This window comes from Rhinolophus ferrumequinum, chromosome 2 (genome assembly GCF_004115265.2).
Source record: "Rhinolophus ferrumequinum isolate MPI-CBG mRhiFer1 chromosome 2, mRhiFer1_v1.p, whole genome shotgun sequence".
Classification (NCBI taxonomy): domain Eukaryota; kingdom Metazoa; phylum Chordata; class Mammalia; order Chiroptera; family Rhinolophidae; genus Rhinolophus; species Rhinolophus ferrumequinum.
Window position 1 is genome coordinate 8,270,449 of NC_046285.1, and position 255,526 is coordinate 8,525,974.

Genomic DNA, 255,526 nt, shown 5'->3' on the forward strand with positions numbered 1-255,526 from the left:
AGTTTAGTGGTTAATAAATATGGAAGGGTAAGGGTGGGTGGTAGAAGAGAGAAAAGGGGGTCAAATATATGTTGATGTAAGGAGAACTGACTCTGGGTGTTGAACACACGATGCAACATATAGATGATGTATTATAAAAATGTACACTTCAAACCTATATAATTTTACTAACCAATGTCACCCCCAATAAATAAAATAAATAAATAAATAAAAATAAAAATAAAGCTTAAAATGAGTGAACTACCTGGAAAGTGATTATATTAAGTTACCTCCCACTAGGCAAACTGAAGCCTTAAGACAAATTAGGTTCAATAAAGAAATATAAAGTTTTATCTTTGCAAATGGAATTGGTGATTGAAATTAATACATGCTATACCTCCATATACACATATATCTGAATTTACACCTAGATATTTATAGCAGATATTTTTAGCTAGCCAAATTAGGGGATTTTCATTTTCTTCTTTTTGCTTATATGCACGTAAAATGTTCTCTACATTGAACAGTTTTGCATTTTGCTGTAAGAAAATAGTAGAAGATAAAATAAATTATAGTAAAGAAATGATGTTTTCCAATTTTCTGTTTTCAATTAATTTTAGACTTATAGAAAAGTTGCAAATGTAGTTTGCAAAAATTTCCCTCATTTTTTTTATCCCATTTATTTTAACACCATACATAATCATAGTACAATTACCAAACTTAGGAAATTAACATTGGTATGATATTATTTCTGAACCATTTTTAAAAATAATCAAAGAAGACAAGGCAAAGGACATGACAGAAAATAAAATCTTTTGTGACTTATTTACAATTGGATTTTCTTACACTTAATCAGGGGCAGATTCCTGGATACAACCACAGCTGATAGGACAAAGGAAGTAATGTAAAATAAATGCCAAATAAAATTCTTCTTAAATAACGTAATGACTATCAGTGCCTGGTTTGTAGTAAGCAATCAATAAATGTTGTTATCATTCCTATTATTGTTGTAACAGTTAGTATCTAATGAGTCTTCTAACACTATACAAGGAATACAGTTGATTGAGGCTCATTTCCTGGTGCTCATCAACAGGGTTACTCCTAAATACCAGAATAACATTGTTTCCAGAAGCTAGTCATTTTCCCAGGTACATGTCCTTGAAACAAACTGAATTGTTTCAACTCCCACTCTGAGAATTCTGTGGTGTTCCAGATTACACAGGCCTTTCCCAGGAGATAGTCCTTTCTTCCTCCTTTAGTCCTTGGCTCACTAAGTGTTCCTCCCATGTGGCAGAAGACCAGAGTTGCTGAAGCATCTGCCCCTTCCTTTGCTTCCTGCCGAGGAGCCGTTTCCCAGCTGCAGGAAAGTGTTTCTCTGGGCCATGGAATTATTTACGGTTCTTGACATGACTGTGGTCAAGGCTCTTTTTGTTTTAATAAATATGAATGGATTGGTGAATATTTTTCTGCCTCCTTTATGGCTAGAAAATTTAAAGGCAAAATTGCAACTCTATACTTTTGATACTATCAGAACTACTATTTCTTTTTTTTTTTCATGTGGGTAGCTATATTGTATTGGCAATTCAGTTTTTAGTCATCACAACTTACGAAACCATTGCAGCCTATAAGCATACCCATGCTAACCTTAAAATTAAGGTTTAACTTACCATTTCAAATAGTCCTCTAGAAAGTTTTTTTAAAAAAAAAACTGCAAAAAACCAAACACATTTCTCAAATTTGAAGGAAAAAAAAAGCATACAAATAGATTTTTAGAGGAATTTAATCTCTTGATCTAATAGAAGTTTCAAGAGACTTAAATTCATAAACAGATTGAAGTTTTAGGATCAGAACATAATATCCTGCTTGAATTGCTAATTTTATAATATTTGCAAATAAAATTTCCATTTCTCAAATACTTTGGGATAAGATATTAGATCAAAGAGAAGTAAGATTAGATGTACCCCCAAATGAACATGACAGCAATGATGACCTAGGTCAGCAAGCTAAAGGCAACACAGCTGGCTGTAAATATTCAGAAAATGGAGCTCGTCAGGAAACATCAAGAGTTGACTACAGTATAAATTTGTGGGGGAAAAAAACATAACTCAAGAGCAAGACATACATGTTTACCCATAAAATTAATGTAGATATTTTAAAAGGATGAAAAACGCAGCTGCCTAGTTTTCTAAGAGGAGCTCTTTCAGATATTTCTGATAAGAGATAAATCATTATACACTTGTTTAAAACTTACTATTTATTTGAAAGAAAATTTCAATTTAGGAAAGAAGTGGCAATAACTGGTACGTATATTTTTTTAAAAACTTTTACCAAGTACCAAAGACAATAATTTTAAATATTTTTTCAAGAAACCTTCCCGTTTGTTATTGGAAGATTGTTTAAAACTTAACTTATTCAGGCTTTTAATCAAATTTCTAATTAACTTTAACAAACTTGAAATGTTATATTTTAAGTCAAAATAATTTTTAAAAGCTTTGTTAAATCTATATATCTTAGTTGAGGGGATATGTTTAATTTTTTATACCAAAAATAGGTGAATAAATATTACCTTTGTTAGGAGTATGTGCCAGACATTGTATATACAAATACAAGTGAAAATGAATAGTAACTGATCTCTAAATATACAAAAGAAAATAAGGTATGTCTTGCATGGTTTATAAAGCAGCAAGGTACACAAAAAGTGATACAAATCACTAAACTGCAAGGGAGATGAACAAAATGGGGTAATAGAGATAAAAAGTATTGTGCCCTGGGAACGAGGGAAAGGGGATTCCGAGGCTTCATGGACTATGTAGCAGCTAAGCAGGAAGGGAATGAGGATGGATTTCAGTGGGGGTGTTGTGTAGGGGTCTTTAAAGCTAAAGAAAAAGGCACCAAGTCACAGAGACACAGACCATTCAAAAGATAATGGAGTGTTTACTTTGGGTAAAAGGGTGTCTAATGAGAGACTTCATAAAACAAAGAAATTAAAATTTCATACAACTAAATCCACAAAGAATGTAGTTCTGTGTTTCTCAACATCAAATTCAATATTGAATCTGAGGTGACCTACAAAATTACAAGAGGGTAAATATTTCCTAAACACTAAGGCTTGACATGGTTTTTGTTGACATTAATTAGCCAATGGGAGTGTCTATCCACTCCTTACAATCAATGCCACACTTAGCAAGAATCTTCCTTAATGGATATTGTCTCTGACCAAAATAAACTAAAACTAAAATAATACAAAACAAACAAAAATCCAAAACAAAACTAAAAGAGACCATTACAGCAGGCTTTAACCCTTCTCTCTTCTTTTCTTTAAATTATCATGCTGGGTTCCTCTCTATTTAGAAGGCATCTCTTATCTCCAGGTGCCATCATTCGTGGACAGTCACACCAGACATTCTTTAGTATTTAATGGTCATGGTTCAAGTGTCACAGCTTCCTTACAAGTTTCCTCCCTAAGCAGTTGCCCTTTGGAAATGAAACCAAGAGAGGTTAAATGATGTACTCAAGAGAGTACACAGTGAAAAGGAACAGACGCTGTGGTGTGTAAGGGGCCGGTCAGGAGCTGAGATCGCAGGACAGGGAGCTAGCTTGATTCTTTGTGCCCTTCCAAGCCTAATACAGCATGTGCATTTGTGTGAATGTTTGTCTGTTTACCAGTACATTGCACTTTTTGAATCCACATGAACATGCTGTGTAAATGGCTAAGTGTCTCCTTCAGTTTACTTTTAGAATATGATAATTTATAAATAAGGACATCATTGAATATGAATGTTTGGGTACACGTGTGTGAATTTCCCTATCTAATGAGTGATACCACCATACCCCAGGCCAGCCTCAAGTAATGCATCATCCCCCGTAAAATCAGTAACCATTCTTTTTCTAGCCTACCTGCTAAATACTACCAACATATCTCATTGTCATAATACCACCTCCGATCAACCTCCACTGCTCCTCATCTAACCCAGGTCACTATCTTTTCTTCCCACAAATTTCCTGCTTTCAATCCTCTAATAGACTTCACAATGAAGCCGGTTTTTTTCTCAAACCCGATTCAGAGCAGATAAGGCCTCTGCCTAGAGATCTAGTGTCTGCATGCTGCCATGGGGATAACGTCTACGTTGCTCACTCCTGCTTTAGGTGGTCTTTCTGAGGTGAAGGTAGTCTTACCCTCACCTCTCTCCCCACAAAATGGTGACGTTCTATTGATTAATTCCGTTCTGTTCTCTGGGCCTGTGGGAGATTTCTCTGCCAGGGATCTCGGCCCTGGCCGTACCCCTTGCCGGGCTCCTGCCTTTCGGTTCTTCTGGTTTCAGCTGGAACCTCGGTGGTGGCTCTGGGAAGCTTTCCCCACCCACACCCTTCCTCGGAACGCAGTAATTAAAACACAGACCCTTATACCCATGCTGTTTTGTCAGTTTGGTGGTTAGTCTTTTCCAGGTTGTGAGCTCTGGAAAGAATAAATCCTATCCTGTACGAAGGTCAGATAGAGCCTTGATTAAGAGGCAAAGGGAGGAGCAATAGTCACGCCCACATGCCTTTGGGCTACACCAATCGAAGCCTCAGGAGAGGACAGGACAGCACGTGCCTACTTCCCACAAGATAAAGCACCAGGCTGCAGAGCTCAGCGTGCGCGTGGAATTGGGCATGTGTATCCGGAGCCTGGAACCGACTATTCCCAGAATCCTCTGGGAATGCATCCTCTTCATCCAGGACTCTTACTTCCCAAAAAGCCCCGCAGGGCTTCGCTCAGCTTTAGGAAAGTTTTCCTTCACCAGAAATACAGAGGCAGGGATTAACCCGTATCTTTCCCTCTGTGGGCAATCCCTAGCTTCCCTAGGATGGCGTTTGCGAAGCCTCGTTTAGATTTATCACAATTCATTAGATCATGGTGTCATTAGAAGTTCCAAGAAACGGAAATTTTGCAGGGAGTGGAAGGGGCGGGAATCTCCTCACCTATCAGGTCTTCTACAACTCACACTGGCCAGGAAGGTCACTTGGTCCCCAGGGATCCCAGTCGCCTAGGAGTCACTAGAGGTGGTGGCCACAGGGATTCTGCTATACAAAGCTAGGTAGGGGCCGTGGAGTCGCAGGCTGTTCTCAGTCTGTTTCCAGGGAAGCTACCTAAATGGGGCGCCAGGCTCCCCTTCTCCCTTGCTCTTGATCTTCAGTCCAAAGATTCCACTCCATTCCTGCCTCAGAGACTCAACTCTGCTAGTCTATGCGCAAGGATCCACCCCACCCCGACCCCACCCCCTGGTCCCTAAATCGTCAGCCTCTACCCTCCAACACTGATATCCTAGCGTCTTCTGTCAGACCCTACAATCCCATACTTTGTCCTTGTACTCTGGCATCATCCAGTGTTACCTCATATTGAAAATGTCACACCTCTAGTGCCACAGGTTAGTCCTGGGCTTTCAGAAGCCTGCCTTGAGAGGACCGTTCTGTACTTGGGCCTCAGTTTCCCCAGTTGATTTGAAGCCCCTTGGATTCAGGACAGAGAAGTGTATGTCAAGATGGCTGGGCTAGGAAATACCTTTCATTGGGCCTTATTCTCCTCATTTATGAAATGGAGACAGTTATCCTTCACCAGAGGCCCAGTCTGCCTTCCCTAGCCAGCAGTGCAACGTCTGCCTTCCACCCCACAAGAGAAATCAAAACTGCAAGGCATAGCAGAGAGACATCACCATTCCTCTCCAGATACTTCTGGCTCGAGTCAGTTATGTCACTGTGTTTGGCAGTTGCAGGGATCAGGGTCATGCTTAGGAGCTAGAAATAGAACCTAGAAGCAGCTATTGGTGCGTGCTGGTGGTGCTCATACTGTGGACTTTGAGAAGATGAGGCCACCTAGGGGGGAGGGTGCCCCAGAAAAGAAGGGGAAGTTGGAGAACCAGCCAAGTTTCAGTTCCGCAAGGCGTCAGTGATTCTTGTGTGATCTTGATGACCTCACCTCTCTAGGCCTCTGTTTCCCTTTCTAGATGTGGTGCAGGGACATGGGATGTAGGAGAGTGGTCACTAACACTGTTTCCCTGTGTTAGGAGCATTCCTGCAAGAAAACCAGATTATTTCAGGTTTTCATTGCACCACCAGAGGTCACTATTGACTAGGTATTTATCTGAAGAGCTTTTTAGTTTACAATTTGAGGATAGCCCTGTTATTTTCACAATTTCATGCACGTTACTTAGAAATGAAACAATGTCCCAGGTAAAGGCTTCGATTTATTCAGCGTTCTGAACACAGAAGGAAAGCCAGTGGTTCCCAAAATTTATTGCATATTGGAATTTTTAAGATACTAATGCTTGGCCCTTGTTTCTAGACGTTCTGATTTCACTGATAAAGGGTGCAGTGTGGACATCCGTACTTTTAAGCTCCCCAATGAATTCAATGTACAAAAACATTTGGGAATCACAGCCTGAAGCCCTCCTCTCATTTTTAAGAAAGTACTGTGAACCAGATCTAAACTTTGTATGTATCAACTTCAAAGGAGAAAAGCGGGAGGCCTCGGGGAAGCAGCTCCAACTGGAGACAATAATGGCCCCTCTGTGCCATTTAGATTCCCAGGAACAAGAGCCTCACTGGAGTGACCAGGGATTTAATTGAAAAATGATGATAGCAGCTTTCACTTACTAAGTACTTATAATGTGCCAAGCATGTCTTACCCTTAACAGGTTTTAGCTCACTAGATGCTATCATTTCCATTTCACAAAGAGGAAACTGAGACACAGAATGGTTAATTTGCCAACCACCACACAACATAGCTAGCAAATTGGAGAGCCAAGGTTCAAATCCAGGCAATCTGTCTCCAAGAGCACAAACTCTTAATTACTATACTATTCTACTTCCTAATCCACAAACAATGAAGTTTCCCCTTTTTTCCCCCACTTGGTCAGTGTTCCCTCCATTAGTGTTCAGATCCATTTTCATCCCTCCTTCATCCTCTACTCTCATCTCCAAGGCCTATATTTCTGGCCATTGTTCATTCTTAAATTACTCAGGTTTTAGCACCACATAACATTGTGGGCTGTGGGGAGATCCAGCAATGTAACAATTATTTTCTCACCATTTGGCAGGCCCCTCACTAAAAACTTTACGTGTATTATTTCATAGGAGGTTCACAATAGCAGAATTGCAGGTGAAGAAACAGTCTTGGCGAAATGTAGTAACTTGTTCAGCTGAAATGGCTTGGTCTCTGGCTCTCGGCCCTGACTTTACTCAGGGTATTTCCATCTGTCTTACCAGGGTCCCAGGAAATATTTATCAAAAAGGGAAAGAAAAAGGAAAAGAAAGGAAGAAAGGAAAGAGAAAAAAGGAGGGAAAGGTTTCTTCTGTTAAAGATATTAATATCATAGAACAGGTTCAAATTTCCTTAGTCTGAGACTGAGTGAAGAGGTGGTTTTCCCAACATCATATCTTCAGGATGCAATTTGGAAGCACTCTTATCTGGAATTTCCCTTTGGCATGGGCTGGTATGTTTTTCTGGGTATGTTATCTGTCACCAGCTAAGGAGCAAGCTCTATGTTTCACATTCCCTCACTTCACTCAGTGTGTCGGTTTGTACATAGTAGAATCAAAGAATCATCCGGTGCGTTTAGAGATGGGTGACATCTTGGAGACCATCTTGCTTACTCCCATCAGTCTGCGATGTGGAGACTTGGGTCTCCAGAGACTGAATGTTTGCCTCATGATCACAGTTAGTTGTGAAGCTGGGATTAGTTGCAAAGCTAGGATTAGTAGGTCATCTTGCCTATTGATTCAATGCTCTTGACATTCTTCCAAACTCAATAAATGTTGATTTGTGCATTGGTTTCTTCTAATGTCAAAATGACCCATGTCGTGGTTGGTATAACATATAATACATAAGAAAGCTGAAAACTATTTCATGAGATAGTTACCAATGTGAATAGTTTTGGGCTTTAATAAGATTTTAGATTCATCTAGCCAAATAGTTTAGTGAATGGTTCTCAGAGTTTGATCTGGAGATCAGCAGTATTAAGATCACCTGGGAATTTTTAAGAACTGCAATGTCTCTGACTCCACCCTAGACTTATTGAATCAAAAACGCTGGGGTTAGGAACAGCAAAATGTATTTTCACAAGCCCTCCAGGAGAGTCTGATGCACACTCAGGTTTGTGAACCACTGGTTTAATGTGAAGTGTCTATTCGTTTGACTTAAGAAATATATAACTAGAATGAAAAGACGAATTGTCATTGTAGTTGCAAATGGAGGGGCACTCACAGTACGAGTGTGGGTTATCAATGAATGTAGGACAGGATGAGGTGTGGAGAGCAACTCTCCATTTCTGTAGAAGCCATCAAACTGATCTAAACACCAAGAGCAGTAAAATTCACTTGAATCTAAATACCAAGAGCAGTAAAATTCACTTGAATACAAGATTACGATCTTCATGTCACTTTATTGTCCTAGTGCCAGCCTCTGACTGCCCTAGCTTTGCACATTCTGGGGTGTAAGTACCAGACCATCAGTGGAGATGAGGTGTGCCCAACAAGGCCTTCGTACTCTTCTGAGATTTCCACAGCTGGAGCCCGCTTCTGCTTGAGGCCTCTACAATTCATATTAATAACAAGGATTCTGTTAAAATAACATGTCTTCCAGAGTTTCAGTTGTGATTATGAGGCTTGCTTTCAGCAACGCATAAAGAAGAGTGAGTCCACATGGTCCGCCATCTCTCCAGGCTGGCATCTGCTGAGAGGTTTGTATTCCCTATTGATTTTCCAGTCGGTCTCTATATACACTGCTGCTGCATTCTTGTGACTGGGAGCCTTTTCCATCAGTTTCCCTTTCTTTCCTCCCACTCTGTACTAGGGCTGTAAGAACCCAGAGGTGCCGTGAGAACCCCCACCACCTCCAAACTATTCTTGGCTGCATGGGAACCCTTATCATTTCTGCCCTGCCCTGAGGTACACGTCAGTCCTCACCTCAGCACTTCTGCAGGGCTTTGGGCGTCTCTTTGGGCCAGCTTTGTTTTCTTGTTGTTACTTTCTGGTCCTTAGCTCTTGGATTCTTTAAATCTGAGATTTCTGTCATTTTGTCCCCTCTGGCCCATCTTATGACTAGTGGGGAGCCTGGGTTTCGGCAGAGACAGGGCCCCTTAGGGACACACAAGTCCTTTAACGCCCTTGTCTCCCACAAGCCCTCCCTCTTTTACTCTATTTAGTATACTTTGGAAGGGGTTGACCCCAAGAAAGAAGATACCTACCAAGAAAGGCTGCTACTGGCTAAATTTAACAACAGAGCCTAGCAGCCGTTTCTAAACAGAGGTCTCTCATACAAGCCACACTTTAGGGAGAAGCCAGCATTAAACTGCTGCCTCCCACACTGACCTGCCTGCCTGCACTGTTCCTGCCGGCTGAGCCAACCCTCATAAAGGAGCTCCTGGGATTGTATCTCAACCAATAAGATAGAGACTGTCCCTGTCCAATTGGAGCTGTGCAGCTATATCCTCATTAGCATCTTCACCAACCAATCAGGGAGGCTCCATTCCATGCAATCAGGATAGTGCTTTTTGAAGCAATCAAACTGAGAATTTGGAGTCTGCGTTTACACAAGGATGGACCAATCAATGAACACAGGCAGGGACTTCTCTCTCTGTAACTCAGTTCCTCTTTGCCTCCAGTAGTGCACTTTCCCTTTCCACGAAAGACTGAGGACTGTGTTTCCCCAGCTGGACCTCAAACACTAAAGACATCTCACTGGAACAGAGTTGCTGGGGTGGAGCAGAGCAGAGCTGTTTGCGAGGCGCCTCACTGAGGACCGCCTCATAGCCATGCTGTATCACACCTGTGCTGTTTGCAGTTTGAGTGAATAACATTTCCTCCTTCGTTGCACCCCAGATTGGGGCTTCCTATTGGTGTTGAATTAGTGCCAAAGACCATCGTTTGACAGAGGCAACTGGTCCCACCTGATGGCATAATTTTCCAAATCTTTTCGTCATATGAATCAACCTAAGCTTTTAAAACATCAAGGCAAGAATTAGATTCTCTGATCCTGCTGTGTCTTCCTTTCCCTGAGGGCAATGGGTATATAATTCCCTGGCTCCTGCTGCCTAAATTGGGGGAAAGGGTCATGGGTCACAGAGAAATGGCAGAAATAACAGTTAATATATCAGAATATAAAAGACAGAGGATGCATGAGCCACTTGCCACGCGCCAAGCTCTGTGCTAAATGCTTTAAATGCCTTATCTCATTTAATCCTCTTGACAGTTTTCTAAGGTAGGAAATGAGGAATCTGAGGTTGTGAGACACTGAATAACTATGACTATATAACTACATGGGTTCCATTCAACTGGGTCCAAGCTCATTCGTTCAGCAAATATTTATCGAGCACTTAATATGTGTCAGGCAATGTTCTAGGTACTGGGAATACAATCATGAAAAAGACAAAGTCTGTACTCTCACTTTGCTTCTTATCTAGTAGAGGAGAAAGACAAAAAGCAAACAAGTATGTCAGATAACGATAAAAACTAAATAAGAAATAGAAAAATAAGGTAGGGTGAGGTGATAGAAAGTGCCAGGGGTCTGCGGTGGCGAGTATGTTAGGTGGAATGTCAGGGAAGTAATATTAGAAAGAAATGGGGGCAGTAAGTCACGGGAAGATCTGGGAACAGGTTCTGGGCACAGGGAACAGCAAGTGTGAAGTTTCTAAGGAGACAACAAGCAGAGAAAGGGCTTCTGTGTCTAGGGTGCAAGGAAAGAGAGTGGTAGGAAGTGAGGTTTGAGAGAGACAAAGAGGTTGGCCAGAAAATGTAGGGCCTTGCTGGCCAAGCTAAGAAATTTGAGTTTTAATCTGAATATCATGGGAAGCCACTGGAATGTTCTGAGTAGGAAAGTGACACCAGCTCTTTCTCCCTCTCTCTTATTTTAAATTTTTGAACAAATACTTATGAAGTAACTGCTATGTAATTGAGGTTCATACAATGAGATTTACTTTGCCTCTCCATAGCAATAGGGCTAGCCATTATAAGTCGTTTTCTTTAAAAAATTCCACATATTTAAAGTATACAATCTCACAGGTTATGACCTATGTACACACACAGAAACCCATTACCAAAATCAAGATAATGAACATGTCCATCACTCCCGAAAGTTTACTCGTGCTCCTTTGTAATCTCTCCCTCACACCCTTGCCCCCAACTCAGAACTAGGCAACCACTGTTATATGTCACTATAGATTAGGTGGCGTTTTCTACAATTTTATATAAATAGGATCATTTATATAAATAATAGTATGCACTATTTTTGTCTAATTATTTTGAGATCTACCCATGTTGTTGCATATCAATAGTCCATTCCTTTTTATTGCTGAGTAGTATTGCATTGTATGGATCAAACAAAATATGTTTATGTATCCATCTGTTGATGGCTCTTTGGGTTGTTTCCAGTTTTTTACTATTACACATAAAGCTGCTATGAAAATGTGTGTACAGACTTCTAAAGGAAATATTCCTTCAATTCTCTTGGGTAGACACCTACAAGTGGAATGGTTGGCTCATGCAGTAGGTATATATTTAACCAAGAAATTGTCAAACTGTTTCAAAAGTTTTTGTATCATTTGACAATCCACATTAGTTGCTCCATATCCTCACCAGCACTTGTTATGATAAGTTATTTTTCATTTTAATCATTTTAACAAACATATAGTGGTTTTTAATGTTGGTTTTGACTTGCATTTTCCTCATGACTAACGATGCCAGGCACGTATCCGCACACTAATGTCAAACGCGATGGTGTTAGAAGGTGGGAGCCTTTAAAAGGTGATTAAGATACGAGGATAGAGTTCTCATGAATGAGATTAGTGCTCTTACAAGAGATCCTACAGAGCTCCCTGGGCCCTTCCAGCAAGTGAAAACACATCATCACGTCAGCATTCTGCAAGCCTGAGCAAGGCCCTCACCCAACTATGGTGGCAACTTGACCTTGGACTTCCCAGACTCCAGACATGTGAGGAATACATTTCTGTTGTTTATAAGCTGCCCAGTCTCTGGTCTTTTGTTATAGTAGCCCAAATGGATTAAGACAGGGGCCATCTGCAAACCAATGAGAGACGACTTAGGAGAAATTGGACCTGCAGACACACCTTGCTCTTGGACTTCTAGCCTCCAGTTAAAAATAAATGTCTGTTGTTTAAGCCGTTCAGTCTGTGGTATTTTGCTATGGCAGCCCTAGCAGTCTACACAGCCTCCCATAAAGAAATGAGGGTGTGCCCACTGCTGCCCCTGCATTTCTAAAAGGAATGCAAGTGGGCAGCCCTACTCACAGCTCCTGACAAACATGGAAACCAGGCATATCCCTGACTTTCCCTTAGCTAGCATGTCTGCTTCCTAATTATCTTAGATGAGTCGAGGGTAGGGACCCTGATAAAAAGGGAGAGTGGCTTATCTCTAGAAGGGATTGGGGTTCTGGGCTTTGAGCAAATCTTAATCTCTTTCTCCAAAACAGACATTTTTTTTATGTAGCTGAAATTACAATTAAATTGCACGTTTAGTTTTGAAATTTTAATTTAGTACTGAAATTGTAATTTTCAGGCTTGAAGGAGAAAATTAATGAAACGACGACAATATGGCAGATATTTGTGAAGGAAAGGGGTGTTCAGGAGGATAGTATCTAAAACAAATGAGTTGCAGTTGTTTTCTTTAGCAGATTTCTTTGAGTTCTCAGCCCTCACTGGCTGGACAGAGCAACCTGCTGGTCCACATCTCTGCCTCACTGAATTTGACAAACCAGTTGTTTCCCAGAGTCCCTTCCTGGTTGAGTGAAGCAGAGAATGATATCACTTAGGGGTACTTGATTCATCTGGAGGACATAGGAAATAGAGGCAGAATTTAACTTCAATCCAATTGCACCTACTTTGTCAATTCTTGTAAGGAAGGGCTCATTAAGGTGACTGAACTAGAAACTGACTGAAGGAAAATTTGATTTCTTTTTAGTTCTGTCCCTGAGTACCAAAAGCAACATCCCTCAATGTATACTTACACACATATTTTTTGGATTAATTGGAAAGAGTAATCACAACAACTGCTTCATCTAAATCTGTTAAAAAAAAATTGGGATTGCAGCTACAAACTTCATGTTTGCGATGTCAGGAATAGATACAGGGTACAGACTACGGCATAGTTTTGGGACTGAAAGCCAGAGGATTTAGTCCTTCTATATCCTCTGGCGCTAAAACTAATCTTTTGTCAAATACCTGGAGTTCACTAGATGATGTCCATGGAGTCTTTCATTCAGCCATTTTTTGTTTTTGTTTGTCCAAGCATGTTCTAGGCATTGCTCTTTCCAACCAAACCATTCTAGAATTCTAAGTGTTTCTGAGCAAGTCTTCCGTGTGTTTAGCACTGGGTGGAGCCGTGTGCACCTCACTTCAGTTTTCGCAGCCCTAATCTCCATAAGCTCATGGCTACTGGGGAGACATGAGTGACGCCCCTGAAACAAGTACGAATGATACATGACAGCAGATGATGGAATGCTAAAGCTTACTTAAGGGCCTAAACATCTCTCCTGGCCCTAAGCGGTAACATGAAAAGACGAAGGGAAGGACACAGCGGTACCTGCGCCCGCCAACCTCTGAGCGCCCAGCGGTGGCCAGGACTGGGCGGCTGGGTGCAAGGCACTGGGGCCCAGGGCAGGCGGGGCGCGGGCAGCGGCGGGGCGGGGCGGGGCGGGGCGGGGCGGGTGTGGCCGCTCTTCCAGCTCCGGCCTCACCCGGCAGCGGCCTCTTTAAGAAGCGGAGCCGCACTCGAGCCCGGCTGGCGCTCACATGACTCGCTCCGCGCACTCGCTCGCGGAAGTGGTCCCACCTCCGCAGCCGGCGCGGGGTGTCCGGGAGCCCTGCCGGGCCGGCCGACCCGAGCCGGCGCCGCCGGGCCGACCCGCAGCCCGTCGCCAGGATGGTGCACTTGTACAACCTGCACCCATTCGGGTCGCAGCAGGTGGTGCCCTGCAAGCTGGAGCCCGAGCGGTTCTGCGGCGGGGGCCCCGACGCGCTGTTCGTGGCGGCGGGCTGCAAGGTGGAGGCGTTCGCCGTGTCGGGCCAGGAGCTGTGCCAGCCGAGGTGCGCCTTCTCCACGCTGGGCCGGGTGCTGCGCCTGGCCTACAGCGAGGCGGGTGAGTAAGGCCGGGGCCAGGGGGCGCCTGGGCCCCCGCGCCCCCGCTTGGGCCCGCTTCCTAGCGGAGCGAACGTCCCCCGCGGCAGCTCTGCGTGGGAAAGGGTCTTCGTGCTTCCGGGAACTTACCGGCTGGTCTCGCTTTGCGGCAAGGTTGTCGTGGCAACCACAGGTGAGAGCCTGCGTCTGTAGCGGAGGATGCTGGCTGCTCCACTCGCCCTGGCCAGAAAGGCTGGTGGTTGGGTGTCTTGGTTCCACGCAACCCATTTAAACAACAACAAAAACAAAGAAAAAAATCTTTCAGTATAGAAAAATTAAACCCGTGACAAAAGTAGGGAGAATAGTATCCTTGAACCCCCAGGTACTCCGAGGTTCAACAGTTATGCCCTCTCGTGACCAGTCCTTTTACATCTGCACCTTACCCACCTCCTTTTGGAAAGCTCACATTAGACGCTGATTTTAAAATCTGTATAAGTGGAATTCAGGTCTTAGACCACCCTGTAACCCCATCCCCAAACGGCGTAGCAGCATCCACTACTCTTTCTTCACCAGAAATGTAAAGACATACTAAGAGGGTCCTGTGTGGGTGTGTGTATCCCTATTTTAGAAAACTCCAACATTTAATAATAGATACTTTTTCAGATTACAAAAGGATTCACCATAGGATTCTTTTAATTAAAAACATACTTAAAGTTTGATTCCTGCTTTTCAAGAAGGGTGTAAAGATGTATCTTGCAGTATTTATGGTGGAAAACCCCATGGCAGAAGTACTTACTACTAATGAACCTGGAGGATTGCACATCTCTGTTTAGTCCCTTTTCTGTCTGCAACTGTTGGGGTGTGAGGTCATAGAAACTTTTGGGTTTCAGTATCTATTAAAAAGAAAAAAAAAAGTAAGTTGAATCACTAGATAAGTGATTTCCAGACACTGGGATTTTGTGGATCGTTAAACTTGGGGCTACCATATATAGTATCTGTTCATTTTGTCAAGTAAAGATATATATATTTTTTTAAAAATGAAAAGCCTTACTCTTTACTGTCACCATTATTTATAAAAGAAAAAAAAAAAACACTTAGCCCCAGGTTTTGGATGTCTTTGCTTTATGACCAACCTATGATACTATTATTTTTTTCTTTTTGACTAGTGAAGACATCAGCAAGGGCTTGCACTGGTCTACAGACCTATTTGAAAACCATTTATTAGATCTATAAGTTCTCTTTGAGCAGAAGGTTCTGATTTTGGTATTTGTTATGAAATCTTTCTCATAATCATTTCATAATATTGGTAGTGTTCTCCATCCCACGCCTCTTTTAGGCACAGGAGTCCTCACCTTCAAGAGCTCTCTCTACTGAGTGGCAAACTCACTCGTTTCAACTTTAGAGTATGAGAGAGGGAGGGAGGGAGGCAGAGAAACATTATGTGTACATTATTTGCTCCATTCTTCCAATGGACATTGATTCTAGAATTGGAAGAGATAGACATTATGTAAACCTCTAGCATTCTTGGCTGTCAGTAGTGATTCTGGAGATCCTTGGATGCCACTGCTGGTGCATAAGAATCACCTGGGAGAGATTTAAAAAATACTGATGCTGTACCACAACCAAGCGAAACAGTGTCAGTTTCCTGGGGCATGGCCCAGAATTGGAGTGAGTCTAATATTTAGCCAGGACGAAGAACCACTGATCTAGAGCCATACTGGCTGCTGTAGGCAGAGTGAAATGGTGACCTCATTAATGAGGCCTTGAAAAACAAAGATGTTTTTATAATCCAGTTGGCTGTCTTAAAGAAAGTTCAGGAGTCATGTGGAATGTATTAGCATGGGTCGTATAGCTCAAAGGGTCACTTCGGGTCCTCAGCTTGAACTTCATCCTCTGGGTACAGCTATTAATCTGCACACAGCTGACTCCTAGCTATGCTGATACCCAGATAACTTGTCTTCTGTGCCTCAGCTTTTTCTTTTTGGTCTTCTTTCTACCCACTCACAGAAACTTGGACCTGGGAATCCTGCTCTGAGCCCCCAGTGTCTTCCTCTGTAGCACATCTCCCCATGTCAAAAACAGAATGAATCTTACATCAGCCATTTGTTTGCTGGAAATTTTTGCAGGTCTCTTACCCAAGCAGTAAACATTTTCAATTTTTTTTGGTCTTTGTTTTTGATCTCTAATTAGCAGGATGATTGCCTCCTTTTATTAAATTTGAGAGTGTCAGGGAGAAAGTAGATAGAAATTTTGAATGACCAGGGTACTCTAAGGTCATTGTCAGTAATGGAAACTTAATTTAGGCATTGTGTATGAAGGGAGGAAGAGGAGATATGAGAACTCATTGCTCTCGAGGGAGAAAGGCCCAGTGGCCGGTGTTGAGTGCTGTGTGGGGAGCTCTGGTGCTGGACACTTGTTTTGGGTCAGGGAGGACAAGACCACATGGCCCTCATCGCCTGTCCTTTAGCTCAAGTATACTAAACAAGCTCTCTTCTGTCTGGTACTTCCCCCCAAGTCGTACCCTCCCTCAACTTTGCTAAACTCATAAAACACATTTTGAGGAAGTGTATGTTATTTCTGCCTTCTGATGTCAATTTCGTCATTGGAGTACTGCGTTTTCCTTAAGCTGGTATCCGTGTTAACCAGATTTATGACCTTACTACATAAAACAAAAAGTTTACTTATTTTTAAAAATTAGTGACTAGTAAATATGAGAATGATTTTTTAATTTACTTAATGAAGACAGAGCTGTTGTAAAATAAAGCCCTGGGCACATAATGCTTTAAAAAGTTTAGTTCCTTCCTCTTATACAGGGCTATAACCACCACAGAATCCCCTAGATTTACATCTTCTTTCTAACATTTGGAGAGACGGCGTAATTTGGGAAATGAGTGTCAGCTTTCGAGCTAACCAAATCCAAGTTTAAGGTCCAGCTCCCTCCTTGGTTGGCTGTGTTGCCTTAGGCAAATTACTTAGCTTGTCTGAGCCTCAGATTCCTGATCTATAAAAGGAGAAGGAGAGAATATTGTAAAGGTCTGTTGTGAGGATTAACTAAAAGAACACTAAAACTCTGATCATATCAGGTAGACACACTTAGCAAATTCCAGGTCATTGTTTATAAAACAAGTTATTAATTTGAAACCACACAAGACAGCATGGACACTATCTATAGTTCGCAGATTATATATGAACAGTTGATATATAGACTATTAATGAAATAGGCATATATTTATAGGTGCCTGAATAAAACACTTTTATTATAACTAAACAAATACTCCTACTTTTAAAAGTAATTTACCACTAACCTGAATATGACACCAAAGCACAGACAACAAAAGAAAAAAAATAGATAGAATTGGACTTCATACAAATTAAGAACTTTTATGCATCCAACAACGCAATCAACAGATTGAAAAGGCAGTGTGCAGAATGGGAGGAAATATTTGCACAGCGTATATCTGATAAGGGATTAATATCGAGAATGTGTAAAGAACTCCTGTGACTGAACAACAACAACAAGAAGAAACAATTCAAAAATGGGCAAAGGATTTGAATAGACATTTCTCCACGTGGTCAACAAGCACAGGAAAACATGCTCAACATCACTAATCATCAAGGAAATGCAAATCAAAACCACAATGAGATACCATTTTACACCCGTTAGGGTGGCTATTATAAACAAATAGAAAATACTGGTTGGTGAGGATGTGGAGGAATTGGAACCCTTGTGCATTGCTGGTGGGAATGTAAAATGGTGGAGCTGCTGTGGAAATCAGTATGGTGGTTCCTCAAAAAAATAAACAGAATTATCCTGTGAGCCAGCAATTTCACTTCTGGTTATAGACACAAAATAATTGAAAGCAGAAACTTCTGCAGGTATTTATACACCAGTGTTCATAGCAGCATTTTTCTCAAGAGCCGAGAGGTGGAAGCATCCCAAATGCCTATCAACAGATGAAAAGATAAACAAAACGTGGCATATGTTTATCTGTTACGCTCATGTTCATTATAGCATTGCTTACAATAGCCAAGACATGGAAACAACCTGAGTCTCCATCGACAGATGAATAGATAAACGAAATGTGGTATATACATACCATAGACTATTATTCAGCCTTGAAAAGGAATGAAAATCTGACACATGCTGCAACACAAATGAACCTTGAAGGCATTATGCTGTGTGAAGTAAGCCAGACACAAAAGGACAAATATTGTATGATTCAGTTTATATAATGAGGTAGGGTAGTCAAATTCATAGGGACAAAAAGTAGAATGGTGGGAATGGTGGTTGTCGGAGTTTGGGGTCGGGTGGAATGGTAGGGTTGGGAATTACTGCTGAGTAGATAGAGTCTGGATGAAAATGAAAAAGTTCTGGAGAGGGTTGTTGGTGACAGATGTACAACAACGTGAATATACTTAATGCCATTGAATTGTACATTTCAAAATGGTGAAAATGGTAAGTTTTATGTAATGTGTATTTTACCACAATAAGAAATTAAAAAATAATAATAATTTACTGAGGGAGGCCTAGGAAGGTGGAGGCCACAAGGCATCCAAACTGCTTCTCTGGAACAGAGTGAGTGAGCAAAGTTATTGAGCCCGCAGGGTGTATTTAGGCATCCTACCAAGGTCTCCAGGGACAGAGCAGGTACAGCCTCCATCTCTGTGGCATCGGAGGAACCAGCATCAGAAGGCTTGCCTCTCTTGAGCGCTGGTGCATTTCCGAGGACCAGGTGGCCGGCCCAGCCCAGTGAGCATGTGCAGAAAGGGGCTGCACCTGCTTCCTTGCTGCATGCAGATACAGGAAGTCAGTGTGCTAACAGTGTTGTGTCCATTTCAGTTCATTGGAAAGGGGCTTGTTTCCCTAATAATTTTACTTTACAGTCGGTTCTACATTTTGAAGAACGCTGACTTATTCCCCCCTCACCCACAAAGTTCTAAAGATTAAAAATTTAAATTAAAAAAACACAAAAATGGAATATTTTAGTGTAATTTGGAGGACATGGGAGACTGGTTAAGCAAGTTTGGAAACTCAGAAGCCAAAAAAGAAAAGATACATATCTGACTACAGATACATACCTGATACATATCTGACTGATAAGAGATGCCATGAGCAAAGTCAGAAGTCAAATGATAAACTGTCAAAACCCATTTGCTATTCATGGCCAACAAGCGATTACTGTCACTTTTACCCAGAGAGCTGCTATTAAGAAGAGCAAATCAAACCCCATAAAAAAGTGGATAACGTGCAGAAGAGAAACTATCCATGGCTGGTGAACATAGGAAAAGATGACCAGCTTTATAAATGGTCTGGAAAAATAACCTAACATTGGCCAAACATTTTCACTTTTCGGAATCTATGCCATGAAACAAACCCCCAGTGAATAAATATATATGTGTAGGCCTGTTGATACAGTGTGAAGTATAGTGGGGGGAAAAAATCACAAAAAAACCTGGGAATACTTGAATGTATATCTATAGGGGAATTGTTGAATAAATTATGCCACTTGTATATACGGGATAGTATGGAGCTATTGAAAAGAATGTTAGATACCCGTGTATTGACCAGGAACGAAAGATTTATTGTTAATTTTTAAAAGTTGCAGATTGTTAAAAAAAAGCAGAATACCACCCTGTGGTCCATGTTTATATGAGAGAAAGGTATAGAAAAGTGCATGCCGGGCTTTTTGTGTTAACATCGGCTCCTCACGGATTGGCCTGCAGGGGAGAAATCATTATGCTTTTCATTTTTTATCTCTTTACCTCTTTGACGTCTCACAACAAAAAGTAATTATAAAATTACTTTGTAATAAAAAAATCTAGTAAAATCAACAATTAAGGGGAAATTAGGTTAGAAAATTAGCTTAGTCACATGAAGATGTGACTTTGTGGGAAAGGGAGGGGTTGTAGTGTAAATTCTGCTAAACTCAAGAGTTCCTTAATTTATACCTAATTTTAACATCAGGCTAATACTACTGAAGGAGAGCTTTGTTGGGGCTATCGATTCAGAGATACGATAAACACTTAGAGCTAATATAAGGGAAAAAATGCAAAATTTCTATGTAAGCTACATGAATAATTAATGGGTATGGCATTAAAATGGAAAGAGATTGTATTTCAGAACCTAAATGCCTAACATCAGTTAAAAATACACCTAAGATCCTGTTACTTCGGGTTTTGTTCTAGTCAATCTTTGATTCAACCATTCACATTAGGATTCATTAGTAGTTCCTTTTTGCAATGCAAGGAAAGTGGTTATTTCTAATTACAAATTCTAAGTATAATCTTATTTCCTTCTCAGGGGACTATTTGGTAGCCATTGAAGAGAAAAACAAAGCTACATTTCTACGTGCTTATGTGAACTGGAGAAGTAAAAGGACGGAAAACTCCCGCGTGTGTATCCGAATGGTGGGCCATGATGTGGAGACACCCTTGTGCGAAACCTTCCGAGACCAGATGTCTATCATTGAAATGCCACTTTCAGAGGCCCCCTTGTGCCTTTCCTGTTGTCCTGTGAAAGGAGACCTTCTGGTGGGCTGCACAAATAAATTAGTCTTATTTAGTTTGAAGTATCAGATCATTAATGAAGAATTATCAGTATTGGACTTTGAACGTTCTTTAGTTATACACATACGTAATATCACTCCTGTTGAAATTTCTTTTTGTGTTGGATATGTGGCTGTCATGTCAGACTTAGAAGTCTTAATCCTAAAATTGGAGTCAAACCCTAAATATGGAGAGAGTGCTAACCACCATCCACATAAGACCAACAGTCGAATGAAACCGGCAGAAGGTAAATGATGAATTTAGCTTGCTTTCTTGTTTTAAGTATAGAGAAAACCCTCACTTCTGGCAATCTCTGAAGGGCTCTTATATACATATATATAGCCAAACCACATTATTTATAGATTTAATTATTCCTAAAGCCTGGGGTTTGGGTTTATCATGTGGCTGCCTGTATCTTACTCTGTAGCGTGTACATGTATTTCGTAATATTTACCAATAGAAATAATGGAACAGCTGCTACTAGATGAGGGGTTTCTAGTCCCAGTTCTCATATTTACTAGTCGAATGACCTTGGGTTCTGAATTCTGAGTTTTGATTTCCTTGTGTAAAATGGGGGTGATAATAAATCCTGTTGTACTCCATCAGTCGTGAGGAATCGATGAGCAGGTGCTAAAACTTCAAAACCACAATGCCTTGTTAACACATGAGATGTGTGTGTGTATGTGTGTGTGTAAATAAATAAAATTACTGTATGTCTACTACATTGGTAAGAGGAAGTGGTGAAGTCTAATTTTCATTCAAGTATTATTTGGAGTTAAGAAATTCTTTTCTTAAATATTATCTTTTAAGGCATCAGTAATGAAACTTTACAGCTCGAGTCAGATGATTTTGTTATCTGCCAAAAGCCCATGGAACTTCTAGGTGAAAAAAGTGAACAGTCCGGAATATCTGTTACACTGGAGTCAACGGGTCTAGATGATGAAAAAATAAAATATTTCCATGTTCAGCACCTGCTCTATAGGTATGAGAAAGCTTTTTATTCTCCAGTATTTCATATGTATTTTCCTGCTTAAACTATATGGAAATTAGATCTCTTCCCCTTTCTCTCTTTTTAAACTCACAGACGTTTTGCTCCTGATATTTCATCCTACGTCTTGTCTGATGACATTAAATTGCATTCACTTCAGCTGCTACCCATTTACCAGACAGGTAAGTATGACAGTGACAGTGCATTGAGGTGAAGGGCTCTGGGATGGAGGGGAGACTGACGTGGGTAGTGGGTTAGGTTCTTCTACAGTCTCCCTGGGGCCTTGGACAAGTTCCATAGCAAATCCCTGTGAGCACTGGAAAGGGAAGTTGTGTCTGCCAGGAGAAGCCATGGAGAGGACGTGACAGACAAAACCCGTTTCCCTTTTAGAAAAACAGTCGCTAGACTCAAAAAGGGAAATCCGAGCCCTGCTATATAGCCAAGGCTTATCTGGGTTCCAGCTGGGTACCTGGCAAAGCTTTTCTGACGACTTTGTGAGCAGCGTGGGAATGTGTGGACTGAAGGGAGATTCGTTTAGAGCAGTGTTTTTCAGGCTCTCTGCACGTTGGGCTTACTTGGATGCTTTTAAAAATAGTGATGCCCAGGCTCTTCATGATGGAGATTCTGACTCAGTCGGTCAGTTCTGGAGCCTGGGCGTTGGTATTTTTGAAAAGCTCCCCAAGAGTCTAACGGGCAGCCACGTTTGAGAATCAGCGTTGGGTTCTATGCTTAGTCCTGGCCTGCTTAACATCTTTGGTATTGCCTAGCGAAAGTTACAAATATTATTCTGATTAAATGTGTTTATAATCTCAGTTTTTAAAATTTATTTTAGTAAACATTGAGTACCTGCTGTGTTGGGCACCGTGCTGGATACCGGGGAACCAGTAATGAGCAGAAGCAGGCAGAGTGCTTGCATGTGTGGGCTTATTTCGTGGGGAGGCAGACGATTAGTGATCAGTCCTGAAGAGGAGAGTAGTTATACGCTGAAATGGGTGCTGGGGAAGAACCCTGCCCTGAAAGCCTCTAACAGAAGATCCCGACCTCTGTTGGTCAGGGAAGGCTGCCCGAGAACAAGGATCCTGAATGAATTGGCCCTGGTTTGGGAGTAGAGGTGGTGCAGAAGCAGCAGCAAAGGCATGTGGGAAGGAGAATCTTGTTTGAGGAACTGAGAAGCGAGACTGTGGGGAGTCGAGCCAGGGAGCGGGGGTTGTGAGAAAAGGCTGGAGACCAGACGACCCGTCGCCATGTTAGAGGCTCCTCTTTTTATCCAGTGGCTTCCCATAACACTTTGGATAAAATCCCCGATTTTTTCCATGGTCTGCGTGGCCCTCATTCAGGGCTTTTCTTGTCCCACTCATCCTGCTTACTGTTATCCATCCATGTGGCCTTTCTCTATTCCTCGGGTATGCCACGCACACTCCTGTGTAAGACCTGTTATTTACTGTGCTTAGAATGTGCTTCCCTCAGGTCTTGCATGACTGGTATCTTTGCAAGACTGGTATCTTTGAGTCATTCTGCTCTTTGTCCAAAAGTCAACTCACCACAAAAGACTTCTTCAGACCTCTCAATTTAACCTGTTCCTTCTCCACATACTGCACTGTTTGTCCTGCACCCCAGTCCACGTTACTAAAAGGGATGCAGTTACCTTGTCTTGTGCACTATTGTATCCCCAGAACCTAGAACAGTGGTACTTAGTAGTAGGTATTTGAGGAATATTTACTTAATAGGCAAATGAATGAATATTTACATATTTGAGTGTATATTTGAGTAGAGCTTTCAGAAGATGGATAGTTTGGTGAGGGGAGCCAACATGTGCAAAGTATAAAAGCATATGTGTTTGGAGATGAGCGAGTGGTTCGTCTGACGAGCACAGATGTGTGTAGGAAAGAAGAGAGAAAAAACTGGCCAGGTTGCTTTGGGCCAGTTTTGGAGGATGCAGAATTAGATTTTCTTCTGTTATTAATGGGTATCCTTGAAGAGTATCAATCAAAGCTGTACTTTTTAAAAACCCTTGATTATGAAAACTTTCAAGCACGTAGATGCAATGAAAGCCCTGTACTCATCACACAATTTCAACAATGTTGCCTCGTGGCCACTTCTACCCGATCCCATGCTAGATTATTTTGTTGCAGATACCATGGTTGATACCATTTGAGCCATAAATATTAGGTTGGTGCAAAAGTAATTGGGGTTTTTGCAATTTTTAACCTTTTAAACCGCAGTTACTTTTGCCCCAACCTAATAGTTCAGCATCTGTTTCTAAAAGAAAAGGATTCTATCTTAAACAAACCCAAAGTACATTTCATATTTTTAAAATGTTCATTGACATCATCAAATATCCAGTCAGTGTACAAACTTCTCTGATTGTCTAAAGTTTTTTTTCTTTAATTTGTTTGGATCAGATTCTAAGTAAGGTTCATACGTTGCAATTGGTTGCTATGTCTCTAAAGTCTCTTTTAATATGTAGGCTCTCGCTTCCTCCCTCTTTCTCTTTGCAATTTCTTTAGCGAGAAAGTGGGCTAATACTGTAGAATTTCCCACAATCTGAATTTTGCTGATTGACTCCCCACAATGTCATTTAACACATTCCTGTCCCCTGTGTTTCCCTGTGATTTGATAGTTGGATCTAAAACTGACTGTTTAGTATGGGAGCCATTAGCCAGCTACATGTTGCACTTGAAATGTGACTCGTCCAAACTGAGATACACTCTAAGTGCAAAATTCACACTAGGTCTTGAAGACTTAGTATAAAAAAAGATCATAAAATATCTCAATGTTTGTTGATTGCTTGTTGACATAGTAGTATTTGGGTTACATTGGGTTAATACAATATGTTTTTTGTAAATGTGATTACTAGGAAACTAAGTTACATGTATGTCTCACATTGGATTTCTATGGACAGTGCTAGTCTAGACTTAGGCTTGATCAGCTGATGATGATGATGATTTTAGGAAGTACAAGTAGTGTTGAATTCTTTTGGAAGGTACTAGTATCTAGTTGACTCTTTTTGTGCTGTTAACAGCCATTAGTGATTATTACCTAGATCTCTTCATTTATTGTGGTTGCAATATGGTGATATTGTAATTGTATCATTCGCTTTTCATTTTTTAACTGGCATTCTTCTATGAAGAGCAACTTCCCCTAAACAACTCTTTGGTTATCTACTGATAGACTTTTTTTTCTTTGCATACAAAAGTCAAGATATTTTTTCCCTTTATTTACTGGTTTCATGGCATTTTTTTTTTCCTTTTTTTCATACAGGTTCTCTTACTTCTGAGAGAAAAAATTCGTATCAGGAAAAAGAGTTGCTGAGTCTCTTTTGTTTTTTCTCATTGCCTCATGTGGGCTATCTCTACATGGTTGTCAAATCTGTTGAATTAATGTCAGTTTACCAATATCCTGAGAGGTCCCAACAGGCAGTGCTCACGCCACAATTTTTGCATGTCATCACAAGGTATGTTAGTGTCACTTGCTAGCCTTTGAGTCACTTCTGTAAATTCTTGAGGTGCTTTCTAAATCTTTAAATGAGAATTGTGTGAACCAGTATGTCGCACTGTAAATTAATGATATCCATTTGTCTTTTGATGGCCCATACCCGCCTTTTTACTGTGTTTCCCTGAAAATAAGACCTAGCCAGAAAATCAGCTCTAACACATCTTTTGGAGCAAAAATTAATATAAGAGCCAGTATTATATTATATTAAATTATATTATACCCAGTCTTATTTTACTATAATATAGGACCCGGTCTTACATAGTATAATAAAACCTAGCTGGACAATCAGCTCTAATGCTTCTTTTGGAGCAAAAATTAATGTAAGACCCAGTATTTATATTATGTTATGTTATATTATATTATATTATATTATATTATATTACATTATATACTATGTAAGACCAGGTCTTACATTAATTTTTGCTCCAAAAGATGCATTAGAGCTGATTGTCCAGCTAGGTCTTATTTTGGGGGGAAACATGGTAATATCAATGATTTAGATTCTGGTTTTGCCTTTGTTTTATTTTCTTAGACTGGGTGGGGATCTTTGTAAGGAACTATAAGGTTCTTCATGAGGGAAGATTTTCATAGGTAACTCTAATGAAATGTCATTGGGACCAGTCAGGATATCTAGATTTCTTTTTAGATTTCCTAATTTTTTTTTTCACTGCTATTATATCATTTCTGCATGAGTTATTTCATAATGGTTTAGATCTGTGAAGGGGCCAGAAAGACTATCTGAATGTCCCCTCTGATTAGTGCAGATGGCAAAATAGTGCAGAGATTGGGATTGGTCAAGGTCATGTTGCTAATTGGTGGCAGATGTCTTCTGAGTCACCTTACCTTAGTATGCCGACATGATCATGGGTTCCTGAGCAGGACTTTGATCTCCTTTCCTTTTATCTCGGCAGTAAGTGATGCTTTTGGTTCTATTTCCTGTGTTTTTTAACTTAGATTTTATGTGAGGCACTGCATTGGGCCCTCTAGCCAACCAACCATGAACAAGGTACACCACCTGCTTTCTATGGCAGTGACATGAGAGACGGCCGGGGACACATACACTAGATTGGTGAAAAATGTCCTAAGACTTTATGAAACTGGTGTAAGCACTGGCAGGAGAGAAAGTACTTCTGGCTGAGTCATATGGGAAAGTTCTTTGTGTTTGAAGTGAGGCCCAAAAGCTAGTCAGAATTTGACAGATAGAGACTGGAAGAGAAGAGCATTATAGATGGAGGTAAGACTGTACATAAAGGCTATGTTCAGGAGCACCCAGTAATTAATTGTATTGTTAATTAAATTATAAAAAGGGTAGTGACAACTGAGTGGAGTTGTCAGAATCTCCAGCAGGTGCTGGAGTCTGTTTCAAACAGCACAGGACCCACCTGGAGCTCTGATGCCCCCTCCTGGGGTGGGTGCTGCCCCCTTCTCCTCCCGCTCTCTGATGTAAGGAGAAATGCTGTTGTGTGTTTCTAAAGTGAAGACTGTGAAGGTAGCTAGTCTTCTCAATCTCCAAACTGGTGCACAACGATGTTCTTTAAATATGAAGCAACTGAAATGTAGCTCAGGGCTTTGAAAATCAAACTAAGGCATTTTTTAAGGTTTTGACCCAAGAGAGTGATGTGACAGAGCATTGCTTTAGGACAGGTCATGGTGGCCATTATGGAATAGGGATTGAACGTAGATGAAGAAACTATTGAAGTGGTTCCAGTGTGGATAATGCGAGGTTATGTTTGGTCAGGGCAGTAGCAGTGAGAGGAGAAAGCAGAACGGATGAAAGAGGCTTCGGCAACAGAGTGACAGAGTTGATGTCTGATGGGATCATGGGAATGGAGGAGGCATAAAAACCCCACCACAGTGTGAGCCTGCTTTGATGAAAGAATGGAGCCTGGTGTAGTGTGGGGTGAAAGAGAATTCTGGTTTGTACATTAAAGTTTGAGGTACTTCGAGAATATCAAGAGGAAATGTTAAGTAGGCTTTTGGACACATAGGACTGAAGATTAGGAAAGAGAGGAAAACTTAGATGTTTTATTACCACCAAAAAGAGATGGTTATTAAAGTAGTAAGTATGGCTCCAAGAGTGTGTAGCAGAGAAAAGTGGTTGAACTGAAAACTGGTGAAAGTGATCTTCAGAACGTGAGAGGAGGCAGAGAAAGAGCTTCAAGAATGCGAGGAAACTGTAGCATCTCAGAAACCAAAGAAAAAATTAGAGGGAGAAAGAAGGAATGAAATACTCATTTCTGTACCAGAATATTGATGCCAAATGACTAGCTATCTTTTCTTCATCTGATTGCGTAGATGTACAGGACACTGAGAGTTTAGAGAATGGGCACTCTAAGCTTATCTGCCCCTCGTGCCATGTCCCCTTAAGTATATTCATGTTTCTTGAAAACTAGTATGTTTATATACTCTAAAAAAAAAAAAGCAACAGAAAAAAATTTTAAGGATTCTGTGAACAATATATTAGGTTGGGGCAGAAGTGACTGTGGTTTAAAAGGTTAAAAATAATTGCAAAAACTGCGATTGCTTTTGCACCAACCTAATAAAATTATATAAGATGTCACCCTCAGAAATACATAAGTAGAAAAGCCCCCTCCTTACTCCTCAGACTTAAGCCATGTCAATAATAGGTGTATATTCATCCAACTTTTTAAAAAACAATGCATGTACTCCTGTGATTTGTTTTTTACGGAGGTGGATCATGTCTCCGCTGTTCAGCAGCTTGCTGCTTCACTTAGCAGCATGTCCCAGACATACCTGTGCAGCACATCTCAGCGCTCTCTGTTCCTTTATACCCCTCCGAGTATTCCAGCAGTAGCCCGCAGCTGGACTACTGCAAGTGGAGGTGAGGCAGAGGAGCCAGCCTTTTTATCTCTAGAACCTAACGGTCATTTCTTTTTGTTGTCATAGCCACGTTCATCTGGCATCCTGGCCTCACCAGGTGCTTTTTGTTGCTCCTCATTGTCTCAGAGTCCCTTCCAATCATTTTAATTCCGAAGGGTGCTAACTCTCTACTCCAGATTTCTAAGCATTGGTGCGCCTGTCCCAGCTGTTGTCATGACTCCAGAGGCCATGTCCCAGAACTCTGTGGAGATGGACAGAGATGGCAGTGGGCTCAGGCTGAAATGGAAGCCCCAGCAAACAGGTGGAGGGAGCCCTCCCTGGTGCCTCTTATGTGTGCAGTCTCCCACTGTCACAGTGGCAGAATACCTATGCTGTTAAAGAGGTATTTCTCCTATTTTAAGATCATTGTTAGGTTTGCTTTTAGTCCTTTATTTATTTATCTATTTATTTATTTGTGTATTTATTTATTTTTTAATAGTTCATTTTTACTTCTCTCACTTTTTAGTTTGTTTTTAAAAATCATTCCTATGAATTCACTACAAGATGGGTTTGTAGCAGTTTCCAAGTTAACTGTTTTTAATGTCAGTAGTGGAGTGTTGAGTTATCCACATGTCACCGGACCACCAGGCATCAATCATGCACTTACTGGGGGGTCCCTGGGTTCTCTTACTGTGCAGAAGCAGCCGGGGGTTGTGGAAAGAGATAGAGAGAGGAGTGTGAGGAGTGAAGAGACCTGGCATCTAATGTGGCTCCATTCTCCAGAGAGGCCTTGGACCAGTCATGAAGCTTCCAGGCCCTAATCTTTAAAACGAGTTGCTGGAGTAGGTAATTCTGAAGATTCCTTCAGTCTCCGATTATCAGTTCTACCACTGGATGCGTGTTTGCATAATCTCAGTGTGTTGCTCAGCGTAATCCAGGCTCGGTGTCGTCCTCAGATGAGTGGGACGGAAATAATAGTCGGGAAACTTGGGTTCTGATCTTGGCTTTGGTAGTGACCTCTCTGTCCTTTGGGCTGACCCTGGGGGCTTCATTTTGTCTGTAAATGAGGGTATTGACCCAGATCCATGGTTCTTAACTAGGAGTGTACAACAACCAAACGTGCCTGGATTCAGCTCCTAGAGATTATGACTCAGCAAGGGTAAGGTGGGGACCAGTTATGTGTTTCTGTAAAAGGGATTCTGAGGTGCTCTGCTTGTTAGCAAGCAGTCTGCCTCGTCAGCATTTGACAGATACTTGAGTCTTCCCCCAGCCCGCCATTGCTCTGCTCACCTGTGAAATCGTCCCAGCTGTGGACGCGTGGCTTACTGGCCCCCGCCTTGCTCAGTGGCCTCTCTCTTCTTCCTTAGTAACTACCTGCAGTGTTTCACGGTGCGGTGCAGTGCGGCCGCCGCTCGGGAGGAGGACCCGGACATGGACTCCACCGTCAAGGTCAGAACTGGCTCCTGAGGACAGTGAAACGGAAGACAAAGGGAACGTATGAATGCTCATTCACTCGGGTCTGAGCGTGGCGAACAGGAAAGATCTTAAAATCCTGTTTATTGAATTAGAACTTTTGAAGGTCAAATAGTATGTGTTGTTTTGTGATTCATGATTTAGGTGACAGTATTTAAGATTACTTTGAAAACATCTCATTCAGAACCTAGGTATAATGCACTGTTTTAAAAGTTTAGTAAAGAATATGCAGTGTAACTTCAGAGACAGTACTTTGCAACTAACCCCCCAGTTAGGATGGCCTGTATTTTACAAGTTAGTTTATGTCTATCATAAAAAGACACCTGGGATGCCTTTTCCTGGAAAAATACGTGTTCAGTAGTGATGGCTGTGTTAACCAGTCAGCCTTCTGTAGCACGTCTGAAGTTCTCTACTACTGTTATCGTCTTCGCCTTCGTTCTGATACATGGTAGTGTTTTCTGTGACCTCACTTCTCAAGGACTCTCTTGCTGTGGCCCACCTGTAGCTTTCTGTTGCTGCCCAGGCTGACTGCCTACCTCCAGCCTCTTGGGAAACCAGAATCACAGCTTCCCCTGTGCCTTTCTGTCTGTGGTTAAGATACACACACAGCCTTTGCAAGAGATGATGTATTTTAAAAATAAAGGTTATTTCCCTAGTAAAAATTGAAAGCTGACAGATTCTTTGTTCCTCTCTTCTCCTCACACCTTGCCACTACTTTAAAAAAAATTTTTTTTTAAACCTCAGAAAGATGTAGGCTTACACAGATGGTGATTTTGGAGTGAGGGATATATAATAGATCAAGGCAGGATCAACCTATATTTGAAAATAAATCATAATTTCAGGTTTCAGCCTCATAAAACTAGACGGAACAAGGAATAGAGGAGGGGAGAAAAAGGTGGGGTGGGTAGTAGCTGGCGGGAAGGCTGCTCTTGAGACCAGCCCTCCTTACGGTGGTGTGGGGGGGCGGACAGTGGCAGCCACACCTCATGGCTCTCCCTTCTCTGCGACGCCACCGTTCTGAAATCTGAGATGCCACCTGCACAAGCACGCAGGCATTTAGCCCGCTTGCTGACTCGGCTTTGGGAGCTGGGTGTCTGAGAAAGATTTCACAGCCTCCGAGTTTGGTCCAAAGTGCACATTATCTTTATCTCCTGCTGCTCTGAGATTCCAGCTCCTCGGCACCAGCCAAGGCCACCTTGACTATTCTTAGGAATGAAAAAATAGATGGCGGTGTTTCCCCAAGCACTTAGGACAAAGGGACAGGGAAGATGGCCTCTGAGTCAAAACGGTGTTAACGGAGAGGGCATGGGCCTGGCAGCTTCGTGTTGTGAGCCCCCAGAAAGAGCTCTTCTTGTTCCCTTGCAGGGACAGCAGCCTGGCTCCTGCTTGAGGGTTTCCTCCCGTTTACCTGATACACCGCAGCCTGTCAGCCATTTTAGGCAATGCTCACACGTGAGGCTGTAAGAGTTAGGGGCCATCTGAACATACAAGCATTATGAACATACAAGCATTTCTATCCTACACACCCATTTCCTGTACTCTGTGTGCATTAGAATGTCCCTTTGTAGTGTCTGATTTTGCCTAGAAACTCCATTCAGCCCACTGTTAGTGGGCATTTCCCTGGTGCAGGTTACCACCCCACGGCCGTACTCCTGGAGCCATGCGGGGTTCCCTCAGCTGCCTGTGAGATGCACCCTTTGTCTGCATTCATTCAGTCACTAAATACTGAGTAGCTCTTTGGTAGGCACATATGAAATAGGTTGTTGGTTCTGTAAGTTCAGATAGGATAACCTCCTCACTCTGATAAGAATAGGAATTTGAGGTTTTTTTTGGTTTTTTGGGGGGGTGGGGGTTGGGTGGAGCAGGAAAGACTTTATCAAATAAACAGACTGAATTTTGAAGATTAAAGTTCATGTCCTTTTTCTTGGTTAAATTTGTGATTTTTCCTTTACTAGGCTTGCCCGCCTGTCAGTATGGATGTCTGTGCTTTAAGAATACAGCTTTTCATAGGCTTAAAAGCCATCTGTCACTTTAAAAACCACATAATACTTTTGACCAAGGCAGACTCTGAGACCATTCCGGAGAGAAGAGAGTCACCCAAGAGACTTCTGTAAGCATCCCTCTCCCCCAGACATTGCTGCCAAAGTTTCTGGAATGAATTTCTACTTGTGTATTTTGTGTGCTTCTTACTGTATCTTTATTTATTTTTTTTTTAAATCAAAACTTTGATCAGATGGATTTTCTTGGCTGTTCCCCCACGCTGCCCCTCCCCCGTCCCCAAGGAAGAAAATTAAGGTTTTAATGATGATCTCTAGAATAACTTTTATAATTGACCTTGGAACCTTTAGAAGAAAATGAATTTTTAAATGGTTTCAATAAAAATCTGGAATTTTAGATAAGAAGTTAAGGGACATGCTTTTCTGTGTAATTAACAGGGAAGATAGAGCCTCTAATGCTAACCCAAACCACACCTCTGCTACCTGTTTTTCTCCTTTGACCTTTCAGTGGTTACACGTGTATCCAAAGATTGTTTTCTGGTATTTCAAGTCAAAAGAAATTCACAGTACATTTCTTACCTTAAAGTATATTCATGCTATATGGATATGTACTGATTTACCTTAAAATAAAATTGCAATTCGATGGCACTAATTTCTGGTTGACTCTTCGATTTTCTGCGTTCACACTAGAATGCTTAATTCCAGACTAGTTATGCTTCTGTTTGACCTTTTCTGTACTGTGAACCTAGTGGTAGGGGATGCAATCTAATTTTAATGGTCCTCTATGGAAAATTTAATCAGTAAAGAAAGCTGTTTGGGGGGAAGAAACATGTCATGTGTTTCAAGTCAAACATTGGTTTTTCTTTTTAACATAAGTTTTTGCTTTTTGGAATTGCTTGTGCCTATTCTTTGTTCCTCCAACAGGAATTATGTTGACTTGTTAACGGGTCACTTACAGAATGCACAGAGCGGTCTGATCTTGAAAGCTTCTAGCGAGAGGAAAAACAACTTGTAATCTTTCACATTTGACATTTGTAAAGTATTATGTACTTTAAATGATTTTTTAAAATTCTGATTTATTTGAAAATTCATTTGGTCGAAGGTCTGCGTTTTAAGTTTGTCAACTACAGAAAATTCATCACATAGTGAAAGCAAGATTAGGGGAGTGCTTTAAGCAGACTTGCAGTTGTGTGAGTCTTGTGCATTTTCCCAGCAGCCATGCGTGCTCTGAGGATTGCTCTGTTGGAGCTCAGCTTAGATTTGTGGTATAGGGCGTGCTGGACTCACGGAGGCCCCGTGCAGGAGAGATCCTGGGCTCGAGGACTTTCACAGCCAAAGCTCTCTTTCTTTTGAGGGCTCTTGCCTGTTCTTTGAGCCTAGCCCATTTAAGAATGCTTGTGGAATGAGTTGGAAGTGATTGATTTATCAATTCATGAGAGCTGTAGAATATTAAATATTGTAGGCCTGTGTGCAGCATTGTGAAATAATACTCTATAAAAATCGACTGTACAGTTAATACTAAATGAAAATATTTTCATAGTTATTTGGAGTATCAAATGTTTACCATTTAAAATTGCCATTTATTAATAATATGTCTTATCTTACAGTTCTTGTCCTTTGTTTTGCTTTTAGTTCTAGAAAAGCTACCAGTGTTAAGCTCAAAACACCTCCTGTAGCTGAGGCTGGGTGGAATTTGTATATTGTGAACACGACCTCACCAGTGCAGCTCTACAGAGAAATGGTACTCCTTTCAGACTTCTAATTCTTAGTTGTAGAAATTTAAAGTGGAATTGATGACCACAAATTGATTTTAATTATCATACATTCAGAATGCTACACCTACCAGCTTACAAGCTCTGTCTGACAGTGGCGTGTATATCTTTTTCCACCTTCTCCTTTTCCAGCTCCTGACGTTTGAGGAGCCAGTAGAAATTACCTTTGCTAACGTAAGAGTCCTTTATTCATACCCACCCCTCTAAGAGGATCGATTAACCAATCTAAATATAAAAAGTCTTTAACTTCTACTTTGAACCCTAGTAAAGACAACCATGAAACGAAGCTGAAAGAAATCTTAGATCATTTATCCCTGTCTCACTCTTCCTTGAAATATTTGCAGACTGCCCAGGGCACTGCAGCAGCTGTAGCACTGTCCTGTGGGTAGGGGCTAAGAGTGGACATTCTTACTCCTTTTCTAAGAGTGACAGCTGCCAACTCATTTCTGCAAAATTTAACTCTTTATTTTGAAATATGTAATTTCAAACTTAAAGAAAAGTTGCAAGAATAAGAATAGTACAAATAAAACCTGTGTGTTCCCCACACAAATTCACTCTTAGTCAACATTATACCCTTTTTGCTTCTCTCACTCTTTTTTGTTTTTTGTACTCTTGCACTTTCTAAACACAAACACACACACCCACACATTTTTTTCTGATCTTTGGAAAGTAAATTACGTAAATCATAGCCTACAACTACATACTTCAGTGTGTGTTTCCTAAAAATAGGGATATTTGCTTCCATAACCATAATGTGTCATAGTGCTTCAGTAAATTTAACATTGATGCAATGCTTTATTTAGTCTGTGGTTCATATTCCGTGTTTGCCAGTTGACGCAATAATGGTCTAATAGCATGTTCCCCCCTCTCTGGTGCAGGATCCACTCTAACATCAGGTAATATTTTTAATTGTCATGTTAAAATTAAAGCCTTCTTTAATTCAGAATATATTCACAGCCTTTCTCTGCTTTTTTATGACATAAACAATTTTTAAAAATATATTTTTTTTCCCCTTCCACCTTTTTCATTCACGATGAGATTCAGGTTATATGTGTTCTTCTAGGCCGGAACATCCCATAGGTGATACAGTGTGTTTAGTGTACCTCCCAGGACGTCACATTGGCAGTGCACGGTCTCCGTCTGCCCCTCGGTGGTGTTAATTGTGATCAGCAGGTCAAGGTTTTGCCTGCATTGTCCCTGTCATTTTAATGCTGAGTATTATGTCAGCTTTGTCCTGTCTTTTTAGTTTTGCTTAATTGAATGTCTTAGACTTCATCTAGATGATTTGCCTACTGGAGTCTGAAAATACAGATTCACTAAGATAGCTAGTGATAATTTTTATAAGCCAACTGCGAGTTACAGAAACAGATGCAATAGAACTTGAATTCACCAATTGAAACTAAAATAAAGGGATACTCAGTCTGAATTTGAAAAAGATTTAAATCCTAGAATTTTTTTAAAAAAGTTAACTATTTCAGGTATGTTCATTAGCTTTATCAAACTGTGACCAAATTATTGCTAAGTTAACAGTATTATTAGTATTACAGTATTATTTGTACCTTCTCTAATGATTAGCACTGTTTCAAGGGAGTGTTTACAATCACATATGTATTAAACTGGATTATAGATTATGGGGGGCATAGCTAAACCCTAGCAGAATGATAAATAACCACTTCTTATTTTTTAGGATTTAATGTGCACAAACATTAACTTGACTAACAAAATATGTAGATAGTTTTTTAAGAACGGAGAAACTTTTCAGAGTCTTTCTGCTGCAACATTAGCTGTTTGCCTTCCTTGTTTTAGGTAGACTACAGTAATACCTATAAGACTGCAAAAACCCAGAGCTGCATCCACCTTCTTAGCGAGGCTCATCTGTTAGTGAGAGCAGCCCTGATGGACCCCAGTCAGCTGGAACCTGCAGAAAAAGCGGAGCTTTTAGAAGCATTTAAAGAAAGCTGTGGACACCTGGGAGACTGTTACAGCAGGTTGGTGATGCTTCTTGGAAACTTGTTAGAGAAGCCATGCTGAGCTCTGGGTGTACTTACTAGCTTTTCCATCTCTGGTAGTTACCTGATAAATGGGGGTGCACATGAGAGGGGAGGTGCTTCACTTATTCATTTATTCCACAAGCATTTGTTGAGCGCACACTGTGTGCCAGGTATTATGCTAAGCTTAGAGATACAAAGATGAATGTGACCTGTTCCCTGCCTCTAAGGAATTACAGTTATTAGATGAGGAGTGAGTCTCCAGTTCATGAGTCTCCCACCACTTAATTTAGGAATTTGAAGTTTCTTTTCAGGCCTTGGATCAGGGGCAGGCATGACCAGTGAAAATCTCTTAGGCGGACAAATTAGTAGTTTATTGCCTGTTGGCTTTAAGGGGAAAACAGCAGTTGGACAGTCTGTGATTTTAATCTTAGTATCAATGCTTTTATGATGTCAGAAAAGGACATTAATATGAATAGTAATTTTTATTACTGAGAATGATCTTTGCACATTTTTTGGTATATGATTGTTTCAAAGGCTTACTTGACCTATGGGAATGATTTTAAATTAATAAAACAGACTTTTCCTACCTATAAACACTATCATTTTATAGCCACATTATGAAAATAAAATTCATTTAATTTTTAAATTTTTATTATGAGCGAGCAAAAGCAACTACTATAATTAGAATGACTTTGCAGAATAAGACGGAGGAGCTTGTTCCAACTACTGATGATGGCCATAGAAAAATATTTTGAGATTTATGTCATTTGGAAAGCATAATCTGTTTTGTTATCAAATGTATTAGCTACCCAGGCTTAAAAATGACAAATTTGAGGGGGTTTTGCTTCCTTTTCTGTAGGCTTGACACCCAGTATTCCCACCTGGCCTTGCCATACTATAAGATGTCTGGTTTGTCTATGGCGGAAGTTTTGGCTCGAGTGGACTGGGCAGCAGAGGATGGATCACAGAAATACGAGAGGGGATTAATCTTTTACATTAATCATTCACTTTATGAAAACCTGGATGAAGAATTAAGTGAAGTGAGTATAGTTTTCTATTCAGTTATATCTAATATTTTTAACTTTTCATTTTAGCAATTGATTTTATGTAATACTATTTAGAAGTCAAGTTCCAAATATTTTTCTTGGGTAGTACATTCTTTCCTAAGAAAGGTAACTAATATGCCCCTTTCTTCATTAATAATTATAGAGTTATAGCTTAGAAAAGAACTTATCATCATCATCTTCTCATACTTTCTCATTATATAGACAGGGAGTGGTCCACCTGCTCAGTGTGACAGTGGCATGTCTTTAGAACAGTGACAGAACGTGGGCCTTACCTTCCTTCTCAGCTGCAAGCCTTTCCACAACCCTAGTCACCCCACAGTCCAAGGGTCCAAAGCTTCACTTACGAAATCCTCGCCCAGTGACCTTAACACATTATTGAGGATTATTTTTAACCTCTGTGTCTTTTAAAAAAGAGTTGAATACACAATATGCAAAGTTAGATATTGTGATACGAAATGTTTTAAGGTTTTGAGAGAAATGAAATTTTCTTATAAGCTGCCTCAGTAAGTATATTTTCTACTCAGCTGTAACTTTTTATAATGGATTTTTGAGTGTAATTTAATCCAATATTTAGTTTCTTCTGAACTCTTGCTCAAATTGGAAATGGTTGTCACAATTTGGTACATATTTTTACTGCTTTTTCTTCTTTTTAACTCAGCAAAGAGTCACTCGAGGTCTCCCACATTATTACCATCAGCTCTGTCTTTTTAAATCAAAATGTAATACTATAATTTTATTTTAATTGGAATGTTGTATCTTAGCTTTGTGTCTTTTGTATTCGTTTTTCCTGACTTTGTTGCTTTTTGTTGGCTGACTGACCTTTCACCTCTTGTCCATGCTCCCCAAAGGAGCTAGCTGCCCGAGTGGTTCAGATGTTTCACGTGGCGGAGCCCAAGCAGCTTCCCCACATTCTCTGCAGCCCTTCCATGAAGAATGTTAACCCTTTAACTGCCATGCGCTATCTAAGGAAGCTGGATACATCTGGGCTTTCGTCAGTCCTAGTGACACTGAGCAAGGCAGCAGTGGCTCTGACAGTAGGAGATCTTGACCTGTACCGACAGGAAATGAGGAGCCATTCAGAGGTATGGTGCCCTGCCTGCTATTGGGAGCAGGCTGAGTTAGGACCTGCTCCTCCCGAGGTGTTGAGCTTTCCTCTGGCTTCTATCAAGCTCATTTTTCCTTAGTTGTAAAGGAAAATAGACTTGATATTAGGAAGGAAGTGGCCCAAAATGGAAGCGCTTGGGCTTTGGCTGGCAAATGAAAAATAAGCATGTTCAGTGGCAGCAGTGGGTGTCCGAAGACCTTTCAGCTTAGTGTCACGTATGTCCAGAGCACGGGGAATCTATAGGCTCTGTCCCGAGCCCACAGTGATGGGGCGTGAGGGAATGGTGTGTCCACTGAAAACAGAACAGAGTGGTGTGTATTCAGGTATACAAGTGGGATATTAACTGTGAGTCATAGGAGGCCAGTTGTTGCAGAAATAGCCTGTACTTGGGAAAATCACAAGTGACTTTATTAAGGATTGGGCATTTGAATGTGTAGCAAAGAAAAGGTAGCTTTCCCTTGGAAAAGAGGCCATTTAGGGGCATGGGCCAAAGATGTTAATCATTAGTGGAAGAAATTAAGTAACATTAACTGAGTATTTATTATGTCCCAGGCCTATTCTCAGCCCCTTGCATGTATTCTCTAATTCTTGCAGCAATGCTTTAAGGTAGATGCTGTTGTATACCTGTTCTACAGATGAGAGAACCAAGACAAAGGAAGGTTAAATGACTTGTCCAAGGTCACCCTGCTAGTGAGTGGAGAGCCAGGATTTGAAGCAGATCGTCTGGCTCCAGATCCTGTGCTCCTACACTATTGTTTGATTGCCTACCTGTGGTCAGATACCCACAGTATGGCTTTGGTCTCTAAAACAAGAGCTGGAGTGCTTTGTTTCTGTACAAGTGACACATTTATTATGACGAAAGGAGCAAGTCAACATTGAGGTATCCGTTGCTTTGAAGACTAGAATTCTAGACAGATGAATTTTTTCCCATAGTTTTGAGAAAAATTAAATAGTGTTGTTAAATCAAGTACACCTAAATGTAAAGTTCTCTACAAAAATAGGACATCTTGATGCTTAATTAAGTTTTAATAACTTCTATGAAGATAGTTAACAGTGGTGTTCTTAGAGTGAGAACTAGTCTTTATGGTTAAAGAAAACATTGAGATTAAAGTAAATTGTTAACAGAATCTTGAATACACTAGCACGTACTTCCAAGATGAATGCAATGTACATTTTGTTCCTAAATTTCTTTTTTATCTTAAGATGAAGTTGGTATGTGGCTTTATTCTGGAACCTCGGCTGTTGATTCAACAGAAGAAGGGACAGAGTGTTCCAACTGAACTCGCACGTCACTTGAAGGAGACTCAGCCTGGATTGCTCGTTGCTTCAGTCCTGGGCTTACAGAAGAACAGCAAAATCGGAATTGAAGAAGCAGATTCCTTCTTTAAGGTTTGTCACTTTGAAAATGTTAATTGTTCTGGCTGGTCTGATAAAATTAGTGGGGGGCAGGTAACAGAATAAGAGAAGTGAGTTTTCATTTGTTTATTGAAAAAACAGACTTAGGCATAACCAGTTTATAAAAGTGCATATTAAAAGAATATATCTAGAAAAATTTCATTAATGTAAGCTAGAATCTGTTTTCTGTTAAAATGTCCAAATCTGCTTTGCTGTAGCACTAATGCTAATGCCAAATTATTAAATGCATGCCCACACAATGGAGTGTTATCAGACCAGCTGAAATTCAGTCAGTACTATACTGATCTGGGACGTGGGGGCTTGTTTCATTCACTGTTTTCAAGGTGCTTTGTGGTAAGGATGAAGATACGATTCCTCAGCTCTTGGTAGACTTTTGGGAAGCTCAGCTGGTAGCATGCCTCCCAGATGTGCTGCTGCAGGAACTCTTTTTCAAGCTCACGTCACAATACATCTGGAGATTATCTAAGAGGCAGCCCCCTGACACCATACCATTGCGAACATCAGAGGACCTGGTAAGACAATGGAATAATACATTAACTTAAACTTGTGCCTTACACATGACAATAATGTACCTTCTTATTTTTGATGGCTTGGAATCAAACCTAATTTATACTACCAGATACCTTTTTAAAGCAGGAGTAAAAGCTACACTTAAAACTAGCCCGTGGGTGAAGTTGCCCACATTTAAATAATTTGATATTCTAAGGAACAGCCCTACTTCTCCTGTATTACTTGCTTGCAATGGTACCTCAGTAGCCAAAGCATGGTCTCCCCCAATGTTGGCTTTCCCCAGAACACATCTGTGCTTCCTCAGGGGATGGTCATGACGTGGCACATGAGAAAAGAGACCTGCAGACCTCCCTGATGGGTGAGGACCTGCAGAAGGCTTGCGGGAGAGACCTCCTTACTGGACCCCACTTCCCATCGGCCGCACACACAGGGCTGTTCTGTGGCCCATGAGGTGGCTCTCAGACAATGGCCTTTACCCTCCCTGCTCCCTTCCCCCGCCCCAGCTCCTTTGCTTCTCATGGATGGATGCCACAGCTAAAGTGGGTTCACTGGAAATGTCACCAACTTCTTGAATAAGGGGGGCTTGATGGGCATTAGCTTGAGAATTTATGGAAGAGATTTTGCCTCCCAAGGAAAGTAGTAGAAATAAAAATTATTGCCAGTATTACTGTTAACTTTTACCTTAAAAACACTATTGCTCTTTTTGCTAAAATTCCCTCTTGGAATTTTAAAATGTAAAATACTAGGAAATATTTAGTGGAGATTTGTTCAGTGAGAAGCAGCAAGGCTAAACTTTTTCCCAGGGAATAGATTCTAAAAGACTTTCCTTCCCATTCCCAGAAAATTAAATACTTAATTCTGCGACATGGCAGAGGATTAACGATTGCTTGCTCTTTTTGGAATGGATGAAGAACTCCTTGTTTTGTTGTATTTTGTTCATGATAAGTTTCTTTTACATTTTAGATAAACGCCTGTAATCATTATGGCTTAATCTATCCATGGGTTAATGTCTTAGTATCATCGGATTCCTTAGCTGACAAAAATTACGCGGAAGATCTCTCCAAATTACAGGTAAATAAAAAATGCTCTTTTTCTTATGAATATGCCCATTGCAATTTAATGTAGGATATCAATTTGGTAAAATGTCAGGTGTCCTGCTAATCTAGAGTGTATAATTTGGGGGTACAAAATCCATAGTTAGGCATACTCAGGACCTGTGGAGGGAATTGTTTCTGCCTGAAACTGCTTTACAGGAAGACTGGTTTTGTTACCAGCAAATGAGTGAGCAGCACCGAGTCCCATGACTGTCTCACCTAGTTTTCAGATGTGCTTGAAAACACTTTGTGAAGTGCAAGTATGGCAGATGTATAGTGCTTTTATTGGTATGATGGATGTGTTTTTTAGTGTTCACTCAAACATTTCAGGCCTCTTACCCAGCCCAACCCCTGCTATCTGTTTTATAGGAAATAGGTCAAGGTAGCCAGTATAGCTGGGTCTTGAAAGGATTTTTTTTTTTTTAAATAAGAAGTACAATCAGAGCATGTATATCATCCTGCGAAAATTCTGACCGTGACAGTATTTTGACTGGAAATGAGAAATGAAGTCCATACTGGGCTAGTATGGATCAGACTGGGCTAGAGGTGGATGTGATTGTATTTAATGTAACTCAGTGGCCCAAGGACCAGATAGGACCCCCAAATCTGTTTGGTTTGGTCTGCCTAGTGCAGCTGCCAACATATAAAAAGGGAGATATCAAATTAAGAATTCTGAGTTTCAAGTTTCTCTTGAAAAATTCAGCAGGATTGATCACCCTGGGCTCTCACTGCCTGAGACCTGTGGGTTGGAGCCGAGTGACTCAGCTTGGGCCGTGCTCCTGCTGTCCAGCCTGCCAGTTCTCCTCCTGATGTCATCCTGGTCCAGACACTGAATGTGTGGCATCCGTTTTCCTTACACCCAACTGGCTTCGTTCATTTTCACCATCTGTTTGACCTCGTTAGGTTTTTGAGTTTGCAACTCTAGATTTTCACTAGGAACAGGTGTAAGTGTGGCTTTATAGAAACCAAAATGTCATACTGGGGCTAGGGATCAGGGAGGGAAGCTAACAGACCATATTGCTTAGCCCCTGGAAAGCCCGTGTTGTCTCTAGAAACGAACTTACTTACATTCTTAAAAAAATCACCAAAGAAGATTCTTATTGGTTCTTATCTCTAGTACCCTTCAGATACAGAGGCTACTGAGCCTCAGACTGGTTCATTGCACAACTAGTTCTCGAGCATGTGTTGTGAACATGGTGTATGGCATGGGACAGTGCAGGCAGGGTCTCGCCGTCCCAGAACATATGAGGTTGACAGTGAAGTTTGCGAACTCATCTTACAAAAAGTGCTACATACCTCACTGCTGAATATCACTATGGTCACCTTCGAAGTACTCCCCTTGGGAAGCTATGCACCGATGCCAGCGCCTAGTCCACCCTTCAAAGTAATTTTGGAACTCTTTTTCTGGAATGGCCATCAGTGCTGTCATTGTATTACCCTTGATGTCCTGAATGTCATCAAAATGTCTTCATTCAATATTTCCTTTATCTTGGGGTAAAGAAAGAAGTCATTGGGGGCCAGATCAGGTGAGTAGGGAGGGTGTTCCAATACAGTTATTTGTTTACTGGCTAAAAACTCCCTCACAGATAATGCCGTGTGAGCTGGTGCATTGTCATGATGCAAGAGCCATGAATTGTTGGCGAAAAGTTCAGGTCGTCTAATTTTTTCACGCAGCCTTTTCAGCACTTCCAAATAGTAGACTTGGTTAACTGTCCAGTTGGTACAAATTCATAATGAATAATCCCTCTGATACCAAAAAATATTAGTAATATCGTTGCAACACGTTCGCGAACTTAATTGTCAGATCTCATCTGTACTAATAATGTATTTCAAGTCGTAATTGTCATAAGTGCTGTTAAATCATCTGATAAACGTCAAAGCGTATTTGTAATCACTGCTTGAAAAAGTATAACTTAGTGATCTTTTCAAAATTTGTTTTAAAATTTTTAACAGGGTAGGTTCTTTCTGGGAATCTTTGCTGTTAAAGAATAGAAATGTGGTTGGCCTAAACTTTTCTAAATCATTTTCCTAAATACAGTTCTTTCTAGATTATCTGTGGGTCGATGATTCTTAGTCATTAAGAAAAAATAACCCTCAAGAAACAAAAGGATCTCATTTGGTTCTCCCCTAGAGGAATAGGGAAATTCAGAATCACCTGGAGAGTTTTTCAAAATTATTCACCTCCCCTCTGCCCCACCCCACACCATGCAGATTTGATGTCAGTCTCTGTCTCTTGTCCTCAGACACTGTAATAGTGTATTTGTGCAAAAATTAAAACAATCTGTATATCATTTACATGTCAAAAACCTACTATTTGAAATGACACAGTAACTGGCAAGCGTCCTGCCCTTGGCCCAAATCGTCATGGTCCCTCCCACCCCACCCCCCCTTGCAGCCACCTGGCCTAAGATCTGCAGCTGTGGCTGTGTGGGTGCCGAGGACAGAGAAGTCTGGATCCCAGCCCTGCGGAGGCGGCTGAGGGTGAGAGATGTATACCAGGGAAGGGAGTAAAGAGTGCGCGTACAGGAGGTGGAGATAAGTCCACTTCCCTCCTGAATAAGGAAAAAAGGAGCACTCTGCTAAGAAGCAGGCAATATTAAGAGTATTGTGAAGAAGAGCAGTAACCTTTGGACCGTTTTTTTATTCAGCAATGTCCGTGTTGTCTAGTGTTTCTTATTTTTGAACTTCTTGATGATATGGCTAAAACGAAGTTAAAGATCATGGCTAACCCATTTGCACCAAGCTTTGACTAGTTTCATTTTAACCCTGGTTCAGGTTACCCGTGTCTTGCTCCTTCCTGCCCAGCCCATTGTCCCAATTAGTCAAGAGTTGAATATAGAAATAATCTGTGTTTTTTTTCATGTTGGGAGATCCTGTGAGTGGCAGATTATCACCTTATTTCATGTTTGCTATCTTGTTGTAAGGAAATTATTCAGATGAAGGTGATTATTAAACTTGCAGGAATGAAAAGGACCAACCTCATTTTCCTAGCTGTTCCTTGGTAGACATTTGGAATAGAATAATCACGCTGACTGCAAACGGATAGTTCCCATTCCATATCTGCCTGTGAGCCTGAGAAGCTGTAGCAAAAAGGATACAGGAGGAAGAAAATTAGTGTATGATCTTCTCATCTTTCTCCAGAAGAGAGGAAAAGCAGAGATTATTTTGGTAGTAGTACAGTTGACCCTTGAAAGATGCGGGGGTTAGGGGCACCAACTGCCCGGGCAGTGGAAAATCCACATAAAAATTAAGTCAGCCCTCAGCATACGTGGATTCCCAACTGCCTGTTGACCATTGAGCAACTTGTGTTTGAATTACGCAGGTAACTGAAAAAATCCGCATATAAGTAGACCCATGCAGTTCAAGACTGCGTTGCTAAGGGTCAACTGTATTTATAGTTTAAATCAGGGGTGTCCAAACTGCGGCCCGGCCGGCCAACTGCGGCCCGCAATCCGTTTTTTATTGGCCCGCAGCAAATTCCAGAAATATATTTAGTTTACTTAAATAAACCAGGTGAGGCAATACGTACTTCACCTCGAGTGAGTGGCCCGGCTGTGTGTGTATTTTACCGCAGATGGCCCTTGGTGAAAAACGTTGAAAAAAGTTTGGACACCCCTGGTTTAAATGCTTAAAAGTAAAATAATTGGTTACAGTTCTGATTAGTGAAGTAGTACCTGTTATTCAGCTTGTGGCAGATGGTATTGGTACAAATTATTAGGTTCTTAGCAATTGTTTTAGTTTCCTTAAATGTTCAATTTTATTTTTTTGGTTATATATGTAGAGCATGCTTATTATAGAAACTTTGGAAAATACAGGGAAGTATGAAAAAGAAAACAAAACGTGGGTTTTGTCCTCCCATTTATTGAGCTGATCTCTGTTTCAAATTCTATATTCTTCCAAAGGCATTTCTGTATATGTATGTACCTGTGTAGTTCTTACAAAACTGATCACGCTCTGAATATAATTTTGTATTGAGATGTTTTTACTCATTATTTTATCATGAGCATTAGGTCATTAAGTAGCCTTTGAAAAGTTTTAATGCTTATATAATATTCCATCTTATGAACGTACCATAATTTATTTACTCATCCCTTTTTGTTTAACATTTAGGTTGCTTCAAGTTTTTCAATATTATAAGTACTCTTATGGTGAACACCATTGGACATAAGTCTTTGATCCCAGTGTTGATTATTTCCTTAGGATAGAGTCCTAAAGCGTTCCCATTAGTTTTAATTTGCAGTCTATCTAAAGCAAATAAAATCATGTTATTTTACAAATGATTGGTTTCTATTAAACAGATTGTTATTCTTTAACTAGAGTTGGTTTAAATATTATTTAATACTTCAGTCCACTTAGACATACCAAATAAATATCATGCATGTGCTCTAAAATTTCATTCTTTTCTTTCTCTTTTTTTTTTTTGCAAGTGAAGTTTAGTCTTTTTTAAAAATGGTATTCTGTATACTGTGCTTTAGTTTTTTGGGTGCCTCATTCCATAACATTTTACTTTTCTGTTCATAGTCTCTTATATGTGGTCCTTCATTTGACATAGCTTCCATTGTTCCGTTCTTGGAGCCACTCTCAGAAGACACTGTTGCTGGCCTCAGTGTCCAGGTTCTGTGTCAGACGCGTTTGAAAGAGTATGAGCAGTGTATAGACACACTGCTAGAGAGGTGCCCGGAGGCCATCATTCCATATGCTAATCATGAATTGAAAGAAGAAAATCGGGTACGCTTTTCAGATTATGTTTTTTTTAGGCTTGATCACTGATAATCTGATTTGATAATCTTTGTTGCCTTATCTGCAAAATGGGGACAGATTGTACCAGTCCAGCCTCACGGGGCTGTGTGGGTCAAATGAGCATGTATGTTTAATCTGCTATGTGTTTTGAGCACTGTTCGAGGCCATTAAAGTGTATGGTGATAGTAGGTTATCGTCATTAAAAATCTCGTTTGAAGATGAAGTAGACTATTACCAGAAAATCCAGGAAACATAATGTATGGTGGGAAAATATTTTCTGGGCATTTTTAGTTTAGAAATTAGAGTTTTAGACTTTAGTACTTTCTTTTTTCTTCCTTCTTTCCACCTAAGAGATGATACAGGACATGTCGATATGTCTTCTTGAAAATAGCCATGTATTTATGTACATACAATATACATATTATTAGATTTTTCAAGTTATAAATCTGACTTTTATGTTATAGTTTAAGCAGAAGACTGGCTGCTGATGATATCTTCTGTTATCACAAAGTTTGCTGCCTTAACCAAAATGATGTATTTTTGCCCTGAACTTTCCTGCACGATCTTATTCTTGTTGGAAATCTGAATGTAAAATGCATCAAACTTAAAATTTATTCATTTTTTCCTAAGATAGACCTTGTGGTGGAAAAAACTGCTGCCTGAACTTTGTCAGAGAATAAAATGTGGTGGAGAGAAATATCAACTTTACCTGTCATCATTAAAAGGTAAGTGATCATTTTTGCTTGATTATAAATTTAATTGTGTCTTCAATTTAGTTTCCATAATTTGCTGAAGGATTGCTTTCTCTAATTTTTTCATATTATTATTAAGTGAGGTGAAGAAGGTCTTCGCAGAACTACCAGGAGAGCTTATTTTTAGCATTTATACACTCCACCCCGTCATACATGATATTTATCTCTTCTAGCTACAGAGTTGATGCTTTTAAGTTAATCTTTTCAAACACTTTACAAGTTATCACAGTCATAGAAACTCATAACCTCAGTATTTTAAAATTTTGAATATCTATTAAAATGATTACATTTTTATTAGTGATCTCAGTACTTAATTTACTTCATATAGGAAATTAAGATGATTACCAGTATTAAATCTAATGGTAAGCAAGTATTGAGGAAGGACAATGTTCTCAAGGATTTAAAAGTTGAGTGTCTCTAAACTGGGCAGTATTTTACAGCATAGGTAGTTATTTGAATTTTCATAATTCATAATCATTTGTAAATCTCGAGAGATTATATAGTTATTAAGTTCTCTACTCTTGTTAATTGTTGGCCTAATGACAAAAGGTGTGTGGTTATATTGATTTCAGTATTCATAGATAGAATAGTAGAAATTGATAGTGTTGGAATTGCATTTTCCAGCCGAGACAGTTGCTTTTTAAAGTGTTAGGCAGAGCCAGTGCCCATTAAGGGTATTTTACTGACGATCCCCATTTAAGTAAAGTTAGACATTTATGATTGGGAGGAGGTGACTTTATACTAACTTTTTGTCCTGCCCATCTCCCTGAGTGATTTTTTGGTTTTTCAGAAGGGGGAAGTGTCAGGTGTTTGATTGCCCGGCCCCACTTGGATCGAGTTTATCACATAACTTTGGACTGATCGTTTGTGTGGGTGGGTCACTTTCCAGTGCAGACATCTCACATCGTCACACCTCAGCAACACCGTTACCTTACTTAAGACTCTTTTTTCATCCTTTTCTGATCCACGTCCACAAACTCTCCACCCCTAACTTACCCATAGTCATCCCTACAAACGCTCCATTTTCCTGTATCTTTAAAATGTTTGTGTGTGCACACGCGTGTGTGTGGCTCGTGGGACTAAGTGCTGTGTGTGAGTTACCTTTGTTAGACTGTGGTACCTTGAGAGCTGGTACAGTGTTTTAGTCGTTTTTTCATGTCGCGCCCGCCTTACAGGCAGTATGCCTCTCCTTAGAAAGCATTCTGTAGCTATTGATTTCAAAGGGGAGAACCTGAATAACGTGAGGTCTATTTTCAAGGGAGCTCTTTCTGTCGGGAAGTGAAGAGACCACGATTGGAGTCTGGAGAATTGGAACTGCATCCAGGTCGGCTACTTACTGAGTGACCTGAAGCAAGTCAATGGTTTAATATCTTGGGACTAATAAGTTCAGGGTTGACTAGAGTAAAATCTTAGTCAAACTTGTAAGGTGGCAGGGTTGAAGATGGAGATCAGGGACATATGTAATATGCTTAGGAGCTTGGGTTTCTTATCTCTTATGCAGTGTTTCTCATCCTGACACTTGACATTTTGGAAGGCCAGTGCCTTATCCATTAGGCGACTGGGACTTCTGACACTTTTTACATTTTGGACCAAATAATGTGTGTGTGTGTGTGTGTTTGTGTGTGTGTGTGTGTGTGTGTGCGCTCAGGTATCTCCTGTACATTTGGGGATGTTGAGCAGCATCCCTGACCTCTGCCCCCTAAATACCTGTGGCATTGTTCCAGTTATACCAAAAAAAGTCTCCAGCCATCACCAAATGTCCCCTAAGGGGCAAAATCATACTGGCTGAGAACCATTGCACTAATGCAGAGCCATTGAAACTGGGTTAGTAGTTGGCTTGTTTGTTTCAAGGAAATATTTATTTGTTATTGTTTTTGTGATAATCAGTTGTGTTTATTATTAAAAATTCTCATATTGTAGTAAATTACAAAAATAAAGTTTAAAAAGTCATTTAAAATCTCACCAGCCAGAAATAACAATTTTCAAAATTTGATGAATATTTTCTAGGTATGCTGGAGGATTTAAAGTGCTTTAAGGATTTAAGAAATTGACCTTCTTGGAATTATAACCTATATTAGCCCCTTACTGGTTGGCAGAAGAGGAGAATTGGGCAGTGGCAAGATTTTTGTTGGCTCTGTAACTACTCTGCACTGGCCCCCCAGCTTAGTTTTTTTGTATCTAGGATACGACTTATAGGCTCCACATTTAGGCTAAATAAACTGGTTAGATAGGAAAGTATTCGTAATTCATGCTTTTCACATGGGTTTTGAAACTAGTTAGTAGTTATTACGAAGGTTCTGTTATGTGTCAACTATGCATCAGTGTATTTTAATTCTCAAAGGACTGGAAGCTAGCAGATGGTTACTGCTGCTTTATTGATGAGGAAACTAGGGCTCAGGAGGTCATGTGACTTCCTTAAACTCACCCCGTTAGTGGGTAGGAAAACCTGATCCCTGCCCAAGTCTGTCTGATTCCAGAATTAGCAATCTTTCCCATACACCACTACTGCTCCATTCATTAACTTTTTATTAATAGCAACAGGGCGTGTCATTCCTTTGTGTAAAGAAAGGGTGATTTAGGTTGTTGAATATTGATTGGATGGTGACTTTGGATGGATGCACGCACACCTGAGCAGGAGATTTTATATTTCAATCACTTGGCTTAATAAGTGGTGGGCATGCAACGATCACACAAGGAGTGGCACTGAAGTACTGGGGGTGCCAAAAAAAATGTTTCCAAGTGGACACTTTGGTCAGTGTTGCTCAGGCAGTAGTTTGCCATCATCAGAAGTGTCTGGACGCTGTCTGGACACTTTGAGTGCCTCTTGTAATTGCAGAAGTCAAATGTGACTTGTATTCATCTTTAGTAATCAGTATATATTGAGTATTACAATTTTAATAGCTTTTTCCTTTATTAAAATGTGTGTACATTTTTTTGGCACCCTCTGTATGTTTCTTGGGAATGTTGTTCTTACGTAACACCACCTTCTCTTCCCAGCAGAGGGCAGTCTGTATATATCAAGAAGCAATAGAATCCTAAAATTGCATAGTTATAGTTATGTTCACAAAAATGTTTACTAAATTCCTTTACATTTAAAATGTTCACTAGAGCACATTGTGTTGCAGCTTGGGAAAAAACGGTAAATGGTCATGAAAACAGATTTGTGCTTATTAAGGAACTGATTTAGGAAAATGTCATCCAACAATTCATAATATTTCCTATCCTAGCAGACAATCTTTATAAATTAGCTGCAGTATAGTTCTAACATGAAAAATAATACTCAAGTGATTGTATTTTTCTTTAGAGGATAATATAAATTGAAAAATAATGTAATAATCCTACAATGAAATAGTAAATCCAAATTGCCTGGTGCTAATATGAAATAAACTTCAAAGGATTTTAGAAAGAATAAATAAGAAGTTGTAAAACCATAAAGTATTCTGTGGATTTAAGAGACATTTTTTTTCTTTTGTGGTTATAACATTTTGTTACCTGCACTAGCTTCTAATTGGTTGAGTGATAAGAGAATTGGATGAAAGACAGACTTTCACTTACAGGTCTAATTCAGATATTCTTTCCTGCAAACAGAAACACTGTCAGTTGTTGCTGTGGAACTAGAACTAAGAGATTTCTTGAATGTCCTTCCAGAAGATGGAACTGCAGCATTTTTCTTGCCATATCTTCTTTACTGCAGTCGAAAGAAATCATTGACTTGAAGGTATCATTTGAAAAATACCACAATGGCATATGAGACTGAATTTTTGCAAATTGAATGCCAGGTAAAAATGTAAATAAAGGATTTTCATATTGAACATGTACATATATCACAGATGTTTTTAGGCTGCTTACCTTACCATGTCATTGTATTTCATAATTTATGACCTGAATCCATTTAATTTTCCAGAATGTACAAAACTATTAGGCATAAGAATTTCCTCAAAGAAGGCATATATTTTTAAAGGTAGAGTAGAATATTCCAAGGAACATCCAATTTACTGTTGTTGGAGACATGACAATCTTTTTCATCCCAGGAACACAAAGAAACATTTTGCAAGTATGCTTGAAAGAATGTTACTCGAAGTGGTCCAGAATTTAATCTTTTTGATTTTTCCAGATTTTTCTATTGGGTCACTTTTTAAAAGTTTTCTTTGAGAAAAATGTTAATGTTTCCCACAATAAAAGATTTCAAACTATTTTCTTGTTACAGTTAAAACTCATGCTGTGTTTCTGTCTGAATCAAATGAAGTAGAAGTTTACAAAGCTAACTTTCTTCCTGTCTGGCTATTAACGTGATTTGTCAAATGCATGTTTTTCAGCCAAAGCCTTATTTCGATTTTTTGTTGACATGTACTCTTGCTCTTTTAGCTAGAGTGTATGTGAGAATAAAGGAATATATCATTGTATTCACAACTGTGTGTTCTTTTTGAACCTCTTACTAAACAATTTTGAGTCCAAGTTCAGTTTGTTGATAGTGTGCTTGTCTTTATTTAACGTTGGGTAAAAATGATCCTCACTCGGCATCTGCCACAACTATATGTTAAAACTTTCCTTCTGATGGCAATGTTTATCTTTATCAGGATTTAATCTATAGAATTGTTTCTCATCTCTGCCTTTCTCCAGTTCCAGGTTCACATCCATTTGACCATTTCTTCAAGGATTCACAAAACTCGGAATCTTTTTATTTTATTTTTAATATTTATTTCTGTTTAATTTATTACTTTATTTTATTTTATCATATTTTGTTTTTTAATTTTACTTCCTGTACACCTGTGCCCCTATGCCCACTGGTTCATTAGGAATGATAGCAGAAGCCTGTTAGAGGGATTGATGGGGAAGCCAATGGTTGGAAACATTTCAGTAATTCTTACAGCCTTTCCAAAGTAAACATTCTATTCAGCACCTTCACATACATTGTTATGAATCATTAGGTTTTTTTGTGTTTTTTTTTTTCACTTATCACCAATATATTTCTTTCAGCCAGACTTGGTCTCTATAGAAAAAGAAATATTAAGACCATTATTAAAAATAGTATATATATCATATGATTAAAAAATAAGTACACGATGCTTTAAATGTATTCGAATTTTTTTAAATGTCGTTATTTCATTAATTTGTGTTGATTCATTTATATTTTTTGCTTTTTGTATGTTTAAAAACATCTCTCTCGTTCTAGTACTGCTTTATTTAAAGAAAAATTACTTCCCTCCCCACAATATCCTTATAAATTATAAGGTAAAAATAGTAACTTTACAGTGGAGAAACCTGGCAGACACCTCCTTAATCAAATGCTCAAATTAACATAACCATCAAGGGAACAAATCAGCCTTTTTTGCCCCTTGACCTGTGTACTGAGAAAAACAATACCACTTCTGTGAGACTCTTGCCAAAAAAATGTATATTCCGAATCTAATCAAGAGGAAACATTAGACAAACCCAAACTGAAGGACATTCTACAAAGTGACCGCCCTGTATTTTTTTTTTTTTAATGTCAAAGTTGTGAAAGCCAAAAAAAAGACAGAGGAACTATTCCAGACCCAGGGCGACTAAGTAGACATGCTAATTGATACAATGCATAGGCGGGATTTTCTTTTCTCTATGAAGAACATGATTAGAATAATTGGTGAAATTTAAAAAGGGTCTGAAGTATTGAATCATTCTTGATTTCCTGGTTTTGATAGGTGTGTTGTGTTTATATATGAGAATATCCTTGTTTTTAGAAAATATGAGTATGTATATTTACAATATATTGTGTGTGTGTGTGTGTGTGTGTGTGTGTGAGTGTGTGTGTGGAGAGGGAGATAGAGAAAAGGATTAAGCAAATGTGACTGCAGTATGTTCACATTTGGGGGGTCTGGGTGGAAGGTATATGGAATCTTATTTTTAAATTGCTCTTGCAAATTTTCTATGTCTGACATTATGTCCAAAAGAATTTTTAAATTTCATTTTCATTTAATTAATATGTGGCTAGGTATTTACCAAGCAGACTATTGTATTGGATTTGGTTACTTACTGGAAATATAGAATATACAGCAAGCTTTATTTCTACAGACTGCTCCAAAAGATTATCTGACTCGTAAAAATGTCACAGTCTAAAAAAAAGTACCTTTTCTATTTGTCACAGGAGGTCTTCATTATGCTTCCTCTGGTAGGGGAAATGAAGCATTACATTAAGTATGACAGGATATCCACAATTTTTTTGTACTGATTTTTTTTGGGGGAGGGGGGTAGAGGAAATTGTCTGTCTCCTGGTATAATATTGAAAGATTTCACTTTAAACTCATGTGCTCTTCTTGTCTGTGTTACGGTAGGAAGAGATTTGTCTAAGATTCAGAATTAATATAGACTTGCCCAGAGCTTTATCAAACTTTTATTTAAAAATATTTCAGACTGATAAATATGACTCCCCATTTTTCTGTATATAGTTTAAACTATCTTTTTTATCTATTACTGCTTCTTTCAGTTCTATGCGATGCCTTTTCTCTTTGTAAATGCCAAATTTCTCTTTAATCTTTTTTCCAACATGTGTTTTCCCTTCACATCTGCTATTTTTTCTAGTTTCTCGATGTTTTTTTTTTTTTTTTTTTTTTAAAACAGTCCCCCCTTTTTATTATTTTTTTAACTGAAATGTATTGGGGTGACAGTGGTCAACACAACTACATCCAAGCAAGCAGTCATCTCACTCTTGTCCTTCTAGGCTTGTTATGTGGGAGGGTTAGCCTGTCTGTGTAGGGTTAGCCTGTAACAGGTCTACTGCATGTCAGCCATTTGTGTACAGGAAGTTCCTCTCACTGTTTCCTTGCTCTTGGTTATTTTTCTGAGCAAGACCATCCTTCTGTGTGGTAAACGTGTGCTAATGTTCTTTAAAAACTAAAGTTTTCTTGCTCATTTTTGACTCTTCGCCTTGTTCACCAGTTACTGGCATTAAACCCAGTGGCTTATTTGCCCGTTTGAGTCTTTGGTGTTCTGGTGCTCTCAGTACCACTCTGTAATAATGGGTTTTAACAGAAGTAGTTTTCCATGGTACAAGGTGTTTACCAGGAGAAATTAAAACTTTACATTTGCACTAATAGTTGATCTTCCAGTGATTTTTAATTTCTGAAATATATTTACTTCTATATTTTCTTCCATTTATATGTTCCCTTTTATGCCTATTTTTAGGAGGAAAAACAAGTTTGTTTGCTTTTTTCTACATAATTTCCCCCTGTTGGAATTGCCATTGCCAATTCCAACAATTCTGAACTCGGATGACCCAGGAAAGACCAAGGCCTGCAACCACAAAGCAAGAATTTCATTCATCATACAACATATTGCATTAGTGTTTATTCACAAAAGGGTTGTTTGTTTTCCTGTGGTTTTGTTTGTGTGTGTGGTGTGTGTGAGTGTGTGTGTGTGTGCATGCGCGCTTCTGTGTGCCTACATAGGAGGAAGTGTTGCTGCTGGGGTCGGGGGAGCAGGGAATTTATATTCTATTTTGTTCCTGGATCTTTCCTATGGTCTGAATGTGTCCCCCTCACCCCCAAATTCATATATTGAAAACCTAATGTCCAAGATGATGGTGTTAGGAGGTGGTGCCTTTGGAAGGTGATTATGTCATGAGGGTGGAGCCCTCATGAAAGGGATTAGTGCCCTCCTCATAAAAGAGACGCCAGGGAGCTAGCTTGACCATTCTGCCATGTGAGGATACAATGAGTCTGGAACCCGAAAAAGAGCCCTCACCCGAGCATGCTGGCACCGTGATTCCAGACTAATAGCCTCCAGAACTGTGAAAATAAATTTTTGTTCTTTATAAGCTACCCAGTCAGGTATTTTGTTATAGCAGCCAAATAGACTAAGACAATCTTTCACAAACAGTAATCAAGAATGCCCCTCTCCCCCTAGAAGCAAGAAAGACTGTTCTGCCTGATTGCATATTTGAAATTATATTTATTATTTGGGGGCTTTTTGGTCGGGTCGGGTGGGGGAGGGGGTTTGTGTACCAGGTACTACCAAAAAAAATGTTTTAAAAAAGATATTAAATTCTAAATGTTTCTTTAAGACATGGTTAGTTCCTTAAATAATACAACTGTTCTTCTACATCAGTTCTAAGTATAATTACACCACATCAAATTGGTGTCAATTTGTGCTAGCTTTGAGAGTACTGGTGCTGTTTTCAGAACCAACTGTCGGAAAAATCAGCATCCCACACCATTTAGCAGGAAAGAAAAAATTCCTGTTCAGAGGTAGAGAAGGAAGAAAGGGTAGCAAATTCACAAATGCTTCACATTGGGGAAAGGACTTCGGCAAAGTAGTACATCTTAATTATCTTCATGATACATGACTTTTGGAATCAATAACATGATACTCACCTTCATTTGGCAGAACGGTGTAAGTGGTTTCCATTCCAGCATGAATATGGTCTGTCACGTGACAGTGGAGTAACCAGATCCCAGGTGTCCTTGGAAACATTTCTAGGGTTTGGTATGTCCCAGGGAAAATGTCAAAGACATCAGAACTGTAAATGCCCCTGTGCTTAATTAGAAAAATGACAAATATTGTATAATGTTACTTATATGTGAGAATTCATTCAAATAATCTCTCATTGCCCAGCTCAGGGATATTAGAAACATGGATAGATCTGTTTAAAAAATGAGACCCTGCCTACATCTACATTTAATACAAACAGTGAGATATGCGGTCCTCGTATTCCTGCTAAACCCTCAGCACCGTGGGCCATCAGGTGAGTGTGAAGGAAAGAGGTGATGACATTGAACCCATCCATCAGCACTGCCTGTTACCTCTTACACTTTCGACTCTGGTTTGCCTCTTCATCAGAGCATTTGTGTTAAACAAGGGAACTGAGCTGGGGCCCCATTTCCCCTAATCTCACTGTTGCTCTACCTATCCTAGATTAACTTGTCTGGGGCAGATAGGATAAGGAGGGGAGCAGAAAATGACACCAATGAGAAAGCCAAAACTAGAGGTAGTCCAGGTGGAACTAGATGCAAAGTCCTTGGCGTGTATTTCCGTAGGGATAGAATTAAAAGTCCAGTAACAATGGAATATCTATATAAATCAAAATACAGATAATAAAATAGCCTTTCTGCAGTGTGCTTTTTGGTGGCTTCTGAATTTTCCACATTAACTCAAAGGTAAGAAAAAAGCATTTCCAAAAGGGTTGTTGATTCCTGCTGAAACAAGTACTGGGTGAGAAGCAGAAGTAGGATTGAGATCTAGGGACCAATGAGTCACACAGCAATAGACATGATCTTGTTCATTTCAGGTCATTTAAGATCTGGAGCTTAGAACAAAGGATATAATAAAGCTTTGTCTGCTCTGACCTATCACGTGAGCGTCCGTGCTCACTCTGCTAACAATTCCTTTCACATGCCTTGTCCCAGAACATGTGAGCAGAACTCCATGAAAATCCAATACAACTGCAAATCCCAGGAAGAGCCCCAGATTTAACAAAGGTTGGTAATGGCAATTGAAATTGCTATGTGCCACATTCTTAGAAAAGAATTTAGTTGTCTCTTGAAACTTTGAGCTTTTTGTAAGTCTCTCTGAGGAAATACTTTCATTTGTATCAAGACAGTTTCAAACAGAGCAAGAACAATGCCCGTGAACGACTCTTACCTTGTATTGGAAGCTGTGGCCGTGGAAGTGGACGGAGTGCAAGTCTATCTCATTGCCCATTCCCATCAGATACCAGTTGACTTCATCTCCCACGTGCATTGTGAGGCCTTGAAGGTTCCCAAACATCCTTCCGTTAATAGCTGGGGAAAGCATAGGGTTTTCATATTACCTTTCGGGATACTTTGCACTAAGAGCTATTTCACATAAAATATGATTGTTAGATTAATGAAATGGGTACTTTAAGGTCACATGTCCCACAGCTGTTGTAGTAACTTAGCACCAAAAGCCTTCCTCCTAAGTTTCAGTTTATTTAAAAGGGAATGAGATTTTGGAATTGGGAGAGAAGTTAGTGGACGATTTTGAATATAGTCCCCTTTTTGCTTGGAACAGAATTCTACCTCATGTACAAAGTGAGGCAGAAGCAGTTTATTGTAAAATGAAACAAGTGGATAGTCTTCAAAGTAATTTTATTTGAAAGAAGAAAAGGGAAAAAACCGGTTTTAGAATAATGTATCGTACCGTGCATTTTATTGCTTTCTATGAATTCATCATCGTCTTTCTTTACTTTCTCAGGGTGCTCAGAGTATGTTTGGATATTGTCATCTAAGTACCAAGATTCATTCTCATCAAAAACAAAAAACAGAAGGAAAAATTCCAGTTTCTTTATGGGATTCACTACTTTCACGTAATTTTGTCTCCGACAAACAATCAGTGGGCCAATTAATCCACTGTAGAGATCCTGAAAAAAAGCAAAACCTTCAGTCATCCTTGTGAGACAGGTCAGGATTTCAGAGAGCTGGGACCTGATTGCCCACGACCTCAGGAACTGGAGCAGGGCTGATTTAGGTAGCAGACTTTGCCCAAGGTAGTGCTCTCAAGTCAGTCACTTGCCACGTGAAGTTGTCAAATGGGAGCAGTGGTGAGTTGCAGGCAGGTTGTATGGATGATGCTGAAGTAACAAATGTGTGCAAAGACCAAATGAGCAGCAACGTAAAAGAACCCCAAAGGAACAGTGCTGGTTGGCCTATCTCATAAGCCAAGCACATGCCAGTCACTAACAATCCAGAGATTCATCAGACAAAGCCTCTGCCCTCCAGGAACTCAGTCTAGTGGGGGAAATAGAGGAATAGAAGATATGAACCACTTGATGCGGTAGAGGAACCCACAGGGCTAATGAACACAGAGGAAGACGGCCGCAACTGACTACAGGAACACTTACAGGAAGTTTGATTTGGCTGAGTAGTGGCAGATTAGTTCTTGAGGGCCTTTGAGTTGTATCATGTTCAGGAATTTTAGGTTTTGTCTTGTGGGTCGTAGGTAGCCATTGAAAAATTGAACAAGGAATGACAGCATATTTGCATTTTAGACCAATCATCCTGCTGGTGAAGGGAAAGAAGGCTTGGAAGGGGAAGAGTCTGGAGATTGGGAGGCCATTGAGGTAGTTGAGGCAAATTATAAGGACCTGATCAATGGAGATGGAGAAGAGGAACAGACGGAGCTCTATGCGGGTGGTGAATTGCCCGGGTGAGCTAGGGGGAAGCATTAGATACTTCATATCCAGGGTTAGAGCTTGAACAACTGAGTAGATTTGTGCTTGTGGTGCTATTTATCGCAATAGGAAATACAGGAGGAAGTGGAGGAAGATCTCAACTTCCATTTTAGAGTTGCTGAATTTCTAGTGCCTGTGGAACATGGCTGATGGAGATGTTCAGTTGGCAAGTGCACAGACAAGTCTGGAACTCAGGACTGAGATTTGGACCAGAGATTTAATTCTACAAAAGAATTTTGGGACATAAGGTATAAAAATGTCAAATCACTATATTATACACCTGAAACGAATATAACTAATATAATATTGTATACCAACTCTACTTAAATAAACAAATAAATAAATATAAAAAGAATTGTACATGTTGTGATTTGTAGTTGAGTGTTTTGTTGGCTTTGAAATATTTAATCAAACAGCAATGTGTCAGTTGTGCTGTGGTTGACTGGTGAGGTCAGCATTTTCATTATGTAATAATAGAGCTCTAAAATCATGTTCCTCAGTTCTTTGAGTTTAATGTATTTTCAGATCAAAAGGGAAATAAAATACTGTATTGATTGTTTAATTCTGTGCTATCCATAATCAGCAGTCATAGAGTTAATACAGTTATAATTGTATCCTTAAAAACAAAGAACCCACCCCCCAAAAAATGAAACCAAAGTGAATTGCAGAGCAGCTTTCTTTCCTGGGATTTGACCATAGAATTGAACCACAGGAAAACTATAACCTCATCTTCCTTCAATTGTGTGTCCATTTTGGGAATTTTTACAAAACACAAATGATTTAAAATTTACCTTAACTCGATCCACAGTTGAATAATAAGCCCATGGAATACAAGCAGAATCCTCTGTTCCACCTCCAGATCTGTCTGGAATTTTCCATTTGTAAGTGCGAGTTTCACCTAAATTAATCAAGTGTTGATGTGTCTGATTATAGTTGGTATATATTTGATACACACACACACACACACACACACACACACACACACACACACTAACTCTCGATAACCAATGACCCAGAAACTGGAAATGTCACAGTAATTAGTTTCAAAAAGCAGTGGTACTCAAAACTGTTTTCAGGAATTTCGTTTTAAGACAAATAGTAAGACACTTTTATATCTTCTTTATCAGTTATGAGTTAACTAGCCATGAGAGATGCAATACCACAAAAGCCAGGAGGTGGTAATTCCAACATCACAATTTAAAGAAACTTTGCAACAGGTCTTTTCTTAGCTTGAAGTATATTTCTCTAATATACTTTTTTTCTTTTCAACTGTCAAGTGATTTACTCCCAGTGTTAGGGCCTTCCCTGTGTCTGTGTATCTGCACTATGTGTAATTCTCTCAGCTTCACTGTGGACTCTTAATTCTCCTTTTTCACCATTGTCCTCAGTGATTTTATGATTCCTGGCGGAGAGCCATTAGACCTCGACCTCCTGGGCCCCTGACCTGTCACAATAACCCCCTCTCCAGGCTGTCTCCTTCTGTCACCACGACTCTGTCACATACCGGCCCACACCCTGACCTTGACACTTCGAAGATGGCTAGTTGTTCCACCCCCCTGTCTGGCAAAGGCCTTTACTCTCTGCCATTTGCCTGGGTTCCTCCCCAGCCTGATCTCTGCTTCCAGTCACCTCAGGGCTTGTCTGTCAGCCATGGCCACTTGCTGCCCACTCCATTTAGGTAGATCTCATTACATATCCATGCTGTCAGACTTTCATTAGCTGAGTCTGACAGACCTCTATTAGAGTATCAGGCAGAACAGAGTCTCGAGGAATGTGGTGGACTTTTCTTTTCCCTCAAGATTCCATCTCACCCACCCCTATGTCTTCACCCTTTTCTAAGCAGAACTTTACTGAGAATTATGCACAGATTTACCAACTGAACATATTGTCTCCTCATCTATACTCTTATTTTCATAAGCTGAAAAATGACATTTCCTTCTGGCCTCCATTCCCCACGCCAACCTGCTCTGTCACTACAGGGCTCAAGACCCCAAACCTTGGCCCAGTCTTCACTCCTCCTCCTTCCCTAATTCCCTAATGACCAATCTTTCTGCAGGTCCTTTTAGCACCGCCTTTAAAATAGACCCAGAATGTGACAAGTCACTACTTCAGCTGCTTCTACCCCGGTCCCAGTCTCACTATTATTTTCCCCAGGTTGTTGCAGTAATCCCCTAAGCGAGCCTTGACTCTTCCCTCGTGCCCACAGGCACTTATCCACACACCAGCCACCACAGTCCTTTAAAAAGATTCAGTGGAGTATCACTCTCCAGCTGCGACCCTCACGGGGAGTTTAGAATAAAATCTAAGGTCCTAACCATGGCCTCTGAGGCCCCGTCCCTCCTACGGCACCGGCCCCCTGCCCTCCCTGCCTCTCTCTCTTCACATTCTTTCTCCTCTTTGCTCTGCTGTGGCCTTTGGCCACCTTGCTGTTTCTCAAACACACACATCAAGTCCGCTCGAATCTCACACCTAGAATGTTCTTCCTCCACAATGTCTGGTGGCTCATTCTCATCATTTAGGTGTCTTCACAGGTGACATCTCAAAGAAGCCCTCCTGACCACCCTACCTAAAATAGCACCATTGTTGCCTATTGTCTCTCATCTACCTTCATTTTTATAGCACTTTTTATAACATATATATGTTATAACTTACATATGTAAGTTATAAGGAGACCATATATATATGTGCGTCCTTTTGGAGAATATGCGGGTCCTGAAGGCAGGGCTTTTCATTTCTATTCCCCTAAATTGACAAGAGCTATTTTAAAGAGTAACTTCTTTTTTCCCACTTGATATATTTGGGAACTACTAAATTTCTGAGAAATGCTCCTTTCCTAGAAGCCAACTTTACAACTAATAGATGAAAAATACAATTTTTATTAAAGAAGGTACAACCTTGTATTTAATCTATTTCAGCTTTTACTCTGTGTTAAATATTTATTGAGTTCCCAGTACATTCCAGATATTGGACTAGATAGTGAGGATTTAAAATGTTAAGGGGCAGCCTCCACCCTTGGGGTCCTGCCTTTGGAGACCGGCGTGGAAACATGGGGCCACGTGCTGTGCAGTAAATGCTATCTGGGGAGACAGCATCCCTGCTGACAAACCTGAGTATTTGTAGATGTGCAGCCCCATTGGGGGTTTTCCTTACAGTCCTCCTGTGGATTTTTGGCTATGTGCTGTAGTCATACACACATGCAGACACACCTCCCTGGGTCCCCTCCTAACCAGCTCCTTCTTCACTTCCTCAGGACACTCGTTTGGAAGGAATACCTCTCAGATAACAGTTGTTTGTGGAAAAGGAGTAATGCCTATTGCAGGCCCCTGTTCCGCCCCCCACATCTCCCCACCCTCTCCCCCCCAGTACCTGGTAAAGTTGGAGTAACTGTAGAACTCTCTGTTTTCACCCCATGGGCATGTATTGAGTAGGGCCTTGTGGCCATGTTTTTAAAGATAATATTAACTTTGTCTCCAACATCTGCATGAAGTTGTGGACCTGGCAACAGTAAAAAGCAAGAGTGGCTGATGCACCTGTCAGATTGGAAGTTCGAACTCAGTACTCAAAGCAAAGATTAGGTAACTCAGCCTTGTAGCCGAGAGTCTGAAGGGTCCTCCCCACCCCATGGCTTCATGCTATAGTAGTACTCTTGGATTTAGACCTGTTTCCAGAGGATTCAGGATAAAAACATGAGTAATGGCTCTCTCTACAGATGGTAGTGCATCTCTTATCTAGAGTGCTATGGAGGTTTCGGCCTGAAAGTCCCCTGCAGTGTAATGGCCCAATCCTGGCGAGTCAGCTGTGACCCATTCCTGGCCAGGAGTCCTGAGGCAGCACCTGCCCTCATTTCTCAGCATTTGGACTTCCGCTCCCCACCCCCAACATGAATTGCTGGCAGTCCTGCATTGGACAGGGTGGGTGGGGCTAGCCCTCCCATTGTTCCCCTCCAACCGATCTTATGTCTCTCGTCTGGGAGAATTACTGTGACCCTGCAAGATGCCTCTGCGCTGGGTACCTCCCTCCTTGGGCTGAGGATAACCAAGCCCCAGGGGACTCTGTTAGTGTGGGAACACAGTGGGGCTGGGAGTGTCCCCTGCACTGGATGATTTTTAAGAAAATTCTCAAGACCAGTGTTGTTTGAGATCTTAGACATTCTGTCTACAAATGATTACTGAAAAACTGAAGACAACTTTTCCCCTGCTTTTTGCAAGGTGACACGTTTACCTTTTCTTATTTCCTTGTCTATATGTACATTTCTTCTTGGAGTTAATCATTTACATCTTAATTTAAAAGGTAAATAGCTGTGCTATTTTTTACTTGGAAGGGTGGGATAATGGGGAGAATTTGGTTAAGAATTTCATTAGCAATTTCACCAAAACTAAAGGCATCAGTTTGACAAATACCAAATATATACAATTTTATGAGTATTTCTGACAGAAATAAGTAATATTTTATTATGCTATATTCTTTAGTAGCTATAGACTTCTCATTTTGTTGAATAACTATTATTTTTATTTTTTGAAGATCTAATGTGCTTTATTAAATGATTCATGAACCGAGCAGCGTCCCATCTGGCAACTAGAACTCTCCTATTCTTTATTTTTATTGGAATATCTTTGATAAATGAACCAAGAAAATTAAGCCCATAAGCGTGGACCTTCACTGCACATGGAAGCACGTCCCTGACACACACCATATGAAATGGAGCTGCTAGAGTACCTAGAACTCCCAGATGTTTCTCTTCGGCTTTTCTCACCACTGGAACTCGGAACGTGTTATCAGTATATTGCCGATACACAGCTTTCTTGTACTTTGAGCCTATGTAAAATTCTTCCTTATCTAAAAATGCATTGGAAACACTTAAAAAAAAATACACACAACTAAGGTTAGTACTTGTCTTAATGAAAGTAGAAGGTGAGTTTTAAATTTTAAATATTGAGCAAGCATACAGTTTTTATTTAAGTAATTATGCTAGTTTTTAATATCACTCTCCCCAGCAAGAAAGAATGACTTTGAAAATAGACCGGTGTGGTAGAAAGTGTACCTAGCTAGACGTGGGGCCATTTGAGTCCTGGCCCTGACTCTGCCACCAGCTGAAATGACCCTCAGCTAGTCATTGCCTATTGGAGCCTCTGTTTCTTCACCCCTAAAATAAGGTATTCTATGAGATCATCGCTAAGGTTTTTTGTATAGGCACTAAAATTTTGTGGGTCCAGATTTTACCAATAAAGTGTTCTTTGGTTACTGCGATGTTTCTGATCTATAGGAACTGAAATGGCCATGTTTTTCTAAATGTTCCCTTTACCTAGAGTTTGTATTGACTCCTAACGCTGCTGGAGCCTTTTGACTATTTTACCCCAATCACTGAAATAACCTCTTACTCCTTTACACCGCAAACCATACTCACCATCACAGTCAAACTAGCCAGCTAACCATTGCTTAGCTACAAGTTGCCAGTCATGCTGTGCACCCCAGATTGAAACACATGTCCACCCCAATCTCTCTAATCACATCCTCAGAGGGTCAGTGCAGGACGTGTGAGATGACATGTCAGGGAAAGTGCTTGGAAAAGTACAAAAGGTTGAAGCTCCAATCACTGTCCTTAACTTACATTTATTCACACTGAACTTCTTTTTACATTTTCATAATGCACTGGCTATTGGTAGTTTTGAAGGCAGAGACCATATCTGCTATACTGCCCTTAAGAATTTAATATATTCTTCCCATACATAATAATTTTAAGAATTGGAAATAACTGATTAGTAGACTGTAAGAGACTGTTAGCATGTAAGAGACTGTTAGCATGAGAACTGCTATCTTCAGGTCAGGGTTAACAGCCCCTAGCCTGAAACAACATAATTATAAAATTCCAGGATGTGGGCAGTTGCAGCATGGCGACTAGAAGTCCTGTAGCTTATCTTATACTCCTGGTCTCCTTGTCCTGCAGTAAATCTTATACTCTTTGAAGCTATGCAAGTCCTGTAGCTTATCTTATACTCCTGGTCTCCTTGTCCTGTAGTAAATCTTATACTCTTTGAAACTATGTAAGTCCTGTAAGTTTATCTTGTACTCTCAGAAGCTATGGAAGGCCTTGAAAATGCTATATAACCCCTTGGCTTTAAGTGTTTGGGGTCCTTGTTAAAAACCCGCTGCGTCGGGCAGAGACGGGGACCCCAGCCGGCTGGTAATAAACCTCGCTGTGTGACTTGCATTATTGTGCGGGTTCTCTGTCTGTCTGAGGGGGACAATTCCGGATCTTAACAAGACTAATAATTAAATATTTGGAGGAAAGATAAGATAAACAGCACATACGAAGGTGCCAAAAAATGTATACATTTTAAGAGATGTTATCTATGTATTACTTTTCGAAGTTGAATTGAGTTACAGTATGTAGTATGATGTTCGCTCAAAAGATGGCATTAATCAAATGAATTCTAGAGTCATTCATTGTATTGCAATTTTAATACAGTTTTTTCCTTTCTTAAAATGTGTATACATTTTTTGGCACCCTCTGTAGTTGGCAAGGAAAATAATATTTTAGCTCTGAATTTAGGCATTAATTTTGATTTAAGTTTGAAAATCAGTGACAAAGTAAGATCACATGAATGTGAGAAGACAGTCCAATAGAAGTGAAAGTAAGATGAATATTACGAAGAATCAAATGAGACAAATGGAAATTTTCCTGTGAGAAAATTGAGAGAAGCAGAAATTCAGGAGGAAGGATTTCTAGGTAGTGTTTTGTGCTTATTGTTTGATGCAACTGTTTGTTTTACTACAATTAGCATAAATCTTACTTCTCTGAAAGAGAAACTAAAAAAAAAAAAAAAAAAGAGTGAAATCAGAGTCTAGAGAATTACTTAAGCTCTTGTAAATGATGCAGCTCCTTTTCCCACTTCCTACTTGGGGAATAATCCCATTCCACCTCCACTGCTGCGATGTAGTAGGTCCTCTCTCCCAGGTATAAGGTTGGATTCTCGGGCAGCTGCCTGCATTTGTTCACAGTATATTTTTGCTTCATGCCTCCTGTGTAGTGATCAGTTGTGAGGCACTCAACATCAAAAGTCCCTGGAAAGGTAAATAAGAAAGCATGTCACTCCTTTGCTCACTGCCTGCTGTGGCTCCTCGCCTCAATCAGAATCGACACCCAAGTCCTTACGGTGGCCTGGGTTAGATGATCGGGCTTTTTCCGCCTAGCCTTACTCTGCTCAAGCCACAGAGGCCTCTTTGCTATTCTTAGGACGGGTCCAGGGTGTGTCTGCCTCAGGGCCTCTGCATACATGTGCTGTTTCCTCCGCTTGGAACACTTCTGTCCAAAACATCCACAGGCTCTTGCACTCATTCAAGCCTCTCCTTAATTGTCACCTCCTTAGAGAATCTTTACTCAACTCCCCCCATAAGTCACCAGCCCCTTCTTCTGCCCAATTTTTCTTCGTAGTACTTACAATCATTTGATACTTGCTTGTTGTCTGTTCTCCTGCATTAGAATTTCATCTCCATGAGAGCAGACACTTGATTACTCTTTTGTTTACTGTTGTATTTACAGTTGTCTAATGAATGAAGGACTAGGTGACACTGGAACTGTCTTACGTTTTAGTGGCACATAATGAACCAAATAAAGCCTGAAGTAAGTCAGCATATCTTCACATTTTGGTTAAAATTCTTTCTTTTTTTGTTTTAGTTTGTCTTTCAGAGCCAGGCCTGTAGGTTTCTCTGAATTTGCATGGCTATAGTTCTAGTATAGGACATCGAGTTGTAAATACCTGACAAGCCAACACTAACTACATCTAGGCTACAGAGACGTGATGAGAAGTTTAGATGCAGAGCCTTTGTGGGAGCCATCCCCTTTCTAGTCTGGTTTGCCAGCTCTCTAAAAGGGCCATAATATAAAAGGAGACTGTCTTGAGGATTCTGCTTTGTGGAAATGGGAGGAATCAGTCCACTCTTTTGTCACTCTCTTCCCTCCCACCAACAAACAGAAAATGACCTATCTGTCATGTAGTGGCCCTGACTTGCTCTCCCAAGGGAAAGAAGCGTACTTGAGAGGCTTGGGGAAGGGATGAGCTTATCATCCAACACAAGATTTTAAACCAAAACCTCAGGAATTGACCCAATAGAGACTTTTCTTGACTTTAAAGAAATATACCTTCAGTGTCAGGCTGCATGGAGAGAGTAAGACTTGTTTGAGGAAAGAGGTTTGCTGTGTCTCTCCTTTCTCCTCTTGACATATATGTATTTCCTGAAAAATAAATCCCGTGTACATCGGCCTCATTTCCAACACTGAATAAGTACCACACGACCAAATCTCCTTGGCACATGTTGAGACCAGGCTGATTCCCGTACATAAATCCATTCATGGCTGTAGAAAGGTGGGAAACAACATTTTGAAAGTAGTTTACCTTATCCCTACTACCTGACAACCTCCCACACTCTCCAGAGCCAACTTTGTTTATTTAATTTTAAAAGACCCATCCAGGCCTGTCTACCCCTTTATGTGTCAGGATTGGCTCTGCAACTCATTGCTGTCCCCAGCCATTCCAGAGCCAAAACCAGCAGAGCTGAGGCAGGGTTTTGGAAGTTCTGTGCCCAGGGGAATATCTCTGTCCTTCCCAGCTACCCACTTCTCAGTTCTCTCACAGGTCATGTTTGTGAATACCCAAATGTGTGAGTAATAACAGCTTTTCCTGGGCACCATAGACTGGGAATAGATTTGTGGTTCCAAATGGAAAATTCTCTGATTCATCATGAATAACAAGGCAAAGTATTGGCAGGAACTTTTCTTATTTCCAATAGGTAATATATCTTTGACTCCTCCAAAATTTTTAAAATGAGAAATAAAAAGGAATATTTTAAACATTGTGGGTAATGTGACTAGTATCGATCCAACTTAAAAACAAAAAAAGGTCTGTAACACAAGTTCATGTTTTTGTTCTTGCTACAGTGATTATGACATGAGGTCCGTTAGTGCTCTGGCTGTTTTGAACAATTAGCTCACTGTCTCTGAACCCTAACTGTACTTTAGAATTACACTGGGAGCTAAAAATAAATCTGAGGCTAGGTTTCAATTAAATAAAAATCTCTGGAGATTGTCCTGGGCATTTAAAAAATAGTTTTAATAGTTTTTAAAAGCTCCCAGGTGAGTCTACTGTGTAGTCAAGGGTGAGAATCTTAAGTCCACTGAGATCAGAGTCCACATCTTTCTTCAGATTAAATAACAAAATGAGCCTGTCATTATTAAACTACAGATGAAAAAAGTATCTAATCCAGTAGTTCTCAAACTAATAGTTCTCTAAACTCCAGAATCACCTGGAGGGTTTGTTAAACATAGATTGCTGGCCCCACACCCAAAGTTTCTGATTCAATAGGTCAGGGCTGGGGCCCCAGAATTTGCATGTCTAATAAGCCCTAGGTGATGCTGAGGCTGCTGAGCCAGGGACCACATTTTAAGGACCTTGCATTTAATTGACATATTTTGTATGTTTCACCCTGTGTCACGCAGGAACTGAGCTCCTGCTCCCCGCACAAGAAAGCAGGATATGGTGAGGCCAAAAAGGAACACCAACAGAGCCATGGATAGGGGGTTCATACCACTATATTCTCGATGACGGCTGGTCGAGACACAAAAGCAAACATCTGCCAGTACCCCAACAAGGGGTCTTCCTGCACCCCAATCTCGCTGGCGGCCGAGGGGAGACACAGGAAGCAGGATCAACACAATTCACAATCCACAATCCGCTTGCCAACCCCACTTGTTAGCCGCAATCCTCCATCCGCTTCTCTGCCAACCAACCAACCCCCTAGCACAGCCATGACAGTTATATTAGTGGCTAATGGCTCACTGGTTACAGCTGATGGCCATCTGATCACAGCTGATGGCCATCTACTAACCGAGCCGGCACCTTTCCATGTGAGGTCGAGAGCCTGGAAACTGCTCTCTGGGACTCTGTTCCCACACCCTGGATTAAGTGAAATGAGGAGTCATTGGCTGATAACCTGAAATTATCAGTGATATTACCCTCAAAGCACTATTGTATTTAACCATTTATTAAAATTTGATCAATGAGCAAAGCTACTGGAATTTTGAAATAATTCAAAGCATTCCATGTGCACTACTGAACTAACTTGGTAAAGTGGCAGATGATGCAGTACTCACAGTGCATTTTATTAGATTCCTGAAAGTCTTCATCTTCCTTATCTACCCGATCAGGTGCAGTTGTAAACATTTTAATATTATCATCCAGGAGTAAACTCTCATTCTCATCAAACACTGTGGGGAACAAATAGAACTCTTTGTCTACATCTTTCTGCAAATCAAAACAAGAACAACGAGGTGAAGCAGGAGAAGTAAAGCGGAACGACTTCCTTGCACACAATACTATTTGTGCACAAACACACTAAAGGAAAGATAAAACAGAAGTTTCCATTTCTCTTCTTAAATTGGGGCTCACAGTATACTCCAGCTGACCACCATACTTTTCATTATATCTGTGTAGTGGATTTTTGGTTCAACATGATACTCTAAGCCTCTCACTGCATCTAAAAGTTCTGACTCTCCTCTCCATACCTTCCTGCTAGCTCTGCCAATATTAATTGAACACACCAAAAACAATTGTTAAAATGGGGGGGATATACACCTGTGCTAGAAATCAGGGCAAGTGACATTCACACTTCTGAAAACATGGAATTTCTATAAAGCAGAGCAGATGGAAACAGAGCAAGGAATCACCTTAAGGAAAGAAATAGCCTGCAAGTGAATTGAAACAGGAAGTCAAACAGCCTCCAGCCATCCCCACAAACACTCTAGCTCCCCTTCCCCATCGCTGGTGAAAAATAAGGAAGTAACAATGCTTTCCGGTCTACGAAATGATTCAGTAGTTCAGAAGACCTGCAGTCTAAGCAATCAAAGCATATGAGCCTCTGAGAACAAGTTACTCCCTCAGAGAAGATAAAATTTTACAGATTATTGCACATCTTCTTTGTTGGGTTATTTTTTCAGATCAAAAGCATGATTATCAAATTTAAAAAATCAAATTAAAGCAGAGACCTGAAGGTTAGATTCTGCAAAAAGCTGAATCAATAATGGTGATGATCTTAAGAAAGCTCCGGTAAATCAGGAGAAGATTCAAAGATAGAAAATAGACACATAGCAGAGAGGAGTTATAAAAGGGGGAGACATAAGAATAATAGACAACAGTGTAACTGTTCACCACTAAATGAAAAAGACTAGAGTATTCAGATTCAAAAGTTTCACTGAAAACAAAGCAAAATTAGTAAGAGACTTATACCTAAAAATGTTCTGGTAAGATTTTTGTACTACAGAGAGAGAAAAACAAAAAGATATTCCCAGATGTGTAAGGATTCCAACAGGGGACAGCTACAATCACTTATATACTAATCCACAGAGAAAACTTCGGTGAAAGGTTAACATGTGACATTTTCTGATCAACAAAACTAAAAATTAATAATAAAAGCACAGAAGTTAAAAACTGAAAAGATCATATTTAATCTAAAAACTCTTAGAACAAAGAAGAAACAAAGATGATTTACTAAGTATTTGGTAACTAATGTCCATGAAGACACTATGCGTCCTGCATGTAACATAACTAAACATATAAACTGAGTCTGAAATGCTTTTTATTTTAAGCAAAACTAAATAAAAATAAATGTTGTAAATATCTAAATATTTTAGAAAAATAAAATTAAAAAGAAGGAAGAAATTAATAAAGACAAAAACAGAAAATAACAAATTAGAACACAAATTAAAATAGCTAAACTGAAAAATATATTTTTTGAAAAATCAATAAAATACACAAAACTGGTAAGTCTAATTTAAAAAATTGAGATAGAACCCAAATATTCCACATTAAAAATGAAAAAGAAATATAACTACATGTATGGGGGAGAAAAAGTTAAGAGCATTATGTACAGTACATGTGACCAGTTGACTTAGAAGGAGGCACCAGACGAGACCAATATCCATAGGTGAAATATAAACAGTGATTAAAACATAAATAACCACTTCTTCAAAGTCACAAAGTCGAAATAACTTTACAGGCAAGTTCTTTCAAACTTCTAAGTAGCTGATGGGTTCATATCTATTTAAACTGTTCCAAAGTATTAAAAACATAGGAATCCTCCCAATTTATTTAATGAAGATAGTATAATCATGATACAATATTTGAAAAGGCACACAAAATTACACTAGTATCACTTATAGATTAGATGAGAAATTCTAACTAAAACATTATCAAATTCAACACAGAAATATATTGAAAAACACCATGCTCAAGTAAAGCTTTTTTCCCAGAAGTGCAAGGATGGTTCAACATTAGGAAATCCTTCATGCAGTTGATCACACTTGTAGGTCAAAGGAGAAAAGAAATATGTTTTATATATCTTTTGTTATTTTATTAATAATTTCAAGAAAATTTAAAATAAATTTTTATAAAATTTAACATTCTGGCACTACTTGTTGCCTTTGCTTTCCCCCCAGATCTCTGCAAGGCTGCCTCCTTGAAATTTAGATGTCATCTCAAATTGCCTCTACCTTATCTAAACTAGGATTTCTGTTCACTATCACCTTACCCTATTTAAAAAACAAAACCAAACAAACAAACAAAAAACCACTTGTCACTTTCTGAAGTTATCTGTTTCCATTTTTATGTGTTTTTGCTTATCTGCTCTCCTCCGCTCCCCCTCACACCTCCTCCTCTTCTCCTTGCTGTACCACACACTAGAATCTAAACCTTATTAAAACAAAAAACTGACCTGTCTTATTTACCAATGAATTCTGTGCCTAGCCCAGGATGTTTTCTGAGCAGCTCAAGTGATTTTAAATAGAAAGACATTTTCACTAAACCATAAATAGAAAAAAAACGTAACAACTGAGAGCCAGTGTTATACTTAGTGGTAAAATAATACGGATGTTCTCATTAAGATTAAACACTAAATAAGGCACTATTTTACATTGTTCTGAATATTCTATCCAATCTGAAGCCACATGGCTAGTAAGTGAAAAGGCCAGGATGAGGACTTTTAATGCTTCCTGTGTTGTGACTCCTGCATTTGCAAAATGAAGATGATGAAATATGTAGAGGATAAAACTTACATTTTAAATCTCAACTCACTGAATATCAGTTCCTTCTCTGCAAAAAAATGGGAATAACAATACTTAGCCTCTTGAGAAGCTGTGAAGGCTAAATGAAGTAACATGGGTGAAAGTGAACATTAGTCTCCTTTTATTCCTTTCCAAGGTGAGCACAAGATCAAAAAATGGGATCCAGTAGCATAAAACCATTTTGTTTTTCCAGTAACATATTTAAAAATTTTAAATGATGGCATTACAATAGGCAAATAAAAATATCTAGGTATAAGCTTAACAAAAAAATATCCAAAACCTATGTAAGGGAAACTATAAAATACTCTCAAAAAACACAAAATTAGTTTTGAACAAATGGAAAGATGTACGTTTTTGTGTAGGATGATTCAACTTTATAATGATGTCCATTCTTTTTCATTTAATCTGTGTATTAGAGACAATCCCAATAAAACACTGTCAGGCTTTTCTTTTCTTTTTTCCTGGAGCCAGGTAGGTTTTTATAAGATTCATTAGAAAGAATAAGTAGCAAAAATAGCCATTAAAATGATGAAAAAGAAGTGCAATGAGGTTTACCTACAAATCATTAAAACATATTATAAAGGCTCTATCATACATAGTATCGATGCATGAATAAATAGAAAAGAATGAATTAGAATAGAAAATCAAGAAGTAGACTTACTTTTGTATGAAAATTTTAGAGTCTCATAAAGGAAACATTTAAATCAATGGGGATAAATTAGACTTTTTAATAAATAGTGTTGAGATAACAGGATAGCCATATAGAAAAAGAGAAATTTGATGCATTCCTCAACTGTATGCTAGGATAAATTCTAAATGGAACAACTATTTAAATGTGAAAAATAAAACCATACAAGTACTTGAAGATGGCATGGGTGAATTCCTTAATAACCTGGGAGATGGGCAAACTTTTTAAACTATGACTCAAAATCTATGAACAAAATAAGATGACAAAAAAATTTTTACATGGCAGATAACAACATCTGTACACAAAGTAAAAAGGCAAATGGCAACAAGAAAAAAATATTTACAACTCATATCTCAGACAAAGGGTTTCTATTCCTAACATATTAATAGCTTTTAACTAAGTGAAAAAATATAGAAAAATAAGCTAGAGATATGAACAGTAACATAAAATAATTTAAAATGGTTCTTAACCCTTTGAAAACTACTCAACTACTCATAATAAGAGAAACAAATAAAAATTACAGACATACTATTTATGTCCCATTAGATTGGTAAAAATCCCCCAATTTTTTTTTTTTATTAGTTTCAGGTGCACAAGACAAAGTAATACTTAGACGTTTATCATGTATATCCCTCACACTGTGTGAACCCCCCTCCCCCGATCCACCATCCCCCTGGCATCGCACAGAGCCATTACATTTCCACTGTCTCTATTCCTAATGCTGTACTTCGCTTCTTGTAAGTATATACATACATACATATATATATATATATATATATATATATATATATATACATATATATATATATAAAATCATAGTTGGCATTCATTATCATTCAGCTTCAGGTGCACAGCGCAGTGATCAGGCATCCACATCATCCCCGAGGTGATCTCCCAAATGGGACACGTGTCCATCGGACACCCCACAAAATCTCCACAACATTATTGATTACATTAAAATCCCCAAATTTGATAATACACTCTGTAGTAAAGCTGTGGGAATACAGATAATCTCATATCCTGTTGGGAAAACAATACAACACAATTTTATGGAAGGGAATTTGGCAGTATCTAGAAGAGTTATATGTATATTTACCTTTTGTCCCAGCAATACCACTTCTGGGAATCTATGCCAAAGGTATGCGGGCAAAAATACAAAGAGACATATGACCAAGGCTCCCCATTGTATTGTATTTGTAAGAGCAAAGACCGGAAACAACCCAAACATATGTCAAATAGTGGACTGGTTGTGTAAACTGTAGTATGTCTACACAGTGGAGTAATAGCTATTGTAAAAAGAAATGGAGTATATCTCCATATATTACTGTGGAAGGAATTACAGATTTTATTGCTAAGTGGGAAAAAAGCAAGGATATGAATACACACACACACACACACACACACTTGTTTATTTAAATGAGAAAAGAATTAGAGAAAAAAATCAATAACAGTGAAAACAGAAAATCGATAGAAAAAAATAAATGAAACTAAAAGGTGATTCTTTGAAAAGGTCAAAAGAAATAAGCTTCTAGACAGAATAAAAGGAAAAAAGAGAAGACGATTCGGTCAAGATGGTGGAGTAAGTAAACGCTGGGTTTACCTCCTCTCACAACCATATCAAAATTACAACTAAACTATAGAACAACCGTCATTGAGAATTGCCTAAAGTCTAGCTGAACCAAAGTCCTACAGCTAAAGACATACAGAAGATACCACCTCAAGACTAGTAGGAGGGGCAGAGACAGACAGGCTGTTCCCACACCCATGTATGTCCATTAAAAATTGGGAGGGATATCCCAGCTACCAAGTCTCCCCTACCTAGAAGAACAAGGGGTCCCAGCTCCAGCTTCACACCAGGCTCCCCAGCCCAGGGTCTCAGTGTTGGGGAGAGAAGTCCCTGTAACTTCTGGCTGTGAAAACCAGCAGAGATTGTGACTGAGTGAAAGGTGACTGAAATCCCAGGCCCTCCTCGTAAAGGGCCCATTCACAGACTTACTTGCTGATGGACCCACTCACTCTGAGCTCCAACACTGGGGTAGCAGCTCCCAAGGCACTGGGGACAAATAAGGAGGAACTGAATTGTCTGGCTTCAACGCAAGGGCTAGACAGGCAGCTTTTTCCTGGATGGAGGAGCTGGCACAAACCATTGTTTCTTTGTTGAGCTCTCCGCTCTCCTGGCACACAGAGGCAGGCAACTGCCATATCTGAGTTTCCATCAACCTGATAACATTATTCACCATGATTTCCTGAGACCACACCCCACCGAACTTTTGGGCCCACCCAAGCTGCTTCCAGTGACTTTTCTGTATAAACAGCATACCTTGGCTCATGCTGTGGACTTTTCTAAAAATTCCCAAAGGTTCAAAAATTCCAAACAAGAAGCATCTGACTTCAGCATGTCCCATATCTCTGACTGAGCAGCTTTAAGCTTGGCACAAGCAACAGCTGGCCTCAGTTCATAGCTTGGCCTCTTGAGGCATCTCCAAGCACAGCACAGGTGTCAACCATCTGTGGATTGCTTTATGGCTCATTCCAGGTGGCTCTGGGCAGGACACAGTCCGCAGCTGAACTTGGCCTGTGGTGGGGCCCCTCCCAGGAGGTGCCAGGGCTGGCATGCTGAGTGGCCAGATTCAGACCCATCCAAAGCATCACTGGCTGCCTCTGGGGGTGTCACATCCAAAGGGCAGCCTTGGCAAGCACCAGAACCCTGTTAAAGCAAATCTGGCTCTATAAGGTCAGCCCTTGCATAACAGTTCCTCCACTGTAGTCACAGCCAGTCCTCACAACCTATCAGCCTGAGGGTCAATCCATCCCATTGATGTGTCAACAGCAACCAAGGCTCAACTACAACACGAGGGCACAAACAGCCCACACAAAGGACATGCCTGGAGTACCCAGCTCAGGTGACCTTGAAGACTGCACACTGAACCCCACAGCACACCTGCAACATAAGGGCACTCTACTAAGACAGGGAGATACAGAAGCTCTAACTAATACATAGTAACAAACACAGGTAGGCAGCCAAAATGGGGAGACAAAGAAACATGTCCCAAATAAAAGAATAGAACAAAGCTCCAGAAAAGAACTAAAGGAAATGGAAACAAGCAATCCACCAGATGCAGAGTTCAAAACACTGGTTATAAGGGTGTTCAGTGATCTCAGGGAAAACAAAGAGCTAGGAAACATAAAAATGGAGATAGAAAACATAAAAAAGAACCAGTCAGAAATAAAGAATACAATACTGAAATGAAGTACACATGAGAGGGTATCAACAGTAGATTGGATGAAGCAAGGATCAAATCAATAATTTAGAAGATAAGGTAGCAGAAAACATCCAATCAGAACAGCAAAAAGTAAAAAGAATCCAAAAGAATGAGGATAGTTTAAGGGGCCTTTGGGACATTAAGCGTAACAACATTTGCATCATAGGGGTACCAGAAAGAGAAGAGGAAAGCAAGGAATTAAAACCTATTTGAAAAAATAATGAGAAAAAACTTTCCTAACCTAACGAAGGAAACAGACATACAAGCTCGGGAAGTGTAGAGTCCCAAACAAGATGAACTCAGGCCCACACCAAGGCACATTATAATTAAAATGTCAAAGGTTCAGGACAATGAGAGAATCTTAAAGGCAGTAAAAGAAAAGCAGTTAGTTACCCATAAGGAAGCTCACATAAGATTGTCAGCTGATTTCTCAACAGAAACTTTGCAGGCCAGAAGGGATTGGCATGAAATATTCAAAATGATGAAAAACTAGGACCTAGTTTACTCTACCCAGCAAAGCTATCATTTAGAATTGAAGGACAGATGAAGAGCTTCCCAGACAAGAAAAGACTAAAAAAGTTCATCAACACCAACCAGAATTACAAGGAATCTTAGAGGGACTTCTTTAAGATGGAGAAAAGAAAGATAAAAAATATGAATAATAAAATGGCAATAACTACATATCTATCAACAATTACTTTGCATGTAAATAGATTAAATGCTCCAATCAAAAGATGGGGGGGGCTAAATGGATGAGAAAACATGACCCTTACATATGCTGCTTATAAGAGACTCACTACAGATAAAGACACACATAGACTGAAAGTAAAGGGATGAGAAAAAGATATTTCATGAAAATGGAAATGAAAAAAAGATCTGGGATAGCAATACTTATACCACAAAAAAATAGACATTAAAACAAAAGCTGTAACAAGAGACAAAGAAGGACCCAGGAATCCCAATTTGGGGTATTTATCTGAAGAAACCCAAAATGCAACTTTGAGGGGATATGTCCATCCATATATTCATTGCAGCATTGTTTACAATGGCCAAGATGTGGAGGCAGTCTGGATGTTCAGCAATGGAAGAATGGATAAAGAGGATGTGGTACATATGTTCAATGTGGTACATATATACACCTTAGCCAGGGAAGGGAATGGGTTCTTGCCATCTGCAGCGGCATGGATGAACCTAAAGGGTATTGTGCTGAGTGGAGGGTCTGACAGAGAAAGACAGACGCAATGTGATTTTGCTTATATGTGGAATCTAAAGAATAAAATAAACAAACCAACAAAAGGGAAACACACTCATAGATCCAGAGAACATTTTGATGGTTGCCAGATGGGAGGAGGGTTGAGGGTGGTTGAAAAGGAGGAAGGGACTGAGAAGTACAAATTCATCATTACAAATTAGTCATGGGGATATAAAGTAAAGCATAGGGAATATAGTAAAAAATATGGTAATAACTATGAGTGTATACTGACAGGTGGATACTAGACTAGTCAGGGGGATCACTTCTTAAGTTTTATAAATGTCTAACCACTATGCCATTAATATAAAATAATACTGAATGTCAACTGTCATTGAAATTTAAAAAGGGGGGAAAGGGGAAGGGGAATAAGAAGTCTAAATTGTCAATATAAAACAAGTAAGTCATGGGATTGTAATGACTATAGAGAATATAGTCAATAATATTGTGATAGCATGGTATAATGTTAAATGGTTTCTGGACTCATCATGGCCTGGAGTACCCAGCTCAGGTGACCATGGTGACCACTTCTTTAGATATATAAATGTTGAATAACTATTGTGTGCAACTGAAACTAACATTATCTTGTATGTTAGCTATATTTTAACAAAAATCTTTAAAAATTTTCTAATTAAAAGAAATTAAGTTTCCCATTTTCAGAGAAAGAAAACTAATTAATTAAAATTTTAATTTCTTTTGTGTGACATCAAATAAAAAGGAAGACGAATTACTATTATCAGAAATGAAACATGGGACATCACTACTGATCCTATGTATATTAAAAGGACAATAAAGGAATACTATAAACAATTCTATGCCAATAAGTTTGATCACCTAGATAAAATGGATCAATTCCTTGAAAAATACAATTTGCCAAAACTCACACAAGAACAAATAGACAATCTGAACAGGCTTATATCTACTAGAGAAATTGAATCAATAACTAATAACCTTTTAAAACAGAAAACACCAGGCCCAGACTGATTCATTGGTGAATTCTACCAAATATTTAAGGAAGACATCATACCAATTCTCTACAATCTTTTTCAGAGGACAGAAGCAGAGAGAATAGTTCTTATCTCATTCTAAAATGCTAGACTTCCTCTAATAGCAAAATGAGACGAAGACATTACAAGAAAACTACAGACCAATATCACTAATGAACATCGATGTAAAATATCCCCCAAAATATTAGCAAATCAAATCCAATAATGTATAAAGATAATTATATGCCATGACCAAGTGGGATTTATCCCAGTTATGTAAGGCTGGTTCAACATTCCAACATCAGTTAATGTAAGCCATCAAATCAATACTTAAAGAAGAAAAAAATCACATGATCATATCAAGAGATATAAAAAAAGCATTTCGTAAAATCCAACACCCATTCATGATTAAGAACTCTCAGTAAACTAGGAGTAAAGAAGCTTCCTTAACTCAAAAACATCTACACAAAAATCTACTGCTGAGCAGCCAGTTGGTTCAGTTGGTTAGAGCCACAGTACTCGTAATACCAAGGTCCCTGGTTCGATTCCCACATGGGCCAGTGAGCTGTGCCCTCCACAACTAGATTGAAAACAACGATTTGACTGAGAGCTGATGGGTCCTGGAAAAACACACTGTTCTCCAATATTCCCGTCCCCCCCCAATAAAAAACAAACAAACAACAACAACAACAAAAGAAACAAAACTTACTGCTAACATCATATTTAATGGTGTGAAACAAAAAGTTTTCCCACTAAAACCAGGTACAAGACAAGGATGTTTGCTCCTACCACTCCTTTTCAACAGTATACTGGAAGTCCTTGTTCATGCAATAAGACAGGAAAAAAATAAAAGGCATACAGATTGGGAAGAAAGAACTATAATAAAACTGCCTGTTTACAAAAGACATTATCATCTATGTAGAAAATCCAAAGGATCAATAAAGAAACTCTTGTAACTAATAAACAATTATAGCAAGGTTGCAGGATACAAGATTAACATACAAAAGTCAACCATTCCTATATACCATCAATGAGCAGGTGGAATTTGAAATAAAAAATAATACCATTTATATTGGCATCCCCCCAAATGAAATATTAATACTTAGGTATAAATCTAACAAAATATGTTCAACATCTATATGAGAAAAACTATAACTCTGGTGAATGAAATTAAATAAGAACTGAATTAATAGGAAGATATTCCATATTCATGGGTGGGAAGACTCAATACTGTCAAGTTGCCAATTCTTCCCAACCTGATCTATAGATTCAATACAATTCCAATTAAAATCACATTATTTGTGGATATCAACAAACTGATTCTAAAATTTATATGGAGAGGTAAAAGACCCAGAATAGACAATTCAGTATTGAAGAACAAAGTTGGAGAACTTGCCAACTTCAAAACTTACTATAACACTATAGTAATCAAGATAGTATGGTTCTACAAAATAATAGACAATAGATCAATGGAAAGAATAGAGCTCCAAAATAGACCTACATAAATTTAGTCAGTTGATCTCTGACAAAGGAGCAAAGGCAAAACAATGGAGCAAAGATAGTCCTTTCAACAAATGGTGCTGGAACAACTGGACATCCACATGCAGAAAAAAAAAAAGGATCTAAACACAGAACTTACACTTCACAAAAAGTAACTCGAAATGGATCACAGATCTAAATGTAAAGGCAAAATCATAAAACTACTAGGAGATAACATAGGAGAAAATCTAGATGACCTTGGATATAGTGATAACTTTTTAGATAAAATAAAAAGGGCACAATCCATGAAGGAAAGAATTGATAAGCTGGACTTCATTAAAGTTAAATTTTATGTTCTGTGAAGATAATTGTTGAGAGAATGAGAAGGTAAGCCCCAAACTGGGAGAAATATTTGTAAAAGACACATCTGATAAAGGACTGTTGTCTAAACCACAAAGAACTCTTAAAACTCAACATTAAGAAAGCAAGTAAACCAATTAACAAATGGGCAAAAGACCTTAACAGACACCTCACTAAAGAAGATATACACATGCTAAATAAGCATATGAAAAAATGTTCCACATCATATGTCATTAGGGAAATGCAAATTTAAATAATAATAATAAATACCACTACACCCCTATTAAAATGACTAAAATATGGAACGGTGACAACACCAAATGCTGATAAGGATGTAGAATAAACAGGAATTCTCTTTTATTACTGGTGGAAAGGAAAATGGTGCAGGCCACTTTGGAAGACAGTTTGGTGGTCTCTTCCAAAAATAAATTTTGAAGCCAGACAATTATGTTCGCAAATTTTCCACCGTGCACTTACACTGTGGAAAGTTCGCGAACTTAATTGTCTGACCTTGTACTCTTACCATATGATCCAGCAATTGTGCTCCTTGGTATTTACCCAAAGGAGTTGAAAACTTATGTCCACACAAAAACCTGCACATGGGTGTTTATAGCAGCTTTATTCATGATTGCTAAAACTTGGAAGCAACCAAAATGTTCTTCAGCGGGTTAATGAATAAATAAACTGTAATAAATAAACATCCAGACAATGGCATATTATTCAGTGCTAAAAAGAAATGAGCCATCAAGCTATGAAAAATCTCAGAGGAAACATAAATGCATACTAGTAACTGAAAGAAGCCAATCTGGAAAGGGTACATGCTGTACGATTCCAACTATAAGACATTCTGGAAAAGGCAAAACTATGGAGACAGTAAAAGACCAGTGGTTGCCAGGGGTTGGGGTTGAGGCAAAGGGATAAATAAGTGGAGCACAGAGAATGTTTAGGATAGTGAAAATACTCTGTATGACAGTATAATGATGGGTACAGGTCATTATACATTTGTCCACACGCATAGAATGTTAACACCAAGAGTGAAACATAATGTAAACGATTGACTTTGACTGATAAATGATGTGTCAGGTAGGTTTCATCAATTGTAACAGATGTATCACTGTGGTGGGGATGTGTGTGGAGTAGGGGGCTTATGGGGAATCTCTCTACTTTATCCTTGATTTTGCTATGAATCTTGATGTGCTCTAAGAAAATAAAGTCAATAAAAATAATAAATAAGTAAATAAATAAATAAAAGAATAAACTATATAGTTAAAAAAAGTTACCTGTAGTGAGAGAAAGTTACCTGAGGTGAGAGGGGAGAAAGAATAGAAGCTGCACTTCTTTAACTATACCTCTCTTTATAGATTTGGTGTTGGAACCAGGTAAATATTTTACATAATTATAAAACAATGTTAAAGTGTTAAAAGAAACCCTCCCCCCAAAAAAAGAAGAAGAAGAAGTAAAATAAATTAAATAAACCTGTGTATCCTGTGGGTGACAAAACAACCAGAGAGGAAATGTTCCAAGTGACGTTAAATCTGTAAGTTGACTGAACATCCCTAGTGGGACCTACTCTAAGGACAAAAAGGTCTGCAAACAAATCTGAAACTGTTTTCAGTAATTATTGTTGGCTGCAGTAATATAATTGTGGCTATGAGACTGTTGTGTGTGTATTATGGGATGAATTGAGTGAACATTTATGTTGGTGTCGTTGAGAATGAAGATTTTTCAGTGCAGTTGAAGGGAGACACAGATGTAAGATCAATGAAGTTAAGTAAAGAAAACAACCAAAAAAAATCTTTAAACCTGAATTGAATAGAAGGTATCAGTATAAACTCATAATGAATTTTATCTTAAAATCTTTGTTTCCAGTTCTGCCCACTGAAAAGGCCTAGAAACAATAATTAACCCAATAGCAATGAGCACCAATAGTACCCTGATTGTGGTTCTAAAAATAATTTCTTACTGAAAATAACCAGAGCTTTTTGGGAGAAATGGCTGATTCTAGGTATGGAATGTGAATTGTGCAATATGAACCTGAAATTGTTTTTTATACTAGGAAGCAAAGAAACTTCAAAGACTACTAAATTCATGTTTAAAAAAAAAGTGTAAATAAAGGGAAAGAATCAAGCATTTGTCATTCCTTTCTTATATAATATGTACCTCGAGGTAACCAAATAATCCATTAAGGGAAGTTTCTGTCTATAGAAGTAGACTAGCTAATAAACAAAGAAGAAATGATGGACTAATACTATTACTATTGTGCAATACCTGATTAGTTTATGAATCTAGGAAATGGTTATCAGTGGCTGATAACACTTCCAATTGAGAGACAATTATATAGTATCTATGCCCTGATAGAAGTACCCAGTACCACACATGAAGTCGGATTACAAAAAAAAAAAAAAAAAAAAAAAAAAAAAACCACCCAAAAAAACTACCCTGAATTTGATTAAGTCTGTAGATCTCCCTACTGATTTATAGGAAATAGAGGGAAAGAGAAAGAAACAGAGTAAATGACAAGATAGGAATACAATCAGTAACCTAGACATGGGAAACTTCTGTAGGATAAATGACCCTTGCAACAGAAAAAATGCAAGAAAATATCTTGAGAAACTTATCAACTAATTGTAATGTGTGAATTATTGGGTACTGATTCAAACAAACTTGAAACAATTAGAAGACAACTGGGAAAATGTTAACATTAATTGGGAATTTGATGATATTAAGGAATTACGGTGATGATTTTAAGGTGTGATAATTATATTGAAGGCATTTTAAAAGGAGTTCTTATCTTTTAAAGCTTCATATTAAAATCTTTATTTTAGATATAAAAACAACGATGAGGTTAGGTATTTCTAACTCTAGGTCAAAGAGTCATTTTCTCATTTCTAAAGCATATTTTCAGCAATATTTTCCTCAGTGAATGTTGAATAACTTAATATCATTAGCAGGTAATTTTTTATGTGTGTGTTGAAGTCTAATTGCATTATAAAAGACCTTGGATTCCAAGGAAAACTTTGTTTCCAACTCATCTTGGAACAATCATGTTAACCAGAGAATCTCTGCACCATACAGATCTTATAAGCCTGAGACAATTTTATAATAAACATTATGTGTAGAATCCTCACTGCCTCAAAACCCAGAATTTTCCTTATAATAATGATAATTTAAAGGGGTTGGGAAATCATTTTCATTTCCCTAATTGGACTTACCTGTCTCCCATTTGCCTGTAAACTTCCTTTCCTGCATATTTTCATTGGCCCGATAAGTCCAGTGAATATATCTTTGGTGGGATCCACAGCAGAATAATACATCTTTCCTATACAGACAGGGTCTTTGTAAGTGGGTCCCACTTCTTTGGGGACAGTCCATTCATAGGTGAATGTTTCTTTGGGTCCCACATGGGAGGCTGAAGGAGGAGGCACTCCTGGGAGAAAGGTGACATTGGTGAGGTTAAGTGTACGCTCTAATATGCTGATTTGAGCCACAAAGCAGACTGGATTTAGTCTAGAACAACCCACTTCTGAGCTCCTTATTACTAATTAGAATGGAATTCTACTTGAATAGAATCCTACTTGTGCTCCTGTGTCAGGTCACTGATGGGTGTGATTTCTTACAGGAAGCCTCTAAAACTAAATCTGAGACTGGTGCCTGCCTACAGTCCGAATGTTTGTGTCCCCTCCAACCCCAAATTTATACAATGGGGATCTTGATGCCTGCTGTGATGGTGTTTGGAGGTGGGGCCTTTGGGAGGTGATTAGGTCGTGAGAATGGAGCCCTCCTGAATGGCTCAGTGCCCTTGTAAGAGAGACCCCACAGAGCTCTCTAGCCCCTTTCACCATGTGAAGATAAAATAAAGTCTGAGAGCCAGAAGAGGGCCCTCACCCAGCCATGCTGGCATCTCGGTCTTGGACTTCCAACGTCTGGAACTGTGAGAAATAAATTTCTGTTGTTTGCCAGCCCCCCAGCCTGTGGTGTTTAGTTTCAGCAGCCTGAACAGACTAAGACAGTGCCCCTCTTTGTGCTCCCACAGTCCCTGAGAAAGTCCCTGCACCTTTCATGTTATGTCGTGTGTATCCCTCCTCCACATAGAAAGTAACATTTTTGAAGGCAAACGTTGACTATTATTTCCATCAGCTAGAACAACATCTGGAAATAGGGGATAATCAATGAATTTTCTATTGAACAAAACTGACATGAAAGTAATTTTAGAACTGAAAGGAAGCTGGCAGAGATGACCCTGTTCAAATCTCCCAGTTTTACATTTGAGGAAACTGAGGTTAGAAAGACTGAATAACATGTCTAGGGTCACACTGCAAGTGGTGGCAAAGTCACTAGTCTTCATTGGTCAGCCTTGACATATAAAAATACCTAAGTATACCCACATGGTGGAATATTTTGTATCATGAAAACTATATTTGTAAAGTGCTTATAATGCTAAGAAAAGAAACTAAGTACAAAATTAGAATAAGCTTTTTTATACTCATATACTATGACCTCAACCACATTTAAATATACATTATATGTTCAGAGATGAAAGAGTGTACAAATTACATATAAATATAATGGTGGTTGTCTATAGAACTATGGATAATATTTTTGGTTCTACCTTTTTATATTTTCAAATATTCTAAAACGACAACCTAATCTTCTTATTAAGAACATTTTTCGAATTTAAAAATTACCCTAATGGTACTCCAGAAATGTTTACTTGATGCAATCCAAATGAGTTACTAGCAGCATTGTCAATAATCATTCGATGAAGGAGGGTCAGAATTCCATAAACCAATGGAAATGGAAGGAAAAGAGGTTTACTTGCTTCCTGGCATGATGCCTGAGAATGGTATATGAGCAGTTTCCTCAGAAGGTCTGGCCTTCAGTTTGTGAAGGACCGTTTTCCTGACGTAGTGGCACAGTGGATTCTTCAACATTGGTGATTTGTTACCGAGTGCTGTACTCACTTTTACTCTGGGGGTTGGAAGCGTAGTATGTGCCCTCGTTGCTCTTACTGACTCTCACCCCAACTGGCTCAATACTGAGGGGGTGTTCTCCTTTGTTATGGAAAGTGACTCTGATGGTGTCTTCCACCTCCGCCCAAATGACAGGACCTAGGGAAGAAGAGACTGTTATCCTCCCTTGGTATATAACGTGCAGAATATGTAAGACACTCGTTTTCTTTGGCTTGGCTTCTGGCAAGAACCACTGTGAACAACATCATATCTGTGGCACACAGAATGCTTGGTTTTTAAAAATCCATTATCAATTCGACGTGGTGAGGCTGGAAAGGGATGAGAAGGGCTCTCAGATTCGACTTCAGGTTAATGAAATTTGTTGTCTTTTTTACCCAAGGCAGTTCACAAGCTTTATCCGTTTACAAATAAAACTATTCAGAGTGTCTATGCCCTCCGCACCATGGTGTTGTGTTGGCTAGCTGTGTGTAATTTATCCCAAGAGCCAGGGGCCTGCTGTAAACCTTGTCCACCCAAAAGGGGTAAATTAAATTGTCTTGGCTGTGAAGAGTGACACGGGGGTGGATTTTCCATCACCAAAGTTAACATTGTCATCAAATATAGAATAAAAACCTAGTATATAGTACATAGATATTTATGTCATACATTGAATGCTGTTTATTGAGGGTTTCCTATGTTCTCTTCTGAGTGTTTATGTGAATTAACTCATTTAATCCTACAACAACTTTATGAGGTAAGGACTAGTACTGTTATTAATACTATTTTTCCCGTTTTATAGAAGGCACAGAAAATTGAGTACTTGCAAAGGTCACACAGCTAACAGGTGAGGAGGGACGGTGGTCTGAATCCGCTCACTCTGCTCTGCTGCCTGAGCAGAGAGAGGGGTTTCTGGGCTGTCCCTGAGGGCACCCCACAGAACTCTAAGACAAACCCAGCCGTCTCAGTAGTAGCCTGGAATTTATTTCTACGGGGATGTAGCTTTAGCTAAGAGCAGAAGCTAACGCTTTCTTTGTCTATTTAAACAATGTCGACAAACACATAATTCCCCTTACCTCTTTGAAGAGAAAAACAATCCTCATTCGAAGTTAGCATGGTTTTTAATGATAAAGACTGACTGTTGGTGATGTACATTTGGAAAAGTAATTAGCTGCTGCATTTTACTAATGATTGATCTTCATGTCCCCAGTGTATTCCCAGAAGTCTTGCTGTGGGCCCTGACATTTCTGTTCTTTCTGAGGGTGGTGGGGCCCAGGGGAAGAGCGCAGTGGTCATATATGTTCTGCACGGACTTACCCAGGATGCCAAGGTGTTCCTCCTCAACGCCTCTCTCTTTTCGGTTTGTGAAGGAGGCATCTGTGTACTCACGATAAACCAGCTTTTTATACGAGCCGCCAATTCTTGTAGGACCTTGTTCAAAAAATACCTCTGAAGCACTACCAAAAGACAAAGGGTTTAACCGCTGGAGTTGAACGCCGAACAGCAAGCAGGTATTCACAGAGGAGACTAATTGAAGAGAAAAATTCTGACCGGTTCGTAGAGATACTTATGACCCATGACTTACCAAATACTTCAACAGAAGCGCTAGCCCATTTCATGGAAGGGTGTTCACTTAAGGAGTCGAGAATAGCAGCATAGAAGTGTCACTTTTTCAAATGAAGTGAAAAGAATTCGAGAGAGCCCATGTCAACCCTCGACAGTTAATAAATTGTTCGGAAATGGAATCTTTTTAATAAATTATAAAATGTTTAAAAATACAGCAGCTACTGCTTATCTCATATTGACACCAACTAGGTGTCCAGGTGTTGACGAGGTTGTGGAGAAATTGGAACCCTTACACACTGTTGGTAGGAATGTAAGATGGTGCGGCCACTAGGGGAAAAAGTACGGCAGTTCCTCAAAAAATTAAAAATAGAATTACCATATGATTCAGCACTTTCACTTTCAGGTGTAAATCCAAAATAATTTAAAACAGGGACCTAAACAGATATTTGTACTCCAATATTTATAGCAGCATTATTCACAACAGCCAAAAGCTACAAACAACCCAAATGTCCATCAACAGATAGATAAATAAATAAAATGTGGTCTATGCATACAATGGAATATTATTCAGCCTTAAAGAGGAATAAAATTCTGATACATGCTACAACACGAATGAACCTTATAAATATGCTAAGTGAGATAAGCCAGACCAAAAAAAAAAGGACAAATATTGTATGATTTCACTTATATAAGGTACCTAAAATAAGCAAATTTATAAAGACAGAAAGTAGGATAAAAGTTATCAGGGGTTGGAGAGTTATTGTTTAACAGGTACAGAGTTTCTATTTGGACTGATGAGAAATTTCTGGAAATGGATACTGTTGATGATTGTACAATCTTATGAATGTACTTAATGCTGCTAGATTGTACAATGCTATGTTTCGGAAATGGAAAAAAAATGAATTGATCTAATTGTATTCAGTGTTGTTGGGGGTTTTCGTTTGTTTGTTTGTTTTTGGATTCTGTTAAACATTTGATAACTTTAAACTCACCTTTTTTCATAGAGTCAAAAGTCACAGTTCTCAAACTTGGGCTCATCCCAAACACTTAAATAAATATTGAGCAATCTAGTTACTCAATTTTAGGTACCAATTCAAATTTTAATTGCTAAATGACTCTTTTTTATGATTTTTTTAGGGGGAGGCATACACATATTTTGAAATAATAGTCTTTTTCTGAATTACCTTTCAGGGGCTGTTAAGTTTTCTTTGGTGAAGGTGTCTATGTTGGAGGGTGCATAGTTCCAGATGATTTCCTCAGCAGCAATGTAGTAATGTCTAACGTGTTTCCCACGGATGTCATCCTCTGAGGAAGGCTTGTGACAGTCTTGTACCTGGAAAAAGGCCTGCAACCCAGCTGAAAATCACACAGAAAGAGATGTGTTAATGGAGCCAGTGTTTCTCCTGTTGCCTTGTCAACATTGCTGGTAACATGACAGATGCATGCTGAAGGAATAGACAACTAGTAACAATATTATAAACCAGAGCAAACAATTATAAATAAATTACTGATGGAAAATGCAAGCTGTTTTTTTTTTTTTTTTTTTTTTTTTTTTTACACTTCTCTATACAACATAGAGGAGAGATCTTAATCAGTGATGTTTTCAAAAATATGGTACCGGTTTCTGTGGGCTTTCACATAAGAGGTCTTTTCATGAGAAAAATGACACAATAGACAAATGAAGAAGAAAAGCTTTGCCATGTTTTAAAAGGTAGGAGAGAGCCTCTATAGTTGTTCTCACACAAAATGGCTATGCACCTGTTATACTAGGCCTTTGGTGGCCAAGGTCATATTTGGTAGGTGAGATTACATTTGAAGGTCATAGTAACATACACAAAAATCCAGATTCAACCTCATTTCTTTAAGGAGAACAATATTACAAACTGATATCTTTCAATGACTAGGAATGTTTTATCATACTATATGAAAGAGATACAGAAAGCATTTATCGAGTTAAACCAAGGAATAGCTGGATTCAAAGAAAGAACAAAGTTGGTGGTATTTGATAGAGCCAAGTTAAAAAAAAAAGGCTAATTTTCAGCACAATATATAATTGTTATGGTGTTTACAATATTGTGTTATTTTACAATGTTGAGACTCTATATGCAGTACTATACCGTTAGGGCCAATTGTTCTACTTCAAAATTAATGTATTTTCAGATTTCATCACTTTATAAATGTTCCAGTCTTTCACTCTTTTTTGTTACATTATGATACATACCATCATAGGAATAAAATTACCAGTTCAGAGCTCATACCATTCCAAAGTAGATTCTGATTCCCAATAATTACCCCATTTGTAGTGTAACTGAGACATGCCTTTTTTTTTTAGCTGATGTCTAATTTCAGGTAGCGATGACCTACCTTTCAGATGGTTTAGATTCTGACAGCTAAGCATCCATTCTCCAGGGTTCTGGGCCACCATAAAAGCATCAAGGAGGGTAGCAGGAAAGAGATTGATTGTATCAACACGGTAGTTCTTGTTAGTCAATGTTTGGCCATGGAAGAAAGCTGCATGCACGTCAACTTCATTACCCATACCAAAAAGATACCATTTCACTCTGTCCTCGGCACACATGGAGAGTCCTGGGAGACTTCCAAAAGCGTATCCATTCACAGCTGTTAAGTCAAGAGTAGAGATTGTGACTAACAGATGTTAGTGCCTGGGTCAGTGATAGTTACCTCTGGAGAAATTGGGTCAATTTGCAACGGAAACTATCTGGTATATATGCTGCTATTCCTCTCTCTTTCATACCCACATACAGAGGGTGCCAAAAAATGTACACAGATTTTAAGAAAGGAAAAAACCTATTAAAATTGTAATACTTAATATATACCAATAACAAAAGATGAATACAAGTGACATTTGACTTCCACAATTACAAGAGGTGCTCAAAGTGGTTACCATCAGTGTCCAGACACTTGTGATTATGGCGAACTACTTCTTGAGCAATGTTGACCAAAGTGTCCACTTGTATACATTTTTTTGGCATCCTCGGTATTACTAATCAATCACACCACTATTTAAATATGGAGCTGAATCCAGCCTCAGGATTCTTGTCAACACAATATTAGCAGATGAACACAACACTGAAGATGAGACCTATTTGCTCTTTTTGTTATAAACTATATATATTGGTCTGTACACATGTGTATTTGTAAATACAAATGTGCATATATACAAAATATATACATATATAGTGCATAGAAAAAGACTAAAGTTTATTTAATAATTGATCATTCATTATATTGGTGGTAGTACTATGGTTGATTTCAATGTTTTCTGTTTGCTTATCAGAACTTTTCCAATTTTCTACAGTGCATATGGATTGTTTTTGAAATAAGGAGACAAGGAAAGCCTTTTAAAAAAGATTGGAAAACAAATCTTTTTGACCTAAAAGTTCAAAAGCAAATGGCCTGAGACCCTTTCAAGAAACTTAGCATCCCTGTTCAAACTGGGAGGTTCTGGGAAGCACCGTAAAAGCACCAGATGCAACTGGGGCACCAAACCAGACCCATCCACACTAGAATTTTGAGTACTTTTTCTAACATCTATTTTTGTTGACACATAACAGAGGCAGAATTAAAGTATGGAAAGAGGATCTTCCAGCCAAAATATGCAAAAGTTGGAAACAAAAATCTGTACTTTCTTAATAAATTTAGTTCTCTGCTTTGGTATTTCAATAATTTTTGTATTCTCAGTTTCTTATTAAAGGTATTTTGAAGAAGTTGAACACAAGCAAACAAGAATCTATACTTATTGGTCTAGTTGATGCTAAGGGATTTGATTTCCTATGCAAATTTTGAATGACAAAAAATCTTACTAAGCTCATTACTTGGTCTCTGAGAACTAAGAAGAAGCCTACGAAGTAAAGAAAGCATTTCTAGAAGAAACAAAGGCAGAGGGACAATGTATACGTAAAAGAAATACTTTTTAGAACTATTTTCCTAAATATACTTCGATACTTTAATATATAAGCATAATTGTAAGCATTTAGTTTAATAATTTTAGGCTGCCTCAAATAATTTTTAGAATGAGTTTGGAGGATAAATAAATATAGAAATATAACATACATATGCATTAAACCATAATTGGTGATGTTTTATCATTATCAGTTTGGGAACAATTTGGTGAATCTGACTTTATCTGGTTTAGAGTTTTGATTTGACCTGTTTAGCTGAATATGAATTTGCATATCCAATATACTTTGTTATGAGAACCACAGATTAGAAACCACTTATGTGAGGGAATAAACCTAGTAGAATTAATGGATTAAGAAAAATAAAATAAACACATCATTAGCAATCTTACAGTACATTCTGTTACTCTCCTGGAAGTCTTCGTCATCTGGGTCAACTTTCTCCGGTTCAGAGCAGTAGGTTTTAATGTTGTCATCTAGGTACCAGCTGAAATTTTCGTCCACCACAGAAAACATCACCACAAATTCTTGGTCAATATTTTTTTCTTTTTCTTTATCCAGAGAACCTGAAGTGAAAATTACTATTTTAGGAGCGACGGGTTGGCTCCGTTGGTTAGAGCACAATGCTCATAACACCAAGTTTGCCAGTTTGATTCCCACATGGGCCAGTGAGCCTCCACAACTAGATTGAAAAAAACAATGACTTGACTTGGAGCTGATGGATCCTAGAAAAACACACTGTTCCCCAATAAAAATTTTTTAAAAAAGAAAAAAAAGAAAATTGCTATTTTAATCTTTAGCATGGATTTTAACATGATTTACTGTTTTAAGAAATTTTAGTATTTATTTTCCTAATAAATCTGGACTAGTCACTTCTGTTTTACAGACATGGTAACACTTAGGAAGTTTTATTTATTTACTTATTTATTTATTTTAGGAAGTTTTATGCTCAGTATTCTGGGCTTGGCAGACACTCATCTGTTTGAATGTTCACTGACCACACAACTATTCAATGTTTTTTGGCCAATGAGAAGGTTGGAATTCATACATGTATATACGTCTTCTGATGCATATAGCCATAAGCTGAGACAACAGGTCTTCGTAGGCAACTCATGATTGTTCATGTAAGAATTAGATTTCAAGCTCTTGAGCTATGATGTCTTTTTCATGGTGTTAGAAATAGATATTTTGATATTATATTTACCAACACAAAACAGATAACCAGAGCTATATCACCATGGAGTGCCACGAGGGAGTCACATTTGGTAAAGTCATATAGCTCGTCAACACTACTGTAAAATGAGCTACAGCAAACCTGACCCCAAAGACAGCATATTTCCTGCAGCTTAGCAATGTGTATGGATGGTTGTCCCACTTATCCCTTCTCCTTATCCTGCCCTGCCCTTTCCTCCCTTTTTTTTAGACTCACTGCCTCTTTACCTTACCTACTCAGTCACAACACAGAAGACTTGACTTATATTTGAAAATGAACAAGCTGCCCTGTCTCTCATCTTTTGGTCGTATATCATGTGCAAAAATGAGATAATGTACCTTTTTTACAGATTATTAAAGGTCCGATGAGTCCTGAAGCAATATCTCTTGGAGCATCAATGTGGGAGTGGTAAATCCTGGTCACGCAATTGCTGTCTTGCTCACCAGGACTTTGTTCTTGGGTGGCTTGCATTATGTATGTATATTGCTCACCTGGATACACTTTATCATCTGCTTTATGAAAATCTGTGGTGTTATCAGGATAGATAGCTCCTAGGAAACAACATGCAATGAAAGTGCAAGTTGAATGTGTTTGAACTTGAATGAGATTATGGATGTTTATTAATTCATTCAGCAAACATTTTTTCAACATCTAGTATGTGCCCCTTGAGGGTACAGTGATGTCCTCTTTGAACACAGAGGAATGAGAGACTAATAACGAAGGAAGCTTCCCAGAAAATTTTGTCATTACTTTTCATACTTGACTGAGTCTTCAGGGAGCAGTAATAGATATATCAGGAGCATAGTGACTTTTGCTTTGCAATTTAAAGAACCACTTTGCCCTGGGGTCATGGTATGGAAGTATGAACAAATGGCTACCTTTTCCTAAACTTTGAAATATTTTATATAATGTCAGATTTTTACCTGTGAAGTAACCACGGAATTTTTTAATTTTGTAAATTTCCAAACATAGGAAAAAGTTGAGAGAATAATATGATGAACCTCCATGTAACCATCAACCCAGCTTTAATAATGACCGACTCAAGACCAACCTTGTTTCATCTATATCCCCACCAACTCTTATCTCCATCATTCCATCACCATCTAATTATTTTAAAGTAAATCCTAGACATATATCATTTCATTCTTAAATACATGAGTATGTATCGCTAAAAGACAAGAACTTTTTTCTTTTACATAGCCACAGTACAATGATCATACTTTAAAAATGATTCATACCCTAATGTACCATGAAATTTTAAAAAAGAAATAAGATGGTAGTCAACCTTTATGTTATGAATGTACTTGGTGGGTTCAGAAAAAAGAACCAAAAAATATGTGGTTTAAAACATTCACCTTCTGAAACAATAACTCTTTACAAGAGAAGACTAGTAATCAAACTAATTTTATCTTAATTTTCAGAGTTGATCCTTATAATTTTGATGAACTGTGTATAATGGCCTCAGTATTTTTACTTATGATAATTGTTGACATTTCTTGAAATATTACTACATACTGTCATTGTCCCTGTTTTATAGGTGAAGAAACTGAAACACAGAGAATTTAAGTAACTTGCCCAAGATCATTCAACCAGTAAAAGGCAAGGTTGCACCTGAACCTTGCTTGGTCTGCTAATTGTGAAGCCCTTACTCTTAACTACAACAAAGCACCAACTCTTTTCATCATCATCATCATCATCAAGTACTAAGACTTAGATAACAGTCACCAAAACTAAACTTTGTTCTTCCCGAACCATCATTAAGGCTTCCAAGTCCTACATTCAAATGACCTTTTGGCTAACTGTGTCTCAGATGTGACTATGGGGTCATCCAGCCACCTGTACCATTTGGCTGATGTATGAGACTACCTACACTGCCTTAGCTGGGACAGTTTATCCAAAGTTAGGATGGGAGGTGACAATGGCCACAGTATGTTTACATGTAGGAACTTCAAAGATAAGACAATCCCCATCTTGAGTCCTGTTTCTTCCTTCTGGATGTTTGCCTTTTCTAGACCTTCATGTACACTGCTTATTTTTCTTATTCTGACTATTTAGCTGGAAAGAAGTTGGACACTGGCCCAGCTCTCACTGCCTCTCATTATATGTGTCCACCCAGAAATCCCATCACATTGACACTTCACACAAACAAGTACAACCAAGAGAAACACAGCCATGTTATGATGAACCAAAATACTTACAACAAAACAGTTTAGAGCTAAACAACATAGTTACAGGTCTCACTCAGAAGAGGAGTCTATATTCTTAGAAGTTAGAAAGTGTTCCTACTGAAAAGTAAGAGGAAATTCCAGCTGGAGCATGAGCTGAACTTACCCTCATGTTCCTTTTCGTATGTTATCCCATGTGCATGAAAAGTGTAGGGCCTAGAGGCAAAGTTTTTTAAATGTATAAAAACTTTATCGTCAGTTTCTGCTTTGATAATAGGTCCTAAAAACCCCAGCCACTCAGGTTTTGCTATAGTCGTTGTAAAGTTTCCGTCTGTGTACTGAAGATAAAGGGCCTTCTTGTATAATCTTCCAATTCTATTGGGGCCACTTTGAAGATAAATATTGGCGCGTTCCCTGCAAAGGAAAAGAAAACAACTCTATCAGAAGCCATCATTCCTGGGGGTAACATTAAATTAAAGAGAAATCAATGGCTATATCACACTAAATGTTTGCCGGTTGTTGTAGGGATGCCTGCACGAAACGAAGAGGAGAGCGGTCACTTAGCCCTGTTGTTTTGATGATGTGATGTGTCTCACGTCAGATATGAGGCAGAGAGCCATCTGTAAAGGTGCCATGAAAATATGGTGCATCTTACCAGAGTATTTTCTACAAGATTTTCATATTAAACCATGGAGGTATTATGGAATAGAATATAAAATTAAAGTGAAATATTAAAATAAAGACATTTCACACGTATGATGTACCTCTTTTAGCTACTGGAAAAGTTTGAGTTTATATGCAATCAATCTGATATTTGAGACACCAAGTGTGTGTGTGTGTGTGTGTGTGTGTGTGTGTGTGTGTGTGGGTGTGTGTCTGTGTGTGTGTATATACACACACATATACACTTGTATTCCTAAATAAAGTAAAAGTAATGATGCTAAATGAATTCCTTCATTTTTGTTTCCATTAGTAGCACCAAATCAAGGTCGGAGTTGACGCGCGCATTGTGTGTGGGTTATACATTACCTTAGGATTCAAATTACCCTTGTGTTTTTTTAATCCCTTGCTGCCAAGAATACTTGAATGTTGAATGTTTATATTCTGATTAGTAGCCTATTAAAGGCTGCTTAAAACTTTCCTAAAAAAATATCAGCAAAGTAAATAGAAGCCAGGAAATACAAGGAATAGAAAGAAAGTGAGCTTGGTATTCAAAGACTGGAACTGATTCTTAAGTTATTATGCGTGGATAGCTCAGTGGGATCTGTGGCACTGCCGTCTCGCAGTTTAGGAGGATCCACTCAAAACCCGGACTTTGGCAAGCCCCTCCACCAGCAGCTGACGTTTCCTCCTCTAGAATAAAACCTGCTAGCACTCAAGCTGATGATCTGGGGGTGTGTGTGTGTGTGTGGTGTATGTGGTGTGTGTCGGGGTGCGTGTGTGGTGTATGTGTGTGGTGTGTGATGTGTGGTGTGTGGTGTGTGTGTGTGGTGTGTATGTGGTGTGTGTGTGCGAGTGTGTGTGGTGTGTGTGTGGTGTGTGTGTGTGGTGTCAGTGGTGTGTGTGTGGTGTGTGGTATTTGTGTATGTGTGTGGTGTGTGTGCCTCTGTGTGTGTGATGTGTGCCCGTGCATGTGTGGTGTGTGTCTGTGTGTGTGTGGTGTGTGTGTGTGTGTGTGTGTGTTGTGTGTGCCCGCGCGCATGTGTGGGGTGTGTGTGTGTTTGCCTACTTTCGCTTCAGTGACCTTTGATACTTTACCATTTTCCACCCCTACGAGGCCCAAATAACCTGATTAAAGAATAAACATCATCTTGTTTCCCCAGCCGTAAGCTCATTGGAAAGAGTGAGAGACATTTTCCTTTCCATTCAAGACAAGAGTAGGACTTCTCAGGGAACTCTTGATTTTTGTTGTTGCAGAGTTTAAAGATCCAGCTTTTATAAAATTCAGGGATCTAGTACACTTTCTTCAGTTTCAATGTGTGTAGGAATCTACTCAGGACCTTGATAAAATACAAGTTCTTGGGGCCCAGCCCCGGTGACTCTGATTCCCTGTGTCTGGGGTGAGAAATGGGCGTCTGCATTTACTGAGAATGCCACCCCACTGCACTGTGCGCAGGTGCTGCTCTGGGCTCAGGGGCAGCCTGAGTGGGGGAGGCTCGAAGGGGAAGGGGAAGAAAGCTGTCCCGTCCCAGAGGCAGTGGGATTCCTTGAGACCACGAGACAGAAAAGTGGCAGGGTCTGTATCCAGACCAGATCTGGTGGTGGTCAGGCCACTGCTGGTGTGTTTGCGTGGGGACATCAGATTAAGCCTCAGAGCTGGAGCTTTGGCAGGGGTCCTGCTGGCAGAGTTTGGGCGGTGGGAATAGGTGTTGAAAACAGCAGAGCCATTGTCTCTGTATTGGCCAGAGGGCTTCGACGATGAGCAGTCTCAGAGTTGTTACCATATACCAAACACTCCAGTTGTCCTGGATTGTGTAAACTCCAGGAGTCTCAAATTGTTCACTTAAACATGAATGAGATAGGGTCACCTTTCCCTATCCTTGGGGAGGAGGACCTAAGCAGAAATTTAGAAAAACAAAGAAGTGACATCTTTTGTACCCCATGTGGGGTGGCGAATCCATGTTTATGCCTTCATTTCTCTTTCATTTTCTGATTGTTTGTTACAACAAAATAGAAAAACAAATTCAGGAAGGCTCAGAGAAGCTTCAAGGACATCAAAATGCATGGAAAAACAGCAGGACAGGGGTGTGAATTCTTCTTCCCAAACTGCAGCATTAGTATGGACGGGAGTAGTTTTAATAAGTAGATGTTTTCACAACAGCACAATTCTGAGGCACTGAAAGCCACTGAGATAAAAGGCAGATTAATCCAGTCCATACTGAGAGAAGGTCTGCAAGAGTACGGTTTCAGTCAGGCGCACAGCTGCAACTGCAAAGCTTACAGGGCAGAGACGGAAGCCCCCGTGGTCCCTTCAGGAGAACCTGGAGCACCCAATCTCACAACACAAGGCCCGTCTAAGCCCAGGATAAATTTTCTCCAGTGTCTGTTGCTTAGGAGATTGGTCCCCATGATACATATATAGAGATTCTAATCTGTGTTCTACCATGCCCCTTGATATACATCTTACAGAAGGCCAAAGTTTAAAAATAGCTCACTAATTCTTATGGTTTCATTTAAATGCAGTGAGCAATTATATTTTCTGAACGTGACTCTAAAGCACTTAGGACTATATCACATCCCATTTCAATTGCAGCGGGTTTTGTCAAAATGCTTTCATTGCATTGAAATTCTCTTGTATTAATCACTTCCTGAAATAGGAGGAGCATTGCCTAAACTTTGAGATTTACTTTTTTGTGTACAATGATTTTGGGGGAGGGGTGAAAATTACCTTTAAAATAGTTGATCTGAAGTTACAGTATATTCAGGGTTTTTAATATTTGGAATTCCTTTATATACATAACAATATGCAAAATATATTTCTCATCTTGTCTTTTTGGATGAAACAAAATTAAGTCTTAACCAAATTGAGAAATATTTCACATCATGTGATACTTTGGGGAAGGACTATTTGCTTATATTCTGTCTCCAAAGGAAGGTCAAAGGGTCATCCGGGGATATCTATTTAATTTCAAAAGTACAGCTTGGGGACAGAAGGTCAGTTACGGGAAGCTTACAGGAAGTTTGCTAGTCAGATATTCTGTCAAGAGAATCTTTTATAGTTGTTCTTTGACCTAAACAAACAATTCACATTAATTGTAGTTCTTCCTGTTGACAATTGTAACATGTTTTTTTCTGCTCATTAAAATAGATATGACCCCTGTCCATAATCACATCCCTCCTTTTTAGTTCCCAGTTTCTATAATCTGATAGCTGACTCCTATAATTTCTGGTAGATTCAGACACAGAAGTGAGTTCTAATGGTAGGGGAATTAAAAAAAAATTTTATACTGCCTTAATAAGATAATGATAATTCTATTCCCTCCCATAAATTCAGAATGCACTCAGTTTATGTTCAGACAGGGTTACTAAAATGTGGGTAATAAGAAAAGCTTCTGGGTTCTTGGCTTCATTAATTGAGACATAGTATATTAGTTTCCTATTGCTGCATAAAAAATTATCACATAGCAGCTTAAAACAACATCCATTTATTATTTCATAGTTCTGTGGGTCAGAAGTCTGGCAAGGCGTGACTGGGTTCTCTACTCAGGTCATCACAAGGTGTTGGCTGGGCTGCATGCTCGTCTGGAGGCTCTGTGGAAAAATCCACTTCCAGGCTCATCTGTGTTGTTAACAAAATTCAGTTCATTGTTTTTGTAGGATATAAATCCCAGTTTCCTTATGGGCTGTCAGTCGAGGACCTCTCCTCATTCCTTAAAGCCACCTGCATTCCTTCTCAAATGTTTCCTTCCATCTGCAAGCCAGCAGCAGTTTGCTGAATCCCCCTCAAATCTCTGAATCTCTCTGACTTCCTCTTCTTCCACTAGGGAATTCTCTGCTTTAGATTGGTCCCACCCAGGTCACCTTCCTATTTTACAGTCAACTGTGCCATCGACTATAACATAAATAAATCATGGAAGTGATATCTCATCATACATCGTATTCTGGAGATTTAGGGTAGGACATCTTTGAGGACCATTTAAAAAAGTCTGCCTGCTACACATTGGAATCACAAGGGAAAGAGTCAAAAATTAACTGGTAGACAGAGACTCAACTTTGGTGTGCAGGGCACAAGGTCCTAACCAGCCTGGCTTCACTGGAACAACATGAATACACAATCCGTTTGTCAACCTTCTTTTGTATCCATTCTCAGGGAAAATAGTAACTGTGACAATAGATTAGAGAGTTTGAAAAGTGTGAAATCTTATAGCTGGTTAATTAGCTCCTTCCCACAGGCTGTCCTGTATGAAGTGTTTGTATCAACTATTGCTTGCTATTTTTTTATTTGGCAACCTTGGAGAATGAGTCATTATAACTGACTTTTTCCAGATTATTTTAGCTAACAATTGTACCTCTTTAAGAATCATATAAAAATTTTAAGACCATTTTTGAAGGGGTGAAATGAATGCCTTCAGTGAAAATGTTTTACTTAAAAATATTTTGTTTGCTTTCCTATTTGTTTAAACAGGGGATACTGAAAAAAATTTCAGCTTTTTTTTCCTGATAATAATAGTAACTGTTAACATTTGTTGAATACGTTAGGTATTCTGTTCACTTAGTGTCATAATTATAATAGTTATCACTCTACTATAGGGTGAAATGTTCTTAGTTTGTCCTCTGTTTGGTCAAGATTTGAGCTGCTATTTCTCCTTCATTACTGGTTCTGCTTATCATGACATCTTCAGTAATTTCTCAAAACTACGATGGGCTGAAAAACTAGGATTGTCTGTATGTTAAATAAGAGTCACCAAGTCTGAGTGAGAGCCTACAAAGTCAGTGCAAAGGGTTTTGTGATAGCTGTTCTTGTGCTTAAAGAATTTTAAGCGCAAGAATTTTAAGCACACACACACACACATACACACACATATATATGTTACCAGGAATAAAATTAACCTGAAGATAACAGGAGTCAGGAGTATTATTTTTTGTTGCCATTATATAGCTAATAAACACAATAAATATTTGATTAGTGCCTACTATAGATCCAGAACACACTGTTGCGTTTACTAATTGCTTTTATATGTATGTCTCTTATTATTATTTAAATATAAACAATTTAGGAGCAGAAAACTATATTTTATAAAATCTCTATTTATTAATTCGTTGAAGTAACAGATAAGGTATTCACCTTAATAAGTGGCACTACTGAATATAACAAAATTACTTTCCATCTCATTCCATTAGAAATAAGTTTATTGCTATTAACACAGGAGAGGTAAACTATTTTCCTAGTAAAAAAATCCATACATTTCTCTTTTAATACCTGGTAATGTTTTCAGTTTCACTAACCCCATGCATAACTCCGTAAACTGATTTTTTCTATTTCATTCTATTGTCTGATTTATTCCACAGTGGGACAAGTGAAAGTTTTTACAGCACAGCCTGTAATTTCTTCTAGCTCCCTATATACCTTTTATTTATTTATTTATTTTCAGTTACTCACAAATATTAATTTAGTGTCTCTTATGTACCAGGTACTAGTGACCCAGCAGTTAAGGTAACAGATGGAGTTTCTGTCATCTCAGTACATCCTTTCCTCTTCATTGTCCCAGATCTTCAAGGTCAATGTCGGCTTAAACCTAATTCTCTGCCTAACACCCATCTTGCACTCTTTCAACCTTGTTTCTCAGCGTACTTCTCTCCACTCCTTTTTAGCCCTCACAGGACAAGGAGTGCCAGTTATAGCTGATGATATCCCATCATCCCTTGCTGACTGGGTTTGTATTGTGGTATGAATATTTATGTCTTCCCCCAAATTCAGACGTTGAAATCCTAGCCTCTAATGTGATGGTTTGGGGAGATGGGGCCTTTAGGGAGTGCTTAGGTTGTCAGGATAGAGCCCTCACGAGTGGGGTAAGTACGGTACCTCATAAAAGAGGCTCCAGAGATCCTTAGCCTCTGTCACTGTGTGAGGACACAGTGAAAAGACTTGGAACCAGGAAGAGAGCTCTCAATAGAGCAAGACCATGCTGGCACCTTGATCTGGGACTTCCCAGCCTCCGGCACCCTGTGGAGTAAATTCCTGTTGCTGATAAGCTACCCAGTCTGTGGCATTTTGTTATAGCAGCCTTAACTAAGACAGCTGGACATGCTTGTAATCAGAGACAAAGAAGAGGGCATAAAGCTGTAACTAAACTTATCCATACAAAAAGTTTAGCATAGTATTGGCAAAATTGCTGAAGCTCTAGTCAACATTCGCTGTTCAGATGTACTAAAAAAAAATCACGGACAGAGTAAGCAGTGTCATCTAGAGTTTGCATGACTAGGCTATTGAAACCGATATATATAGCATAACCTGCCTAGCACAGATAGGACATGAGAGTATTTAAAAACAAAGGAATTCTTTTCTCACCCATCCCCGCTCCCCCCAAAATATCTTAACGAATTCTCTCTCTCTTCTATTCTCTAATTTCTGGAATTAGAAACTTCTTTATTGAATCATGCTCAGTTCAATGTCTTGCAGTTAGTTGATGCCCAGTAAACCTGATTTGATTTTTGATCATGAGTAATAGCAGAAGGATGGTGGGTGGGAGCATGAAGTAGGGCAGTACTTTTTTTAAAAAAAAATATATCTGGTTTCCCTATAGAAACTGCATATAATTTACATTACATTTAACCAGGGAACATACTGAATTTATACAAAATGATGGCTTTGGTGAAACCATGAAAATATGTCACAGTACTAAGAAGACAAAACCACATTAAAAAAATAATTGCAAGATGTATTAGTTTTATTTACAATCAGTTATTTTTAGGTCAGAAACTTTCCTTCCTGTATATTACTAAATCAATAACTTAACAATTAGATACTACTATCATCTATGTATTTATTTTTTTACTGTGAAAAATTTCAAACACACATAAAATTAATAAGAATAGTATATACCCCAAAACATTCAACAATTATAAAATTTGGCATACTTGTTTCACTATTTTTAAAGATACAGTATTAGCAGGTGATGGTCATTGGACTCATTTGTGCTTTATCACCATGAAGATACATTTTTAAATGTAATGAACAATGCCTTTGAATGCTATATTTCAATGTGATGGTAAATGTTTGTTAACATTATTAAAAATGAGGACCTCAGTATAGGTAAACTTCCATTACAAAAAACTTCAAGGAGAACTATATTCTTGTATTTCTGTATGGTGACTATTGCTTGAAATAAGGGGGCTTTCAACTGAAACATGAAAACATTAAATTTACATAGAGTTTGGGGAGGGGCCTCATAATAAATAGGTCACATTTTTTGCACATATATCACTGTAATAAAAGCTTTACAAGCACCCACTCTTCAAACACTCTTATTAGATGTTCTTATTATCTTCATTTTGCAGATTAGGATGCTGAGGCTGAGAGAGACGAACTCAATTAATTGTCCAAAATCATCCAAAAAGTATTAGACACAGTCATATTTGTTAAAATTGTATTTGATTTCTATGAATGATGTTTTAAAGGATTAAAATTTTATCCTTACCACCAATAATCAATAAATAGTACATAATAAACATAACATTTTATACAGTCATTATTTTAAATTAAAGAATGTCTGCATAAACACACCAAAGGACTGAACCCTGATAGGAGATGCAATAACAAACAGAGGAGGTAATAAGAAGCCCACACAGTTCCCTGGGACCGAGGAGATAGGAGCAGGGCAGCCTCTCAAAATAAAATTTAAAAAAATACCCAGGAATTTAGGGGAGATTTATTAACGTATCTTGGGTTTCAAGTCCATATTTTGCAGTTTCTGCACATAAAAAGTTAAAGAAATATTTCGTGTTATTGGCTTTATTTTCAAATTGATAATTTATAAATTTGGTCTATAAACAATAAAAATAATGACTTACGTGTCAACTGAAATAAGTTTCTTTTCCCCATTGTCAGAGGCATAGTTCCAAGTTGTTTCAATAATTCCAATGTAATAATGTTTATATTTTGCCCAGGCTGTGGTACTATATAAAAACAGAAAAGTACTCAGAAGCAAAATCTTCATTTTTTTCCCCTTCTTGGAGCTGAGAAGCAACAAAGTGAAATCAGAAGCAGGCAATTTTATAAATAAGGCTTTCTTCCTTTATTTGCTTGATTGACACAATTTAATGTTGCATAAGAGTAAATTGTTTCGTTAAAGCAAATAACAGTTTCCACTTCAGTTCAGTTCTCGTAAACCCAGAAAAAAAAAACATAGCTTTCCATTGCCAAGCTTCTCTGATTACAAATAAAAAGTCAACAATTATTGCGGGAGGGACTAGAGTGTGCACAGCCATGTGCCTCTTCCATTCACTGTGGAAATTCCAGGAGGGCAGACATCATCTCTAAATGCTCCTTTTGTTCCTCCAACAATATGCCACAGTATAATGCCCTGCACACTGTGAACTTCTAGTAAATCGAAAATTATGCAAACTGGAACAAAACATGTGGTTCTTTACTTTCAAAAAGCCTAATAATATTTCATTGCAACTTTAAGATATGAGACGTGATTGATTTTTAGCTTGACAAATTTTATTTTGAAGGATTTATCTATTTTGTGAGCTCTGAACATATTTGCCAGATTAGTGAGTTTACCAGATTATTCTGTATTGCTACATGCAAATCAGTAGGAGAGCATAATAGAGGTTGATAATTCTGTGTCTTAACAATTTTTATTAATAATATAGTGAACATACAATATTATATTAGTTTCAGGTGTACACCATCGTTGTCCAACATTTATTTATCTAAAAAAGTGATCACCATGATAAGTCCAGCAACCATCTGACACTGTACCACACTGTCACAATATTATTGACTATATTTCCCATGGGGATATATTATGTCCCCATGACTTGTTTGTTTTATACCTGGAAACGTGGACTTCTTATTCACCTTTACCTTTCCCTCCTTTTTAAAATTTTTCAATTACAGTTGGCATTCAATATTATTTTATATTAATTTTGGGTGTATAGCATATGGTTAGACATTTATATAATTTAAGAAGTGATCTCCTGCCTAGTCGAGTACCCACCTGGCACTATGCATAGTTATTACCATATCATTGACTATATTCCCTATGTTTTATTTACATCCCCATGAATTTTTGGAACTTCCAATTTTTATTTTTTTAAGCACTTCACTTTTTCATCCTGCCCCTTAACCCCCTCCCATTTATCACCCTAACAAACTTAGTACCCGTGTGACACCATACCTAGTTATTACAATATTATTGACTATGTTCCTTATGCTATACCCTACATCACCATGACCACTGTGTAACAACAAACTTGTGCCTTTTAATCTCTTCCCCTTTTTTCACCCACACAAACCCCTCCCATCTGGCAGCCATCAAAATGTTCTCTGTGTCTCTGAGTTTGTTTCTGTTTTGTTTGTTTGTTTGTTTTGTTCTTTAGATTCCACATATAAGCGAAATCACATTGCATCTGTCTTTCTCTGTCTGACACTCCACTCAGCACAGTACCCTCCATGTCCGTCCATGCCGCTGCAGATGGCAAGAAGCCTTTCCCTTTCACCGCCGAGCAATACTCCATTGTATATATGTACCACCTCCTCCTTATTCATTCATCCATCAAAGGACACCCCGGCTGCCTCCACATCTTGGCCATTGTAAACAATGCTGCAATGAACATATGGATGCACATGTCCCCTCAAAAGACCGTTTTGGGTTTCTTTTGATAAATACCCAATGTGGGATTATTGGGTCCTTCTTTGTCTCTTGTTATTGCCTTCCCCCCTCCCTTTTTCCACCTCCCGCACCACTCCAGTGCAAGCTGTTGTTTCTCAGTCTAGCATAGGACACAGCTCCGTGGCCCATGCTGTTATTACGAACCTTGGGCTCCCCTCCTTCCCTCCCCACCCCCCCGCTCTGCTGAGGCAGTCGGTCAGCTGCTCAAGCTCTCGCTGGCTGCCGGCAGCTCACGATGGCTGCCAGCCACTTACATTGGCCACTGGCCACTCCTGGCAGCACACAGTAGCCCACAGCAGCTCACACAGACCTCCAGGTGCTCACCACAGCCCAGCTCCAGCTCCAGGGAGAGCTGTTGTTCATAATCTTAGCTGTAGAGGGCGCAGCTCACTGACCCATGTGGGAATCGAACCGGCAACCTTGGAGTTAGGAGCACAGGGCTCCAACTACCTGAGCCACAGGGCCAGCCCATAGCCTTTGTTTTAAAGTCTACTTTTTCTGGTATAAGAATTGCTGCCCCACATCTTTTTATAATTTCTACTTTCATGAAATATCTTTTTCTACTTCTTTCTGTCTGTGTGTCTGTCAATCTGAAGTGAGTCTCTTATAGGCAGCATATGTAAGGGTTTTGTTTTCTTATCTATTCAGCCCTCTTATGACTTTTGATTGGAGCATTTAATCAATTTACATTAAAAGTAATTGTTGATATATATGTAGCTATTACCACTTTATTATTCATAAGTTTGATCTTTTTTTTTTTTCTATCTTAAAGAAATCCTTTTAACATTCCTTGTAATACTAGTTTTGTGGTGATGAACTTTTTTAGCTTTTTCTTGTCTGGGAAGCTCTTTATCTGTGCTTTGATTTTAAATGATAGCCTTGCTAGGTAGAGTACCGTTGGTTGTAGGTCCATGCTTTTCATCAGGTTGAATATTTCCTTCCATTCCCTTCTGGCCTGCAAAGTTTCTCTTGAGAAATCAACTGACAATCTTATCGGAGCTCCCTTATAAGTTACTAGTTGCTTTTCTCTTGGTACTTTTAGGATTCTCTCTTTGTCTTTAACCTTTGCCATTTTAAATATAATGTATTTTGGTGTGGGTCTGTTTAGGTTCACCTTGTTTGGGACTTTGTATTTCCTGGACTTGTATGTCTATTTCCTTCACTAGATTAGGAAAGTTTTCACTCACTCTTTTCTCAGATAGGTTCTCAACCTCTTGCTTTCTCTTTTGTCCTTCTGGTACCCCCATGATAAGAATGTTGTTATGCTTGATTTGTCCCAGAAATCTCTTAAACTCTCCTCATTTTTTTGGATTCTTTTTCCTTTTTGCTATTCCAATTGGGTATTTCCTGCTACCTTGACTTCCAAATCGTTGGTTCAATCCTCCGCTTCATCTAATCTGCTGGTGTTTCCTTCTAGTGCATTCTTCATTTCAGTTATTGTATTCTTCACTTTTGACTTCTTTTTTATGGTTTCTATGTCCTTTTTTATGCTTGCTATCTCTCTGTTGAAGTTCTCACTAAGTTTCTTGAACATCCTAATAACAATTGTTTTGAACTCTGTACAAGTTATGATAATTAATTTCATGAATTCATCCTAGAAAAAGTGCTACATACCTCATTGCTGAATATCACTATAGTCATCTTTGAAGTCCTCCCCTTGGGAAGTTATGCACTAATGCCAGTGCCCAGTCCACCTTTCAAAGCAATTTTGGAACTCTTTTTCTGGAATGTCCATCAGAGCTGTCATTGTATTACCCTCGAAGTCCTGAATGTAATCAAAATGTCTTCATTTCAATATTTCCTTCATCTTTGGGTAAAGAAGTCATTGGGGGCCAGATCAGGTGAATAGGGAGGGTGTTCCAATACAGTTATCTGTTTACTGGCTAAAAACTCCCTCACAGACAGTGCTGTGTGAGCTGGTGCATTGTCGTGATGCAAGAGCCATGAATTGTTGGCGAAAAGTTCAGGTTGTTTTCATATAACTTTTTCACGCAGCCTTTTCAGCACTTCCAAAGAGTAAACTTGGTTAACTGTTTGTCCAGTTGGTACAATTTCATAATGAATAATCCCTTTGATATCCAAAAATGTTAGAAACATCATTGCAACAAATTTATGAACTTGATTGTCAGACCTTGTATCTGGTAGGTTGCTTGCCTCCATTTTGTTTAATTCTTTTTCTGGAATTTTCTCCTCTTCTTAATTTGGGGTGTATTTCTTTGTTTCCTCATTTAGTCTGTCTTTCTGTGTTTGTTTATATGTGTTAGATAGATCTTCTATGTGTCCCAGTCTTGGCTGGGTGGACTTACGTAGTAGGAGTCCTGTGGGGTGTTACCACAGTCTCCCTGGTCACCTGCTCTGGGTGCTCCAGGAGTGTCCCTTGTGTGGTTTGTGTGTACCCTCCTGTTATAGTTGAACCTTGGTTGCTGTTGGCACATCAATAGGTGGGGTTGGCCCTCAGGCTGACTGGCTATGGGGACAGAGCCAGGAGTGCCGTTTCCAGGCTCTCGGCCTCACAGAGGAAAGGTGCTGGCTCAGGTAGTAAATGGCCTTCAACTGTGATTGGATGGCCATCAGCTGTAACCAGTGAGCCATTGGCCACTAATATAACTGCCCTGGCTATGCTAGCAGAAAATGGGGGCTAGCAAGAAGATGGTGGCTGAGCTAGCAAGAGCGGATTGCAGCTAGCAAGTGAGGTTGGTTGGCAGAGAGAGAGTGGACAGTAGGTTGTGGATAGTGTGGCTCCTGCTTCCTGTGTCTCCAACCCAGCTGCCAGCGAGACTATAGTGGTATGACTCCCCTATCTATGGCTCCATTGGTGTTCCTTTTTGGCCTCACCATGTCCTGTATTCTTATGTGTGGAGTGGGACCAGAGACCCCACATGCCACCCCGTGTGACACTGGCTGTGGGGATTGGCCATGTCCACAGCTTGTGGGCTCTGTGAAGGGGGCTTACCTCACCAAGTGGGATTCTCTCTAGCAGGCTCTGGTGCCTGTTGAAACTGCTCGTTGTGTGTGCCACTTGTGGAATAATTGGGCTGTGCTGTGCTGTGGTCTGAAGCCCATCTCCAAGTATGTTGGTTATGGGGCCTCTTGGGAAGGGCTCCAGTGCAGGCCCAGGTCACTGACTGCCTGTGACCATCTGGAGAGTACTTGGTAGGAGCTACAAAGAGGTGTTTCACTGCCTGTGCTAAACCTGGAGGTGTGTGGGAAAGATCACATTGTGAACTGAGGATGGCTGCCACCAGTACCAGGCCTGGGGTAGCTCTGCAAAAAGCCAGGACACCCAGAGACCTGCTGCCACCTGCCAGCTCCCTTAAGGTTCAGTCACTGATAAAGCTTCATGTGGTTTGCAAGTTGGAAGAGGCAGGGTCTCAGGGAGGCACTAGAGTGGAAAGAGTTGTAGTCACCAGGTTCATGTAGATTAACCAGATTTGGTGCCAGTGCTGAGCCTGGAACTACTCAGCAAAAGTCACAGAGCAACCAAGGCCAATCGCTGCCCATCTGGGGCCTGTGGACTTTGATACTTTTCCAAGAAATAGTGTAATGTGGGCAGGACTGGCTGCTAGCCAAGAAAGTGCCTCTGGTGTTGGGGGAGCTGGGTGGGGCAGAGGCCCAGAGGAGTTCACCACACCAACTCAGATTCAGATTTGGCCATGGGCCTGGGGGAGGGGTTCAACACAGGACAGAATGCGCCCACCTGCTCACTGCACAAGAGAAGCACCCCACGCAAGGAAAATGGCAACTGTCTTCCAACCATCGTTGTGAAGTCACACACCTCAGTCTGACGCCCGTGTGCCTCCAATGCCCCCCATGTCACTGTCCTTCTGCCAGAGCCCAAGGTGAGCACCTGAGAGTGACAGAGTGTGTGCGCAGGCCCTTTGAAGAGGACATCTGTGTTTCCCATAGCCTTCTGCCCAACCCAGATGGTTGAAATCCCCACTGTTTTTCACAGCCAGATATTATGGGGGCTCTTCTTCCCGGCACCAGTACTCCAAGCTGGGGAGCCTGGTGTGGGGCCAGAGTCCCTCACTCCTCCAGGGGGGAACCTCTGTGGCTAAGATATCCCTCCTGATTCTCAACTGCCACATGGACGTTTGGAGCCGGTCAGTTTTACATCTCCACCCCTCCTACCAGTCTTGACAGCGTTCTTCGTTATATCCTTAGCTATGAAACTTCTGTTCAGCTAGACTTCAGATGGTTCTCCAGGTTGATTTTTCTATAATTTTGTTGTAATTTTAATATGTTCATGGAAGGAAGCAGGCACAGTGTATATCTACTCCGCCATCTTGGATAGACTCCTCTCTTCCTGATAATTATGTTTTAATCATCAAAGAAATCAGACGTAAATCAACTTTTCTTCAAAGGCAAAGGTTGGTCTTAGAAAATACTAGAAAGTACCCCTCTTTATTAAACTGATATTTCTCTCTTTGACATGGACATGAATTTAAGGGTAAAAGACTTTTTATTAGAACTGTCTTTAGTCATGACATATTTGTCTAAAAATATAAGGTAGCTCTTTTTAGCTGAAGAACTCCTGGCGATAATATGCATACTTTGTGCTAATAAAATGTTTTTCTTTAGAATACCTCGATACATTAGTACTTGCAAAAGTTGTTTATAGAAATAGATTGGTATCAGAGAAAGTACCCTGATGTTTGAACAGTTCATTTAATTAGTATTACTGAGGGAGCCCACTGTGCCCAGCCCTGGGATAAGCACTAGGGTTACAACAGTGAATAAAACTGATGTGAATCCCCACTTCCACCAACTTACACTCCACTTGGGAGAGACTGACAATGTACAAATGAAGAGTAAAATACCTAGTATTAGTTGCAAGTGTTATGGAGAAAAATAAATCAGGGAAGAAGAATAATGAAAACAGCAGGATAAAGATCAAAATCTGATGCCCCACTTGATCTCAGGCAAGATACTTAACCCCAGCGTCAGTTTCCACATCTGTAAAATCTCAGGCTCAGAGAACTGTTGTCTAAATGCACTAAAGTGATCCATGTTAGGGCACATAGTCGAGGTGCTCCTCTCATCAGCTAGTAATAATCTTAACTAATTGTCCTGATATACAAAACTGAGTCACAGCACCCAGGATGTCCCACAATCTCCTCCTAGAGTCATCTTCTGTCCACTGAGAGGACTTGAGTAGGACCAAACTCTTGCCCAGATTCCACTGGCCAAACTCTGTGCCTTGCAAGATGCTGTTCCTTTTAAAAATTGGTCCACACCGAGAGGGCACCTTTTAGTGATTCATTCTCCCATAGGGGACACTTTTTTTCTAATTGGCACAAAGATACTGGATAAGCCAGCAGCTTCCTGAGCATTTTCTTTCTCTTTCTCTACTCCATGTTCAAATTTAGCCCTGTGGGTTGAAAGGATGGTCATCAGAGCACAGGAACAGTTCCTGAAGTCTCTTCTTCCAACAAATTCTACCCTAAAAAAACCTGCTCAGATAGTTACTGAAGGCTCCAGTATGTATACTTGCAGCCTCCCTCATCTTGGTGATAAAATGAAAGGTTAAACAGTAATACCCCTGACCAGTACGAGTGAACATTTTATAGTGTAACGCGGGAAGGGTCATAAAGTCCATATTTCTGTCCTGTTTTGTGATAGTTACCCTTCCCATTAAAAAACATGTAGCATTGACAGTCCTTCAATACTATAAGCCTCCTTCCCGTGATTCCGGAGTTGATACCTAAAAGTGAACTTAGAATAATGTTGCTATTGAGAATTTCTGCATTCAGAAAAATGCATCAGGATCAGCATAGACTGGAGTGAGACAGACTTAGAGCATTGCAAGAAACAGAAAAAGAATCTCGATTACACCAAACAGCCTGTTGTCTTAGCTGTGTCTGTCAGAAGTTCTTTACCACAGACCCCCAGGTATAGCTTTGTGGTTTGTTATAAGTGATTACCACATGCCTAAGTAACCTGTTTAGTAACCTAGGTTACATAGTTTTAACTATTTTCCACAACTTCTTTTCTTGTCATCTTAAAGATTCCTGGACTGGGTGAATCTTATATTCATTTAGCAATCGAGATTCTGGGGCTGATAATGGCTACAATCAAAGCAGCAGTCATTCTTACAGAATATTGCTTCAGCTTTAGTTCTGTCTGGCAAGATGCAAATTCTCCTTACCTCCACTACTCCTGCTTGTGCGTACTAGTTTCTTGCTGATTCACGAGAACTGACCGTTAACCTCCCCTCCATGATCTCAGAATTGTTAAGAAACAAACCACCAAGGACAGTCTTTCACTTTGTGCTGGGAAACACAAAGTATAAACCAGCAGGTCGTTCTGTCCATAACCAGTCAGACTACCACCGTGCTATCTTTTTCAGAAAATTGTGTAACTGGGGAGTTTTATCGGCGAGTGTGGTCATTACAGAACTTGGATAATGAGTCCACTGATTTGACTGAGCACAGTGGCTGATCTCCTCTCTGCTATCGGTCAGTTCACGCTTATTTAAGGAATGATGACACAGATAGGTCTTTGGTGGCTCCATCCCCTTTGGCTGGCCATAAGTGGGCCAAGGCCCTGCTCACCATTGCCTGGCAGGTACAGGAGTCACGGGAAGGGGAAGGGAGAAAGCCTAGACGCTAACCTAGCAAAAGCCTTGATGGTGCTGACATCCACAGTACTATGGGAAAGGGGATTTGTGTTCAAATAGCATAAGGATTTCAATTATTCCTTCATTCTTGTTCTCTCACAACATTGAATGAAGTAGAAATCAAAACATATGATTTTTTAACAATGAAAAAGAATCGCAATACTAGAATTACTTTTACAAAAGATTAAAAAATAACTTATTCAGGAGGCTTGATTACATGGAACTTCACTATGTGCCCTTCTTGAAGTATTTTTCTCCCTTATCATCATTACCTCTTGCTTCTATACTATTCTGGGGTAATACAGTCTGCGTAGCACTTAACACTTTGATTTGTACCCAGGTCTTCATTTAAAAAGGTGACTGAGGGATGACATGAAGTGGCCAGTGCCACTGAAAGAAAAGTTTGTTGTCACTCACTGTTCCCCTAGAAAAGAGAGGCACACATGTCAGGCACAGCCACATGAAGAATCACCAGAAGTTTTTTTGAGGAGACAGAAGCAAGAGCCAGGAGCATAAGCCCCAGCCTTTACTGGGGTTTCTTGCGGGAAGGGCAAGGCGGAGCAGAGCAAACAGTTTAGGGCTGACCGCTTTGAATAATCCCAGCAAGCTTTGGGGCAGAGGGACTGTCTCTAGTGGTCTAGTACTTGGCTTTGGGTGATTCAGCACAGTGGAAATGTTGGTTTGGTATGTGAGAGCTAGACAGAGGTGGTTGGGGGTAGGGACTCAGATTGGTTAGTTCGCATATGAAAGTCTGGCTCACTACACAAGTTGTTCACTATCTCTAGGAATTAACTAGCTCTGGGAGGGACAGTCTCTCCCAGATAGCAAGTCCCCCCCACCAAGATATCAAAGCATCATAAAACATTAAAAAATGATCAATACATATTTCATATCAGAATTATTTATGTGACTGTTTCCTTAATTAGGCTGGGCCTCCTGAGAGCCAATGACTATACCTTGTTTCGTATTGAATCCCAGGCTTCACACATACCTTTACAAATACTGAAAGAATACATAACTATTAACTATAATAACAGTCACTAATACTTACTAGATGATCACTGTGCCAGCACAGTACCAAGGTCTTTATAAACTGTATTTCATTTAAGCCTCACAACAACCTATTAGATAGATGGGTTTTTTTGCTGCTGCAACAGATTGCCATAAACTTAGTGGCTTAAAACAACATAAATTTATTATCTTACAGTTCTGTATGTCAGAAATCTGACACAGGTGTCACTGGGCCAAAATGAAGGTGTCCGTGAGGCTGTTCCTTTTTGGAGGCTCTAAGGGAGAACCCACTTCCTGGTCCATTCCAGTGTCTCGGGGCTGCCCAGGCTCCTCAGCCTGTGGCTCTCGCCCATCTTCAAAGCCAGTCGTGGAAGGCTGAGTCCTCACACTGCGTCACTCAGCCTTTCCTTCTGCCTCCCTCGTCTACTACTATTAAGGACCCGCTGTGATAATCCTGGATAATCTATTTTAAGGTTAGTTGATTAGTGACCTTAATTCCATCTGCAAGTCAATTCATCTTTGCCGTTTAAAATAACATACTCACCTGTTCTAGGGATTAGGATGTGGACATCTTTGGGGGGCCATTAATTTGCCTAAAGAATACCACAAAAGGTATTATTATTATTGTCTTCAATTTACAGATGAAAAAACTATGAGTAAGAGAGATTTTATACCTTGTCCAAGACCCCACAGCTAAGGAGTAGGGTAGGTGGACTTCAAGTTCAGGCCTGCCTGGCCCAGACGTGCACTGTGGTCTTGACGGCATTAGAGCATAGCTGCAGGTCAGGTCAGGCTGGGCCTCCCAGTCTCTCAGAGCTTTGGAGGGATTGTGTTTAGTTTAGTTGTCAGTTGGCAGATTCAGAACCTTCATTTTGTTAGTTTACATAAAGATGACTAAGTTTAGAGGGCTGATTGATTGCAAACAATCGTGGAGAATAAATAAATATGGTAATTTATTCATTTAAAGTAAAGAAGATGGGCATACATTATTAGTCTTTTAAAAAAATTGTTTATAGATCTACCCAGAAAATCATATTATGAACACAGTTTTCTTGGTAAGAAAAGAACTTGAGCCAAAGAGTGTATATTCTTAAAGCATATTCCTTTACTTATTTTCTTTGATTATTTTTGCACTAACAATATTTCTGTCTAAATAATGGGTACTAGTCATTAGAATAAGCACAGCTTCCAAGAATTGTGCAGGACACACCCTCCAACACACACACTCTTATCTTAGTGCATGCAGATGGTAACCCTCCCATTCAACTCCATTCACTTAATCACATTTAACATACCTATTAAATCAGATTTTATTCTAATACACTGTGACGCCTGTTCATCTCTGAATCCCAAAGTCTAGGACTGTGTTCTTAAATAAACTAATGAATGGATGAATTAAATATTATCCTTGGTGAGATTTGGGCAACACCTCTTTCAGTTACTTAAAGAATATTCTAGTTTTATCAGCAACAACTTTAAAACTTTCAGACTTGGATGACTCTCTGGGGTGGGGGTGGGGCTAGTTGTATCCATATTTTATAGGTTCTTATTAGTTTCAATATCAATGAGTGACGTAGTATTAATTTTGTCAATGTTATAATAGCATTATTAGTATATTAATTTTTAAAAGTCTTCTTCTGGAGACACATATTATTTTCGGGATTTGCTCGATAATACTCCATGTATTTTTCATATATTATGAAGTTAAGAAGCTAAAAAGTAAAAAAAAAATAATGTTGAAAACCTGAAACTAATATAATACTTCATGTTAACTGTAATTAAAAACTAAAAAATTATTTAAAATAGAAAACAAACAAACAAACAACTAAAAAGAATGAAAGATCTGACTTTGGTCTCAATTCTTATGTTGAAGCTTTTTGTTTGACCAATTCCTGATTTCAAATAGTATTCTTACCATTGTCTAAGGCAGATGCTGTTTGCTAATCAACCCACAAGACATTTCCAACACCTTCCCCCTGTTATTGCCACTACAAAGGCTATAAGAGCTCTTCCGCAGCCTTCCTTTTAGTTAGGAGTAGCCAGATAATAGGGGTTTATCTGACTGTGAGTCATAGGCAGAAGTTGGCTGGGGCTCCTCAGAAGACTTTTTCTCTTCCTGATATGGGGAGAAGATGCGGTTTGGTGCTACACCTTTTTCCTTCTTCTCTGCCTTTAACCTGGATGTAATATGTGGAGCTGCAGCAACCAACCATCTTGCAATCACCATCTTGCGGTAGCCACGAGCGAAAGGCCAAAGGAATTAAAGACACCGGTCTTCACACCATCGAGTTGCTGAACCAACCCTAACAGCTACTTGCCTCCTAACTTTTTCTTTTTTTTTCAAATTGAGACAAACACCACTGATAATCCCTTTTGGGCTTGGTTTTCTGTTACTCATAGCAGAACACATCCCCACAGTTAATATTGTGAGACACAAGGTCAGAGCACAAGTCCTGTTTTGAGTTCTGGAAAACGGGAACTTACACATTCTATAACCTGCAGCCTAAGGCAAAATACAGTACATGGAGTTGCATTTTGAAGACTGATTCAAATGCTTACTCATGCTATGAGAATTTAATTTTTTTTTAATGTTGCAGTTTAGGGTAAAGTCTCGGATTGGGTATTATCTTTTCTGAGCTAGACTTCAGTTTGCGATCTCTCTCTTTATCCCACTGCCCTTTGTTAAAAGTCTAGTCACACCACAAGACTCCACTCCAGTGACACAGTTTACAGAAAGAAGCAGCAGCTCACACAAAAAATTCATGAAGAAAACTTTTATTTCAAACTAGTTTTCCTGGAACTTTGCCATGGAAGTCTAGCCAGGCCTTAAGACTCCTTCATCCCTGGAGTTTTTCTTCTTTAACAGCTTTAGCTCTGATTCAGGGAGGTAGTTATGCTGTAGAAAAGAAAGTTTCATGAAGTTCTAAGCAGGAACATTAAACTAAAATAATTATATACCTTTAAGGAAAAATGCAAAGTTTGGGTAAGTCTTAAGAACATCCTTAAAAGGACTACCGCTGCTTTTGCAACACAAAGTTTGCTTATTAAATCGATAATAACATTGCCGTCACTCTCCCATGTGGCCAGAAGTCCTGTAGAATGAGCCAAGTTTGGTTTTATATTATTTGAAATACAAAATCTAGTTTCCCAAAGAAGCGATGCTATACATGGGGGGATTCCTTCTTGGACCCATACCACAGCCTCTTCTGCGAAGAATGAATGTGAACAATGAAAGGAATAAGAGTAATAATTATTATAATTAGATTAGTAATCATATTATTATTGTTATTAATATGCTTCTGTAGGTAAAAATGACATTGAGGGATAATACATTTTTGTTTTTGTGAGAAATGTCATCCTTATGTTCAGAGAGGGTTCTGAGGAACCATCCACACCAACGCTCCTTCCTGCTGCTTCAGCTGCTCTGCTCCTTCAGTCCCGCAAGGCACCCACAGAGAAAAAAACCCACAGAACTCAGGAGCTGCACAGCATATTTAAAAATTGTATATGATATATGTTACATATTATATATGAAATATATATATTTAGTAGTTTTCCTAATTTTAAAAGTAACTTAAACTTTAAAGTAATCTAAGAAGAAACAGAAATGTATAAGAAGAAAATAAACCTCACTCACAATTTTACTACCTAGAGAGTCACCTAGAGAGTCATATTTCAATAAATTTCTGTTGTCTTTATATATACATATACATATATATGTGTATATATATATGTATATGTATATATATGTATATGTATATATACTGAATTTGGGTAATATTTCAAATACTACTTTGTAGACTTCTCTTTTATCACTGAATATTGTATTATAAGATTTTCTCATTAAGATTTTAAGGCATGGTTTTTAAAGTTGGATACTTTGGATGATAAATGTAGTAAAATGTATAGTAGATCATTTCCTTGTTTTCAGCATTCCACTAACAAAATAACATGGTGATAAAAATTTTTCGGCATTATTGATAATTTTCTGAGATCCACTGCCAGGTAAAATTACTGGGTCAAAATATTAGAACCATTGCGTCAAAAGACCAAAGGATGACTTAATGGATTGCCTAAATAACTAAGAAACTGATGAAAATCTCAATAACAAAGATACTATTTTCAAACTGAAGTTGCTAGTAAAATGTATTGGAGAAAGGAAGATAAGAATGAGAGGAAATAAAATGTCACTTGAACATGAAAAAAAAAAGAATCATTATTTCATATCTTTCAAGAGCTGTGGAAACATTTCCTACTTCCCCCATAGTATATGCAATGCAGTTATTGATTGAAAAATTGAAAGAAGAAATCTTTACCAAACTGATAGCTTCCTCACTCAAAATTAACTTACTGTTCTTTAAATATGATTTTAAGTGATTTGATTATTAGCAAGTTTAGATCCCTTTATAGGTTCAATTGTCATTCGTATTTTGTGTTCTATGAATTGTCTGTTCAAATCCTTATGCATTATTATATGAATCTGAAAATTACATTTAACTCCAGAGTATCTTTGATCAGATCAGGAATAGTTACATAAGTTTTATAAAGAAAATAAAACCAGAGTTTCTTGATCATCTCAAAACAGTAACGTTTGAATGAAAGAGTGGTGTGTCACATCATGTAAATGGTATGGAAGGATAAGGTATCCTTATATAAAATTTAAGCTTATTTAAATATGATGACTTCTAATTAATTTGGCTTACCTTTTCATTCGATTACAGTGTAAGTACTTTCCATTCCAAAATCAATGTGGGTACTAACATGGCAATGAAATAACCAGGTTCCAACATCTCTTGGATACATTTTTATGGTTTGATAGACCCCAGGAGGAACGTCATAAACGTCAGAGCGAAACAGTCCCCAATCCTCGACAAGGAGACAAAACACCATTAAATAGCTTATAAAAGGTATCAGTCAGTTATTTACACATCTTATCATTTGCTGTGTAATTCTCCAAATCTAATCGACTTTGTTAGATGACAATTAGAAAGTACTAGGTGCCGTTGCACCTCTCCTCTGCCTACAGGTGAGAGTTTGGAGGAGGAGCAAGTCCCAGAACATTTCAGTGATAGGCTACAGGGAAAACATCTCTCTCTAAAAGGGTTTCTGTGTCAGCGTTGGGCATCTCCTACAGGAGAATACTCTAGATTTCAGGGAACATCTCGCTTCACAAATCCCAAAGGTTTTAACTGAAATATTTCTAACTTGGAATGTTGGTGATGTGAAGATGATCATTTCTCGGTGTGCGGGTGATCAGGAAAAACTCATGGTTATGGGAAGGAGAGGACCTCACCTGGCTCCTGCAGCTATGTCTGCTTTCTGCGGCTTGGGGTTGAGAGCTGAGGGCCTTGATGGCTAATTTCTCTGCTAAGCAGAGAATGTGATACTTAGGAGACCACCTCCTTTGTAGTATACTTTGATTTTGAAAGAAGAAGCCCAGGGCCCTGGCTGGCATGGAATAGAAAGAGAGTTTAAGAGGGAGATGAATTGCCCTGCATAATAAAATGGCAGGTATTTGGATGATGGGGGATGTAATAGAAAGTGCAGCTCAAGATAGAGTCCAGAATAATTTGGAGAGAGAAAAGATGTCAAGAGAGTCTGGAGAGGAAGAATGCAGAGAAAGAAGTCCTGAGGATGAGAGTAAAAATTGGGCGAGCCAGAGGTTCTCAGTGATACATGGTGAAGAGATAATTGAAGTCAGGGGTATGTAATGTCAAGTGGTAAGTGCTTTCAGGGTGCTGTATTGAAAAAAAAAAGCCCTCATTTACCCACAAACTTTCACCAAAATCTGTGATTTACAATGACCTTGACTTTGGGGTTGTTTAGGGGAATCAGAGGACATGGGGGTGTGTTCCATTTTGAAACTGTGTGGATGCCTGACCCCTTCGCTGCACACCTGAAGCTGAAGCTGAATAATATTGAATGTCAACTATAATTTAATATGTATATAATCATGAGATGTGCGGTATACAGTATAGCGAATAGAGTAATGAAATTGTAACAGATATACACGATGTCAGAGGGGTAGTAGTTTGGAGGAGGGGGTTATCACTTTGTGAAGGGTGTAAATGTCTAACTATTACATTGTTTTGTACACCTGAAACTAATAATAATAAAAAAGGAAACTGTATGGAGAGATAAGAAAATACCACAGGAGGTAAGAGGCAAAGGGATATGAGCAGAAGCAGGAAATGAGAGGTGGTGGCAACTAGAAGAAACGTAGGCTCTCAAGAGTCTCTGGAAACATTGGAAGGTAGAAGAGGAATGCCGAGCCATTTTCCACTGGACACAAAGTGGGGGCTCAAATGATTGCTAGGTAGGAAGATTAATTTTGCTTCTAAGGTGATAATAATATGGGGACATAGATACATTTCTAAGACGTCAGAAAATGTAGAGAACAGTATGAAACAACGTTAACTAGGAACTGACAATTGTCTAAGGCACCAGTAAATGTGCAGGGTGTGCCTGGAGCCATGGCACCGAGGGAGACTGTAGCCACGGCTGGCTTGTCGCAAGACCAAGTTAGTAACCCCAGAGGACTGCTCTGCTGCCCCCAGGAGTTCCAGGGAGTTAAAGCACAGGAAGTGCATCAATTCTGGAGTCATTACATTCCACCTCAAGGGAAGGGGAAGACTGTGATCATGTGCAGAGTTTAGAGAAAGTAGCTAGTGTTGAGAGCTGGCGGTACATGGCTGCAGGGTGTACATAGGATCATTCCTAAGAAAGGCAGTTTTTTGATGAGATTAAGAGTGAGGGATTCTGGCATGAGAGCGAGGAGCTCAAATTCTATTCCTACCACTTCCTGCTTGTAGGGCCATTCATTATCTTCTTAATCCTTCATTTCATTCCCCTATAAAATGGTGATAAAATAGTACGTGTCTCAAAGGGAAGTTGTGAGGGTTCAATGAGAAATCCATGCAAAGTACTAAGCATAGCATTTGGCACATAAAAAGTACTTACTAAAGGTCAGCTATACTTATCATTAGAGAAATGCTACCATAAATTCCACTTAATTTGACATCTGATAGTATAATCACTTTATATGTCTGTAGCCTCTGAAAGAAAGTGCTTTGATTTCCTTTCATCTCCACATAACACTTGGCATGGTTCTAGGAATATCAGAGCCATTTGCTGAACTGAACTGATCTGAACATCAAATATTGCATAGAACAATAACCAGATTTTAAATCTCTCTCTCTCTCTTTTGTTCTAAGTTTTAAAGTCTGATATAAATAGTTCTGAACTTAATAACAACCCGAATATCTATCAAGGCTTTTCCTTAAAATATATGGAGTGTAGATGGAAGTAAAGAAAAGTCATGATTGTTCGACATGGGTGATGGGTAAAGAGGTTCATTCATCATATTATTCTGTCTACTTTATTTTTATTACATAATATAAAATTCCCTGTAATGAAAATAGACTTTAAGCCAAAAAAAAAAAAGTAGTTTGAGAGGAATAAATTTGTTTATGAAAGGATAGGAAAGAAAGCAACACATCAGTAAAACTTTGTGTGAATTAAGTCATGCACACTCATTTAATTTATTTGTATGATAGTTTCTGAGAGTTAAAGAAGCTATGAATGTAGTACATCTAGAATTCAGGAAAGTTTTGTGTGAAAGTTCTATCATTATGGAAAAGATGGACTGTATTATGCTAAGTGGTTGAATTAAATGATGGAGGTGTCAAATGCATAAAATATAATTGGTCCCCAATTATACATTAACATTTATATAAGGGATTAGGATGGGAAATAAAGAAAATGCTCCTTAAGTAAATAAATGATACTAAATTGGAGATGGAAAAGGGGAAGGATAAAATTGAAAATACTTATTGTGAATTAGAGAATGGCTAGTCAAAAGCGGTCAGTAAAAAAACAACAACAACAATTATAAAGAAGTATGACTGATTGGATAAGGGAAAGCAATTCAGACAGAAGATATAAAGAGACAAAGAATACATAAAAATAGAAACAGATCGTAATAATAATAAAAAGTTACCATAAAGCCAGTTGACACCTAGGACCACATTTTTGTTTTATAAAAACTGTTGGAGAAATGGTAGAATTAGGAAGCTACCATTTGTAACCTTCACTATAAAAATTGATTTGGGCAAGGATCATTAATGGATCTTTTTTTAAAACTACAAGGTGAAAAATTCCTGGAGAATAGAACGTGTTTTAAAAAATCAGTTCACAGATTATTTAGTAATTACAATAGGAAGATGATACTTTTAAAATGGAGAGAATGGTATGCATCACCTGAATAAAGTTATCAAACTTAGCCTCACCAATATTAGGATCTGTTGACATCAGGTACCTCTTGCTGTGATGTGTGATGAGTACGCAATGTCACCTATGTAATGTTCTTGTCAAAAATGCTTGACATGGATTCAGTTATGAGGAAACTATCAGGTCAATGCAGAATACGTAACATTACATAACAACTGGCCTGGACCCTTCAAAAGTAAAATGTCATGAGAAATCAAGATAAAAAAATTGGCAGAAGGCCTCTTCTGATTTTAGGAAAGATTGATGAAAACAGCAACCAAATACTATGTATAGACAAATAGATCTTGGATATTAAAAACAAAAAACAAGAGCGAACTAAACAAAAAAAAAAAAAACAGTTATAAAGAGCATTTTGGGGACACCCAAATTTTATTAATTTTAATGGATTGTATATTAGGTTGTATTATTAAATTAATGTTAACTTTGGGGGTGTGATAGTGTTATTGTGGTTAAGGCAGAGATTGTTCTTATTCTTAGGATGCACGTGCTTTAGTATTTAGGGGTGAAGAGTCACGATATTTGCAATTTACTTTCAATTGTGTTCACAAAAAAATACATATATATATATATATATATAGAGAGAGAGAGAGAGAGAGAGAGAGAAAGCAAATGTGGCAAAATGTATATGAGTGCTCAAGGTGTTTTCTTTTACTTCACTGAGAGTTGGAAAATTAAAAAAAAAAAGTTGGGATATAAAGTGTACAGTTTACTTATTGAGTAAAATCAGATTACAGTGAGACATACACTTCATGTAGTCACAAAAATTTATCAAATATCCATGGGCTATAAAGAGCTAAATGTGTAATTATTTACTCGCACCAGATATGTTATGGAGGGTATGTATTGAACCTCAGTTCTGGCTTGGTCATTTCCTTTCCTGTCCTGTTAACTTGCCGTGCTGGTTTACAAGGTACCACAGTAATAAAGGAAGCTGCCCAGGCTTCTTACCTTGAATTCAAAGCTGTGGCCATGAAAATGAGCCGTGTGCAGGTCCAAGGGACGTCCCATGCCATACAGATAGAAATTCACTTCATCCCCAACGTGAAACGTCAGACCTTGGTTATTTCCAAACATTCTTCCGTTAATTGCTGTGGGTGAACATAGTTTATTATATTCAATAGGGATTTGAAATAATGTGACTTTAAAATTAAAAACAAAACAAAACACACACAAAAACACTTTATAGAAAGTATCATGGATGTTTTCAGAGGCGATTAGGATTTTCAAGCCAGCCTAGGGAAGCAGTTGAACTTGACCAAGCCCTCCATTCATGGATCTGTCTAAGGCTAGTGAGTTTTTCTTACCTGAGGAAATGAGGGACTGACTTTGCTTTAAGACAATTGGGTTGGACTAGAATATTTCATAACTAAGAATATTTAATCAGTGGATACTTAAATATGTCTATATTTAAGGTATATTTAAAATTATCACAAGCGGCTTAGAATATTAGGAGTGTGTGTCTCCATTTAACTGCCCTAAATCAGACCTTTGTCATCTGTCACTGGTATGATTGGAATGGCCATCTGCTTGAGGTCCATACCTCTTATCTCTCCCCTTCTCCAATTGTCTATATACGTATGGTTTTCAAAGGGTCATAGAAAGAAAATACTAAAATTAAAAATACATGCATACATATTCTCCTTTTTACTTTTCTATTTTGTGTGCATCTTTTGAAATGCATTAGTACAGTGATACAAATATATAATTTATAACCATATATCAGTGGAGGTAGAGTTCTGAAGCTTTTAGCTGATGGAGAGATATAATAGAAAAAAAACTAGGAGACTGCTTTAGACCATGTGGCCTAGGAACCTTGTTAAAGTGCAGATTATGATTGACTAGGTCTATGAAGCCTAAATTTCTGCATTTCTAACAAACTTCCAAGTACTGCTGATGCTGCTGATCCACGGCCCACACTTGAAGCACAAATGCCTCGCCGCTGACTGCCAGAGCTGTTCCGGAAATATACATCTGTCACTATCGTCACCTAGCTCAGGGCGTCTGGGGCCTTTAGCACAGTGGTTCTCAACAGAATTTTGTCCTCTAGAGATTGCCTGGAAGCATTTTTAGTTGTCACAATGTAGGGAAAGGTGCTACTGGCCTCTATGGGGTAGATACCCAGGGTGCTGCTAAATACCTTACAATACACAGGTCAGTCCCCCTTCTCCCCCCAACAGGAGTTACCCGGCCCAAAATGTCAATAGTGGCAAGCTTGAGAAACCCTTGCTTAGATGAAGTCTATATTCATAACAGGATATTCAAGGCCTCTCACAATTTTGTTGGTTCTTTCTTTCCAGGTGCTTGTGACTTAGCTCACAGTCTTCTGTCTACCTGGAATGTCATTCCCCTTCTTTTCTACTAGACAGATTTTTATGCATCCTTAAACACTCCCTTCATGAAGGCTTTTTTGACCTTCAAATATGAATTTAAAAGACAGCCCTGTGTCTATATTTCTTGTACAGCACCCCCCCAAGTCACCCTTGTGTTGTAGCAATGCACAAGTCTGCCATCCCTACACTGCAAACAACTTGAGACGATGCCCCATCTTACGGGCCTTTGTATCTCCTTAGAGCCCAGTAGGGTGCTGTGTGCCCTCTGATTCCTATGAAAAGATGATGATTAGAATGGAGGTAGACCTCCAGTGATTTTTGAATTGATTTTTAAGTTTACATATATTTCTTGGGGGAATAAAACTAAGAAATTGAAAATGATCATATTTGGATTTGGATTTGCCTTAGTAAGGAATTCTTTAGCTAGTCAACTCCCTGAGCCTCCGCAGGTGAAAGGTTTGGGAACAGAAGTTTGATGAAGTAAGATTGTGTGCTTTTTATCTGAATAACTGTCTTATTACTGTGATTCTAGATAGGGGAGGGCGTAAACAGAATGAGCCTTGTCACAACCACCTATAAACGAATTTTGGTTGACAAACATGGGGTTTTTAACAGTTCTGCCTGTGCATGTCATTTGGTAATGGTGGCGGGGAAGAGTGGGTGGGGCCAAGTGCTCCCCAGTTTGCCTCAGACCCCACCTGCCCCTGGGTTCATCCAGGTAAAATGTTTAGAAAAGTGTGCAGTAAGGCCCTCCAGAAATGGTAACTGATAGTCTTGCTTTTCCATTGCCTGCGTGGCTCCAGAGGCCCTGGAATTTGCCACGCTACTACCACAGGGGTCTACCGTCCACAGGTAGGATCCAGACCACCCACTGCATTTTTCTATGGCCCATGAGCAAAGAATGGTTTCTAAACTTCTAAATAGTTGGGAAAAAATATTTAAAAAAGAAAATATTTCCTAATGTGTGAAAATTATATAAAATACAAGTTTCAGTGTCCATAAATAAAATTGTGTTGGCTCCCAGCCACTTCCAGTTGTTTCTGTCTCGTCTGCGGGGGCTTTTGTGCCACATGGCAGAGTACAAGACAGCTTGTGGCAGAGGCCATACAGTCTGCAAGCCTAAATCCTTTACCATCGCGCCTTTCATGGAAAGTTTGTTGACCCCTAGTCCAAGTGTTATCCATCCCAACTGTACGTGGTTGTGGTCTCTAAACTGTGCTGAGCTTCACAAATTTGAACCTTCATCTGTTCCCTCTGTGGGAAACGGCCTAGAGGCTACGGTCGGGGGGTCAGTGGACATTACCGTGCATGCTGTTGCTGAGGGTGAAATTAGGATTACTTCTGTCCACTTCGTTCGGGTTTAGAGAATAGGTATTGATATTTTCTTCCAAGTACCAGGAGTCATCCTCATTAAACATCGCGAAGAGGAGCACACGGTGAACTATGCTGGCTTTTGTGTCTTTGCGACATACTATCAAAGGACCGATCAGTCCGCTTTGAAAATCCTGAAGACACAAAGCAAGAATATTAACTGTGCCCACAACTAAAAATTTCACCCAGGGAATAGAAAAAGTAGAATCAAGTTTTAGTTTCAGAAGTCAGATCCTGAGTTTTTAATTATTAGGATTCTAAGTCTGAATAGAGTAAGGAACAAAATGTTTGATGTGCTAAATCCTTGATTGAAAAAAAATTGTCATCTCCCTCATTAGAGCTGAAGTCTAAAGAGAACAAATCTTTTTTGTTACATAATCTTTTACTTAAAGTCATTATTATAAAGACAGTCACAGACATAAAGAAGGTCATTATAGAATGACAAAAGGGTTAATTCAATAGGAAGAAGTAACTATTATAAATACACAGAAGGTGCCAAAAAATGTATATACAGTTTAAGAAAGGAAGAAACTGTATTAAAATTACACTGATGGTAACCACTTTGAGCACATCTTGTAGTTGTAGAAGTCAAACATGACTTGTATTCATCTTTTGTTATCAGTATATATTGAGTATTACATTTTTTTTCTTTTTTGCTACATCTATACATTGGAGAACTTCTTATGTACAGCACAGGCTACATTCTAGTTGTAAAGGAAGTCTAGCATACAAACTTGGGATAAAACACCACAGATCTCAGCCATTCTGATCTTGAATTTTTCTTAGCTCTTCAGTAAGTGGGAAAAAAAATTAGCTAACATTCCTTTAGTACACACTAATAAAACACTGAACTAAATGTTTTACATGGACTATCCCATTAATCCTTACAACACTATTACTGTCCACATTTTATTTATTTGTTTGTTTGTTTATTTAAAGTTTATTGGGGCGACAACTGTTAGTAAAATTACATAGATTTCAGGTGTACAATTCTGTAATACATCATCTATATCTTACATTATGTGTTCACCACCCCGTTTACCCTCTTCTAGAGCCGCTCTCCCCTCCCCCCTGACCCGATGGTAACCCCTACACTATTGTCTATGTCTATGAGTTTTTGTTCTTTCAGTTGTTTGTATGGTTTTTTTGTTGTTTTCAGTTTACATACCACATATCAGTGAAATCATATGGTTCTCTACTTTTTCTGTCTGACTTATTTCGCTTAGAGAACAACTCTTGAAAGGGATTTTAGATACATCCCTCACTGGATTTAGCTCTTTTTTTTTTTTGAAAATTTAATTAAAAAACAGAATTCCCTGGCCCTGGAGTCGGTTGGCAGAGATGCGTAAAGGCCTCAGATCCTTCCTCTCCCCCTGTGAGGCCTTAGCACCGCCCCGTACAGCCACCTTCAGCTGGGAGCCTCGGTTTGTTTATATTTTGTTTTGGGGTTGAATGTCCGAGTAAATTCTTGTTCCAGGTAGAGAGTGGGCCAAAATAAGTAAAAGTTCAAAAAAGGAACTCTGGTGTTTTGTTAATGCAAATAAACTGGAAGTCCAGAGTTGAGGGTTTTCAAAAAATATATAATATATGTATATATTTCTCATTAGTCACAGAATTTTTAAATTCCACACTTTGTTTTCTGTTACCTAAATCCTACTCAATGAAACAAACAAGAGGATATTATTATATAATTATACATGTTTTCCAATTCACAGTAACATTTTGGAAAATGTCATAAATTTAAGGGAGCATAATGTACTGATTTAGTTTGCTCTTGAAAAATGCAAACCTGTATAGGATTAAAAGCTGAGCAGTATTTAGGTTACTTAATAGAAAGTTTACATAGAACAAAAACTTTTTAAAAAACAAAAATAAACTTCTTCCTTCCATTATAATTTCTAAGAGGAGATAAGATAAAAACTGAGATTTGATTTAAAGTTTACCTTAACCACGTCCACAGTAGAATAGTAAAACCAAGGTATACATTCAAAGTTATTTGAGGTAGGACCACTTCTTTCAGGGATCTCCCAAAGGTATGTTCGGGTCTCTCCTAAAATAGGCAAATACAGTGTATTTATATAAAATCTTTTAAATCACACTTCTTTATGGAGAACCAGATAATAAACAAACCCTGAAGCTATAAAAGTAATTGTCAGCAGAGTCCTCCTTTTTTCGCTCTGGCTCTACTGCTCCCAGCTTCATGATCTTAGTCAATGTGTTTACATTTCTGAGCTTCTGTTTCCTAATGTACATTAAATGGGGATTCAGGGATTAGACAAAATAATGCAAATGAAGATGCATTACCTGGGCCACAAGGCAAAGTCAATGTAACTATCAATGTTCGCTATTAAGTTCTCAGGGTTACTGGATCAAAACTTCACAGTGATTCTGCCATTGAAAAATGTTAATCATTAAACATTCATTCATTCATTCATTCATTCATTCAACAAACACTTATTGTAGTGACAATGAGATCTCAGGCTTTTAAATGTGACAGACTTGTTTTGAATCCTAGCTCTGAACCTTCCAATGTACGGACCACACGCACCACCTCCCCACCCCAAAGCTATTTGCATTAGCCCTACGGAATCTGAATTCTCTTGACACTAGTGGTCAAGTTCTTTTGGTCCCCTACTCCTACCCCTCACTGTCTAATCCTATATCCCCCACTTCCAGAGGCTAAATGAATTTTCCCAAGCAATAGCCCTCCTTCTCCACTAATCAATCTCATCCCCAGCCTCCCTGCTTCCAAATTTTTAACAATTTAGTAATCCTCCCCTTCCAGCACCCACACTGTGCCTGGGGCCAAGCAGATGCATAGAAGTATTTCTGGAATGCATGTAATGTGGTCCTTTCCTGACTCATCAGAACAGAACGCTGACTTGCATACTCCCTTGATGGGAGATTCCTGTTATACCATAGGACGGTCTGTTTTCAAAATTCGAAGGGAATGTTTCAACCACCATCCAAGTCTACCTTCAGTCCTTTGCCCCACAAATCTTTCCTTTCTGTATTTGGCTCTTTCCTTGATACCCTTAATTCCCAGAACTACTTGTTTGGGTGGAGAACTATGGGGGACGTTGTGGAGATTTCTCTCAGATGCTCCTTTAAGAATAAAGGACTAGATCCACTGGGTGTCAACTCCCTTCACAGACAGCGTTGGCTGAAGGGAGCCACCTCGCCCAAGCCTGCAGCTGGGGACTGATGCAGGCACATAAAGGGCCAACCCTCTCACCCCAACTCAGGACAACTGAGAGCCACTTTATCTTCAGAATTTCTTGTAGGTTTGGCTGTGACTTCTACTGAGACTGCATCTCTGCTCAACTTCACCCCCTGTCCAATTCTGCTTCCTCTCTTTCTTTTCATTGCCGTTGAGCCCAAGAGCACTCCCTGCACACAAATCTTCATTTCGGAATCAGCTTCCTGGGCATTTATATTAAAAAGTTTTCATTGCCTTCTGAGTTGAAAACGCGGAATGGCATGCTCTATAGTGGTGACGCCTTGGAAATATTAATACACGCAGGTCATCACTTCCTCTTCGCAGCTTGACTCTCGCCCCCGCCCCGTCCCTCACAGGCTATTCAACTCCTACTTTAGTACGTGAGTTGGTGAGAGTGAATATAAGAATACCTGGCAACTGGACAGGTGGAGCGGTGGGAGGGAGATGGCCTTAGAGGAGAAATTATGTACACTGGGGAGTTTTACCTATGGTGTCCTCCTCCTAGAAACAAACTCAACTTGCAAAAGGAACACTTCTCTCCCAAATTCTTCAGGCCCTTCTTACTGGTCTTTCTTATCTGGAATTACACCCATATTTAAGACAGAACATGAACCCCATAGTTCTGTATAAAAATTTGGGGGCTTTTCTTTCTCCCAAAGCAGTTACCGGGCTGTGTTGGAACAATGGTGGAATTGTGTGTTTTCACTCCATGAGCATAAATAGAATATGGTCTTGAGGCTTTATTTTTAAAGATAATTCGGAGTTTCTCACCAGGGATGGCAAATATTAAAGGACCTAGGAAATATAAAAAAGAAAAATGTGTAAATCATTTTTATTTATTTTCAACGATGAGTGATCTGTCCTCTTAAGATTTACACAGAGACTTATTCTTATCCTTTTCCTTAATATGCAGCCAAATGAAACACAAGCACATTTAATAAGAGGATCATTGCTGATTATAAAACATCATTTTTACCTGGAAAATTTAAGTCGTCTAGAATTTTTGTAAGCTTTATCTCTAGAAAACCTACTTTAACGAGCATCAGTTAATGCCTACAAAAACACACAATTTAGAAATGGAGCACTTTATTTTTTTTCTTGACCAATCTCATCATTTAAGCCTTTTATTCTTTCCCCCTTCAACCTAGTAGAGGATTAGGAGGAGCTGCCCTTTTATGACCTAGAGTGATTTTCTCTCTCACAGATTAAAGACTTCATGTTACTTTCTCCCTTGCATCCTAGGACAAGAACTGAAGGTACAACATTTCTTATAAATCTTCTTTCTGTTTTAAAGCAGATTGAATCAGTGGCTTTAAAAATTCAGAAACAGAGATGATTTTGAGATGAACTAAGCGGTAAGTACTCTCTTCAAACTTATGCTATAATTACTAAAATCAGAACCTGAAGAGACCTGGTGGACAATGAATGCGAGCCAAAGCCAGCACCTCTTCCACCCCCACGGCAATTCTACTTTCCCAAACACTGTGCTTGTCTTTCCCTTTCTAGAAAGTGTTTTCCTTTTTTGTATAAATAATAATGGAATCTAGAATGTCATGTTGTGTTATTTATCTTGGTGCATTGGCCAGAATCTTAGAGAAAACAGACATCCTGCTGTTATGAAAGATAGGGAGCCACCTAAAAGCAGTGGGAACTGGATAGCACAGACCTCCCTCCAGGAGTCTCATAGGGACAAGCTCCACAGGAGCCAAAATAGTAAGCATTTCCCTTCATCAGCATGTAAATCCATCTTCTCAGGATCCCCACCAACATGGCCTTGAAAGACACAGATATCAGGACCCAAACAAGATTTGGGCATATGGAAATGCCATGTGACTTCTGGAAATACTGTGTGACTTATGGAACTGTTAATAGGTTGGTGCAAAAGTAATTGCAGTTTTTGCAATTATTTTTAACCTTTTAAACCGTAATTACTTTTACACCAACCTAATACGTGTGGGTGGGTGCACAAGGGTGACCTGCAGCTTTCCTAGCTGATCTGTCAAAGGTAGAAGAAAGGGTTATAATTTTCCTCACTCTTGGACAGAGAGAAATTAAATCTTAACACTTCAGTGCTTTAAATTAAACACTTAAATTTAAACAAAGAAGTCCCCCTCCTCACTAGCAGGGTTTCTGGGCTTCATTTTAATTTCAATGACATTATCTGGAAAAGCTACTCCTAAGGTCCCTTCCAGATCCAGAATTCTTGGATTCTGAGTGCAAGAAGCCAGGTAATCTGAAACTGACTATACTAACTTTGTATGTTCTCTTTATTTTTTATTAATCAAAACTTGAATGCCTTCTTTTCCCAGTAAAAGTGCCGATCGGCAAACAAATTAGTTAGAATTACAGGCATTTGCCTCTGTCAAGGTGGAAGCTGACGATATCCTCAATGTGTGCAACAATCCCAGCAGCTAAAGACAGGAAGAAAACCCCAAAACCAATCTTACAGTATATCAATACCTAGAATATCCAGATGTTTTTCATCTTCATTTCTCTCTGTTTTTTTTGTGAATGTGATATCATCATATTGACGATATACAACTTTCTTGTATTTGGACCCAAGATATGTCTCAGTTCTATCCAAAAATATGTTTGTTTGACTTTGAGAAAATGAAAACAAAAACAAAAAAAACCCACAAAGTTAGTTAATTTAGCCATTAGACAAATTCTCATATGGAAGAACTTTTTGAAATAGTGTAATTTATTAATATTTACAGGGAATTTTTACCTTGGAAAGTAATTCTTCTTTTTTAAAAAAATGTACTCATTCTGGTAAGATTGTCAGACATTCACTCTGTACTTTAAATCATGTTTTCAAAATGAAATTTTTCTTTTAATAAGTGAGTAGTAAGATTGCAAATCGAGAAAGAAATCAAATTTTACAGAAAGAGAAAAAAAACCAGTGTCTTTAATTTGAAGTTCTCAGAAGAACGTAGATGGAAACAAATAAAGACAAAAGAAAAATCTGACTGATTCCAAATGTTAAGTATAGCTGAAGTTACTTTTATTATACCTCAAAGTAATATGATTAGAAAGTAAACACATAAGGAAGATAGGATGCGAGAAATGAAAAGAGGAAGAAACAAAGCACAAAGGAAGTTATGTAGATATTTAGAAAGATTTGTAATGGAAGATATCATACATGCAAATTTTGAAGTTATTTATAATTAAATGTATCCTAAACACACACATACAGACACATACACATCACACACATGCATGGTCCACACACGTGCCATACCAAACACAAATAAATACACACCACGCACACACACACACACACACTGAAAGGAAGGAGTAGAAAACTACAGAATGAACCCCTCCCAATTAGAGACAAGTTATCGCCATACTTCTCCTTTCTTTGTAAACGTTTCAGTTCTTTCTCCCACTTCCTGCTAGGAGAATAATCCCACACAATTTCCTCAGCTGCGATATAGATAATTTTCTCCTGGTCCTGTGTTTGCTCAGGATATGGCTTTGAACACTGCTTCACTTTGTATATATTTTTCATGCCTTTTTGATAGGGCTCTGAAATCAGACAAACCACGCCAAAATTTCCTAGAGGTGAATAAAAAAGGAATGCATAAAGCATTGCATTCAGAATTCTTTTCTCTCTGTAAAGTCATTTATAAGACATAAGGCCCCAAAAGAAGCACAGTAAGATAATTCATTCATTTTTTCATTAATTTGATAAATATTTATTGAGTATATTATTTATGCCAGGCATATTTCTAGGCACTTGGGAAATATCAATGAACCAAGTAGTTGAAAATCCTGACCCATACAGTTTATATGCAAGGTGTTGTAGAGACAGACAATAACATAGTACGCAACTTCTATGTATGCTGAAAGATAATAAATGCGATGGATTAAAGAAAAAAGGAGAACAGTGTAAGGAAGATTGAGAATCCTGGGAGCGTGTGGGGGAAAAAAGGGGTTCAAGGAAGCAGTGAGCAAAGGGTAGACTTTGACGGGAGGGTGACATTTGGGCAAAGACTCATGAGAGGAGAATGCTGGATCGAGGGGAAACACGTAGCAAAACCCCCCAAGCTGAGAGCCTGCTTGGAGTGTTTGAAGACTAGAAGTCTGTGTGCAGGGAGTGGAGTGAGCAAAGGTAAGAGTACTAGGAGACAAGATTAGTGGGGAATGGAGGGCTGGGTCACGTGGGCCCTTATGGACCACTGAAAATTCTGCAGCCTTTACTCAGTAAAATGGGAGCCATTGTGGGATTGTGGGTGACATATGGACACCCTGGCAGCTCTGCTGAGAATTAGACTAGAGTGAACAATGTGAAAGGAAGGAGACCTGTTAGGAAGCTGTTAAAATCATCCACGAGAGATGATGGTGGCTTAGATCAGAGAGGTAGCAGTGGAGGTAGAGAAAGGAAGTGGAAGGGAATCAGCCTAACATGTTAAAAACCCCAAAGAATGACCACGACAAAAACAAATCAAAACAAAAAATCTCCAGCCTTGTTCAGAACAGTAAATTCTGATTGTCTTTTTCATTTTGGTAATTTTATGCCCATCACATTCTGAAGCTACTTCTTAATATTACCTTCATCAGCACTAACTCTCTCTTTCAACTCTTTACATATTTCTGTTGTTGCTATTACTTTTTATGGAGGATAAGATTCAAGAAGACTAACAAGGAAGCAAAATCTTCAGACTCAGAGGGTTTGGGAAAGAGGATTTGTTTAGAAAGAAGTGATTCTCATAGAGCACAGTGCTTGATATGTACCAGATGTCTCCACGTGTTTACTGCAGCTGATATTATTTAGAAAAGAGAATAAAAAGCAGGCTTTTTTTTTTTTTTTTTTAAGTTCAGGGAAACATTTGCAGAGGAAAGCAGAGGAAAAAGCCGGGGGGTGGGTCGGGGGGATGGCAATAATTTACCACTGAGTGAATGTACACAGCAGAGAAGAGAAAGAGTATTGGAGAAAGAGCTCTTTCCTTTTTTCCCTTAGTTGCTCTTAATCACAGGTTTTGTTTGTTTGAAAAGTAAAATAACTTTTAGAATGTAGAAAATGTAGTCAAATGAATCTGTGGTATCACAAAGAGTTGATACCAATCCATGGTCTTTATAGAATAACTAGTACCGTGTTTCCCTGAAAATAAGACCTAGCAAGACAATCAGCTCTAATGCATCTTTTGAAGCAAAAATTAATATAAGACCCGGTCTTATTTTACTATAAGACCCGGTATACTATACTATAATATAATATAATATAATATAATGCAATATAATATAATATAATACCAGGTCTTATATTAATTTTTGCTCCAAAAGACGCATTAGAGCTGATCTTATTTTCAGCTAGGTCTTATTTTCGGGGAAACATGGTATATTGTGTAGCCTGTATTTGATTGCTGTCAGTAGCTTTTGAGCAAGATGGATGAATTGTTTTGTTCTGTTTTGTTTTTTGTGAAGATGGATCTGCAGTATAAAAGAAGAAACTGACATTTTATTGAGAGTCTTAACACAAGCCAGATACTTTACTACATCTTTATTATGTCTATCTCATCTTATCTGGTCATTGCCTTCCTTTCTGTAAATTGTAAATTATTATAATACTTATTTTACAAATGAGGGTATTAGCTTTAGAGTGGAGGCTTGGCTCTTCAGATCCCCATAAAAATTCTCTGATATGGGATGTCTTAAAAAAAAATTTTTGTCAGCAAAAAAATTTGCTTAATAGTAAAGATAGCAATGACAGAAGTAGAGAGAGGAAGGCAGAAGGGAGTAGGGAAAGGCAAAAGCTGAATAAAGGACTGAGAAACAGATGCACAGAAAAGTAAGAAATACAGCAGATAATTGAATGAAAGCAAATTCAAATACTGCAAAACATCTTCATTGCTTTTGAGGAGTGTGGGTTGATTTAGAACCTGGAGCCCAGGAGGAGAAAATTGGGAGAGGCTGGGGGGATTTTTGTGTACAAAAAAATGATATACTAATGTTCCTATAAATTAAATGGAACAGGGCAAAAATTTTCCAAGCACTATAAGTTCATTTTTTTTCTGTACAAACAGAATATTCAATGCATACAATGACAATGTTTTTCATACTTTAAACATGTTTCAGGCTGAAGGAGAAGATCTATTACTCACCTGTGGAATCAGGTGTCATTAAAAGTGTTTGGGAAGTATAGGGAAACAGAGATACAGTGTCGCCCCTTTGTCCTAGGGAAATAAAGGTATTCCCTGAAAAATATATTCCATGCAAGTCTGGATTTGATCCCACACTAAGAAGGTGCCATGAAACATTGTCTCCTAAACACATATCCAGTCCGGGCAGATTTCCATACATGTATCCATTTATGGCTGCAAGACATTTGTAACAAGGACGAGATTATTTAATTTACTGGTACTAAACATCTCTTGAAACTCAGCAAAGAACTAATCATAAAACAGTTCATTGATGGAAGGATCTCAAGATTGTCCCAGTCAATCCCTTCCTTCTAGATTTGAGAAAACTAAGGCCAGAGGGGCAGTGTCATTAAGCTAATGAATGGAAGGAACTGTTAAGAACAGAGTCCAAGTCTCCGGATTCTAGACCAATCCATTGTCTACTACACCTTATACTCTTCAAAAACCAACCAACTGACCAACTCAACAAATACTTCACCCACCCACTCTATTAATTGGTCAATAAAGGAATAAGACAGGAATGAAATTCTGTCTTACACTTAATAGTAGCTAAACAATATATTGCACCAAAAAGGCATTGGTAAATATTTGGTAAATTGAATTTAACATAAGCACCTTAGTAGATAATATTTTTATTGGGAAATTATATTTAAAGAAAACATGAAACATATTAACCGACAATTGGGAGGGAAATATACTTTCTCTTAAACAATCTGTAATTATTCGGGCATAGTGAAATTAAATAAATGTTTAATACATTTATCTTGTAAATTAAACGTTCCCTTACAGTTCATAAAATTAGAGTTTCGGAAGTCTTGGTCCTCTTTATTCACGTTTTCAGGCTCTGTGGTAAATGTTCTAATATTTTCATCCAAGAGATAACTATCATTTTCATCAAAATTTGCGGCAAGTAGGTAAAACTCTTTGTCTATTTTCTTCTGTGGATGAGAACAGAAAAAAGAATAGACACAAATTATAGACGGTCCATATTCAAAGTCTAGTCAAATGATTGATTTGCATACAGGATTTCCGATACAAGGGATTTATATACTTCTAGAAAATTTCATCATTTGACTTCCCCACTTATTGACATTTTATATAAAGACATAAATGAATTGATCACAGAACTAAGAAGTTGGGAAAAATATCTACAGCTGTTTTCATATAAAGATCTCACTCTGGGCATCCCTACATCTGAAACTTCATAAAAGTAAACCATATAATCAAATAATCACAGATAGTGGCCTTTCAGAAGACGCTTTATAGAAAGTAAGTTAAATAAAATATTTTTAATTCCAGAAAGTCTGCATGCTTAGTTTAGGGTTTATGAAGAAATGAAATATGTATACATATTTATATTTTAGTATAAAGTATAAAAAGTATATGTACATAAGAATTATGAGACTTATATATAACTTTATTATATAGATGAATATAAATATATAGTCACATATTTAATAAACTATATATTCAATTATACATATAACTATAGTAAGGGATTTATAGGCTTTATTACACATGCATTATAAATGCAGAAAAGAATTTGGATATTAGTTTACTTGTGAGTGAGGAACAAGAGAAAGTCATTCATCAAGCATTTATTGAGCACCTACCACCTGCCACAGAGGAGCTGTGGTTGTTACACAAAAATAAATAAAACCGTGTGTATGGTTTCAAGCAACAAATACTCTAGTGGGAGAGACAGGCAAATAAAAATAATTGTGTGGACAGGGCTTTAATAGAAACATACACAAGGAACTATGGTAAAATGTCTGCTCCTTTAGCCGACAAAACAGTAAGGAAAGGCCATTCCAGACAGAGAGAAGGGCAAAATCAAAGAGATGTGAATTAAGCTTCCTTACTTAGGGACTAACAAGCTAATTGTGCAGGAAGGCCAGAATGGTGTGTGCATTGTTGGCAGAGAGGGCAGTATGAATCTGGAGGGATCGTTAGGGTCTGATGTGTTGACTTCTGAGCCAACAAATTGTGGAGTGATTTTGAGTGTGGCGAGTGCTGTAATTGGATTTGAAAGGAAGGGATGTGGAGCTATATTGAAGCAGGATAAGAGTGGGAGCAGGAGTTAAGAGGTTCAAGGAATTCAGTAAGAAATGATGGTTCTAGAATAAGGCAATGGTATTGGAGATTTGGTGACCAATGCTACAGAACAGAGGAAAAGACTTACAGGCAGGAGGGACAGGTTGTGGCTGTCCAGAGCGAGAAGAAAAGTTAAAAGTCAAGGGAATTAGAGGTGTCTGTGGAACATGGCAGAGCGGGTACTCATTGGGCAGAGGAACACACAGGTCTGGAGCTGAGGAAAGACTAGAACTGGGAGACAGCAGCTCACCGAAGTGCAAGACGCTCGCTGGCTGCCACAGTGCCTTTCTTCTGTGGTTCTGTCTCAGGCACTCCCTCACCTGGGCACACCTGGACTCACCTGTTTGCCATCCTCTCCAAGACTCCCCTTTCTGCACACGAGGAGAGGCCCTACAAGGCCAGTGTTTGCGTCTTTTGTCCCATTGACTGAGGAGTAGTATAACATGGTCAGGCAGTTGGGGTCCGTGGAGGTAGGACCCACATCTGGTGGAACTTGCCATGTATAGACAAATGTTGTGCCAGGATCTACATGTGAGGAGGCTGGAGGGGTGCCTAGTAAGAAATAAACATTTGTAAAATAGGACCGATGACCAAAAGTATCCTCGTCTAGACTGTGAGATCTAAGAGCAAGAACCATGTCTTGCTAACCTTGCAGCACCTTGGGTACAGTTAAAAGGGGCCAAAGGAATCACTTTACCACAGTAAGTACACAGAGCTGTTTATGATGTAAAAAGTGGGCTGCACAATGATTTTAGGAGAAGTTGTATTTTCTTCCTGACACTATATTGCGGGATGGCTTGCCTGGGCCTCTATTGAGTTCTACTTACTTCCTCCGGGTGTTTTGTAGAATGAGCCCTCGTTGTCTTTGCTGTAACGCAGTCCCTGAGGCTGAATACTGAGTGGCCGGGGACCATTGTTATAGAAAGTGACTTTGATGGTCTGTCCTACCTCTGCCTTGATGACAGGGCCTAGAAACCAACAGAGTTAGTAGTTGTTCTTGGTTTTCAAACATGCAGTTGTCAAGTTGTGTTACTTGGGTAAGGTTTTTCTGACAACAAATGAAAGGGATGATGCCTTGAACCAGAAATGCGTCCAACTGCAAGAGGTCTAAATGATTTGGGTCTTAGAAAGTCACCTTGGATCACATGAATATATTAATATTATTGGATTTATAAACTCAAAATAATGTAGTTTAAAATCGGGTGAATGGGAATATGTTGTTTTCATAAGGTCATAAGATGACAGCTAAAATCAATAAAACTGTGGGTTGGTGAATACCTTTTTGATTGCATAGAATCTGTATAAATTGTATTTATAACCTTGCAAGCTATAAATAAAATTTTACCAAGGATTCCAAGGTGCTCTTCTCTTGCCTTCTGTTTTTGGAAGGAAGCATCTGTGTATTCACGGTAAACTAGTTTTTGGTAAGTTCCTCCAATTCTGGTTGGGCCTTGTTCAAAATATTTCTGGGATTCACTGTGTAAAGAAAGTAGATACACAAAGAACTTTTAAATTTAGTGATTACATGAAAAGAAAGCAAGAATCTACATACATCTGTTTTAAAGTACTTGTAATTTATTTATAAAAGTAATTCATGCTCATTGTAGAAAATTTGAAAAATAAGGAAAAATGTAACAAAGTAAAATTTTCATAATCCTACTGTCTACATATAACCATTGTCAACATTTCCCATGAATATCTTTGCAATCTTTTGTCTAAGCGTGTATATTTGGTATGTCTGTCTACCTGTAGTTTATCTACAAATTTTCTTTTGGATTAAAAATCAAAAAGACATAATATCTGATTTCTTTTCGGGTAGGTAGTAATAAACATTGTTTAAACCATTGTTTAAAACAGCTATGTGCAGAGAAACTAGAATATTAAGATGAGAGATGTCATTCTTCACTTTTTATTCTAAGAAAATAAAATGGAGTCCCCTGAGAAAAAGTGTTGCCTAGCAATAAATCAGTAACTTGCAGTGCTAATACATCATAATATTTCACAGCCAGGAGAATCAAGCAAGCCAAAAAAAATCAATTATTGATTTGTACTTACTTTTCAATATAAAATGACAGTTGGACCTAATTGTAAATGTACTTTTTACTATAATCCCAGATATTCTTCTCAAGATTAATATAAAATTTCCATTACACAGGTTAAATAATTAATTGATGAGTTAAAATGTAAGAAGAGAAAATATTCATTTGATATACCATTTTTAGTTTTTTTAATTCTTTGTGAGTGAATTAGAGAAAAATAAATACTATGAAAATATTATTTTTGGTGGTTGTAGAACTTGATATTTTCTGACATATAACTCATTCTGTAGACCAGAAGGATTAAAACTCCTATAAACTTCAAATGAGTAAATATAATCTAGCAGTGGGTCTATCAGAAAAACTTCTTGTGCACTTTTAAATACTGATGCAGCAGTAATGTATTTCAGTCTTACTTTTTGGTCATTAATGTAGCAATTGGTAATACAGTCATAAGTGTTATTGAGTAAAAAAAATATATATCATTTAAGGATGTCACAGGAAATTATTTAATTACCTTTTGATCTAAGTATAAATTACATGAGGAACATTTTTGGATTTTTGTGAAACTGCTATTGATAACATTATCCACTATGTTGTTAAATGTAATAATTATAAAACAAACCCACTTTAAAATTTAGTGCTAGGAAAAATGTGAGCAATATGTTTTCCTTTGCATTGGCTGCCAAAACATTTAGAGAAAAACAGTGTGGCAATGATCCTTAGGCTCAATTTTCCCCCAATTATTGACATAATTATTTTTCTACCTTTATTTAATCAGTATCTTTTTATTATAAGATGCCTCAATTTTTTTTAGGAGGAGCTGGATTATGAGAAAGTTCAATTGTCTTTCTTTAACCATAAATATTTCAATTACTGAATCATTACCTTCCATTTGCTGTTAAACTCTTTTTAGTGAAGAAATCTATACCAGTTGGAGCATAGTTCCAAAATATATTTTCAGCAGCAATATAGTAATGTATAACATCTGTCCCAGTAAGATCTGCTGAAGGTTTTTGGCAATTCTTTACATTGAAAAAGGCTTTCATAGGCTCTGAAAAGCAGCAAACCCAAGTAGAGAATGTTATTAAAACATTTTTTGTAGTATATATATAAATTATATATATATATGTATATATATATATATATATATACACATATATATGTGTATATATATATATATAATTTTAGCCAACAATATTGCAACTTCCCCTTTCTCTGACAAATCTGAGGTATTTTATTTATGGAATTTGTGTAAAAAGCTAAAATGTATGACACAAATACAAAAACCAAGATACAAAGATGAATGTTAGAGGAACATAGATATTACTGGAGAATGACACCCAGCATTGGGCCAACTCATAGATGAAGATGGCAACTGCCTACCAAGAAGAGTTTGAGAGTCTGTTTAGCCAAAAAGTCTTCCCTTGTGGGTATAAAATTGCTACCAGGTCACTAATGAGTTAGTTGGTTTATTAGATTAACTGTTGGCAGGCAGTAAAAAAATCAAGGCAAGTAAATTTTCATGAGGGCATCAGTTCTGTGTTTTGATTTCACAGGAGTGTAAATTAGTACAGACCTTTTGGAAGGCAATCTGGCAGCATTCTTAAAATCAAAAACCCTTCAAATATATAATTTCACTTCTTGGTAGTTGTCCAAGAAAAAATGTTTGCACATGCATAAAAAGATACAAATAAAAAGGTGTTAACTATAATTGTTAATAAACCAAAAAAGTGAAAGCCATTTAAATGACTATTAGTAGACAAATTGTTAAATAAACTAGGATACATCCCAAATATGGAAATCTATATAACAGTTTAAAAAAATAAGTTAAATAAATAGGGAAAGTCATGGAAAAGATCTCAAGACATATTGATGAGTGAAGAAAGCAAGCAGCAGAATATTATATGCAGTGTGACTTACTTATGTAAAACAAAACATAGCTATGTATTTTTATTTCGAGGTGTGGTTCTCCCTTCCCCATAGCCCTGGGAGGGACACAACACACAGGAAATCTTGATAAATACTTGTTGCTTAGTTGTTTAAATAATTAATTGACACATGATGTTAACCAAAATATAGGACTTAAAAAAAAGAAAGGTTTTGACCAGAGAAGTAAACCCCATTTTTTGTAAAAAACAAACAAACAAACTAACAAACAAAAAAAACCTTAAATTCTTTAGTTCTAATAACAGTCACACTTTCTGACTGAAAAATAAAACATTTACATGATCATATGTATAGTTTGGTATATTTAAGAATAGAAAATATCAATAACTTCATAGCTAACCAGCCTATTATTCAATGGAGAGTGTGATTGATGAAGGAAATAAACTAAAATAATGAGGTTTTCTGAGTACTGGATTAAAATTACAGTTGACCCTTGAACAACCTGGGTTTGAATTGTGCGGTCCACTTATACCTGGATTTTTTTCATTTTATAAACAGATGATGTAAACTTATGGTATTGATAAATACAGTACAGTACTGTAAATGCATTTTCTATTCCTTATGATTTTCTTAACATTTTCTTTTCTCTAGTTTACTTTACTGAAAGAATACACAGTATATAATACATACAGGATACAAAATGTGTGTTAATTGGCTGTTATGTTATTGGTAAAGCTTCTGATAAACAGTAGGCTACTAATAGTTAATTTTGGGGGGGAGGAGTCAAAAGTTATACACAGATTTTTGACTGCAACGGGGGTTGGTGCCCCTAATTCCCATTTGTTCAATGGTCAACTGTATTTGGTACTACAAAATTCCTCGCTGTGCTTCTTAAAGGGTTTGGGGCAAGTGTTTAACCTCATAGAACTTTCTTTCTCAATTAAAAAAAAAACTGTAATAATACCTTCTCAGTCTGTCATTCAGGTTTCTTGTAAAGCTCACAAGCTAATGAATGTAAACTTTTTCTTCGTAAAAACAAAAACAACAAAAATCCCTATATTCCTAAAAGGAATATACACAGAGTTAAAAGTGTTCCAGTCCTGTACTCACCAATAAAAAGGCACAGAATAGCAGACTGGATCAGAAAACTAAACCCAACCATATGCTGTCTCCAAGAGACACATCTCAGCTACAAGGACAAACACAGACTCAAAGTAAAAGGGTGGAAATTGATACTCCAAGCAAATGGTATTCAGAGAAAACCAGGTGTAACCATCCTTATATCAGATGAAACAGACTTCACGATAAAAAAGGTAACAAGCGACATTGTAACAAATGACAACGATGGACATTTCATAATGGTAAAGGGGACTATACAACAAGAAGACATAACAGTCTTCAGTATTTATGCCTCCAATCAGGGAGCACCAAAATATACAAACCAACCACTAACAGAATTAAAGGGAGAAATTAACCAAAACACAATTATAGTAGGGTACCTAAATATATCATTGACAGCTATGGACAGAACACCCAAACAGAAAGTAAATAAAGAAATATCAGCCCTAAATGACACATTAGATGAAATGGACATAATTGACATTTATAGAGCACTTCATCCTAGAACATCAGACTATACATTCTTTTCTAGTGGAACACTCTCAAGGATAGTGTTCCTTATATTGGGACATAAAACTAGTCTCAGCAAATTTAAGAAGATTGAAATCATACCAACCATATTCTCTGATCACAAGGCTTTGAAATTGGATATTAACTGCAAAAAGAAAGCAGGAAACCCCACAAATATGTGGAGAATAAACACCATACTTTTAAAGAATGATTGGATCAAAGAAGAAATAAGAGGAGAGATCAAGATACATAGAAACAAAGGAGAATGAAAATATATCCTACCAAAATTTTGGGGATGCAGCAAAATCAGTAATCAGAGGGAAATTTATACCATTACAGGCCTATCCCAAGAAACAAGAAAAATCCCAGATTAAGAAACCTCATGTTACACCTGGAAGAACTAGAAAAAGAAGAACAAATGAAACCCAAAGTCAACAGAAGGAAGGAAATAATGAAAATCAGAGCAGAACTAAATGAAATAGAGAACAAAAAGACAACAGAAAAAATTAATGCAACAAAGAGCTGGTTCTCTGAAAAGATTAATACAATTGACAAACCCTTGGCTAGACTTACTAAGATAAAAAGAGAAAACACACAAATAAACAAAATCAGAAATGAAAGCAGGGACGTTACCACGGATACCACAGAAATACAAAGGATCATCCAAGAATACTATGAAGGACTATATGCCACCAAATTCAATAACCTAGAAGAAATGGACAAGTTCTTAGAAACATATAGCCTTCCTAGGCTGAATCATGAAGAACTGGAAAATCTAAATAAACCAATGAACAGTAAGGAAATTGAATAAGTCATCCAAAACCTTCCCAAAGGCAAAAGTCCAGGACCAGACTGCTTCACTAGTGAATTCTACCAAACATTCAAAGAAGATCTAATACCTGTCCTACGCAAACCCTTCCAAAAAAATTGAGGAAGGGACAATACTCTCTAACTCATTTTATCAGGCAAACATTACCCTGATTCCAAAACCTGGAAAGGATAACACAAAAAAAGAAAATTACAGACCAATATCTCTGATAAATACAGATGCAAAAATCCTAAACAAAATTCTAGCAAATTGAATGCAACAATGTATTAAAAAGATTATCCATCACGACCAAGTGGGGCTCATCCCCGGGGCACAAGGATGTTTCAACATCTGCAAATCCATCAATGTGATACATCACATAAACAAAATAAAGGACAACAATCATATGATTATATCAATAGATGCAGAAAAAAACATTTGACAAGATACAACATCTATATATGACTAAAACAATAAAATAGGTATAGAAGGAAAATACCTCAACATAGTAAAGGCCATACATGACAAACCCTCAGCTACTATCATAATTAATGTGAAAAACTGAAGCCCTTTGCTATATGTTCAGGAACACAACAGGGCTATTCCCTATCACCTCTGCTTTTCAACGTAGTGTTGGAAGTCCTTGCCAGAGCAACCAGGCAAGAGAAAGAAATAAAAGGCATCCAAGTTGGGAATGAAGAAGTTGAATTGTCACTCTTTGCAGATGACATGATGCTATATATATATAACCCTAAAGACTCCACCAAAAAGCTATTTGAAATAATAAACGAATATAATAAATTTGCCAGCTACAAAATCAACGTACAAAAGTCCATTGCATTCTCATATAGTAACAATGAAATCTCAGAAAAAGAAATAAAAGAAAACACAATTCCTTTTGCAATTGCAACGAAAAGAATAAAATACCTAGGAATAAATTTAACCAAGGATGTGAGAGACCTATATACAGAAAGCTATAAGACATTTTTAAAAGAAATTGAAGAAGACACAACGAAATGGAAAGACTATTCATGTTCATGGATTGGAAGAATCAACATAGTTAAAATGGCCATATTACTCAAAGCAATATACAGATTTAATGCAATCCCCATCAAAATCCCAATGGCATTTTTTAAAGAAATAGAACAAAAAAAATCATCAGATTTGTATGGAACCACAAAAGACCCCAAATAGCCAAAGCAATCCTAAGAAAAAAGAACAATGCTGGAGGTGTCACACGCCCTGACTTTAGCTTGTACTACAGGGCAACAATAATCAAAACAGCATGGTATTGGCAGAAAAACAGACACACAGACCAATGGAATAGAATTGAGAACCCAGAAATAAGCCCACATAAATATGGAGAGATAATTTTTGACAAAGAAGCCAAAAACATACATTGGACATAAGACAGCCTCTTCAATAAATGGGGCTGGGAAAATTGGAAAGCCACGTGCAAAAGAATGAAACTGGACTGCTATCTGCCACCATGTGCCCAAATTAAGTCAAAATGGATCAAAGACCTAAGCATAAGACCTGACACAATACACTGCATAGAAGAAAACATAGGTACTAAACTTACGGGCCTGAGGTTCAAAGAGCATTTTATGAATTTGACTCCAAAGGCAAGGGAAGTAAAAGCTAAAATAAATGAATGGGATTATATCAAACTTAAAAGCTTCTGCACAGCAAAAGATACCATCAACAAAATAAAGAGCAACCAACTGAATGGGAGAAGATTTTTGCAAACAGTGCCTCCGTTAAGGGGCTAATATCCAAAATATACAAGGAACTCATGCAACTCAACAACAACAACAAAAAAAAAAAACAATCCAATTAAAAACTGGGCAGAGGACCTGAATAGACATTTCTCCAAAGAGGACATACAGATGGCCAATAGACATATGAAAAAATGTTCAACATCACTAATCATCAGAGAAATGCAAATAAAAACCACAATGAGGTATCACCTCACCCCAGTCACAATGGCTATCCTCAACAAGACAAATAGTAACAAGTGTTGGAGAGGCTGTGGGGAAAAAGAACCCTCATACACTGTTGGTGGGAATGCAGATTGGTGCAGCCGCTGTGGAAGGCAGTGTGGAGGTTCCTCAAAAAATTACGAATAGAATTACCATATGACCCAGCAATCCCTCTCCTGGGTATTTACCCAAAAAATCTGAAAACATTTATCTGTAAAGATATATGCACTCCAATGTTCATTGCAGCTTTATTTACGGTGGTCAAGACATGGAAACAATCAAAGTGTCCTTCAATAGATGATTGGATAAAGAAGATGTGATATATATATATATATAGATATAGATATATACACAATAGAATACTATTCTGCCATAAGAAAAGATGAAATAATATCATTTGCGACAACATGGATGGATCTTGAGATTATTATACTAAATGAAGTAAGTCAGACAGAAAAAGTCGAGAACCATATGATTTCACTGATATGTGGTATATGAACCAAAAACAACAAAAGAACAAGACAAACAAATGAAGAAACAAAAACTCATAGACACAGACAATAGTTTAGTGGTTACCAGAGGGTAAGGGGGGAGGGGGGTGGGAGATGAGGGTAAAGGGGATCAAATATATGGTGATGGAAGGAGAACTGACTCTGGGTGGTGAGCACACAATGGGATTTATAGATGATGTAATACAGAATTGTACACCTGAAATCTATGTAATTTTACTAACAGTTGTCACCCCAATAAACTTTAATTTAAAAAAAAAGAGAGAAAGAGAAAAAGAGAAACACATGATCAAGGTAAGTATGCCTGGTAATTGGCATCTACATATAGTGAAGTTGGGAAAAAAAGGAAGTCTGGAAATTCTTTCTTTGAAATAAAAATAGAAGCATTAATAAAATAATTGCAATGGACAGATTATTTGAGGATGAAGGAGTCAGAGAAAAATATTTGCTGCCAGTTTTTAATTCTCTCCTCAGCATCTCCCTGAGCAATATAGGTGTTGAAAGAGCTGAGAAAATTGCACAAAAATAAACCTGTTTCGACAATGAATCCATTAATATAATGTTATTTAAGATTGTACTTATAACAGATTATATAATATGAAATTTTCAATGTTTCAAGATTAATTGCATTTTGTTCATTTGCAAGCAGTGTTTATTTTTGAATTACTGGTATTTTATGTCATAATTATATAAATGGTATATTAAATGATGTACTTATCATTGACATTTGTATATATTTATTTTTGCTTGTCATTTAAACAATTTTAAGCTTTGTGCTTGAAACAAATACAGGACTTAATTTTGCAGGAAAAAGAAAAAATAATAAAAGCATTCCAGTCCTGACCTGTCTCTGACTTTCCAAAAGGCAATCCTATCACCTCCCTAGATATGAGTATCTACATTTGGAAGATGAGACATTTGTAATGGGTTGTAACCTTGGAAGTTCTCTGACCCTGTAGTATGTAAAAGTAGTGAATCCCTACCATATACATGACAGCCCAGCATCCATTCTCCAGGGCCCTTGGCCACCATGAAGGCATCCTCCAGTGAGGCAGGAAAGACGGTAATGACGTCCTTTCTGTGATTCCGAGAGAATAGAGTTTGTCCTTGGAGATAGATGGGGTGTACATCTAAAGCAGCACCCATGCCAACCAAATGCCACCTGACCCTGTCCTCAGCACACATGGTGAGGCTGGGTAGATTTCCATACATGTATCCATTAATTGCTGAAAATAAATGCAAGTTAACCTATGAAGCATGGTAGATAAGGACCACAGGGTATCAATTCTATGCATTTCCTCATTATAGAAACCTCACAGTGTCAATTTGCATAATCTACAAGAGTTGACTTTGGAAATCAGCAGGATTTAGTAGATGCCTTGACTATCAACCAGTGTACCTTGAGAGAAAAACTGAAAAATACAAACTCAAGTACCCAAACTTGAACAAAGGGAAATCACTAAGTAGGCTCACAGAAGTTAGACTTATCGGACACTATAAATGAGAAAGTTTTTAAAATCTTACCATACATGACATTGCTCTCCTGGAAGTCATGATCATTAGCATCAACTTGGCCGGATTTAGTGTACGTATCAATATTGTCATCGATATACCAGCTCTGGTTTTCATCACTTGAAGTGAACAACAGAACATATGACTTGTCGATATTTTTTTCAGTGTCTCCATCCAGTGTGCCTAAAACAAAACAAAACAAAACAAAACAAAACAAAAAACAAAAACAGCAAAACTTCCTCTTTGCAATAATTATTTTTGCTATAAAATAAGCTGATAATTCTAACTGATTCAACTTAATATGAAAGTAAAATCGTGCACCTCCCCAGACAGAACCAAAGGAACCAATCATGCAAGGAACAGGCAGACAGCCTCTATTCTTCCCATTTCCTTCCACTCTGCTGATCACCACTTCTCTGTAGGAGAGAAAAAGGTGGCAGTAATTTTGTGTGAGGACGGCTGAAGTGAAGTGTACTAGGTTTGACTACCACCTAGTGATCAACATGCATTATTGAACTTGAACTGAGGCATTGTACTCAAGATCGCCCCCTAGTGCTCAGAGTCCAACATGGCAACTTTACTTTTACTAGAGAACCAAGGGCAAGGCAGGAAAATAGACCTCATTAGATAGTAGCAAAATTCTATTGGGAGTGTGAGGGACACTCCGCATATTCTGGTTGACCCAACTGCTACAATGAAATTAAAAAAAATGTGTTACCTCTTTTACAAGTCAGCATTGGTCCAATGAGTCCTGAAGCCACATCTCTTACAGAGTCTACATGGGAGTGGTAAATCCTTGTCACACAATCACTGTCATTGGGGCCAGGCCCCTGCTTTTCCTCCACAAACCACTTGTAAGTATACCGCATCCCTGGTTCCAGACGGTCATCTTCCTTTTGCAGGTCCGTAGTATTATCGGGATAGAGAGCACCTAGAAAACACAATCTGCACTGTGGTCACAGCTACCATTGACAACACTACTTTCTTCATTAAGCAATGAACGTATGTTAATTTGTATTTTCAGAGTAAGGTGTGCATTTCTCCTTTCCTGTCTCCTGCCTCCTGTCTCCCTAGATCCCCCTTGGTTGGCTTCCACCTGAATGCCCAGCTCGGCCACATTGTAGACCAAATTAGGATGAGCAGGCAATATATTAACAGACTATCATCACCTTTATTGATAGATTCCACAAATATTGTGCACTTACTATGTCCCTATATCTTGAATGCAGAGATCTAAGCTCCTGAGTTTCCCTCCATATTTTCTTCATTGCAAGTCACACTTGGGACCTGTGGCATTAACAGGCATCCATGTAACCTCCAAGTAGCCCAAAAGTGGCCCTCTGCATAGCTTACATTCTCCTGAATCTGGGACCTTGCTTTCCTTTCTTTCTTCTTCTAGAGTTTTATTTCAGATCTCAAACTTTTGAGGCTGGAATCCTGATAAGTAGGCAAAACATTTTTTTCAGTCAATAGAACATTTTGAGTTATGGCCAACCTCTCACCGTTTGTACATCTTTTGGGACCCTCCTACTCCATGCTGAACACAAAACCCTATTTGTTGGCTTTCTCTTCCCTTTTTTCCCCACAGCGTCATTAGGCAGCTGTGAGTGTAGATGTGTAGGAAAAGGAACCATTTTCTGGGAAGTAGTGATTTCTCTTGATACTGATGTTTTCCAAGAGACTAATCCTCATCCACTAGGAAATGAAATGAGATAGGGGCAGAACAGCATTTCTGCCAACTAACATTTAGCTCGTGAGTGTCTCCTACAAAATCAATTTTCGTGTGTGTGAGTGAAAAGTGTGTTTTCTTTCCCAGGAATTACAAAAGAGTGGTCAGTCCTTCAAGATGAGAAACTGAAAAAAGACTGTCTTGGATACTAACATAACAGACCTCAGAAGAAAGAGTCTGCATTCACCCAAAACGACTCCTATCCACAATGATGCCCAGTTCCTCGTTACCTTGTTTTTCCTGAAGTACTGGGCTCATACTGTCTATAAGCAAAAGCTCAGGAATATAAGGAGAGATGATCCACTTACCTTCAGTTTCTTTAGTGTAGGTGACTCCATGAGGATGGACACTATACATCCTTGAAGCAAAATTTTTTACGTGTACATAAACCCAGTCTCCAGTCTCTGCTTTAATTATCGGACCTAAAAATCCCAACCAGGATGGTTTTTTAATGATCCTTCGAAATGTATCATCAGTATAATGAAAATACAAAGCCTTCTTATAAACAGATCCTATCCTATCTTGGCCACGTTGCAGATATTTTTGGGACTGAAACTCTCTGTAAAAAATAAAAGAGAGAACTTTAACAAATTTGACTGGAAAGAAAGAAGTGTTGACTAAACTGAAATTGGAGTTAAGAAGCTTTACAACCTAATTTTGATAGAGAAAACTCAGACCTTGGAGAAATTGGGAAAGAAGTAAAAAAAAAGATGTTGCAGCCAAATACAAAGGTAGCAAGTAATACACGTGACATTTTAGTTTAAAAGACTTACCAAATTTATTGTACTGGACCACAAAAGGTTTTCTCATTGAGGTTACTTTAGTTCTCAAGCATTAGATCAATTCTTATGACTTAGAGTCATTTACACATTTAAATACATCTGTGGATTTGTTGGTAGAATTGGGGCAGTTTGGCCAATAAACAGGAAATTAGATGCATAATCTCTAGATGTCCCCTCCTTATTACTTGAAGACAGAAGTCAAAAAGCTGCAATTTCACAGTCTCTGGCATACACTCAATATCAGAAAGAAAATTGTTGTTTTACATCTAGAGCACCACTTAAACAAAATCACTGATAACACAGAATTAGATGACCCCTGAAATAATGTGTCACAAGGGCAAGAGTGGGGATAATCCCATGAAGGAATAATTTCTTGTTTATATTAATATCTGTCTTCCATACCATTCTTATACTAAAACAACAACAAACAAATGAAAAACAAAGGAAGTGGTTCTAATAGCAAATGTCCCCTTAAAGGGCCAATCATGAGAAATTCTTCTCTAGCATTTTTTCAATGAGTGACAATTACCAACTTTTGCTTCTGATAGTAAATTTTTCAGTGCAGAGGTCTTACTTACTGATCTTTGGAAAATGGCTTTCCATTGAGCATATTTTTACCAGTAGGAGCATAGTTCCAAGTGGTTTCTTTAATGCCTATGTAGTAGTGCCTATCTTTTGCCCAACCTGGAGAACTAATAAAAACCAGAAAGGTCATTAGTAAAATGTTCTTCATTTTCAAAATCTGAGCCTGAAGAGACTAACTGATGATGCTTACCTTCCTTTAATAATCCAGACTTTCTTCCTTTCTTGTGGTCATTTACATAAACCAAGGTTGCATAAGAGCTAATCATGTGCTTCATCTGTATATATATGTGATTTCCGTTCCAAATGCACTTAGTTTTCATTAGTCAGAGCAGGTGAAATGTTGCATAACCTATAGAGAATACTGGTTCTTAGCCAGGTGTTCTCAACTGACAATTGAGAGCATTTTTGAATTACTGGGTGGACTGATTACTCAGATCATCCATCATCCCCCAATGATTATTCTCTATTCCGTCTTCTTACTGTTTCAGTCCATCCTACATACAATTAGTAGATTCTTCGTTAAATGTTATTTTTCATAAGTTATTCCCCAAATGATAATTTAAATTCCTTGTCATTGATGATTTTCTTTAAGTTATATTCAAATTTCTTGACACCTAAAACTATCCGTAATCTAGCCCTCAATATGATATTCCAAATTTGTCTCCATAATTCACTTACAGAATCCCTGCTCTCTGGGAAGTTGTCTTGTTAAAGACACAGCATGGGATGGGGGAGAAATACATGAGCATTGGAACCAGATAGCTCTGGGTGTGAATCTTAACTGTCTCATACAAGTTGTGACCTGTGTGTGATTGTGGAACTCAATTTCTTCAACTTATAAAATGATAATAATATTATTGACCCACTTGGGTAGTTGTGAAAATTAAATGAGACAGCAGGTATTGTAGAGGAGCATGGAGACTCATAAGGAACCTGGCACACAGCCAACATGTAACAAGTGTTCTTTACCTCCCTTTCCTCCATTGTTAGAGTGAGCTTTGTGATATGACAGTCTGGAAGTTTTGACCTGTGTAGAATTTAGCAACTGTTGCTTATAAAGATTTATATATAGCCTCATCATTTTTTTTATTGCAGAAAAGGAAAAATTGCAAATACCATTGAAACCGGAGACCAAACAAGTCCAGGGCTCTTGCTGTCTATGTGGCTCAGTCAATATGACTCAGGAGTTGGGTCATAGAATAAGCGTTTATTATCAGAGCACCGGTGGTCTGCGAAGGCAGCGGGTTAACACCTCCAAAACTGCCTTACATTCTCAGACTAGTCTGGGATATTTAAGGGGAAATCTGGGCGTTCCTCCAGAGGCTACATGATGGTTCCAGAGGTTTGCATGGAGCCTCCCCTCAGGTGATGTGGCTCTCCAGTGTGGTCACCAACCCAGGAGCAGTAATGACAGTAACCTGGAAAGGATGCTAGGCCATAGAGATTGTGATCGGCAAGCGTGGGGGGCATTGTGACTAGTAAGCAAGCATAAATTTCAGGATAATTATCTAACGCAGGGAACTGGGACAGGAGACATTCCAAACTAAGGAACTGGGACAGGGGACATTCCAAGCTCAAACCACAGGGAGGGGGTTGATCAATTGTTAAACTCTAGGCCAGGAAGAGGTGAGGCCTCTTTTGTGGGGGTCCCAACCAGGCCCTGTTTCAATTCCCCCCTGTGGGGACAGAGCCCCAGAGAGCAGTTTCCAGGCTCTCGCCCTCACATAGAAAGGTGCTGTCCCAGGTAGTAAATGGCCATCGACTGTGATCAAATGGCCATCAGCTGTGGCTAGTTGGCCGTCAGCTGTAACCAGTGAGCCATTAGCCACTAATATAACTGCTGTGGCTACACTAGCAGCAAATGGGGGCTAGCAAGAAGATGGTGACTGAGCCAGCAATCGGCGGAGCGAGGGTTGCAGATCGTGTGGCTACTGTTTCCTGTGTCTCCAACCCAGCCGCCAGCGAGAATATGGTGGTGTGACTCCCCTACCTATGACTCCGTGGGTGTTCCTTTTTGGCCTGACCATGTCCTGCATTCTTATGTGGGGAGCGGGAGCTGAGACCCCACAGGGTGCCCCGCACGACACCCCCTGTCTTATGTTCATTTTATTTTTATAAAATCAGTAAGGCTAGATTAGAGATGAAACAAATAACTACATTAATTAAGACAATTTTTAAATCCAGGGACGACTGCTCTTGCTACTTCCTGCTGAGTGTGGGCTTAGTCCCTGCCTATGGGCACGAGAGTTATTTGCTATTTGGTTACAGCGGGGAGGAGGCTATGGAGGAACTGCAAGAGAAAAAGCCAGTCCTCTGGTTAAGTGGCTGCTGGCATGGCTTGTCATCCTCGGGAAGGATGAGTTGGAACCCTGGAGGATAGACATATGCAGATGAAAACTGCTGTGTTTCTGATGACACAAACTTGTCCGTTTGAAGAGGAGTCTAAGGCCTTCAATTGGCTCACAAGAACAGGAGCGACATGCTTCCTTCTGGGGAAGTCCTCTAGAGACTTAAGTGAAACAGGTTTGATTTGAGGAAAGGGGGCCCCGCCACTGACTCTCTGAAGTCTGACAACAGTTGGGTGCTTGGAAAAACTGCAAGAGGTCCCTTCTATTTAGGAACTAATTGGTCTGTTACAAACCCCTCCCCCTATAGGCTTTTGATAGTTCTTGGTCCCCTAGCTTTCCGGTGCTACAATGTATAGAGGGGTTGGCCTGGGGGATGTGCCGGTGCCCCATATTTCCTAAGTGTCTGCTGAACCTCTCCCAAGTTAACAACATAGGAGACAACAGAATTGAGGTCACAATCTAAAGCAATGGGCAGCAATTGCAGCCAGGGCCTAGAGGTCTCCTGACAAAACTTCTCCACAGCCTTATTAAATCTGATCTGCTTGTTTTACATTTTCTCTCAGGTATCAATGGTAAGGAACATGCTGAGTAAAATAAGCCCAAATCTAGGAGCTTTCTTTATCTTAATAACCGAACAGATTTTAGAGGAAGAAATAGGTCTAGAGTGAGCAGTCAAGGCAAAATAAATGGCTCTCATATCAATCAGGGAATTAACAGGCTTACCTGCGACATCAAGGGTCACCCGCAGTTTCTCCCCTGTGATGATCACGGCCTCTTCTCAGGAGCCACTGGGCATTTTAGGTCCATCAGTCAATTACAGCCTTTTGCAGGGAAGGAGTTGGTCCCTACTCCCTTCAGAACAGGGGACAATCCCTCCTCCGGTGCCCTTTAGTTTGCACAGGGGGCACAGCTGCTTTGCAGGATTAGAACACTCCTTCCTCCAGTGGTCTAGGCTTCCACATCCAAAGCAGGCCCCTTTTCTTCTTCTGGGCTGCTGGGGTGGCCCTGAGGTGGCCCTGGCCTTGGCCTGTCTATTACTGCAGCTGAAAATCTGGCCTGCCTCTGGTCTCACCTACACTCTCACTGTTCCTTTCTTTTCTCGTTTTCCCTGTCTCGGTTGTTAAAGACATTTAAACAAATCCCCTGGCCTTCTTTTAGGATCTGAGCCTCTTTATCAGGGATGTAACAGTGGGCCAGAACCAATGTAATAACTTGCCAGGTTAGGAAAACAAGCTTCTTTATACTGGCCTATATCTGACACCGAGGAGGGCACACGAACTCTAGCAGTCCTGAAATACACAAATTTACATAACTATTAGCAAAACTCGGTTCTTAGATTTAATTTTCTTGAGTAACTAAAGACCTAATTAAGACAAAATAATAGCAAATTATTTTGATGACACATATAATCTTTGTTTTTCAGACAGAAAACTTTTTTATAATATCAGTAGCAGACCAACAGTCTAACAAACTTTGTCTTATTTGGCAGAGAGAGTAAACTTAACTCATTTTGTACCAGCTTACTGTTGATATTTAAATTCATTTAATTAATTGTATTTAACTTAACCATATATAAAATTTTCTCAAGATTTCTTTTTTCACAAACTTTCTATACCTTTCCTGGTCCCTCTTAGTCTCCTCTCACTCATTCAGAAATAATCATCCTTAGGACAAACTTTCAGTTCCTTCAAAAATGTATTTTTATACCTTATGCCTTTCTTGAAAACTTACATATTAATTAAAATCCATAGCCTTCAGAACCTTAATTTTTACTGACAACTAAAAGCAAGTATCCAATATTTCCATTAGCAAACCCATAAACACATTTTGCAACCTTTAGATGTATAGGTTTTTGTTAGCAATATATCTACCAACTTTTTAAAATTATATTTTCAAGAATATATAAAACACTTTTACTGACAGATCTTAAGTTATCTTTCAGATTTCCTGTAACAAGAAACCAAAAAGTAGGTGAACTCAGACTCATCCAATAATTAATATTTCAGCATTTTATTTTGAAATACCTAGATATTCAATAGTTTTTATTCTTTAACACAACTTAGTAAAATCTTAAATCTTAAATTACTAATAGATGCTGAGAAACTTCATCTAAACATCCACACTATATTATTACTGAAAAGTTTCATCTGTTAATATTTTATTAGTTCTTAACTCTATGAGATTTTAAAGGCAATTATTACCCAAGCTATTTTCTTGACAAATTTTGTAACAGAGGTAACATAAATTTATTTTTGTAAACCCAGGTAAAACAAAAGATACCATATTTGATGCTAATAACCTTAAAAAAACATATCTGGCGGCCAGATGGCTCAGCTGGTTAGAGCGTGAGCTCTCAACAACAAGGTTGCGGGTTCAGTTCCCACATGGGATGGTGGGTTGTGTCCCCTGCAACTAAAGTTTGAAAACGGCAACTGGACTGGCAATGTGGCTCTTCAACCTGGTCACCAACCCAGGAGCAGTCATGACAGTGACCTGGAAAGGATGCTAGGCCATAAAGATTGTGATCAGTAAGCATGGGGGTATCAATCATAAGTTTCAGGGTAATTTTCTAAAGCAGAGAACTGGGACAGGGGACATTCCAAGCTCAAAGCACAGGGAGGGAGTTGATCAATTGTTAAGCTGTAAACCACGGAGAGGTGAGGCCTCTTTTGTGGGGGTCCCAGTTGGACCCTGTTTCACCATTGTATGCACACCCATTCCCCAGCCTGATAGTCCCTCCCTCCCCTTCTCCTTTCCTTAGCTTATTTGAATTTTTCCCATTCTTCAAGCCTCAACTGACACTTCGTCTCCTAAGTGAAAGCTTCCGTGGCCATGTCAGCCTACAGACATCATATGTTTCTGAATTCACCAGTTGTAGCTAGGCCTGGCAATTAACCACACAGCGTTGACAGTGTTGTTATTTAAATTTTAGTGTGGTATTTTCTCTACCCTCAATAGATTATAATTTCTATAGATTAGGGGCCACTTTTAAAATTCTGTATGTCTCCTAGATACCAAGAAACATATGTTAATTTTTTGAGAATAAATACAGTGCCTTGGCCACAGTTACAAAAAGTGAGGAAAGGAGCAGGAGTCTTTTTTTTTTTTACTTTTTATTTTATTTTTTATTAGTATCAGGTGTACAAAACAACATAGTGATTAGACATTTACACACCTTACAGTGATAACCCCACCAAGTCTACTACCTCTCTGAAACCGTACACAGCTACTACAATACCATCGACTATATTCCCTTTACTGTACATCCCGTGACTATATGTTTTTAAATTACAGTTGCCATTCAATATTATTTTATATTAGTTTCAGGTGTGCAGCGTGGTGGTTAGACATTTATATAATTTATGAAGTGATTCCCCAGCCCCCATAGGTCAAGTACTCATCTGGTACTATAGTTTTTACAGTATTATTGACTATATTTCCCAAACTGTATTTCACATCCCTGTGACTATTTTGTGACTACCAATTTGTACTTCCTAATCCCTTCACCTTTCTCACCCATCCCTCCAATCCCCTCCCTCCCAGCAACCATCAGTTTGTTCTCTGTGTCAATTAGTCTATTTCTGTTTCATTTGTTTGTTTATTTTGTTCTTTAGATTCCAAACAGAAGTGATATCATGTGTATTTGTCTCTCTCAGTCTGACTTAGTTCACTTAGCATAATGTTCTCTAGGTCCACCCATGTTGTTGCAATGGTACGACTTCCTTCTTTTTATGGCAGAATAATACTCCATTGTATAAATGTACCACAGTTTCTTTATCTAATCATCTATTGATGGGCATTTCAGTTGTTTCCATATCTTGGCTATTGTGAATGTGCTGCAGTAAGCATAGGCATTCATATATCTTTTTGAATTAGTGTTTTGAATTTCTTTGGATAAACACCCAGAAGTGAGATTGCTGGGTCATGAGGAGTTCTATTTTTACTTTTCGGAGGAACCTCCATACGGTTTTCCACAGTGGCTGCACCAGTTAATAGCAGGAGTCTTTATTTGCCATTGATCGCTGTATCATCATATTTATTACTATTAGATATTGCTTGAGACTTCACAATTTGAAAGTCATAGTGTCTTTCAACAGCCAGAGTGGTGCTCTGGTTTCGTTGAGAAACCCACAGTTAGAAACATTAAGGCATGCAATGATATGGCATGTATTGTTCTGAAGCTTGCTATTATTCTTTAAGTACGTGTCTTAGTGACCTTTATATATCACTACCTAGAAGTCTACTTGTCTCATTTTAATTGCAGAATTTTTTTTTCTATTATGAATGTATTTGATTTATTTTTTTAAATACACAAAATTAAAGTATGTGTTTCCTGGGTATACATACAAATATCTATATGTACTTAAGGATATGTCCCAAATGGTACATATCAAACTAAATACAGCCCAGAGAGGAAAAGAGAGGATTATTATATTTAAAAATATTTTTGCAAGGAGAATCCTTTTTTATATTATTTAATTTTAAAAAATCAACAAAGTATTTGCATGTTTTTCATTAAAAAATAATGAGACTATAACTCTTTTTTATAAGCAACAGTTGCTAAATTCTACACAAGTCAAAACTCCCAGACTGTCATATCACAAAGTTTTTCACATTTGTGAGTCTTTTGGTGAGTTTAAAAAGGAAGCTGGGTAAACAGCCTGTTGCGTCGGCAGATTTTAATGTCAGCAGATGTTGGAAGAAATTCAGAAAAGTTAGGACTAGAAGGATTGGGGGTATGAGGAGAAATTGCCTACTGCAGAACCACGAGGAAGAGATTCACATGGCTGCATCCTTTGGGAAACAGTTGAAGGGGTTGAAGAGAAAACCCAGGTCAGATAAGATGGATCTCATGAGAGAGGGGTTAGCAATGTGTTCTCTGGTCTCAAGGAGGCGATCCAACTGGGTCGGAATAGTTGGAAGCTACAGTCTCACAGATTTTCGTCTGTATATAACCTTTCCTGTGACTGGAGCCTAGACCAGCTGCTGTAGAAAGATCCACACATTAAACAGAAGAGGCGGGATTTCCTAAATGGGCTTTCAAATGTTGCTTTGTCCAGAAAGTCTATGACTTCCTTCCTCATCTTCCCAGAAACATAATTTTATTCTGGAATGTGAATAATGGAAGATCTATTCAGCTGGTATATTTTTCCCTCAGTAAGTATCCCAATAAGTGCAAAGAAGTCTAGTGTATTCAAATCAAACAGATCTATCTCCAGTTCCCACGCTACCATTTATTAGCTGTGTGATTTGGGACAAGTTGCATAATCATTCTGAACGTGAATCCCCTTATCTCTAACACGAAAATAATAATAATTAAAGCTCAGGTCTCCTGTGACCTGCATGATAGCTTCCAGCATGATAGAGAATAGGAATTCAAAGAAAGCTAGCATCCTCCCCCCAGACAATGAAAGTGGCATTGGTAAATATTTGTTATTTGTTTTCTTCTCAACAAATGACTAGAAAAGCTATTTTTTTTGGTGGGGGGAAGCACTTCTTTTTTAGGTAATGTTATATTTTCTGGCTTGTCAAGATGGAAATACTTTTTGCAATCCTGTCATTCCCTTTCTTCATAGTCCTCAGTAGATTGGTCTTTTAATACAGTAGTATTTGAACTTGGGCACCATTATTTGACTATGTTCTTGGTTTGTAGAAGAACATAAGGTAACTTACTTAGCTATTCTTGTTGAATTTGGCCCAGAGGTGTGAACTCAAACGTTTTGGAAAAAAATCTGAGTTCCTTCTGGTTTTTTTACTCTGTGACTCATAAGCTTAAAAAATAAATAGAGCATATGAAAATATGAGTAAGGACCTAATGATAATCACCTTACGTCTGTAAGATCAGTCAATAGAAACTTCCAAAACTGAAATGCCAAGAGAAAAAAGAATGAAAACAAAAGACAAGCAAACAAACAAAAAACACAAACAAACAAAACATCCAAGAATTGTGAGATAGTTTTATGTAACATACATAATATTGGAATATCAGAAGGAGAAGAAAAAAGAAATAGAATAAAATAAATATTTGAAACAATAATGGCTAATAACTTTTCAAAATTAATAACAGAGACCAAACTACAGATCCAAGAAGCTCAGAGAACACTAAGTATCAGAATAAATACCCCCTTAAAAACCCCCCAAAACAAAAACAAAAGCCCTATACCGTATCATATTCAAACTACAGAAAACCAAAGAAAAAGAGAAAAAAATTTTTTTTAAGTTTATTGGGGTGACAATTGTTAGTAAAGTTACATAGATTTCAGGTGTACAATTCTGTATTACATCATCTATATATCACATTGTGTGTTCACCACCCAGAGTCAGTTCTCCTTCCATCACCATATATTTGACCCTCTTTACCCTTCCTCCATTACCCTCTGGTAACCACTAAACTATTGTCTGTGTCTATGAATTTTTGTTTTTTTGTTTGTTTGTCTTGTTCCTTTGTTGCTTTCAGTTTTATATCCCACATATCAGTGAAATCATATGGTTCTCGACTTTTTCTGTCTGACTTCTTTTTTTTTCTTTTCTTTTCTTTTTTTCCCAACTTTATCCTTTTATTTATTTATTTATTTATTTAATAGTTTTTTTTTTAATTTATTGGGGTGACAATTGTTAGTAAAATTACATAGATTTGAGGTGTGCAATTCTGTATCACATCATCTATAAATTACATTGTGTGTTCACCACCCAGAGTCAGTTCTCCTTCCATCACCATATGTCTGACTTCTTTTGCTCACCATTATAATCTCCAGATCCATCCATGTTGTCACAAATGGTCCTAGTTCATCTTTTCTAGTTCACCTAGTTCACCGCCGAATAGTATTCCATTGTGTATGTCATGCAGGGTGTCAGGCGGGGTCTCTGGTCCCACTCCCCACATAAGAACGCAGGACATGGTGAGGCCAAAAAGGAACACCCACGGAGCCATAGGTAGGGGAGTCACACCACTATACTCTCACTGGCGGCTGGGTTGGAGACACAGGAACTAGGAGCAACACAATTCTCAACCCTCACTGTGCCACTTGCAGACTCAGCCACCATCTTCTTGCTAGCTCACCCTTTTTCTGCTAGCCGAGCCACGGCAGTTATATTCATGGCCAATGGCTACCTGGTTACAGCTGACGGCCAACTAGCCACAGCTGATGGCCATTTGATCACAGTCGATGGCCATTTACTACCTGAGCCAGCACCTTTCTATGTGAGGCTGAGAGCCTGGAAACTGATTTTGGGGCTCTGTCCCCACACTCCACCCCTATAGGGTCTCGCCTCACAATCTACGCGACAAGTGTCTTCCGCGAGGGGCCCTGTGCGAGGAGCCTGGAGGTGAATGCTATTTCCTGGACACAGCCAAGCTCTCTGGTCACAGCCAGGGTTTCTCAGGACACCACCAGTACTTCTGGGCACAGCCAGACTTCCTGGACTTCTTAGGGTACCACTAGTCTCCCCGGGCACACGAGGGCCTCTCAGGGCACTGCCACTCTCTCTGGACACAGCCAGACCTCCTGGACTCAGCCAGGGCTCTCAGGGCACTGCCACTCTCTGGACACAGCCAGGGCTCTCAGGGCACTGCCACTCTCTCTGGGCCTCTCATGGCACTGTGCTGGAACAACAGCGGCTCACAGTCAAGGTGCTTACATATTCTCGATGGCGGCCGGTCAAGACACAAAAGCAAATATCTGCCAGTTCCTCTATATGGTGGTATGTTCCCAAACAAACAGTCAAGTGGTCCATTAAATTAAGGATGGAAGGCAATTCCCCATAGTCCATAGTCATTCGCCAGGGCTGTCCTGGGGGTGAGGGATGACCTTGACCTCACCCTCAGCTGCCATGGAGGACTCAGCAAGCGTTTCTTCCTGGGACTACAAGTCCTGCATCCGGGCTGCCTCAGCAAGCACTTCCCAGCCCACGGGGCCGCAACAACCTTAGCTTTCTCCGGCCTCTGCTGGTTGGGGAACCGTCCACATCTTCCCACCCCTCCACGGGGTTCCAGCTCTCAGGCAGCTGCTCCTCCTGGTCTTCCTGCAACTGAGTGTTCATACGCACAAACTGCTCCACCGCCCTTCGGAGAGCTTTGGCTGACACCGTACCCTGCGCGCTGCGCCATGTGTCGTGCGGGGCGTCCGGCGGGGTCTCTGGTCCCACTCCCCACATAAGAACGCAGGACATGGTGAGGCCAAAAAGGAACACCCACGGAGCCATAGGTAGGGGAGTCACACCACTATACTCTCACTGGCGGCTGGGTTGGAGACACAGGAACTAGGAGCAACACAATTCTCAACCCTCACTGTGCCACTTGCAGACTCAGCCACCATCTTCTTGCTAGCGTAGCCACAACAGTTATATTAGTGGCCAATTGCTCACTGGTTACAGCTGATGGCCAACTAGCCACAGCTGCTGGCCATTTGATCACAGTCAACGGCCATTTACTACCTGAGCCAGCACCTTTCTATGTGAGGCTGAGAGCCTGGAAACTGATTTTGGGGCTCTGTCCCCACAGTGTATATACACATCTTCTTTATCCAATCATCCATCAAAGGACACTTTGGTTATTTCCATGTCTTGGCCACCGTAAATAAAGCTGCAATGAACATTGGAGTGCATATATCTTTACAGATAAATGTTTTCAGATTTTTTGGGTAAATACCCAGGAGAGGTATTGCTGAGTCATATGGTAATTCTAGTCTTAAGTTTTTGAGGAACCTCCACACTGCCTTCCACAGCGGCTGCACCAGTCTGCATTGCCACCAACAGTGTATGAGGGTTTCTTTTCCTCCACAGTCTCTCCAACACTTGTTATTATTTGTCTTGTTGATGATAGCCATTCTGACTGGGGTGAGGTGATATCTCATTGTGTTTTTATTTGCATTTCTCTGATTATGAGTAATGTTGAACATTTTTTTATATGTCTATTGGCCATTTGTATGTCTTCTTTGGAGAAATGTGTATTCAAATGGTCTGCCCATTTTTTAATTGGATTGTTTTGTTGTTGTTGTTGAGTTGTATGAATTCCTTATATATTTTGGATATTAGCCCCTTATCAGAGGCGTTGTTTGCAAAAATCTTCTCCCCTTCTGTTGGTTGCCTGACAAAAAAAAAATCTTGAAAGAAACCGAAGAGGAAAACTATCTTACTGATAGGGAAACAAGGATAAGAATTATAAAACTGAACTGATCTTGTTCATTTCCCAAAAACCATTCCAGTCACACTGCCTTCCTCATCTCTGTTAATGGCACCTTCAGTCTTCTAATAGTCCAGGCAAAAATGTCTTGGATTTATCTTTGGCTCCTCTCTCACATTTCACATCCAGTCTGTCACCTGTTCAAAATACCAGGGGTGCCAAAAAAACCTATACACATGACTTATATTCATCTTTTGTTATTGGTATATATTGGGTATTATAATTTTTATACAGTTTTTTTCTTTCTTAAAATGTGTATACATTTTTTTTTTGGCACCTTCTGTATATATCTAAAATCCAGCCACTTCTCAGTATCTCCACTGATACTTCCCTGGTTCAAGCTACCATCATGCCCCTCTTGAGTACCGTAAAACCTTCCTAAATAGTTTCCTTGGAAAAAAAAAAGTTTTCTTGCTTCTGGCTTTGACTCTCTTCAGTCTATTCTTAACACAGCAACCGGAGTGACCCTTTAAAAATATAAATCTCCTCAGGTCACTCCTCCACTCAAAGCCTCTCAATGGCTCCCTATTTCTTATGGAGTCAAGTCCATTGCCCTTCAATGGCTTTCAAAGCTTCTTAATAATCTCACCTCTATGACTTTTCTCTCATCTCTTCTCGGCTCACTCAGCTCTAACCAGGCTTGCTTCCTTGCTCTTCTTTGAACATAACAACCACACTTGTGACATAAGGCCCTGCACTAACTCTTCCCTCTGCTTGAATGCTCTTCCCTCAGCTATCCTGACGGTTTCCTTCTTGGACTCCTTCAAGTTTTAAATATTACCCACTTAATGAGGTCCACCCTGACCACCTGATTGAATATCGCTATCTGCCCCACCTCTCTTCTCCCCAACACTTGGGGTCTTTTCTATTTCTTCTTTTGTCCACAGCACTTATCATCTCCTAATTTACCATACACTTTTTCTAATTTATCATGTTTATAATGTATTATCTGGCTCTCCTTACTAAAATATAAACTCCACAAGGGCAGAAATTTTTGTTGGTTGATGTATCCCCAGCACCTAGAACAGTTTTTTGTACAAAGTATGGGCCTAATAATGATTTGCTGAATGAATACATTGTAGGACACCCTATAATTGGATGTGTGGCCCGGGAAAACAACAGCAGCATGAATAATGCCAATCATAACCATTTTGGGGGTGCTTTCTATGTGTTCAGTGCCTCAAGAGCAAGACAGCTAAAGCAGAAGGAAGGTGAGACTCACTCCAGCCCAGCGTCACACAGCTGGTTAGAGAGAGCCAGGAATAGACATCCAGTCATTCTGGCTCCAGAGCCCCTGTGCGCCTGTCATCCTCAGAGCCTCAGCATTTTCCTCTTTATTACAAATTGTGCTATTTTTAAGGATCCTTTCATATCCGCAACATTGTATGCCACTCTGTTTCACTATTTTACCTACTTTGCTGATGGTTTTCACACTAAGTTTCCGGATAATGACTGGATGGAACCAGGAAGTAGTGGCTCTGGGAACATGACTTTGCAAATCCTTCATAATGCTATTACTTTCTATTTTCAGATGCAAATAAGACACAACTGTGATTGAAAGCCTTTTTTTTTTTTCCATGACAAAACAATGCTGGCTAGTCCTGCCTACCCAGGTTCCCCTATGTAGTATCTCTAAGAATGAGCAGTGATTTTGTAAATCAAGGTTCCTCCAATAAAACAATAATTTTAAACTGGCATAGCCCCAACTCCTGCTGTTAGGAGTAGTCAGGATTCTTGTGAAAGAAGGACTAGGGGAGCTTGATACAATTTAAAGATATTTAACCGGCCAGAAATACTGGGATATAAAATGGGAAGATCAATAAAGAAAATCATATTGACAAAAAAAAGATTTTTTTCCCTTCCTTGTTTACCAACTATGGGCCATTTCTACTTGACTGTGTATGTGAATGCACTCATATGTAGAAGTCAGGTGCTCGTTCATGTATTCACTGTTCAGCAGGTACTTATGGAGAGTTTCTACCTGTCTGGCCTTATTCCAGTTGCTAAGGAGGTAATGTCATTTGTGAAACTGGGCAGAGGAGAGGGCCTGTGGGTGATGGTGCAGCCGTAAGTGAAATACGGCCGGACAAAGCGCAAATCTCATTTCTTGTCTGTGCCCTCAAATACGTTGTCCAGCTTGTTTACTTATTGCTTTACTGAAAACAATCAGTCTTCAGTGGATGAAGGTGCCGTCTCAAGAGACAGTACAAAGAATTAGTGCCACTGAATTAGTGCTGAGGGCGATTCCAGAGAAGAACCCTGACCCTATCGTGGAAATGTCTGTGTAACCTCCCAGAGTGATACCATGGAGCAGATCTCCATTCATTTGGATATGCCCATTCTGGCGTGTTTCATATTAACACAATTACAGTATGTCACATTCACAACCCTTTAGCCATGAATCAGCTAAAAAAACAAAAATGGGTTGATTGCAAAAATTAATTTTTAATTCATGATTTGGACCTCAGGATGACTTTTCTCCCATTGAACCAATGGTCCGAATGGTGGGTGGATTCTACCTCTGTCCTCCAAATGCCATTAGAACCCCAAATGTAGATTAAAAAAAAGACAAAGATAATTGTTACTGAAAAAATGTCCAAGTGAAATGAATCCTTTTGAAACTGGAGACAAAATATTTGATTAGGATTCTATTATGAGAAATTAAAACAATTAAGAAATAAGATTATTTTATCTTATATTAGTTTAAACCCTATATTTTTGATGTATAAAAATGACAGTTTCACATTATTCAATCTAATATTTAATGCAATTTTAATAAGGATTGTGAGGTCTACACCGAATCTTAGAATGAATCAAAACTAAATCAAGTGTCATTTGGATTTGAATGACAAAGCTTTCAGAGAGCATATGTGGAGTCCTTCATTTCACTTTTGATTTTTGCAGCATCTTAACAAATAGGGTTATTTTACGTAAACATTAGAGGGCAGCCTAGGCATTTCTTAATTGATAATTTTCAAGTCATTCTTTTGACATTCATAACCTGTCATCTTTTTTGACTTTTTCTTCAGATATTTACTAGTCTCACTCTGCCAGATTCTTATTTGTCAAAACTTGTGTATTGAGTAGTCATTACTTTTAAGGACTCTCAAATCTTGCATTATTTACATTTAATTTGCCACATTTACATTTACTTTGCATTCTGTTTGTATCAGGAGAGTGACAAATATGTGGACACATTGGACAAGGAAAGATATTTGTGTCACATGTGAAGAAATATTTAAATGGGGACTAACATCATAAGTGGTCACTTTAAACAACTGCTAGATTCCCATGTATTTATATTTATAATAAAAATGCCGGAAGACAATGCAGATACAGATCTAACAACTAAAAAAGTTTTAAAATATGTAATTAAATTAAAACCCGTTATCTTGAATGTTGGCTTTTCAAAAAAGAAGCTTTAATAAGAGAAATTGGAATAATGATTCTGAAAGAGCCCCTTTTCAGGACATTATATATAAGCTGGGTATTTGACTTCATGGTTAATAGAATCAATTCTTTGTTATGGATGATTCATTTGAAAAATATGTTTTTTCTTCTCCTTGGACTCGGTCTTTTAATATCATAATGCTTAAAATATATCACACCAACCGTAATAATGGCTGTTTGTACTTTTACAAAAGCAATTTTAACAGCCACATTTTCAAGCCTTTTGATTCATATGTATTTTATTAATTTTTGTGTTTTAAAGACTCTTTGTTTGACCCCTCCCAACCACCATTTTTCAGTTTGAAATTTCAAACTAGAGAAAAAGTTTAATTAATACACTGAACACTTGTATTCCCTTTACCTGGGTTCACCATAATTAACATTTTGTCACGTTTGTTTTATGTCTCTGTCTCCATACATATTTACTTTTTCTCTGAATCATTTATAAGTAATTTGTAGATATGTCACTCCTAATAATTCAGCATGCATCTGCTAAGAATAAGGATATTCTCATACATCACTACAATATCATTATCACACTCAATTTAACATTGATTCCAGAAACTTGACTAATATACAATCTATAATCAAATTTCTCCAATTATCTCAATAATGTCCTTTTAATTTTCTTTTATCTGTTTTCTGACCTACGATCCAATCAAGGAATATATTTGCATTTGGTTGGTGTGTCTCTTAAGTCTCCTTTATTCTAAAACAATTTATTGACTTTTTTTTTTTCAGTCCTTTATTATGTTTACAACATTTTTGAAGAGCACTGGCCAACTGTTTTGTGAACTGTCTCACAATCTGGACTGCCTGATTGTTTCCTCATTATTAGGTTCAGGCTAAATACTTTTTGGCAAAAATATCACATAGTTAACATTATATATATCCCATTGCATTACATCACATGGAAAAGCATGCAATATAATTAATAAGTAATCTCAAAGGCGATCCTATGAGTTTGAATAAATATTTTATTCCCCAACACAATTCACTCAATGATTTTGGTATTATTCAGTCATAATGCTTATTAACATAAGAGATCAAACCCAATCTCTGATCACTGAAATCCAAAGACCTGTAATTAATGAAGGCTAACTTCACATCAACTACTGAACTCTGAGTCGGCCTCAATCTTTTCCCCTCGTCATTCTCTCAGAACTTCAGGTCCAAAAGAACACATCCTTAGGGTTTTTATGGCATTGTAAATACTGGCCCAAGACACTAGGAACTGCCTCTAGCATTCTTGCAAAATGTTTCTCTTTAATCTCCCTGCCGCTTCCCCTCGGGCTGGGGACATCTGCCTCTGCCCAGAGTAGGTAAAGAGAAGGAGGCCCAGAGCTCAGAGGCAGAGCAGACAGACTTGCTCTGTCATATCTAAGCTAGCAGCCTCTTTTTGCAGTTTAGAGAAGCTCCATGACAGGCCACCTATATCTGTACTTGTAGAGATTCACCTCATGGTGAACCTGATGGGTTCTCTAGAGCTGTAGGATTCAGCCAGCATACAACACCATATCCCCTGGGGTAGAGCTCATTTCCCAGGCTCATTTCCCAGGCTACTCATTTCTAGGGTCCTGAGACCTCACACCATGAGGCCAAAAAAGCTCAATGGTATCCATTTAGCAGGGTTCTGCATCCTTGGTCTGCAGAAGAAACCTTAGCGCCCAGCCTAATGAAGCACCAACTTCCATTGAGTATGTTCTGTTGTAGCCTTGCATTAGATACAGTTGTTCTGAAAGTAGAGAACCAGAGTCTCATTGAAGATAAAGGGAAGGAGGGGGAGTCCAGAAGTTGTATTGAGTTGCTCTCTAAAGTTCTCAGGCTCCTCAATTTGTCTGTAGATAAAAATAAGTTTCTCTAAATATCTTTAGAGTCACCCAAAGATATTAACCTTAGTGCCTAGAGTGACAACCAGAGTTCTTCTACGAGCTCAAACATCCAAGGGCACATGAAGGGACATGCCAGACGAGATCTGTGCCACTAAGACACAGATCAGACCTTAATGTCTTAGTGACACTAAGCTAGCCTCGTACTAAGAGGCTAGCTTTCAAATCTTGGAGAATGTGTTAAAGGCCTTAAAACCTCAATATTAATGCGTTTCTGGGTTGCTGTGTTTGAGGCTTTCATTGAGCTAGATTTCCCCAGGACTTCCAATAAAACACTTTGTATGAAATCCAGAACTGATTGTTAAAGATCCAGGAATAGCCAGGGTGATGCTGGAATTTACCTTGGTGAACACAGCTCATTCCCTGGAAAGCAAATTGTCCTTTTCTGTATCGTTTCACCATTTTACCTGTATATCTATCCCTAAACAATATATTGTTTATTTTTGAAGGAAAATAATGGCAAGCATAAGCCTGTTTGTGTTAGAAAAATGTAGCTGTGCCCCTGTTGGATGAAAGTTCCTGTAAGAAGATAAGCTGAAACTTCTCTAGGTCACAGTCTGCCTCCTGTTGCCCAGCTCTCACAGGTGGGAGCGCTTCTGGGGAGTGAAATGTGTACTTAGCTTATGCAAACAGAAAACGGAAGTGAGAGCAGGAACATCTTTTACATATGGTTAAACAAAACCAAAACTGCTTAAAAATCTCACCTAGGCATACTGGCATGAAATTAAAAGGATGTATATTGGCGACAACTGCTCTTGTCATATCTGTCTGTCAAGTCACACTACTCCGATGGACTGGTTGTTCTACACTTGGTGAACAGGTGTTACTCTGGAACACTTTTCCTTCTTTCCGGGAATTCCCCTAACCTCTCTCCTGTGTCACATCTCCTGTTTCCTGAATCTTATTTCTTTCTCTTCTTGGCAGAAGAAGAATTTTTTGCATTTTGTTGAAGTGCATTCTCAAAAGCTTCTAGCAAAGGGGATTTTTTTTTTTCGAGAACTTCCTCATCAGAAAATGTCACATATCATAGAAATAATTTCCTGCAGAATTTAAAGGGCATTGCTCCATAGTCTTTGTCCAATTTAGGTGTTGAAAAGTTTAAAGCCGATACAATTCCCTATACTTTCTACGTGACCTGTTGTTGTTGTTTTCTCTGGAAGCTTATAGAATATCTTCTTTCAGGTGGCAGTTTTAAAACTTCATTTGGTATTTCTTTTCTACTGGATAGTCATGCTCCTCCGTTTAATAGGATTTTCTTAAATTATAATTATTTGTGCCCTCAATTTTCTCTGTTCTTTCTCTCTAGAAATTCCTATTTTTTTGGTGTTGGACTTCTTAGACTGATTGGTTTTCTAATTTTCTTACCCTGTTTCCTGAAAATAAGACCTAGCTGGACAATCAGCTCTAATGCTTCCTTTGAAGCAAAAATTAATATAAGACCCGGTCTTACATTATATTATAATATATTATATTACTTTATATTACATTACATTTCATTATATTATATTATATTATATTATATTATATTATATTAGGCCGGGTCTTATAGTCAAATAAGACTGGGTCTTATATTAATTTTTGCTCCAAAAGACACATTAGAGCTGATTGTCTGGCTAGGTCTTACTTTCAGGGAAACACGGTAGTTTTTGCTCTATTAAAAAAAAAAAATTCTTGTTCCTTGTGCTCTAGTCCCTGAGTGATACCTCAACTTTATTTTCCTAATCTTATACTGAGTTTTTTGTTTATGCTATCTTACTTTTAATTCCCAAGATTTCTGTTTTTTGTTCTATGAATGCACCTTTTAAAAAAATAGATTCTCATTTATTTTCATGAACACAGAATCTTCTCTTATCTTTCTGTGAACGAATGATTTTTTTAAAAGCCTTCTTTTCTCCATGTTTGTTTCCTCCAAATTGGTCTTTATGTAAATTTGTTTTGGTCTCTATCTTTCCCCCCTTCTTCTGCCTCCCCCCCAACTCCGGTTCAAGCCCTTGTTTCTCAGTCTAGTTGTGTAGTACACAGCTCCCTGGCCCATGCTGGTATTATGAGCCTTGCACTCCCCAGGGCTGAGGCAGTCCTTAGACCGTTCACAGCAGGTGGCTGCCGGCCACTTAGAGGCACACAGCAGCATACAGCAGGCTGCCTCAGCTTAAGGCAGCCCAGCTCCAGGGAGAGCTGCTGTTCACAATCTTAACTGTAGAGGGCGCAGCTCACTGGCTAAGTGGGAATCGAACCGGTGACCTCGGCCTTAGGAGCACGGAGCTCCAACCACCTCAGCCACCAGGCTGGCCCCTTGGTCTCTATCTTTCATGTAAGAAGGCTTTTATCAAATGTCTGCAGATCTTTGTCTATCTGCTCATGATAATGAATGGAGGAAAGATCTGGTTGGAAACTGAGAGTGTGTGTGTGTGTGTGTGTGTGTGTGTGTGTGTGTGTGTAGGGTTTATTGAAGCTGAACTTCACTGTTGGGTGAACTGGGCAAGCCATTTACTGAGGTAGTCTGATTATGACTATATTAGTTTCCTGTTGCTACTGTGACAAGTAACCACAAACTTAGTGAAATAAAACAACACAATTTTGTTATCTTACAGTTTTGGAAAGCAGAAATCCAAACTCAGTTTTACTGGGCTACAATCAAGATGCCAGCAGGCTTTGGGATCTTCTGGAGTTTCTAGGCAAGAATTTCCTTCTGTGAACTTGATTGATCCGTTTCCTCTTTCTTCAAAGCCGGCAGTGTAGCACCGTCTCTCCTCTCTGACTCCTGCTTCTGCTCTGACATTTTTCTCCCTGAATCTGATACTCTTACCTCCCTGTTGTAAAGACCCTTGTGACTATATTAGACTCTTCTGCATAATCTAGGCTAATCTTCCTATTTTAAGAACTTTGATCACATTTGCGAAGTCCATCTTAAGATAACATATGCACAGGCTCCAGGAATTAGGACATGGACATCTGGGGAGCCTACTTTTCAGCTTAGTACAGGAAGTATCTACGTGTTTCCTCTGGCACTGGCAGACTCCCTAGAGAGAGGCTCCAGCCTGGAAGGTAAAATTCTGGCTGCCAGTATTCTGAGATCCAAGTGAGTCAAGAGGGTTTGGGGGCAGGTGTGCCTTAGCATTCATCATTCAGGATGTACCAGTCATTTAATCTCTTCGGTTTGGGGGATGTATATCTTTAATGAATCTAGTTCTCTCCAACTTGGAGACCCACTATTTCACCTTTTTCAGAGAATAAACTTTCAGATGTCTGTTACTTCCCAGGGGCATGGAGAGGAGAAGGGATACAGGGATTCATCCAATTCTTCTTAGTGGTCTTTCTTTATTCCTAGTGCCAGAGGTATCTGGTGTTATCCATTTGGGAGTCTTGTGAAGATTCTGAGGTGTAAATCAAGTTGGCTATCAGTTCCACGCCTCATAGCTTGGGATTTTTATGTTTCTTGAGTTGTTTTAGTCAGTTATGTCTTATCAGTATGCTTTGTAGCTTCCAAATTTTTATTGCTGTTCTCCTTCTCCTGATATCCTCTTATTTGATGGATTATGCCTTTAAGAAAAAACTGTATTGTGAATTTAGTGTGATTTTCGGCGGGAGTGAAATTAGATGTGTGTGTGTGTGTGTGCTAGTGTACATTTGTGCACATGTGTGTGTTTAAATATTAAACCAGAAAAAGTATTTGATTTGAATTGATTATGATCTTTGGGTCAGGCGTGGGTTTGTTCTGACCTGGGCAGCCAAGCACCACATCCAGTAAAAAGATTTTAGTGGCCAAGTTTGTGTATCCTGCCCAATTACACACACTCAAACTTGACTCCTTCTTTCCTACTGGATATCCCACTTCCTCCAGGACTGGAATCTCATTCCTAACTTCCACCTTCATCTCACAGAGCAGGAAGCAGAACTGGCAAGAGGTTTTCTGAATATAAGTGGTTGTGGTTTTCATAATAGTAACCTTGAATTGCCCCTATTGCTTGTAGTTTTTCAGTGGAATGGAAGTGTATAGGCCAGGAGCTGGAGTTTTAGGAACCTGAGTGTGACGGTTACTATGCTCCTTTATAAGAAAGGAGTGGTCCTTCTCTTATACTTTGTCTAGCCTACCAATGCCTACCTCTTACCTTTGCGCATTTTCTCTCCCCAAACTTAGGACCTTATATAGTCGTTATGACCCTATGACCTTCCTCCATCTTCTTCCTTTTCGGTTGTATTTGTAGTATTTCCTGGTCTCAGCCATCCTAAATCTGCTCCAACTACATCTCAGTTAAGATTTAAGTCATCCTGCTTCTAAGAGTTTTATATGTACTAATTCACTTAACCTTCATAACAACTCTATTATTATTCCTATTTTACAGATTCAGAAACTGAGGCACTGAGAACTTATGTAAACTTGACCAGGGTAACACAGCTAATAAGGCAGAGCCCAGATTTGAATCTGAGTCATTTGACTCCAGAGTATATCTTTAAACCACTAAGTTATGTAAATCTCATCCATATGCCAAACCCTGGTTTCTGATATATATATATATATATATATATATATATATATATATATATATACACACACACATATACATACACTCATTTAATCCTCATATAAAACTTAAATTAAGCAAACAAATAAGAAGCAAAGATATTGAAGATCTGAACAACAAAATTAACTTGACCTAATGGAAACATATAGAAGCCTGCATCCAAATATTTGGAGGAAACATTTACTTTTTAATATATAGAACATTTACAAATATTGGCCATAAAACAAAGCTTAAAAATGTTCAAAGTATCAGAACCATGTAGACCACATGCTATGATCACAATACAATTAAGTTAGAAATCAATTTAAAAATATGTTTGAAAATTTTAAAGCACATTTTAAAACTCATAAATGAAAAAATAAATCATAAAGAAAAGTAGGAAATATTTAACTGAATAATAAGGAAAATACAACACTTCAAAACTTGTGAGATGCACCCAAAGTAGTACTTAAATAACAAATGTAGTCTTAAATGCTTATGAAAAGAAAAAAGTTTGAAAATTAATAAGCTAGGCATTCAATTTAAGAAGCCAGCCAGGAAGAGTACAATGAGATAGATGCAAGGAAAATAAGAGAGAAATAATACATAGAAGAGTATAAATGCATCAAATAGAAATCATTCTCAATTAGGATTAGCTGGCAATACTTAACCTCTCTGAAAATTAAAAAATAAAAAAGAGTGTCTCCTAAAAAGGGTAAGAAAAAATGCTGTCACACACATATCTCATGTCTAGTTCTTTCGTATTTTAAGCTCGTTAGATTTTACAGAAAAGATTAGAGCATATTTGCTTTTTAAACGATATTTATTTTTTCTAATTATTCAAGTAATACATTTTCAAAGGAAGATTTGAAAATATAGGACATTGTAAAGAAATTTAACTCATAATCTCATCACTAGGCGATAATTATTAACTACTAACATTTAGGTATTTTTTTCCAGTCTTTTTTCTATGTATCTGAAGATTTCTATGTGTATATGTGTAATTTCATGGTTACTAAAAAAAACTTGGGCTCAAACTGCACACATAAATTTGTATCCAGCTCTTTTATTTAAAATTGCATCATCGGTATGTACTCTTTAAATACTAAATTTTGGATGACTGTGTTAATATTTAATTTATTGATGCATATACTGTATTGCATTTGACTGTGTCTCTGCTTCTAAACAATGTTTCCAGTCCTGTGGTGGAGTCATTCAGCTGACATCTATTCATGGTCCACTCAGCGTATGGTACCATATTGAGTCTAAACATGATTGAGACAGTCTGAATGTGTCTGACAAACTGGTGGGATTGACCTGTGCAAAGTCTATTTACAAGAGGACTGAGGAGTCTCTGGGAGAATTAAAAAAAGAGGATACTGGACTTGCTGAGTTTATGGGCTTGATAGAGTGATCATGTATTCTCTCTATGTTGACTTCCTTCCTTGACCTTTAATTATTATTATTATTATTATTATCATTATTATTATTATTGACCGCAATGCCTGGGTTGCTTCATTCTTGGCTTCTAGTTCAAATTTTCCAGTCTTGTTTTGGACAATATTTAACTCTAGGCTAAGGAAGAGGCCACTAGGTTGACAATAGTCTGCCCACGTTTTGAGTTCCTGTCGCAGTTCTGTCAGCTGGACCCAGGGCATGGGGGTCATATAGTACACGACATGGTTTGCTTTCAAGATGCTCACTTCAGCGAAGGCTGTGGGCTGGGCAGTTTCTCTTAAAGAAGGCTGTAGGCTGAGCAGGTGCCAAGGAGAGAGACATTCTCCAGACTACTGCCTACTACTGCCCAGCTTTGGCACAGAGCAGGTGTTGGCAGAGCGTCACTGACAGTGTCCAAGGAGGAGAGTGATGGCGAAGTGGCAGAAGTGTTAAGATCCAGTGGGCTTATGATGGAGACAGGTACTCAGCAGAGCAGACATGAGAAACAGAAGGGCCTGGCATGAATACCCAACACTGAGTGCCTGCTATGCCCACTTTGTACTAGGCCCTACGGGTGATTGGGAAAATATAAAACGTGGCTGCTATCCTCAAGGAGGTTGTGGTAAGTATAGGTAGAAAGATTATAAATGTTTTGCTTAAGACACTAAAAAGAAATACAGATAGTGATAACTCCCATGACAGTTACCATCTGGTCAGTGGTCACTTTCTCTAATCCACTGAACATGTTCTCAACTGCTCATTTATTTCAAGGTTGTCTCTTGTAGCCCACAACAGTTATCACCAGGAGTGAGCAAACGATGCCAAGAGCTCAGTTAGGTTATGTAAGTTTATATAAAACATAATAAAGAAAATTTGGAAGATATAGAAAAGTAAGAAAAAGGGTCACCTATTACCTTTTTACCTTATTTGACATTTTTGTGGAAACTTTTCTAGATTTAGCTTTTATCCTATATTTTAATTAATAGGTGTTTTGTTTGTTTTAGATAGTTATGCTTATGCTGTAAACATAAATTTGCAATCTGCTTTTTCACATAGAACTATTCATAATATTTAAAACATCACTTGCAAAGGCTATATAATATTACAACTAATGTACCAGTTTTTACTTAATCCTTCCCCTGAATTTAGACTTGTGGGGTATTTCTAATTTTCCAGAATATTAAATAAAATTGAAATATATGCATATGCATTAAGTTTTATCTTGTAATTTTATTTATTTCCATACTATAGATTATTGGAAATGCACTTGTTTGATCAAAAGGTATGAACATTTCTAAAGATCTTGACACGTACATGGTATTGTTTAGAAAAAAATTATAAATGGAAGGGTGGCATAATTTGCAATTTCAGTGAGGACTGTAAATTTCACAAATGGGTACAATAAATACCAAATGAAGAAAACTTCATTTGAACATTGAATATGACACTTAAATATATGACCATAACTTGATCATGGAAAACATTCTTGTTCTTATTCAAATGATTCCAGGCTATAAAAAAAGGAAAACCAAAGTGAGTAAAGCAGTACATTTGACTTGATTAATAATTCATAATCGAGGTAGCAACTTATAGTTCATATTCAAAACATAATGGAATAGGAAAGTATTTATTTGACACTGCTAGGAAAACTATTATCATTATATTATACATTACATGTTGTTAAACAAGGCACAGTATATCTTATTCATGACTTCTCTTCACTCTGGATTCACTGGATAGGTTTAGCAGTTTCCACCATAACTAAATCAACGTTAGTATTTTAGCAGATGAGGCAAAAGTAGTTTCAATTGGATAAAGACATATTTCTCTTCTTAAAAACCACTCACTGATAACTCAGCATAAAGAAGGATTATTAGCTGAATGTAACAGCATTAAAAAGAAATTATTTCAATGGGATAAGCTTGTGAGCCTTCGATTATTTTATGAAAAGGGAAATTCTCAATAAATGGTAAGATTATTTTGCGCTTTGGGTTATTGCTACGTAGGACACTGAAATGGTGTTCATTCAAAACACTGTGCTGTTTTCATCGTACAACACAGAATGCAGATTTTGCAATTGTCCCATTGATTCAATTCATATAGACCGGCGAACAGACACTTCGGAATATTGGAAAAAATTGAGATTTTAGAGGTTGAGTGAAGGTGAGGGCATTAGGAATGGAAAGAAAATCATGGAATTCTCAAAGCCATTTAATAAGACTCATTGAACCCTGGGCAGTGGGGATAAAAGGGAGGAGGTACAGCTGCCAATGGGAGTCTGTTACCTGGATGATGACTGAATAGGTTCCACACAGTATCTTGGATAATTGAATGATTATTTTGATGAGGCAGACGATCACTTGAAGGCCACTGAGAACGATGAGAATGGAAAACAAAATAATGTTCCACTCTACCACATGTGCAGGTTCAAGGCACTGAATCCATACGCTGGAATCTGTAAGGAAACTGAGAGAGAGGACAAAAATGGTCATCAAGACCCAAGGCCAAGTCTATACACTTGATCCAAAGAAGAAGGCTACAGTTACTTATATGCTTGGGAAACTAATATATATGATTAAATACATAATATTATTAAATATGAATTAATATGTTTTTAAAAATCATTAAGGTACATACAAAGTGTGATTGAAAACTATGGTGAATGTTTAAATTTTAAAAAATTATTACAGTGAAAGACACATTGCCATTACTCCCCCTCAAACACTCTTATCCCATCGTTCTTGCCACTTTCTGAAGCAGTTCTGGAAGTCCTCTGTCATGAGTGTCTTTATTTGCACTGTGGTGGCTGCCTCGATGTTCTGAAATGATTCAAAACATTTACTTTTCATGGTCATTTTGACTTCGGGGAAGAGCCAGCAGTTGCACGGTGCCGGATGTGGTGAATAAGGTGAATGAGGACACACCGTGATGTCCTCACTTTTGCTCACTTTCAGGTCTACCATGGCCATTAGCACTTCTTCGAAGGGTGACACTCTCTCTGGTCAACTAAATCAAAATGGAAAACTGGTCTCTTTCCAAAAAATGCCCCCAACAAAAACAATCAAACCTATTTGCAGGGCAGAGGTGTCTATAAATATTTTGTCAATAGCAAGATGCTTTTTCTTAGAACGGCAATTCAGGTAACGTGGGCACCAGCCAAGTCGCTCTGGAAATTAGTGCCTGTGGTGGAAAGGGGTGACTTCTACATTTTGGAGACCACCACCATGATATCTCCCTTCTCTTTGTTTATCTCTGTCCCCCTCCCTTTCTTTCTTATTCCTTTCCTTTCACTCGCTGTGCTCCAGGATACTCAGAGGCACTCTGAGAACTTCTTGGTATTGCCAATGGCCTTTAGATCTCAAGTGGTAAAGAGCACTGAATACGGAGTCAGAACTCCTGGATATGTAGGATCCTGGGTAAGGGTCTTTACCTCTCTGACCTCTAGAGTCTTTTTAAAATTTTTTTATTGGGGACAGTCTGTTTTTCCAGGACCCATCAACTCCAAGTCAAGTTGTTGTTTTCAATCTAGTTGTGGAGGGTGCAGCTCACTGGCCCATGTGGGACTTGAGCCGGCAACCTTGATGTTATGAGCACTGTGCTCTAAAAACTGAGTCAACCGGCCACCCACTGGCAGTTCAGCTCTAAGCTCAAGCTGTTGTCTCTCACTGGCCCATGTGGGAATCGAACCAGCAACCTTGGTGTTATGAGCACTGCGCTCTAACCACTGAGCAAACCGACTGCCTTCTAGAGTCTTATCTGGACAATGGACTTAACATATCTAACCCTAAGGTTTTTGTGACTGATTGGTGAGAGTTACATAAAAATGTTTTGGAACCTGCAGAGCACAATACACATCTAATTTCCTGTTGCCATTTCCCTAGACCCATTTCTTGTACCCTGATACTCCTAACTCAGCCTCAGCCAAGGAAGCTAATCTCTTCCAAATCTTTACTCTAGACTGTGCCCAGTATATGCTCTGCTCAGATCATCCATCACTTTAAAGCAAGATGACTTGCAGGGTTTCTGTTTGTCTCCCAGACTATGGTCCAATTTATTCCTGTAAACCATGGAGAGTCATAAGTGCACTAGCACAGTCTGGAAGGAGTAAAGAAGCTGGAAACAGGTGAATGCAAATATCAAGGGCAGCTTTAAAGGAGTAATGGAGAGGCATGTGGGCAGCCTGAGATTCTTGCATTGAAAGGGGAGGCTTCTTTGCTTTTGGGGTGGAGAACAGTTCAGGGGCTGATGACATAAAAGATTTTTGCACCAGTGGGACTTTCTGTCTTAGGGCCTCCTTCCGTGAGGTCCTCCAGTCCCACAGGAGTGTCTCCTCCAAGTGTTTAGAAAGGCCTAAGGTTGTTTTCTACGTTCTCCTTGCCCCGAGGGAGGGCTCTGGTGGTATGACCTTGCTGAACCTTCAGAATAAAGGTGGCAGAAGCAGTTCTGTCATAAAATCCAGGTGAGCATGTAAGACCTCAAATAGATGTGGGCCTTGAAAAATAAAGCCAGCCATGGGGAGCTGAGAAGAAAATGTAACTTCCCCCGGGAATGGTATAGACACTCCCTCATTTTACTCCATTAGAACTCCGAGCACAGGACAAGACAGGGAGCGATTCAATGGCCCTCTCGTGCATCTCTGTCTGGGCTCTGCTATCTCCTGAGCTGCTTCTGCAAGTGTTGATAGGCCCATAAGCCAGAACAATCTCAGTGTGAGGCATTCTGCAATCCAAGATTGGGTCTCTCAACACCTGACTGAACTACCAGCCTTTTGAGCAAGGCTGCTTCCCTAGACGGTTCTTTAGTATGTGCCAGGTAAGCTCCTGGCTCCTTTGACAAACTCGTATACCTAGTCTCTGGATCTCAGACTGCACTTTTCTGCTCACCCTGCCTGGTTCTACCTCTGTGTAGCCCCTGCTGGTATAGCCCTGGTGGCACCACCCAAAGGCGCTCTCAGCCAAGCCCTTTCACATCTATAACAGACCACATGTCTGACCTAACCACGAAACAAGACTAACCTCCCAGAACCACTCAAGTTCCAGGCTCCCGCAGTGGCCAGACCACAATCACTATGAAGCCCTGTTCTGAAGTGTGGGAGAAACACGTCTTTCATTTGGATATCTCCATGACAGTTTCAAAGTAGTGGATGCATGTGGCATTAAAAGACTGAAGAAAAAACATTTAAACAAAGATCTGTGCAGGAACATATTCGTCTGGATATTAGCAAACTAATAGTAAAATTCTACACTATACTAGCCACATGAAACTTCAAAGTGCTCATGGAAAATGAGCACGACCGTGAGACCAGGTGTTTCTGACCTTCTTGATTTGGGGAATTAATTCTTACCGTCCTGCAGTGCCCTCAAAGGCGTATTCCCAGCCATCAAGAGTGCGGCAATATGGGCCTTGGACAAGGCCCAAAGCCGATATGACCAGGCAGTATCCAGAAAAAGCAATTCCAAGGGCAGAAAAGATAATCGACAGCAGTGTCTAAATTAAACATAGAACAAGGAGGTTAGTGCCATAGAATGAAACAAGGGGATATTGGGCATAAATGATCAGATAGGTACTTTCTCATCCTCATCCAAGTCTAATCCACTCTATGTAATAACACGTGCCCACATAAAAATGGAGAGCTGGCCCGGTAGCTCAGGCGGTTAGAGCTTCATGCTCCTAACTCCGAAGGCTGCCGGTTCGATTCCCACATGGGCCAGTGGGCTCTCAACCACAAGGTTGCTGGTTCAACTCCTACAAGGGATGGTGGGCTGTGCCCCCTGCAACTAGCAATGGCCACTGGACCTGGAGCTGAGCTGCGCCCTCCACAACTAAGACTGAAAGGACAACAACTTGACTTGAAAAAAGTCCTGGAAGTACACACTGTTCCCCAATAAAGTCCTGTTCCCCTTCCACAAAAAAATCTTAAAAAAAAAAAAAAAAATGGAAACATTTGATCCAAACCCATCTGATCTTAAAAATAAGTTTTTAAATGACTTTTTATCTGGCATTCCACAGAGGCAACTTGTTGACTTACTAAATTTCTTCCATTTGTTCTGGAATTTTGGTATCAAAATAATGATCACCTCATACATAATGAAGTGAAAGGATGTGATCAATCTACACTTATTTATTGAATTGATTTTCTAGGTAGTGTGGGTTCTCTAAGAATCATAAGCTATAATGTCTGTTTTCTCTTATGTAGAAGATATCTGAATATCTTTACATATAGGAAAATGAGGGGAAATACCAGGTGTTAGCCTAGATGGTCATATTTATATTCAAGTAAGGATTGATAAGGAGGAAAATGTTTTCATTTGGAGGCGAGAATGAGCAATATTCACCGGCAGATCAACACAAGCAGAATTGTGAGAAGTAGATGGGTTTGATCTAAGAGGGGGTTCCTACAGAGAAGGAGAGAAGTTATGAAGACCAGACTGTCATATTGCTAATACTAGGGAGACAGGGTTGGTAGGACATAATCTAGACCTGTGTTGCTTACAAAGTGAGTACAGCTTAGCAGATCTGGGTGGAAGATGGTCTTGAATGGTGGATCAAGGAGGCTAGACTTCCTCCTTCAGGCTAAGTAGCTTTAACTCCCATAATCTTTTACTTAAAAAAATTCAAATCTGCAAAAAAGTTGAAAGTATAGTACAACAAACCCTTAAATGCCCCTTATCTAGACTCACCTTTTGTGAATATTTACCACTTTTGTTTGTTCTCTGTGTGTGTGTGTATTTACATGTGTTACTGAATCATTTTAATGTAGGTTGCGAATAACACGATTTCTTACTCCTAAATATATCAGCTCATATCTCCCCAAAATAAAGATAGTCTATTATTCTGCTGTTTTTTACTTTTTTGTACAGGATTTAATGAAGGTTTATGCACAAGGTTACATTTCTTTAGTTTTCTTTAATCTCACTGCCTTGTTTTACAGGATTTTAAATTGTTTTTGAAGAATATCAGCAAGTTGTCTTGTAGAATGTTCTACATTTTAGGCTTTTCTGATTGTTTCCTCACAATTGGACTTGGGTTGAACTTTATGGCAAGAAACTTGATTAGTGTGGGTACATTATAGGCCTCTCACTGCAGCTGGTGATGCTAAGTTTGATCTTTTGGTTAAGGTGGTTTCCTCTAGATCTATAAATGTACATTTTCCACTTTCCAATTAGTAAATAATTTGTGAGATAGTACTTTGAGACTGTGTCATATCCTGTTCCTAAAGACACTTCAACTGACAAATTTAGCATCTACTGATGATCCTCATATCCATTGGTCATCTAATTATCATAATAATTAGTTGCAGTGTACTGCTTTTCTAATTCTATCATTTATTCTGAATTTATAAGTTATCATTTTTCTTCACAGAAGAACTTCCATTTCCCATTTTTTTCTCTGCTGCCTCTCGTTCTGCATTATTGTACACTCGTAGGTATTTTTTTTTTCAATTTAAGTTTATTGGGGTGACAATTGTTAGTAAAGTTACATAGATTTCAGGTGTACAATTCTGTATTACATCATCTATAAATCACATTGTGTGTTCACCAGGTATTCTAATTTATTGTGTTATAATTTATAACCATTATTATTCTCTTAAATGCTAGTCTAAATATGGTCAATGGGAACAGTCCTTCAAATCAATTCCTGTGTCCTTTGACATATCTTTATCATTCTTTGAACATTTACTTTCTTTCTGGCACAAGATGTTCTGAGCTTTTTTGAATTTATGTTGCCATAGACTTGGTATAAATTATTTTTCCAACGAGCCATGTAGAGCAAGAACGTGTGACATGAACCAATGTATGATTTTGAAAATTTTCTCTGGCAGTGATGGTATACCAGCTGGAAGTGAGAGAATCCATACATAAGGATTCCACATGGGGACAACTTCAAGTTCATGTGACAAAGACATGCACTGGATGAAAAGACATTCAGGAGAAAATGAGTAGCTAGAGAGAGACTGAAAAAAAAAAAAATCCAGAGTCTGAAATTTGGATGAAAAGGAGACAAAAATAGGGATGCCAGTAAGGATAGTATGGTTTTGGAAGAAAAATGAATTGAGTTTTAGAAGTGTTGATTTCAAATGAAAGTAGGACTAGTCAAACAGAACTTGCAGTAGCCAGTTGATGATAAGTTCAAAAGCTGAGACCAGACTTCTAGTCAAGATGTTGGAGTAAGTAAATGCTGTCCTCACCTCCTCTTATGACCACATCAAATTTACAACTAAATTATAGAACATTCTTGAGAACCACAGAATAGCTGAACAGAACTCCTGTAGCTAAGGATATAAAGAAGAAGCCATGTCAAGACTGGTAGGAGAGGTGGAGATGCTAAATGAGTTGGTCTCACATCCACTAGTGGCAGTTAATAATAAGAGGGATGTTTCAGCTGTGGAGGACCCCCTGAGGAGTGAGGAGTCCCAGCCCCACACTAGGCTCCCAGCCCAGAGCACCAGTGCTGGGAAGAGTAGTCTCCACAGCATGTGACTTCAAAAATCAGTGGGGATTCCATCTGGGTGAGATGGAGGCTGCTGTAGAACCAGACACCCTCTTAAAGATCCGAAATACAAACTCACTTACTCACAAACACTCACCCTAAATTCTAGTGAAGGGATAGCAGCTCAAAAAGCACTAGGGACATATGCGGAGGAACTGAAGTGCCTGGCTTCAGGGAAAAGGCTGGAGGGGCAGCTCTCCTCCACACAGAAGGGCTGGTAGATGCAACTGTCCCTTTATTCATGCCTCCCTTCACTTAGCCTGCAGGCTCCAAGTCTAAGTCTTCATTAACATGGCTGATCCCACCCTGGTGATTCCCTGAGACCCCACCCTACACAACTCACACACCAGCTTGAACCTCTTTCAGTGGCTGGTCTTGGCCTATGCTGCAGACTTTCCTAAAATCCCTCAAAGATCCACAAACCCCAAACAAGCAGCAGCAGGCCTTGGCATGCACTGTACTTCTTGCTAAGGGGCCACAAACCCGGCACTAGTGGCAGCTGATCTCGGTCCACAGCATACCCTCTTCCAGGTGTCTCTAAGCCCAGAAAAGACAGATACCAACCTGATATCACTTTGTACCTCAGCTCCTACCAGTTGACCCTGGGCCAGGTACAGGCAGCAGCTGATTTTAGCATGCACCAACAGTCCTCCCAAGAGTCCCCAAAACCAACCTAGTGGTTGACTTCAGACCACATCAGAGCACCACCTGATTATCTGCACAACTCCCAAAGGGTAGACTCAGCAGGCACCAGTGTCCCACTAAAGCAAATTCTGCTCCATGGGGTCAGCCCCCACAAAAAAGCTCATCAGCTGTAATCACAGCAGCCTTCACAGCCAGCCAGTCTGAGTTTCAATCCCACCTACTGAAATGTCAACAACAATCAGGCTCAGCTACAACAGTAGGGCACACACAAGTCACACAAGGGATGGCCCTGGAGACTGTGCCACTGAGCCCCACAGACCACCTACTACATAGGGTCACCTGCCAAGACTGAGAGACATATCAGATGTACCTAATACACAGAAACAAACACAGAGAGGCAGTCAAATGAGGAGGCAAAGAAACATGTCCCAAATGAAAAAATAGGACAAAACTCCAGAGAAAGAACTAAATGAAATGGTGGCAAGCAATCTAACAGATACAGAGTTCAAAACACTTATTATAAGGATCCTCACTGAATTTAGAAGAATGAATGAACTCAGTGAGAACTTAGACAAAGTGATAGAAATTATAAAAAAAAAGAACCAGTCATAAATCTTCATACAATAACTGAAATGAAGAATACATTAGAGGGAATCAATAGCAGATTAGATGAAGCAATGGATCATATTAGCGATTTGGAAGACAAGGTAGCACAAAACACCCCATCAGAACAGCAAAAAGAAAAAAGAATTTTAAAAAATGAGGATAGTTTAAAGGACCTCATCGACAACATGAAACATAACAACATTCATATCATAGGAGTACCAGAAGGTGAAGAGAGAGAGCAAGGAACTAAAAACCCACTTGAAGAAATAATGACTGAAAACTTTCCTACCCGGTGAAAGAAATAGACATACAAGTCTAGGAAGCACAGAGTCTCAAACAAGATGAACCCAAAAAGGCCCACACCAAGACACGTCATAACTAAATTAAAATGCCAAAGGTTAAAGACAAAGAGAGAATCCAAAATCAGCAGGAGAAAAGCAGTTAGTTTCCCACAAGGGAGCTCCCATAAGACTGTCAGCTGATTTCTGACAGCTGATTTCTGCAGGCAAGAAATATTCAAAGTGACAAAACACAAGGACCAACTACCAAGATTACTCTACACAACAAAGTCATTACTTAGAATCAAAGGGCAGATAAAGAGCTCCCCAGTCAAGAAAAAGCTAAAGAAGTTTACCACCACCAAACCAGTATTACAAGAAATTTTAAAGGGACTTCTTTAAGAAGAAGAAAAAAAAAAAAAACATGAATAATAAAATAGCAATAACTACATACCTATCACTAATTACTTTAAATGTAAATGGATTAAATGCTCCAATGAAAAGACATAGAGTGGCTGAATGGAGAAGAAAACAAGACCCGTACATATGCAGGCTACAGGAGACCTACTTCAGATTGAAAGACACAGTCAGACTGAAGGTAAAGGGATAGAAAAATATTTTTTTTCCCATCAGATGAAAATAAAACAAAACAAAAGCTGGGGTAGCAATACTTATGTCAGCCAAAATAGACTTTAAAATAAGGGACAAAGAAGGATACTTCATAATGATAAAGGGATCAATCCAACAAGAGGAAATAAATCTCATAAACATCTATGCATGCAATGTAGGAGCACCTAAACGCATAAAGCAAATATTGAAGGACATAAAGGGAGAGATCAACAGCAATACAGTCATAGTAGGGAAGTTTAACACCCCATTAACATCAATGGAGAGTTCATCCAGACAGAAATTCAACAAGGAAACAGTGGCCTTAAATGAAACATTAGACTAGATGGATTTAATTGATACCTTTAGAACATTTTACCGAAAGCAGCAGAATATACATTCTTTTCTAGCACACATGGAGCATTTTCCAGGATAGACCACATGTTAAGCCACAAAAAAAGACTCAGAAGTTTAAGAAGATTGAAACCATATCAAGCATCTTCATGATCACAATATGAAACTAGGAATGAATTACAAGAAAAAACTGAAGAACACACAAACACATGGAAGCTAAATAACACCTTACTAAATGAATGGGTTAATAATGAAATCAAAAGATACCTTGAGACAAACAAAAATGAAAACACAACAACCCGAAGTTTATGGGACCCAGCCGAGGCAGTTCTAAGACAGAAATTCATAGCGATGCAGGCCAACCTCAAGAAACAAGAAAAAAAATCTTATATAAACAATCTAATATTACACCTAATGGAACTAAAAAACGAAGAACAAACAAAGCCCAAAGGAGAAGGAAGAAAATAATAAAGATCAGAGCAGAAATAAATGAAATAGAATCTTTAAAAAAAATACTAAAAATCAATGAAATCAAGAGCTGGTTCTTTGAAAAAATAAACAAAATTGGTAAACCCTCAGACTCATCAAGAAAAACAGAGAGGACCCAAATAAATAAAATTAGAAATGAAAGAGAAGTGATAACTGATACTACAGGGATACAAAGGCTTATAAGAAAATACTACAAATAATTGTATGCCAACAAACTGGACAAACTGGAAGAAACGGATAAATTCCTAGAAACATACAATCTTACAAGACTGAATCAAGAAGAAACAGAAAATCTGAACAGACTGATAGCTATTAATGAAATTCAATGGGTAATCAAAAAACTCCCCAAAACAAAGGTCCTGGACCAGATGGCTTCACAGGTGAATTTTACCAAATATTTAAGAAAGAATTAACACTTATCTTTCTCAAACTATCCCAAAAAATTTAAGAGGAGGGAAGGCTCCCAAGCTCACTTTATGAAGTCAACATTACCTTGATTCCAAAACCAGACAAAGATGCACACACACACACACACACACACACGCACACACACGAAAATGTGTGTGTGTATATATATATATATATATACACACACACATCTTGGTGTGTTTTTGCATAATCTATTAAATATATACATATATATACATATATATATATATATATGTATATATATATATATGTATATATATATCCTGTTTCCCCGAAAATAAGACCTAGCCGGACTATCAGCTCTAATGCGTCTTTTGGAGCAAACATTAATACAAGACCCGGTATATTATATTATGTTGTTATGTTATGTTATGTTATGTTATGTTATGTTATGTTATGTTATGTTATGTTATGTTATGTTATGTTGTAAAGACCCAGTCTTATAGTAAAATAAGACCGGGTCTTACATTAACTTTTGCTCCAAAAGATGCATTAGAGCTGATTGTCTGGCTAGGTCTTATTTTCAGGGAAAAACACACACACACACACACACACACACACACACACACACACACACGAAGGTATGACAATTAAGTTCGTGAACTCATCCTAGAAAAAGTGCAACATACCTCATTACTACATATCACTACAGTCACTTTCAAAGTACTCCCCTTGGGAAGCTATGCACCGATGCCAGAGCCTAGACCACCCACCCTTCAAAGCAATTTTGGAACTCTTTCTGGAATGGCCATCAGAGCTGTTGTCTTATTACCCTTGATGTCCTGAATGTCATCAAAATGTCTTCCTTTCAATATTTCCTTTATCTTCAGGTAAAGAAAGAAGTCATTGGGAGCCAGATAAGGTGAGTAGGGAGGGTGTTCCAATACAGTTATTGTTTACTGGTTAAAAACTCCCTCACAGACAGTGCCATGTGAGCTGGTGCATTGTCGTGATGCAAGAGCCTTGAATTGTTGGCAAAAAGTTCAGGTCGTTTTCGTCTTTTTCACGCAGCCTTTTCAGCACTTCCAAATAATAAACTTAGTTAACTGTTTGTCCAGGTGGTACAAATGCATAATTACTAATCCCTCTGATATCAAAAAAGGATGTTGCAACAAGTTTGCGAACTTAATTGTCAGACCTCATACTTTGCATATACACAACAACATGAATAAATCCAAAAATCATTATGCTGATTGAAAGAAGCCAGATATAAAAGACAAAAACTGTATGACTCTGTTGGTATAAAATATAAAGTAATCTAGAATGATAAAAATCAGATCAAAGATAACCTTTTGGGGGTGATGGAAATATTCTGTGTCTTGATTGTGATAGTGGTTTCATGTGTGTATTCAACTGTCAGAACTTATGGACTTATACACTTTTAATGAATGCCATTTATTAGATGTAAATCAATCCTCAATAAAGGTGATGAGAAGGAAAAAATAGACTCACAGAAACCCAGCTAGAAAAGGAGAGTACTATTTTCTAATTTCATGTGTTTTTAAATCCCGAGTTTCTGGAAGAACATCAGCAGAACGAAGGTGAAGGAAAGACTGTAAACAAAACGAAAGATAATTTTGGGAGTAAACTCTTGGCTCTGAACTGAAGGGATCATGGTGAGGGTATGATAATGTTTATATTTTCATGTTTCTGAGTGAGAGGAAAAAAGCCCATTCAACCATCCTCAAAAAAACTATTGCTCTTACCATGTATTTTTTGCTGCAGTTTTCACTCTGGCAACATTTATAATTGTTATCACTCTCCAGTACAAGAAGAACTGCTGCTACTATAAGCATCTACAGTAGGGAAGAGAGAAAGTATCAGAAATGGGATACTAGCTTATATTCATATTCTTAACCACAGCACAGTGATTCAGAGCATAGACTCTAGTGCAGGTAGGTCTGGGTTCTAATTCCAGCTCTCACACTTGCCAGCTGTGTAAGCTCGAGTCCTTCCTATAAAATGGTGTTGAGAATTCACCTCATGGGGTTGATATGACGTAATATAGGCAAAATTTTGAGCATAGTGCTTGATTCAGAGTAAGTAATTGATAAATATAAGCTATTATTATCATGGTAGATCAGTCATCAAAAGCTAATGATTAAAGAGGAATAAATGGTAGAGACACGGGAATACCACCCTGGGCAGCAAGTCTGCATTTCTCACTGACCCAGTTGTGGAAGACAAAGGAATACCATTCAGACTTTGCAGTTTGCCAGCCTCTCTCAATTTACTGATGTCTGGGAATGGAGGTGAGAGGCCTAGTTAATCTGAAACTGCATCTCTTAATTCAAAGTAAAGCAAGTTCAATTTCCCCATGCACTCAAGCCATCTCAGGTTCAAATTTTCCCGTGTTTTGTCTGTATGAAGCCAACTAACTGGGATAATTCAATGTATTCTGCTTCCCCCTTTTTTGGTATCTTAAGCAAAAGGTTGTATTTTTGTTCTGGAAAGACATTAATTTCTTGATTATAATAATTCCTCCCTGGGGCAGGTATGGACCATTTATTGCGTCTGGCAAATCCTCCACCTATCCTCTATTCCCATTGCTCAGTACTGAATCTTGAAGCTAAGTTCATAGATATTTTATTGTTTGCAGTCAACATCTCCAGTTTCCAAATTTCTTCAGACTTTATTTATTTATATATCCATTTCATTATTTATCTGTATTCTTCTCCTTTCTCCTAAAAGGATTTGGTACAGTAACACTTCTATTTTTCAAGAAGTCTTAAACAATGAAAAACAGAGAACGGATTCTTTCCCGTTTTAAATTTTACGAGGAATATAAGCAAAAGAGTTCTCTATTCCCCTCCTTTCAACACCATTAGTTATCATGGATTTTAATAGATTTTAACCCAATAATGCCTTACAACTCTTGCATTTATTACAATTATTGAGGGAAATAATGATGAGATAAGGCATAGAAAACCAAAAACAGTAACTAGCTTCATTATAATATTGGTAGAAATATTTAGACACTGATCCTGGAGTCCTGTGCCAAATGAGAAACACAGGCATAGCCTGTGTTGAAAGAGAAACTGCTTTCTTTTTTTGTTATAAAATATAACTGCAGTACAGAGGGCTCAAGAATAACGGAGGAAAATCGCCCTTAATTCCACCACCCTCACATGTTTTTCTGTATTTATCTCCAGTGTTTTCCCACATATGTATATTTTGCATAGTTGCAATCTTAATTTAGTCACAATTTTGTTATATCTTTTTCACTTACAAAATAATATTCATTTTCCATGTTGTTATACCTTCATAATTACAATTTTCATCAACCTATGAAATGAACGTACTGTATAACTTCTTTGACTACTTCTATGCTAGGATGCTTCTACTTATTTATATTATAAATCGTGTTGCCATAAACATCTGTGTATACATCTCTTTCCTTATTTTGGGATATTTCCTTAGAATGAATTAATTCTTCTATTTAGGATTACTGAGTCAAAACACATAAGCATTCTCATAAATTTTAATACGTCATTTCAAAAGTCTTCTCCAAAATGTTTGCATTTATTTATAGAACCACTACCACCCTTTGTTATGTAGCTATCACTTAGCTTCAATAGCACTGGATATTAATATTTTAAAGTTTACTACTTTAGAATGCAAAACAGTAACAACATGAAATACATTCAAATACTATAATAATTAAACACCCACAGAGACATAGAGGTAGATTATAATGGATTTTCTTTTAGTTAGCAGTGGCATAATAAGCTTACAGTGCACAATGTGTTATTTTTAGCAGTGATATGATCAGGAAAAGTGTCTCTTCCTCTGAGTTGCCAACATGATTTACTTGTTTTTAAAGAGCACAAAATCATCAGGAAAGTATTCATGGATTCTTACCGTGAATAATTTGATTTAGTTTTCAAAAATACCTTCCATTATTAGGGGTATAATGTCAGACTATTTAGCACTGATATGGCCCATCCTTCCAAAAGTATTTATAATCACAATCGTCATTGGTTACCTACTCCAAATCAGTCTCTGTCTTGGCACTTCATACATGAGATTTTATTTAATCCCCACAATGACCCTGAAAAGTAAATGTCATTATTCCCATTTTCTAAATGAGGACACTGAGGCTTGAAGACATTGAATAACTTGCTCCAGATCTCATGGCACAAACGACAGAACTTAGATTTGAATGCAAATTTGTCTGAGTCTCCAAGTCTCCGCTTTTCCATGCTGTCTTAATACCAGGCTAGAAAAATTGTGAGTGCAGGTAGAAAATCTGTTCTGGAAAAGAACAATGCCACTGAAGACTAAATAACTTAACTTGACATACAGACTTCAGGAGGACCTAATATTTCTACATGTCAGAGTCTCACAAACTTTTGTCAGGACTAATTTCCTGCATTGCTTATTAAAACTACATAAATGAGCAGCTTACCGAAAACAAAGCCACTCTCCAAATCCTAAGGGACTGCCTGCTTCTCTACCCCCACCCAGCTTCCAAATCCCAAACCAGGATTAGTAGAATGATTTTTCCATTATTCATATTTTTACTAGGAACAAAGCAATTCTTAGTTAAAAAAAAAAAAAGTCCCCTTCTGTGATCCCAAGTCTCCAGTCACACTTACCATGATACCTGAGAAACAGATTCCTTCAAAATACCACACGAAGTTGGTGAGTTTATTGCTGGAAGCATAGGAAGTTTGCCCATTTGGGAAGTACAATAATATATTCACAGTTATACTCCAAAGTGCAAGCGGAATCAGCAGACCACTTAGGCAGCCTCCACATTTCCGAGACCCCATTTTACCCTGCTCAGAACCTGCACGAGATTTCAAGAGTGTAGAGTTACATAAAGCCTGTTTTACTTCCTACCTGTCCTTTTTCTTTTTTCTTTTTTTTTTTTTAAATTACCTGCTACTTTCTGGGTCAGAGCCCTTTACTTCATATTCATGAGGAGCCCAGGACTCGGACAGAACTGCAGCCCACAGTCTCTCGGTGTGAAATAGTGGTTTACTGTTTGGAGAACAATAGACAATGATCTACGGCTGAAGAGCTGAGCTGGTCTTCATCCTGTGCCAGAGGAATGTGGTGTTTTTACTGCTTTTAAAATAAGTCATTTTCCTTTGGATTGGAGCACTAAAGACTTAACCCTGAGCATGTTTGAAGAAGGAAGTTGGGGTGGGGGTTGGCATTGAGTCTGGCAAATTTCATCCAACAGTGGACAGTCAGACTAAGAGGAAACTACCAAGGTGGCTTATATTAGAGTACGGTACGTGGTATGTTTGCTCAAATATCCTGACTTTGTATATCTGTCTTTTATTCAAGGTTCTTTAGTGTTGTGTTCACTATTTCACATTCACCAAGCATTGTTTAAATTGCAGGGAGCACAAAAAGGACAAAGAAAGGGACAGGCTGGTGGCTGGGTAAACCAAGACATCACAGTAAGTGAGTTTATTGTTACAACACCAGTACAGCTTTCCTCCCAAGAATTCATATCTATTTTCTCTCCCTCTCTGAAAAATAATAGCAGAAATAGCTTCGTATCTTCCTTACTGTTTAGGAAAAGGAGGTAAGAGAAGTTGAGTACTTTGATTAAGACTTTATGAGTATTAAGTTTGAAACAAGGATTTAAGAACTCTCCCTTCCAAATTATTGCCCTAAATTTAAAGAGCCACAGATCCGCTCTAATTATGACATGAGAAAGGATAATGGAAGGAAACTTGGTAAAGATGGTGTAGACAGTTGTGGTAAAGAATTCAAGGGTTGCCTGACCTCACTGCCAAGTCTTACTACTGGTAACCTCAGAACCTTGCTTGACTTAGCTTTCTTCAGTCTCAACTGCCTTAACTGTGAAATGGGAATTGAAAAAATGGTACTTCCCCCACAAGGATAATGTGAGGATTAAATGAGATTATGTGTTCAAAGGACAGTGTCAGGTGATAGTTAGAAAAAGTAGGCAATAAATGGGAACCATCATTAATAATAAAAAGAGAAGTCATAGGAATATAATTACCAAAATAATACAGACATCAGAAGCAAAATGTACTCATGGACTCCCTTCGGTACCGAAAGATTTCTGTGTCATGAACTCTTAAAATCTTGATCCCAGAAGTATTTATATTTAATTTGTTACTGTCCTCCAGAAAGTATTAATACTCTGTAACATATATATTGTACTTTTAATTCAACAGAGTAAAAACTTATTTTTATATCAATAATTTTAAATTGTAGTATACTTATACTATCTTTTTAATTGAGATATTTGGAGCCATTTTGGATTCAAACAAAATAAACCTAGAAACTAGCAGTTGTATACTGTAACGGGTTCCAAAGAGGTTTCTTGGTACCCCTGATGGATGTAATTTTTTTCTGTAGTGTTTATGAGCAAAATGCATCAACAAAGTCTAGTTATTAGATCCACCCCACCCCCCCCAGGGGCATACAAGCAACCTAAAATCCTACTTACTAGAGCCCTTGGGATGAAGAGAAGAGCATTTTGCGTTGAAGATTTATTGAGCACCTCTTATGTGCCAGGCACTGTTCTAAAAGCTAAGGAGGGATCAGTGAACAAGATAGTCCAAACTCCTTGCCCTTGTGGAGCTTACATTCTACTATAAGGAAGACAAACAATAATAATAAATAAAAGTGGATAAGTAAAACATATAGTTTATCAGCTAGTGATAAGTGTGGCTAAAATAAATCAGAAAAGGACAACTAGGAGTGCTAGAGAATAAAGATGAGGATGTCGTTTCAAACAGTGTATCAGGGAAGACCTTACTGAGAAGGTGACATTTGAGCAAAGATCTGAAGAAAGTGGAGTGGGTGAGCCACGCTGAGAATGTGGGGGAAATCATTATGGGCTGAGAGACCTGAGGTAGAATTGAACCACAGAGAGGAGACCACTGCAGCTTGAGCCAATGGAGGAAAGGGAAGGGTAGTGACATCTGAGATTAGTTTTGAGGAGAAAAATGACTCGATAGGAGTTTATTGTCACAACACCAGTACAGCTTTCCTCCGAAGAGTTTGTATCTCTTCTCTCCCTCTCTGAAAAATAACAACAGGAATAAATTCATATCTTTCTTACTGTTTCAGCAAAGGAGGTAAGAGAACTTGTGTAATTTGATTAAGACATTATGAGTACTAAGGCTCACTCTGGCTTCTGTGTTGTGACTAGATTGTTAAGGGGATGGGTGACAGAAAGAGATGAGTTCTGAAGCCATTTCAACAATCCAGTGGCACCATGGATGACAGTAGATCAGACCGTGTAGTACCATGTTTCCCCGAAAATAAGACTGGATTTTATATTAATTTTTGCTCCAAAAGACACATTAGGGCTTATGTTCAGGGGATGTCATCCTGAAAAATCATACTAGGGCTTATTTTCCGGTTAGGTCTTTTTTCAAGAAAACACAGTAGTAGCAGGGATGGTGAGAAAAGGCTAGATTCTGAATACTTGTATATTTTGAAGATAGAGCCAACAGTATTTGGTGACAGATTGGATTGAATGTAAGAAGAGAGCAGTCAAAGATGACTATATAGTTTGGGGCCTGAGCAACTGGAAGATTGAAGTTATCATTAACTGAAATGAGCAAAACAGCAGGTTGAGCAGGTCTGGGAGGGGAAAGATAAGGTGGTCAGTTTCAGGTATCCCAAGTTTTGAGGTAACCTACTAAAGATCCAAGTGGAGGTGCCAATTAAGCAGTTAGATATACAAATATGAAGAGTTGTCAGGGTAGAAATGGTACTTAAAGCCATGAATCAACTATGGGAATGAGTGTAGGTAGAAAACAGCCCCGAAGACTAAAACTTGGGCAGCCTAATGAATTGAGTTTGGGAAAATGAAGGGAGCCAGCAAAGAAGACTGAGAAATGGCCAGCGGGTTAGAAGAAAAACCAGGAACTTATCCTGGAAGGCGAGTTTCTAGTTGAGGAGGAAGTGGTCAACTAAGACAACTGCTGCCTGTAGAGCAAGTAATATGGGAGAACTGAGAACTGGCTATTGGATTTAGCAATGGGAAGGTTGCCAATGACCTCGATAAGAGGAGCTTTAGTGGTGGGATGGACATGAGAGTCCAGCCGGAATGGGTTCATGAAGGAACAGGAAGAGTGGAATTGGAAACATAATGAAGTAACTGTTTTGCAGAGTTTTGCTGTAAAGGAGAGTAGAGAAATGGGACAGTAGCTGGGGGGAAAGTGAGAGGTAAGGGAAAAATTAATGGGAATAAGTATAGGATGTGTGTATACTGGTGGGACTGGTTTTGTAGCAAGGTGGGGATTGACAATGCGAGAGGGAGGGGAGAATTGCCTACAGTGTTATTTGAAGACACACTGGTTTCAGCGGGGGAAATATACAAATTGGCTAGTTTAGCTAGGTAGGTTACTGATGTCTGCTGTGGAGGCAGGGTCAAAGAAGGGCAACATGTGTGGCTAGTATTCTCCAGTCACGCCCCAAACAATATCTCTAGTGATGCTTTCATGTCATGGTTAGTTATGAAGACTTGGGTGGGGGAGATGCAGGACCAATTGTCATTTGGAAGACCGGGAGGGGGGAGCGCATGCACAGATGGAGGAGCTGACCTTAGCAACCTGGGCAGTTCAGGCCTAGTAACAGAAGGGAAAACAGGGCATATAAGATTGGAGGCAGTGGGAACTTCTGATGGCTTCTGCTTTCTCAGTAAAACAGGAAGCAGGTTTATTAGCAGATAATAAGGAAGGGGAGAAGGTATTAGAGGTTTGGAGAGAGAGAAGATATGAAACAGTTGCCTAAGAAAGTTGGATGGTGAACGGTCTAGCGAAATGTGTCAGGATTACTAGCAGGCACAGAGGGTCCATCGAGGTCATGAATCTATAGTGAGACTGGGCAGCATGGTTGAGTGTTCTTCTTAGTGAAGTTCAGATGCAGAGGTGTGGGCAGTAAGAAAGCTGGAATTAACCAGGATTGGGACTTTGCCAGGCAAATGCCATGAAGACAGGGGCAAAGGAATCATGAATATATATGAAGTGGGATCCTGGAATTTGAGATTAAGATGTTTCAGGAATTGCTGAAGACAAAGTCTAAAAGTGTATTGTGGGCTAAATTTTGTCCTTAAAATTCATATGTTGAAGGCCTAATCCCCATAACCTCAGAATGTGACTATATTTGGAGAAAAGTCTTTAAAGGGGGTGATTAAGTTTAAATGAAGCTGGTAGGGTTGGCTGTAGTCCAGTCTGATTTGTGTCTTTATAAGAAGAGGAAATTTGAGTGCACAGAGACATACCATGGATGCCCGTGTATAGAGGAAAGACCATAGGAGGACACAAGGTAGCCATCTGCAAGCCAAGGAGAGAAGTCTCAAGAGAAACCAAACCTGCCGACATCTTGGTTTTGGACTTACAGCTTCCATTAATATGAGAAAATAGATTTCTGTTGTTGAAGACACCTGCTCTGTGGTATTTTGTTACAGCAGCCCTAGCAGACTAACACCAGGTGTGACCAGAGTATGAGTGGTCAAGGTAGGGTGGAAGGCAAGAGGATTGGAAGGAAGAAGCTGACAGGGCCAGGTATTGTGATGATTACTTAGAATGAATATTAAAATCAACAAATATAACAATAGTAGTTTTGGAGAGAATGACTATACAGAGAGCCAAGTGCTGGAATCTTCAAGGAATGAAAGAATGTAAGCTCGAGATGGAGTGAACTGAGGGTGGCTGATGACAGCACATAATCCATCAGTAAAATTTACAGTCTCTTCTGCCAACACACAACCACTTCCTCTACCATCAACTTTTGAGCAGAGCTGTTTAGAAAACTAAAAATGTTTGATTTGGCTTTCAGTTATCCTCACCTGCTTGTCATAGAAATTCTAACAAGTGCTGAAATTTGAGAAAGGGGGAGAACAGGATAATGTCTGAAGACGGTAATTGGCTACCAAGAAATCCAGAAACGTGTGTTTTACCAGATATATTTACAAGGTTCTAAGAAGTTTTAGTTGAGATTTCATAAAAGTTTTTATTGCCAATATTTTGTACTTTGGAGAGGAAAGACTAAGAATACTTTTTGTTAAATTTCACGGGGGGTGGAATCATTGAGCATTTCCCACCTTGTATTAATGATTAATGTATTAAGCTGCAGCTTCCAGGAATTTTCAGTGTCAGTGAGGTGAGCTGTCAGGGCCGCCCTCAAAATAATCATGATAAATTAATGTCTTTGTGCTAGGCATCATGCTAGAAGCTTTCACATACATTAAGAACAAAAATAAAATTCTCACCATGACACTAAGGTGAATGAATTATTAACCTCATTTTGCATGTGAAAAATGATGGATTCAAGAAAAAATTTTAAAACTTTCCCAGGAACTAGAAGTTAAGCCCAAGACTTTCATATTCTTTGGACTCTTCCACCATGTTCACCCTTGCCTCATATACTTCTATGCATTAACCTTCTCTTCTTCATTGTGAATAGATTTTAAATTTGGATATTCTGATTCCTCCGTGGTGACTGCCTACAGTGTTATTTGAAGACACACTGGTTTCAGCAGGAGAAATATACAAATTGGCTAGTTTAGCTAGGTAGGCTACTGATGTCTGCTGTGGAGGCAGGGTCAAAGAAGGGCAACATGCGTGGCTAGTATTCTCCAGTTACGCCCCAAACAATGTCTCTAGTGATGCTTTCATGTCGTGGTTAGTTATGAAGACTTGGGTGGGGAAGATTGTGGGGAGCCATGATTTCTTGTTATTCTAAAAGCCTTGCAGACTGGCTCAGTTTATGATTAACTTGTTTCAGCTTCTAAGGCATTATCTCTGCCTGTTCCTGGAGGGTGCTTGCGAGCTGCTGAGAAAGTAGGTGGGAGTGACCGGTTCTCGGACACTGAGGACTGAAGACTAGCAGGATAATTGGTGGGCTTTGTCATGAGATAATGACTTGGGAAAAGTTTCAAGGATTTTGTATCTGTATGTAAAAGTTATAAATTTGCTCTTGATGAGATAATAACATTGAGGCTTGTTTAGTAGTTTCTGCTTTTCTGTGTTTTAGGTAAAAGATAATTCTGTGATGTAATGCATTCCTTTATCTGCTGACTGTTAAAACTGCACGTATTCTTAGGGTATATAAACGGTGGTAGTAAATAAACTCAGTGCTTCAGCATCACTGAAGACCGGCCGCATCATCATAATTGTGAGTGTCTTTATTTAATTTCCACTCCCCCTTTCAGGTTCTTCGTTGATTCGTGGCTGCTGGTCGGCCACAATTGGCGCCCAACGTGGGGCCTGAACACGGGGAAATCAGTGAGAAACACCGTACAGATTGGGCCCAGCTCGGTTATAGAGTGTTAAAGGTACGGTGAGTAGGACACTGTCCCCTCGGTCGAATGAGTGTGTGAGTGAGTGATAGCTCCACGACCTCGTGTTACGGAGCTTGTTTGGGCTCGAAACTGCGTTTCCGGTTCTGTCATATGGCATAACGGCGATCAGAACTTCGGTTCTGCCTGGTTGGGGATTTATTCCGTCATGCCTTAGCTACGACAGATTTGGTCCCATAAGGGGCACGGCCAGACGGGCATCTGATTGATCTATTTGTGTAAAAAAAGGGCCGAGTTAGGGAAAAGAAAAATAGGTCACGCTATCAGCAAGGACCTGTGTGTTAAAAAACTTAAAAAAATGGGTCACGCCAGCAGCAAGGACCTGTATGTTAGAGGACTTAAGAGATTACTTGCCGCCCGTGGCAGCAGGGTGAGCAAAGAGCAATTAGATAAATTTTTAAAATTTGTAAAGAAAGTTTGCCCATGGTTTCCAGATAAAGGTACCGTCAGCTTGGAGACTTGGAAAAAGGTTGGAGAACAATTACAAGGCTATTATAGTGTCCAAGGACCTCAGCGGGTCCCTGTAGAAACATTTGGATTGTGGACTTTAATTAGAGACTGCTTAGATCTTAAAAGAAAAGGCTGTAAGTTAAAAAGAGTAAAACAGACAGAAAATGAAAAAAACCTTCCGTTTGCCGCTTCACTGGAAGAGCTGGGAGAAAGGGAGGGGGCTGATTATGCTGAGAAAACTTTTCCATCTGCAGCCTCTCCGGAGGAGAAAGAGGAGGGGGAAGGAGTCAGATATGCAGAGGGACTTGCTAAACATAATAAAGAGCCTGTTAGCCAAAAACCTCCAGATAAACACTGGAAAGATTTAGACCCTCAAGATCAGAAAGATTTAGTGGTGGCTGCAGCTCATAAAAGCAGGCGGCTTGTAAATCCTATAGTTACACTTACAAAACAGATAAAGATGATTCAAGGACAATTAGTCGAACTCAAAGTTGCTGTGGGTAAAGAAAATTGTCCTCTGGGTCCCCAGATTTCTTTAAGAAATCAGTGGGATCCTCGGGGTAAAGACCCCCCCCCCCCCGCCAGGATATGTTAAACCAGGATCAGATTCTGTTGTGCGCTCCCCTCTTCAATTGGCTTGCAAAGAGACTCATAAGCAGGGAGAGTCTTTAAAACAATTTAGAGTATATCCTGTCTTTAACAGGCTTGACCAGACAAAAAATGTGTTTACAAAATGGAGACCTTTTCAATAAAAACAAGTAAAAAAAAAATTAAAAAAAGCTTGCGCACAGTACAGTCCTATCGCCTCTTTTACCATAGCAATTTTAGATGTTTTGTCTAGAAAAACATTGGTGGCTCAGTGGTAAAATTCTCGCCTGCCATACAGGAGGCCCGGGTTTAATTCCCAGCCTCCCCATTAACCTTATAGTACAGGAGCAGCTTGATAAAGGCCATATAATTAAATCTACTTCAGCTAAAATTCACCCATTTTTGTAATTAAAAAAAAACAAAAAAATAGAGATTGTTACAAGATTTTTAAAAAGTAAATAAAACTAGCCTATAAAAAGATATTAGTGGCGAGTCTTTCCCCAAGACATGGCAAATAGCCCCAACTTGTGTCAGAAGTTTGTTAGTAAAGCAATTGATAACACCAAAAAACAGTTTCCTTCTGTTTACATCATTCATTATATGGATGACATTTTGTTGGCCTGTAAGAAGGAAGGGGTGTTGTTAGCTTGCTTTGTAAATATAAAAAAAAACCTTCTGGCCTCAGGTCTTATTATTGCACCCGAAAAAGTACAGAGAAGTGAGCCTTATTCTTACTTGAAATTTCAGTTGTTTGCTCAGTATTTCACTCCACAAAAAATAGAGCTTAAAAAAGATCATCTTAAATCTCTTAATGATTTTCAAAAGTTGTTGGGAGATATTAATTGGCTGCGCCCTTCTTTAAAATTAACTACTGGAGATCTTAAACCACTGTTTAAAATTTTAAAAGGAGATTCTGATCCGACCTCCCCCAGGTCTCTTACTGAGCCTACACGGAAGGCTCTCTCTAAGGTTGAGAAAGCCATTCAGCAAAAAATTCTCTTTATTTTGCCAGCAATTCTCTATCAATCATGTTACTGGCATCCTTCCACTGCCACTCAGGCTTTGGTCAAATAAAAAGACCCACTTACAGGCTCTTGGCAAGGCCCAGATCCAGTCCTCATATGGGGCCGAGGGCATGTTTGTGTTTTTCCACAGGATGCTAAAGGCCCTCGGTGGCTGCCAAAACGATTGGTGCGACATGTGGACCCTCTACCTGCTGATGACATTGATGACCCTAAGCAATGCAAAAAAAGACCAGACGTATTGGGCCTATGTACCTGATCCACCAATCCTCCACCCTGCTGTATGGGATGGTCCTGAGATTCCAGTCTATGTCAATAACACTCACGCCCTAGGATTGCCTTCTGATGGACACATAAAACAACATTTAAAAAGTTTTGTAAATCAGGCACTCCCTACAGTCAGGTGGCTGCTTTACCAGATGGGACTAGAGATTGGACCACTGTCATTAAAACTGTTCATGTATCTGCTTGTGTTCCTTCCCCATATACACTTTTGATTAAAAATATTAATGTACACTTTGTAGAAAATCAATTTAATGTTTCCTGTAATAATTGTTCTTTAACAAATTATATTTCTTGGGTGCCGTTAGAAACTAATGTTATGATACTTAAACAACCATCTTTTGTTATGCTTCCTGTTAATATCTCTGGACCTTGGTATACTAAAAGAAATTTGGCATGATGCTAATGTGTCTTTAGATATGTTTCGGTTTCATGATAAAATTCAAAATATGAAAAAAGCTAAACCCTTAAAATTTGATACAGCTCAGGCTGCTTCTGAGTTTATTGATGCTCTTAGAAATGCTATGCCATCTATGCCTCATATTACCCATTCTGTTATGATTTTTCTTATATTGGACATCTGTGTCTGTGTGATTCTGTGCCTACTCCCCATCTTCATTAAATGTTTCATCAGCAGGATGTTAGACTTGCGAGCTGACATCCATCAGCTTAAACTTAAGACAAGGCCTTAAGTCTCTCTCTCCCCCTTGTATGTATTGGGACGGGTTAGCCAATGACGGGTAAATCCTGGGAGGTCCTTCAACACCTAAGACAGGGCTTGTATTAAAAAATACAAGTTCCAAAGACGGGTTAATTGATGAGACGGTCCCGGGGTGCCTAAGACAGGCACCGTCACCTTATATCTCCTGTAATATGGATTTTGCTTCAATAAAATAAAAAAGGGGGAGATGTGGGGAGCCATGATTTCTTGTTATTCTAAAAGCCTTGCAGACTGGCTCAGTTTATGATTAACTTGTTTCAGCTTCTAAGGCATTATCTCTGCCTGTTCCTGGAGGGTGCTTGCGAGCTGCTGAGAAAGTAGGTGGGAGTGACCGGTTCTCGGACACTGAGGACTAAAGACTAGCAGGATAATTGGTGGGCTTTGTCATGAGATAATGACTTGGAAAAAGTTTCAAGGATTTTGTATCTGTATGTAAAAGTTATAAATTTGCTCTTGATGAGATAATAACATTGAGGCTTGTTTAGTAGTTTCTGCTTTTCTGTGTTTTAGGTAAAAGATAATTCTGTGATGTAATGCATTCCTTTATCTGCTGACTGTTAAAACTACACGTATTCTTAGGGTATATAAACGGTGGTAGTAAATAAACTCAGTGCTTCAGCATCACTGAAGACCGGCCGCATCATCATAATTGTGAGTGTCTTTATTTAATTCCCACTCCCCCTTTCAGGTTCTTCGTTGATTCGTGGCTGCTGGTCGGCCACAGAAGATGCAGGACCAATTGTCATTTGGAAGACTGTTCAGTAAGAGTGACAGAAGTGAATGAAGAGGAGATGACCAAGTGGAAAACTTGATAAAATTGTGAAAAGGGAGTTGAACAATTTCCTGGTCTTTGGTTATCCCATTAATGAAAACATCTAATGAAATCTCCCTGGAAAACTAAAAATTTTACTTAATTTAATTTCTAAGAAAACTCTTTTTGTACTTGCCTCCTGGAAAGAAAAAAAAAAAATGTGTGCTCATAAAAAACATTCCTGAAACCATTTGTCTACAGTAAATTCCCAATTTTCTTGCCAAGTAATTCTTACTAAATCAGGATTTTCTTGCTGGTCCTCCAGGAACCGGGAAAAGTCACTGGGCTTCCGTGTTTATTGGCTGCTCCTGGCCTTGGCTTCCCGTTCTCAACAGCAGAGCTGAGGAAATCCGCAGGATGCCTGCTACCAGGGGACAAGGTGACTCAGGAGGAAGCACTCCACCTAAAATAGTCTTGGTGTGCAGTCTCTGAGTCATTTTGAAATCACAGTTAATATATGATCTGGAATTAATCCCATGGGTGATGGAAAGCGAAGAAGAAGAAATTATCTGAAAGAAGTTTTCAAAAAGTTTGCCACAAACATAAAAGTTTGACTGCAGCAAAAACTAACATTTAGAGAGAAATTTCATCCAGGGAGCTCGGTGGATGAATTGTGATTTCCTCCACTACTGTGGGCATAAAGTGCTGGTCATCATAGTTCAATCTAAGACCCACTGGGAGTGGATATTTCCTCAAAAACACATTGGAAGAGCATCAGTAAAACAGCTGTGTAAACAGAGATGGACCACTGGGATGCAGTATCCTTGATATTTATGTTTATGATTCTTTCCTTAGAATGATCTGGCCCAAAATGTCTCTAGTGCCTCTAGAGTCTAGGTTCATCTCCAACTAATGGTAAACATCTAGGGTTCTGCCTACTGAGAGAGAGGGGAAGGAGTATATGAGGTCTGATAATTAAGTTTGAGAACTTGTTGCAAAAATGTTGCTAACCTTTTTTGCTATCAGAGGGATTATTCATTATGAATTTGTACCAACTGGACAAACAGCTAACCAAGTTTACTATTTGGAAGTGCTGAAAAGGGTGCATGAAAAAGTTAGACGACCTGAACTTTTCACCAACAATTCATGGCTCTTGCATCAGGACAATGCACCAGCTCACAGGGCGCTGTCTGTGAGGGAGTTTTTAGCCAGTAAACAAATCACTGTATTGGAACACCCTCCCTATTCACCTGATCTGGCCTCCAATGACTTCTTGCTTTACCTGAAGGTAAAGGAAGACATTTTGATGACATTCAGGACATCAAGGGTAATCTGATGACAGCTCTGATGGCCATTCCAGAAAGAGTTCCAAAATTGCTTTGAAGTGTGGATTAAGTGTTGTCGTCAGTGAGTAGCTTTGCAAGGGGAGTACTTCGAAGGTGACCATAGTGATATTCAGCAATGAGGTATGTAGCACTTTTTCTAGAATAAGTTCGCGAACTTAATTGTCTGACCTTCATACAATTCATAGTCAAAGCTCCCATACAATATTCCGTATTTGGAATGGCCTCTCAGACCCTTGTTTTACCTGCCTTTTATTCCCTTCCCTCGGCCTCCAATCCCTCCAGAGTTCATTTATTTATTCCAGCTCTTCACAGTGAGGGACCAAGGAAGTGCCTTTCATTATTTATTCTTTTAATGTGTTTTGAGCAGTTACTATCTAGCAGAGAGGCAAAGGACACCCATTCTTTGCGCTTTAAGAGGCTCTGCTTAGAGTCTAGTTAAGGAGATGGAAAAGTTCAACTAAAGGCTTGTAATACAAAATGTAAATCTGCAATAGATTTAAGCATAGGCTTCTGGAAAGCACAGCAAGGCACAGGGAACTTGAATGGAGCTGGGGACTCGTGGGAGAGTCTTGAAAGTGTGGGGACAGAGCTAAGTAATCTAGGTGAATAGAAGCATGTAGCTGGGCAAACTGAGACTCAAAAAAAGTTAAATTTATCACTGGTAGATAAATGCAATGTATGAAGTTTGATTGGATCTTGATTTGGAAAACAACCCAGTAAAATACATTTTGGGGACACAATTGGGAAAAGTATGAATATAGGGAGTATTAGACAATATTAGAAGGTTGTTTTTAATTTATTTTGGGTGTAGTAATGGTATAGTTATGAAGGAGGTACATACACCTAATTTTTAGGAGATGCATATACCTGAAATGTATTTAGCAAATGGTTTAGCAAAAATCTGAAATGGTTTAGCAACAGAAGGAGGAGAAGGGGTGGGGGAAGACAAAGAAGGGCAAAAAGGATGGATGTAGATAAATAAATGTGACAACATGTCAACAATTGTTGAACTGAATCTGGATGTTTATTGTACTAGTTTTTCTACTTTCCTGAATTTTTGAAACTTTTCATATAAAATACTTGAAAAACAATTACCTTGGGAGGCATTTGGTTGCATACATGCAAACACTACCCAAAATTCAGAGGGTGTTTTCACCTTGGGAATTCAAAGTAGAAAATCAATGCTGTGCCCAAACAACTGCATTAGGCTGCAGAGAAGCACTGAGCGAAGGGAGAACGGCCACGCTGCTGCTGGGAGCCACTCAAACTTGGCGGTGTCTGGCCGCTGGACTAGGATACCACGGAGGTGGTTGCAGGGGTGGGTGAGGAAGAAGCTCAGAACTCATAAGGTCTTGTGTATGTCAAGCTGAAGCATTTGGGCTTTATCGTGAAGAAGTCAGAGGCACTTAAAAGTAGAGGGCATTTTAAAGCTCATTTTGGTTTCAGTCTGAAAGCTGAATCAGAGTTCAAAAGGTGTGGAACTAAGAGATCACTCCAGAGACAACAGCAGTAATTCCATCAGAAATAAAGGCTAAATGCTGGTGAGAATGAAATTCTCATTCGCTGCTGGTGGGGATGCAAAATGGTACAACCACTTTGGAAAACAGTCTGGCAGCCTTTTACAAAGTGAAATATACACATAGTATGGTGTTTCCCCGAAAATAAGACCTAGCCGTACAATAAGTTCTAATGCATCTTTTGGAGCAAAAATTAATATAAAACCCAGTATTATATTATATTATATTATATTATAATTTTATTTTACATTATATTATATTATATTATAGACCTGGTCTTATATTATAGTAAAATAAGACTGTGTCTTATATTAATTTTTGCTCCAAAAGAAGCTTTAGAGCTGATTGTCTGGCTAGGTCTTATTTTCGGGGAACACAATATACACCCCAGCTTCCTACTCCTAGTTATTTACTTAAGAAAAATGAAAACATAGGTCCACACAGAGACATTTATAGGAACATTAGAGCAGCTTTATTTATAATTACCAAAAATTGGAAGCATCAATTGGTAAAGGATAAACTGTACATTTATAAATGCAATAACAAAGGAGCAAGCTATTGATACTACAAACTTTTGCTACTACATGGATAAATCTGAAAAGCCTTATGTTAAGTGAAAGAAGCCAAACTACATACTGTATGATTAATATGACATTCTGAAAAAGACAAACCTATTGGTGTAGAAATCAGGTCAGTGGTTAACAGGGGCTGGGGTCAGGGGAGGAGTTGATTACAAAGGGGCACGTAGAATTTTCTGGGGTGATGGAAATTCTTTACACAATATTTTTATTGCGGTGGTGGTTATACAACAGTATACATTGCTCAAAGCTGTACCTTCAAAGTGTGACTTTCTCTGTATGGAAAATTTACCTTCATATACCTCACTTCAAAAAAAAGGGGGAAGAAAAATAATAGTGGTACTTAGGATTTATTGGAGAAAGAATAGAGGAGAGAATAGAGAATAGAGGATAGAAAAGTGAAAGATGTTTTGATGATCAAGAAAACAGACGTACTAAAAATGAAGTCGGAAATGTCAGAGGATAATACCTGTTACAGTCAGTTAACTGCTGCAAGGATGCAATGCTTAATCAGGTTACATCTAGAAGGAACTCAGAATGTACTGTGATATTTTCATCTATTTTTATGTTATTACTTTAGAGGCCAATATGGCACAAGTATGAGAAAAATGTTATTACCATGTTTCCCCAAAAATAAGAACTAGCCAGACCATCAGCTCTAGTGAGTCTTTTGGAGCAAAAGTTAATATAAGACCCGGTCTTACGTTATATAAGACCGGGTCTTATATTAAAATAATACCGGGTCTTATATTAATTTTTGCTCCGAAAAACACATTAGAGCTGACGGTCCAGCTAGGTCTTGTTTTCGGGAAAACACGGTAACTTTTAAAAGTGTATAATGGATTGTCAAGAAAAGAATTTATTAATATACTCTGAGAACATACAGAGTAAGTTTCTGAGTGTACACATATGCAGGGACATGCCTGTCTCAAAGCATCTGATGATAATCTTCCTTGGCATATGTTTTTCACTGATTTTGCGTATTCTTTAAATAATTAAAAAGGTATGTAAAATACTTTTTATTATAATTAACAAAAAATACTTAATTTTTAAAAAAATGAAAAATGTTTATAATATGGTAGTAACACTGGGCAAGGAGATACTACAGTTTGGAGAGAATTTAAGAAGGTAGAATCTTTTCCAGGAAGTGATTTTTCAGGTAAGATATGCTTGCCCATGGGCATATGGACCAACTATTAAGAATACTGCTGTAGTATTTGTGGAGAGAAAAGACTGGAAATAATCTAATACCCCATTAATAGGAAAACTGGTGAAGGTATGACATATCTGTACAATGGAATATTATGCAACTGTTAAAAATGAGATAAGTCTGTGTGTTGATAGGCATATAATAAATGTCAGCAGAATGAATGAATGTCCTTTTAAGTAAATGATGTTGTACAAAGCACATTATTTAATAAATTGCTTTCTTGTTGTTATCATCATTTGCTAATTTTTTTCTTTTTAACATTAAATAAAACAGCTTACCTTCTGATGCCTTCTGATACAGGTTTACCTAGCAATATTAATAAGTTACTGATTAGGATAGAAAATAGAGTGCATTGCAGCATCGCCCTTGTGAAATTCAGCGTATAAAATTGCTATAGAAAATGGTCTGAATCATCCTAGCTTCGCAGCAAGGTGGGGAAAAACTCAGCTCTGGACAGCAGAAACTATAATTTACAAGACTGCCATATTTATAGTTTCAAAAAGTGTAAATGTCTAACCTCTACTGTGTATGTTATTTCACTCATATGTTATTTTATGCTTTATAAAGTGCCTTACCGACATAATCTCAGTGACCTAAGAACAGCTCTGTGGAGTATGTGGGAAGAACATCCTCATCTCCATAAACTCACACAGATGACCAACCAAGATGGAACAGGCAGACAACTTGTCCAGAGTCTCTTGGCCGGGCTGTGGCGGAGCTGCCCCTGGAATCCGCCTTTCTAATATTCCAGGCATCCTACTGCTGCTAGCTGAGGACTCACCGATGCCTCATGGGGTTAGAGTTATAGGTGCCTCAGTCAGTTCTTTAGCACCAGTTGGTGAAAGTGCCTCCCTCTTCCACTGGTTGTTTTCGAGACAACTTCTAGCTCAGTATGAGGGTGTATAAAGGGAAAGTCATCAGCAACTTCCTTGGTTACTTGTGACCCAAGAACAGATCAGCTCACTCTCCATATTCAGTTAGACCAGTAAGTAGGTCCCAACCCTGGCTGCACATGAATTTGTAGTTAAAAATCCTGAAGCCTGAGCCACCCTCCAGACCAACTGCGTCAGACTCTGGGGTTGGAGTCTGGATATCAGTTTTAAAACACCTCAGATGATTCTGATGGGTATGTAGCCAAGGTCAAGCTCCAGAATTAAAGAAATATGGGAAATGTCATCTGCTCTAAACCTGCAAGTCTTTTTTAAATGGGTCAACTCTCGATTTGAACATAACAAAAATACATTCATCATCTGATTGGTCTACAGATTTCAACTCATTTCCATTGTTACGATAAAGCTCAATGTATAGAGCAACCCTGTTTAGCATTACACTTTGCCAGTACTACCTAATTTAAATCTCTGTTGAGGTAGGTATTCTTTCCAATTCACAGGGCTTTGTGACATGGCTAACATCATACACAGCTGCTAAGTGGTGGAATCGGGGTTCAAACCCAAGTAATCTTGACTCCAACACTCGACACACTTGACATCTGAGTATCACTGACGGCATGTGAATTATTGGTTTCATTGGGTTCTATGATTAGTTGTTGGCATTCATCTTTGCCTCTCAAAATCAGTGGTGACAACTAAGACTGGCTCAGATCTTCCTTCTCTCTGCTCTCATAATGTTTTTTAATTCTCTTCAGCCTAGCAAACTCCTTGAGGGAGAGGCCATGTTCTGTTCTATACTGCTCTATCTTCAATTTTCAGATCAATGCCTGGCACACAGTGGGTCTCACACACTACCCACTGCCTGAATGAACATTTTAAGCCACGTGGACTATACTCATTTGACTAGTTTACACAGTCATATTCCTAATACATCTGTAAATGCTTTGAGAACTGATGCTGTGGTGTTCAGCTAGAAATAACATTTAATCAACAAAAAGTCCATAGTGAGTAGGGTAGGTGTTCAGAGTGAGTCACCCCAACATATCCTTCTGTAGTATGCAGCTTATTTTGAGCTAAAGGAAATTGCCACCCTGTGGGCTCAAGAGAAACTTCTGTTTCACCCCTTAACTACCTAGAGGAATTTAAATTAGGGGCCTTGCCCGTAACAAGAATTATTATTAGAGATAACATTCCTTTGATCTATCTATATGGCAGGGAAAACATCTAATTACTGAATATCTGCTCTTCTTGGCAATCTGTGAATGACCCTCCTCCCTTCTGAAGCCTCAGCTGCTTAACCTTATTCCTTAGCTCAGAATGTCATGTATACGTCATTGTATCTTTCTGTCTCTGAACCTCTCATATTATGGAGTCTCTGACTCTCATGTATGTGGACTTCCCATACAGATGCATGTAATTAAATTTGGTTATTTTCTCTTGTTAATCTGTCTCATGTCGATATGATTATTAGACCACTTGAAAGAACCTAGACGGGTAGAGGAAAATTTCTTCCTCCCCCACAGTAGCATGAATAACTTTACCAGGAGATTCTCAAAATATTAAATAGTTCCATGTAAAATTGTAGACATTTGAGCTGAAATGTACCTTAGAGAAAACTGTAATAACTTCAGTGTAGTCCCAGTTGAAATAAAAAAAATTGATCCTCCCCTTCTTCCCTCTTCCTTCTTTTTAAAAAGCAAGTTGGCACACCATGCAATGAAAGAAGAAATGAAACAATGCTTGTGTTCTGTGGTCTGGAGCAAGAAGCTCAGGGGCTCCAGAAAAACCTACAAAAGTCAAAATGACATAGTTATATATTTTCAAAAACATAGGTCTATTTATAATATTTATTTTAGAATGTATTTAACTGGTATGAACTGCTCCAACAACTCAAAATATGGTAAGGGAGAGGAAAATTTTCCCTCTTTTCCTTCCTAGTTTTAATGTCTAGTCTAATCATCAAATTGACATAAGACTAATGAACAGAAAAAATAACCAAATTTAATTACATATGTACATGCAAGTTCCAAAAGAATATGGGACCTAAGGACGAATTGGGGAGTTGAGGCTTACAAGGTTGGAGAATGAAGATCGCGAACTCACCCTAGAAAAACTGCTACATACCTCCTTGCTGAATATCACTACAGTCACCTTCGAAGTACTCCCCTTGGGAAGCTGTGCTCTAATGCCAGTGCCTAGTCCACCCTTCAAAGCAATTTTGGAGTTCTTTTTGTGGAATGGCCATCAGAGCTGTCGTCTTATTACCCTTGATGTCCTGAATATCATTAAAATGTCTTCCTTTCAATATTGCCTTTATCTTCAGGTCAAGAAATAAGTCATTGGGGGCCAGATCAGGTGAGTAGGGAGGGTGTTCCAATACAGTTATTTGTTTACTGGCTAAAAACTCCCTCACAGATAATGCCGTGTGAGCTGGTGCATTGTCATGATGCAACAGCCATGAATTGTTGGCAATAAGTTCAGGTTGTCTAACTTTTTCACGCAGCCTTTTCAGCACTTCCAAATAGTAAACTTGGTCAACTGTTTGTCCAGTTGGTAAAAATTCATAATGAATAATCCCTCTGGTATCAAAAAAGGTTAGAAACATTGTTGCAACAAGTTTGTGAACTTAATTGTCAGACCGTGTGTGTGTGTGTGTGTGTGTGTGTGTGTGTGTGTGTGTGTGTAATAATTTGGACTTCAAAGGAGAGGAAGGAAATTCACATGGAAATGGAAAAGCAAATCTTTGGTAAACAAATGTTTGCGGGGGGCCATCTTTAACAATGGGACACAGAGAGGACTTTGATCAGATGGGCTTTGCTAATTTCCTTCTTGTTTATTACATTTAGTTCAGATTAAACTATAGTTATCTATGATAATAGTTCCCTTCCTGGAACAGGTCCTCTATGTAAATACTTTTAGGCAATTAAGGGTAAGATCAAAGATTTTTCCTGAGTTTTGCTTCTTAGCAATAACCTGCTTAAAGTAATCAATTTTCCCCAAAAGCTATATTTTGGGATGGCAAACTGTCTCCCTCCTCAGTATCCATACTGAACAAAATCATTGTATCCCCCACCTAGCTAGTAACAAGAAGGTCAGTCCTCCTCTTGAAGTGTACCTTCTTTTTTTTTTTTTAATTAGTTTCGGGTTTACAAAACAATGTAATAGTCAAACATTTATCATTTATATCCCTCACACAGTGATAAACCCCCTCCCCCCATCTACTACCCCTGACATTGCACACAGCCATTACATTTCTGCTGCCTCTATTCCTAATGCTGTACTCCGCTTCTTGTAACCATATATATAATTGTAGTTAACGTGCATTATTGTTCAGGTTCAGCTTCAGGTGTACAGTGCAGTGATCATTTTGTTCAAGTTTGGGTTGACTTGTATGGAGTTGGCCAGGCATCCTCATTCCCAGGCGAGACTATTGTTCCCGTGCTGTCTTTACTCCTCTCTGCCACACAGTGTCACTGTTGAAGAAGTTTGTTTCACATTAAAAGGCTTCCTGTGCACTGTGAGGGACCTTCAAGATACCAGTCCATGCAGGGGCCATAGGGGCTCTTCACAGACGGTAGTGCCCTCCTCCCTTAGCTCTCAGCTCTGCTAGGGCCTCCACGTGGCTACCCTTTCAATGCAGCTCTTTTAGTTTTTAAGCACCCAGAACTGGCCCCTGGAGCTCTGAGTCAGAATGAATTCCACCGTTTACAGAACTCCATCCGTTCTGTCCCTTCTCTCCAGTGATCACCAAGGGGCAGGGTGGTAGCATTATTTCCACCACCACTACCCTCCGCACTACCCTCCACCCTCCAATTCCCAAGGCATAAAGCGTCTCACTATGTCACCTTTGCATACAAAATTTAGATTGCTCACCCTTTACTTACTTATACACGTCTTCTGTGGTTTAAATGCTATGTATTCTCTTAAGGGACTCTCCACCCCCACCCCAAAGCTATTTTCTGCCCTGGCCCATAAGGAAAAGTAGATTGTAGTTCCCTCACTAACAAAGTGAAGAGATACAAGAGCAGATTAACTCCTCTTATAGGGCTAAGACAAAATAATACTGTTACGTAATCAGAAAGAATTGAACCGTGGGGAAAGAGCGGGAAGGAAAGGAAGGAGGATGTGAGGGGAGACAAAGGAAGGAGATGAGTTCATTCCTAAGAAAAGGTGCAGCTACCAGACCGGTTAGAACTAGATTCTGGTGACCGAGAACCGACCCAAGACGCCATCTTGACCCTCAAGGTGAACGTTAGCTAATTGTAATGGATTATAATACTATTAGCATTGCAGGCATGAAAGAAATCTCCACCCCCTGTGTCACAATGACAGGCCCGACAAGGGCTAAATAAAGACAAAAGAATCCCACCTCCTGACAGGAAAGAGTGGTCAGCGAGGACCTTCCTGGGAACGCCTATAACGCCAACCCTACAACTTCACTATTTCTCACCCTCATTCTAATAAAATCCTAAGCCTCTTGGTTCTTCAGGGCAGTTACTCTTCTCCTGGCCTACCCACTCTTACGCTATTTTGGGAGTGAACGCTCTTCTTGTAATAAATCCACAACCAGCTTGGCTTTGCTTGTTTGGCTTATTTGGTGTGTCTTTGAATTCTTTCCTGTGACGACACCAAGAATCTATTTTCTGACAGCAATACTGAGTATGTTTTCATTCTATGATGTTTCATTTTTCAAAAAGCTTACAGATCTGTAACAAAAATATCTTTGTGGTAGTAAATATATCCATCCCCCTTGGAGGTGTTGTGTCCTTCCATTCTTCCCCACCTCCAGCCCTGTCCATGTTTTTACTGTACTCTGCTTAAATACTGTCTGGTCTCATGCCATGTTTATTGAGAAGGAGTGAACTTGACCAAGTCAGGGCAAATCTGAGACTGTGGGGGCGCCCTCCTCGTCCTTGTACAGGACTACCGCTATCTACTGCTCATTCTGCAGCCCTATTCTGCACCTTCATTTCTGGAGACACTGCTGGGCTGGGAAAGTCAAGGAATTGCCTAGAGGCTGGATAGGAGATGGAAATGAGTCAAGGTGAATGGTCAGGCAGACCCCTAAACATCCGCTCTAGTTTTCTTCATTCCATTACTGAACACACGTGTCTTTTCAAACTTCTAAGTTTAAACTGCAGCTGGTCTTTGGCGCCGCCTCTCTTCTGTGGATGCTGAAAAGAAAGATTCACTTGATGTGAACCCCGAGAAAGGATGTATCTGCTGAGATGGAGTCTCCATGGTCGACCGAGGGCCCAAATTTGATGAATAACAAGAGTCTAGTGGCCATTTGCTGACAGGGGCTGCTCACATACTCTGTGCCCCTGGAAAAACCTCTGACTGAACTCTTGACTTCCTGCACAATGCCCTGCTTGTTTACCGTCTGGTCGACCACTGCAGAGAAACCCTGGTTTTATCTTTCTACCAACGGACTGAGAAGTGCCCCATCTAATCAAAACTGCACAAATTGGAAACCTTATTCCCATAAAATTGGGAAGTTGGGTAGAAAGTTTATAAAAGACAGCTTCCCCTTTGTCTTGGGGCATACAGTTTAGTTTGCTACCGGAACCTTTGTCTCCCAGGCTGCAGCTTCTTTTGCTCAAGTAAATGCTTTTTATTCTTTATTACAGTCTAAAATTAAGTTTGGTTTACACTCTCTCCATTCCATGTCCCTCTCTCCATCCCTGGCACAAAGTACCCCATGTGGGGGTTCCCATCAAATCTACTTTTAGCAACCATGTATTATTGTTTTGGCCACCTGGAATATCTTTTTGTTTGTTTGTCTCCTTGGAGAACTAACCTCTAGCATTCCATGTGACCTTGGCGTGTTTGCCCATCCCAGCCACCCTAACCACACACTGTCCATGTACAGGCATTCAAACTACCTCAACTCCAGGGCCAGAGCAAGTTGGTCTTGGGATCCACACAAGGCAATTAGGGCCCTTCTCTGGAATTGTATTTATAGACACTGAGAGTCACAAGCTCCTTTTCCTCTGGGGTCACTAAGCTGAGATGATAGATCATTTAAGTGAGGAATTATTTGACGTTATGTAGTCTGCCCACGTGGAGAAAGCTCATTTGCAATAAAAGAAATGGGGCCATCATGCCAGGGGATGCAGAAGCGGAAGATGGGAGAGAGAAAGAGAACCAAAGTACGTAGACAACAATTATTTGAGGTCTGGAGTCCCTGAACTCATTGGCATCAGAGTTGAGTTTCTGCCACATTTAACTGAGAAAATTTTTACTGACATATTGCCCCTCTCAGACCTTTTCTTCTATGTGGTATAGTAAGAAATATATTTCATCTTTGCCAGGATTCCAGGCACAGAGTTCCCAAAACCCTTGGAATTTCCTGAGTGACAGAGTGTCTTTTGTTATTCATAATAAACCCAGTTTTATTACACCAGACTTTATGCTAATGAGAGAGCTTAGGGTGAGGCCCCTAGAGAGCCTCAGGATGGGGGTGGTCACCAAAAAGACCAAGTAATTGGATGGTTGGAATTTTTAGCCCCACCCACCGACCTCCAGGAAGTAGAAGGGAGGTTGGAGCTGAAACTTTATAAAAACTCTTGAACAACAAGATTTGAGGAGCTTCCAGGTTGGTGAACACATCCAAGTACTAGGAGGGTTGTGCACCCAGACATGGCATGGCAGCTCTGCGCTGCCTGCACCTTGGCCTATGGGCCTCTCCTCTCCTGCTGATCCTGAGTTAGATCCTAATAATAAACTGGCAAACGTAAGTAAAATGGTTCCCTGAGTTTTATGAGCCATTCTAGCAAATTATTGAGCCTAAAGAAGGTGTCATAAGAACACCCGAAGTACAAGTGGCTCGGGACTTGTGACCAGATTCCAAAGTAGGGACAGTCTTGTGGGACCAAACCCTTAAATCTGTGGCATTGGACACAGACTTCAGGTAGTTAGTTTCAGAATTTAATTGCATTGTTGAACACCTAGCTGGTGTCCAGAGAACATGAAACTTGGTGGTTGGTGTTGAAAAACACCTCAAATTTTGTCACAATGTACCCATGCTGGATTTCATCTGTTTGCAACTTTATTATTTTTTTTTTTTAAATTTTTATTGGGGAAGGAGAACAGAACTTTATTGGGGACAGTGTGTACTTCCAGGACTTTTTCCAAGTCAAGTTGTTGTTCTTTCAATCTTAGTTGTGGAGAGCACAGCTCAGCTCCAGGTCCAGTTACCATTGTTAGTTGCAAGGGGTGCAGCCCACCATCCCTTGCGGGAGTCGAACTGGCAACCTCGTTGTTGAGAGCCCGGCTCCAACCAACTGAGCCACCTGTCTACCCCTGTGACTATTTTTATGAAGAGGCTACTTCACAGCTACTCTGTGCTGGGGGTCAAGTCGCCAGCCTCATATTTGCATTGTCTGCCTTCCTGAAACTCATGCTGGGTACACCCCTTCAGATGGGTAACACCCCCATCCTAGAAGCCCTCCTTATACCCTTTCTTACACTATCCCCATCTTTTTCCTTCTTCCCTAGGAGTAACCTGTCACGTCCAGCGCAACACGGACAGTGAGGGAACAAACGAAAAGAGGCGGCGTCGGGTTAAGTTTTTTTAAAACAGAAAGAAACAGAGGCTTAATGCAGTTAAATCTCAGAAGGCCAGGGGCCTCGCAGCCTGAACAAAGACTGGAGACTCGACTCAAGCCAACCTGTGACTTTTATTGATATTCACACAAGGCATTAGCATTATTTATTCCACAGTCTGTGAATCTCATACATCTTAATAGAAAACCGATTGAGTCAATCACCCTTGCCTGCAGACAGCTAGACTGTAAGTCTCAACTTCCCCAAGGGACAAAACCTTTATGCATATGAATAGATGGAGAGCACCTCACTGAATCACTTCCCTTGCAGGTTGTGGGAAGGAATGCAGCCACAAAGACTGAGGCTCTCCTTAGCCTGAGGAAGGTGGGGGGCTGTGCCCACCTCTGTGAACCCCGTGGGTTCTCCTGTTGGTCCCCACGACTGTGTCTGGCTTGAGTTGTCCCCCATGTGGGGAATCTTACTCATCATTGACTGTCCAGTCATCTTTCTGGGACCAAACAGGGAGGCATAAGGTGCAAACACAAAGGTTTAGCAAAGTTCCTGAAAGGATCCGTCTTACAGACTCTCCTTCCTATGGGGGCAGGTAGAAGGAAACAAAAGGTTAAGCTGTTGTGTGGCTACAGTAACCCTTATCCTGACTTTATGGTAATCATTTTCTCACATTTCTTCATAGTTTTCCTCACGCAAGTACATCTCCAAACACTATTCCTTAGTTTTGCTTTGTTGACAACGGGGGGGGGGGGGGGGGGTGGGGGTTTTTTTCAAACCAAAGAAGAGGATTTTACGGTGGGCAGTGATTCTCAAATTTGAGCAAGTATTAGAATTACCTGGAATGTTCATTAAAACACAGATGGCTCACTGTGCTCCACTCCCACGTGGGCTGACTCAGTCCTCGGAGTGAGGACAGTAATTTGCATTTCAAACCAGCTCCCAGGTGATGCTGATGACGGTGGGCTAGGACCACACCTGGAGAACCACAGACTCAGGATATGTGGTGCTAGATCCAGGGCTGCCGTAAATTCATCTTTGAATAACCAGGGTTCTTGTTTCCAATAATACTTTTGAAATCAGCCCCCAGAATTTTACAGTGCATTTGTTTTTGTTTTTTCCACTATGCTGGCCGGTGATGATTTGCTTAGCCAGCCCCTTTATATCCAACCAAAAGAACCTAGGTCTGAGATCCTGTGAGCTCTTGTTTTTAGACCTCTCATCTGGTGCCAAACCACTGCTTTCTAAAGGTCAAAAGCACCAAGGGGGCTGAGTTCTCCTGGGGGACTAGCCTCTAGAGCTTGGATGCGTTTCTTTGAAAAAGAGAGATCAGTAAAATCCTACGAGTCTCCACTTTGCACACAAGTCCGAAGGAAAGCTCTCTATCTCCAGCCATACCAAATAGTGAAACCCAAAATTGCATTTGCCACTCTAGCTCTACTGCTATCCAATGGAAAAATATGGGCTTGATGGTGGTATAAACGTAAGTGTAGACTCAGTCTCTTCCAACAGAATTTATATGAGGCAAAAAGAAAAAACAGGGAAAAACCTAACATTTATTTCTTACCTTCCTGGTGGACAGTCTTCAAGATGGCTCCCAGGGATCCCTGCCATCCTGTCTGTCCCAGTCCTGGTCTGTGTGACCAATAGCATATGGCAGAAGAGATGCAAAGTAACTTCCAAGATTAGGTCTAAAAGCCTGTAGCTTCCATCTTTCTATCTTGGGTGGCTGTGTTGTCTCTGTCTCTCTGTCTCTCTGTCTCTCTCTCTCATCACTGACTCTAGGAGAAGCCAGATGCATTGTTCTAAGCAGCTCAATGGAGAGAGCTTCCTGCTGACAGCCACATGAGTGGATTTGAAAATGGATCCTCCACCCCAGTTAAGCCTCAAATGACCAAGTTGACATTTTGACTGTGGCCTCATGGGCAACCCTGACCTAAAACCTGAGTTAAACTGCTCCTGGATTCCTGGCTCCCAGGAACCATGAGGGAAATATATATATATTACTTTAAGCTGCTAAATTTGGGGGTAATCTGCTATACAGCAGTAAGTGATGAATAGTTATCACTGTATTTCACTGAATCTAAGATGCCATCAATTGCAAGATGCCCCATTTATTCTATGAACCATTATGAAAGGAAAGAAATGGCGCTGATCAAACTATGACATGCCTTCAGTTGTTAAATGAACTCCAATCTCAGGTATGTTATAGTGTGACAAAAATGTGCATCGTAGAATTGATGAAATGTGTTACCTGTATTTTGTAGCAGGTATTTCTTCTAATGCATTGAGGAAATAAAAGCTTTTTTATTTTTTTCCTGACCCCATTTAGTATATGTCTGTTGAGAGGTGTTTAGAATAGAAAGATCAACTATCTGAAAGGATATAACCTTTATTGGACAAAACTGGACTCAGCATAGAACTTGTTTTTAATTATAGAGCAACATGGAAAATTTTTAAAAGCTATAAATTCTCCTAATTCTCATGTTAGTCAAAGGAAGGCTCATTTCTGGACCCTTAAGCACTGTCCTCCACTTTTCCTCTTACTGAAGTGCAAATGTACTGCATAGGTGGCCCTTTAAAATCAGCGCACGGCGGCCCCTGGCTCCTTCGCACAGTTGACACTGAGTGTCTCCTCCGTGCCAGCATTCTCACACACGTTACATGAGCTGAACATTAGCATTCCCACGGGACATAGGGGGCGAGAGAAGCGGAGAGACATTAAGAAATTTGCGTAAGATCATGAAAGTAGGAAGTGACAAAGACGAGAGTAGTACCAGGCTGTTCTTACTGCTGCTTCTCCTTCTTTTGAGCCTTCTCTAAAGAATTGTGGTATGGCCTGTTTCCTGGCCTTAAATATATTCGCAGCAAAGCAAAAAAGGCAGCCAACTCCCGTGAGAGTCTTCAGAGACCTCTAAATAGGCCTTTTCCCTGAATAGCTTGCTGTCTTTCATCTTGGGAACACAGAGTGTTTCATAAACATTCTCTCATGCGTCCTCCTAGCACCAGGCATTTTCAAACAAATGAGTTCATGCTTGCAAAAAGTCCTTGAGCTCTGAAGGCTGCAGGCACATTGTGAAGGTAGAACTTTGTCCTAAAGCCTGAAGACCTGTCACAGAGTCACAGCCTTGGAGCGTTCTCCTGTGAAAATGTCAGACTTTCCAAGTCATGGGGGTGGAGGCAGGAATTGGGGGAAGCAGGTCCAACAAAGCCATCCCTGGTTTGGAGATGGAGTAAATCTATAAAGCAGAGACGCCAAAGGGAATTCCACTGGCAACTCTGATGAGTTACTGGTTTCTGCCTGGTATGCTGAGTAGAAAAGGATCCTAAGGCCAATTCTGGGCCTATTACTGATATCTGCCATGGGTGCAGGGCTGGAGAGTTTGCAGCATATGTTAAGGAGTTTGTTCCTCTTGCTACAGACCAGTGACTCTCAATGCTGGCAGCGTATTAAACCATCAGAAGACCTTTTGAAAAATCCTAGTGCCCCGGCCTCAAACTAGACCAATTGAATCAGAATTTCAGAGTGGGGCCTGGTTATCCTTACCTTTTTTTTTTTAAGTACCAGGTGATTTGAATTGGCATCCAGTTCTGAGAGCCACTGCTGTAAGATTATCTATCACCTTCTAGGGCAATCATTCTTTCTCAGCCTTGACTGTACATTGGGATCATGTGGGTTGTATTAATATTTTATTGGTGTCTAGGTTGCATCCCTATACGTCCTGATTTAGTTGGTCTGGGCTATGGCCTAGGCATTGGGAATTTCAAAAGCTACCAGGTAATTTTCTTTACCAGCTTTATTTTTTAGAGCACTTTTGGTTTCACAGCAAACTTGAACAGAAGGTACAGAGAGTTCAATTCCCATGTCATAATTTGCCGTGTAAAACGTGCACCCACATTTTTGGCCCAAACTTAATCTTGCTTTTTAATTTTTTAATTCAAAATTGTATTTGTTTACATTTAGGCATTTTTTTTTATTATAAAGGAAGTTTAGCATTTATTTTTTAACATATTATAGTTCAAGAAATTGTATGCAACAAATAATTACAAAACACAAGAACAGATACAAGGTACAAGAAATTTTATGTACCGCTAACAAATTTACTATATTTACCACCATAGAAGGCCCAAAACTCTTTGTCGTTGTAAGTTTGTCGTAAGTTTCAATAAAACCGATTATCATATTCCAGGGTATCATTTTGCATGCAGATATCGTTATTGATTTCTAGAGTTACACTTTAACTCATAAGCATAAATAAAAGAACTAAAAACATTTATATAGATACGGAATTAGCACTACCCATGTATAATGTGCGTCCTTATTTTTCCCTAACAAATTTGGGCAAAAAAGTGCACATTATACATGGCACAATACGGTAACCTCTGTCCCCCATGCCTGCATATCCTCCCCATTATCAATGCCCCACAGAGTGGTACATTTGTTACCATTGATGAACCTTTATCGACACACCATTATCACCTAATGTCCATAGTTTACCTGAGGGTTCACTCTTGGTGCTGTACATTCTATGGGTTTAGATAACTGGATAATGACATGTACCTACCATTACAGTATCATCCAGTGTAGTTTTGCTGCCCTAAACATCCTCTGTTCTCTGCCTATTCACCCCTCCCTGCTCTCTCACCACACCCAACTCTGGAAACCACTGATCTTTTTACTGTCTCCATAGTTTCAGTTTTTCCACAATGTCATATCGTTGGAATCATACAGTATACAGTTTTTTCAGATTGGTTTCTTTCACTTAATAACATGCATTTAAGGTTCTTCCATGTCTTTTCATAGCTGGATAGCTCATTTCTTTTTTAACAGTGCATAATATTCCATTGTCTGGATGTACCAAGGTTTATTTATTCATTCACCTTCAGAAGGACATCTTAGTTGCTTCCAAGTTTTGGCAATTATCAATAAAGCTGCTGTAAACCTATATGTGTATGTTTTCAACTTACTGGGTAAATACCAAGAAGTGCAATTGCTGAGCTGTATGTATGGTAGGAGTATGTTTAGTTTTCTAAGAGACTGCTAAACTGTCTTCCAAAGTTACGTTCCCATCAGCAATGAAGAGTTCCTGTTGCTCCATATCCTCACCAGTGTTTGGTGTGTTGTCAGTGTTTTGCATTCTGGCCACTCTAATAAGTTTGTAGTGGTATTTCCTTTTAATTTGCAATTCCCTAATGACATCTGATGTTGAGCATCTTCTTTTTATTTTATGTATTTTTTTCTATTGGGGAATATTGGGGAACAGTATGTTTTTCCAGGACCCATCAGCTCCATGTCAAGTCATTGTTTTCAGTCTAGTTGTGGAGGGTGTAGCTCACTGGCCCATGTGGGAATTGAACTAGCGACTTTGGTGTTATGAGCACTGCGCTCTAACAACTGAGGCAACTGCTGCCCACCAATGGCTCAGTTGAGCATCTTTTCATATGCTAGTTTTCCATCTGTATATCTCCTTTGGTGAGGTGTCTGGTCAGGTCTTTTGCTCATTTTTAAATCAGGTTGTTTTCTTATTGTTGAGATTTATGAGTTCTTTATATATTTTGGATAATAGTCCTTAATCACATGAGTCTTCTGAAAATATTTCCCCCCCACTCTGACTTCTCTTATCTTGACAGTGTCTTTCACAAAAGCAGACATTTTAAATTTTAATGAAGTCTAGCTTGTCAATTATTTCTCTCATAGATTATGCCTTTGGTGTTGTATCTAAAAAGTCATTGCCGTATCCAAGGTCATCTAAGTTTTCTCAAATGTGTTCTTCTAGGAGTTTTATAGTTTGGCATTTTATATTTAGGTCTGTGATCCATTCTGAGTTAATTCTTTTTTTTTTTTTTTTTTTTTTTTTTTTTTTTTTTTTTGGCTGATGGACGTCCACTTATTCCAGCACCATTTGTTTAAAAGATTATTGTTGCTCTATGGTACTGCCTTTGCTCCTTTGTCAGAGATCAGTTGGCTATATGTGGGTTTATTTCTGGGCCCTCTGTTTGGTTCCATTGATCTATTGCTCTATTCTTTGGCCAATACCACACTGTTTTAATTACTGTAGCTTTATAGTAAGTCTTGAAGTCAGGCAACATCAGTCCTCCAACTTTGTTCTTCCTCTTCAATATTGTATTGGCTATTCTGGGTCTTTTGCATCTCCACATAAAATATAGAATTTGTTGCTATCCACAAAATAACTTGATATGATTTTGATTGGGATTGGATTGAATCTATATAGACCAAGTTGGTAAGGATTAACACCTTGGTACTATTGAGTCTTTCTATCCAAGAACATGAAATATCTCTCCATTTAGTTTTTCTTTGATTTCTTTCATCAGCATTTTATAGTTTTCCTCATATAAATCTTGTACATATTTTGTTGGATTTAGACCTAAATATTTCACTTTTTTATGGTGCTAATGTAAATGGTATTTTGTTTTTAATTTCAAATTCCACTTGTTCATTGCTGGTATATAGGAGAGCAATTGACTTTTGTGTATTAACTTTATATACTGCAAACTTACTATAATTGCTTATTAGTTCTATAATTTTTTGTTGATTCTTTTGGATTTTTTACAGAAGCTATCGTGAACAAAGATATTTTATATTTTCTTTCTAATCTGTACACTTTTTATATCCATTTCTTGTCTTATTGCATTATGTAGGACTACCAGTATGGTTTTGAAAAGGAGTGGTGAGAAGGGATATACTTGCTTTTTTTCTTGATCTTAGTAAGAAAATGTCTACTCATCATAAAGTATGGTATTGACTATAGTTTTTTTTTGTATCAAGTTGAGGAAGTTCTCTCTATTCCTGGTGTGATAAGGTTTTTTTTGTTTTTTGTGGGTTTTTTAAAATCTTGAATGAGTGCTGGATTTTGTCCATCTGTTGATATGGTCATGTGACCTTTTCCTTTTTTAGTTTGTGGATGTGATGGATTACTTTAATTGATTTTTAAGTGTTAAGCCAGCTTTGCATACATGGAATAAATTCCACTTGGTTGTGATTATAATACTTTTTGTACATTGTTAGGTTTGATTTGCTGATATATTGTTGAAGATTTTTGCATCTATAGTTATGAAAGATATTGGTCTATACTTACCAAGTGATTTCAGTGTGCAAACAAGGTGAAGAACCCCTGTTCTAAAGGTTAAAAGGAAGAAGTATGTGAGTTCTTTACATGTTGAGTGGCTACTGAACCCCAGAGTTCATGGCTTGGATGAGGAAGAGGAAGGTGAGGCAAGAATTAATAACAGTAATAATACACTGTAACTACTTTTTAATGGACAAAACAATATATCTGACACAAAATTTTATACTTTCCAATGAATTTTTACATAGGATCTAATTTAATCAGATTAATGGTAAACAGTTAGTGATAATATTATTATTTCTATTTTATAGGTTAGAAAATTGAGGCTCAGAGAGAAAAAGTGACTTGTCCAAGATCAACAGCCATAACCCCAATCCAGGGTTCTTGACTGAAACCCAGCACTCTTTTTATGATTCTTCAGCTATTCAAATTTCTATCATTCTTTAGTACTCAAATGTGCTCACCAAATAAGAGTCCAGTAGTCATTTAATCCCCCGTGATATTAAAGGGGAATGACTTCCACAGCGGGAGGGAGGAATCTTCAAACAGGCAAATGGAGAGAATCACCAAGCTCTGGTCTATGGAAGCTCTTTAGTTTGCTTCACCTTCAGAAGCAGAGCTGGTGGGAGGGTGTAAGGTGTGGAGCCATGAAAAGTGTGGTGCTCAGGGAGGGTCACAGTAGCCTCTGTAGTCCTTTTCTTTATACCTGAGCCTTGTTCTCATCTGGCACAACTCCATAAACCATCAAACCCTGATACCTTCACCTACATAGGGAGCCCTGATCATGTGGACATGACTACTTCTCTTATTATACAAGTTGGGACACATGCTTGCCTCTAGTGTAATGCTTCCCTGGGACAAAGAAACACCCAATCACTCACTGATTACGTAACTCATAGGGCACTCTGACCCTCTAGCCAGGGACACTAAATAGTGAATCACCCAGTTTGCCTTTGCAGAAGCTGGTTACTAACACGTCATTTCACTTCTGTTTCTTTCCAAACTCAAGCTTTGTCTGCCTTACATCCATGTCATGTCTTTCGCCCCTACCCCACTACACCCATGCACAACAGGATGTATGGGCAAACACAGATGGAAGTTGCTTTTCAACCATTGCAGAGGATTTTAGGCTACATATACTACTGCTCATACTCACATACAAGCACAACCCATGATAAATACATTGGAACTCATAAATGGAGTTGATGGGAGAACTGGCTTGATACTAAATTATGTGATGAAATGAAATGTCTTATATCTCCGAAACTCTGTGGTCTCTCCCATGCAGAGAAGTCTCCCTCTTGAATACCAAGACAACCACAATAGAATTTCTTTTCCTCCAAAATTTTGACATTAGATATCAGGACCTGCCCCCACCCCAAATCTAGGGAGCTAGATTGCTTAAAGAGCACAATTTTTTAGTGTTCCCCTCGACAACTGAAGTCAGGTCCACAAGGGTGATAAACTTACACACCTATCTGAGAGCAGAAGATATGAACAAAGCACATCTAAGGTCCTGCCCATTGAACAGGCAGCAACTAATTATATGGAGACTTTTCTTCTTTCATCCTAAACTCCTGGCTGTCATTGAAGGATTCCTCTGGTATCTATCCTCTACTGCCATTTAATAAGTTTACCATGTTCCCAACTCTGTGCTTTTATTCTCATCTGCTGTTGACTTTCCAAAGCGGCAGCCCTAGGGTCTAATAGTTAAATCATTTGGGAAGTTTTGAGTTAAATAAATTTTCAACAAGATTTCTCAGTGCTTCTGAAATGTTAATGTGCATGGTAAATCTTCAGGAAGGTTTGTATTGTGTGCACTAGATCCCAGACTTTTTCAAGGGCATTTCATGGAACATCTATTTAGTTTAGAAGATGCTGGTGAAGTCCCTGACAGAGACAGCTATATCTTCCACTGCTATGGGTTGAATTGTGTCCCCTCAAAACAGATATGTTGAATTCCTAATACCCAGTACCTCAGAATATGACCTTTTTTGGAAATATGGTCTTTCTAGAGGTAAGCAAGTTAAAATGAGGTCATTATGGTGAACCCTAATGCAATGTAACTGACTGATGTTCTTATAAAAAAAAAGGAAAATTTAGATAGAGACAGACGTGCAGAGAAGGAAGATGATATGAAGAGATACAGGAAGAAGGTAGTCTTCTACAAGCTAGGGAATGCCTGAGGCTACCTGAAGCTAAGGGAGCGGCCTGGAAGAGATCCTTCCTTAGCATCTTCATGGGCCTGCTGACACCTTACTATTGGACTTCTGGTCTCCAAAACTGTGAGACAATACATTTCTGTTGTTCTAATCTACCCAATGTGTGGTACTTTGTTACGACAGCCATGGGAGACAAATACATTCCCTAATATCCATTTTTCTAGCTGGATAGTAGATAAATTAGGTTCATTTTTTTAATCTCTATACTTCTCAAAAAAAAAATACCTTTGAATCTTTCTATAATAATCTTAAAAATAACACAAATACCCATTCTTCTCCTCTTCCATTTTAACAGAAGTATCAATTTTTAAGTAGGCAAGTGGCCAGCTAGACTAGAGCTCAACACGCTCTTTTTGAAAAAGGCCAGATTGTAAATATTTTAGGCCTTGTGGGACATATAGTCATGTTACAACTGATATGGGAGAGCCCCCTCACATTGGAAATTGTAAGTCTCCTTTTCCCTAGTTTCTTAGCTCCTTAGCCCCTGGCTTTGATTACTCTTCTAATCAGTTTCTGAATCCTAGACTAAAGATTGTTCCTAGCCTGAATCACAGAATGTCTCTCACCCCTGCTCCAGATAAGTACTTAAAAGCCTGTGACTTCCCAACATGCCCCAAGCCGTTCCGGACCCCCCAAGGCCAGTATACTTGTTGATTGTAATCATTGAAACTTAATGTTCTTTCCAAACCCATTCTGGGCCCATCTCCTAGACAATTGATGTCACCAGAATGACTGATTGAATGGCCACAGGCTCTATAGAGCTAACGGATTTATTAATTAAAATCTATTTTTCCTCATTTAGGGGACTTCGGGATACAGAGGATACCCCAGCAAGATTGCCAGTCACAACCAAAGAAGCCAACACGGTCTTCCAGGCGGATCTCCAGACCCCTTCCTCTCATCTGAGATCAGATAGGGAGAGAGTTCCGTGAATTCCCGAATAGATAGGGACAGCTCTACATCCCTGTCCAGCAGGAAGCAGATACAGAAGAAAAGACCTTCTGTCCCTCAAGTTCCCATAGAGATTTTATGGGGATCACGTCTCTCAAGAGGAAAACAAGGCAGGTAGTTAGAGATAGGCATCAGGTCTCTGCATTACCACCCAAAAGACTTCCCCTTGTCACCCAAATCTTCTTTTCATTGTAATTATCTACCTCTATGAGGAAACAAATGGGTACAAAATACCCAACTAAATTAAACCGGTCACTCACACCTGCTCAGTGAAGGCCACAACGACCTTCATTTCACCTGGGCCTTATCATACCATCATTATAATATTATACATATGCCCAGAAGTTCATTATAACAGACTGAATTCTGGGAAAGAACATGTGCAGTCTAAAAAGATGAGGTAATCATCTTGTCAATCACAGGTGTCAATCAAGTGATTCCACACCCGGAAAGGAACAGCCCATTCTAAAAAAAAAAGGATAAAAACTCCAAGTCCTCACCAGTCATGCCTTTTTTTGAGCCTCCTGAGCCTTGCCTTTGCTCAGGACCCACTCCACCCTCTTTGGAGTGTACTTTCTCTTTTAATAATGGCCCTTGAGCCACTGCATTCTGCTCGGGCCCGCTTCTCTTTCTTCGAAGTGTACCTTTTTCTTCTAGTAAACTGCTTTTTCATTATTTTACCTCGATATCTTGTTCAATTCTTTGCTCGAGATGCTAAGAACCTGGACATCGCGCCGAGGAGGGCCCACTGTCCGGTAACACAACTACTCAGTTCTGCATTGTAGCAGGAAAGGAACCACAGAAAATATGTAAACAAATGAGCGTGGCTATGTTCCCATAAAGCTTTACAGAAACAGGCAGCAGACCAGATTTGGCCCATGGGCCATAGTTGGTGGACTTCTGATTAGTGAGCACCTACTACATGCCAGGCACTGTTCTAGAAGCCAGGAATACCATAGTGAACAACATAGTCAAGGACTCTGCCTCAAGGAACTTGGAAAATCTTGTTCATAGCTCTGTCCTTGGCACCTGGTGCAGGGCAGGGCACACAATGCGCAATCCAGAAATACTGAGCCAGTGAGTGATTGATTGATAGTCTCTTGGGCAGGAAGACATGAGCTAAGCCTTTTGGGTGCTGGGCCAGGGGGAAACTCTGAGGCCCCTGGGGTGCTAACTACAGAACAACCAAAGAATCTCTATTGGCATTTTGATTCTTCAACGAGGCAAAAACAAACCAACCAACACCAATGAGTTCTTAAATGCACCAAAAAATTAAAAAATAAATGAAAAGAATGATCACAGCAACATGTTTCCTAAGATACAAAAACTGGAAACAACCAGAATATCTATTAATCAAATCATGGGTAAATAAACTGTCACATATGTGAAGCTTGCGGTGAGATAATGAAGCTAAGAGAGTCAGGCGGGTTGAGAAAGGTGAGTGCTTTATTCTGCGCTCCCGGGCGAGGTTCACCGGTCCACAGATGGGGCCGGAGGAGTCGCACCCAGGGTAGAGGGAGGGAGGCACATATGCGGTTTTTGGGGTGGGGGTTGGCTGAGTGAGGTGGCAGATGAGCAGGCCCCCCTAGTGCAGATCGGGTGCCAGCGACTGTGTCCGGAGTTGCTTATCGCACCAGCGGTCTGCTGCCTTTTCTGGGAAACGCCAGGGGCCTCAGTCTCTGTCATGTGAGGAGGGGTCTGACTTGGCAGAGGGGTATGACGTGGCTCCCGGTCGGTTTGACCATGCCCGTAGCTGACCTAACAATATATTCAAACAACAGAACACTATACCACAACGGAAAATAACAAACTAGTCCTACATGAGACAGCACACATAAATCTCAAAAACATTGCAAACTGAAACCACCCACCCCCACTGCCAGTTTGGACACTGAAAACTGAAACCGTAAGTCATTCCACAACTTACTGTCTACACTATTACAATTTTATTATTCTTTGTTAGCATAGCTTTGCTCTTCTAGAATACTCTTCTCCCGGCAAATAACTTCACTGTTCATTATAGGAACTTCCTGAGAGACCCACCATCTCTTCAATGAAGAACATCAACAGTATATCTCTCTCGAGTCTTTGAACCTCTCACCTCAAAATCCTTGCTTTACTGTTCCCACCAACGCTAAACAATACAATCCTTACCAATCCTATTCAAATCTTCAGATTAAAAGACTCACCTTAAGCCAGATTCAAAATCTCAAATTCAACTTATTCCTTCCTCCTCCAACACACTACCAAAGTTCTTTCAAGGTGGTGTCCTCCTTGATGGCAGTAAACAGTACACTCAGCTGTCTTTTATAAACAGATTGTTCTGGTGATATTTTGGGAGCCAGCATTCAACAACATAATGTTTAGTGAGAAAAACCAGACACAAAAGAGAACATGCTTTATGAATTAATTTATATAAAGTTCAAGAACAGGCAAAATTGATCTATGGTGATAGAAATCAAAACCGTATTTATTCCAGATGTGCGCAGTGGTGGTGAGCTGCATATTGTCTGGGAGAGGATATGAGAGTTTTCTGGGTGCTGGAAATGTCCTATATCTTGATCTAGATGGTGGTTACATAGGTATAAACATATGTAAAACATTCACTGAGGTGTACATTTTTGTTCACAATTTACTAATATAAAAAAGTGATTTAAATAAAAAGTTAAAAAAAATTTTTTAAAGGTTACAAATTGAATACTCATAGATGTCGCAGATTATCGGGGGAGCTGACTGCAGTTTAAGAATCACGGCTTTAGTCAAGGGGTTGCCTTCAACAATATGGAGTTAGGTATTCAGAGAGATCCCAACCCGGATACTTTGGTTTTGCTTTCAGACCCTTCTCAGCATCGTCTACATCTGAGACTCTAGTGGCCATTGCAATTGGCCCTGAGCCCTGCACATGAATCAGTGTATTTGTACACGTGACAGAGAGGGGTGTGGTGAGAATTAGCAAGTGGAATGCTTGACAGTCTTCTACTTGCAGGATGCAACTTGTGAATATAGACACCTTGAAACTGCCCCTCTTGAGGCACTATTATCGTGTTACGCCTATAAAAACCTAGTGTGGGAACTCTAGCATAAGGAGACTCGTCACCCTTTTCTCTGTTTTAAGGATTTAGCTAGGTTAGCCGTGATTACATTTAGAACTGTGTCAAAATTGGGGGAGGATTTCATTCTCGTTATTTGTGACATTCACCCAAATTGTCTTATGTAGCAATAGTTTGTTCTTTTCAATTGCTCTATAGTAGAAAAATGTGTGTATATGTTTATGCTGTGTGTGTGTGTGCATGCGTGTGTGCAAGCGTGCGCATGTGCGTGCATGAATGTTGCCAGGTAATAATGAGCTGTTTCAGTACCCCTGAGGGAATTTCCAGCCAAATTGAAGGATTTAGAACATTATAGACTTAGAGTGTGAGCCATAAATATAAATAAACTAGGACAGACGGTAACTTGTGTAAGCTGTTTCCTCTGGGCAATGGCAATGTCTATTATTGAAGAATTTACAAACCAAGGGAAAGTCTGAGTCACTCAAATTTGGGCTCTGAGTTGGGGATGACTGAGGGTCACCGGGGCCTGTTGAAGCCCCCTCAGTGGGTGGAGTGGCTGGAGGAAATAAGATCCCAGCACCTGGACAGGATGACAGAGAATGTAGCAGAGACCAAGGAGAGGAGCTGGAAAAGCCTGGGTTTTCATGTTAAACTTACCTGGATTTGAGTTATGGTTTTCTCACTTGCTAAAGATATGGCCTTGGACAGACTACTTAATCTCTCTGAGCTTTGACTATAAAATGGAGACAAGCACCACCTTTTAGGGCTGTTGGTAGGTCCATGAAATAATATGTGAAGAAACTAACTGCAACAACTGACATATTGAAGGAATGCAATACATGGTTGTTATTATTACTATCATAGTTAATAATTATTATTGCCTTTCCTTTTAGGATACATTTAGGAAAACAAGGTGCTTATAACTGATTGTTATGCCTCTTTTTTTTTTGGATTCTGTTTCAGGGATTCTTAACTTGGTGTCCAAGAACTCCCAAGAGGCACTTGGGTAGATATCTGTGAGAATGGGTGTTAAACTTGGATGGAAAAAAAAGTCATTATTTTTTAACCCTAATGAAAATTAGTATTTCCTTTATTATGCCTGCATGCCACAAATCACAGTAGTATCAGCAATACTGATCATGCTTTGATCAACAACATAAAATTGCATATTATTTTCATACCACATTAAAATTGTTGCAGGTATCTCAAAATTTCAATTGGAATCATATTGCAAAATACAGTAGTTCTTCTTAGACCCACTTATTAGACTACTGCTAGATCACATGGGATCTTTGTTTTTCTGTCTACAAATGTTGATGTGATAGAGCTGGCTATCACGACAAACTATCTTATAATTTTCAAATATATTTTGATAAAATATTTCAATGTGTTGATTTACTTTGTAATCCTATGTCCTTTCTTTTACACAGTTTTAAACAGTCTTCAAAGGAGTCTGCAAGTTTTGCCAGACTGCCAGAGGGACAGAGGCATTAAAAGGATTAGGACCCTTCGGTCAGGAAACCATTGCAGGGCGCCTTACAGAGAGGAGGAACTCCGCTGTCTAACAGCCAGGAAGCTTCTTTATTAACTTGCTTGTCTGTTGCCTAGACAAATAAATACCTGTATAGATGTAGATGTGAACAAAACCAGCTCCATCTCTGTGTCCCAGATTTCATTTCATTTTTGGTTTCATGCTGTGATTTTGACCAACCTCACTGTCCTTAGCAAGCATGTCAAAGCCTTCTAGTTGATAATTATCTGTGTTCCTTAAAATGCAGCCATAAATATTTTTCTTAGGAAGGCATGACAACTAGAGAAAAATACCTTCTCTTTATGGTGGCCATTATACCTTTGCTCCACCGTTGGACAACAGCAAAAGCAGAAAATTTCTGAAGACAATACCCAATAGATCAGGGGACCCTGTGGCTTGAAAGAGCCTAACTCTGTACAACAGATATAAAAAGCAAGAGAGAAAATATCTGTTACCCTCCCCAGGAGCCTGATGTCTGCAGCATCCAGCAGAAAGGAAAGTTTCCTAACTGGGGTGATGAACCCAAGGGATGGCTTAGCAATGACAATGCATGGATAGCAGCGAAGGCAGAAAAGGAGGGATAGGATGAGAGAGAAAAAGTAGGATAAAGAAACCAGAAGAGCCCCCTAGCAATAGGGGCTGCACAGCTTGCAAGCTGGGGGGGGGGGGGTGTGTCTATATATATATATATGGAGAGGGAGAGAGAGAGAGAGAGAGAGAGAGAGAAGGGGGAGGGGGAAAGGACAATGAAACTGAAGAAGAAAAAAAGTGGTAGTGAATACTTTATTTTGTTGTATTTAAACAATCAAGTTTTAGGGATATTTCCTCATGATCCTCCTGCCCCGCCTTGCTCCTCCACCCCCCCAAGCCCCCCAATTTTCTTATGATGATGATCAACTGTTTTATTCCGTTTCCCATCTTTCTTTCTGTCCAATTATCCAGGCCTTTCTCTTATTAAATACATGACCCTTAAGACTTGTCTTGGAAGGACAAAAAGCTTTCCACATGTTAAGAAAATTTAGGATCTCGCAGTACTCACAGCAACTAGCTGCACTGTTTGCGACCCACTCATTTAGCTTGGAGCGTTCTCAGTCAGTCCTTCCGGTCTGGGCACCTGTCTGTCTCTCCCAGAACGGGAAACAGTTCAAAGAGGCCTCGTGTTAGATATTTGTAGGCATATGAATGGGAAACACCATATAAACAGTGGAAAGAACATCTTTTCAAGTTGTTGGATTTTCTCCTTCATGATCTTAAAAAAAGCAACTAGAAATAGTTCATTTAATAAACACGAGCACATGTATATACAATAGTAATTGGAATGTAATATTTACCTTTGTAATGTTTGTAATGTTTTTTAAAAACATTACTTCAAGCCGGAGTTTACCTCAGATATACTGAGGACTGTCACTCAGTCTGTAAATTACCTCTAGAGTGTGGTTTATTTTCTCAGTCCTTAAAAAAAAAAAAATATTTGCTAAGTTCAAACACTGACATCACGTGAAGATGCCAGTCTTTACGAACATTTATAAAAGTAGAATATGAGAAGTATGATACACTAGTACAAAGTTTTACAAATTAAGACAAGTAAAATATATAAATTACAATGAGATAAAGGAAGATTGTGGTCTCGTCTTGGGGTGGTTCTTTTAACAGTCATATTGCTGTAAAGAAAATGAAATATGCATTAGGGTATGATCAGGCTAAACAAACAATGATGACATTTCAGTCTTTTTAATTCCTGTTTTAAGCAAACATAACTGATCTCCACTTCAGCAGAGCTTTGACCAACAATACTGAGAGCTTAGACAATGCTCACACAATGTTTCCTAAACAAACCAGACAGACCCGTTGTCCTCTCTGAGTAATAGCTGGGAAAGGGCCATGGAAACTGTGGCTTACCAATGCTAGGTTGGCTTTGAATGTGATTGGGGTAGGCTTTTAATCTTAGGGGTTTAAGAGATAATGCCATGGGAGTTTCACGCAGGAGTGGATTCAGTGTGGATAACCTTTCCACTTAAATGCTACCGAGTTACACACCTGACTCATCTGCACTAAAAACCTTGAAAGTCACTTTTGTCTTATAAACAAAGGTAACAGATCTGCACTGCAGTGTTTGGGAGGAAGCCATCCCTGCTGTGACTCAGAGGCTAAACCCAATGGGACTATTTGCTCTCCCCCAGAGGAGAGCATCACTCTGCTAAACCACTACAACTCTGGTCATTGACATACACCTATTATGTCCGCCTCCAAAACGCATGAGTGCTGAAATCCAGTTGGGCCTCACTGAATTTAAACTCTGCCTTATACTAAATTCAAGGCTAAAGATAAGTTATATTATAGTAATCCCGAGAGGATTCTTCTTTGCTTTTCCCTAAACATATTGCCTGGAAAGAACTCCATGTTAAAGGTTTCCCACTCCTTTGTTTTCCTGGAAATTTGGTGAGCTGCCAAGGAAATTATTAATCTTGCTGCACTTGCCTGATAAAGAAAACTACATTTTTATTTTAACTCCCCCTCAAAAATTATGGAAAGTTTCCATTTATTTACAACAAAGGTTTTTTATGACAACAATAGGCTTTCAGTGTTCATTAGGTTTCATCTTATTTTAAAAGAAATAGAGAACTTGAACCAGAGAAATAAATGGTTAGGAAAATATAAATTAAATAAGTTTCTGTTTACCTAATCCTGTTTTACAGAGTAGGACATAAAACAAACCCCTCAAAAAATTGGGCCAAAGCTGGACTTCTATCAATTCAATAACATATGGTTTTTAGGAGGATATAGAAACAAGAATTTTCCCCACTACTAACAAAAGCATATTTCTCTTCAAAATCATATCCCCAGGAAACAAGTGCTTCCTGGTTTTCTTTCACAGTGAAAGGCTTTTCATGAGCTGCTATTGAAAGACCACTCGTGGTTCTCTGTGCTTAGCTGTTTGGGCATTCTTATGACTCCTTATTAGGAAGGAATTGTAGAAAACCCAACAGAACAGCAAGTGTTTCATACAGGTTAAGACCAGGTGCTGTGGAAATAAATGATCCAGGATTTGAAACCTGTTACTTCCTGACAAGATGATTTTAGACATATTGCTTAATTTCTGAGTCATAGTCTCATCTGAAATATGGGTTTAGTGCATTCCTAGTGCAATGAATGTTGGCTATTATTTGTGAATACTAGTTGGGAACATGAGAGATGCAAAAAGAGGACATTTCTTTTGTGCCTGCAGCCAGAGCAGTGGTAGTGAAACGGGCACTTTGTCTATTTGGGGCATTTTCCTTTGTTCACAGAGCCAACTAGGGAGAACCAAGATAACCCCATGACTGTGACATTCAAGGAAACATTATTAAGAGCAAAAATGAATGCCATAAATGCTTTGCCACAAAGACGTGTAGGAATAAATGCTGGTCGGCTGAGCAATGTTTGATTTTGCCTTTTTCTCGGTGGTGAGAACAATAATGCATTCGGTACTTGCATAATGAGGGTCAAGCTACAACATCTTCACACAGGTTCTTACCTGATGGTGAGTACAGCAGTAGCCACATATGCCTCCAAGCACTCCGTTTATTACTTGAATAAGACACAAGATGAATTCAATTCCACCAAGTGCCAAGAGGATGGAAAACAGAGACACATTCCATTCCACAACATGCTTGGGTTCAATGCATTGGGACCATGAGGATCTCTCCAGAAGGTACCTATGAAAAAAAGAGAAACTTCTGACACCTGATGACACTTAATGGGATGTCTCATAAGATACTTCTTGTGTGGTGTGTTTTTGTTCAGAAAAAAAAAAAGGAATGAATTAATTTCATGTCCTATATCAAAATTTTCCAATCCAAGTCATTCCAAAAAAACAAGAATTTACCCAGATCTTGTTGCAATGATAAACAAATTTCAGCAAAGCGTACTGAGCACTCAGAGTGAGTTAGACATCAAGCCAGGACCGCGGATACAATAGTGAAAGTGGCATGGGTTCTGTCTCAAGACAAGCACTACTTAAGGGAAGAGACAGTAAACAATCTCAGCGCAACAGGTATACTAACCAGGTAAACCAAGTGTTGAAAGAGCCACAGAGGAAGGACTCCTAGCCTACGCCCAGGAGAATACCTACTTTTGTATCTTTTCCACAAGTCTGAGCTCCATGAAGGTAGGAACTAGACCTTCTATCATTGTATAGCCAGCCCCTAGACCAATATCCGGCACATAGCAGGTACTCAACACATTTTAAAAGTAATTGAACAATATATAGCAATCCAAAGTCACTTTGTGAAATGACTTAGGAGATTTTCTAAATACCTGGATAGTCTTACAGTGTAAAAAATTCTCTCATTCCTCTCCTAGAATTTCAGCCTTTGCTACATCATAGAGTGTTTGAATTCTTAATGAAATAGTATTTAATCATGTAGGAAAATCTAGAATTGACTTAATTCCACAGAGAGATCTGGTATAATTCTCCCCTTATCACTTCTTCCTACCACAACAGAACAAAGGGGCTGGGAATTAGCGAAATAGCTTTGGAATGGTTCATTGAGCAAATCAGAAATTCAATTTGTTGGTTACAAAATATTCTGGTCTTCTGGCCCTGTCTTTCCTCATGTTACTGAAACAAAACTCTGTAAGTTCGGGACACAATATAAAAACAATTCTCAGGACCCACTTGGCTATTGACCAACTAATCACTAGCTTGTGACCATTAGTTATTCCCCATATCGCAGTCCCTGGACAGGTTGAAATGAGGAGCTTACAATCAAACAGCTAGAAAAAACATTTAGTGATATGGATCTCTCCCTGCATTCCAGCTGCATTAGTGATGAGTTTTTAAGAGATGGGTTTGTGCAATAGTTTCGTATGTCTGCATACATGACTAACCAATTTCTATTAATAATTCAGTATGTACTGAACAAAAATAATCACAGTTTGAACACAAAAATTTCAAACTCCTGTAAGTGCTAATTTTCCTTCGGAGGCTGCCATTGGGCTGTATTCATTGTAAGTTAATAGGAGCATATTAATGGCTAACAGTAGCAGTGCTGACAGTGTGTCAGCTTCTGTGACAACTATTTTACATATGATGTCTCCTCAATCCTCCTGACAGCTGCCATTGGTTTTAGTTTTACAGACGAAGTAACTGAAAAGCGGAGAGCTCAGTTCACTCTTTCCTGGTTCCCCAGAGACAGTTAGTCCTAATACAAAGCTGGGATCAAACTCAGGTTTATCTAATTCCATACTTGACCTTATGACCTCACTTTGTGCTCTACAATTCATGGCAGACAAATATTCCTCATAATATAAGGGCAATTAAAATTCATTATTCATCTTATGTCTACTCATGAATCTCATAACTAAACCTAAGAAAGTTCAAAGGATGCTATTTCTTTCTTTTCTCAATAACAGATAAGAAATAAATATCAACATAAAACCATGGAACATCTTAAATTATCGTGATGTTAAAGTTGTATTAAGAACAGTCTTATATAGCAGTGGGTGCTGTGTAAAGGGTGCATTGTACATAGTGATTATGTTATATGTGAGTGTGTGTGTGTGTGTGTGTGTGTGTGTATGGGGGTAGTATGACTTCCCTAGGCTTTGGTTAAATTCACATAGTTACCATCCATATAAGGATTCCATAATATTTTCTTATAAAATCAGCCAATTGTTCTGAAATACTATACATACCATATATGAGCACAAACTCTACAGCCAGGCTACTTGGGTTTAAATCCTGACTGCATGTCCTAGTGATGTGACTTTGGATGTTATTTCATCTCTCTGTGCCTTTGTTTCCTCATCTTTAAAATGGGAGCAATAGTGGAAGTCACCTCACAGGACATTATGAGGACTGAATCAGTCCTTAGAGCTTTTCCAGGTCGGGGACAGAGCATCAATCCTCAGACACCCACTGCCTAAGCTGTGCCTGAGCCAGTGCCAAATAAATCTGGCTGAGTGGATGGATCAATAGATGACTGATGCCTTTTTAGTTTGATGGGTTTGCCACTATACACATGTGGTGGAAAAGAATGTGTGGTCTGTTGGGGCACAATTACTCACTGTCCCTCGGTGCTGGCAAAGGTATAGTTCCACTGGCCGGATGAATCAAGACAGAGTGGTCCTTCCGCTAAGCCCAGGGCTGCCACAATGACGCAGTAGCCAGATCCTGCAATTCCGATGACAGCAGCCAGTATAGAGGAAAGCATCTAGGGAAAAGAGAAACACCGGAAGTGAGCTACAGTGTCACGGTGACGTCATAGAAGCCTTTTTTTGCCACCAGAGGGGAGGCCCTACCGCGCATCTCTTGCCACAGTTTTCATTGCCGCCGCAGCCACAGCAGTCACCTTGCTCCAGCCCCATGAACACAAATGCTGGCAGGAATATCTGGTTAGAAAACAAGGAAATTAAAGTCAGTGTCTTTCCCCAAGTCCATAAGGGTCAGGTTAAGCATCTTTGGTAAAATATATTTTTTATGACGTTGTTGACTGGCTTTGGGTTAGGTTGATCAATGATCTCAAATAATGTAAAGCTATGAAAAGAAAAAACCTCTAAATGTAATATCCTTGTAAAACCTCTAAATGTAAATACTTGTTTTCATCTAAGGTGTGAAAACATTCTTTAGGGTGAGGCTGCAGTATGGGAAGGCTAAAATAATAATCGATGAATGTGTTTATTTCACAAGAGTGCCTAACTTTGAGACTCCAGCTGCAGACGCTGTTTTGGAACTATTAAACCTTATCTTTAAATCTGATTTGTTTTTTATTGTAAAACATAGAGAATACCAAACGTCTTTAACAGAAGAACTGAAATTTTTTTGTAAATGGGAGAGATGAAATCTCTGTATAATAAATGTGAACTGCTTCTATGAAGATACAATTGTGTGGTTTTAGCTTCATAATAAAGCTCTGTAAATAAAATAAGTATGAAATACTTTGAGTGTTAGATCAAAAGAAGTTTAAACAAGTGCGATGTTGAGGACAAATGATTATATTAACATGATAAAATGCTTAAATTCAAAATAGATTTACTAGACCATAATTAGTGTATAAAGGTTTAAATGCTTTAATATCCTGTATTTGACTAAGAAACCTATTGTGTGCAGTATTAGCAATTCCATAAAAGTTATCTTTAAAATTCTCAATCCCAGCATGTTAAAATAGCAAACTCAAGTTTGTCCACATTCTTTCCAGTCTGTGGTTAAAGCTAATATTTTCAGCTCCAAACTTGGCAAATTCCTCTCACTTCAATTAAAAACAAACCTTAGAAAAAAACTTTCCACTATTAGCTTCAGACACTGATTTGCTGCTAACTGTAGGATTTTCCCTAGACACCACACCCCAGCATTACATAAAGGAGAAAATTTATAGTTCTTTCTAAAGAGCAATGCACTTACAATTCATTATTTTTTCTGTTGCAGATGCCTGAGAATAAACAGCAGAGATTTTGAATCCAAAACTGTTGATTTAGACAGAGAACCAGCTGACTGCTCCCAGCTCCCCAGAGCAAATGTTAAATGACTGCCGGCTCCAGGACAAGAAACTCTAGTCTCTCAAATCTGATTTAAAAGCTAGTATCTGTTTCTAGTTGTAAAGTAAGAGAGTTTACCAAAAAGGTGTTCACTTTTAGTTGAAAGAGGATTTTGTAAAGCGATATCTAATAAAAGCAATACACTATACCTGTCTCAACTATTGCATAATCTGCTTTCAAAACAAGAACAAACAAATATCACTGGATTTGGAAATATGAATTATAGAAAGCTTTCCATGAAAACATCACATTCAATAGGAGAGAATTTTTTTAAGGTTGTAGCAATTTTGAACAACTTACCAGCAAGCCCCCTCCTGCGATGCCAGAAAAGTACCACACGAACCGACTGAGATGGTCTTCAGAGGCATACTTTGTGGCCCCATTGGGGAAGTAAAGCAAAATATTAGTTACGATGCAGAGGATCGCGAGCCACACCAAAGCATGCCCGATGCATCGTGCGCATTTGCCGTAGCACATGGTGGCTGGGAGCCTGGGAATTTATTTTTGCCCTCTTCACTCTGCAGCTCAGTGGTGGTCCAAATCCGATGAGAGTGTGCTCATCTGTGCAGAAAGCAAAAGCAATTTTCAGCCCATTCCTGCAACCTTTTAAATACTCTGAGTTCTTAGTCACCAGGAGGATGAGGTATTTTGCTTTCATTGGTCCGGATTGCAGGCTCCGGATGGGGTGTGGGGAGGTAGGGGGAATGTCCCGCCCTTCAAATGAAATCCTTGGGACGAGTGAAACCAGGGGCAGGATGTGAGAAACAGCCTCAGTCATATGTAAGAGAGAAAATGATTAATCCTCAACAAGGAACTCACGGCGCAACCCCTTTACAGGAAAAAGAGTCAACAGGAAAGTCTAATACAACTTACCAGTAACTGCCAAATGTCCAGTGTAGCTATTCTGCTTGAGGCTTTGAAAAGACAGAGGGCTGGACTCCTGCTCCATGCAGCTGTCTGGACAGCTTTCAGTCTGAGGGCTCTGTGTTCACTTCCACCTCTTTACTGATTTAATTCGAGGCCTGGGGCCAGTCTCCTGAGCTCTGAGCTCGTTTCCTTGTTTGTGAAAGGCAAGGTGTTTGAGCCATCACTCACAGATTGGAAGAGGCTGTTGGGACATCACAGCGCAGATTTCTTTCTCTCCTCCGCCTGCGGTAGGCTCTGCAGGACTGAGCCTGCTGTCCAGCCTTCCTGGATATCTGCCTCGAAAACAAACCTGGCACCAAAACAAAGGTGGCATTAGTCAACAAAGAGGACTCAGGCACCTTTTTAGTCCTGAGTATTGCTGTCAGGCAAAGTGTTGCCAGGGAGGGCCAAGGGAGGGCTAAAGTATAGGGGACAGATAGAAAGAAGAGAAAGAAGAGAAAGAAAGGAACAGGGGAGAAAGGGACTTGGCAAGCAGAGTGGGAGAACAAGATTGAGAGAACCTGGAATGACTTGAGTCATAAGTCATTGATCAGGGGCAGGGTGAACTGTGGTCTACCCATCCAGATCCAGAGGCAGGCTGTTGCAGGTTTGCACAGAAAAGCAGAGAAAGGGTGTTAGACCAGCTTTCTTAACGTGGTTATCTTGTAGAAGGAGAGGTCGGACTCTGAATCAGCTTAGCTTTTAAATAACAGGTTGCACAGCCAGCTGGGTGGGAAAGGACTGGGTGGCCAGGTGGGGCAGGACTGGAGAGGGGCCTCGTCACAAGACAGAATAGCGAGGACAGAAAAAAGGCCGAAGGACAAGAGGAGGAGTTGTTAGTTCAGAAGAGGAAGGGGAGCAGGGCTGGTGAATCCAGAAACTCAGGCTGAGGCCAGAGTCTGAAGAAGTTGGGCCCAAAGTAGAGCGCAAGACACACACAAAATGAGAGGAGCCAGCTGTGGGATCCAGACGGGGCTGAGGAAATAGACCATAGAAAAGTGGAGGCAGGGAAGCCTGGAACTGCCAGCCTGCTCAGGTGTAGGGAGGCAGATCTTCACAGGTAGACGACTCCATCACCACCAGGCACCCAACGGCAGGGCACATGTGCCCTCTGTCCTGGCTGTAAGACCTCTTGGAGTCAGGATACCACAGGTGTCAGGGTCTGGGGCGGCAGGACAGGTGAGTGACTGTGTCCTTCATTGAGGCACGGTCGTTGGAACACTCCACTCTGCAGATCTATCCCACCTGGGGCCAAAATGGGGCGAGCGATCCTTTGATGACTTTGCCCTCAAATGTGTGATTCTCTTTCTCCTCTCCTCCACCCCTAGTCGGCAGGACAGGGAGAAGGGAGTGAGGGGCCTGGAAAGGGTGAAGTCTGGAGCAAACAGCCCACCTCTACTGCCCTCCAGCTGTGTGGATCAGGCAAGTCACTGCCATTCCTGGAACTCTGCTGCTCTGTAACAGACAAGGGGCAGGATTGGATCAGTGGTTCTTAAGTTGTTGAAAGTCTTGAAATGACATAAACCCGCTCCCCGGAAAATGAAATGCACATATATGCAAACACACACAATTTTTACTCCATTCCTGGAAGTTGATGTGTTCCCTGAAGCCCATGAGTAGATTCTTCTCCACGTTTCTCCAGGTGTGGCCTGCCTGGAGACCACTCCCATCACAGATGTAGGTGCCTGGTCCCATCCTCCACATAATGAATAGAAATTTCTGGGAGTGGGGCCCAGGGATCTGCATTGTTTACAACTACGCCAAATGTGTCTCTGTTTGCTCAGGTTTGGGGATCACTGGCCTGGTCCACATCCAGGTATCATTTGTATCAGATGTTCTCTGAGGCCACTCTCATCCCCAAGGCAGCTCAGCTCTAGCCAGACATACTGTATGTACACGAACTGTGGGGGACACATTGTATTCAGCGTAAAGCACTTTCAGGCTTGAGCCTGAAGTCTCATAGATGGAGTCCCTCCCCTTGGCCCACTCTCTTGCTATTCTGTATGGCTCCTTATGCATCTACCCCTCAACTGGTCACCTACAGCAGTCTCTTCTGGTTTGGGCTCCTGGTTTAAGACCAGATATGGCTTTCCGGGCAATTTCTTTAACCCCTTGACTCTGGTCTTAGAGTTTGCCCAACAGATGACCCGGCCTTTCTCCTGGCTGTGAACTCTGTTTCCTGGCGAGAGCTGCCGTCTCCTTGGACACTTTCTGGGTTTCATTCCATAATCCAACCCTCACCCCTGGTTCTCCCCCTACCTCTGCCTCCCTGGATGTTTGGTTGGGGCAAGTTATAAAACTCTGTACTTCAGTTTCTGTCATTCGTTCATTCACCAATATTTATTGAGCTCCTACTATATTTTCTAAAACATGAAGCACCTGGGATATAGACAAAACAAACAAAAATCCCTGTCCTTAAGGAGAGTCCATTCTATCAGAAGGAGAGAGACAAGTAAAAAATAATACTAAATAAATAAAATCCACTGTGTAGTAGACGGTGCAGGAAAGGGGAATAGGCAAGGGAGGGAGAAGGCCTCCTGAGACAGGCTAATAATAGAGGCTACATCACAGGGCTGTGATGTGTGAGGTGAGTCACCATGTGTAAAACATGAAGCACTTGGAACTTAACAATCACTCAGTAAATGTTGCTTATTATTACCTACTGTTTTCCAGCTAGGATGTCTCTATCCATTTATGATTAATTATATCTACTTCTCTGGGATTCCATTGTTCCAGTGTGCTTTGGATCCCTTTATTATCTTTTGTGAACATTTTAAATATTGGAATTGCACAGTTGTATTAAAAGTTCACTTTTATCTCCCTCGTTCCCTCTGAATCCGCCTCCATCCATGAACACCTTTGGAAAGAGTGGTTTTTACTTCACTACAGAACTGCACGGCCCTGACACTGGTTCCCAGCCCCGCGTTTTGGGTAAGGTGCCCCACTGCCAGAAAGGCCCAGGTCTTCATTCTACCCTGGGCCGCCCCTCTCAGCTCTGCTCCCTTGGCGGAACTTGTCACTTTTTCCATTACACCTTCTGTCACACCCCTGCCTGCCTCCCAAACCTGCTTATTTCTTCCACTGGTCCTCAAACACACCCCCATCCAGCACCAACCAGAGCGTGATGCACTAACGTGTGTCCTCCTCAGCAGGCCCAAGTCCACTGAGGTCCCAGAGAGCAGATCACCTTCCAGGGCACAACAGCTAGCACAGTGTCAGGCTTTTAGCCGGCTCTCAGTCAACATTTGCTAAATTTTGTTCAAATCAATTGGGGAGTTGAGTATGTTGACTTCTGAGGTTACTTGCTTTTGAGCAAAGCCAAAATGTCTTAAGAAAAGTTAGGCAAAATTGGCGTTTAAATTAGAAAAATTTCAGTTTTAACTGTCATTTACATGAGCAGCTGGTATCTGCTTCTTACGGTTAGCTTTCCTACCGTGAGATGTGCCGAATGTGGCTTCAAGAAAAGTTCCAGGGGAAATTCGTTTTGATAATATTGAGTACCATGTAAGTGGAGGTTTTAATGGTGGAAGAAGCCTCAGTAGAGTAAATGGTTCAGCTCCCACCCCATCACAGAATCTTTATGGCCATTTTACAACTAAACCCACAGGTTAAAAATTCTTCCTGGGCCAGCCCGGTGGCTCAGGTGGTTAGAGCTCCATGCTCCTAACTCCGAAGGCTGCTGGTTCAATTCCCACATGGGCCAGTGGGCTCTCAACCACAAGGTTGCCAGTTCAATCCCTCGAGTCCCGAGTCCCGCAACGGATGGTGGGCTCCGCCCCCTGTAACTATGATTGAACAGGGCACCTTGAGCTGAGCTGCCTCCCAGATGGCTCAGTTGGTTGGAGGGCTTCCTCTCAACCACAAGGTTGCCGGTTTGACTCCTGCAAGGGATAGTGGGCTGCGCCCCCTACAACTAGCAACGGCAACTGGACCTGATGCTGAGCTGCGTCCTCCACAACTAAGACTGAAAGGACAACAACCTGACTTGGAAAAAAACAAAAAGTCCTGGAACTACACACTGTTCCCCCGTAAAGTCCTGTTCCCCTTCCCCAATAAAAAATAAAAAAATTAAAAAAAAAAGATTTCCTCAATTATAAAAAAACAAAACAAAACAAAACAAAAAACTCTTCCCAACATCATCTAGCTAGTGAACAGTGGAAATGAGTTACCTTTAAGAACTAATGTTAGTATCTGATTGTATGTGATTGTGGGATTGTAAGAGGAGGATTTGAACTCAGATCTCCTGCCTCCTGGTTGCTCTCTTCCACATGTATTTTGTCTTGCTTCCTGGGAAAGCACTAGTTTCTCACTCATTTGAATATGAAAAATATAATGATTTCCACATAATAACCATTCTGATCAGAACTTTTTGATTGTAAGTAATAAGCCAGTTGCAGCTCCCTTAACCACAGGGGCATTAATTAGGAACACCAAAGGTAGGGATGGAGAAGGCATGATGAGACTCAGGGACGAGGGGAACCAGGATGTCCTCCTCACTCTGCACCTCACATCTTTGACTGTTCTATTCGTAATTTCATTCTTCTTAGTGCAGACTCGTTTTTTCTCTTTCACAATCTACATGGAAGAGCATGGCTACTGACCGTACCCAAGTTTACATTTTTCTCTGTTGAAGAGACATATCCCAACTCCAGATTCTGAGGGAAGGGAGTTGCATTGGACAACACTGGGGCATGTCAGGGCTGCATAAACCTGGCTCCCAGGAGCCATCTCTGCAACCATGTTGATGGAGGAGGAAGTCATTCTCAAGAAAAGGTGAGTGCAGGACCAGGTGGGGAAGCCAGGAGCTGTTCTTTACTTGAAACTGTAGTCATGGCATACAACCACAGTGAGAGGGAGGAAGAAGGAGGAGACATGGTAAGTCATCTTACCCACAGCCTCCTGGCTTTCCCCTCACTTTAGATCGCAGCTCGATTTGTTCTGGGTTAACAATGAGCTTCTTGGACCAAGATTAAACCAGAGTTGATCTTTACCCTCATTCCCTGACTCCCCGATTCCCTCATCCCCATCTCACAGTGGTCATCTTACCCCCCATCAAGCCGGGGACTTTCCCAGGCCTCATTGCCATAGTTAGACAAGGCAGATCCTGGGACTCCTGCTCGATGGTCTGAAGCTCATGATGTGGGTCTGGCTTTCTTTTCCCAGGAGCTGGCTGCTCGGAAGGGCTGGCCTGCCCTTTTGTGCGGTGGGTGCGCTTTTAGAGAGTGCCTATGACAACCATTGCACAGATACTTTAAAGGAGAAAGACTCCTGTGTCCTGGTCTGAGTTATCATTTCCTTGGGGTTTCTAATAGAGCCTGGCATGTGAGATGCGGAGAGCTTCAGAAACCATCTACATCTCAGCGAAGAATGGCCTGTGGGTTTCTAAAACGACACTCACTGATTCAGCCCAAGGAAAACTGGGACTCCGAAGGCGGGGACAGGAACTCATATTTTAAGAAAGCTCTATGCGTGACTGTATACACAGCGAGAGTTGAAATCCACTGATGCAGGTGGTCCAACTTTCTAGTTTTGTAACTGAGGCCACCAAGATCTGGAGTAGTTAATCTCAGTTCAGAAGAAAACCCGTGGATTAATTTAAAACAAAAACAAACCCTAAAAAATTAAAACTGATGAATTAATCTGTGTATTTTAAACTTGGTCAACCAGGTGATTCTCTCTTTGTGGTTCTCTTTTACTTCCCCAAATCCCAGCTGCCTGTGGGGAGGATGACAAAAACTGTTATCCGGTCTCTGCACATTTAGGGGGAAAAGGGAGGCATAATTACATTATAGACAGGTGCCAATCCCTCAAATGTTGGAATTAGACTTTATAGCTCTCCCATGTGGAGCTGTTTCCAGGGGAGGAAACTGAGGCTTCTATGTGGTAAGTATGCCGGCTAAAGTCACAAGGCTGGCAAGTGACATACTCTGGTTTCCTCCCACTCAGGTCTTGCTGAGTCAGACCCTCATGCTCTTTATATCACATGCAGGCTTGCTTATAATACTTCACAACACCCTCTCCAATAAAAAGCAACAACAAAAAAAATTGACCAGATTTAAGGACTTTTTATTTGGCATTTCAGAACAACAATTCCAAGACATTAATAATTTGGCTTCTGCTTTAACTAGATAAATGAATTTAAAGTTAATCTGGTGTTTTCAAATGACAAGACTCTCCACCAGTGTGGGGTGAATGGTCAGATCTCTGGTGGACAGCACAATGCTAAGTAAGACCAATATTAAGGCCACATACTAAGGCCATTGCCAATATTCAATGAACTTGGTTTTATTGTAGCAAAAGAAAGCTATCCACAATCGAGATATGTGCACAATGAAAAGTTTTTAAAAAGTAGTTTGCTTTTGCCTAGATTCAGTATATGAAAGAAGTAATAAAGTCCGTTTTCATTTCTCTTATCCTGGTCTAATGTGTGAAAGGATTTCCCACCGGGGCCTTCGATCTCACATAAAAAACGTGCTTGCCTTTTTTTCAGAAAGGTTGGACTGGAACTCTCCCTCTCTTATTCTCATGCCATTTAAAATTCAGTCCCGTGAGGCTTCTATCAGTTGGGAACTGAAGATCACACAAGGATGAGAAGTGAGTACAGTTGCCTCAGAGCAAATTTTTAGACACTGCTTTCCAGGGATCCCTGGAGACAGAGGAATGTTTTTTGTTTGTTTGTTTTTGTTTTGTTTGGTTTTTTTGTTAGTTGAGTTCTGAATAAAAAACTCCCTGCTGTACATTTGTTTAGTCATTTTTAGTTCTTCAGCACTCTCAGAGACTTAGATTAAAGCATAAATAAGAGGCAATGGGAGCATTCTCCAAGTAACCATTCCAAGTTGGTGAGCTAATACTCTAACTAGACCTCATGGTCTTACCACTCTCAGTCAAACGGGTTTTTGTGGCTGTCGAAGTCCAACATGGCAAATTTCCCAGTGATACTGAAAGAACTGAAAACTCAGGTTACTGTTGATTTTGCCCTAGGGATTTTTACCAAGAACGGCATTACAGCAGTGGAGCAGTTGAGACTTGATGTATGTGTGTGTGTGTGTGTGTGTGTGTGTGTGTGTGTGAGAGAGAGAGAGAGAGAGAGAGAGAGAGAGAGAGAGAAAGAGAGAGAGAGAGAGAGAGAGAGAGAGAGAGAGAGAGAGAGAGAGAGAGAACGTGACAGATTTGGGTTGTCCATAAAGCTTGGTTCTGACCAAAGGGGACGACTGACTCTACTTCCTACTTTCTTGTTCATAGTCTCCGCCTGACACCGGTGAGAGAGAACTGAAGTCTGCAAGTAAGCGTTATCCTAGGATCTAATATAAACACCATGCCTCAGATTTCCTCCCCAGAATGGGAGTTGAGATTCTAACTTGCTGAATCATCTAGTGACAACTCCCTTTATTGTGCTGGGTTACAAAAACACAGCCACTACTATGGGAACCCTCATGGGAAATCCATTCCATTTTCAAGTTAAAACATTCGCCTGCCCTGTCTGTTTCAAATGACTAAAAGATTCTATAGAATCATGAATTTTCAATAGTGATTTGGAAATTACTTCAAGTGATGTGGACATTACTTCACAGTAATTTGGAAATTACTTTTTCAGATTTACAAAGTGAGGAAAGCTTGAGCAAAAACTACAAAGGGAATGAAATACAAATTTGAAATTGAAAATTTATCGAGACCATTTCTAATGTACTTATTCCTTGCCCAATAGGAGCCAAATTAGCTTCTCTGGGGAGACCATTTAGGATAGCTGTCCCTATAAGCAATTAAATCAGGAATTTGGGACAGAGATGTCAGTTGTTGAGAAGATATTATAAGAGCTTGGGATTGGACTCCAGGCTTTGCTATGCCTCTTCTTTTGCAGATGCTGCTTCTGGCTGCTCTCACGCCCCCTCATGAGAACACTTGGGACGAGGATTGCAGGACTTTGTCCTTTTTGACCTCCTCCTCCTCCTCCTCCAATTTCCTGACTGGCTTTTCAATGGTCTTGGTGTCTTCTGTGATGATTTGATGTTTTTAGGACTCAGAGTCCCAGATACAGAGTCACATCTAGATTTGGCACCAGACTTGTGTGGGTTCCTTTCTGACTTTTATTTTTTTTTTAATGAAAAAGAAAGAGCATGCACATAAATGAGTGAAGAGCATTTTTTTTCCCTAGAATCACATATGTGACATTTTACAGGGATATCTTATAGATTATTACAATGCGCTAAAGACAATTCAAAAATTATTGTAGGGAAATTCTTAAAGAAAATATTCACAGAAGAGGATGAAGATCTCTGACAAATTCACTTTTTATTTCTTTTCTGAGAAGGATGTAGATCAGGGTTTTCTCCTCCGTTTATTCTTCTGTCAGAGCTTCTGATCAACGTGAGGCTCATTCATTCGATAAATATTTACTGAGCAATGACTGTGTGCCAGGCGAGTCTAAAAACTTTACATGTAAATCTTGCTGAATTGTCACAACCACCTTTTGAGGTAGGCACTTCTAAAAACACCATCACACAGGTGGTTAAATTATAAGTGACTCTCCCAAGGCCTCACCGTCGTCCATGGTGGCCAGGATTTGGATTCAGGTAGTCTAGACCCAGAGCCTGTCTTCTTAACCACTACACCATATTGCCTCCCACCCAGGGGGCTTGATCAGAGGAGCACAAGTATTGCCTCAGTGTCAACACTATTAGAAATAAAATACCCAGATATTGGTTTCTAAATATCATTTTCCAATAAAAGAAACCAAGACTCTTTGGAGAAATGGCGCTTCTCTAGGACTAGAGCAAGGAAAATACAAAGTAATTCTGGAATATCTTGTGCCAGTGGTCTGTGTTCTTTTAGGTGATGGTGATACAGGTTAGCTAGCACGTCCCTAGGCAGACAGGGAGCTCCCTGGAGGAATGAACAAAAGACAGCCATATCCTAAAACTTCAGGTTTTAAAGTCACTCCTCGCTCTAGGACATAATGTAACAAGGCCTTAAGATTAATCATAAAATTCCTTTAGTTTTGACAAATGGAGCAGATCTGATAGATAAGAGTGGGTTACTTTGGTAATTCCTTTAGGATGTGCAAGCAGAACAAACCTGGTAGACGAATTTCATTAGAAGGTGCCAGTTCCCTTCTTCAAACAGCTCCCCTTCCCCAAGCAGGCAAGGGAAGGTATAACAGTAAGAGCTTTTGCCTCAGTCAAGGGCCACCCCCATTCGGGACCCCCTCCCGCTCTTTGCTTTCAATAAATTATCCTCTTTTTAAAACTCTTTGCCTCTCCTGGGTCCGTGTTTCCATTCTTCGGTCTCACGAGATACGATCCCGGCCTACACCCAGATACTGCCAGCAGATCCAATATCATCTACATCATTTGGGGACTCACAGGAAAAATATTGCTCCATCCATGGTCAGTCAGGTGTGCCTACAAAAGGTGACACAGGAGAAGCTTGTGGTAACACAATGTATTGTAGTCGCGGCCCTAGAAGCAGAGTCAGAGCATGCCATGCAGGACCACATGGAAAAGACACCAGCGTGTCAGGAGGCATAGGGGCAGGAGGGAGGGCAGAGCCTGCCACACCTTTACTGTAGTTTCAGGCAAAGGCAAGGCAGGGCAGGGTAGATAATTTAGGACTGGCTAGTTTGCATAATGTCAGAGAGCTCTAAGCTATAGGGATGGTCCCTAGTTGCCTGACACATGACCCTGTGTTGATTAAGACAGAGGAACATTGCGTCCTGGGGGCATGGGGCAGCTAGAGGAGGTCTGGCTCTGGACTGGTTAGTTTGCATATCAAAAGCCTGCTCCTCACCGCTGGGCCTTTGCTCTCTCAAAGATCTGACTGACCCTGGGAGGGGTAGTCTCTCCCCAGTCAGAAAGGTTTTTAAGATGTCAAAACATCATAATTACAGAAAGTAAAAAATATAAACAATACAGCCAGAAAGTCAGGAAGTGATTGATCCATGTGAAAAGGACACAAGGGCCAGCTTTAAGGGACTTTCACAGGCCAATCTGGACAATTTGAGCATTAGTAATAGATTATAACTTGTTGAATAAATAGGAATTCACAAGTAGAGCTATTAGGTAAAAGTTTGATAGAAACGCATTATTGACATCGCTTCAAAGTACATATCGCCCTACAAATTCTTACCATTTATAAAGGGGAAAAGAATAACTGGAGAAGACTGGTGGATAATTTGATAATTCAAATTAATCAAATGATCCAAGTTAATATCCCCAGTAGTGAGACTGATGGATATTGTGAACCACCTGAGAAGATGCAAGGAGGACACAGCGTCACTGTGACGGATGTGGACGTGGTCCCCTATCATCCCACCTCCTGGCCTTGAATAACTTCCTCATCATGAGTGTGGGCAGGACTTGTGACTTCCTTCTAAGCAATGGATTACAGCAAAGGGGGTGATCTTACATCATATAAACCTTCTTCTAGCTAGCAGACTCAGTCTAGAGTCTTGCTCTCCCTGCTAACTTGGAAGAAGCATGAGTTCTACAACTGCCAAGGAAATAAATCCTGCCAACAACTGAATGAGTTTAGAAGCAGTTCCTTCCTGGGTAGAGCCGGGAGATGAGAACTCAGCCCTCGATGGCGCTGTGAGCCTAGATGGAGCTTCACAGAGCGCTCAACTCCACTGTGCCCAAAGTTCTGACCCACAGACACTGTGAGATAATAAATGCGTGTTGTTTTAAGCTGCTAAATTTGTGGTAATTTATAGTGTAGTGTAGAAAGTGAATACAGCCACTTCTACAATATTCCTGCCAAAAATGCCGGCAGTCTTCAAATAGTCAAGGTGATGAAAGTAAGAAAAGATGGTGGAAATAAGCTTTACTGAAAGAGACGAAGGACACATCTCAACTAAATGCAAGGTATGGTCTTGGATTGGATACTGCACCAAAGGGAAAAACATTGCTCTTAAGGACATTATTGAAACAATTGGTGAAATTTGACTATGGATTGTGCATTAGATAATAGCATTGTATAAATATTGAATTTCTTGATTTTAATCATTGTGTGGTGGTTATACAAAAAATGATAAAGTGAATATAGCAAAATGTTGACAGCTATTGAATCTAGATAAAGGATATGTAAGAATATTTGACACTATTCTTGCAAGTTTTCAGTAAATTTTAAATTATTTCAAACTAAAAACAATAAAAATTTTAATGTTAGATTTTACCTTTAGAATTGTATTGGAAATAATTCAAAGAGCCCTGTTGCCATTTGGGAACCCCAAGGGAGTTGGGGACCACTGTCATATAAGATACTCACAGTAGGTATAGTGTCACATAGGTACAAAAAGTGTGAAGGATACAAAACCTTTTATCATTTTATACGGGTTTGGTGTGTTGTCAAAAATTTGTTGTAAAGACTTGCCTTTCGGGACTAATTCTACACATTGTTCACCTACGAGTAATAATGCCTGGAATGGTGTGCAGGGAAGTTGGTGCAGTGGGCTCTGTGGGGCACTGCCCAGGGCCCCTTCAGGCTCGAGGACCTGTTCCCTCACCCCTCATTTTTGGCAAGACAGTTGAGAGTGTGCTGGGCACGTTAGCCATCCACAGCTGGGGCTGTCTCTCTGGGAACTGCTCTCAGCTTTTGGAAACTGCCTCACAGGAATGGCCCTTTCTAAGGACAACCCACTTCTAATGATGGATGAGGAAGAACAGACTTAGCTGCCTTGCTTCATTTGAGACAACTCGGAAGGATAATAAGCTAGGATAAGCCACCCTAGCTCCAGATCCCCTTGTGGGATCGGCGGAGGTCCCTGCTATAACTGCATTATACTCCAACTTCTCTTGCTGCCCAGTCCTGCTTCCCTCACTCCTAACCCCTCACAGGTGATCATCCTAAGAGCACTCCTTCAGAAACCTCTGCAGGCTGATCTCCATCCCAAGTCTGTTTCCCAGGTAAGCTGATCTTCAGCACATGCCTTCTCCAAACCCGTCAACCTATCTCCTGAACACCAGATTGCCTGACTACACAGCTGTTCCTTCCTATGGAATGCAGATAGAAACATTTCTGATCCATACAGAATGTGAATTTGAAAATTCCAATTTTTTAAAAAAATAATGTGGCCATAGAACCTAACAGAAATAAAATATTTCTCAGCCCCTCTCATGCCACATTCTCCTTATTCAGGAAAAATTAATCTCTAGTGATTTTTAACATATACAAAATTAGACAGAATAATATAATATTAGTTCCCCACAGATCCTCTCACCCAGCTCCAACAATTATCCACAGCCAATCTTGCTACATCAACACCTCAACTACTCCCTCTCTTCCATATTATTTGAAACATATTTCAGATATTATGTTATTTTATCTGTTAATGTTCAGTATGTATCTTTAAAAGAGGATGTTTCTTTTGAAAACATAGCCACCAGAACATTATGTAAAATATTATAAATTAGTAAGAATAATTCCTGAATAGTGTCAAATATGCTTCCAATGATCAAAGTTCCAGTTGCCTTAGAAATGCTGTAAAAGTTGTTTCGCTTTGTTTATACAGTTTGCATGTTTGACTCAAGATCCAAACAAGTCTGCATATTATGATTGGTTGTTAAGGTTTTGAAGGTTTCCCTCCATCTCTTTTATTTCCGCTCTTTCAGTTTCTTTGTTGAAGAAATTTCTCCACAGTCTGGAAACCTCTATTGTTTCACATGCTTATCTGTATTTCCTGTAAACTGGTAGTTGGACTGAGGACTTTATAAGATGTAGGTCTTTTGATTTAAATTGAATTTTTTGGCAAGACAATTTTTTGTTTTACATGGGATTGTGTTTTTTCATTTGGGGGCTAAGTTCTGGTTGGTTTGCTTCTGGTGATGTCCACAGCCATTGATGATCAATGCTTAGACAAATTATTTATTAGGAATTACAAAATGGTGCATTTCATCATTACATCTTCATTTGTTAGCTGGACTACTTTTTAAAAAGAAAACTTTCCCCTTGTGTAGTATTTGTGACCCAATGACATAGTTTGAGTAAGAAAATTAGGAAAAATGTGAGATTCCTTCTCTTGATTCACCACTGTTCAAAATAATGAGTTGGTTCCCCATCAACCTCCTAGTGCGACCAAAGAATTCTTATTTTATTTAGTATCATTGTGAACCCCCGGAATTCATAGTGTACTTTAGGTTGCCGAGGTTATTATTCTTACTGATGCTCAAGCTGCTCTCTCTCTGGTCAGTGGAAGCCTTTTCAAATTGGATCCTGAGTCCTTTTGCCATGGCTCTAGTTGTCTTTGGTAACCTCCTTGACACCTAGCATAACAAGATGTGCTAGGCTCATTTCATACATTTCATGACCCCAGACCTGGTATCAGTTATTTTCCTAAGGACCTCTGGTTCTTTGTAGTGGGAAAAGGTATTCCAGTACCACAATACGGGCTCAGGAGGCATCTCCAGTAATTTAAAAAAAACAAACTCCTATGTTGGGAGGAGGTTGAAAAAAAGGAATTCTTTTACTGTTCTTTTTATACCTCTCTGTATTATTTTAATTTTATCATGTGTATTCATCCTTTTGATTTATTTATGACATACAAATAATACACAAATGCAGAGTTGAAAAAGACAAAGTAAAAATTCTCTCACATCCTTCCCATGCTACCTCCCCTGACAGAGATTAACTAGAGTTATCAGTTTGTTGTGAATTCTTCCAGACTCTGGCTTAGACAATATTGTTACCTAAAGAAGACTAGTTCTCTGAAGATTCTAGAGTCTATTTTAATCTATTCGAATGATTTCAAGAAACAGTAATCTTAGGTTAAAAATACAATGGATAGCAATATAATCTTCACTAGGACCAACAAGCAGGGCGTCATGTTGCCAGCTCCCAGGGGTGCTGTTTTCATTAGTTTCCATGACTGCTGTCCCACTGGCATTGGCAGCACACAACAAACTTGCCAACAAAAGGATAGGACAATAAGCAAAGTACAAGCACATACAGAAAATGACTCTTAGATATACGAAAAGATGCTCGTTTGATTTTAATAAGCCAAATGCAAAATAAAACTACACTAAAATACTATTTTTCATCTCTCAGGTTGGAAAAGATTAAAATGCTTGCTAACACACACCCTCATTCAGTGCTGGTGAAATGGCAGTATTTCTGGCAGTTTGACAATATGCATTCAATTAGAAATATATTAGCAATTGCTAATTCAAAACACTTCTAGGAATTCACAAATATATACAAATATACTTGAATGTTTAGGAAATGATGTATTTAGAAGGCAGGCTTCTAAACGGGGGCTGCACAGAAAATTAGGGGACTCATCAGCTTGGATGGGAAATAAATTGTGTATTCTCTAAACTCTAATTGAAATTTATCGTTTCCTTTAATTATAAAAGTAGGCAGGAAACCACAGTAGTATCAGCCTATGCTTTTGTTACCAATAAAAATCAGATGTTTTGTGTCTTTGCAGTTGTTGCAGAAACTTTGAAATATCATTTTATGTTCATTTATACTTAGAAATTACAGTAGTTATTACACCCACTGCTAGATATTGTCATTTAATTCATCAATAAATAAGCACATATATTTTTTAATGATAATATTTTGATAACTATATTACAGTATAATTGGTTTCCTTTTAATCCTAAGGACTTTATTTTATACACTTGAAAACATTATCTTGAGAAGAAGTGCATAGGCTTCACCAGACCTCTGAAGGGGTGCTTGGCACAAAATAAGTTCGGACAAGGGTAATTCATAGCATTATGTATATAATAGCAAATGATTGGAAGCAGCCAAAAGGGTGCACTAGCTAAAAAATATTTGTGCATTGCTACAGTGGAATACTTTGCATCTGCAAAAAAAGAACGAGGAATCTCTTTATCTAATAAAATGAAACAACATCCCAGATATTGTAAAGACAGTAAAGCAGCATACAGAAGAATTTGTGCTTGTATAAAAATATGAGGGGGTAGAATATATAACACAAATGCCTACCTGCTTGTATGTGCATAAAATACGGCTGGAAGATAGACAAGCAACTGGTAATACTGGTATCCTCCAGGGATGAGAACCGGGGGGTTGAGGCCTGGAGTGTTACACAGACTTTTTCCCGATAAACCTCATAGTACATTTAAAATTTTGAAGCTTGTGAATGTATATTCTATTCAAAAATTAAATAGACAAAAATCCAACAATTAAAAGCTCCTTTCTACAGCCTGGGAAGGGGATTAATACATAGCCCATGACAACACTTCAAGCCCAGTCTCCACCTTGTTTTGGAACTACAGCCTGCCCCACAGAAAGTCCTGAAGGTTCTATCATTTCAACCCCCTACTCTGTCCTAACCGCCAGTGACAAGTTTCTAAGACTTCCTTGGCTCTTGCCTTTCCTTACACCTTCAACATTTTCTCTTCCAGAAGTAAAATTTAGCCTATTTTAATGCAAAGCAATCACACACCCATCTTGTCTCTGCTTTTCTTGCCTCACAAACCAAGGGGGCTCTGGCAGAATTATTCTTAATGGACAGTGAAAGGAAGAACATGAATATTCATAAGTTAAGCATTTGTTGTCTCTGATATTATTTGCTCATGTTTTCATAATATATTTATTTTAAAATGAAGTCTTACTCATAGAATGAGTCAGGTTTTTAGTTTTGTCATTTACAGGTGGGGTCCTGGTTACCACTATTCATAAGAGAACGTAAATACGTATTATGGGATTGATCAATAAAATATTTTTTCTTCCCAAAACTCCTCTCATGAATTTCCTAGTTTTCAAAATGAAATCAAGTTCCTGTACAATACATTGATGACCATGCTTGTCCAATATGTCTTTAGCAATATACTATACATTTATTCTACCAAAGTAAAATATTTTGAGAGAAACATTCTGAGTGCAGATTCTGAGTGACAATGCTAGCATGAATAATGACTGCCGAAAATATGCAAGTTGCAAATCAATTTTTAAGTGTATGTAAATATTTGTTTGGAGCTTGATGATAACAAACGCTGATTCTTCTTGAGATTTGGATCAGCAGAGCGAAGCCTGCTTTAGTTTTTGGAAAATAATTTGTTTAGAAGCAGACTTGAGGTCCTTTGCACAATAAACAAAACTATAGCAGGCTCTTGCCACAAGTACTTGAATAGATTTTTTAAAATTACAACATGACCTTATTATTTTTATGATGGACTCTGGGAAAATATTTGAGGTCTCAACAGAAACCTCCAGCTTGTTTTTGACTCAGAAATGTTTTCTTTGGAGTCATGAACAGGATAAAGAAAACTGGGACAGCTGCCAAGACTCTGTGCTTTGAGCTTTTCCACGCTGAAAGCAAAATAGGCTGGAACTAAGGGGAGATTCTGGGCTGCCAGTGGATTGGTAGGGGGAGGGCTTTCGGAAGAGGGAACTAAAACTTCCTGTTACTTACAAAAATCTGTGTAACAAGGTGAGTTGTAAGAAAGGAATAATTGGTGTTTCCAGGTTCTTTTTCCACCCATGACACTCCGTATAAAAATTTCCCTGGATTGTGTTCCCCAGAGGAGAGAGAGCATGAAGGTTAGGGCTTTGGAGTGGATGCCACACATGTTACTTTACTGAGGAAAACCGTTGGTTTCCCACAGGCTGGGGGTGGGATACGTGCACAGGAACCAGGAATGTTTCTGGAAAAGCCTGGGGCTTGGGCTTTCTCTCATGGACATGCTTAGCAGGAGGCCCCTCGGAGGCTCCACACTTACCCCCAAACTCCTAGGAGACTCGAAGACCCTGAGGGTCTCTGTGGCCTGTGTAGGGTAGAGGAGTGGACCACCATGAGGGACACCTCTGGCCTTCCTGGTACACACTGCCTGACCTGTGCCTTGAAAAACTGGTGTCACAGCAGATGGAGTAGCTGATAAGGACTCCTAAGGTTATGGCATCCCAAATACCAGGAGATCCTTGAATGAACCCCTGGAGGATAAGCAAGACCCCCCCCTCACCCCCCAAACATGATTGAATTTGAATTTTCTGCCAATCATGTGGGTGAGAGTATGGACCAATTTCTCTGCTTTAGAGAAATGTAGCATTTATACACCAGAAAGGGGCAGAGTGACATTCCTACTTGCTACCATGAAAGTCTTTATATACAGTCAGGTATAAAGCTCACTTCCCCTGTACTACCACCACTCCCATGCAGGCATGCACACACACACACACACACACACACACACACACACACACACACACTTCTATTAAACTCTTGGAAGTGACTATGCCTGGGACCACTGGCCCCCCACCCTTCCTTACATACCCTTCAGCCTTCATGTTACCTGTTGTCACATTAGTTTTCTTTTCTTTGTTGACTTTATTCAATTATTCGTCCAATTAATTGTATAGACAATTTTGAGGGCCTAATATTTGCCTGCAACTCAAAGACATAATTCCAGTCTCGAGATGTTCATAGTCCAGAGCATGATGTTGAGTAATGGATTGGAGAGTTAAGGTGTGGGGAAGCAAGAGCGGTTGATGACCCTAGAAGGACAGAGGACTTTATCAGCACACAGGAGCAGTTAACCCAATCTGAAATGAAAGGTTGCAAGAAAATGGTGACTTAGATCTTGAGATTGCAGAGAGAACAGGAAGGACATTCCAGAGAGATGGAGCCAGGACAAATGCTTGGGGCCATGACAAATATGGTCTGCTACACAAACTACAGAGTTTGGCACTAAGAAGAAATAGCAAAACAAGCAAAGTCATTACTAGCAGCAAAGTAAAAGACTAGACTATTATTGTGACAGTTTTCTCAGACAAATTATATAGAGGTCTGGAATTCCTCCCAATATGTACGTCGAATCAAAATACATTAGTCAAATGTTTAGACCCTTTCATTTCTGTACCTAGGTTAAGAACTATAATATAATGGTTTTCTGAGACTAGAACATATTAGCCAATGTTTCTGCAACAAGTATCTTCCCTGATGTGAACAGATTTAGCACATAGTTTAGTGCTTGTCAACTGAAAATAAAATTATTAAATTATTTCTTGCATAATGTGATTGCCTGTGGTTGAGAGGACACAGAAAGATTAGCACGGGCATGGTTTTCCACATAAGACAAATGTTGTTTTCAGACTCAGTGCAGAATGTCTTCTTCAAGGCAAATTTTGTCCTTGGCTAATTCCTCCCTGCAGATAGATAGATATTCCTTCCTCTCCCACTTAACTCTCCATCTTAAATCATCTCTTCTTTCAGGAAGAGTCCCATGAACAAAACTCAGTATGTTTTTAGCAGCTTATTCATTTTTCAACAAGAAAAAAGAGCATCATTTTCTATGAATGTTTATTGCACATGTGCAGTTTGTCAAGAATTGTGGACCAAGTAGAGAGATGGAAGAGATGATGAAATTAAGAAATTGTTGCCTCAAATTAGTTCTTTCTTTAAAAAAAAAAAAGTTCTTAAACTTTTGGTCCTTGAGACGAATTTAAGATTTTCAGTGAATGTTTCTTTAGAGCAAGTTTTTACAACTTTTATTTGTACCATAGACCTTAAGACAGCCTGGTGATACCTATACCCTTTCTCAAAGTAATGTTTTTAAGTGCACAAAATAAAATACACATGATAAATAGATAATTATATAGAAATACAATTAGCAGAATGTCTTTAAATGTTGTGACATGAGTCTTTATTAACACATTAAATAATAAGATCCAACTGCAAGTTTAGGATCTATCATATTTTGAAACAGTGATGAGTATAAAGGATGTTTTCAAGATATATACAACAATTATAATGTGATAGGAAAATGACTCGTCTTGCTCTTAGTGTCAGACTCACAGGAACAGTTAATAATTACTATAATTTGAAATCTACATTCATAATTGGGGGAAATGCTAGAGGTTCACAAAAATTTTTTACAAGAATTTTCCTTCATCAAGCCCATGGACTGCTGAATTTTATCCCTGGGCCCAGGGACAGAACCTTGTTTTACAGGAGCCTGGGGTCAATACATTGACTCCATTTCTACTGTTAATATGAAGATCAGCATGATGAGACCCGTCCCTCCATGAGAAGGCAAGGAGGGAAATCTCCATTTCCAGTTAGGAGATATGAAAAGGAAGGGGAGGTCTACCATTGTCTTGTCCATTTAAGATGCTTCACTGTAAACTTGTTCCACACTCCTTCCTTCATCCTTTATAATTTCAGAATTTATTTAAAAAAAAAGCTTTAGTCCACAGACAGCCCAGAAAAACAAAACAACCACGAGTGTGCCAGAGGAAGCTTGAGCCCCAGCTTCATCTCCTGCACGCTCTTGGTAAGTCCCTTAACTTTGATCCTTGGCTCACTCACCATAAGACAGGCACAGTAATACCAACCCAGCAGTGTTATGGTGAAAGTTAAATGTGACAACATCACTGAAAATACATGGTAAGCTATGAAGAGCTGTGCAAACACTCTATATATTCCTAGAGTACTGCGTCTCCTTTGTCTTTTTTTTCACTATTGTACAAGACCCTGGGGCCAGAGAAAGGCAAAGTTAGTGACAGTGCATTAAGGAAGAAGTGCCCCTGGTTAGAGACTAGTATAGAGCATGAAGAAAATAGTTTCCTTTTGCACCTGGAGGAACTCACAGCTTCTTTCCTTGCTACTTTGTGGCTGTATAAACCTACTCTACCCCACCAGCCTCACTGAAAAGAACACAAAAACTTTCCCAAGGTTGCTTTAACCAACAACATATTCATCTATCCACCCACAAATAGTTACGAAAGAATATTAGAAATAGCTTTGCAGGTGCCAACGAAGGAATTGTAGAGCCATCGGGTAAAACAATGGCCTATCTGTTGTGAAGCAAATATTTAAACCTACAAATACTTGTGGGCATACTTATTAAGTCCCAGTGCACATTTCTTAGTCTTTAGCCTACAACCTGCCAAACACTTCTAACACTGAAACCATATCTCATATTATGTGAATGGTTATTATTTTAAGGTTTATATGTACCTTTAAAAGAAACACACTGAAGTATTTTGGGATGAAATGATATAAAGCATAGATGAAATGAGATTGACCACAAAAGAAACCATCAACAAAATGAAAAGAAAACCTAATGAATAGGAGAAGATATTCGCCAATGATACATCTGATAAGGAGTTAATACCCAAAATTTATAAAGAATCCATGCAACTCAACACCAAAAAAGCAAAGAATCCAATTAAAAAATAGTCAGAGGACCTGAATAGACATTTCTACAAAGAGGACATACGGATGGCCAATAGACATATGAAAAGATGCTCAACCTCACTAATCATCAAAGAAATGCAAATTAAAACCACAATAAGATATCATCTCATCCCTGTCACAATGGCTATGATCAATAAATCAATAAACAACAAGTGTTGGAGAGGCAGTGGAGAAAAGGAACCCTCATGCACTGTTGGTGGGATTGCACATTGGTGCAGCCGCTATGGAAAACAGTATGGAGGTTCCTCAAATGATTAAAGATAGAACTACCTTATAACTGAGCAACTCAACCATAAAAAGTAATGAAATCTTACCCTGTGTGACAACATGGATGGACTTAGAGGGTAATGCTAAGTGAAGTAAGTGAGACAGAGAAAGACAAATACCATATGATCTCACTTATATGTGGAATCTAAATAACAAAATAAACTAACAAACAAAACAGAAACAGACTCATAGATACAGAGAACAAACTGATGGTTGCCAGATTGTAAGGGGGTTTGGAGGCTGGGTAAAAAAAGCGAAGGGATTAAGAAGTACAAATTGGCAGTTACAAAATAGTCATGGAGATGTCAAATACAGCATAGGGAATATAGCCAATAATATTGTAATAACTATGTATGGTGCCAGATGTGTACTAGACTAATCGAGGGGATCGCTTTGTAAATTATATAAATGTCTAATCACTTTGCTGTACACCTGAAGCTAATATAAAATAATAATGAATGTCAACTGTAATTGAAAAACAAAAAAAATTAAAAACACAACTAGTACCAATGCAACTTAAAAAAGAAAGTATTTTTCCGTAAATGTCAGTAACTGTGGCCATTTGTCAGATACAGAATAAGTGATACAACAAATAAAAACAGCAAGAAACAAATGAGATTGGTCACTTGTTGATATTTGTTGAAGCTGCCTGACAGGTGCACAGGGTTTTATTATACTATTCTTTCTACCTTTGTATATGTTTGATTTTTTCCATCATGAATATATTTAGAAGTTTTACCTGTCCAAAGGGAAAAATAAAGGTCAAGGACACTATATGAAGAAAGAAATGTTCCTGGTTAGAAACCCATTCATGTTAAGTAAGTGCAAACAAATTCAAGTGAATTAGTATATCAGAAAATTTAGATTCTGTCTGGTTCATCCCGAGAGATGATGGGTGCTATACACCCTAGTTTGTCCTAAAATTTCTTTTACCAGTATCGATGCTATTATGTAATAGATGATAACAATAAACATTACATTAAGCAGAAAAACACATTTTATATATATATATAAACACATTTATATATATATATATATTTTATATATATATATATTAAAATGTGTTTTGCTGTATCTACATCTTTTTCAGCTCGATTGATCTGACTGCCAATGAGGATCTTCTCCAGTTGTATCTGTTCAAATTTTTGCTGATCTTTTCTAGTAGAAGATGAGAATAACAGTTTATTTTGAAAATGCATGGGGGTAATTAACAAGGTGATCAATTTTAAGGTATTGTGTCAAAATGTATAGTATACGTTTAAGGTAGAATTAAAATTTCTAATGGAATACGATTATTTACTGAGTGTTTTAGGGAGTCATCGTAGCTTCAATTAAACATTAAACACATACAGCAGCCTCAATACTATCAAGATATCTTTTTTTTCTTTTAGCTCCCAACTGTCTGAGTCTTTTGTTATTCTTTTGGTAAGCTCTTCCAGAGTTAACTACTTCCGTTTGTAGGTGATGAAATGTCTAAGGAATCCATGGTGCTCTGGGTGTGGTCTTTCCCTTCACTTCAAGTCAGAATTAGGACTTTTGACCTTGTTTGTAGTATTGCAGCCCCAGAAGTAGTTTTCACTGCAGCGGTTATCTGAAGACAGTCACACGCTTCATGGTAGTGGCCCATACACCAGGCTTAGCTTCTCCAGGAACTCTACACAGGATGGATTGAAACATGTATTAAACTGAGAGGCATTCTCTCCAATGGCTTTAAATGTATTTCATTTTTAGACAACCTACATGACATGTTTTTCTTCCAAAACAATGCCTCTGCTTCAAATAAATCAAGGTCAAAATAAATGAAGAGCTCAAGATAACATCAATCCCATTTTTTCTAGTCCTGGTGTGTGGATGAAAAGCAGCAGCCACTTAGGGTGATGACCGGTAATGGATCCAAATTGCCAACTGTGTTTTCCCATTTCTAAACCATCCTTAAGGAAAATCATGTATGGGGTCACACCATCCTCAGGGCAGTCCAGCAGAGCAGCCTGCCATCTGGATTCTGGTTTTCACCAATAAAGACCTGGTAGTTTTTGAAATCAGCAAGGAAGTACTTGATTTGTTCTGCAGCCCCTGT

The 255,526-nt window shown here is 39.2% G+C and overlaps 5 protein-coding genes and 1 pseudogene across 15 annotated transcripts; 1 reads left to right on the forward strand and 5 right to left on the reverse strand.

Annotated features, from left to right (window-relative positions):
• Positions 1-13,734: 13,734 nt before the first annotated feature.
• Positions 13,735-50,311, forward strand: HPS3 (HPS3 biogenesis of lysosomal organelles complex 2 subunit 1). Of its 7 annotated transcripts, none has more exons than XR_004424859.1 (17): positions 13,735-14,107; positions 20,387-20,878; positions 21,442-21,613; positions 21,716-21,801; positions 24,881-25,073; positions 29,302-29,383; positions 31,363-31,517; positions 33,037-33,145; positions 34,983-35,164; positions 36,027-36,207; positions 37,083-37,316; positions 38,543-38,728; positions 39,079-39,267; positions 40,229-40,336; positions 44,881-45,087; positions 45,730-45,824; positions 49,440-49,571. XR_004424859.1 is itself a non-coding variant. In XM_033125311.1 (17 exons), the coding sequence occupies exons 1-17, from the start codon at positions 13,891-13,893 to the stop codon at positions 49,565-49,567; spliced, it is 3,012 nt and encodes a 1,003-aa protein (XP_032981202.1). In that variant the 5' UTR covers positions 13,735-13,890; the 3' UTR covers positions 49,568-50,311. The 7 variants fall into 7 exon arrangements, 3 of the variants coding, with proteins under 3 accessions (XP_032981202.1, XP_032981217.1, XP_032981226.1); XM_033125311.1 differs by having other exon boundaries at positions 45,734-45,824; positions 49,440-50,311; XM_033125335.1 differs by lacking the exon at positions 13,735-14,107 and adding an exon at positions 14,143-14,278 and having other exon boundaries at positions 45,734-45,824; positions 49,440-50,311.
• On the reverse strand, positions 39,128-100,824 carry CP (ceruloplasmin). 3 transcript variants are annotated; one of them, XM_033125279.1, is made up of 20 exons: positions 100,470-100,824; positions 92,125-92,372; positions 90,132-90,344; positions 88,973-89,146; positions 87,025-87,279; positions 85,845-86,016; positions 84,412-84,551; positions 83,110-83,256; positions 81,361-81,575; positions 67,160-67,310; positions 65,153-65,365; positions 63,867-64,074; positions 61,729-61,868; positions 60,379-60,507; positions 57,804-57,910; positions 55,983-56,202; positions 55,464-55,603; positions 54,197-54,359; positions 43,338-43,439; positions 39,128-39,264 (listed from the first exon to the last, which is right to left on the reverse strand). In XM_033125279.1, the coding sequence occupies exons 1-19, from the start codon at positions 100,613-100,615 to the stop codon at positions 43,339-43,341; spliced, it is 3,282 nt and encodes a 1,093-aa protein (XP_032981170.1). In that variant the 5' UTR covers positions 100,616-100,824; the 3' UTR covers positions 39,128-39,264; position 43,338. The 3 variants fall into 3 exon arrangements, with proteins under 3 accessions (XP_032981170.1, XP_032981191.1, XP_032981181.1); XM_033125300.1 differs by lacking the exons at positions 39,128-39,264; positions 43,338-43,439 and adding exons at positions 50,789-50,841; positions 51,955-51,993; XM_033125290.1 differs by lacking the exons at positions 39,128-39,264; positions 43,338-43,439 and adding an exon at positions 50,789-50,841.
• An 11,912-nt stretch (positions 100,825-112,736) lies between these two features.
• Positions 112,737-146,988, reverse strand: LOC117036910 (ceruloplasmin-like). The gene is made up of 19 exons (XM_033132376.1): positions 146,831-146,988; positions 145,779-146,029; positions 144,460-144,672; positions 143,754-143,924; positions 143,213-143,455; positions 136,300-136,465; positions 134,721-134,851; positions 134,203-134,343; positions 133,716-133,927; positions 132,069-132,219; positions 131,243-131,455; positions 128,489-128,696; positions 127,599-127,738; positions 125,805-125,933; positions 123,862-123,968; positions 121,851-122,052; positions 119,166-119,305; positions 114,632-114,794; positions 112,737-112,824 (listed from the first exon to the last, which is right to left on the reverse strand). The coding sequence occupies exons 1-18, from the start codon at positions 146,983-146,985 to the stop codon at positions 114,636-114,638; spliced, it is 3,132 nt and encodes a 1,043-aa protein (XP_032988267.1). The 5' UTR covers positions 146,986-146,988; the 3' UTR covers positions 112,737-112,824; positions 114,632-114,635.
• A 21,658-nt stretch (positions 146,989-168,646) lies between these two features.
• On the reverse strand, positions 168,647-186,563 carry TM4SF18 (transmembrane 4 L six family member 18). Of its 3 annotated transcripts, XM_033122611.1 has the most exons (6): positions 186,426-186,563; positions 186,140-186,333; positions 183,248-183,337; positions 174,989-175,131; positions 171,930-172,110; positions 168,647-171,155 (listed from the first exon to the last, which is right to left on the reverse strand). In XM_033122611.1, exons 2-6 carry the CDS (start codon positions 186,314-186,316, stop codon positions 171,141-171,143), a joined length of 606 nt encoding a protein of 201 aa, XP_032978502.1. In that variant the 5' UTR covers positions 186,317-186,333; positions 186,426-186,563; the 3' UTR covers positions 168,647-171,140. The 3 variants fall into 3 exon arrangements, with proteins under 3 accessions (XP_032978502.1, XP_032978512.1, XP_032978493.1); XM_033122602.1 differs by lacking the exon at positions 168,647-171,155 and having other exon boundaries at positions 171,250-172,110; XM_033122621.1 differs by lacking the exons at positions 168,647-171,155; positions 183,248-183,337 and having other exon boundaries at positions 171,225-172,110.
• A 39,496-nt stretch (positions 186,564-226,059) lies between these two features.
• On the reverse strand, positions 226,060-233,258 carry TM4SF1 (transmembrane 4 L six family member 1). Its single transcript, XM_033089204.1, has 6 exons — positions 232,992-233,258; positions 232,419-232,679; positions 230,886-230,975; positions 230,652-230,797; positions 228,118-228,298; positions 226,060-226,264 (listed from the first exon to the last, which is right to left on the reverse strand). The coding sequence occupies exons 2-6, from the start codon at positions 232,593-232,595 to the stop codon at positions 226,250-226,252; spliced, it is 609 nt and encodes a 202-aa protein (XP_032945095.1). The 5' UTR covers positions 232,596-232,679; positions 232,992-233,258; the 3' UTR covers positions 226,060-226,249.
• A 21,397-nt stretch (positions 233,259-254,655) lies between these two features.
• LOC117038659 (translationally-controlled tumor protein-like) overlaps positions 254,656-255,526 on the reverse strand; it is a 2,393-nt pseudogene continuing 1,522 nt past the window's right edge.

Coding starts and splice junctions, on each gene's coding strand:
- CP (XM_033125279.1), bottom strand. CDS start 100,615: ATGAAGATTTTGCTTCTGAGTACTTTTCTGTTTTTATATAGTACCACA. Junction 81,576..83,109: donor TTCCAACCCCCAGAGTAAAA/GTGAGTACAGCA, acceptor CCTTTCTCCCAG/GAGTGCCTCCTCCTTCAGCC. Junction 56,203..57,803: donor CAACTGTGGATCGAGTTAAG/GTAAATTTTAAA, acceptor GCTTTTTTTCAG/GATCTCTACAGTGGATTAAT.
- TM4SF1 (XM_033089204.1), bottom strand. CDS start 232,595: ATGTGCTACGGCAAATGCGCACGATGCATCGGGCATGCTTTGGTGTGG. Junction 230,976..232,418: donor TCGCAGGAGGGGGCTTGCTG/GTAAGTTGTTCA, acceptor TTTTCTAACCAG/ATATTCCTGCCAGCATTTGT. Junction 230,798..230,885: donor ACTGTGGCAAGAGATGCGCG/GTAGGGCCTCCC, acceptor TCTTTTCCCTAG/ATGCTTTCCTCTATACTGGC.
- TM4SF18 (XM_033122602.1), bottom strand. CDS start 186,316: ATGGGGTCTCGGAAATGTGGAGGCTGCCTAAGTGGTCTGCTGATTCCG. Junction 183,338..186,139: donor TCTGTTTCTCAGGTATCATG/GTAAGTGTGACT, acceptor TCCCTACTGTAG/ATGCTTATAGTAGCAGCAGT. Junction 175,132..183,247: donor ACTGCAGCAAAAAATACATG/GTAAGAGCAATA, acceptor TGTTTAATTTAG/ACACTGCTGTCGATTATCTT.
- LOC117036910 (XM_033132376.1), bottom strand. CDS start 146,985: ATGAAGAACATTTTACTAATGACCTTTCTGGTTTTTATTAGTTCTCCA. Junction 144,673..145,778: donor CTACACTAAAGAAACTGAAG/GTAAGTGGATCA, acceptor TGTGTTTTCTAG/GTGCTCTCTATCCCGATAAT. Junction 123,969..125,804: donor CATTGTTCCAACACAGCCCG/GTAACTGCTTTG, acceptor TGCCTATTTTAG/GAGAGACCCGAACATACCTT.
- HPS3 (XM_033125311.1), top strand. CDS start 13,891: ATGGTGCACTTGTACAACCTGCACCCATTCGGGTCGCAGCAGGTGGTG. Junction 14,108..20,386: donor CCTGGCCTACAGCGAGGCGG/GTGAGTAAGGCC, acceptor TTTCCTTCTCAG/GGGACTATTTGGTAGCCATT. Junction 25,074..29,301: donor TTTTTGCATGTCATCACAAG/GTATGTTAGTGT, acceptor CTTCTTCCTTAG/TAACTACCTGCAGTGTTTCA.